The following is a 269199-nucleotide window of genomic DNA, read 5'->3' as shown; positions in this document are numbered from 1 at the left end:
TGCCCTACTGCCATCAATCAATGAATACATCGAAAATAATCTAAAACTTGTGGTTTCATGAATTAGTTTTATTTATAGATGATGTCTACTACACTACTACTGCTACTCGCCGTTATTTTCTTCCTGACTTTGTTTGGTCCTAAGGGATTGAAGTTCACAGAATAAATGTGTCTGTTTTGACCAAACAGAAGGAGAACTACAGCCAGAGGACGTTCTCCTGCAGCCTGTCGTTTGACCTTTGTATGCACTGTATGTATGTAAGTAGGTCAGAGAGAGCTCTTCGCCGTGCTGCACATTTATTACACACTGGATGCAGCAGAGACAGGAGGAATGAAGGCAGGGGCCCAGGAGATTATACTACTACATCTTCAAGATAAACCCTGTCATCAGCAAGCATCGGGATGATGATGTGATTCTGGACGGAGCCTTGCTTAGGTAAATATTGGCATAGCAGCAGGAGATAGAGGGAATGAACTACAGACATAGTAATAACATTTAATAAAGAGGAAGAGTTTTGGCTCTTACACATGTAAGAGAGAGAGAGAGTAATAGTTTTGCATTTACTAGAGCTACAGTAGGTGAATAGGGTAAACAGGTGGTGTTGTGTCTCAAAAGGGACAGACTGGAATTGCTGTGGAAAAAATTACAAGCAAGCTGTGGTGGGAAATAAAAGCTGGATTTCAAAAGTCCAAGTTCAGCCAGGTTGAGCTGTTAAATAAGTTTCCCCTTTCCCCCCACAGTCCACATGATTGTCATTTGTTTCCACAATTCTTATTATTAATCAATATGAAAAAAGTTTACCAAAACTTGTACATCCAAACACAATAAATACTAAGTGCTGGACAGAAATATGGCATGCACCAGAATCTTCAAATGTTAGTCTGATATTTCCCCTCTGTTTTTTGGTTTTTGGTTTTTTTCCCATCCTACTATATTCCAGGCCAAAAAACCTCAGTTACGTAAGGTGTATTGCCTCCAACCAAAATATTTTAACAGCAAGGGGTATTACTTCCTGTCTGGGATCATTTAGTTAGTCAAGAGCTGAGTTTTATGTGTTACCACGAAACCTCATGTTTGCTGGACAGAGTGGCACAACACATCTCCCTACACCTCCACCATCTCAGCTCCCATTTCCGGACTGGCTTAACACTTGGTAATACATAGCACTATACATTATACGTACGATTATACCATTGTCCGGGTGAATAGTCGATTCTTATTGACTGCAGGGTTACAATTAACTCCGGAGTAGTTCCAGTGACACTGTCTGTGCGCTGCTCTAAATTAATGCACCGTAGCCTGTATCTGGCATCTGCTGCATCTGATGAAAACATTTCTTAATATCTTATTTACAGGTGTAGTCCTTTGTGTCATCCTCCATATAGACAGCATATATATCTCACACAGTGGTCAGATGATGGATGGATGAATACTGATAACCACCAATGCACTGCCAAGTGATGTTGGACTGACCTCTCCCTCGGGGCATATTGATTGTTATTGTGTTAGTCTATCTTTAGGTGCACCTCAATTCTCTTTTATCATCTTTCCCATCCTTTGTCCTTGTGAGACCGGGTCAATCAGGTTTCATCCCTAAGTACATCTCGCTAAACGCTGCACAGAAGAAAGGAAGCTTCCCAGAGGAGGCTTCTGAGAAGATACAAAAGATGCATGTCAAGTGGAAGTCAATTATCAGACAAACCGTTCATTGGAAATCGTTTGGTGATTGAATACTGCCGATGGTACAATTAGATCTATTGTCAAGGCAATCCATCCGATAGCTATCGATACATTTTAGTGGACGTCCATGTTTTTCATGAGTCTGTCCACACTGATGGAGCATAGCATTAATTTTATAAGGAGGTGAAAAAATTAAACAATAATATGCTTCTTTGGCCAAAATGCAATTATTATTTTATTCAGAAGTCAGGCCCCCACAGTGTCTGCTTGGAAGAATTATGGCCCTTGAACAAATCTAGTTGATGACCCAGTATGCAGTATCATAACCTCCGTGTTGCCCCACCGTCTACTTAAGGAAAAACAATGTGAGAAATGAGATGCACCTCTTCTTTGTGTAACCACAGGCTGCATAATCAGAGAGATGCTGCATGTCAGGCAGTTGGCGCATGGGCAGAGATACAGAGTTAAGACAGCAGGATATCTGATAAGATGCATTTTCAACATGTGGAAAGCTAATATACAAGTCCTCATGCTAGCTCTGAAGGCCAAGCTTGCAGCCCAGCCCACAATTATTCCCTGTATCTAACCACAATGTGCAAGCTAATATTGCCTGGCTAATTTTCTTTAAAATACAGACTTTCCCCATCATCACCCATTTTTCAACCATGTCATCCAGTCCATGTACTGTAAAGCACGTGGGCACTGTAATAGGATAACTGCAACCAGCAGTGTCGAGCTTCATGACTGTGACACACAGCCCTTCTGACAAGTAAGGTTGATTGATGTAGCCCTGTGAAGTATCCATGAAACCTCTGCTTCTTTATTCAAGGCCTGACCGGTCTGCTTGCTAACCAGGGATGCCCAGACAAAGCTCTGATTTATGGTAATGCTTTATTTGACGGCCACCTTTTCCTTTTGTTCGGGGGATTTATTGTAATTCACACTGGAGACTTTGGAAATGGTTCTTGTGTTTGGTTTGGCAGACAGATGTTTATAGTTTTTTGAGTTTACCTTGCAGCCAAACCCCAAGGCTAACTTACATCTTCCATCCAATATAACCACTAACTGGCTTAAAAGTGAAATAACTAGCATCTTTTTTTTTTTTTTTATTATACACAGAATTTTTTGAAGTAAATGCTTTTGCCATAGCCAAGCAAAGGAGACTGGTTTGATATTTGCAATGTTAAACCCAAATGAGACTGGAAATGGAGTAGAGATCACAATTGTTAAGATGAGGACAAATGACCCCCCACCCAACTATTTCACAAGCTTTGGATTAATTAATTTACCGTTGGATTGGAATTGTAGTTTTTTTGTCATTTGTAGGAACAAAAACAAAGACACAGATGGATGTTTGTTACTCGGAGGATGGCTGTTTCCTGACCCGGTATCTTACCTTGAGCTTCTGAGATTCTGCCAGAGCCTTCTGCTTCTTTCCCATGGCAAAGGTTGAAAGCAGATCTAGGTCAACAAGGAGGTTGAAAGCTTCTGAAGAATCTAAGGAGGCACAAAGGTCGATCTGCGTGTCTTTGAGGCTGTTTCTAAAGGTGCCGCCCAAGGAGCTCCTGGCATCAGAATCCTCCGCAATATCAAGCTACAGGATTTACCCGGATCAAAACAAGGAGGAGAGAGTGCCACACAGAGCCTCAAGAGGAAGGCAGTTCACAGAGAAAAAAGAAGACCCTAAAAGTATGATGCCACATCCTGCAGAAAGATGCTGATAAACTTGCTGAGCAGGCTGAGGGAAAAATCAGGATCTCTAATGGCTCAGCTGATACCTCGGGAGGAGGCAAGGTAATTGAGACACATGACATGATGGGTGTTTGTGAGGGCGCTCCAACATGACTTCACCCCTCTGAAGCTCACCAAAGTTCTATATGTTCCATCGTTAAATGTTTTGTCTGTTGGTTTATTGGTGAAATACAGTTTATTAATGTTTTTTATAGATAGATCTACCTATTAAAAACCCAGGAACTTATTTGTGGGGTTAGGGCTATGCCCACTAGCATTTTGTCCCTTAACCTTTTTAAATGTGAACCCTTTTCCATCGTGAAACAAGTTACAGCTAAAGGCTGTAACCAGATCAAATACAGGGGAGTAGATTTTTCTCCCTTTGAACCAGGAGGGAGAAAAAGCCAATCAGTCATCATTTTATTACCAACATTTCCCCCTACGGTTTTATAGCATGGCAAGATTTGGGCTCTTCACATGTGGCCTCTATAGTCATAATCATATTAACCATGCTAAAAAATTCCATTAGGCAGTAAAATCACATCAGAACAGCGAGGGTAGTAGCTCTCTCTCTCTCTCTGAACAGACATGCTGTTATTGATTTTATAATTGAATGTGTTGAGAGATGCTGCACACGGTACGTCTATGTTCTGATGCGACTGAAGCTCTACTACTTTATGTCCAGGATTACATGACTAAAGCCATGAAAGTTTTCATGCACGGAGGGGGGTAGTGTAGTGTCATAATTTCATGCCTCAGACACGACAAACTTTTCCACAGACGTTTAGTCCAGAGGAATGTGTCACATGGCAGTGATACAGGGACAAAAACTGTTACATTACAGCAGACGGTGCATTAATATGTAATGGCTCTGTAGGTTATTTGCAACGTCCTCAAATAGATGAAGCATGTTTTTGCTCAATTAAACTTCAGATATCCACACATGTAGATAGCCAGTGAATTAAAGTAATATCAGCTTTGATGACACTCCTGCACAACAATAATGTACTTTACTGACTATTAGTTTGGATGGTAAACAACACTGATAGGGCCTTTCAGTCTGTTGGTGTGCAGATGTATTAATGTGGGTGTGGTTTTGCATTTTTTTCAGTCTGACCTGATAAAGATCCAGGTGGGATCAAAACGCTGCTTTTATTGAACTTCTGTGGCATGCAGTTAGGTGCAAGTGTTCTTCACCCGCTCTTCATTCACACTATTTCCTGACGGCCTTGCACTTATGTGATGAGCAGCCTATTCTTCTTCAGCGTTACTAGGAGCAGTCAATAAAAGAGCTTTTTCAAAAACTGTGAATCGCCGTGACCACGAGAGGACCTTGAGCATACAGTCATACTATTCAGACAGACCTCAACATGAGTGTATTTCCGCCTGCGAAAATGTACGCTTGACCTGGTTTCAACTAGTGTTGTACTGGGAAATTCAAAAGATAAAAAAGAAAAAATCTATTAAAGAGAATATTGACAAAACAATTAAGGAACCACAACAGATTAAAGATGAGGAAATGTATCAAGGAAACTAGTACTTGGAACACAGCTTTCTCTGTTTGGCCGCATATCTGAAATATTTCAGAGCGAAGATCTATTCAGAGGGAAGATGCAGATGCTTTCTGTGCATCTCACATAGGTTTATATTCTCTTCTCACCGTTTCTTCATCCCTTATTCGCTCTTCATGTTTGACTGCGATTGGTCTTTAATGTGTTCCCATTTAATAACTCTGCCTTTATTATTTTTAATTCACTTCCCATTCCCTCTTCTCCAGCTGTCTTTAACAAGAATATGGTGTTCAGCGGGCTCTGCCATTTCCACACTACACTGCAACTAAATTGAATCCATTTTGCATCTAATTTACATTCCTCATAACAACCTATCACTGTCGATTTTCTGTGAAGACTGCTGTGCTGCAGGTGTTGGTGCAGTGCTGGGTTTGCAGGTCTGGATACCCTTCAAGGGCCCATCCACCTCTGAGATTATAAACTTATGCTATATATTGTTCCATCAGCACGACTACTGGGCCTCTAGTTTCATGACAGTGAACTTGTACAATCAGATGAACATCCAAGCAGGTCATTTGAAGGGACTCTCCCTTTTGTGCCTTTTCAAACTGCCCTAGATGTGCTGAGAAATATACTGCATATTGATTACTACCAGGTGGATACTTATTCACAGAGTAAGTGAAAACTCTATTCAGAAGCAAGATTGAATATCTTACAACACATTTCCCAGGTACGTTGCTGGTGAAGTGATTGTATTCACCTCAGACATAAGCTACACAATTATAAAAGGATCATGACGTACTTTGATGACACTCACGATGATCTTGTCAATCCCAGCGGTCATCCAACTGAAAGCACTTCCATAATGACTGTGGCTAATGTACATCATCACAATGTCACGGCACTTCAGTGTACAATGCTCCGCATGTATTGTTTGACTGTTCAAGGAAAGAACTGCTAATGACTCTGATGGACATCTTTGACATTTTCAAGGCCAAAGTTCCAGCTCTTCCTGTTTATGAATACTGTCGGCATTAACGTCAAGGTTATAAGCACATACAGAATGCCACGTCAAGGCCTCGTTGTGCAATTATCAACTGTGTTCAACAAAGTTGCAAGGGAAAAGTATGGAATTGATTCATGTCATTTCAAGTACGGAGACAAGACGTGCGTGTATGGACAAAACATACTTCTTCGGAAAGTATTTTCTGCTTGATGAAACCATGCGTTTATGACTGCATTTGTTATCGTTTCCATAATGACAGTGAATAAACATGTCCTAACAAGCGGGGAAAAAAAATAAAATACAATCCAAATTTAGTTTTTATTTTAAAAGAGACAAAAAAAAACTAGTAGGAACAACAACATGATATTATTTATTTAACATGTTATGGTAAAATAATATGTGTATAGGCCACACAGCTATGTTTAGTGTGTGTCCTATTTTCAGATGTTTGACAGTTGTATGATGTTCCACCAATGACCACTATGGATAAATGCAAGTGTTTTGAGGGCTAGCTTGACTTTATATAAATCTAAAGCCTGTCTGGCAATTAATTCCAAATGGGAAAACAAAGAAAGATATCAACTGTATATAAATTAGTTCTCCAACGTGGGGAGGGTTAGGGTACCCTACAACACTGTTTCACAAACTGTTTCACGTTACAAACAATCCAAAACAAAAGCAGTCTGTATCAAACTGTTTCTTTCTTCATCTTAAAATTTCTCAAATTCTCGTAAACATAGCAACTGGCTGAGACAAACCAGCCACTCCTCCCTCTAACAGCAGGGGAGAGCTGCAGGAAGTGAATCAGCAGGGCAGAGGATGGAGGATAGAGGACAGGAGAAATGACTGATACCGACCGACGCCTGTATCCTTCATCCACTCTGTGTTGTGTTGTCAGGAAACATATTTATTTTACTGACATTAGATATGTTTCCAGTGAGATATTATTGAGCGTTGCTTTTGTGAACATTACAGCTGCTACTCTCGAAATAACATGTAGTGATTTATAACATTTAAACAAACTACAATCCTGTTCTGAATCTGTTCTTTTTTAAAATAGTATATTTTTCAATTGAGAAAATATTCATCACGTTACATATTCATTACAACAATACAACAGTTTTTGTGTGTGTGTGTGTGTGTGTGTGTGTGTGTGTGTGTGTGTGTGTGTGTGTGTGTGTGTGTGTGTGTGTGTGTGTGTGTGTGTGTGTGTGTGTGTGAAACCCAGTGAAAAAACATAATAAAAATTCACTGCTACACTGTTGAAAAAAAAACATTTAAAACTTAGAAAATGGAGCACCCAAAAAAAAAAATCTCAATTGCCCATCAGGGCTTCCGTAGCACACACATACACATGAGATGTTTTTCAGCAGTAGGCGCTCCAAAACTTTCTTCAAGGTCTGGAATTCTGAAAATGAAGGTCTTGAAAATGATGGAATTCTGAAATGGAAAATGTGTCGGAGCCCTGCGACAAACGACAACTCATTCTGAAGTTGTGGTTCTCTTGTATGGAGACATGCCGGAGAGCCTATCTGTATTCCTTCCAAACTGCTCTCCGCGAGCCTTCAGGCTGAAAGTCAGATGGGAAGTTTATTCTCGTGTTGAGAAGCAGAGGGAACTGTAACTGAGTGAAACAATTAGTGGGCATTTGCTGCGCGGATGCTGTTTGGCTTCTCAATGGCCATGTTTGCCTTGTAGGTTCTGAGAGTGAACAATATTTTCAGAGTGAATAGCACAATAATCCACACATCAATGGACTCGTCTGTAAAAATACTCAAACAAAACAGAAGCGGGTTCACTGCAAATTCCCTCTATGCCACTAGTAGCCTGTTTTTCTCTCTTTGTTATTATTATATCATGATTCTGTATGATTACATTGTTAACTTTTGCTAACATTTGCTAGCCAGCGATAGCACCTAAAAATCTTAGCTATTGCACCACTTGAGGAGGCAGATGATTCGAACAATAGCTGTGTTGTGACGTGTATGTAATGGCAGGGGGGAGCTGGAACGCCACATTAAGTGGATGAATGTTATCACTGACACCTGAAAATTTGTCTGTCTGTAACCCAAAAAATACATAAGAGTGAAGAGCATTTTCTGGAGTTAGCAACAAGCTAATTAATGGTGTTTCTAGTGTATACTGCACTGCCACGGAGAGCAGTCATTGTGAACCGTCTTTTTGTGCAGGAATCAACACCCACACAGCAGCAGAGGAGTGTCTCAGATGAAGTCACGGGACACACTGACATGTGATGAAACCCAATCCCCCCCTTTCTGTCTTTTCCCTCTCGTCACTTGCTTGATTTGCTCTCCTCAGCTATCAAACACTTATTTGGACGTTTCAGGGTCTAATCTGGAGCACTTCAGTCCAGATGAGGGTTGGACTTCACTTAACTAGACTTCAATTTCCCCTTTCAGTCATGCTTTGTATGCTACTCAGGTCTCATGGAGGTATATCAGAGGCAGCTGACACACATTGGTCCTCGAAGTAAAGCATTGTTGTCAGGAGTGCTCATATATAGCAGGGGCTCTGACATCCCTCCGGGAGAGGGCTCATATAGAGGTACTGCCAGCACATGATCAGTGGATATAAGACAGTAAATAATCATGGCAGCGAGATATGGGAACTGTAGCATGTAAACAACATTTTAACATTTCCTGCTGGAGATGAACACCACATAGCTTTCCTCAAATATTGCATCTGCCATTTTCATTTACCACAGAGTCACACATTGCAGCATGTGACCTGATGGATTTCTTAATCTTCAGCAATAGGAGAACAGTCACATGATGGTATGGCCTGCAATATATCTTGCTAATTCACATGAGGGAAGCTTCTCTTCACTCTCCCTGTAGACCTCGACATTTAGTGGGTGTAGTTTCAAATCCTCCTGATTGCCTCCATCAGCGACCCTCAGCTTGCTCACCCTGTGTCTCTGTCTTATCACCGTGGGTGTGTTTAGGAAATAATGATTCTGATTGAGAGGGCTGAGCTAGTTAGTATCTCCTAGCCTCTCATTAGGAGAGTAAAATAGCTTCTTAGTCAAGTAGGAGAATTTCATTCACTGGCAGCTGACTGTATTTCTGTGCCCTGTGTGGTGATTGCATTCTCATTTTGCTAACTGTTCCCCATTGGCTGCAGGGGTCCGCTGTGTTTTTCCATCCCTTTTATCCATCTGATCCCTTGATTGCTGGTGTAAGCCTGTGAATCCTAATGGTTGCATGTTAATTATTGTTAGACATCGTATGTGCCTTGTGTGTATTTTCCATCGCATTTAACTTATAAAAGTGGCCGCAGGTTAGACTTTTGTTGCTCTGTAAGGCTTTTCAGATGCTGACTAGACTTGTGAAACAGTAAAAAGAAAGTGTAGTGAACACTGCATCACACATTGAAGCTCAACCCTGATGAGGTCGCCATAGAAAGACAGACGAGCTAGTAGAATATATATATATATATATATATATATATATATATATGTATATATATATATATATATGTATATGTATATATATAAATATATATATATAAATATATATATATGTATATATATATACTGACTGAAGGCCTAGACATACGTATACTGTAGTGGGAGAGAAAAAACATAATCTTTTTTGTCATTTTGTTAACCATTACTATTTTAAGGAACTGAGAAACATATCCATAGAAAGCAAGAATGACATTGCATCATCCTGGACCCTCAGGCAGGTCTGACTGACGGGCTGGGTCCGTCTCACTGATTAACCGGCAACATGTCAGTCATGACTGTGGAGAAACATACTGATGGATTGTGGTCGACACTGTGCGGATGGAGGAGTGGCCCTCAGGCAAAGAGCTGCACATGTGTCACCCCTCTGGGACTTTAGACTCCAGGTGCTAGCAAGCAGGCCAGCTCCATCCTCCTCCCAGTTTACACTTCTCTACAAGGGCACAGTGCATCATGAGAAAACCCAGGCTCGGCATGCATTTTAATACTGGCTGGGACGACAGTGAAACCGTGGGGCTGCAGCTATAATGGAGGGAAAAGAGGGAAGAGGACACTGGAGGATGGGGAAGGTTTCAAGTTTGCTTGTGGGAAGGAAAAAAATAATGGATCAAAACTGTTCAGTCCAATTATAACCAAATACAAGTTGCTATTGAATGCAATTTCAATACAGTTAGTTTTTCTAAATGTTATAGTCCAACAAGTCCATGGAATGATTCTTTGAATTTGTGACAGGTTTCATGACCATCATCCCAATCTCTGGACCAAAGTGATGGTGGACTAACAGCCAGCACATGGCCTGCATACATAAAAACTAAAGCTGTGTCCATTCTGGTTTTAAACAAACGTATTGAAAAACACATAAATCAAAGCAAGACAGTGCAGTGCTACTTGTGTCAGACTTGCGCAGGCAGGAAAAGAGGAATAAACGTGATAGGGCCCTGATCCAGATGATAGAGTTAGAATTCAGGCAGTTAAATGATTTAATCACACAAAAGTCCCAGAATTCAAAAGACTTCGAGGATGGTGTGGCCGGCAAGGTTCCCAGGGAACATTGGGGGACGTGACAGTTTCTATATTGTAGCTATAGTGTTTGAAGAAACCAATGTATGGCACAGCCTTTAAAATGCATCACGGGCGAAATCTGCCCCATCAAAAGTGTGCCTCTCAGTCTGTACTGCTCCTACTGTAAGTAGCTTTGCTGTTGGACAGCTGTGGTGCCTCATTAGCTGAGAAGAAGCATGGCTTTGTGTCAGCAGTAGGCAGCATGAGTAGGGAGGTAACAGGTAACATGACTTCATTCCTGAAAATCATCTTAATGTCTTGTTCTCAAATTTAACTCCTCTGGTTTCACTTTACACCACAGTTATTATACATTACTTTGTGTACCAGTCACCATCTGCCACCAAACAACGGATTATTTTGTGGGACAGCATGTGCAATTTACACAGTCAAAAGTAGGCAGGAGTGCCAAGCACATCTTGTGTACATTTGTTAGTTCGACTGTCAGAGATGTGCTCTGCATAATAACTGAGGAGGATCATTGAGGAAACATGTTTATAGTGGTCTTCTTAAACGTGACTTTGTCAGCGAGGCAAAACTGCGCCTTTAAAACATGTTGGGTTGTTTATTCACTGAATCACAGTGAATGCAATAAGATTTCAAAATAAAAATTGAATATGCCCTCTTTACCATGACACGCACCTCTATCACCTCTGTAGCTGAGCTACAGTACATAGAGCACCCAAAGATATTTTTTATTCGTCTTATCACTCTATTATTTTATTTACAAAAAAGTTTCATTCAAACGTGGGTAAAAAAATATCCCAAAACCCAAAACCTGCAAGAGTGAGGTAGATTTCGATGTCTTACATACACAACCATATCAAACCTGAGGACTCAACCCAAGTGGAGCAAGTTCAACAACCTCATACTGCACTACTGAAGCTTGCCAGAAGCTTGTAAAAATGCTATAACCGAGAAGATGGCTAGAGTTATGTGTAAGGATATCTGGGTCCAAAGTCCCCATGTTCGCTACCTCTCGATCAGTCAACAAGATTGATGCTACCTGGGCTTCAAGCAACTGAAGCTAGTGTCGCCAGGGCTGAGTTGAAGCAGAACTATATGATCCTCATCAGGAGACGAGGGGATGCTGCAGTGTTAACATGAAGAGTATGAGAGCTGGTAGTTGCACACATACAATACTATCTTATAAACAGGACTCAAATGCTGGTTCAGATATACAATAGCCTTTGACCAAGTGCTGGTGAATTAGAAACCGTCATGTCTTCTTATTAAAGAGACCAATCACGACATGTCCCTGTAGTATCTCTTCTCTGTGCTATGGTACAGACTGAGTCTTCACTAGCCAGGCTCCCAGCCCCGTCACAGATGTATTATGAGGATTACCTTGTTTGTGTTTATTCAGCCGTACAACACAAACACAGCATGTAGGTTGTAAAGATATTCCCTATGGTGTCTCGTGATAAAAGCAGCTTTCATGTGCAGTGTCAGATAAATACCCTCTTGAACGGGTAATCACTATCAAAAACAAGTTGCCACTTCACAGGTGTACTGTGTTTGTTGTTGGTTTGCACAGTTCGTAATAATTACTGGGATCACAGTCAGTTTGAAATAATGAAGCCGTGATGCATGCCAATGCTGCGTATTAAGGAAATGTAATGTGACTTTTGCGGGTATTGTGGCAAAACCGGCACCGTCATGAAAACATCTCCTCGCTTCCTGTGTTTTTCTCTTCTAACCTGTGTTGTTTGGTGCCAGTGCAGTTTTTCTACTGAGGTGAGGCAGAATGATTGATGAGCAGCACATGCTCTTATATGAGAGTGTGCATCTGTGTGCGTATACTTACAATCTTGTACATGTTCTGTAATGTATGTGTGTTTTCATTGGTGGTGTGTAGCAGTCCCTTTGTGTAAAACGTGCCATCTGTCTTTGTTTTGGGCTGGTTTTCAAAATCCCTCTGGACTGATTGCAGTGGATTCAGATCACCTGTGCTCAGGTTCGGAGACTGACTCCTAATTAATGAGTGGAAGCAGCTTGGGGCGTTCCCCTCCCAGCCAATCAGGGTGTGACGACGCCCTTTTGTGAAGGCTTAAGAGAGGTGGGGAACGGTACCCAGGTGGCTTTCACTCTCATTCTGAATCTCTCCTTGACACACTGCAAACCTCATCCCATTAGATTGCCAGCCAGAAACTCTGGTCAGTTCATGCCCTTATCGAGATTTCTTGGCTGCCTCATTTCGTTCTAGTTGAGGGAAACTGTTTATTCTTGAGCCAAGTTGGGTGACCACAAAGTCACCAGGCAATTAGGCTACCTGCATCAGGGCTTTCCTTATTTGTGCAAGTGTGGCTTCCGTTGCAAATAGCCGGACGCCTGCAGGTTTCTTTTGTTTTCCATATTAGCTTAACTGAACCCCTTGAAACCCAAGCCCCTACACACCTTCAGTTTTAACATTTTATTTCACTGGGTTGAGAGCTTGTAGGAGCACATTTCAGTTTGACTATCCCCTGAAGAGGCATTTCTTGATTATCCCTGAAAAAGCATTTGTTTATTGGTGTATTGTCCTAGTCCTAACTAGCTAACATTGGGCATCCCCTCTACATTGACATGTTTTTTATTTATATTTTTATGTAGGCTGGGAACTTCGGACTGAACATCAGTAAACAGCTTCTCTAAGTCACTTGTGAGGATATCTACAATTAACTCGATTCACGATTATCCCAATAATGGAGATTTACCACGCTCAACTTATCATGACATGTTTTTTTAATCACCATTTGCAATAGAATCTAGTACTGTCAATGTCAGAGTGGTGTCTTCTTCCTCTTGTTTTATTGTGTCCTCATCTGCTCTTGTTGTTTGATGGCAGTTGTCAAACAGCTCAGAACGGTTATAGTCAGATGTGTTCTTCCAATGACTGCATGCACCATATTGTGATATCTGTACTGTGACAGCTCTGGATGAATACGTGTATTTTTTCAACACTAGCAAGCGTGTATGTGCATTGGCCACCCTGTCTACTAAAATTATGTTTACATGCTAATTAACCACTCACCCATAACCCTTGCAACAGCAAGTACAAGGTACATGGTGATTTACTTGTCATTATACAACACAGGTTTGCATAACGATATTAAGGTCCTTAAACTCCTTCATTCTACACAAACACTGAACATATATACAGTTATTTATATACATCTACACAAGGAAAAGGAACTGTAATGGCTCCCAAATTCTCGCAACCTATCTGCCAAGTAGCAATATGTTACATACTATGTCATTTTTTTCCTATAATAGCTGCTCTTGCAATCTGATATACACTCCTAGCAAGTAAAGCCTGATTAAACTTTTATAGGGTTATGTTTAGGCAACTAAAAGCACTGGTTTAACTTTAGAGACAGAAAGTGAGTTAAAGTATGAGACACAACATGTCTACTCATTAACATTTAACAAAAAAAACAGTCTAACCATAGCCAAAGTGCTCGTGTTGCCCGAGGCCTGCTGCATGCTTCTTGTATTGGCCTCCGCAAACCTATGGGACTGTGGGGCCCACTCGCTTCCTTTTTGGACCCCTTGCAAAACACACTGGAAATCAGATTACCAACATATTTAAAAAAGACCAGAGAAAGAAAAAGTTGCAACATTCAGCCACTGTGAAAGATTGGGAGCCTGGGACCTGTAGTGCGTAATCTACAAAGAAACACAAAATAACCCTTCTTAGACGGGCTACGACCATGTTTGTCTGCAATCTGCATGAAAAGGCCTGACTCTGTTTCATATCTGTACCCGAGTTTCTCCTGATTGAACCGAAGTAAATCTTGTTCAAGGGCACTTTGAGTGCATATTTTTCATTCACTTCCCCCACCCAGGTTTTCCCAGTCAGTCCAGTTCAACTTATCAGCCCTCCAGCCATGAATTCATTAGCCCAGTAACTCTTCCTCCAGGCTAATATATATGTGAAATATACTTAAAGGAGAATGCAGTTCTATAAACAGTGTGTGTTTTTATTTTACAACACTTCTGGATGGATATGTTTGCGCTCCCTTAGCCTGCTGTCACATAAAGAACTGTGGCATGTGGCACATCCTTAGTATGAACACCAGTTTTGTCACCCATCTTAGTATCGAGCCACAAGACTACCAAACAGGTGCAGGCGGACAAATTCTGCACCTGAGACTCCTGTGAGATATTCCACCATTCACACCTCCACCAGCCAGCACCGGTACAAAAGCACAGCCCGGTGTGTCTCAGATTGTGTACAATAACACTCAGCATTTGCAAAAATGTATTCAGACAGCCCCAGGCATTATGAATTCAAGGACAGAGGTTGCTCATTTAGCCGTAGCACCATATGCACTTGAGAGATGTACACCTTGAAATGGAGAGTGAACCCAGTAGATGGAGACGCCGAAGCCGAACTACAGCAACTCTCAAGCACCCTGCGCCCTCAATTTAATCTAAACCCTGAGCAACGCACTCATTCCACCTGAGAGCAAGCTGCAGTGTTACCTGTTTGCATTTACATTTTTACTTAGATATTTATGGGGTCCCGGCAAAGAAAAGTAGGTCATTCGGGATGCAATCATTTCCGAACGCTGCACACGGTAATGAGGTCATGATTTCTCCTCGCAACGATGTCTCATGCTCAATGGCCACAGTACTGTGCCAAATCAAAGCAGGATATTGTATTTGGCTGTTTTTCAAATCAATTTTAGCAGAGGAGGAGTTAAAGATAGCATCAAAAATCACAAATAAAGAAGTGGAGTTAGAATGTGCTGTCCCCCCCCCCCTGTTTTTCGTTTTTATTGAAGGTCAAATTAATCACCTGATTGCAGTCACACTGGCACAAGAGGAGTTCATTTAAACCACTCTGATTGCACTTATATGTATGTCCTCAGCCTACATTGTCCAGTCAACTTTCTTTTTCTCCCGCACCCATCACGTGACTTTACCAGAATACGATATGGAATAAATTTTACTTTGAAAAAAATTACACTTACTTGTTTGTATTAGAAGAAGGTGGATAGAAACAGTAGTATAGTCTTACACGCTGGCCACACTGGCTGCGTGAGCTGTGCATGGCGTAACGTTTTTCATTCCAGCGTCTATGTTGAAAGGGTAAGAGCAGCCACACTGGTGCAGCTTCATCTGGAGATGCCTATTTTTACTGCAACATGCGTGCGGTTCTCGGCATGAATAGAACGGAAGAACGACCTGTAGGCCTTCACATCGACATGGTGCCGGCGTGTCACAGTCATGAAGAGAATACACACAACAGGTGAGGGGAAGTTTTTTCCTGTTGCACTCTTTTTCTTTCTTTTCTCCCTCCCGCTTTCTCGCTCTTTCAACAGGGGTAAAGGAAAATCACTTCATCATATTTACTGATAATTAGGCAAACTCCATGTAAACAGATTGGGTAGGCAGGAGCCAAGTGCAGCAGCAACACAGCCGCCATACATTACACAAGCAGCCAGTGAGGCCAGCATGTTGCTTTGTGAGCAGATCTATGTGCATTCCACCTGCCCACTCGAGCACACTAAGTCATCATGCAGGATTTAGGGGATTACTTATATTATGTACATAATATGAATGTGTGTGTGTGTGTGATGCCATCCACGTCTTGTAACCATGACAGCAGGGAAAACGTGCCGGTGCTCTGCTGACCCTCTGAACCACTGGGTCATGTTGTATGTGTGAGTGCATTTTATCAACTGAACCTGACACAGTGACTGGATTCATCCTGACACTTGCAAAGTGAAAGACTTGCTGGCTGCACACACACACACACACACAGTAGATCGAAGAACGGCACCAAAGTCCTTTCTTGATCAAAAGCTGTATGTTGCTCTTCCCGTGACCGGCTTCAGCGAGAGTTTAATTTACCAATGGGCTCCACTGATACCAGTGCTCTGGTGGTTCTGTGTAACAAACCGTCTGAAGCGTCACATTACCAGAACCAGCCAGTGAAATCAAATCAGCTATTATCACTTTAACAGGAGCTTCTCTTTAATTCTTTTAATTGGTGTTCAAGAATAAATCTTGGCAACATAACAAACAAGCCAGTCTGGGATCAGAAACTCTCAACATACTTTTACCTCCACCTTACCCTTCATACTTCTCCCAATGTTCTCTCTATAATAAGATACACTTTCAAAGGATCCCATAATCAATCAATGACATTAGCTAAAGAATTCCATCATGCCAGCAAGTCAAACTACATTACTGATTAAATATGTGATAGATGAGTCTAGCCTTGAGCCTGCCATGAAGAGATTGCATGGTACACTGTCAGAGTCCCACTCATTACACGCCTCTCTTTGGTGATGAGAGATGAACACAGTGTGTGGTGGCAGCGTTTTGGCTCGCCGGCTGACCCTTTCGCCTCATCTCGTGCCGTCTTCTCCACTTTTGCCATCTGTCTTGGTTTCGTTCTAGCACTCTTACTCGTGACTCAGTAATGGCTGTCTGTCAGAGATCACGCTTCATGTCCCTCCCCAGCAGCTGGTGTCAGTCAGGGAGTCAAGCGACCACGCTGGGTAGTAATGTGTGGGACTCACTGGGTTTATGATTGATCCTTTTATTCTGAAAAGACATGTCGATTTTAGTTTCTTTGCCAACTTTTATTTTGCATAACGGTTAGCAAATTTCTCTATTAAGATTTTATGGTGACCAGAAATGAGTCACCTATAAAAATACAGTGCTTTGCTTTTCACATCTAAAAGTGTTGCTCAGCTCAACCAAGAACAGATTTTTGCAGCCTTTGTCTTTTTATTTCTAGTTATCCTACATCTTGCATCAACGAATCGTTGCACAAATATGGGGATCATGGTTTGTGAAAAAGCCTTTGATTCATGACTCTCTGTCCATAAATCATACTCGACTATCTTTTTCACATCTTTTTTGAGACAATGCCTCCACCATCTGAGAGTCAGTTAGATGTGGAGCATCAAAACATTGACTCCCTGGTTCCAGCGGGCCACAGGAGCAGATCATATTCTAGACAATGGTTGTGGTTCTACCAGGCGAGTTTCAGAAGCAGCATATGCACTTAGTCTATTTTGGGTGGTAGTGGACAGAGGCCGCGTCAACACAGCCAGCCACAGGATGTCAGACACAGGAAGGACATAGAGCTTAGGTCAGTTTTCAAAATAAAACAAAGGTGGAAATAACATTAAACAGACCAATTAAAACAGACCAAAAAAAATAAAAAATACTTTTAAATATGTAGCCTTCTCACCCATGGTAGAAGCACAGAAATCAAGAGGGGGAAAAAAGGCTGCACAGCCCAATTCTGAAAGTCTTCGGGTGAGGCACGAAACCTTGTGGTTAACATAAAATGTTTCTCAGTGTATAGATTTTGGTGATTTGGGAATTAAACTTAGACTCTGTATTAAATACTATACTATACCTTTCTCTAAATGGTGAATTGAAGACAAACAACTGTTGCTTTCATGGCATGCCATCTAGTCTCATATTACTATTGAGTTAAAGAAATTCAAGTTGACATTGGTTAGCTCAGGAGTGTTTAATAAATAATTCTAGAAACCAATCAGCCTCAACATCCCATCTGTAGGCTTACCCAGATTGCAACATCAACTTATCTTATTTGTATGATCAGGACGACAGGAGCCCTTACCCTGGTTTTCTAGCACCAAACAATCAATTGAGAGTGTTACATGTGATTCTGCAAACACTTGACACACACTTGACACCTATTTTTACACGTGTGTCCAAAAATGGCACTTAGAAGTGTCTTTCTTGAATGAGGTGGTAGCTACAAAAGCATTAAACACATCCTTGCTGTCATTTCAATGTGTGCACAGTTGAGCTGCTCCACCAGTGCCCATAGGCTCTGTAGGATTACTTATACTGCCGCCACAACTAATCTTGTTTGTATGATAAGAAATTCAGGGTGCTTTTTTCCCCCACTACCAATGCATCAGTTAAGAGATTTTTCCAAGAGTGTTTCTGTTGATTCTGCAATACTCAACTTGCATCTCCCAAAACAGCACTGTGGAGTGGGTGAATGCACTTGGTTGATAAGAGCATCTTAACATCATTATGTGGAAAAGGTGATTTCATATCTAAAGTAATTGTAACTGGCTGTAAGCTATGTTATGTATCAATAGAAATACATTTAGATACAAAAGTGAAAGAAATAACACAATAAAATAATGGAATAATGTTACACTCAGTTTAACTGCAGCTTATGGCAGGTGTTCAAGCACAAATTAGAAATGTGAAGGCAGTGAGATGGAGGAGGGGTGCAGCTGTGCACACACAGTAAAGTCAGCACCTGAGTGCTTGGCACCCTGCTTCCACACTGTGATTCTAATTTTGATTTAATCAACCAATCAGTTGGTTTCAGTCTCAAGCCAGTACTTATAATCCATATTTGTCCTGTTGATGAGAACACTTTTTTAAACTTTCTTTCAGCCACGCTGTGAGCCCTTCTTCTCCCTTCTCTCTGCCAAGTTTCTCCTTCTCGTCCTCTTTTCACTCAGACTTCTCTGACCTGGCCGTCGGTGCCTTATTCCAGATGTTTGAATGTGCATCTTTGTCCTTTATGAAACGGGGACAAGCATTGAGGACGTTTTTCTGTAATAGGGCCCGTGGTCTCCATTGTGGAGAGGAGACTGTGTGAGCCAACACCTGGAACTTGAGCGGCTCCAGGATCCATGTTCTTTATATATGTTTTACAAGTTATCATTACTCTTCCTGAAGAGCCTTCCATTTTTTCCCCCAGTTTTTTTTTTACCAGAGGATGCCATATGCTGCACAGATTGTAAAGCCCCTTGAGGAAAATGTGTGATTTTTTATATCGTACTAGAGCATGTACATAAAATTGATTTGTCTTGATAGTAAAAGACAACAAGGAGCTATTAAATGGTATTTCAACTTGCCTACCTGATACAAGCTATATTAGTGGCTGACAGAAAGCCTGAAATGATAACTCAGTGTAATCGGTCTATGTCTTGTCTTGTTGCACTGTTTTTGTTCTTACACTGTCTTTTTGTGTGACACACTCAGTGAATCGCTAAAGCAAATTCCTATTATGTATTTGCATAAATGGTAATAAAGGTTTTCTGATTCTGATTCTGATCGGGGTGATAATAACTGTAAGCCACAGACATCTGCAGAGTGAGTGATGAAATCAAAGAGATTTTCTTAGAGCTCTATATTTTGCTGTGAACTCATTTGTAATCAAATGTATAACAAAGATATTAGGGGGTACCAAAGCAATGGCCGCCTTGCAGCAGATAAAAGGGAATATAATAAAATAATCTCTCAAGACTAATTATTTTAGAGCCCAATTTAGCACATATTTAAATCCATTACCTATTCCAGCCAAAATCTATCACTGACATTTGGATTTATTTTTAGTTTCTATCTGAATCACCCAGAGGTACCAACAACACAGGGCCTTTTCATTCAGGCTCATTTCATCAGGGTTCACAATTCTCTGCCTTTGCTTTTTTTTCCCCCTCCTGAGATAAAATATTAACGCTGAAGCCTTGACAAAATGATGACATCTTATCAATTAATGATGGGTTTAAAAGTGCAGGGGAAATAGAAAGCCCTAATGTCCTTTTTCATCTTGTGGAAAAAAGACTGATGTTGTGGAATATTTATACACCAGCAATTAGACCCAGGCTTTTAAAGAGTACCAACTCTGACAAATCACTCGTCATGTGAAAATGACATTCATTGTTGTTTTGTACAGCTGAGCTGCCTCTCTCTCTCTCTGACTTATGAGAATTACATAACTTCCAGACAGGGAGTCCCATGTCTTTCAAACCGGTTCTCTTCTGTTTAACCCCACTCTCCCTGAACCAGCTCAAATACATTTAAAATATGATATCACCCAAACAAGAACTTTGTAAACTGAAAAGCTGGTGAAGAAAAAGTTTGCTTACATGTTCACTCAACAACTTTATAAGATGATATTATGTAAATTCTGTCACCACCTGGTTGTAATGCCCTCAGGTCAGAGAAGCGGCTTGTTACTCAGATGGGAACAGCTGGTCTACATTAAAGGTCAGTCCACCTCAAGTGAGCCTGAGTTGAAGTTAACACTGTGGATAATCCCATTCACTTTAAAGGGGCACTATGTAATTTTGGAGAAGAAAGTTGAACTCTGAATTTTAATATTTACACTATTAATGAGGAATAAAACAAACTCAGAAATATTTATTTTGTGTCGCGCACACAACCTCCACACTGACTTGTTTCTGAAAGGAGTTGTAACTCATCCAACACACTTTAGTTTAAAAACCAACGTATTGCAAGGCTGCTGGTCTTGAATTACAGAGGAAAGAAACCCTGATGGGTGTGTCAACTAGCTGTCAGAGAGAAGGGAGTGCATTCACAATCAATATGTATGTAAAAAAAAATATATATATACCTTGAGGAGATATGTGGATGCTCCTCAGTCACCTCAGGAAATGCAGGCGTCGTCAGGCCTTCTTCACATTGAAGTGACTATCTGATATCCAGGAGATATCAGTCTTGTAGCATGTGGGGACGACGGACCAGGTTAGTGAGAGTTTAGTGATGCTGTGACCTCTGCATTATGTAAGTTATTCAGTTAGATTATGTTAACAGTGCTTTTTTTAAATTCTTATTACAGCTATCAATAAGACCTATTTTTCATTCACTGTAGCTGTTTTAGAAAGGCTGACATGGAGCTGTGCCAGCTAATTTGATGGCTGTTATGTTTGTTCTGCTGTGAACATTATCAGCTGATACAGTATGAGTTAATACAGACAAGATTTTTAATTGGGTGCAATATTCCTTTAAGCTTCTTATCCTTTTTCCATTATACCTCAAACAGTGTATATGTTTTTTTAGACTCCAAAGATTAGAATGAATGCGTCACCAGCTGATTTTACCACTCGGTCTAGTGACTGGTCGTCCATTGCATAGTCATAGTTCTGATATTCATATTTTTGAAATACACCAACAGACACAATGACATGGAGTTGACCCCATATCTCCCCCATCTAGCTGACACTGCTCTATGTAAAGTATGCATGTAATTATAGGGGGCAGTGATCATAGATGTAATATACACGTGGTGGACAAAATAAATGCAACACCTGTTCTGTGTTATGTAATACCTGGGGAATAAATGCTACCTTTTGTAAAGCTCGTGATTTTAAAGTTTTTGTCAAAGAGGCTCTGAATAAATATCTGAAGCTGCTTCTGATGTTTGTTGGAATGTTCTATACTGTAGGGGGAAGTTCATACCTGCAGAAGGATGAAGTTGTATACACAACAAAGAGGGCATCTACTGTGTAATTTATCTCAATGCGTGGAAATGTACAGTCAAAATTATTTTACTAAGTTTAACTGGGGAAAGATTTCAGTTGTTTGTTCTCAGCTCTCTGACTGCCTATTGCTGCTTAACATTAACATTTAAACCATTAAGAATACAGTCCCAGCATTTCAACCTGCAAAATCTTTTTTTTTTTTCTTTTTTATGGCCACTTGGGGGCAGCAAACAAGCTCTAAACACAACATTTCATAGATTCAGCTTTTCAGTTCATATAGGCTAGCATAGTGAACTTGGAAAGTTTTTTTTACACATCCAGCAACATTATTATTCATTTGGAGTCATATTCCTGGCCAATGAGCCAGCTCTGTTTTTTGTATCAAATCAAATCAAATCAAATTTTATTTGTATAGCCCAAATTCACAAATCACAGTTTGCCTCAGAGGGCTTTACAATCTGTACAGAGACGACACCCGCTGTCCTTCGACCCTCGATTCGAGTGAGGAAAAACTTGCCCCCCCAAAAAAGGCCCTTTTAACAGGGAAAAAAAAATGCGGCAGAAACCTCAGGAAGAGCCACAGAGGAGGGATCCCTCTCCCATGATGGACAGACGTGCAATAGATGTCGCATGTACAGAGCAGATCAACTAGATCACAATGTATACAATTATAATGGATGGTTGACAGGAAAGTACATAAAGAGGTATTACAGCAATAATAATGAAATGCACATGGAAATGTGATTACTAGTGATAACAGTAGCAGTGGTTAACGGTAAGGATAGTATGTAGTAATGCATTACAATAATAGTAGTGGAACGTATGTAACAGAGATGTGACTAATATTAGCAACAGTAGTGGTGGGTGTCAGGCAGGGCAATGGCAGTAGGCGCATCCACGATCAGGCAGGGTCATGGCAGTAGGCGCATCCACGATCCACGACCCGGGCGCGGCCAGGATCCATGGGAGCCTGTAGGACTAGAAAGCACAAGGATCTGTATCTGTATGGATCTGTATCTGTATCTATCAACTACTGAGAGAAATATCTGGCTCCTTAGCTGCTAAATGCTCCACTATGTTCACTAGCTAGTCGCTACCTTTGCTGTGCTAAGCAGAGACCCTACAGAGGGCTTTTCACTGAAAACAGAGACTCATAGACAAGAATGCCAATGAAGCACAAAGAGGATCATGGGAAATTAAATAGTTGCTACTGTATATCAGTCATGCCCTTGACATGTACAAAATTGCGTTCACCAGGGCAAACTGTGTTAGCAGCTGGGGATGAAATTGATTTCAACTGAAAGGTGAAATGAGATGAATTTTCTGTGGCTGGATTTGACAGCCGAGTGACGACAGTAACGCCGAGAATGAAGCTTCACAACTTAAAAAAGATGATCCTTGCACCTATTTTCCACTCATGGCATTTACAGGCTTTGCTGGCTTTAAACTCTAGATATATACTGTAGTCTTGTACTTCAGCCTCCTCCCACTTTAATCAGACACACAGTATGCAATTAAAACCCAAAATAGAACATATAATTCTGCCATCACTCCAAAAACATTTGTACACAGTTCTTACAGTAAAAGCTTTTTAAGTCAAAACTGTGTTTGCAACAGAAAGGCTCGAGTTGAACCTGTAGCGTTGGATGCATATATCAGTCTTTTTAATTTCCCCCCACTAGTTACCTCAGTTCAGCTGCTTTGTGAATGATGCGCCCCCCTTGACACATCAGCAGCACTCTGTCATCGGCGAGATACAGTTTCATTTTGCCGGCAGTGAAGGATTTGTTGTGCGGAGCCTATTGGGGAGACACACATCTGCCATGAGGGCATGAACATAGCATCACAACTCTATAAGGCAACCAAACAGCCATTGGGTACCAGTTTGATGACCACGTAAAATATGCTTTCAACGATTCTGGTCCAATCATCTGAGAACTCTTGTAGCATCTAAGTGCCACAGTGGAAGGATAAAGAAAGGGCAAAGTGCTTTCACAGCACTAGGAGAGGTGATACAATTTTTCGTCCGTCAAGAGGGTGAGTCTGAAGCAACGAGGAGCAAAGGGATCCTAAATCACCTGTGAACTGCTTGCTTGCAAGAAAGGCAAGGCATGGGGCTCAGGGCACAGAGGTTCAATTGCTCAGTTAGATCTTTGGGCTCCCGCTGAGAACATAATGAAACCCACAAAGTCCTTAAATGCAGCTATCAATCCATTGTTACAGGAGAGCCCCGTAATTAGTGAGTCAGAAAAGAACAAACTGACTCTGATAATTTCCTCCTCCTTAGGCTCACTGATTGATTGTATTGATTGACATCAAGGACATCATGTTCCAACCACATTTTGTCTCCTTGATTTCTCTATCATGTCCAGTTGAGTCTTGAGGTCGATCTCTAGTGGTGAATGATCAATCACGAAGTAGGTAGTAGCTTGTGCGCAGTGGGAGTCCCCTTGATAGATGATGAGGTATTGGATTTTGTGTCTTGACAGGCCCAAGGGTGCACCCAAGGCAGACAGCTCTGAATGATGGGATGGTCATATGTGTGCAAGAAATGAGAGTTAAAGTCGGGTGTCAAACTTTTTGACCCATGTGGATTTATTCTCAACAGAAAAAAATGGATGGTGGAGTTGTTGAACTTATAGGCTTATGTGTGGAGCTAATGTGATTTGAAGAGTATTTTTTAGCCACAACAGAGGATTTCCATTAATGTGTACAGAAATTCATGATCTCCAGAGGATGAATCCTAACAACTGATTCCTCTCGCACCACAGGGAAGTCAAAGTTTTCAATTATTCTCTGAAATATCTCAACCTCTACTCGATGGAATGGCATAACATTTTGTACAGACATTCATGCTCCACAGATTCATGAATCCTCATGATTTTGGTAATCCCCCAACTTTTCCTTTAGCACCACAATGAGACTTACACCTGTGGTTTTGACTGGAAATGTCCTGACAGCCATTGAATGGATTGCCATGAAATTTGGGACCAACATTCATGTTCCCCTAATGATGAACCCTGATTCCAAAAACATTGGGATTCTGTATTAAACATAAATAAAAACTGAATTTGATATATATATATTTTTTTGGGCATTTTAAATGAATCAGATGCAAGGAACTTATAGTTTTTCTGCATTAAATGAAATATCCCTAGGCTGTTTGATTTTAGTACAGTGTTTAGTCAAACCTGAAGGCAGGGTGCTGGGTGTGCAACCTTTATTGGAATAACTGGGACCACTGTATCCACTACAGAAGATTGCTGTTTTTCTAAGCCAGTGTCTCAGCGTATTAAGTAGAGAAGACAGATGAGTTGAGAGGTGCTGGCCATAGCTCTCGCCTTCATTCTTCTCACTGTATTCACATTTGATGGACAACTCCTGTCAATGTTTTGACTAGATGAAAGTATGAGCACTTATGGTGATTTATGAGAAGGTTAAAAAGTTCCCTATCTGTGAATTATTAAGTAAGGGAGGATGTTGGGGTATCATCATGAAAAAAAAAAACACAAGAGATACCGATGGAGTTGGTATTTTTTACTTGCCTCTGTTCATAATTACATGTGGTTAGCTTGCTTGTCATATAGTGGTCACTAGCTTTATGTTCTGTACTGTGTGTCTTCACTGTCCCTCCTTCAGAACATTTCAAGTTCTGGCACACAATATGACAACGACATTGAAGCTGCACTAATCTTTTTTTTTAAAATCTCAATAGTAGATCAAACTACATATATGTGAAAGGAGTTGCTGATTATTAAGAGCCCATAGAGGATTATTTCCCAATGCGGAATTTCCCTTCAGTTCTATGGAGCATTTTTAGCATCTTTCAGCTAATTGTTTTGGTTCCACAGACCACAACTTTACTGTTTTGACACAGTGTCATCGCTTTCATTATCTCCATTTACAGCCACAAATGGCAGCTATTTTCAATAAGAAAGCCTCGATAAACCCACAGTGAGCTGCACACCACAAATTACACACTGGAAAAAATTATCGACTGGTTCTTGAACATAATGGAGCATGTTTTTTATAGCACCAGCATATAATATGTACTTATTTAATTTAAACTTATTTAATTAAAGGGGCTTGTGAAACTTCTTTATTGCGCTGGAGGCCGCTTGTTTACGTTTGACTCCAATTTTAAACTAACATCGGCTACTGTTGCTCTCTGTTAGCCGAGCGGAGAGAGGCATGTGAGACGAGGCACTCCAGAACATGCATAAAGTCACATCCTTTTGGACTGTCGCAGCATCAAACAACTTCAACATATCGTCCACAGGCTTGTATAGGCAACAAGTGAGATGGGAAGGTCTGATTTTTTCATGTCCTACACAGCAACCCAACTCTTTTGGAATCAGGGTTGTAACTGTGACCCCTTGACTTTTCATGTTACACCATCATCAGATAAAAAGTAATGACCTTCCCCTCACCCTCAGCTATGCTTTGTGTTTAGTGGAAATGAGCAAATTTGTTAAAACAATAAACTAAGATTACTACTTGCTACTTGGTCAACATAACAGCATGCTAAACTTCAGAAGGCCATTGTGTGCATTTAAGCATGCTGTTAGCATTAAGCTCAGCATATTGTTACTTAAGTAAGAAAGTTAATTAAAGGGGCTCTGTGAAACTTATGTGCTGTGATGGTATCGGGTTGTTTGTCAGTTATTACATCAGCCTTTATCTCTGGGACCATAACCCCTGTTATATGTGTTGTCCTCTTCTCCGTCTTTGCTTGCACCAACACTTTCATCTCGGCTGTCATCCACAGCTTGTGGTTTGACAATCTTTGTAAATATTTACCATTTCTTCTGCAAGATGGATATGGAGTCACTGGTGTCACTGTTGCTTCAAAGGATGGATTGAAATCTTTCAGTGGGTAAAGGGGAGAGGAAAGGCCACTTGAGAGCAGCAGAGATGCGGATAAACAAAGGCCTTTGAGCAAGGCACTGAATCTCAATTACTTCCATGGAGCAGGTCACACTGCGCTCCCAAAGAGCAGCCCTTTCATCCGTGCACCAGGAAAAAAAATAATTATGAGTTAGTGAGTCAAACAATCTATTTAATAATCTGTCTATTCTTCAGTGAATGTAGCGAGTATGAAACAAGTGGTCAAAACCAATTGAAAGTGCTGATGGTCTAAATTCAAAAGTGCAATAGTCCTGCTATTAAAAGGAAGCATTAGATGTGCCTACACAGGCAGGTTCATACAGTTCATACAGTCTGATTTCATGATTTGAGAGGCTGCTTTCAGTCATTTTAATCATGTCACTGTAACAAATTTCCACAAAACTAAGAGCTGTAGATGTAAACTCTCCAAAGGAAACAAGTCCAGAGTTGTAAATAATGGCTCTTAAAGGGAATGGGAGACGACACTCGGATTGGATTAGTTTGATTTCTGTTCTGCCCAAAACACACCCATGACTACTGTGTGTCCGTAGTATGTTAAATAGTGCTCCAAATTTCCCCTGTAACATATATATTCTGCAGGATCACATGGCAATCCTTGCTGTTTGTATTTGCACTGGCTGCGGACCTGGAGGGTGGACAGAAGAGGGAGAAGATGGAGAGACCTGCCAACACATCTGTGTGGGATCTCTCTGCTTTGGGATTCAAAGCAAAAATCTTGTTGTTTAGTTTTCTGCTGCAGAAGCTGGACGAGTTACATGTCAGAAGGACAATGCTCACAAAGTTCAAACTTTATTTCATCCTCTATCCATTATCAATGCTTTCCAACCCATTAATGCAGTCAAAGATGACATGCATCCATCCCTCCATCCATTTTCCTCCGCTTATCCAGGGCTGGGTTGTGGTGTCAGCCAGCTAAGTATGATATTCCATTAGTCCATCTCTTCAGCACATTTCGAGCTCCTCCTGGGGGGATCCCATGGCATTCCCAGGCCAGATGAGATAATTAAACTCCTTCGCTTGGGGCAGCAACCGAGCCCCAATCCCCTGGGAACAGTGCATGTTTAATCAAAGGACCTTATCCTCAGCCTTGGAGGTGCTATCTCTCATCGCCACTTCACACTTTGCTGCCAACCACCCCAGTGCATGCTGAAGGTCACTGACTAATGAAGCCAACAGAACCACACCATGGTGACCCAATTCTGAGATTCCTAAACTGGACGCTCTGCCCACACAGGCTGCACCTTGAGATCCTGTCGATGAATGCCACAAACAGGATCGGAGACGAGGGGTGACCTTGGACAGAGTCCAACACCCACTGAAGACCTGTTTGACTTTGAGCCAAGGACATGGACACAGCTCTAACTTTGGTTGTATACAGACATCCTGTCTATCCCATCAGTGTGATACCCTGATAACTGGAGCAGCCCACTCCCTAGGTACTGTCCCAACTTCCACATGACACTGAAGAGAAATGTCTGTCCAGAGCCTTCAGCATCTAAAAGCAAATCTCATCCACACGTGGCACCTCTTGACTACTTGACTACCTCATCGACTATTGCCAAGGATCTGGACCATTCTTCCCTTGAGTCTTCAGACCCTGCCTTCTTCACAGAGGACATATGAGTCAGGTTAAGGTGCTCCTCAAAGTGTTCTCTTCACTGCTCAACAATATCCCCACTCCGGTCAGCGGTTCCAGGCCCTGCTTTCCCATCCTGACCAGTTAAAACGTTTGCAAGAACTTCCTTGAGGCCAACTGAAAGTCCTTCCCCATAGACTCCCCAAACTTCTCCCACGGATGGGTTTTTGCAGCAGCGACTGCCGAAGCTACAGCCCCTCTGCCCTCCTCATTCTTAAAAACACATCAGCAACATCTTGGATAAATTCTTGCAGTTTGCCAATTTTTATGCTGACTGAGAATAACTGAGGATACATGATTACCAAATGTATTTGTGTGACAAGAAGTGTAAATGTATATCAAAAATATTGATGACGCCACATGATCTCCCCAATGACCTGAATAGAATAGACAAAGTGCCAGTGTAAAGCCCTGCATTACCCGCTGACCATTTCGTTCTCCTCTCCTCAAAATAACTTTGGAAAGTTACTCTCCTTAAGGAATCCTTGAGGGAACAACAAACTTCTAAAAAAAACACTTCAACTGTTGTAATTAGGGGGCTTTCTGAGGACAAACAAAATTAAGTGTATAATGAGGCCACCTTTTAAATTCCCAAGGGCATGAATCATACAAAATAATTGTCAGTATAGTAGATGACTTCAGCATTTTCAGTTACTCCACTTGGCAATTCAGCAAAAAGGTCAACTGCACAAAACTGCATCTTCTATGTTATTAGAGAAATGTATGGCTTGCAGAGGCAAGGCAAAAATAGTAGTAAGCATAAACCAAACACGTGTAATGACGATGTACAGTTTTTGTTGGTTTGGTCAATGAAAAATAAAAACATTTTAGTCCAGTTTTCATTAGTAAAATTCTACTCTCATTTTAGGCATCTGGAGGCTACCACTGTCACCATCTTTGTTGTGTATAGTTACCATGGTTACAGGTGTCAATCTTGTCCGTTGTGGGGTAGACATACTGCTGTCCGGTTTTAGATTGAGAGGATCGGCCATCGTGAAGAGGAAGGTTTCGATGGTTGACTGTCATCATTAATCTTAGAGTTTACCCATTCATTCCAATAACGATACAAAAAACAGGTGACGGGTCACTTTTTTTTTTTAGGCTAACCTGGGAGTTAGCATCGCACTGGTTCCATCAACAAAAAGCCTATGGGATGTTTGCTCTGTGGCAAACAAGTTTATGAGGTTTTGTTACAGGTTTTGTGAATAAACACCACTTCTATGAATTTTGAAGCGTAAATGCAATAGGCAGAAGTAAAACGCTAGCGTTAAGCTATAAATGAACTACACTGAGGTCACATGACTTCAATGTCAACAACACTAAGCGTCCTACTACGCTACAGAATACACACTTTACTGTATATTGTTCAATCTACAAGTTGTAAAGATAAAGTCAGAATAGTTTGCAACTGTAAAACTTGTGTGAACCGCCGACATTTATCCGGGCATTTAACTGAAAAAATTCATTCAAAAAATCCAATAACTTCAAGACAAGGGAACAGGAAGAGCAAAAAAGTATTACCAGGTTTTTGGACTTATTCTTGCGGCACTCTATTGATGGTGCTTGATAACGTTACATTAGCTTACCATTTAATAAATGCCTGTGCTCTGGACTGTTTGCTTGTGTAGTTTCTGCCCAATTTTGTTGCCAGTAATGTCAGGTAACATCACTGACATCACTAAATGTGACTGAATGCAAGATACTTAAGTTATTAACAGTAATGCAACCAACATGTTCTCACCCCCATCATGTCGCACAACGATGCTCGGTCAGGACCCTGTGTTAATCCAACGTGTCAAGCAGCTAAAAAGAGATATTTTAGAGGATACTGTTTTGCTAAACAGGAGCTTATCTGCAGTATGTAGATCCACTGAAACAGGAATTGTTGAATAGGACTTATGAAAAAATAATTAGGCAATATGTGAATTTGTCATCTTTTTACTAATTTACCAAAAAAGTGAAACATTTTGTCATAGTTTTCATTTTCAAAGGTTACTCTTTTTTTTTTAGTGTTAGTCTTGTTTTTGCCGTGAAAACATCACTCATCCTTTAATTTGATCTCAAAATTGTCAAAACACAAAGCCACTAATGATGTTTGTGGCTGAGCTCAATAAGTTGCAGCTTATCTTTTCTTTGTATCTGATCGTTTTGGGCTTCCTCTGCCAGGTCTGTGTAATTGAATTCTAATGACAACTGTGCAGAAAGGCCTCAGATATCTGGTGAATCCACAAGCACTTGCACATTTCACAGTGGGACAACCCTGGTTCTCCAGAGATTCAGTGGCATCATCTGTGAGGACAGATATTTGGATATCACCTCAAACTGCACCGTGCTTAATGGAGCACTGAAGAGGTGGAGTGAGTCCTCTCCGCATCCTCTAATCACATCATCAATCAAAGTAGTTCCCATTTTATTATTATTATTTTCCCACGAAGAACCAACACAACAGTGCAGTGCGTAATTGCTTTTCAAAAAATATACTTTAATACAGACATTTTTATAACCAGCGTGCATCTATGACCTGTAAACTCATGTAAACCAAACTCAAGACAAAAGTACTCATGACACAAAAAACATTCAACGGAACAAGTATTGACATGCCTTCATAAGTACAACACAACAAATAAGTGGAGCAGCTTGATATTCAGGGTCGGAAGGTGAGAAATAGGAGCTCTAATCCATCTATACATGTTGGAAGTGTTCTCTCCTCTTATCAGCATGCAGTGCACTCTGTAATCCTTGCACCAAAATGTAACTCTGGCAGCTTTGTTTGATTTATATCCTGTCTGATCTTCAAGGTGAAGTCACTACTTCCAAAAGCCCCTACACACATACTGTATCTGCGCCTCGTAGATTGGTCTGTGTGTGTACGTGTGTGTGAGTAGTGGGGAGGCTTGGGAGAGGTTAAATAAATTGGTATTGACTGGTGAAGACAGTGTGTGCACACTAAAACAGAAAGTTTAGATATTGTTGACACACCAGTACAACCCTGATTTTAAAAAAAATGCTGGGACGCTGCAGACTGTGATAATTTGCAAATCATGTTTGTCATATACTTATGGATATAGACAATATTCACTGATTTTTATAAATATCTGCTTATTCTAAATTTAATGCCAGCAACACGTTTCAAAGTCAGGACACAGCTAAAAGGGTTCATTGGTGACAGGTGACAGTATCATGATGGGGTATGAAAGGTTCATCCTCAAAATGCTCAGTAGTTCCAATGCAACGATAGGCCGAGGTTCATCACTTTGTGAAACACATGATTGTATAAAGCATATTACTACATGAGCTCAGGAACAGATAAAAGAAAATGCTGTAGTTGGAGATTTTCCAGTGAGACATGGCCATGTGATTCAAGCCACAACATAGACGTCACAGTATCTTGGATCAGATAATACTGTATTTGTTGATCTAAACCAGATTTTCAATGCACACTGAAACCTGCATCATGATGTGATGGCAGGGTGCTTGGAGCATCCACATTTGTTGTTGGGCTGCTCATTTTTTAATTAAGTCCTGTGTCACTGAGAGATCTGCAACCTCCAGACTGCTTACCTGAGCTCATGTCCAAACATTAAAGGAAAATGTTGATATTTTTAAACCTGGGACCTTTATCTACATGTTGTGCTGTGTAAATGATTCTTACCTACAAAACGTTTTGGAATCAGACCATTAGATCACTTCAGCTGGCAGCCAGATACACAGATGTAATGGCTGCAACGTGATCCTTTGGGGCAACTTTGATGTCAATGTTAATGTTACATCCACTAAAAGGGCTTGTTTTAGTCAGTGACAGGCTGAGATCGTTATTCTAAGTGTCTGACAACATAATGGAAGTAATTCTCACAGAGAGAGACCTCTTTTGTGAAATAAATAGATCATCTCTGTAACCAGAAACAAGAGGTCTCGCTCGAGAGGTGAGTTGTTACAGTTGTTGCCTTATCTGGATCATAAAAATCAGGTTAATAGTCAGCCATGACTTTGGAGTTAACCTCCAACTGCCAGCAAGAATGTATTTCCAAACTCCTGTCTTGAACTCTGACTCACTGTTCATCCTTCATCTTCAGGCAACAACTCAAATCTGGCAAGTTTTCCGAACAGGACTTCACCCTGAACGGGACTTGTGTTTTTAGTTACATCTAACAAAAAGGTCTATCTCCAGAGGAATTGTTTCTGGTATGTTGTCAGACACCCAAAGGATTACATTGCGACCTTTGCATGCGTGTCATGGCTACCACTTGAGGCGCTCTACTAGAGTAGAAAAAACCTTTGGTAAGTTTGAGTCTTTTACACACCGAAGCATATATATATGCAGGGCCCAGGTTTTAAAAATACCAGAATTCCCCTGATCTATATATACCCCTGGATCTGATCTATCCATGTGAAGATCATGTTGGATATTTGTGTATACACGTCATTCAAGCCATAGTTCATTGTCACTTTCTAATTTGGCCTGTGCTTGTCTGTTGAAAACACTGTGGTGGTTGTTCACTGTACCTGTGTTCACAGCAAGTGCGTGCAAATTATGCCTTGACAATTTTTGTTTATATAGTGTTCATACTCATTAGCCAATCGAGTTGTTATCTCCTTTTTTTGTCCCTTGAGGCTGCTGTATATACCATTTGCAAGACAATTTTGAAGATTTGATTTAATGTAATACTTGTTAAGCCAAAATAGAAATAATAAATAAAATCAGATAATATGATTAACGAGGACAAATATTGCTAGACAACATGGCTTTACTTGAATGTAGCAATTAAGCACAATCATAATAGAGTTTGTCTTTTACTTTTACAAACAGTAACAGCAAACAGACTTAAACAGAGATATGGCTTGAACACTTTAACGTCAGTAAACAAAGCAGTTAATGTTAATGACATTGGTCTAAACACCAAAACAAGAGACCACCTCCGAAAACATTTCCATTCAGGCAGCTAACTATGCGATGAATCTGCATTATGTCATGCCACAAATAGGATGTTTCGGGTTGTGGCAGATGAATGTAATCGTAAAAAACTTGAAGCTGCATTCATCAGTTTTAGGGAATAAAGAATTGTCTAAACAAGCTGCCAGAAGCACAACAACTACCATAGGAGGCTATAGTGTTAAGGCTAATGTTCTAGCAAACATTTGCCTTCTTGCACTCATACAGAGACACAAAGAATATTAGCAATAGTAAATTTTACCCCCCGTTTATGTCTGTTTTGTTCCACCAAGTGCTGGAAAAACAACATACCCTCATACCTTAAACAACTAACTGGGTCGATTGCAAAAAAATTGGTTAGGTTCAACATGGTTTGGCTTAAAATAACCCACTTCCGCAACAGTGAGACGTAACCTCACTACAAAGTAAGAAAAAAACTGACTGTTGACTTTCAATACCACACTGGACACGAGCAGCGTTCTCCTAGTTGACTTCCTCCTTTGATGCCGTAATAACTACTACAGCCACTAGAGGTTGCCGCCTAACAATATACGTAAATATGGATCATATTATGTTGCTTTTACAGTCAACCTAAAATGTTGTTTGTCTGAGAATGGCCTGAGTAAAATATTATCTGGGTCTTTGTAAGTGTTCGACTTTCTTTACTAGCTAGTTGTATCTTGTTGAAAACGGCTACCATCTACTGAAATGGGGTTAAAGGGAGCTGCAAGACTCATCAGCTAAAAAGGATGTAGCTGCTGAGTGATGATTTTAGCGCTTAGAGCAACTCTTTGACAACACAGAGGCATCAGCTGCTAACACATACAATATTGACTGATGAAGGTTTAAGTTCCATGACGTTTATCTAAAAAGTGCAGTTTTCATAGTAGACAACAAAGCAACAAGGTGCATGAAAAATTAATTCTTAATTGTGGGAAACACTTGTGAGATACAAGCTGACTTGCCAGTCTTCTTCACCACTGGCTCATGTTGTTGTGCTAATTATATCAAGGCATTACAGTTAATTTGGCACAGATGCACTGATGCTTAAAGATGCTAAATGTTACTCCTACCAGACTGGCTGAACATGATTGGAACACACACTCAGTACATTGTAAACAGACACCATACTGTTACTTTTTTAACATAGGGAATCACTGTGCAGCAAAGAGAATACAACAGTGTTTTGACAAATATCCAGTAATAGTGAACAAACATGCACCACAAAGTCAAGTTGAAGACATTTTAACACACACTGCTACATCTACTGTAGCTGAAACGCTGTAGTGTTCAACTGTGTGACAGCATTTAGCTTTAATATTGCTGTTGACCTGTGTATAATGGAAATGCTCATTGCTTTTGTACATGGCTGCTTAGCTAAGCCACTCTTGTGCTAGGATTTTTATTGGTGCATTGTACAGTCCTCACAGTGCCTACTGAGGGCGTATCATAATACAGGCAGCAAACTGCAATCTGTATGCATGTATGCAGATATGTGCATGTATGGTGTATGCATGTGCTGCTTGTAGTTGTGTGCATTGTTGTTTTTGTCGATCCCCTGCTGGCACTTCATGAATATGTTGTCCTCTGCAACAGGAGACTGGCATCTCCAAGTCCCATTGACCAGCCTCACTATAGATGAAAGCTTTGACCCAAACTAGTCCGTGCGGGACAAACTAAAGTAAAAGTATCCAAATTCAGACGACTGCTCCGTCCTCTTGACGAGCGGAGATGAATGAAGATTCACTGCCAAAGCAAAGTACTGAAACAGCATAGAAAAACAATGCTTTCTCTACAGGGCTTCAAAGGGGAAGGCGAGGACGAGATGAAAGGCTGGATGTATTGTGGTATTTGAAAAACACTGGCTAGCCCTCGACTAACTGATGTCAAGGTTTGCGCTTTTAGCAGTCTCTTTTTTCACTGGGATATGAAGGCAGACACTATCAAGTTGAATCAAGTGCCCTCTAATGTGATTCACTTGCAGGTGTGCAATGATGGTCAAGAGAACATCGAAGATAATCTCCAATAACACGACAGATTGTCCAGCAAGCAAATATTTACAAATATCTTGCAGTTGAAACTCTGAGCATTTCTGTCCGTACACATCCTTCATGTCCCCTCTGCTGTTCGTTTTTAATGAAATATTGAACAAAGTACTGCAACATGCCGGAGCCCAAAACTTTCTCTAGTTTTTGATGTTTTGAGTCTCTTAATGACTTTCTCAAGTGAAATATGAAAAAAGTGCTTGAGTTCTCAACTTTTAAAACTCTTCAATAGTCGACCTTCTGTTCTTCTCACTGCATCCTCCATCTCCGCAAGGACTGAACGAAAGATTTAAAGTTCTGCCGTTGTCCAGACAGGCTCTGAAACACACTAGATTACAGAAGGTTATTATGGACTCTTGGGGTCAGAGAACACCAATTTGGGATGAGGTTTACTGTTACATTGGACACACTTTGTTCTCTGGGATTGGCAGCTGGGCAAACGAGCCACAGTCGGTCGGAGAGTCGTCGGACCTGGGCGACCCAGTGCCACCAACAGGGATGCGGGCTGCAATGGCTGACATTTCTCCTGTTTGACTCTCTGCAGTGATTCCTGGATGTCGCTCTGATGTCTGGTTCAAGTTGCTGTCTGGGATGGACCCCACGCCGGTGAAGAGCTGGATTAGGCACTTCCGGAACTGGACAGAAAACAACAACAACATCGTTCGTTATGACAGTGACCACATTTATAGGATCGATTCCACTCTCACTTTAGCTTAGCGTAACACTATGTAACACTACAGAAAGATAGCTGACTGTTGAGTCTCTTTCTATCCATCATCCATCCAGTCGATCAAAGCTAACATTGGGCGAGTGGCAGGGTCCACCAGTCTCATGCCCAGCTTGACAAATACCATTCAAAATCAATTACCAAACTGGGTCTTTGGGTTAATGGTTCAGGTCCGATGCCAAAGCGTAGATATTTGACGATCTGGGAATGAGACTCTCAACAATCAACTGTCTTTCTCCAGAATCACTTTCAAAGTTATATAGTGCAAGCAGTGGGGAACGGCTGGCCTGGCTCTGTCTAATGTTCAAAAATATGTCCCCCCCATATCATGTCTGCTTAATCTAATCAAACACAAATATAAAGAGCAGTTTGATTTTAAAAGGGAGTTAGACAGTGTTAAACAATGTCTACAAAGCCTGAAAGCCTCGGGTTTACTGCCTAATGCAAGTAACCTAGACCTATGCCTTTGGGATTTAGTTGTTATTTCTTTTCCCTGTTGTCAAAAGTATGTTTTTAGTGCTCAATAATCAGAGAGCATCAGTAACTGTATTACACAGAGCAGTGTGTGCATTGCCCTCTCAGACACCACATGAGCAAAATGGCTGTGACAATGACGCCCTGCCAATAATTGTTCTTGGAAGGACATAGCCATTTCAAACCGGTCCTCACTAATAGCCTCACAATCATTTGTTTCCACATTACTTTGAATCTAAAAACACTAATTGACCTTTTTGTCAGTGTTGAAGCTCCCACTCTGTGAAGCCTCGGGGAGAAATCATGATTCCTGACCCTTAATGACCTGTCTAATTTGACATGCAAGCCTCCTAACTGCTCCCCTCAAACCAGTAATGCTTTCAAAGAGTGGCAATAACACCTCTGTTACCCTCTATTGTCATGAAAAAAGCACAAGGCTGCAATTTTGCAGTCTATGGCTCTGTTCACTCTGGGACCTTAAATATGCTGTTAAACCCCTTACATCTAGTACTTGTATATAATTTCCTTGTAACTTTGTCCCGCAAAGCGAATAAGGTCATAAAATGTCATCTTAATGGCAAAATGAATAGCCTGAAACACATTTACGCTGAACGTCTACAGCAGATCAGCCTGCTTCCACCTGCTTCTTTAAAGCAGCTGAGTTATAGAGAGTCACAAAGTGCTATGTCACCAATTTTGATCATACCTAACAGGCCTGCATCGTTACATTGCTGTACAGTAGGATAAATACTGTAGATATGGATATAAACAAAATAACTAACTGTCATGCAGTCTCATTGTCAACTGTCATTGTCAATCTTTCACTCAACCTGTAGCTGCTATAACAAGTGAATTTCCCCGGTGCGGGATCTTTAAAGTCTTATCTCATCTTATCTCTGATGATCCTATGATTTGGTCATACAGCTTTCCCTGTTGTCCGGCAGTGGGTTGTATCTTCAAAGTCATTTTGATTTTCTCACAGACTTTCTGCTCAAAAAGGATTAAATGTTTCCCTGAGGCAAAACTATTCACTGATTATGCCAGCCGTAGTTACTGCAACATCAGAAAGGAACGACTAGCCAGAACTGCAGTCTGTGGAAATTGGTTTACTTTCAGGCAGACCGTAGATATCTGTGGGATCATGGTAACACAATGGAGGCCATGACCTGCTGCTAAATAATAGCTTCAAAAGTTTACTTTGATTTTCCCCCGAACGACTGTAAATGGGGCACTTTGTGATTAAATAATGGCGCAACATATGGAGTGCTCTGGTCTGGATAGACGCTGGGCAGGCAGCACACAGTGGGTTCATCAGAGCCTTTCAGTTGGGGGAAAAAAAGGCTGATTGCTGAGTTTTGAGACGAGCCTGGCAAGAGTGTATTAAACAGTAAAGTTACGGCCCATAAAACCCAAACAAAGAGTTAGGATGCCAAAACTCAGCAAAGAGTTTGTGATTATTCTATCTTTGTTTTTCACTGCGAGCAACACCGTTCAAGGTCCGAGGGGGTTTCTTTGTAACTCATTCATGCTACACAAACACAGAACATTTATATAGTTATTTATATACAGTACATATGTGTAGCAGTCCCATTGTATAAGACTTTTAAGTCTTAGTAAACTCAGTGTGGGAGTGTCCTTGCAGAGTCGTGAAGGACACGTGAGCTCTGAGTTTCAGAGTCGTTAGGGCCACTTGTGGTTCGTTGACCCAACCGGCCTTCATGTGGGTTGTTAGGGCAGGTGAGCCCAGGTGTGGATGGTTGTTAAGCTGTCTAGGGAGGGAACTCAGTAGTGCATTGTAGGTGGGTGACGAGTAACAGGAGGCAGCAGTCAGTGGTTAATCTAGTGATGTGCTGCCCCCTGTTTGTTTTGAGTGTGAATTTGACAGGTGGCCACTTCTTACATATCACACCTTTTTATTTTTTTAAAGATTCTTTTGGACAACAAATCAATACTGTAAATTTATAGATCAATGTATTTAATTATATAATTCTAATATAATAACTATCGTCCAATAATGAACATATAGCCGACAACCTGCGTCTACACACTCCGATACGGTAGGTGGCACTACAGTATGCACCTTTTAAAGTTGGTTTGTGATCTGCCAATAAACAAGAGCGAGAACAACAAGCGCAGCACGAACTTGAGGCGCTCGTGGCATCAAACTGCTGGACCTGGGTAGAGCCACGTAGTGTAGACTACACAGCACATGTCATCCTCGGTGTGGCCATTTTTACAGTTTCAGAGGAAGACACACATGATTGTAACTTGCAATTATGTTCCACAGGGGTTCAGAGAAGAAGGAAAAAGTCTACAATACAATACAATAATTCTTATTGGAGTTAAGGACTAATTGATCATCCATCTTTGCTCACTACATTTAGCCCACACCCTCGGGTGTGCTAATACTACAGGTTGTCATTCTCTGTGATCAATATTGGCCATGACAAGCAGGTAATTAAAATATTACAACATTTTCTGGCTACATTTCATTCCACTGACTGTCCATTAGGCCATATGGATAATTTCCATTTCACATATTTACATTTTCATATCTTTGTTTTCTATGTATTTTTGCAGCTCTTCAGGTTCATTGAGTTCAGGTTGAGAATAAGTGACATCAGCACATACCATTTATAGGGTGCATTCACTTGGCTGAATTAAGCTGACATCTACTATGGCAGGATCACTTAGCTTTTTGAACGAGCTTCCTTGAGTGCTTATATTGTACTTTTTCAGCATGTTTTAAAACACGAAGGACACAGGCATTGAGGTCATAATGATTTGAGCTCATATGTGTTCTTCTGCTATTTTCATCCTGCCGAAGTCAGTGGTGCTTTTGTCAAATACATATATAAAAAACAGGTTTGGAGTATGAAGAGACTGCACATATGTATTTGTTGAGAACCGCTTTCAACGAAGCCCTTGAGTTCTCTAACAGCTTCACTTACGGCACAGCTGTCTTCACACAGTAAGCTCAGTGATGGTCTGGACCTAAAGAATAACATTCTCTCTCGTAATGCTGCTTTTACTGCAGGATAAAGTTTTCCTCTCACATCAAGCTCCTAGCGAACAAAACACCAATTCATTACTTTAAATCAAAGTATACCTTGTGGGCACAGTCTGCAGTTATTGCTAGATCTATGCTTTTCCTTTACTATTGATCAAGAAGTTTGACGTTGAGAGGTCATAGCCTGTGTCAGCCTGATGGAAAATGGATTTTAAATATTGATAGATTTACAAATGGACATTTCCTGAATGTTTTATCACCTTCGACCTTTTGACTTAAGAGATCCCCGGTGGCTGTCACCCTATAAAATTCTTACTCCAAGTAGCAGTAGTCATTTATTGTTAAAAAAATCCTGAGACTCTGGATCACCTCACCTTGTTATGTAACTCAGAGAGACAGAGTGAGAGGGAGAGCGATCACAAGCAAGTAAGCTCTAGAGGTCAGCTGATTTCTATAAGCGCAAGTAATTTGGCTGAAGCTGCAGGAGCTCAAACCAGAATCTGCCTGGAAGCTGACCTTATTTACATCCAGTCGATGTCTTAGTGGAAGTACTGGCTGACATTTCAACAGAGCGCAGCTCAGAATTGGGGCAATCAGATGGGCATGCAGACTCTCTGCTGCTCTCTGGCCATTGAAGCTTGCTCTGGGTGTCATGCCAAGCACCTACTGTATATGTGTCATTGGACTTCTAGTCCCCCATCTGAAAATAGATCACTATAAAGTGTACTGTATGTAAGTCTGGCATTAAGTCATGTTTGTCATAACTGGCTTTGACAGTTTAAATGCTCACTCTACAGGCCGCAATGTAAAGAGTCGTATTTTTTAAAAAGAATAAAACCTGTCATGTACAGTTAAAATGCACCGCAGTCAGTGGAGCAATGTGAAAATGTGGAAGAATACATGTTAACATGAAAAGGTTGTTAAAGAGCTTCAGGACTTCACTTTTACATGAAGTGTTAATAGAGGGTCACAGGATAACTTTGTATAGCAGCGACTCCAAACTGGAGCAGGAGCCAAAGAAAACTGATGAGACTTCAGTAAATTGGACACAGCACACTCATGTTTACCTTAATTCTTGGAGCGGTCAAAGCTCTGCTCAAGGGCACTGTGAGGTCTATTTCTGCATATAACTGTTTTAAACAGTCGCACCTTTAATGGCTCCAATCTCGTGCCTTTAGAAGGTTTTTTTGTCAGCATGCATAAACACTTGATTTGTCATTATATTATGATGGAACACAATCAAAATGGATTATGTTTTTAAATAAATACCTGCATGTTTTCTCATACTGTACTTTAACTGCAGCTATATTTCAAATCCACATGATTCAATCTTGTTGTGTTTTGTGTACTCAGACTCATTAGGATGTAGTCTCTGTCTCCACTCTATAACTGATTATTTATGTGTGTGTATTACGCACACAATATCACAATAATACCCTAAAAATAGAGAGTATGAGTAATGGCAACAAATTTGAACTAAATGGCCCTGATCTATTTGGACATGTCCTGCATTGAAACACTCCAGTAGCAGATTTGTCTTACAGTCAGTGTTGTTGCTGCCTGACCTTTTTTAGCGCAGCTGCCTTAAATGAATAAGGCAATTAAGAGTCCCATTGGGCAGGGATGTTTATCTATTAATAGGTCATTAAATTCAGGTATTAAGAACTTTAGTAAAACTGTATAAATCATTCAGTAGTCATGCTGGGAGGAAAATGTCAAAAAAACATGCAAACTGTCACTCCGAAAAAAACAAGGTTGTTTTTCTTTTACCTGAAAAACCACTTAAGTTTTGCTTCAACTATCAAAACAAGATCAAAAATGAATTTAAATTCCACATGTTAAACAACTGCATGCAATCACTCCTTTCTTACGGCTCCTGACATATAGTCTATGTCAACAATGATTACCCCAAGAGAGTGCAAAAAAGAGTAAATGGCATGAAAAAATGTCAGCAGCAGCTCTTTCACAACTGCATACCTCACAAGCGTATCATAGGTGGCTAATGTATTTTTTAACAGAGCCACGTATGGACAATTGTACTCTCTGGATTTCACGTTTCTTTTATTCATACGCCATGCATTATTGAGAGACAGGCTAACACCCAACAACAACAGAAAAAAACATCTCAGCATTGTGATGCAGCTTTCATCTGCTGCATACACCTACTGTATGTGTCTCAACTCTGGCAAAGGAAGGAATTTAGCCCCCTACACTCTACACTACTCTAGCTAGTTTGGTACTGGTTTGCAAAAAATACTTAAATGTACCAAGGCTGAATCAAGTAGTATTCCTTTCTAAAATGAAAACTATTAAAACTTTTACCTGTTTGTTCATAAAGACGTAGATGATTGGGTTGTAGACAGCAGCTGTCTTGGAAAAGAAGGCGGGGATGGCAGCCAGCCTGGGGTCGAGATGGATGGTGGGATGAGCTGTGACTAGTATGGAGAAGGCTGCGTACGGTGTCCAGCCAACCATGAATGCAACAATCATCACCACCACCATACGGGTCACCTGCCGCTCTGGCTTCCTGGCAGTGGCCAGACGACCATGGGATACCTGGAGGAAAACGCAGAACCATGGGCTAGCTGTACAGTGCTTTGTAGTTTAACAGATCGTTTATCTATAGTATTGGACTATGGTGGGTAATGTCTGATGCACACAATTTCCTAAAGTCTGAGGTGCATTCGTTAAGTAAATTAAACTCATACTGACCTTCCTGAGCTTCCGCAGTAGCTTTCCATAGCAGAAAAATATAAGTCCGAGTGGTAGAATGAAACAGGTGGTGAAGAAAGTGATGATGTAGCTGTGATCTATCATGTTGGATGAATACCTGTTCAGAGGTAGAGAAGAAAGATGTTTAACATTCATATTTTATGAGCTTGAAACTGGGTCAAAAACATACATATAAACCTGACCAAAACGACTGGGCTGCAGTTTTTGACAGTTGCACTTTTGCTCGTAGTGAAATAGACATGTCTTGTAGCGAACTATCAATAATGGTTGATGGATTGATCAACAGATTGATGTATACAGCCAAAAACATGCCAGGCCATTGGTTTGATAACACTTGTGTGTCACTAAGTGGTTAACAATCCCATAATTTCCTAGCTATGAGCTGTCTGTGAAATGCCATTTTGACATTCAGAGGCCGGCTTTTATCTGGCTGCAGAGAAAGACGACAGAGCTTCAGTTAAAAGGGAAATTTCACAGCTGAGACAAATCTCTGTGACACAATTTGGGCCTGGAGGCCACTAATTAAGTCTAATTATGTTATTGACATGAGAATACCTGCCACAGTCAAATGAAACAAGTTTTAAGGAACTATTTTAATGTGTATGCATGCGTAGAACCAGGGACGTGTGGCTGAGCACACAATTGTGATGGGGTGATTCACACCTCATTCCTCATGAATTCATTGTCATGAGACACATGCTAAATTGTAATTCATGATCCATGAAGATTTGTTGGTTCATTTAAATAGCTTTTTTCAACAAAACAAATCTGGCGAGAGGGCCTTGCCATACTGTGGTTAACAGACACAGCAGAGTTATGAGGGATTTGTTTGGTATACGTGCACAAAATAACCGAAAAGGCAGAAATTCTGGTCCCAGAGAAAGCAGATCAGCCGAGGCCTTGAAACTGCAATATCTCATGTCATTTGTTTTGTTTCTATAGTTCCTGCCATGTGCAGAAAAGCCCTAACATCTTGTAAGTAAGCCCCTCCAGTCTGACGGTTTTTTGGCCGTAGATGTACAGAGTTGCATTTGTTCAATCAATTCGATTTGTCACCAAACGCATCAGACTAAACCAACTGGTTTTCTGAAATGAACTGAAATGTATTTATTGTGGAAACAAAGATCTGAATCAACCACTCTACTGATGCACTTGCCCAAATAAAGTATTCAGTTTCCACAGCAATTCCATGTTTTGGTCAGAAGGCCAAAGAAATTTGAGATTCAGTGACTTAATGAGCTACTTTTATATACGAGCCAGGCAGCTTTTAAATCATCTCCAGCAGTGCTACTGCCAGGCAAACTGTCATTTTTGATGAGGTGAACCACATGAACTGGTCCAGCAGATTCTGTCAAGCAATCCCAAATAAATCTAATTATTTACAAGAATCAGTCTCCCCTTCACCAGCTGGTGTGCCCCTGTTCACCTACAGCCTGTTTGACTGTCAGAGTGAATCAATCATTTAAACTGGAGAGCTCAGTTTGGCTTCACATTTGAAAGTTAAAGCAACACTGAGTTTCTGGGAGGTCTTTGTTGATACTACCACTGGGGAACACCAAAGTACGAGCAAAGTGACTTTTAAAATGTTGAAAGGTATTTTTAGATTTGTAATTTAGATGAAAATTCTTGCAATTAACCACTTTAATAATGTTTAGCAGTTTACCAGTATTATATATTCCTGGAAACGTATGTAAAATTATCCTAATTAATAATTATCCTCTTTAGAAAGGTTGCAGTCTGAATTCTTTCCCCAAACGGTCAAAAGCTGTGCAAGTGCTCCTGTCATTGATCTACAGGAGTTTGAACACACTGAATTATTTATTTATTTTCCTCACCTGAATTTTTTTAATGCAAATATAAGCCTGTAGATGATCTGTCACTGCCTCTATTAGCTAGAAAACACAGTGTTTCCACATTATATAGCCTTACATGGTCAAAGTTCAAATTTAATAACAATATCACTGAAAATTGACACTTAACACGTTTTTCTGGGGAAATATCCAGGTGCTCGGTAAAAAAAAAGTAGTTTTGTAAGCTGAAAATACCCTGAGAGTAACTGGAGCATTAAACTCATTACACTTCTAGTAGAGAAAATTACATAAAATGACATAAACTCACGTAATTTTCAAGCTTATGGCCGTAAAACCCATTTTAATTTTGGTCCTATAATGTATGCTATTGTCCATGCTTTCACTACTTAACAGAAGAACCAAGCAACAGGTCAACTCTTCAAAAAATGATAATGATAGCTCAATGAGGACAGGGTAGGAGGGTTACTAATATTGTATAGTGTATTTATTCATATTTTCCATCAAGTCCAGGGATTTGAGTTATAAACTTCCATGTGTGTGTCTTGTCAATAAATGTCTGACAAAAATACCTGAGCACTAGAAGGGATTTGAAAGAAAGTCGGCAGCATACTGGAGGTAGATTGTATTCCAACCTCTTACCAAGGACGCAGCCACCAATCCTTCAAAACCTTGCATGTGTGCTTTTTAACATTCAGAAGCTGTCCAGCCCTGAATATCTGCATGTATCCGGAGATAAAAAAGATGCACATAAATGAGGCTTTTAAAATGCATTAGGCTGTGCATGTGGCAACATTCTGGACCACGAGCACCTGTGCTGTTCGCGCTCCTGCTGGCAACCAAATGTTTTCTGACAGAACTCATGCTGCGTGCAGCCAGAGGTGGAACGGGTCATCTATGTGCGGGATATCTCCATAAGGTGATGTCTTAATTGTATTGTCTGAACCATTCATTCCCCCTATGCTTCATCTGAGCAATGGTTCACTTACAGGGCTTGAGGCAAACACTCAGCCCCCTATCTGAACAGTTTTGATCAAGGCGGCTAAATAGCATTACCCAGATGGCACCCTGAGGGCCAAGGTCAGAGACGACCTGTTCTTGCCTTTTTCCACAAGACACATTCAGCATGAGCTAATGCAGCTGAAGCCACAGGATGTCTACAATCTTCTTCTGTTTGTGCATGAGGTGTCTTGTCAGAAGAATAATTAATAGAGGGAGTTTTCTGTGCTAACCACACTGGATGCCTGTGTACTGCGTGATGGCTGCATGTTTATGTTTGTGTTCATATAGGCTGTGTTGCTGCTTCAGCGCAGCTCCTGCCTGTCCGATCTGTTTACATGAAGTTTGACATGATGATGACAAGATTTTCCTTTAGCCCCTTTGAAAGAGCGAGAAAGTGATGAAGCAACGCAGCAGCCTTGCTTGACACGCGCACAAGAAGTGCGACTCATGCATCCAGTGTGTAGGGTTGCCACCCGTCCCATAAAATATGGAATCATCCTGTATTTTACAGTTAAATATTGCATCCCGTTTTGAGTCAATACGGGAGGCGGTTTGTCCTGTATTTCCAAGTTGCCTGGAACGCAGCATCATCCCACCCGCATTCAGCCTCTTACAGCTAGTACCCGCCTACTCATAGCGATCGTTGGTTTGGTTGGTTAGTTTTTTAGGCATGGTAGGGTGAGTGAGTAGAAGTGATGGGTCTTTTCACAAGAAGACAGTGGGCAACATCGGGCTGCCCAGGATATTCCGCCCCGTGCACCACTCAAACGAAAACGGATGCAGAAATACAGACTGGAGTGGGAAGATTCAAATGCTTGGCTTTCCTGCAGTTTCAGGACCAATAAAAACCAAACAGCAGTCTCACAGTTCTTCTCCCAAGCATCTCCTGAAACTGATACAGTAAGCTTCTTAATCACTTCTATGATGGGTCATCACGTTCTATTCAGATTATATTTAATTTCTGTCTGTCTTTACTAGCAAATAAATGTATCACATCGCATACAAGGGACTGATTTCCCATTTAAATCTCAGTCCCTGAGGTGGGCTGCCCTCATCTGGACTGGCCTCAATAGTAGGTTATGTGATGCCTAAACACTTATTGATGAATCAATATAAATGTATTGCCCTTGATGTGAAGAAAATGCACAATTATAATGTGTTAACTAATGCTTTATCAATCTGGAAGATTGCATCCTTCAGTACTAATGAATTAACAGTATAAAATATTAAAAATGAACAGTGTTCTACCTACAATAGTGCTTTAGTTAATTTATTTTCCTAAGATGTATGTAGATAGGCTATTTCTGTGTGGTTTCACAGTTTGGATTGTTTGACAGAGACAGAAAGAATAAATGAAAAAATACTATAAAATTCATACTGTTTATTGTAATATGGCAAGTTTTTCCTTATTCACTGTACAGATTGTAAAGCGCACTGAGGCAATGTGATTGTGATTTTGGGCTATATAAATAAAACTGATTTTGATTTATTTTATAAAAAATCTGTTTACTGTTAATGCAGGCGTACATTATGATTTACCACATCTGGTGCCCACCCTACCCTAAGGCCAGTAGTGGTTGTGCTCCTGCGGAGTGGCGCCTCTACATGGCTCTCGGCCGCTCCAACTTTGGACAATCGAACCACATTTCTCTGCTTTTCTTGCCAACTTACTCCCAGGCTCAAGCCATCAGAAAAATGGTTTAAGTAAGGACAGATGAAACTACAGCAGCTCTACAGGAATATTTTCTGAGCACCGGCGTGTCAAGAAAAGGTCAGGTCAAGTGACAAGGAAGCATACAGTGCTGCCATAGAGAGACTAAATGCTGGCATCAGGTGATAGAGCAGAGGCATCAGGAGAGACACGTGGCAGGCAATCCAGACCATTAAAGGCATCCGATCCAACAATCTGGCATTGGGTGTGCATAATCCAGGACCCGAAGGCTCTGAAGCACTGATTAAAACCATCAAGAATATGGTTGGTACCCATCTACCAAGCATCAGCAATATCGGTTAGATGAGCTACTTGCACCGAGCTACCTACCCCAGCCAGAGCCTGTTCACCCTGCAGCTGTCTGGCAAGAGATAGAGTAGTAGCCATTGCCATACCACCAGACAACAGAGCAGCTTCTTTCCTCAGGCTGTGAGACTCCTCAACTCTATGCCATCTTCTGTAGACATCCATGAATAAGTAACTCTACTCATCTACCTAAACTCAGCGTGTTATACATGTTTTAGTTTGTGCACTGTTCTATACATAGCACTGCATCTGTGAAATGTACATTAAACCATTCTGTTACCTTTGCACTACCCACATTTCTAAGTACAATCTGATATCGCCATACTGGTGCTTGTTCCCGGACTATAATTGAAAGTCATTCTTTCAAACACGTGTTTATGTTGTGAAAGGGTGCATTTTAACTCAAACCATGGCTTCTTGGTTAAGCTAAGTAGAAATGATGATTGAACAACATTAACCGTGATGTGCCAGGGACAACACTAACATGAGTCACAAAGCTGTGACATCACAACAGCGTAATTGGTCAGTCGTAATAATGGTCATGGAAAAACATTAATTATGATGTTCTCCGAACAAAAGCAAAACGGCGATATCAGATCGACCCATTTCCATCACAATCTCAAGTTTTTGTATGCTAACTTGCACTTTTTAATGTTTTCCTGTTGTGCTGCTTTTATATACTTTTATATACTAGTTATTTAGTTTTTGATGTATATTGAGTTTTGTGTGTGTGTGTGTGTGTGTGTGTTATGCGGAGAGGGGTACAACTGCATTTCATTGTGCAGTGCTGTTTTGCATAATGACAATAAAACCGTAACTTGAACTTAACAGTCTCTTGTGCTGTCCCCAGGTGGCCAGAAGAAATCCAGTACCACAGGTTTAAAAGTTTAAATTTGTTTTAGGTCAGGAAGAGATTTCAGAATCTATTTTTGCTTTTTAAGAATTATAGGGTGAACATGTGCATGATGTGAGAAACTAACAAGTGTGTTTCGGCAAACTAGGCTGTAGCTGTGGCTCAGAAACTTCAACTTCTGAATACTAATCAAAAATAAACTACTTTTTTCTACATCAGTGTGTGTTATATCAGATGAAATAATTTACCTACAGTCTTCAGTATGAAGTGAACTGTTTCATTCAAATGACAAAAAAAAAACGTTTTTTCTCACTCACTCCTCATGGTATTGATACTCAGCCACGGAGATGTTTTTTGTGTCCACCGCATTAAAATGAAGGTGAAAAGAACTTTGTGTTGATCCAAGTTATTGAAATGTAATTTGATTGATCGATTATCAACAGTTTTAGGAAGACATTTCAACAAAAAATGTCGACAGTGAGAATTAAGTGAGGAAATAGATTTTTGTGACTTAGATGAATGGTTCCTTTAACATCAATTCTTCTCTGTTGTCAGTTTAAAAAGACATAGCTCTTTGTGGGTTACGGAGAAAATCAAATGCTCATTTCTCACCAGTCAGGCTCACAGGTGGTCCCGATCTTGCTTACAGTGTATCTGTTCCAGCCTAACACTGGAGGGAAGGTCCAGATGAAGGAGAAGGTCCAGACGAACAGCAGACCCAGGATAGCATGCTTCGCTTGCAGTCGGATGTTCCCCAGAGGCCGGCAGATCACGAAAAACCGTTCGAAGGACAGAACAGCAAGGGACCACAGGGCAACGATCCCTGAGGCAAACAGAAGGAGGTCAGTGTGTGGGAGCTCAGCGGGACAGCAGCAGTCAGAAACACACCACTTAGGCCTGGGCCACAGCTCTGTGTTTTTCATTTGTTATCTGACACAGTAATAAACCTGAAGACATTGTTTTCTGGAATGTTACAATATTTGAGGTGATAATGCTGAGTGTGAAATCTTATTAGTTTCTTTGTATCTACAGTTGTGGTACTTTTCCACCCCCCTATAGTTTATCATTTTCTTAATTTTTGACAGTGTACCCCAATTCTGTACTGTGCAGAGGTAAAAGTGGTAAAGACTGTTGCTAGAAATAGTTTAATGATCCAGGGTAGGTGCATTAGGCTGCCTCCTAATGGGCTAAAAAAAGCCAACTTTAATTATGGTAATAAGTCACTCTCACAGACCATTTAATTACCTATCTCTCCACAGCCAGGTACTCCTACTGTCTGCCTACTAAGCACACTGGAGATGACAAAAGAGAGAGGTGGAAACAAGGGTTTGCAATTGTCTCAAGAGCCTCTGCAAAGGTTCACCAATAAAATGAACACCAATACTTCAAAGCTGTTTTTGTAGCTTTTAAAAGTCAACTAAAACTGACCATCAAAGGGTATCAAGTAAAATAACAATCCTGTTTTTGCCCAATACGTTCTTTAAGTATTTATCTGCGGAGCGCAGGTGGACACAGATAGGAAAACTAAAAAATAAACAGAAACAGGAGATATTCTCACCCTGAGCAGAATATTAAGTGGAGCGTCCATCCGGCTCGTCGGGAAGAGCTACCTCAGCTTAATCACTGTCTAATTTACTCACACACACACGCGTCTCCACACGCACATGTACAGGTAATACCATTCCAGCAAAGCTGTCAATTACTGAAACTGCTGTCAAGACTGAAATTGAAGTGGCTTCCCCCAACAAAAGCCCCTTGAAGATGTGAGCGAACCTCATTTCAGTGGGCTATTGATTATACATCAGCATGGCTTCCTCGATCATAATTTAGTACGCCAATTTTTTTTTTCTTTTTGCATCTTGTCGGCTTCTCATTCTACAAACATATTAAATATTCAATAATAATTGTAGTCTTTTGGATGGCACTTCAACACATACACATGCAATATGTACATTTTTTCATTATTTATCATCTTTATCAGTATGTGAAGTATTTCCCAGGCTACATGAATTCATCTGATAATTGCTTTATAATAACTTTATAATAATGACCGAAGATGTCTCATTAAAGTGCCACAAGTTAAACTATTCCATGTGAAAGTTAATTAATATTCATCACATTCTCATAAACAGTCATTATAAATGAATATATTCTGACCAAAACGCATTTATGCGTTATTTTTAATTAAGAAATCCTGTGACTTCCTGTGACAAGCCACTCTAAGTCGGTCAAGTTGCCAAAATGGGATCCCACAAACCTTGTTACCTAATTCAATAAGGAGCCTTTGCCTGAGTTAATCAGGTATTCTTTTTTCAGGATTATCCCATGCAGGATCCCACTTTGGGAACCTCTGTATTCAGTCTGGGACAGAACCTCAGTAGAGCCCGTGAAGCCAATCCGCTGACTTAGTTAAATGTTATTGGTGGTCACGGTGTTGGTAACCTACTTATGGCGAGTCATGCACTGCAGTATGTGAGGAGGCTCCTGAGCGTGGCTTTGAATTCTGCCTTTAAAGACTCACAATGGGCTTTTGTTACTAATCCCACAGTATGTTTGTACTGTATGCACACAGGGCAGCAGAGCAGCAAGTATGATGCAGGTACAGTGGGCGCATAAAAATACAATAAGGTGCCGATGACTCAGAAACTGTGGTGACTTTTTTGACAGTTGCCTGTTTTTGATCGTGACAATTTTGAATCAAATTTTACTTCATCGCAATCCTTTGCACATGCATGCCCCATAATGAAGATTACACTTGCAGACCTTCATTATGAGGGTTGAGCTTTAAGTAGTGCAGTGTACTAGCTGGAATATATGTTATATTTTGTATTATTACCTCATTCATTTGAATTTCTTCTCCAAAACTACATAGTGACCCTTTAAATTTTCTTTACACACATATTTAAAAAGTCAAATCTCTCCTGTGTGATGTTTTTGCTTTACTCTGTACTTTGTGGATTTCACTTAAAGTCTTACTTTAGTATCCTCATATCACTACAGCAAGAAGTCTGTTACTCTGGCAGTAAAATGATTGCTTATTTTACACAAACACACATTTTAAGATATGAACTTTTAAATAATCTGAGCAAAGTTTCTAACGCCCTGATCCACTGGTCGCTTGTCAACTTTCTCATTTTGGCAACAGCTGTAGTGAAATTGATTTCACTCTTATTTTACCTCTCTCCCAGATGTCCTGATTTATGACCAGATGTTGAAGTCAGCGCTGATGGATGAGGATGTGCCATGTGGAGCCTGTTTCACAGTCATCACATATCTTTGCGCGATATGTAGAAACAGCTCCAACACTGACACCTACAGTTATGGAAGTTGTCTTATGAAGCCCTAGAGTTACAGTAGCACCAAAGAAAAAAAGGAGAGGAAAGGAAAGACGGGTAAACCTACCGAAAAAAGTAACAGCGAACCCCTCCAAGACGCAAGCCCACTTCCCAAGGAAGAAATAACCCCTGGCGTTAGTCAGGAAACTTATTACTCCACCGGTGAGGGAGACCAGAAAGTCAGCGATGGCCAGATTAACTATGATGTAGTTCAGGGGCTGCCTGAGTTGTTTGAACTTGAAAGTGACAAACATGACGAGGAAATTTTCGCTCAGAGACAGCGAGGTGACCACAAACATGAGCACAGCCAGGACCGTGAAGTGCCAGTGCGCGATGTTTCGGATGGGTGCAGTAAAGGGATCATCAGTGGGGGAGAGTTCAGCTGCCACAGTGTAGGACACAGCGTTCACCGGCAGGCTTAAAGTATCCATTGTCCATGAGTGAAGGCTACTTGCTTGGTGAGCTTAGAGAAAATCCTGCTCTTTCTTTCTTTTTTTTCTTTCTCACACTCACAACTCCATGTGGAGTAACTCCTGAACAGCCGCGCTCACTGATCTGCGTTAAACGCGCTGCCTGCGCTCTGGAGCATCCTCCTGCGCGCACTGAGACTCTTCTTTGACAAAGTTCTTGTGTTGAAGTCCTCGCAGGCTGACGCGCATGGTTGGACAGAAATCCTCCGGAAATGTTGAGTAGAGCTTTTTTTGTAAGCGTGGGTCTACATGTGAGAGCGGTGTAGTAGCGGAGCGCACGTTGCCGGCAGAGGGAGGCGGTGTCTCGAAAAGCGCTGGCAGCAAGTGCATGAATGACCGATCAGTGGCATCTTGGAAGCTCTTATATAGGCGGCTCCGGCATCGCTGCTTGCTGCTGCTGCTGCTGCTGCCCTCCAGGAGAGGCGACAGGGCGCCGCGCGTCCTCCTCGTGTGCGCTCCTTTGCGCGCCGCGGACACCGATGCGCCCGTGGCTGCGATCGATCCCACCACTAACCAAAAATCACAAGCAGTCATGATTGATACGCAAAGTGAGTGTGTTTTTAGGATCGCACAGTGGGGGGGTTGCTTTTTCCAGCACGCAATTCAGTAGGATTCTCGTGACTAATTAGGCATCCCAGCTGGCTGTTTATGGCCATTGTTGTATTCATCAAAATTAAGTTCACTTTTCACACATTACCTGTGGAATTATTATGTAATGGACATGAGTGATTTCAGGCACCTGTGTGGTCAGTTAACCTGGATCAGAGCCCTGTGCTTTGTGCACGTCTGTTCACTCCAGTTAGGACATACAAGCTTGCAAATGCCTTGTCTGCCTGCTGTACGATAATTCCAATCAATAGCTCTCCTAGCTGCAGCTAAATGTGGCATCAAGAGGTCAAGTCACACAATAGGCTAGGCTTTGATTATGTTAGAACCCCCCACCCCACCTTACAACCACACAGACACACACCACCACAACCACCTGCTCAGGAATCATTTAATGAGCTTGAACAGGGGAAACAGATTTCCTACATTTTCAGCCCTGTCTTCCAAAAATCTTAAACATTTGTTGTCAGACTGAAAGCGATCTTCTGAGTGATCAGATGTTCACCATTGTGCCATAAGCTCAATAAGCACACGTGAACAATGACAAGGATCAATGAAAAGTCCTGTGCTGAAAGGGTGATCTATACACTTGTTTTTAACGCTATAGGATGGCTGACTGAGCATACTGCTTCAGTCTGCACCTCACACCTCGCAGCTGCAAGGTGCCAACCCACAACAGTGGTATAAAGGTTTGTGCAATGAGCACACATTTCTAAAACATCAGTGTCATTTACACATGTCCCCACCACTGTTTGAAATGTTGTCCTCATTACTTTCTGATAGCGTAACTCATTAAAAAATGTTCTGACAAATAGTTTGCACCAAGAAATGTTCACTCGTAAATGAGAATAAATGCTTTGCTCTCCATCAGTACCTGCAGTTGAAAATGGCTGTTGCCAGGATATTATAATGTTTCCTGCAAAACACAGATACATCCAAGGCTGACATTTATACCAAGCGTGGCATTTTTAAGGAGACCTGGGAATATTTCCAGCTGTTTATTTGGTGACTAAAACCGATATTCTAAGCCAAACCATGATTTTTCTTTCCGGAACCAAACCAAGTGGGTTTTGTGCCTAAACCTAACCAGAGTATAAGAACAGCATTGTAATAAGAGAGAAAAAAGACCTAAAAAAAAGCGTTGAAAATGTTCCATTTTAATTTATCTGTGGTTTTGCAGAAACATAAATAACTAACATTTATTCTAGCACCTGGGTTGGAACATTTTTACCCAGGTGTTAATTTGTAAAGTGGTCTATACCAAGGCTAAGCAACAGCCTTCAACATGTGCAGTAAAACACTTATTGTTCATTAGATAATAGCTGTGATCAGCACAATGTACAGTGATGTCTGCACACCTAGAATCACTTATCCACACTCTATTATCTACTGTGACCACATACGATTTGCTCATTGCGTTGCGTTAAATTAAATGTTAAATCTTCTGAACTTTTATGTCCCCACCACTTTGCAACACAAAGTGACAAGATGTGGAAAATACACAACTCTGTGACTGACACCAGATCTATTAGATAATCAACAGTCACATTTAGACAAATACACTTTATGATTAGAGGTTTATGTGTTCAGAGAAAGGTTGTGGCAAACACTTTGAATACACTTAAAGTATGGCAATCTTCACCCCTTTTACAATTTCACTGCTGTCTGTTTCTAGTCATTAATCCACATAAGCATTTAAAAGCGGAAGAAATTGCGTCTTTGTGTACAAATCATAAACATGACGCAGTTAAGTTGTCATTTCACCTCACTGAAAGCACACTGTCTCACTTTCAAGAGCATCTCCAGTGTATTTTACAGGAACGGGGAGAATTTCTTATGTAGACAGCTGCCAGAGTGTTCCCAGCCTGCCTATCTAACTTTTAAGCTACAGCTGTCCAGAACTGCTTCTTTCAAGACGTAAAGGAAAAAATATCTACAGCTACTAGAAGGTATTAACAGTCTCATCAATAACTGCACTGGAGGTTATGGCCCTGAAACTTTATAAGTAGAAAACAACCCCTGGCTTCACATAATAGTGGTGCAGCAATCATATCGTAAGCCTGGTGCATGGTCCAGTGACACTGAAGAGCTGTACCTGACATAGATTCTTTCTGAAAGACACTTAAAGAGGATTGATTTTAAGGGGCTCAGTGGAGCTTCTGTGTTGTGCTGGAAGTCGTTAGTTTATGTTAGTGGACTCCATTTCTTAACTAACGTTAGCTACTGTTGCTTTCTCTTAGCGGAGCGGAGAGAGGCGCTGAGACCAGGCACTTGAGAACATGCATAAAGTCACATCCTTTTGACATTTTGACCAGAATATCAGATCCAAGTCCTTCACAAAGACAGTGAAGTACTCCAGCAGCATTAAACAGCTCAAACAAATCGTCCACAGCCTGGTATCGGCAACCGAGAGAGGCTTGTTTTTCATATCATGTTACAATCCACTCACATATGGCCAATAAAAAAAAGGAATGAATACATGTAGTAGCTACAAATCGTTACATAGAGTCTCTTTAATTGATTCACAAGCCGAAGTGAATCCGAAATTCTGCCTCTGTATGCATAAGGGCGAGGTTAACAAGCCAAAGAATCGGTGAGCCGCTGCTGAAAGATAGAATCGGTCTTCTCAGCACTGTACTGACATTCACCGTGTTTTGACCAGCTGTATTTCAATTATCACACTTTACACTTTAAGGCACAGCACGAAGATTTAAAAGTAGGATTTGAAAAAAGGATACGGAGTTAAAGATTTGTTCCAGATTTATTCCAAATTTCACAAGCAGTCATTTATATTTTAGTTTCCACTTTCATGTTAACTCAAAGCCAGAACTTGAAGGTCAAGTCAGCGTTGCCACAGAACTTTTCCTTAGAGGTGAATCACCTTCCCGCTGTCTCCGTCACTGCCCAGTCTTTGATCTAGTTCCCTCTTGTGGAAGCCAGCTTGTCACACCTCAGTGACCATCACGTAAATGAGGATTTATTGCCTGTGCTGTCTGTCCAGACCTCTGTATGACTGCTTTTGTTTGGCAGGTGTTTTAAAGTGTCATTGCCAGGTCCAACCTTGTGCTTTGCTCAAGAGGAGTCAAAAGAGCAAATGCAATTAGTTTCGCTCCAAACGTAAATTTTTGCTAAAACCCTTTCCATGATTTTCTTTTAACACGGCATCGTTCACTCTGCAGCAGCCTTGGTTTGTATTACGCTTGACAAAATGGTTTTGCACGAACACCTTCAAGCAGACATGGTGCAATCATTTAAATCCCAAATAGACCTGAATGCTATTCAAGAAATCACCACAGGTTACAACATGATATCACTGTGGCCTGTGCGGTTTTGCAGCTCTGATGTTTTCAACCTGGTTCTATTGACAGACAACACAATCCCATCTCATCCCACCTCTCTATTACATGTTTACCAGGCCTCCACCAGGGCAGTGACCTGTGGAATTGGCTGGTCTAGCTGTTTCACCGAAGGCTTCAGATTGAATGAGGGTACAAGCCCATGGGGAAAGTCTTGAGAGGTGCTGGCAACTGAAGGACAGCCTTAAAATCACTCGATTACTGTGTGGAAGTGGTAAAAATAGAAAAAAAAACCTTTACACATTAGCTGGTGGTGACTGATTCAATGGAAAATTGTATCTAAAAATAAAAGAAACCTCATTAGCCGATAAAAAGTGGAATTTGATGAAAGATAGCTTGGTTACATGACTTAATTCGTGCCACTTATAGATGCAGCATGCTAAATATATTTCCCTCAATGCACACCTACTGATATGAATCCAGCCCAACTGGAAATTTATCTCTTAATTTTCCATATTTAAAAACAGCTTCTGTATGTGCTCTTAGGTGTTCATCTGTAATATAAGAGCTTTGAGGTTGTGTCTTTTATTTTAGCATCTCGAAATCCCCCCCAAAAAAACAGAGCAGATGTGTGTTAATACATTTATATGTGAGTTTGTGCGCTCTGTGTGTTAGCATGTCTGGGGTTTGCTATTTATGTGACAACGCATTACAGAGTCTAGTCGTTAGTTTGCGTTGTCTATCTGTGACAATCATTCATGTAGTTTTAGCCAGCTAAAGATGGAGGATGTCAAGAAAATCTTGTCATCAGACGATTTTAACGAACAAAAACCATCGACACTATGTAGGCATTTTGATTTAGTTATCATAGCAGATAATGACAAAGCAGCTGGTTATGACAAATTTAAACTTGTGAGATGAACGTGACAGGTTATCACAAACCCAGTGCTTCAGCTCACATTAACTGCGTCCAGTGCGAGTTGGGTTTGGGTTTGTTGAGTTCAGACAGAAAAATGTGAGCTGCACGCAATTCATATTAGATTGTCTTGTGGGTTTACAGGTGACATAAAGAGCCCCTTTTCATGATAGCGTGATCCACTGTGCAGAACGTCCTCCCTGAGTGGATTCCAGGTATTGTATATTGTTGTATGTTATATGTTATATTGTATATTATTCTATATTGGAGTAACGTTAGCTGGGACACTTAATGGAATGGAGCCATCGTTAACATTATGAGTCACACCTCGGCTTTTCCTGGTTTGACAAGATCCAAAATGTCTGCCATGAAAAGGGTCTATTTCAAGCTGCCTTGTCTCAAAACGATAAATAATCTCCATATAACATATAATAATATTTATTATCTTAGCCCCGAAGACATTCAAGTTTAGCTCCTTTCATGCTCTCCTGCTCTCTTGTCCTCAGTGCAGTGTACAGAAACACCCTCCAGCTCTGGAGCTTTTGTGTGTGTAAGTACAGTTGCGATAACATTATGTGATTCAGGTGAGTTTGGACATGTGTGCTACACTCCTGTCCTCTACTCGATGATGTAGTGTCATGCCGTATACAAAACAGTCTGAAGAACTGGCGCTGAACTGTATATCTAAAGCTTTCTCAATCTACTGTCGGCACAGTGTCACACAGTCTCATCCAGGGATCTGAAGTGAAATATTCGACAATACACACGCATTCATATAAATCATACACCTTGCCTCTAAGAATTGTGTATTCATGGAGCGTAGACGGTGGATTTAAAGTTCACTCACAAACCCGTCTGGTTATCAGAAGTTGGATAAAAATAAAAAAGGGTTTTTGTGTTCTGAGATTTCAAAGCACAGGGTTATATGCAGTAACTACCAAACAAGCAAACCCTTCAGCCTCCGCTCTGAGCAAAATTCCAATACAGTCCACATCAGACATGTGAGATCTCATATCCACATTGAACCTGAATATACTGGTGTACTGTATGTGCCACTGGAGCAAAGAGCGTGTCTCTAATGTCGATCTACACCTCGGGTTTTATCATCAAATACAGCCATGAGCAACAATGTCAGGCTTCATGCCAGTAATTACAACCACTGGGAGAATAAATGTTTCACAATGATCTCCCTGTATCTAAACAAGAACCGAATCTGAACACAGTGTGGTTGTATAACTTCATCACACTGACCACAATGTGTCACATTTGGCAATATGACACCTAATTTGACTAATTGAGTTCAAGGCTAATGAGTGAACTGATTATCATGCTAACATTCTGGGGTGTTTTCCCTTATATTGAAGGCTTCTAACTGGAAAGCCTGGTGTCAAAAAGTATCTCTCCTTTCATACAATGTTGCCAGGTGACATGTATAGTATTAGCAGATCACGCCTTTGTGATCATGGTGAGTCGAATTGTCTTCTAAGGTGAGGGTCCATGTGTTCACAAAAGGACACTATCATGAATGCAAAGGAGATCCATTTATAGGGACTGAATGGGAATGAAGGTTACCTGAGCAACATATCAGTGAGGCGCTGCCATGTGAGTACACAGTCTCCGCTGTTTGCTGTGTCCTTGTGTTGCGTCGCCAAAAAGTTGAAACGATCATCAGATTAGACGACATCTGGATGGCTCCTTCCGCCATTTAGCAGTGAAATACTGTTGGAGTGGATGGCTGAGTCAAACAAGCACATGATTTTCAGCCAGGAGACGGCTGTTCATGTCCAGTTTGATATAAAAGGCCGACAGTGAGTCCTTTTAACTGACAAAGTACGTCACATACATAATGTAACAGATACTTCTTATGTATGTAACTTAAGTTTCTGTGATATTTTAATGGCAATCCACATGTTTTCCTAAACCTAACCAAGAAGTTGCCTTGCCTAAAACCAGTGAAGGTGAAGGTCCGGTAAGCCGGTCGCTGTTACGCTGCAACTGTCGTGTTGTTTTTGGAACAGCGACACCTATGGTATATGTCGTTTTGGGAGTCGCAGGGATAATTTAGGTCTTTTCGGTACAAAATAGCAGTGGTGGAAGGCAGCTAGAGTTTTTCTATTGTCTGCTACTTTATACACAATTCAGAGGCAAGTATAATCATTTTTACTTTATTTGATAAATGTATTTACTATTTAGCATATTTAGATTAATAATACAGAATGTAGTCAACCAGTAAATCATAATGTATCATTATGGGTTAAGATGAATAAGATCACATTTAAGGTAATTAAGATTATTTCCACCTTTATTGGCTGCAACATTAAGGGGTCTCTGTGGAATTTTCTGTGTTCTGTGTTAGCTACTGCTGCTCTCTGTTAGGGGAGTGGAGACAGGAACTGAAACGAGGCGCTAGCGAACGTGCATAAAGTCACATCCTTTGGACTGTCACCGAAAATCAGAGTCGAGTCCTTCACAAAGGAAATCCACAGTCCAGCAGCTTTAAGGAACTTAAACAGATTGTCCACAGGCTTGTATAGGCAACTGAGAGAGCAGAATAAGGTCTAATGTTTCAGGTCACATTACAAGCCGCTCGCATAAATAAACAAAAAGTGATTAATAGATGGAAATTTCCACAAATTGTTACATGGAGCTCCTTTAAAGTGATTTACACAAACTGCAAAACAATGCCATGGAAGGGTCTGTCAGCCAAAGGAGAAGCAAACACCAGAAGTGATGCCAGTGAGTCCGACAGGTGACAAATAACAACTTCCTCTTTGTGACAAAAAGCATCAGGGCTCAAACAAAATGTGTTTCAAGTTCAGAGAAGCAGCAAAAGCACCTGAGGATACCAATCACCTCATCAATCATCTCATTTGATTACAGACTTATTTTGAGACGTTACCATTTACACACTGAACACACTGGAGTCTGAAGATTCTACATGTTCCATCTTTCAGGAGTTCTGGTTTAATGATTATGAGTCCACCTTCTTCCCTCCAGAAGCAGATTAATCCTATGTGACAGATACGATGTTCCTATCTTTGGCATACAGCTGTCAAATGGAGGTCACGCTACTCATTCTTTGTGAAATCAAAATCAGGCGGATCGATAGTCCCCGCAAGCCTCCGTGGACCCGGCGAGATGACCTCTGTCACTCTCTGCGTTTTTTCCACGATTGCGGCTCTAAACCGAATTTTGAGTAATGACTCAGTGAAAGGTCTTACATTGATTACTGTTGAGGCTCTGCTGGATGGTCGGCTCTGTAAACTAAAAGCACCAGACCATCTGCAGGGCTCGCCGGGGAATTGCATTACCCCAAAGACAGGAGAAAACACGCTGATTACACACAAATCCCCAAAGAAATCCCTCCTGGGTTACCTGTTTTCTTTAGACACAAATGTCATTTAGTATACAAAGTGACACCATTTTGAGTGTTCTGTGTTCTGTGTGTGAATGTAATCGTTCAATATATTTTTATTGTTTATGTATTTGTGTTCTTTTTTGTCCTGATGTTGATGTAAAGCACTTAGTAATAATCCACGCTATAGACCTCATATCGTAATGTCTGGATGTGACCTTGCTAAATATGTGTTTACCTTGAGAGATGTTTAATGTAACCATGAAAATCAATTACAGATCCGCAATCAAATGCAGAGCCAGTCCGAGAAAAGTCCTGTACAATTACAGGTCAACAACAGGTATTGATTTTTAGATTAAGTCTTACTGAGTGAGGACTAATCTGATAATCAGCAGCTGTGAGTTAATTGTATCCTGCGCTCATCTTAAAGGAGACCTATTGTCTTTTTTTGTTTTTTTCCTTTCCTTCATTGTGTTATAAAGGTTTCTTGTGCATGTGAAAGGTCTTGAAAGTTCCTCTCTCCCACAGAAAACACTGCTCCCGATGTGCCTAAAACGCCTCGTCAGTAGTCTCACCTTTAATTCTGTGACTTTGTGACATCACACTACGTCGTCATGTCAAACATTTGCATGACTTTTGCCTAGCGGCTAGATGAGCACATAAGAATTAATTTATCACAGCTGCTCTGTTGTTGTTAGCAGTGCTGGCTCAGGCATGTGCAAGGTGACCAATCAGAGGAGACTGGATATTCGGGAGGGGGAATACAGTGCTGCAGCACTGGACAGTATGAGAAAACTTATGTGTTTTTTGAGCATTAAAGCCTGTAAACCTTATAGTCGTAACCCGAAATAAAATTATGAACTTTAAAATTTGCATAATATGTTTCCTTTGAGCATGTGCTGAAAAACATGTTGAGAAGGAAATGCTCTGCAGCAAGGTAGAGGATGGAGACAGATTGCTGGGTGAGTATTTACATTTCATACACTGGGATACACAGGAAATATCCAGGAATCAAAAAATATCTTGTTTGGATTCTTCAGTCCAAATCATAACATATTTTCTATTAAATCTCTCACAAGTCCAAGAACTTCAATAGCAGTTTCAAAAGAAGAAATCTGGAAAGCTTGAAAAACGGCCAGACGGTGTCGAAGCCGCACTGTTGTTGAGGATTTATGTATCTTCTCTCTGCCCTTCTATTTTCGATAGTGAACATTTTTATCAAAAGAGAAGCATATCTGGCAGGCTGGAGCAATACATAAAAATACAGTTGCAGCAAGATGAACGATGCACGATAAAAAGGCACAAAAGGTGGGCAAATGCTCAAAGACTGAATAAGAACATGAGTAATGTTTGTTTTATCTTCACCTAATAGATCATGTAACCTGAAAGACTCAGCACAAAATTACCTGAATTTATTCTCTCTGTCATCACCTAACAGTGTGTGTGTGTGTGTGTGTGTGTGTGTGTGTGTGTGTGTGTGTTCCCATATGTGCAGCAGCTAAGACTGAATAAACTGCTATTATGTTCTCTGAAAATGTACACAAAAAAAGGCAATTATTACTATCTTACCGAGAGTTATATGAAAACATCAGTACCACTGACATGTCTGTACAGTTAAAATGATGCTACATCCAACAGTCGATTAGCTTAGCTTAGCATAAAGACTGGAAAGAGAGGGAAACAGCTAGCCGGGCTCTATCCAAAGGTAACAAACTCCACCTACCAGCTCCCCTTAAAGTTCACAAATTATCCTGAATACATTTTATCTTGTTTACTGTATATATGCCAATATGCCGTCTTCAGTTGTGTGCGCACTGTGGCAATCCTGGTATTATCACAATGCCATTTGCCATGCACCTCTGATGGAGACAGTTTCATGCTGTCAATCAAGTCATGACAAAAGGAACACTGTTTCCTTAGCTGGTCGCTAGTGGTGCTTTATAGGCTAACATTTGCAACCCATGCTCCTACCCTGACAGTCTGCACTGATATTAGACGAGTGGTACCAATTGCAGCGACTGTGGTGGTGGTTCATGCATGAATCAGCTAAAACAATGTAATGTTAGCTAGTTACCGAGACATCCGCAAACAGATAGTGATTATTTTTATGCTTGTTTTAAAGAAAAGGACCATAGTACACTGAAACAAGAGAGTGTTGTTAGAAGTGTGCCTCTGAAAAACCTCTGTTTTAAGGCCCTGTAGCCCTAACACTTCACCCTACTCTTCAATCCCATCACGTATCTGGACACCTGACCTGACCTGGGGTAGGGCTAATTTGTAGGGGCACAGGGTGTATTATGATTGGGATTTTGACTCATGACCTAAGTATTTCTAAAAGGCTCTGCATTTCATTTCATTTCATGTGTGATACAGAATGAAGAGTGAGATAAAAGGGATTACGCAGGATAACAGCTTAATTTCAAGTCCAAACGAGCTCATCAGATACACAGTGTCAGTCTGGGAGACAGCATGCACATAGATTGGCTTACACTGATCTCAGAACCCTGAAAACAAACCTGTTTCTCAGATATTTTAACAACGTGACTCAATATTTTGTCCTGAGACCGAAAGTTTTCGGCAGACTTTAGAGGAAACTCGACTCAGATCCTGCACATCAACCAGGAGGAGTCGTTAAAATGAAGTTTGCTTTGTACTCCTCACTCTGATTCCCCTGAATGACCTATGGCAGAGTGTCAATATCATTTCTGCACCTTCAGCCTCAGCTAATTTCTTCTTTTAGAGATCAAACAGCCATGGCTCTGACCGCGTTTACGTCTGGTCTGGGAAGGGGGGTAGGTGACGGAATAAGATTTTGGCGACTTGTTTTGATGACACTCATTTTGGAACCTTTCTTCATATGCCAGACGACCGCATGGCATTACACGTTTCTCTCTCCCAGTTTATTTGCCTACTCTCTTATCTGCCACATGAGAGGCCCAGACAACCCCCCATCAGGAGACGAATGATAATTGTCAGTGCCTTTCCAGGAAGACGCAGGTAAGGGAAATGGACTGGCATTTATCCCCCCATTAGTGTATTGGTCAAGCTTGAGAAGAGATCGAATGGAATTGAGGCCATGGGCAGCTGGAAACGATCTGATTCTGCCACTCTTGCACAACGGAGTGTAATGTAAACGTTTCTGAATAAGAAATGAAAAGCTGTGAAAGTTCAAATTCTTTCCTTCATCTAATTCTCATTCCAAACAATTAGCTCTCATGTTCACCAACATATGCTAATTGGTCTGTAATGTGGCATAAAAAACAAAGTGGGACATAACTGAGCGCTCTCATTAAGTCCCACATATGGTGGTAATCAGACCTCAGCCTTTACCTCTCCCGTAGTTATCCTAATCATGTTCCCCTGCCACACTCAGAGCCTATATAAATGCTAATTGTTCTTTTGTAATTGTACACAATGCCACACATTCCCCGCACATGCTAATGATATGCAACGGTCCCATGAAGCTGGAACAACCTTTGCAATCGCACAGATAAATGAGTTTGGTGTTAAACTGTTCATTTGTTGTAACCTTTTAGCACAGTGCTGAATCAGAGAGCGCGGCATTATGCTGTTCATTTGGTGGAATGTGACACTCACGCAAGCGGGCCTCCACTGGTGTTGCAGTGGTTTGACCTTTCCAAACTACTCTCCGGGGGCATGTCTGTAAATGTCGGATCACTTCCTATTATGAGGAAAAAGTTACTCATGTCTCACTCCTTGTTATCCTTATATCTTTTATATAGAGCAGGTGTATGCTACATGCTACGGTGCGGCAGAATTAGACAGACAAAACAAATCAAATAAATAATACTGTGGTCAATCTTTGGTGGATATTCGGTTGTGGCCAAGAAAAAAAGGATACAGATTATTTATATTCCTTGAGAGTCATTGAGATTTCCATGAAGTATAAATAACTGACAGAATACAACAAGCTTTTTTTAAGATGAGACGATGCGACAGTGCGGACGCCATTTAATTTGTAGGCCCATGTAGCCCCAACACTTCAGCCTGCCCTTCTATCCCAGCAAGTATCGGGACGCCCGACACTTTGGCATGAACGTTTACAACAGGGGTGTAGGGCTAATTTGTAGGAGCAAAGAGTGTATTAGGATTGGGACTTTGACTCATGACCTAAGTTTGTTTTTTTAAATCTTGGTTATGGCTCTGCATTTCATTTCATGTGTGATACAGAATGGAGAGTGAGATAAAAGGGATTACGCAGGATAACGGCTTAATTTCAAGTCCAAGTGAGCTCATTAGAGACAGAGTGTCAGTCTGGGAGACAGCATGCGCACAGATTGGCTTACACTGACCTCAAAAACCCTGAAAAGAAACCTGTTTCTCCTTTAAACAAATCTTTATGTTCACTGTATATTCCTTGTTCACTGTATATCCTCCTGTGGTCAAAAAAGTTTGACCACAGGAGGATTTATTTGATTTGTTTTGTCTGTGTAACTCGGCCACACCAGAGCATGTAGTATACACCTGCTCTTTATAAAAGAGAGATAACAAGGAGTGAGACATAAGTAACTTTTGAACACTTTACTGTGCCTATCACTACATACGTAATAATATGAGACTAAAATGTAGTTTAAAAGATAAAAACGTCACCAAAATCTCTCTTTAGTTTTGCCGATACTGCTGCGTATGCCATCAGGACAACACTGACGCACACAGGCAGGGATCATTAGTGTGTGTGAGTGTGTGTGTGTGTGTGAGTGAGAGAGAGAGAGAGAGAGAGAGAGAGAGAGAGAGAGAGAGTTGGTAAGAGCAAGTTAACGTGAATGTATCAAAGGGCAAATATGTAGGCTACTGAATGGGAAACACTGATGTTTCATTGCAACTTAAAGCAGCAGTTTTAGCTTCAGTCTTAACTAGCAAGTGAACTACACTCAACAAAAACATAAACACAACACTTGAGTTTTAGCTCTAATTTTTGCACTCGTCACAAATAAAGATTTAAGACTTTTTTAGACTTTTGCCCTTGATAATCCATCCCCGTTACAGGTGTATTAAGACGCTGTTTAAACAGCATGATTGGTGCTAAGGTGTCAAGTTTTACCTTGGAAAATCACATGTATGACAGTGGACAAATCATACAGTAGTGGAATTACCATTCATTTAATTTGTGTACATCTCCTGTGGACATCCCTGCAGGCAGCATGCCAACTGCACAACCCCTGAAAACTTTCCACATCTGTGGCATCGTGTTGTGTGACTGCACACTTTAGAGAGGCCTCTTATTACAACCAGCACCTGTGCACTGATCGTGTTGTTTAATCAGCGTCTTGACAAGCCACAGCTGTGAGGTGGATGGATTATTTTGGCAAAGGAGAAGTTTTCACAAACATGGATTTCAACAAATTTCTTAGAGTTTTGTTTATATTTTTGTTGAGCGTTGCTAAAAGTCTTGGCATTCTTTCGACTAGATCATTGAGTACCAAAACCTGCCTACTTATTGATACAACCATGTGTTTTACGCTGCCTTTTCATAGCATTGATACTGGGGTTGTTTTTTGCTTTGGACAGTAGCTAACATTACATTTCTGACAGCAGCGCCAGCGGTAATACCACACGGATGTCAACTTGATGTACAGTAATGAGAGTCATGAGCTTCTCATCTAACTCCTGGCTTGATAGTAATTAAGCATATTTCCCAAAATGTCTAACAAGTCCTTTAAGTAGAATCCTGTTCATTTAATGTTGTGCATCTACCAAAGTATTAATTAATAGTATTAATTGTATTTCATTTTGTTCCCATTATTATACATAGCCTATATTTTTTCTAATATTTTGTTTAGTCTCATGTGAATGATATCTGTGCAGACGAGTGTCAGGGTGAGTCTAGTGAAGCTGTGGTACACGAGTTAGATGAAATCTTTTCATTTGTTTCATCATTGAGCAAATGTTTCAGTGCAGTTTTCAACCAAGAGCAGCACTTTTTATTTGCTTTTAGGACGGCACATAAACTACACTCTATTCCAACATTTTATTGACTTCATGACTCTTCTGGTAGAAACTTCAGACTCTTCACCAGAACTTCAAATAAATATCTATGGGTTTTGAGTTTGGCTGCACAGCATGAGTGTGTAATGACAATAGCTCAACACTGATTAGAGTGATGTTAGCTCCCCATGTGGCTGTTTGGAGTATCTCAGTGTTGCTAAATCAGTGTGGCCTAGGGTGCAGAGTGTGATGGAGCAGCTGGCCATCTGTTGGGACCTTCAGCGCCGCTGGAGATTCAGGCTGGATGGCCCTGATGCATGTCTCAGGCCACAGACACTTCTGAGAAAGCCGACCAGATTTATCCGCCCCTCCCTCTTGCTGTGTGCATGTTTGTGTGTCTGTGTATGTGCTTCTTCATGCTTATGCGCAAAAAAAGTACATTGATGTCTGCTTCCTGTGCGAGCATATGGTGTGCGTTGTGCTTAGACCGGCACTTCTAGGCTTTGAAGCTGACTGATTGATGATTTTTCCTCATGAAACATGCAATTTTTCTGATTCCACTTCATATTCTGGCCTTAATGAGCCATTTCATGTATATATTGTACTTACAAATGATATTGCTTTCATTATATTTTAATTATTATAATTTATAACATATATAGCATTAATTGTAACATTCTTTTGCCGAAAATAAAGAAAGCACTTGTCAAAAAAATTATTGGGAGTAGATGCAAAGAGCTATTTTAGTATTAAAAATGCTTTTCACACATACAATTGGTGTTAATGTTTAAGTATCAGAATTCCTTTTATATTAGATTAAATCTGACACGAGACGTCGCCAGATTAGCTTCTCTCAACTCATATTTTGTGTTTTTAACTTCCCAATAAAGGGAAAAAGAAGAAGAAACATCATGACCAAAAAAAAAAACCTCTTCAGTAACACCCTCCAGATTACTGGAATTTTTTTTCACTTCTTAATACTCCTCAAAAGACACCTGAGATGCAGTTGGAGCAGTTTAATTCCAAGGTCACCGTTGCTCTAATGAGGCGTGCTGAAGATTTGAGATCAAACACAAATCACGTCGGGAGGGCAGCAGGGAAGGGCGAGGCAGGCGAAGATGGAGCTCCGGAAACGAGTCCAGTCTCAGCTGTTTGCCCGGAGACTCGAGAAGGCCAGAGAGATGTTGATCTGTCTGCGCTGAGAAAAACCATGTGTCACCTCAAAAACACAACCCTCCTCCCTCTTCATCCCACTGCGACCACATGGGGACCAGGCAGACATGATTTGATTTTTTTTTTTCACTTCCTTCCTCTGGATTACACAACATGACCCACTTTGTTCGGGTCATCCAGATAAGGTCATACAGGCGACAGGCTATGTGCTGGACCGAGTTTCTAAACACAAACATTAAAGAACCGATAACATGAATTAGCTTATATAAAAAATGTTGAATATCTTTTTAAGTGAGGAACATTGTATATGTACAAAGACATTGTTATCTGTCATAAGTGTCATATCAACATATCTACAATATGTGTTATACCGCATTCACATTACATGTATACATACAGTATGAGCTGACTTTTATGTCAGGAGGTGGAGAAGATGGTGGTGCATGACAGCTGGGCGACATGGCTGCCAAGCCAAAGAGCAAAATTCGAGACAGCATTTCACTGTCTGTAAGCATGACACCACTGGATATTTTTAACAAGACATTGGGACATCTTCCAGCCGTGTTTGCGGCAACCAAACCAGGTATTTTTGAGGACACGTCAAGACAATTTCCAATTTCTTGTGACAGGACCAGGTGAGCCACAACAGCATCTTTTCCTATCCATAACCAGAGGCTTTTGTGCCTTAACCTTACCAGAGCATAACAACATATTTGTCACAGCATAAAACTGAAAATTTTACCTAAAGAGCCATAACTGTCTTTTAATTGTGAAGTGCATGTGTACCTTCATTGGAACAGCAAAGGTCCCCAGATGGAAGCCATGCAGGGACATTGCAGTTATGTAGCATTCACTGTAATCATTTGTCTACTGGGTCACTCCTGTCTTTTCATGAAAAAATAAATAAATCAGACTTTGGAGGGATTTTTATTTACTTGACTTTATTCAGTAAGGCCTCTGAAACAAAACTGCATCGAAGACACATGATCACCTTTGGAAACTCTACATGCTGCACACCGAGAGAGATTTTTTAAGCCCATAACTTCCTAGAAAGAACTTGTAAAGGACCTACTGATTTTCTTGGCCCAACATACCAGTATAAATGGCAATCACATTAAGTACACAACACAAAATGTGCTGTATTAAAAAGGTGAGAAGACCAATAAAGGGTTAACGTCAGTTTCTCTTTCCCATGTTGTAGAGACCTGTTTCCTACGTGCACATCACCACATACAGACTGCAGATAATAAGATCATTTCCCACTGAACAAGGCCGTGTTCAGAAAAAGATCCACTAATCCAGCAGGACACATCAGATAGTCTGTATTCATTCTACCGCAAAACCACTGGAGGAAACTAAAGATACATCAGCAGTCAGCAGCCTAACAGATTGGTAGGACGGGCGAGTGTCCAAGTTAGAAGTTGAAAAGAACAGCTTGAAGGCTAATCAGCCAGTCAAGTGTATATCCTCTAGAAAAATATGTCAGGAGCTGCTCTCATCTCAGCGATGTGCTCAGCTGAACTATGGCTTAATTCCTCTTTAGACACACAGACCCTTCTTGGAATCTTTAGACCATCGAAGCAGAATAAACCTATTAACCTGTTGGACAACATGTGAAAAATACCACATCATTTCGTCCAGCATCTATCAAACTCAGGAAAATCCCCGTAAAATCATAGAAGAAGGAGCAGGCAGTGGTGCAAGAATTATACAAAAAGCAAAGTAGGATATGTAAAATGATTCACCTGTCAGTCACTGTTAAAGATACAGATTGGTGGGTACAGTATATGGCTCCACTGCTTGTTGATCATTTAATCCATGTTATTTGTAGGCCTACATATAGATTTTACCATAAAAACAATAAAATAAAGGAATGCTTGGTCATTTATCACTGAATTGCAGTCTCACTTTCCATTTTACACTGACTGAAATGAAAGTAAAGCATCCTGTTGACCCTGTCTTGCAGATAAATGAACCGGAAAGATGTAAACTTCCCATAGTTCCTTCTGTTTGTCATCTGTGCACTCAGCAGAGGTTACAACCTGCTCAGGAGAGAACAACAGGAAGTCTACCAATTGACTGGCAGGCAGCACTTGGGTCTGTGACACAATCATTAACACAGTGCTGGGCTGGACTTAAGCGTATTGATGTGCATGCGTGTCCACATGTGCATGAGAATGTCCAAATGCATAAAAATGCATGAGTATTTAAATGCATCAGCACTGATGACTTTTGTCAATTATAGAAGCAAATGTGATATGAACATCTTTTTACAATATGTACAATATTTCTCTCTATATCATTAAAATGACATTGATTATTAATAATTTGTTTGCCCAGTTATGTTGTGATGGGAATTGTAATTACTTTATGGATTATGTCCGTGTTCTTTTCACAACACATCCTCATACCAACACTGCCAACTGTCTGTGTGTTCCCAAAACAACATGGCCGTTACAGTATTCCCGCAACAAACATCGCAGTTTGGTTACATTTTGACAAGAGAAATACTTGGTTAGGTTTGTAACAAAGCAGTATGGTTTGTCCTTGAATCACTACATTATTTCTGTAACTTCCGTTAAAAACGACCTAGGTCATTAACATTGTAACTTAACATAAACATGACGAAATTTAGTTTAGTAAATGAGTATCAACATTTTACAACTTACAAACAACATTCCCCCATTACGTTGATGAAATGTAAGCTCAATGGCATTGTTTCCTCCAAATTATATTTGTTCTTGCTAATTACTAGTATATAAAATGTAATTTTGAGGCGACTTATTTGTTCAAACTGTCCCTGAAGAGATCCCTTCGTCAGCAACTCCACAATAAGTGATGCGGGACAGAATCTGCTCACCTCCTTTTGTGTAGAATGCATTTTAAAGTTCAGCTAAAGTTATAATGAGACTTCAGCAAACTGAGTTCGGGAATCAAATGAGGGTCTTCTTACAGTCAGTCTTTTTGCGCCAAACTCCCCCTTTGTGTTCCCACAGGCATTGTTTCCTTCTGATTTACAGCAGAGTAATGTTAACACAAAGAGGGAATTTCATTCTTAAAGATCCCCAATTGGTTTTTTACTGAATCTGAATATGAAAGCTTCATAAAACCATTTGTGTTTTTTTGCACAAGATGAAGACAATTGATTTTGACCCATGTCAGTTGTAAAGAAATTGCCACAGGAAAGGATGAGGGAAAATGTACAGTATTTATTTTAAGAAATTGCATCATTACTTCCTGGTTTAGTTTGTCAAATAAAGGATTCAGACCTTAGCCGAGTCAGTGAGATTTTCGAGGAGCTCAAGCACCGTGGAGGCAAACTCCTCAGACTGCTGCGTGTCTGATGAATATAGGCAGTGTTCCTTAAGCAGACTCAGGCACACCAGCCTCATGTGAATTCATGAGGGCAGAGGAGTAGGAGTGACTCTCTCCTCATGGTGACAGCTCTCCTGGAGTGAATCACTAAATGGGCCGTGAGCTCCCTGGGGAGGGCACTCACGGTTGGTAGTTGCTGAAACACATCCCCGACTCCCAACAGAGGGTCACCTGGACGAGGAAATTCAATCTAAATCCTGACATTGTTTTATAGTAAAGCGGGGATAACAGGCAATATAACTCTGCATCTCCGTATAGACCCAGATAGCTACACTTGTAAAGACAAACCACAAGGGGGCTGTTGGAGAGGGAAAACGTCTGGGATTAATAGAGTTTCTGCATGGGAAACTTTATGACTCTCTGAGGTTTCTGCTGTGGACTGTCACCTGCTCTTCTACACTGAACCCATATGCAAATGTAACCTGGTAAACAGAAGGCTCAATTTATAGCACTGATTAAATGATGAACTCTATAAATGATCTAACAGGAAAACAACAGGCAACAACTGACTTATAACATTTTATGTTTGATTTGCTATGGAGCTATATCGTGCCGTTGACTTATTATTATTATGAGGTCGTAACATTACCAGGGAATGTTGATGATGTAAGCTTTAGCTTAACAAAATTGCTATTACCGCGCGACCAAATCTGTTAGCTGGAGGCTTACGTGCAAAGTGTAGGAATGGTAACAAAAGATGTGTGTCATTAGCGTCGTTTTACTTGTGGTGCTCATACCACTTTTGTCCACAGGGGCCACCAGAGTCAGAAAATGAGAGTTCCTTGTAGCAGCTTTAAACAAACACAACTTGTTAAAGACATTTTGGGAGGAAACTACAAACAGTGGAAATGGCAATGAATCGGTAAATAAAGTCAGCTCAGTACCACTCCTCACAGAAGCGGCAACACAATGAGTTACTTACAGTACGTGTCTTATTTAGTGTCCATTTTTATCAATCCATTAAGCAAAAATGCCAGACATACTTGGTGTTAAGCTTTACAGCTCCCATAGTGTCACACATTTTGAGATAATTGCAGTTATTTGGTACAAGTCAGAATGATTAAGCCTGACTTGATGTTTCAAGGGATCAACAGTTTAAAATCACATAGTAAATAGGCTGTGATAGAGTCTGTGTTTGAACTCAAAGAGAGTCTGTGGTCTCAAATGTGTTGCACACACGCTGTGGTTGAAGAGTGCTTGAGAATGTCAATGTGTACATTTTGTGAAAACATGGTGTATTATTTTGACTTAGTGTTCTCCACTCTGATATCATGGCCAGTATATAATACATCTTGTTGCTGTTCCTGCACTGTAGGTCCTCTAGTCCTTCCACTATGTACCAGTACAGTGTTACTGTACCAGTGTGGCCACCAGTAAATCTGCTATACTCTCATGTACTTGGAGAATATTGCAACTTGATGCTTCTAACTGACTCTGAGACATAATTTACAGTCTGGACCATACACTTGCTGATCTCTGAAATGAAAACAGTCCAAGAAAGTTGAAGTCTGATGGTGATGATGGTGATTCACAATGTCACACTCACACAGCCACCGAGCAATACTGCCTGTTTATTGCTCTGATTCATAAAATCTGAACTGTGGATGAGCAAAGTCATGATGCCATAATATTGAGTCATGTTTTGTACTCAGCGCTGTACTTGTTCCTCGCTGTATATGATTGCCCTGTGCCTCTGCCGCTTGACTCACAGGCTTATAGTAAATTCCACTTTATTACACAGATCATCTGAACCAAAATGAGATTTTTCCACATTGCTTTTTCCGGACGTTCTTGGAAGCGCTGTGTTTATCTTAAGGGCATGTTGTGAAATTGCTTTTGATAGTTTAAATGTTTCTTTGTTTGGGTTTGTCTCAGATATGACTGTTACGACCCTCTACAGGAGGTAGTCCAAATGCGGTCTAACACAAGACAATCAAGCAAATTGCAGTTTAAAGGAAGATACATTTATTAATTGAACAGCAATCAAACAAAGGGAAAAACCCCTAAACAATCAAACAAACTGATGGGCCGGCCAGACCAACCCACCACGGCCGTCAGAGCTGGGGGCTAACTACCGAACCCATCAGATAAGCATAAAACAAAACTTAATATCCCAGCCAGCCACCCGGCTAACTGACTGCCTCTCTGGTCAGGTGGAAAGGAGTGAGAGCGAGAGAGAGCCTAGTGCCCTACTTCCTCTTATTGGTTATTCCTAATCAGCCAGACCGCTATCATCTGGAAAGACAGGAGGCCAAGCATCAGCCACAGTGGCACATCCTGGCCAGCAGAGGGGGAGCATGTAACAATTGAAAAAGTGAACAAATAGTGTATAAATGGCAAGTTGTGGCTTTATGGGGGTTTCACTGTTTACTCTATGCTAAGCTAAGTAGCTTCATATTTAGAATATATAAAGCTTGTGTTGATCCTCTCCTTTCTCCTTGGACAAGAGATCTATGAAAGCGATGCTCATGAGTAGGAGAAATCACAACAATATATTGATTGTACTCAGACAAAAGGAACAGCTGGCTTTACCAACCCAAAGCTTTAGCATGTTTTGGCTCTCTGTTAGCACACAACTGAGGCTGAGATTGATCCTTTCCCTACAGGACCTCCACATCTGTGAGGGACAATGTCATTTGCTACCTAAAGCCTCAGGGTTCATTAAGAAATTGACCTATAGGGTATGAAGATGACAGCACAGCAGGGGGCAAAGCAAATATTATGGATCAGTAGTCATTGGTGTCACACACCCTCCTGTGGTCATTACAGTGACTACTTAACAACGCCACATAAGAAGCATGGAAACAGCTCACAGTGATGCCTGCGGAGAAACTGGGACAAATGTTAGGAAAGAGATCTTGCTGGGGTTTTTTCATGATTGTTTTCAGTGCTGTGAGTACCACAAACAAAACACTATGTCAGAGACAGACGTAGAGGTTTCCTGTTTACACACCCTGCAGATAGACAGCAACATTAGCATTTGTTGGGAGTTGTGTTTCTGGTCACCTGTTGAATGTAAGATTGTCTCTCCTTTTAGCTCTCCACCTGCTCCTGAGGGGAAATGTCTGGCTCTTTTTTGATGGAAGCAGCTCAAGAGTAAGACACACCTGCTTCTTTCTCATCTGTGGTGACAGCTGCACACGCTCAGTGACCTTGGTGGCTCCACCCAGGCTCAGTAACACACGGAGCACCCAGTGGGAGTTGTGAGGTGCCTTCACGTAAATCCTCAATAGGACAAACAGCTTTTTCCGTCCGGGGCAATTAACACGTGAAATTCCTGACCTGCTGAGCTCAAAGTGGGTCCTGACTGGGAGCATTTTGAACTCAAACTGAAAAAGTTTCTGAAGAGGGATCGGTTACGTATGGATCTGGTGTTTTGTGTTTTATGGTGTTTTATTGTTCGTGAGCTCGTGTCTGTGCTGTACAAACAAAATACTATGTATTTGTTGAGTTTTATGTATATTAAGGCCCATCTATGGACGGGCATTGCAAATTAGCTTTGGCTACAGATGCTATAGTGTTTGGCAGGTTATGCTACATACTTGTATCTATACAAATAAATATTAAAAGTAAAATAATTGTGCAGTACCAATCAGGTAGCTGGAAAGGATCTAGTGCTGATATGGCCACAGACAATGTTACAGTGGTTACTTTTTGTTTTGTTTTACTTCAGTCTCTTTTTCAGACCAACACTATTGAGACACTATTATTGAGAGCATGACCTCTGGATATCCTAGAGTATACAAAACTACAGCAAAGATCTGATCAAAGTGCAGAAAAGAAGACAGAGGAGGTACAAGATCTGTAAGTGCCACGTCATTACTGAATACATAAAAGTCAAGCAATACTTCAACATCAGTTTCACAGTAATGGCAGTTCACTGCTCCATTGTCCTTGAATTTACATGCTGGCATAAATCATTAGAGTGATTCAGATGTCTGCTTTTGAGGTTCATCACAGGGAAAATGATAATCATTGCTTTGAAAGGTGACGATGTGTTCTGGTTCTGTGTGGGGAAACTCATCACCCTTCTTTTCTGTCACCTTTAAACTTGTATCTTCCTTACTATATTAGCCTGTGTGTATTCTGAAAGCATGATGTGAGCAGCAGCAGCAGCAGGATCTTATTAAAATATTGCAGCTGAAGGGATTATTTCAGTCTGGATGGTTTTCATACAGCCACACAATGACAATGCAAACCATTCACGGCAGAACTCAATGAAAAATAATAGTCTCACTGCTGCACCCGAGGCTGAAAGGAAGACAGGTCACTGCGTGGCTACGATCTAACCCTGATTTACCCCTAAAATCGGGGCTGAATGAATGAGCTGAGGCTATTAATTGCTCTGAATGATCGGCTAGTCAGTGTCTGCGAACAACACCTTCATTTGCTCTTTGTGGTTGGATGTTTACCTGTCTGGTGTGGTCGCGGTTGCGGTCTAATTACAGTCCCCATTCACACACAATCAGCCCAATCTCCTGCCTTTCTGTTCCTCTGCAGTCGGGTTACACAATGAGGTGTCCACCAATGGTAATGAGAGCAGGTCAGATTGCCGTCATCTATCGGCTTTTATCCTGGGCCACACGGGCTTCATTCAGGCCTGTTCTTATAATCAACCATGACACGAGTGTGTGAACGTTGATCACATTACAAAGGAAAACAATTACCATTAATGGTGTTATAACATGATATTGATTTGTATGTTTTATGCCCAGCAGCTTTACACATCAGTACGACCTTTAACCACGCGTGGATTGGACGTGGATGGAGATGGAGGAGTCGGACCATGTTTTTTTTTTCATCCCTCTCAGCTAATATGTCTTCATTTGAAGGCTGACATGGGTAGACTATCCAGGCAGTAGTTTTATACAGTACTGTGAGGTGCTGCAACACGCTGTGATGAATGTAATCAATTACACTGGTGATGGTAGGCAACCTGAAGCCGTAACCCTCCTCTTGTTACCCCTCCTGCTTGGAGAAAGCAGCATCTCCCTCTCCCTTGGACTATCCCCACCAGTTCATCTCTATTAGGGAGCAAATGAGCTGTCGAGCTGCCAGCAGAGATGCTCAGACGAACGAAGAATGGGAGTCAGTCCTCTGGAGAGGCGCCAAAGACCCCAGTATGGGCGTCTACGTTGCACTCTGCACACCGAGGCTGCTGATCGATCAATAACTTAGACACTAATTGCTTCTTTAAAAGAAAAACTAAGCCTTTACAAGCCACTTCAAAACATCGACTAAAAATGTAGTTCCACAAACTTGCACTAATGGGATAACTTTGGCAATAGCAGCGGGCATTGCGCATGAAATATCCCTGTTGTCTGGGTAATTGTACGTTCTGACCCAGAAACAAAAGCTCAAACAACAGACAATGCTGCCCAGCCCCGCCACTCATTTGTCTTAATCTGGATAAACTCTGTATCCTTCATCTGCCTTTCATTCTCTCACTTCTCATTTGCTCTGCCATCAACACCTGCAGCAGCCTAAAGCGGCCAGCTGCCAAGGAGAGCAGACATTAACACACTGTCCCTGAAAAACGTCCACAAGAACAAAAAATGCCAAAATGTTTTCAGGGAAAGCCGAGAAAAACCCAAACAGCAGTGACCGCTGAGGCCTTCAGGCTGCGTCAGAGGCAGCAGAACCCTAGCAGTGCTGACCTTTGGGTGTCGGAGCGATCAATCAGCATGACCCTGTGGGTGCTCCAGCTCTCCTAAACAGCCCAGTCTGTACCCTTGATATTTGCCTAACAGGAGGCATTACATTAATCTCGTTGCTGACACTGGTTACGAGAGCACCAGACACCACGTGGAGCTTCCTGTGTGCTCCAGCTCCACCTCTCAACTTCTCACCTCAAATCACTCCTCTGCTCATCTTCATACCAAAAAATACCTTTTGGCTTACAACCCCACATCATTTTTATTCTTCTTCAAGTTCCTTAATTGTGAAGTATTTAATATAGACCAGCCAACTTTTGATCAACAAAATCATCATGGCGAACAAATGTTTTACCTCCCTGCTGGGTTTGTTGAAACGCTGTGACTCACCAAAAGGACACAGACATCATTTGTTGGAAATCATTGACAAATGAACTTTCAGAATACTTCAAACCTTCTTTTTTTTTCAAGGCATTAACATTTTAGGAAAAGGTTAATGTTTCATGATTGACAGATATTTCATCTCCAGTGCTCAACAACCAAAAATAGCTAAATCAAAATGCCCAGAATCCAGACACCACGAGGGAACCTGTGTTGTAATCATTTGACCGTTCTGACTGAGTCATTGCTGCCTCACAGCAGCATGTATAAACATTTGAATAAGGGCTGGTGTGCAGCAAAGTCGCTGATGTTCAATTACTGGCTGTCATCCAGACAGGAAGGCGCAGACAACTTTAATGTCAAACTGTACTCCACCATGCTCCAACCTATGATCCGTTCCTGGTCTTGTCTGCCATACTGTTGCTTCATTACAGAAACTCTCAACATATTTGCACGACCATTTCTATCACGTTCTCCAACAAACACACCATTTGGTATGATGCCATACAAAGTGTTACATTACATTACATTCATTTAGTTGGTGCTTTTATCCAAAGCGACCTACAGTGTGGATACAAACCAGCAATAAATGGGTAATCGTCCACCAATTTGACCCATTAAAGTATGTGTACAGGTCTTGGGGAGTACTACTGCATGCGTGGAGAGAAAAAAACAGTTTTTCCATATATGTACTATAAATGACTGCAGTGAACCCATAACCACCAGGAGGGTGTTTTTCTTTATTTTACATTAATATATATTTTTGTTGATCGTTAATATTCAGTGAGAGTTAAAAGTTATTGATTGTTTTTATATTGTGTTGGAATAATCTTGAATTTACACTGAAAAGGTTTGGCTTATTCTCTTTTAAAGCAACATTATGTAATTTTTTTTTAACCTTAAAATAACAGCTTCAAAATCATGTTGATGATACAGTGTCCTGTAATACACAATACAGGTTTTCAACACATAACATTGTTTTGGCGTAATGAGTTTTGTCTGTAGTTAACACCTACGTCACGGCTGACAAATTGTTACAGACCTGGGATTTGTATTCATGGCAATAATGTTGCACTCAGAAACCGTGGGGGGGCGCCAAATCACACAAAATGCAAATATCTACATAATGTTGCTTTAATAATATTTGTGCACCTTAATTTTCTTCAAATGTTTTCCTTGTAAATTGTTATTTATTGTTTTCATATCATGTCTATTAAACGCTTTATTGATAATAAGGTGTAACCAAGTCAATCATTTCCTTTCGGGGCAAATGAAATGACTGGAGGCTTTGAGATCATAGACAGAATAGAAGTGGTGGTTTGGGTTTTGGGGGGCCCCAGTGTGAGATGTTGCTGAGTGCCGTGCCAAATGTTTAGAAACAGCCCTGACTTCAAGTGGTACATTTAGAACGATAAGAGAATAAGAGACCGTTTATTTTACTATTATTTATGGGCCAAGTTGCAGTGTGAACAGGTGAGATTTCAGTCTGATGGGAGATGTGTACAGGTTTTGTGGGGTTTTTGCTGTCCTGGTGTTAATAGGGAGTTTGTTCCACCCTTGTGGAGCCAAGACAGCGGTACCTGGACCGTAGTGTGATAGTAACAAGCTGATTGGAAGTAGTGGATGAGCCATCTGCAGCATGCTGTAATATAAATCTGTCATTTAGTTTGACACAAAAGTGATTCTCTGTGTCTCATTTTCACAACAGACATTAACAATCTATTGTATTTGTTAAGCTTGTCATGTGTAGAATTTGAATGACATTAAAGCGTCTCAGTATATTGATACTGTCTCACAGTGTCATTCTTCACACTGCCCCCAGGTGGCACTAAAGTATAAAGTAAAATTCAAATGCTAAACTTAGTGGCTTTAAAGGTGCCCAGTAAAGTTTTTGACCATAAGTAGCTTCTCTGTTGGTGGTCAGGAAATAGATTCAACCTCATGAATGCATACAGTGTGTTTTAATGAAAAAAATGATTTTTTTTTGTTCCCAAGAAAACTCCACATAGCACCTATAAGCTGACCCACTCAATATCTTATCATTAAAAACAATGAGTCAGTGTTTACTGGCCACTTAATTACACACACTGCAAGGCTGGACCAACTTCAGGCTTCAGAACTGCCTTAATTCCTTATGACATGGATTCAACATGGTGCTGGAAACAGTCCTCAGAGATTAGGGTCCATGTTGACATGTTAACATCACGTTTGTCGGCAGCGCATTCATGATGCAAGCCTCCTGTTCCACCACAACCCTCGTGCTCTGCATGATTGCGAACTGGTGACTGTGGAGGAGTACAGTGAACTCTTTATCATGTTCAAGACACCATTTTGATCTTATTTGAGCTATGTGACATGGTGTGATTCTGCATGAAGAAGTCATTGGTGTATGGGTACGCTGTGGTCATTAAGAGATGGACATGGCCAGCAATACTCAGGTAGGCTGGGGCACTAAGACGCTCAATTGGTACTAAGGGGCCCAAAGTGTGCCAAGAAAATATCCCCCACACCATTACACCAGCAGCAGCAGTGACATAACATGATACAAGGCTGAATGGACCCATGCTGAATCTCTCAGCAAAGATCAAGACTCATCAGTTTCATGTTCTTAGCTGTGGTCTTCTGCTACCGTAGCCACTCTGCTTCAAGGTTCAAAGCCTTGTGCTTTCAAAGATGCTTTCCTGCATAGTTACAGTTTCCTTTCTATCATGACAAACCATTCTCCTCTGATCTTTGCCATCAATACAGCATTTTCACCTCAAGAACTGCCACTCACTGGATATGTTTTTAAAGGACCAGTCTCTGTAAACCACTCAGAGTTACTCTGGTTAGGTTTAGACCTAATATCCACTTGGTTATGGTCAGGAAAACATCATGTTTTGGCTTAAAATACTTATTTTTATTATATTTACTGTAACTCCACCACCATTCCCTCCACCTAACAACATGAAAGTCAGGTCATAAATATGTAATGATAGTCATATGACATGTTTTATAGGAATGCCAACAATGCATGAAAGCCTGTGGCACCTACAAATGTGAAGGCATCTGCATAGCCCCTGTTTGCATAACAACAGTTATGAAAAGTTTTTCCTTTGCGTTTTAAAGAGGTTCCTCAATCATATGACAACGTTGTGAAAACGATCCTCGTGCATACGGATTTGCAAAAATCGATTGAAAAGGCTGTATCATGCATGCCCGGCCAGCTGGAGGTGTAACTTTGCAATTAAACCACAAGAATACCACACATGCTTTCTTTTACAGAGCAGTGAGCCATCACATCAGAGTAAAGGTGCAACAAATCTACACTTTCTGGAGCTTTATATGCTCAGTAGAGGCATCCACACAAAAAAAGCTCCATAGTCTGCCATTTTTCTTGTCATCCTCCTATTTGCGTATTTTTTCAGGCTGAAAACATAATACACTTGCGTGAAGCGAGGCAGTGTCGTCACAGTTTTCACAGGAATTGCGTATTGCCAGTTTCCACAATGACGGTAAGGGTGGCGTTTTCAAAAGATTACACTTAGTTTCAAAGGTTTGCGTTTTCAGGCCCCCAAAACTACCACTTACGCAAAAAACATTGTCATGTAAACAGCCCCTTAGAGACTAACTGGTAAAAATTGTGGAGTGTTTAGCAGCTAAATAGTATCCTAGCAGCTGCTAAGACACCAGCCATCACAACTTAATGGCCCAAATAAGAAAAAAAAAATATTAATGCAACTTTAAAGTCTTCATGAAGCAGAAAATATTTTCTAGTTTTCCGTCTGTGCTCTGCCTTGAGCAACTCTAGACCGATAGATTTAGATTTTGCCAAAAGTCCCCATTAAACAGCTAATTCATCAACATTTTTAATGTGTTTCCAGGAAGTTCAAACTATGAAATACCAGCTTTTTGCCACCATTGGGCCTGATACTGGCCTATAGGTGAGAAATGGAGCAAGACATACGTGAAAAAAACACTTTCTTACACAATCTTAAACATTTTGACTTTGTGGGGACTTTTGACTAATGTCAAAATTTACACCTAGTGGATGGGATGAAATTACTCTCGTACCGTGTTCTCTAAGTCAACATTAGTTGAATCACTTTAATCTGGCCTCAGGTCTCCCCACAATCCATCTTACCATCCTTGTAATGTGCCATCACAAATGTGGTTAAGAGCCTCCTTTTTACCTCTAAGTGCTCCCTGATTCAGATGCTGTTCAATCTCACTGCCACTCTCAATACGGCTGATCACAGTGGACTCCTGAACTGTTTTGTGTTGTGGCTCAGCGCTGTTATGCACTGTGTGGCTCACAATAAACAATCTGAGCTTAACTCTAGATTTAATGCCTGTCCCATTACAATGATTCATCACAGTGTTGTGTTTTGGCAACATCCTCCAGAGTGACCACATTAATTTTAACTACAGAAGTATTTCAGCAGTGGTCTGCGACCACACACAACAACAACAACAACAACAGAAACAACAAATAAAACTGTCCGTCTTTTCCAACGATCATCATGAGCAACATTTAGTTCTGGAGCCGTTCAATCTGTTTTCCTCGCCTACCAGAGACAGCACTGTGCTGTAAGTAAGTGCTGGTGGGACCGTGGAGAACGACTGTGTCCTGGTAGTTTTTCCTCCATACTCACTCTGTTTGCCATCAGATCATATTCAGTCCTCCCTGTGTGAGTGTGCACACGGTTGAGAGTGTGTGAGGGTGACACTTTACACAATTGTGTGTGCATGAGAGAAAGAGAGAGAGAGCAGTAAGTGGATGTAGGATCTTTGTGTCAGTGGCTCCCCCTGCAGGTAATTACATATTCTGGCACTGGTCCAGTCTGTACAGGCCCACAGAGTCCCAAGAGGTCTCATCATGCAACATGAGTGATAAGACCTTTCTAGGTGGGCTACAGGTGTAAACGGGTTTTTGGGTTCTTACTATGAATTTCTAGTGTTTTCCATCCCAGATTAACCAAACAATGAACACATTCTTGAATTCATGTGAATAAAAGGTGAAGCAAATATTATCTTTGACTCTGATGTAGACACAGTGGTATGTAAACATTAGTCTGTTTTCACTACTAAAAGCTGAAAATCAGTCAGGTTGTCTTTTCCTGCCCTCTGAGATTTGCTGTTCTTCATCTGAAAAGCACCTGATTCAGTTTCACATCACCAGAAAATGTGCAAAGAGCCGCTTTTCAGAAATCAAATATTATGTTGGTGCTAATATGACCCAAACCCCTACAACGGAGTAGAAACTTTAATTTACCCAATAACAGCCATTCAAAAAATCAGCAATAATAGCCAAAATCAGGACTTTTAGCTTTCCAGACAGAAAGAAAAGAAATGTAACAGTAGCAAACTGACTACGAAACTTCACCCAACTTTCTATCAGCATGGGGGTGAGTAGATAATGGCTAAATTTTCATTTTTGAGTGGACTGTTCCTTTGATATGAATATGAATATGAATCAAACCTCTACAGTTCTGCTTTGGATAAGCACTCCACCAGGGAGAGAATTATGGGTCAAGTTAACCTCAATACTTGAAGCCAGAATAACTTCAACTTTCATACTGACTAGTCAGAATTAAGTGCACATTTGAAAACTGTCATTTTCATGTCATGTAGGACATAAAGATCCTTTAGATTATTATCGGCAGAATGTTTCAAAGAAGTGCTATTCTGAGTAAGCAGCTGTCATTTAACTCAAGTTCTCATTTCACACAAATTCCTTGACAATTTGCTCGTTCCATCTCACTGAATGCAGCAACTCCAATGAAAGTCATGAAGCTGCATTTATAAATGTACAGTGTATAAAACGGTTAGTCAGTTGCAGCCATTTAATGCTCACATGTTTTGCTGTATCCATGAATCCCCACCTGATTAGATCTCTGCACAGATGACTTGAGGCAGCTGGGATGCACCAGGCTGCAGGGTGTGTGTGTATGTGTGTGTGCGTGTGTTATCTCAGCACCTCAAGGTGGCTGGCTCTCCCTTCATCTCACAGGGGAACTGAATCAAACACAGATCTATAAGGTCAGCCACAATATCTCCATTAGTTCTGGGAAACGCAACCTGCCAATGGTATTCGGCGAAATTGAGACACCATGAATCTGATGCCCTTTACCATGAGACGTTACATAACGACAGCTGACAGGCATGTAAAATCCAGTTGCACATGCAGTGTATTCAGAACTATGATGCAAGAGGAAATAATAAAAAACGTATTTGTCACATTTTCTATTGTGCCCACGCTGACCTGAGGATTCCTTCCTTTTTGTTTGTGTTGCAAACACAAAGCAATAAACTGACCACGCAGCTTCTGTTAAGCCATCATTCACAGAGGTATGAGTCAAATTTAAAGGGATGATATTCCAAAATCCTCAAGTATCCCTGAAGGTATGGGTCTCTGCCCCGGCTGAACAAATAGGCTGCCCGAGAGTTTGGCCAAAAACAATGTTTTTCTAAGCTACGGTCAATCAAAGCCCAGATACATCACGCAGTGCGTTCATCCCCCACCCCCAACCCCCCAAGTCTCCCCAAGTAATTGCTCCCTGGTCTGCGCTGTAATGCAGCTTTCACCCTCTGATTTTCTAAATGGCCACATATCACAGAAAACGAACACAGAGTAAGAAAGTTTTGTGTTGACAGAAGGAATATAAAGTGTCACTCATACTCATGCTCAAGTTCTCCATGACAGCTGTGAACATTACACATTTACACTAATGGGCAACTCATCTCACTTGACTTATTGAACTCCGTGAGAAAACTAGAGCACCCCGAGGAAAGTGATGAAGAGTCCTGGCTAGAAACAATGAACCTTCCTCCTGGTTCAGGGTCTTGGATGAAAAAGCCTGTTTACAATAAACGCTGAGCTGTCAGTGCAGCTGGCAGGCCGACAAGTAAGATGTATAAATAATACATCACGTTGATGTTAAACTAACTGAACATTGTACAGAGTGCTAGAGTTTAAAGATGACATCCACACTTTTATTAATGCAGACATAAAAACTCTCTAATGTGTCTGACGTGGTTTTGTATGAAGAAGAAAAAAGTACAGTTCAATATCACGTTAAAATCCTTATAGTGGAAACCACTCTTTCTCCCTCATCACTCCTCACTCCTTCTTCAAGTCAGTGTGTGCGTTTTGAGTCACATACTTTTTCTTTTTACTTTTAGTACGTATTATCAAGTCAAGTTGCTATTAATCAGAACAGTGACTCAAATCGTCCAAGTCACAATGACTCAACCACACGTCTTCCTTGGACTGGACTTCAGTAGATTTCCTTAATGTCAATTTATCATAAATTAACAGTATCCAGATAAAGTGTTTTCATACGACTGCAAACAACTGTTTGTTTTCAGCATCTAAGGTCACGTTGCGTATCATTTGGCTTCATTATGCCTGATGTCTTTATAATTAACAGCCTCAGTTCACCACTGATGTGCGTCCCGCTCACACTGACGTGGGCTGAGACACCTCAGGGTGCCATTGTTAGGACACACAGCCAGAAGCCTCTGGCCATGTGTTATAGACAGATCAGAGATTCCCCAAGGCCCTGATGTGAACAGGGACTTCTCAAGATCTAGGTAATCAGAAGCTATATAAGGGAGTTGCAGTTCACCTGTTCAGTTGGTTGTGTGTTTTCAGGGGGTCAACACCTTCAGTTGGCTCTCTGTGTTTTCTGTTTGGAGTGAAAATCTGGGTTGAGTGTTTGAGATTTCTTCCTTTTGGACAGCTTCTATTCATTTTCTTTCCCCCCTGTTCAGTGACTCCCACTTCACCTTTGGTTTTTGGGTCCAATGTTTTTTTGTCTGTCTATCATTTTGATAGAATTAGTGGGTGGCTGTGAGTTTTATTCTCACAGCAACATTTTAGACACCAAGGGACCAGTTTGTTTGTGCAGTGCTTTGTTAGTTTCCCAACCTGTGACCCCTGTCATTCAGATTTTGTTTTCTGGGGAAACGTAACACCATTTCCTGCCCGTCTTCTTGATGCAGGTTGCCATCTAGTGGTTGTACTGGGTACATACCCTTCATCTGATGTGTTTAATGCCTCTCAGTGAGAGAGGATTCACAGCACATTTGATTTGAATTACTACAGAGGAAATTTCTATTTTTGCCTCTTCTTATTGGCTGGTGGCCGTTAATGTCTCGTATTTGCTTTTTTTATTTTCCTCTTTTATTTCTTTAGCGATACCCTTTGTGACATCTGTTCTTGAAAAGTGCTAAATAAATAAACATAGTATTAATGAATACAATTTGCAAATGGTATTCCTATGAATTTAAACAATATGGTTACTGGATAATGAGAAACTCACTGTGATGTCACAAAGGACAAGGAACAAATAATTCAGTGGTTAGGAGCCGATTAATAATGTGGAGTCACATTAAAGATGAACAGATAAGTGTCATTAAAAACAGTGGAACAGAGTCACAGTTCATGATGATTAGTTCCACCTGTGCTTTTCTGCTATGCCAAGTCAAAACAGGGGGAAGGATGAAGAAACAGGAGTGCTTTGATGCCAACAGCGCCACCACCACTCAGGTTGTCAGATAGAGGAAAGACTGGTGATATTGGCCAAGCAAATGTATCAAATCCTCGACATACTGTGTCTCGACATGTGTGTCTGTGTGTGATTACTCGCCACGTTGGACAAAGTTAATTTCATTTTTAAACATCATTCATTTGCACAACAGCACCAAATTATAAACATCCATGAAAAGATATGATTCAATAAAATTAAAGTTTGTTTTGTTGCTAGTTTTGCCAGCAGTGTTACCTGTTGATAAAATGACAGTAGGCCTAAATGTGTGTATCACAGGCTGTGTGGTAGTTGTGACGGAGAAATACTGGTACCCATTGAGCTCCAGGGAGCTCATGAGAATATGCTCACTCAGTCCACCGTACTCCACTAAAACCAGGCTTAACCAGGTCATATTTGGAGGATTAAACATTTTACACTTGAGACTTGTCACTGAGATTATGAGTCTTTAGACATCCAGCAGGCCTGTGTGAGACATGATAGAGACAATCAGAAAGATTTTAACCGTACATGTATTTGCTGAATATTCATATACAACATTTTAAAGGTCTTGTTTGTAGGAAAAATACATCAAATACTGACGCACAGGGATGCTGGCCGACCCGTCCTACAATGTCAGAGCGTCAGTATTTGACGAGTTGGGAAAGAGACTCAAAAATAAACTTTTCTCACAAATAGAACCTTTAAATACTTTCTATAATCTATTTTGTGTTTTTCAGCTAATATAATATTTCGTGGATATTTCAGCTACAACTAAAGGAGTTAGTATGAACCAAAGTGTAGTTTAAAATAGTGATTGTTACATTTATTTAGAAACAGCTGGATGAAGGCTCTCTCAGTGGTGTCACAGTGCCTCCAGTGGTGAACACAGACATTCAACTGTTTATTTTGACCACTGACAATTAATACATGCAGTGCGCTAAAACGTGAAAATAAGGCATCTTGCTGGATTTAAAAGCAACAGGTCAGTTGGGGAAAATGTTTGACATGTGGATACATACGAAGACAACACTATTTAAAAATGTGACGTTGACACGTTTTAACTGTTTTGATTTAATATTTTGTGATTTAGGAGGCAGGTAAAAAATAAAGTATCTCTGTTCTGGTGATTATTACATAGTGCTTCAAGTAAATGACAAAAAAGTGAAAAAGACAACACATGTATGGAAATTAGAACTATAGGCTACTAATATAACAGAAGTAAAGATGGATGATTAAAAAATGTGAGTGACACGCCACTGATCTTGTAAAATGTGTCATTTTTGCACCTTATGCACAGACCAGTCTTTCTGTCTGCCTTTTTTTTCTTTTTTTCTTTTTTTTTAGGCTCGGCTGACAAGTTTAAAGCTGTGTGCACTCCTGATTTTTATTTGGGAAAACTGTGCATTCCAGATGAGAAACTAACTGAGCTGCCAAAGTTACAGTAGCCTATATAAAAAGCAGTCACCAGAGGGATTAACTCTGAATTAAATTCTGTGTCATTTGGACATTTTATATGAATTGCACATTGGATTTGGAAGAATCCGTCCATTCACAGGTGTTTTCAGTATCAGTGGCGTCATTTCCATCATTATTATTCAGCTTCTACATAACGATTAACTGAGCACATTCTGCTTTTGCTTGAGTTTCGGTTTGTGCCACTAGGGGGCGCTCCTGGCCAAATTATACAGGCTTTCACTCTGATGTGCCGAACTCTCTAATTTACAATGTAATCACATGTTGGACAGGGGGTCCCAGCATGCTTTCTTCCATTGCTGACTTTCCACTTGGTGTGTTAGGTGAAAGACTGTAGATGAATGAGAACAATGAATAAATGTTCTTGTAAAATTGTATAATTGCTGTGAAAAAAATATATGAAATGTTTATATTTATAAAGGCAAAGTGCGTTTTTAATGTTTTTATATATTGTGTGTATATTCTTGATGTGTATGATTGTTGTGTTCATGATTAAAGGCCCAGAGAGGAGCTGGCTGGAGTTGAAGCAGCTGAACACCTCGGTGACTCTGAGCAGATCTACTGACTGACTCACTGACTGCAACAAGCGTCTTTTTGTCCCAACATCTGCTTATCTACCCCGCCACTGTTGTGTCAATTCCCATTTGTGTCGGAGGTTACACTCAGATAAGATTATCTTTATGCTGTTTATTAACCTATTTCCCTTCAATGGCGGGACAAAGGCCTGCGGTGCGCGCCATCAGCGGGCCAACAAGCCATTATTGAAAGTCACAATAGAGTTGAGCACATAAATCAGCCTCATATTTATCTGGACTGCGGGGAAATGGCTGACTGCTGTGAGCAACAGGTTCACATGGACTACAAATATTTGAGTAATATGAAAACAAAATCAACGTTTCCTATTAAGATTATTTGGAAATGATAACTTTTATTCGTCTAGTATTATTATTATTATTATCATCATTATTATTATTATTTTTATTATTATGTAAAATAATTATGTTGTTGTGCTAAACTTTTACTCTATCTTGGTGTTTCGTCGCAGGAATAAATGTTATGTTATTGCTTTTAATAATTTAGAAGATTTAAGGTTATTACACTCCATTGGTTCTGTGAGCTCCACGTCTATTTCTCTAATAAATTTGAGTTTAAGAGATTAAACTTTAAATTACTGGTGAATTTAGGAGATAAAAAATCTCATAATTCATTATGTTAAATTGCGATTATAGTCTCACGGGCTGTTTGGCAGCTCGTGTCTTTGGCTGTAGCCTAAATGAACTGGAGAAAGTGCCAATCTTTCTGTCATTGGTGTCACAGCGGGTCAGCCAGCAGCTGCTTTATTTAACTTACTGGTATTTTCACACAAAAATCACAAGAGATCGAGCAACAGAAATCAAAAATTCACGGTGGCTAATTTTTCCCCAGCAGCTTCTCCTATAGTGATCATTTTGAAAAGACTTTCAAACAAGGTAATAAAATCGATGTATATGATCAGGGGGGGAAATATACGGATATAAATTAGAAATAGAGGGGCCATTTACAGAATTAGAAAACGCGTGTGTACTGCATCCCTTCAGCTTGAAGAAATACAGTCAAAATTGTGAATCACCTCGCGTTGAAAAACCTTTTAAAACCCACAATCTTTCCCCGGTGAGCGAATGGGCAGCAAGGTGCATTTGCCGGAGCCTTTCAAACGCTAACGTGGACCATATTTCACTCTTACAACCTCCTCACATCTCCATAAAATATTACAGCACTCAGAGTGATGACTGGAGCCTGCCGCTTTTTCTCACACACTTTCCTCCGTAATAACACAGTTTGTCTGGAAAACACACACTGATTATCTCACTCATATAAAAAGCGAGCTGCTGTCCTTTAAAGAGTTTATACTCTGTAATGATTGGATCCGAGAGGCCGCTGACTGCTGATTATCCGCTGCTCTCCTGATGGAAAAACACCAAATGCCATGAAATATTGTTCGAGATGGGTTTTTTTTGGGGTTTGTTTTTTATTTCATGAAGGCAGATTGCAACAAGCGCTGGAATAACTCAGTTTATCCCAGTTCATTCTCCAGAGTACCGGGATCAATCACAAAATACTGGGTTTAAAGGGAATACAATTAAAAAATAATAAATAATAATAATTCAAAAAACACGGTGAGTGCTTGAAAAGTCCTAACCGCATTGCATATCAAACACATCAACGAAAATGGCTTTTAAAACAGTAAAAATTGAAGTTGAATCGGTTTATTTGTCTGTAGACTTTAACATGTAATCTTTACTCTACCTCAAATTCACTAAAAACATTAGAAATCCTTCCTCACCTCGCCGGCTTCCGTATCTACTTTGATATACTCACGGTGTCTGTTGTTATAGTTTATAATGTAAATGTATAGTCTTTGGCATATGTGGAAACAATGATTTTCATGGTGTGAGACGCATCATTAACAGCACCGCTAAAGATCTTAATAGAGTGAGGCTGGTGATGCATTCACTGTCTCCTCCGACACCCTGCCGCCCACAATCTCCAAGTCTTCAATCAAATTGTTTGAGTTGAGTTTTGAAAAATTATTATATTTTCTGTTTGTTTGCTTTGGTGGAGCTAGTTGCTTCTGCACAGAAAAGTTTGGAAATCGTGCATCAACCGTGGCCTTTTAAAAACACTTTTTAAAATATAAATATATTTTATTTTTTAAATGGTGGACAACTGTTGTGTAGCCTGAGCCTAAAATAATAATATCCTCTACATCGCCCTGATGTGTATCGGCTCCGAAAAGTCACTTGTCCACAAACTGGATCATAATCTATCATAAGTAAATCCCAGTCAGTCCTTATAAGCGCCGAACAGCGTCGTTCATGCGCGATTTAACTGGAAGCTGCTATTTCCGACAGCACGTCAAGGCAGCACCAGTCCAGCAAAGACGCACGTGTGAAGCGGCGGAGTTTCCGTCTCCTCCAATCAGGACGCCCGCTCACTCAGCCCCGTCCAATGGGAATAGCGCGCGTGCAGGTGGCCGCGCTATTATCAGCGGGTCTCGCTTCCCTCTGAGCCTAGAGCGAGTCAATTTATGGAAAGACGAGTCGAGCCCTTAATGGTTCCCATCAAAACCACTAAAAACATCATCACACGCTCCGACTTCCGCGAGGATTCCTGTGGCGGACGCATGCAGCCTTCTCCCAGCTGACACCCTGCGACCAAAACAAACACGCCGAGAGACATTTGGAGGAGTTTGCCCGAAGCTTTTCACTTCCCCCAGAGAGAAGAGAAGTTCGCTTTTCGCACAAGTTTTTCAGCGTTTTCAAGTCTGCTCTCTTCCTCGTCCAGGATACTTTTGGAGAAGGCGGCAGAAGTGGCCTGGCTCCTGACTGTCACCAGCCCGCTCTGCGCCTTTTATTCACTCTTAGTTGATTTCTTGCTTCACCATTTTTTATCAGGGCGAGTTTGGCGTTTCATGCTCACAAATGTTAGCGGTCGGGCAGATGGAGGCTAACCGGCAGAGTGCTTTCGTCCTGGGCAGCACCCCGCTGGCGGCGTTGCACAACATGACCGAGATGAAGACTTCCCTGTTCCCGTACGCGCTGCAGCAGAACCCGGCGGGCTTCAAGGCGCCGTCGCTCTCCAGCCTCAACTCCCAGCTCTCCATGGGCACCCCGCACGGAATAAGCGACATCCTGGGGAGACCCATCACCACGGCCGGACAGCTGCTCTCCGGGTTCCCCAGGATAAACGGCCTGGCTACCACCGCAGCCGCCGCCGCAGCAGCGGGGATGTACTTCAGCCCGGCGGTGTCGCGGTACCCGAAGCCCCTGGCCGAGCTGCCGGGGAGGGCGCCCATCTTCTGGCCCGGGGTGATGCAGGGTAATCCCTGGAGAGACCCGCGGGTTCCCTGTCCTTGTAAGTCCTGCCTGTCTGTTTGTAGCCTACACTTTTAGAGTTAGTTTATGAATTATTCAAAATTGAAGAAAATCCTGGGCAGCTCTGTAGGGTTGCATAATGTTTTTGTTGAGTTATGTTGCTTGTCTTGTGATTTTAGATATTATTTAGGCCTATTAGAGGCCTATCAGCGCAAACACATACAATAAAAAACTAACTAGTAATTCATTTAACTAATCTAAATGAATGTTAAAGCTGAACCAAAGTCATAAAATAAGATTAAGCACTATAGTGACCATAAAGATAGTCTGAGCATCACAGACACTCCCAAGTTCCTAAAAGAACATTAAATTTAATGTGATACTTGGCGGGACTTTCACTCCTGTAAAATACAATAATAACATTAGAAAATAAAATATGAAACAGTAGCCTGCAATCATAAAACACTTGGTCAGTAAACGCATCATGTGGCTCACACACTGGGTGAGGCGTTTTAGGAAAATGCGAGGCTGCGTTCATGTGTGCGACATGTAAAATAGCGTGTGACCTTTTTATAATATAAACAGCTGGTTCAACTTTGACCATGTTTATAACTATACTTGTTTTTTTTCTTTTTCCAGCTCAGGCTAACCTAATGATGGACAAGGACGGCAAGAAGAAACACTCCAGACCGACTTTTTCAGGACAGCAGATTTTTGCACTGGAGAAAACTTTCGAGCAGACGAAATACCTGGCCGGCCCAGAGAGAGCCCGCCTGGCTTACTCTTTAGGAATGACCGAGAGCCAAGTCAAGGTAAAAACACCTGTTTTGTGATTTTTAGCAAATGTGGAAAATGTTTTGGTTTTTTTTTTGCAACCTGTGAAATCCAGATTTTGGAAGCATGTCATTAGGCTATTTCTCAATTATATTATAATTATTATTATATTATATAATTTATTATTATTATTATTATTATTATTATGTTACACTTTTTTCTGCCTTTGATCCCTTGTTCATTCCTGGACCTGTTGAACATCTGTGCGCATCTCCCTCCCCCTCAACAGGTCTGGTTTCAGAACAGAAGAACCAAATGGCGGAAGAGACACGCCGCAGAGATGGCCACGGCCAAGAAGAAGCACGACTCGGAGACAGAGAAGATGAAGGAGAGCTCGGACAACGAGGACGACGACGACTACAACAAACCACTGGACCCAAACTCAGACGACGAGAAAATCACGAGACTGTTGAAAAAGCACAAGGCCACCAACCTGGCGCTGATCAGCCCCTGCAGTAACAGCTCGGACACCTTGTGATGCCCACAGCTTTGGGGAGGGGGGTCGACCAGAGACTTGTCGCACTCTTTCTGACCCCCTTTTTCACCTGACACGACGAACATGCGCCTGCCTGAGGGGGATCGCATTTTTTGCTCGGACAGAGCAAGAAAAAATGTGGAACAACCGAATGTGTGTGTTTGTGAGTGTGTATGTGTGTGTTTGTGTGCGCGCGCCATAGACGCACAGGAAGACGCGCTCACCAAAACGTGGCCAAAAGACGCATTTGGCTGCATTCAAACCCACTTAAGACTCTGTGCACACGGAGATATAACTCCTGACAGAACTGGACTTGAAGAAGACTCACGATGACAAGTTCGTGTCAGCTGAAAGGACAAAAATATTGGGACAGGAAGTTGTTTTGGCGACGCAAATCACTTTTCACGCATACAACTGGAGTTTTAACAACAGGTGTAAATGTAAACTATAATATACACACAGTCCGGATCAGTGTTGGCTCATCAGTGTGACTCGTTACTTCTATTCCACATGTAACGCTGCTTTACTTTACTCATGCTGCATAACTCATGAGGGGTTATTTTGCGTTGCACCTTTACGCAAAATTAACAGCCTGTGTCACCTTTAAAAGTCAAGAAGGCGATTCATTTCACGCTGCTGAATGGTCTTATTAATTGGTGATATAATTTTCAGCCCCCATAATATTTTAATCTGCAGAAAAATCACATTATTGTCAGTCGTTTTTCATTCCGAAGTAAAGGAAGTGTACACCCATTTTTTTTTTTTTTTTTGAGAAAATTCAGCTTTAACCTCCATTTGTTGGTTTAACAAAAAGCAAATAAGCTTTTTTTAATAGAGCTGGTTTATTAGCAGCCAACACTGATCCGGATCCCAGACGCATGTTTTAAAATGGCAGGTGTAAACGGGGCCTGTGATGCTTCTAAAGCTCAGTTTAACCAGGGTATCCACTGTCCTAAAAGGCGAGAGAATAAAATGTTGTGAGGGGGCCGCAGGTTGGAGATGAACGAATGATTCGTGCTGTAGCCTAAAGATGAAGATGTACGTCAGATTGTATATATTTTTTACTGAATAAGTTATGTTTGTTTCAGACGTGGCAGCCTTCCTCCCTCCGCAGCCCGGACGCGCTTATTATCCCTCTCAGACAAACCTGCTGCTTCGTTTTTATTCCCGCAGAGTTAATTTCGCCCTTTTTTTTTTTTCCTCTCCACGTTTTACAATTCTCACTCCACCATCGGCACACAAATGTATAGAGGCAAAATGCTGTAAATAATCACTGTAAAGACAACAGCTTGTTTTAACGACATCACAGCACACACACTCCTGCTTTTGGTTTCATTTGAGAAAGTTTTTATGTTTTTACCTCATCGTCACACAGCGGAACAGAAAACTGGACCATCGTTTTTGTTGGGATTAAAGAGAGTATTATTGCTTCCGGGAAGGTTATAGGAAGAAAAAAAAAACACTTTGTATTATGAATAAATTATTTAACAAGCATTTTTGTTTTATTATGAGTTTTGTTTGAATGTATGGGCTTAATATAAATTAAAGATAAATTCATGACTATCAATAATCGAATTTCATTATTGGCAACGGTGATGCTGTTAGAGGGTAATTTATAATTTATTTGGAAAATATTTGTACTTTATATTTTCTGAAGTCTGTAGCAGAAAACAAGGTACTCTTGATAATTAATAACAACAACAACAATAATGTCACAGTTTTGCTTTAGTGAGCATAATCATTTGTCACTTTTTTACCCCAAAAGGAAAGTGAAATGTATTTGTCTTTTTTGTCTACATCTACATTTACAACTTTTAGGCTATGTTTATTTATCAAGGCATCCCAACAAGCCTCATAATTGAGTAAACATTCCTGACAGCATTAATATAATGGCAAATTGTCAAATGTTAGATATTATTATTGTTATTATTATTGGCAGCAGTTTCAAGATTTTTTTTTTTTTTTTTTTTTACAAATCAACCCTGATAAATTGAACAGTTCTTTTTGAATTTTGGTCGTTTTATTTTGAAGGATTTCTCAGGCTTAATTAACCCTTTTGGAACTTTCTTAACTTCCTGTTGGAACATTATTAATCAATTTAATTTATCAGCTCCAGTTTTATCATGTTTGGTGTAAACTGTTGCTGGATTTCTGTTCAAATCATCCACAGTTAATATGCAGACCTTGGTCAGAAGTGCTCCCCCTCTGTCTGTGACGCGTTACTACACCTCTCCATTAGAGTCGAGGGGAGCTCTCTGCACCGTCTCTTCTGGATTCAGCCAATCAGAAATGAGCAGCCATTAAATCAAATCCCAGTCAGGAAACTTTGATAGAGCATGTGTGAGGTGAACACTGCTGTCACATAACGTGGTGGAGAAACGAAACAGGCTTAAAATGTAATATAAAATGTCACTAACTGATAGAGCTTTTATTACCATAAGCCACACAAAAATAAAGTTTTAAAAGGAAAAATAATACCCTTTATATAATATAAAGTATCCTTTATATAATATAAGGCTACACTATACATGTGTAATCCTCTGAATAGTTTAATTTTCGGGAAGGTTTAGTATCAAATAAGCCACATAAGGTGCTTTAAAATGTCTTTTTGCGACACTGCGCACTTAAATTTCGCTCGTTTTAACCCCCTTACATTGGATTTACATTATTTATTCTACAGTGCCTCTCTTCAAAGTGTCGCAGCTAACTTTTCCTTCAGCCTGATAAAGCTGTTAAAGGCAGACAGACTGTAGCGTTAGTGTTGGACTTTTTTTAAATGCATGTAAGTATATTTTTCCCTTTTAAAACCTTGTTTTGGTGTGACTTAAATATAGCTTTTAGTGCGTTAGTGTGGAAACCCTTTGAAACTTCACGTTAAGTGTCAGCTAAGCTACACAAGGTGCTCAGATGCTGTGTTTTCCTTTTTGCTAGGCTATACTGCGCACTTAAATTACGCCCTTTGTAATCATCCTTAAACGGATTTACACGATTAATTTCTACAGTAGTAGCCTGTCGCTTCTTCATTTAAACCTCAGCCTGGATAAAATGTCTGTCAAATCGATTAAAAATCGCACATTTCATAGCAGCAACTCGTATTTTCTTAACTGAGCAGAATACATTCAAAGCATCCCTCTGAGAATTCGCAGGCAATGTAGCGAAACCAGAATAAATAGAAAATATAACTATACCACTTAAAGTCAATATTACGAATAATCCTCTCGGAATATTATTTTTCGTTCGGGCTGGTTGTGGAGGCCCATTTTCAGCCAATTAAAGCTGGTGTCAGAGAGCGTCTCCCTGAAGAGAGACGAGCAGAGGAGGTGTTGGTGAGCCCTCTCACTCCATGTGATAATACACTAATGATACACTGATGATGTCGTGGGAGGCTAATTGACGAAGACCTTTTTCCACGAAGAGCTCTTATTGTGTAGTAAAGGAGGTAAAAATGAGAGGCAATGAGGACAAAACAGCCAGTAAGCTCTAATGGTTTTTATTGCTTGAGAACTGCATCACCTACAGTAGAGGCCAGGCCGTCCGGAAGGGGCTAGAATAAAATCTCTATCTGCTTTTTATAAGATGGAGTGAAGAAAAAAACTGCGGCTTATACTCCTACAGTATATACTCACAATGACCAGCAGGAACAGAAACAAGCAGGCTTTTTTAGAAAGGAAAAAAGAAAACTGTTTGCCTACGAACCAAATCACACAAGACAACAGAAAGTCTGCAGCAGGCACAAAATTAGTTTCACTTGCGGTGATTCAGATTTAAAAAAAAAAAAAAAAAGAAAGAAAATAAAAAAAGAAAATCACAGAGGATCAATCTGACGCTTCACACAGTCTGAATCTGTAGTGTCGTAAATTAAGTCGATAAAAGGAAACGCTGGCGTCTCTTTAATGCTCAAATTATTTGCAATGAAGGCTGCTGAAGGCTACATACTAAACAAATAAAAAGCAAGGCTTCCTGCTCTTTCCCGCCTTTAGAGTTTATCTCTCTGTCTTGTTTTTTTTTTTTTTCTTACATGTCATAATCAATACATTTACCGTCTGACTTAAGTATTTTATAACTCTTACACACTTCATTTCTGTGTAGGATACTTGGCACCATAATGCAGTAACAAAACAAAAAAAAAATGACAAAAAAAAAAATAAACAAAAAAAACAGTTTACATTTTAAGGATACCCAAGCCTATCTAAAATATCACATTCAGAACCATAATATTATAGAAATAAGTTAGAGTAAGAATAATAATGAAATAATGTGAGAGTGCTATATATGAAACATTATCTTATATACTTGCATGGTCTATGGCACTGCTTAAAACATTCTTGGATAGGCAATAAATCACTGAACAGTTTCTCTCCTCTTGTACGGACTATTCAAAGGTCAGCGTGGCTGCAGGAACACCCACACAGCCCCTCTGTCTGCGCACACTTCAGCATAAACATTTTGGTAAGAATTATAAATTATCTCTTTAAAAAGTACAGTATATAAAATGAGACTCAACTGATGTGTCAGGCATGGCAGTGTGTTGTGCACACAACAACAACAACAACAACAACTCAAAAACAAAACAAAAATATATATATATGTATAGAATTTGTTGCAATAAATCGAAAAGTTCGATCTATTCCAACAAAGGGACCACAAAGTTTGGTCAGAAAAGAGAACGGCACTAAAACCATCAACAACTCTATGTTATACTGTCCAATGTACAAATAACCCTAACAATATAGATATACAACTTTTTTTGCATTGCACTTTTCTTTTTTTAAAACACCTTACATACTGTGTGGAAAGTAGCTTCTATACATAGAGGCATACTAAAAATGGCAAGTATGGTGTCTAAAAGATGTAGTAGGACTGATTTCAATTAGAGTTTTGGCAACGAGGCTGTGGCATGGAAAAGAGTCGTCCGTCCGTCTGTCCGTCCTTTTTTTTTTTTTTTCTTCTTCTCTTGGGAATGGGGTTGCATGGCAACAGTGAGGTCAGCGATGTGTGTCTTGTCTGGAGCCGGGCCCTCGGGTGCTCGTCCACATCTCAACAAGTGTTTTATGGAGAGAAAACGGCTGTGTGTTTTCGTATGGATGAGGTGTCAGGACAACTGCAACTGGTCAGCACTGCTGAAAAACTTTTTCTGGGTTCTTCAGTGTATGCTTGTGCAAAGTGTGTGTGTGTGTGTGTTTGTTTGTGTATCTGTGTGCATGTGTGAGTGTATGTGAGTGTGTTGGTGTCCTGTTTGTTTCTCTGGTGTTCTCACAGAGGCGCTTCACGGAATATCATCTCCCCCCTTTGGCAACACTTCCCTGCAGAGAGAAAAAAGGAAAAGTTTTATTCCTGAATATCAAGTGGTCGTGTTTCAACCAAAGAAAAACAGCTGATGTCGACTTTTTTTTATAGTTTAAGTTAAAAAAAAACAAGATGCAGCATTAGTTTGCAAGTCTTAAAATGACTGAAGCATTTTAAGCAATCGGCAATCATGTCACATTTTTCCACTGAGGACGTTTTATTTTGGAATAAAACTCTTCAAACGGGCATATTTGCCTTCAAATGCAAGGTCATGAAAAAGTCAAGCAAATCAAAGCAAACAATAGCAACAATGGAAAGAATTATAATAAAGAAAAATTAATATTTACCACGACATCACTGCACCACACAACACTTGTGCTTATTTGCATTAGGTTTACCTGCCCCCGCTGTTATTCGGAAGGACAGGAAGACAGGCTGGCAGGGGGACAGAGACAGAGCACAGTTAGAGAAAACAAGTTGCAGACTTTATTAGCGCTCTCTGGGACGAGCAGCACCTCTCTCTCCTTCTCTGAGCACCTATGACACACAGGTTAAACTCACATACCAGCGCTGTGCATTTTTGGGCCCGTGTGCTAACTACATTGGACATTTTTTAAACATAGCCAACTGTGATTTTAGCAGTGGTGTGTGGCTGGGAGGTGACGGCTGCTGCAGTATCTCTCAGTGTGCTCAGGTCACCTCACACACACACACTACTGTCTATAACACACTAAGTATTGATGAAAGACCTGACTTCAGGCGCCTCTCTTTCAGCGCAAGACCTTCTGTCTGACACCACGGAGACTGGGGCAACAGTGTGTAACACTTTCTGTACAGTCAGCTTTAAAAAATCTTTTCCGGCCTGCTCTGACCTCTCGGCAACTTCTTTAACTTCTTGCCAAAATAAAAAACAGCTTTAAGTAAACGTTTTAGGGCGATAGGGTCATTTGGGTAGGTTAAACTTAGTTTTAGATTGAGAATATTTGTACTCAAGTGTTATTTTTTTAGTTCTTTATCAGAAATAATTTATTCTTCAAAATGTTCTTCCTGCCCATCTGGTACAGCATCGGAGATAGCACTTACACTGTTGATAAGTGCTTCAACTAACGATTATTTTCATTATCGATTAATGCAGATTTTTTTCGTGATTAATCGATTAATCGTTTAGTCAATAAAATGTCCAAAATTTTGAAAAATGCACATCACAATTTTCCAGAGCCCAAAGGTGACGTCTTCGAATTTCTTCTTTTGTCCAAAACCCAAAGATTCTTCATTTACTATCATGAATGACAAAAAAAAGCAACCAATTTCACATTTAAGAAGCTGGAACCACCAAATGTTTGAAATTTTTGCTTGAAAAATGACTGAAATGATTAATCGATTATAAAAACAGTTGGCGATGAATTTTCTCTCAATCATTGCAGTCCTACTATTGGTAATTAAACTTACACTCAAGGGAATAAAGGAACTTCAATAACAGAGATGTTTGTTGATAACAGAGCACAATGCTGGTGAAAGCCAGTGTTATATAACTTAAGCATATCTTAATATCATTATTATCATATACTTTAACACATTAAATATGAAGATGTTAATGTATGTAATATAAATAGTTGTTTTCTCACTAGACACACATGTGCTGAGAGCAGATCCTCTTCCACTCCAGGCTAAGACTCACAGAATCAGTTTGATCACAGCATCACAACATAGTTACACACAGTGAAGACGTGGGCAGAGCCCCCATTGTTACCTTGTGGTCCCCCATGCAGACATTGGGCCCGATGTTATCATAGACTACAGACTTCTCTTCATTTTCAGGCTGCAGACACACAAAATCACATGGTTTTTGGATGAAAATGTGACGGACATTATGTTTTGTTCATTACATGAAGTGACCGCTCCACACTGTGCAACTCCTGTTACAAAGTAAATACACACAGGATGCACAGTCAGCAGCACCGTCTTTGTGTTTACACAGCACCATCATTACAAGCTTGTGTCATGTTTTATAACACAGTCATGGATGAGCAGTCAATGTGCAAGCTTCGTTAAACACAATTAGCGGGATTACAGTGGTGATTTCAAAATAAGAGTTTTCTTTTTTCCTTTCTTTCTTTCACACAATTTGGACACTGAAATTAAATGTAAATTCAACAAGGACAATAACATTTTCTTTAGGTGCCGACAAAATCCTATTGATGCCACCAGTGCAGTCACCCTGGACAGTTTATTTCCATTTGCATATGTCTTCTATACCTTCTGAATCAGAAATTCAGTTTGCAACTTATTATAAATGGTTGAGGGAAATACTGGGGATTAATCTAAAATGAGCACCAGCAGTAAGTGCGAAGTAATTATGTGGTCAGGCACTTAGTTTAGAGAATTGTAAGAGACAGCCATTAGTTAAAATTAATGCAATTTACAGGCACAAAAAAAAGAAGTGAGCATTGAACAGAAAGTTATTATGTTATAAAGTAATTTAAGTAAACTTTTATGATGCTGGATTTATCAATTATGAATAACTCAGGAAACATAACAGAGATTACAGGTTTGTTTTGTTCATTTCCTTTAGCACAGACTGCCACAGAGCAGCAGCACAGCTTCTGATTTATGGTGAACACAAGTATGCACTGAAGTGAATACACCTTTAGGAACAGCTTCAACTTTAAAACCTGTGCAAAGCGGCGCGGTGGAGAGAAATGAAAAGCTGGAGTAATTTACAAAGTGGACATTTGCCTGTGGACTCTCTCCGTGTAATCTAAGTGCCTATCTGAGGGAATCATGTTTCAATATCACTTTCTGCACACAAAGAAGCTGTTACCCACTCACACATGAATCTGCAGACTCTAGTATAAATCACACTTGTCTGGTTGAACTAAAGACTTTTTAAACAGCCGCCCCCAACCCCCACATAGCACGCACACACACACACACAGAGGGTGGTGGGTGCTACCAGTTGTGACTCGGTGAGCTGCACTGGCGCTTCAGAAGAAAGAGACAGAGAGCTTGAGAATGAACCATAAAGCGAAATCCAAATTAACTTCAGACCAATCCTGCAGTGGAGCGGGGTCAGCACACGGTGTGCCTCCACCTCACTCTACCTTCTTCTAGCGGGCCACGCACTGGCACCTCTCTATTTGTCTGGCAGCTGGCCCCGAGCCGCTGCCTCCCAAAGCCTGCGATACATTCATCAAACACACACTTGATAATTTACAAAGGCAGCATAAAATTGTGGATTTTCGGGCTGCATAATCTTTAGACAGATAAACAAATTACCCGGGGCCCTCCGGCAGAGAGGGTGCGCTCGCTCGGCTAAACATTCATTACCGGCGCTCCCGGAGCTGGTGCCGCGCCGCACAGCCAGCGGGCAACCTTTGGCGTGTTAGGGCTCGGCAAGCAGAAAATAACATGATGGCGAGTTAACCGACCGTGCCATGATAGATGACGCCGCACGGCGGGCTGTTTACGGGCCTATGTCTCAACAATCTGTAATGCTCGGAGCCAGAGAGTGTGTGCTCAGTGAATCATCAGCCAATCTGCGAACACACTAACTGTCCCACTCTGTCCCTGCATTACAAGCAATTAGCTGGTGCTTGAGGGGAAGAAAAGCAAACAACAACACAGCTGTGTGTGTGTGTGTGTGTGTGAGAGAGAGAGAGAGAGAATCACCTTTTACATAATTCTGACACATTAAGAGGGGGAAACTAACTGAGTATTATCATTTTAAAATGCATTACAGTCTATTTTTCACAACTTACTGCAATACAGCAGTCAGAGTTATTGTTCTAGTGTGGCTTCAGTCGGTCAAGAAGAAAGATCAGGAAGGAATTTCTCATTTGTGGCAGACAAAAGAAAGCCAAACTTCCTGAGCAGCCCCCTGCTGTGGACTGTACCTGTACAATACACTGCTGCATCTCTTTCACACACATTTACAGATGAAAGCCTGCATGTTCCAGCACCGAAGAGACTGCTGAACATGTGTTTGGGAATCTAAAAGGCTAGAAAACTGGCTTGTGGCTTACTGGATTGTTTCTGGTGGTCATGGTAGCTTTTGTCCAAATCAGAACTTGTTTTTCAGACAAGGGATGACAGAAAATCTGGGGAAACTTGGCAGAGCTGCATGGTGTAGATGGTGTCTAAGTAATCCAGCAAACAGAATAAGAAGAGAGGATAGAGGCGGCAGATTGGCTGCAGTTTACAATGCTGGGATGGATTTGAGGCTGAGCAAGGGCCTGCAGGAGGCTTTATGAAGAAGATGGGGCTCACTGGGGTGAAGGGCTGGGATATATATACTGCCTGCGTGGACCTATGGCTTAGCGCTCCAAATTAATATTCAGAGACACCTCATCCTTCCATCTGTGAAGTGACAGAGGGCCGGGAGGGTAATGTGGATCAAGGACGATAGAGTTGTAGAAATAAAGCGTGAGGCGTTTATAAAGATGCCTGTATTTTAGAGGGAGGCGTGGTGACATGAAGGAAAACATGAATGAATCTGATTTTCAAAGCTCCCGGTTTATGCTCAATTTCAAGTTCATACTTTCATTTAGAGTTTCTTCTAGAAAATGTTTACATGCTTTAATGTTAAAAGAACATAATTTTTCTCATACTGTGCGTCGTTGCAGAACCTCTATTCACTCTCTGTCTAAAACGCTCTGTTTTTAGTGCCTGACTCTTTAAGGGACCCCTCCTGAAAAGTCTACTGATTGGTCAGCTCTCACAAGCCTGAGATGCATATTTCTGCTTAAGCCCTGCCAGCATTCTTGCAGCCACAGCCGTGCTGAGGCTGAGGGCAGTGACTATATAGTTGTGACATCACAACCTTACGCGAGTCCTGGCAGATTGTTTAAAGCCACATTTACTGAAATAAGTGGTGTGCATTACTCCGTGGATTGAACATTTAGATCACTTTTACTGTATTTATAAAGCACCTAGATCTGTTTTATGATCAAGAAGTCATGGACATCTTATCTTGGATCATAATTGGCATGTTTAAGCTCACCTTTAAGACCAGATCTCTGGCAGAGGCAGACAAGAGGATTCGATCACACCAGGCGGGGCATCTGGTGTTCATGTACTGCTTCCCCTGACTGCTGTCTTCACTGTACGGATAACTGAAGAGACACACAAGCAAAACACAACCAGTAAACATAAAAATATAGGCACACATGACAAGCTTTTATAGTAATTTAAGCATGTTAGCAAGTTATAAGGAACTTTATTTTCTGGTAAAAGAACAGGACAACAGAGGAAAGGCAATAAAGAGAGCAATAAATATGATTTGTATGAATCAACAAGCCTCCACAGGAGTAATAAATATGAGACGTCACGTCATCTGCCTTATCTCAGAGACTGAGATCAAAATGTTTTTTCCGGAGACAACAGGAGGCCCATAATTATGACCAATCATCTGAGTAATCTCTTGAATCTACACACATGGATGGCTCAATCAAAGCAGTCTTTATTCGCCAACTGTACAGGTTGCGAGTGTGTGTTTGCGAGTGAGAGAGAGGGAGGGTAAAAAAAAGAGAATGAGAGTGATTTAGTCAGAGCGGGCCAGAGGGAGATTCAGTTGCCCATATGTATAGCTACATCCCTACAGGGTCATCAAAAACAGATTAGGTGCCGCAGCAAATGGCCAAGAGAGATTGTATCTTGGAACAGCAGCAGGGAACAATCGCATGATTTAAGCTGCGGCAGAGCTGGAGTCGGGCGTAGAGCCATCGAGCTGATACAGATTTACATTGTTGAGAATTCAATTTGGCCCTTCCGCTCATCAAACTGCTTCAGATTTACACGCCACCAATCCAATTTGTTTGTAGGCGCTCATCAGGATGTAAGGCCGAGCTTACATACTGTAATACCAATCCAATTTGCTCCTTCAGTGCCACACGTGCTAACCGTAGCATAACACAGAGTGCCTCTTCTCCGAGGACGGTGTCCTAATGGTAAAATAAACACACACATCTGGCCTTCCATTCATCACACTTGCAGAGCTTTGATAGTTTAATTGGACTTTGTGCAAACGCAGAATACATTTAATACGCATTTGGTTTTGGTTGCTTTGTAATGTATATGCGTGCATTCAAATCACAATGCAGTTTCTACTGCCTCAGCTGAAACAACCACTGTTACTAACACTGCTGCAGCTACTGGTGCTGTTCCTACAAGTAGAATACTACGACTGTTACTAAAACCCGTTTTACACCAAAATGAGTGCACATATGTACGTTTTTCAAACTTAAACGTGTGCCAAAGCCTTGTGCCGGAAAAGGGGTGAAAATTAGCGCGTCCATCCAAGTGTCATGTTTCCATCACTGCTGACCAGAGCTGGAGCTGATGCACCTGTGACTTCTGCAGTCATTTGACCTGGGAGTCAATACAGTTTACTGTTTGCCATTGAAGACAAACGCCAGATGTTAATGGGTGTAAGTAGGTTTCTGTCCAAAGGGCTCACGGCTATCTCATATAATTTCAATTCTACTTTTGGGTGCCCTTTTAACATCAGGCCATGGACACTGAATGAAAATGAGCCTTTTGGCTAACTGACAGATTTTACAGTTGCTTTTTTTCTGTTGATCAATGAGCACCTTCCCATTCAAATGTTGATTATCAGATGGACTGAACTGATTTTTTTGGGCATTGTTCATTAAAATGTGATTTTTTTTGGTCTGTCCATTAGTACAGTTTTCTAATATGCAGTAAGAGATTCTGGAGAAATATAGTTGTTTGATGAGTCATTCCCAGGTCGTCAAATACTGATGCTTTGGGTATTTGAGGACCTGAGAATGAGACTCACTGAATATCTTACATATTGCACCTAAAAACATAAAGCTATGGATGGTTGAATGAGCCCTACAGTGCTTTCTTCATAGACCATGTACTGTATGTATGAAGATCACAACATCACCACTGAAATGGTACACTGATATTCTGCTGTACGATGAAATCAATGAGATTATTTCTCACTCACACTCTCTCACTCTCACACACACACAGAGCCCCCCCACCAGGTGTACAAACAGACCTGCTGAAAGCTACTTAGAGAAGTTCCCTGCCTCCAATTAGCATTAATAGCACTTAAACCGTGGGGGAAATGCATGGGGTTTTGGTATGCTAATCAAACGGCTAAAGAAGTGATCCTGGGATAAAAGAGAGCATGAAGAATAGGATGAGTGAAACAGAGATAGACAGGGAGGCAGAAGAGAGGGGATAAAGACGGATCAGACAGAAAGAGGCAAAGTGAGGGTGGAAAAGAGCAAAGTCTTCAAAGGGCTTGTGGAGCTGCTCGACTTCAGGGTGGCCTGAATACTGCTGCTTCCTGAGGGACGGACCCCGGCCCTAAACAGCCTCTGAACAATCCTCCTATCAGGGACTCTCCTATAGCTTTATTGACTAACAAGCCCGGGGTCATTTTGGTGTTAAAGAGATTGAGAGAAAATCAAGTTTCCCCCTCACCTCCTTCAAACAATGAACTCCCGCCTGATAGCAAACTTCCCCCGAAGCACTTCAACAACAAAATTTTGCAATCGTTCAGTCATTTCTGATGACAGCCAGCCATTGTAAAAGCTGATTAAAAATACTCAACAATGGCCATTAAAGGGTAATTCTGCCTCCCTGTGTGTGCAGGTATACGTTGTTCCCCTTTCTGTTTTACCGCACCCTCCACTGGCTCCAATAGAGATAACAAGTCTTAATGCAACAGCAAACAGTCGAATGGCGCGCTGGGGCCAAAGTGATTAATGTGTCCGATTAGCAAGCTCACAAACTTATCGCAGAAGGTAAACGTCCAAGAGGGCGTGTGGGCTGGAGGCCGTCAGCTCATATCAGACCCTTATTGCCCGCAGCAAGACTAATTACACTAATTAATGGGCCAAGCTGATAACTCCAACAATTGTGTACCTGTGTAGAAGGGGGAGCTGCACTTCAAGGTATCCACACATGCACACATATATACATACAAGCAGCAGACATGCACTGCTGTAGCTACTCAGTTCCCAATAATGTGACATTTCTGCACAAAATGTCTAAAACAACTAGACCTCTGTTCTAAATTTTGTTGAGTTGTGCACTATCAGGGTAACATCAGATGATACGTCAGAGAGTGAGGAGGGAAGTCGGCAAACGTGATGCAACATGTTGTGAATAAAACCAACACATTACCTAGTTCATTCGTGAACATTTCTGTCTGAATGAAGAAGACAACTCTCATGATCCCATGGCGCTTTACTACATTATACTACTTCTTGGTTTTCATTGTTTTGATGACAGATGCCAAGCAGCAGAAATTACATACTGGGCATTTAACATCCCCTGCAGGCAGTTCGAATTACATGTACTTTAGCTCTTACCTGCACTTAATTAATGCACCAGAGACAACAGTTATCATGAGTCGTTCAAAGAACAGGCCCACATCTTTTCTTTGGATTTTGATCACATTGTAATTGCCACTATTATTTTTACTTACTTATTATTTAAAAAAAATGTTTTGCTGTTTCTCTGCTAAGTTTAAGTGACATTAGCATGTCATTGAACATAAGAGTCAATGGCACTGATACTGCTGACTGCGTGATGACTGAAATATTTGTCTTGCCAGGTGTCTTTGTCTTGGTCAATGGTGTTTGCAGTTTTTACAGCAGTCACCTCTTGTGTAAAGTTGACATAAGAATACTGTCTTCCCTTCCTTGTGCCTCCATTCTTTTGTGTTGCTGACCACATCTCAGATGATACATGTGTGTACAGTCACACATGGTGACCCTCTAGCACCCACTGAGATCTCATTCATTCATGCTCGGTTTGGGGTTTAATGTTTGACCTGGCTGCTGACGCATCGCTCGTGTGTTCCACCGGTGTTTGTCTTGCAACAGTAAAAAGTGGCGAGGTGAGCACAGGCCCTACCTATAGTGTGTCACTCAGCCTCACCCAGCAGAGGGAGAGGCTTTTGTGACATACATTATAGTACTATAAAAACTACTGAATAAGACTTTAGCTAAAAGATCCAAATAGCAAAAAGCTGTATATAAAATGCAAGATAAGATTTTGTTGGAAGGCCAGGCTACATGTCTGCATTTCCAGGACCGGAATCTTGCCTGAATACTCCAGACCAGACTTCCTTGTCCTACGTTCTCTTATCGCCCCATCAACAGTTATTACCTTGTTCTACACAATGACGAATAAGTGACAGGCCAAACAGTGGGCTATTTGGGTGCTCGGTTTTTAATGAGGGCAATATAAACTTGGGAATATAGGTAGGGCAGGAAGCCAAAGATAAGAGCAACAGTGTAAGTGGCATGAGGTCATGGGTGGTAAAGAGCATCATGGGATTTTGGAGCCGCCATTGCCGGGCTGGAATTGGCTAAAAAGTCAGAAAGTGTGGGTTTTGAACGACTTGCTGCCTCTATAGCTATGTTTGTTTGCCGTTGTCAGGGGAGGCTTGGCAAAACACAACACACACACACACACACACACAGACAGACAGACAGACAGACAGACACGCAAGACACACACACAGATTCAAAAAGATCAGCCAAATGCTATCAATAAAGCTGAATGTTTGCTTCAGTTTGTAGAGCTGGGAGGCTCGCAGGCACAACATTGGCATAGTGCAGTACAAACAGAGTGAAATGCCATCAGTAGCTCATGGCTCACAGCCTGCTGGGGTTCAGCTATGACATGTTCTGCCTTTAGCTGCTCTAAATGAAGACAAGAAGACACAGATGGCATCCATTTAATCCTCTCCGTGTAAGATTGTTTTGAACAAAGCCTCCCTCTCACTGGCATCATCTCAGACAAGAGGCAATGACACAAGACAGTGGACAATCTTCAGCTATTATCGCCACAATGGCCCCTCATCATTTTCACAGGCTCTCTCGTCGTTAGAATGATGGATGCGCTGATGGTTGTAAAACAATGTTCCTGTTCAGTAGATTAGCCTGTAGCGCTGAATCCTGTGGCCACGCACTTACTCGGCTGCAGTACTTTAACCAAACATTGTCGTTTAACCACATCTGTGGTGCGGCTTAAATGGAGTCACGCGCCCCCACTCCAGTGTAGCGTGGCTGTTCACGGAGCAGAGAACAACATGCTTTGTTCACGTAGGACGCAAACAGCGGAGCTATAGGACTAATGTATTCACAGACAAATGCACAAATACACATGCAGAGAGGGTGACATCATTCATAGAGGCCTTCAGAGGCCAGGGGTGGAGTGTGAAGAGTGTTATTCACAGAACAAAGGCACGTACTGTATACAGAAGAGCCATCTGTGTGAGCACTTCCTATGAGTTCAAGAATTCTCCACTGCTCTGACAGTTCTCTCATATGTGCTTATTAACAGTTATTGATGAACTGGCAGGTAGCCACTTGTGTCACTTGACCAAAATCTTCTCTCTTATCTGAAGGACAAAGTCATTCGGTCTGGCATCAGCTTTCAAACCGCCTGCTTCCTCTTTCACGACAGTGTGAATGTTGTAGCTTTCTCCAGCAGACGAGTCACTTTCTGGCTTGTCCTCACAGACCTGCAGCTTTGGAAAATGTATGCTAACGTGCCATGGTTGGTCGCAGAGGCTTCCCAAACTGTTTATCAGTTTCTGCCTCCTCACTGGCCTCACCTCCTGACCCCCGGGCCACGCTCGTCTTCTTTCCATGTCTAGACTTGACAAACAAAGACGCATGGGACTGGAGCCATGCTGCTCCCTGTAGCACCTTCACAGCATTCTCACTACATGTATTGGGTTAAGTGGAAAAAATACATGCCAGAGAGATACGTATGTTGGACGTATGTGGACTGCCATGAAATGTTGTACAGACATTCATGCCTTCAGAAGATGAATCCTAATGATTTTGGTGATCCACTGACTTTTACTCTGATGCCAGATTGGGTCAACATTTGCTAAAATGTGTGGAATTTGTTAGCATGCTAACTTGGGAAACTAACATGGTGAACATGGTAAATATACCCGCTAAACATGAGCAAAGTAGCATTGACAGTACCAGAATCTACATCTAGACAAGTGAACATGCATTAATATCAATCTGTTGGGTTTTTAGTAACACTAGCTGTACCTGGATGTTATGACTGTATCTGTACCATGGCTCCTCTCTCCCACTTTACAAACACACCCATGAGACAACAGCCATCTTTTCTCCCACAAACTTTGCACGACTTCCACACCATCTCCTTGCCCTGAAATCACTCATGATTTGTCCACTGATGGAGTTGTACCGCTGGTCTGATGTCACTCAAAATCTCCCTCAAAGCCTATTCCCAGTAACCATGTTATAGGCAGAATACATTCTTCCACTGCTCCCTCATTGTCCACTGCATTTCCTCCTCAAGCTGGGGTCCCGATTCAATTTTTGCATCGATCTCGTGCAAAAAAAGGACAAAGAAATCAGATCAGAGGAGTACTAAAAGCTTTCCCCTAAATCAATCAAAATACATGAATAAGTTACTGGTGCCTTAGTATGTTTTAGGAGATATTACCGTAGTTATGCCATTCCTAATATGAAATCAAAAGTACCATAATGTATACTCAAACTTACCATTATTTTCAGTCAAATGGCCATGCTGCAGGCTGTGCAAAGATAATGACCTAATGGCTTGTTCTGGTCTCTTGGAGAAACTGTGTCTAAATGAATGATTGGTTTCTGATGAGCGGACTCATCTATTCTCTCCCATAAACTGGTTGGAAAATCTAGTAACCATACACGGGCTCCTGTGTTTGAGCGTATGAGCTGTCCCCCAGCCGCCAACTGGCTCCAGGTCCAACTGTGACGAGGCCCGGACAAATTCCTCACCCCAGTGGCCAAACACTTAGACTTGTCATGGCCAACTTTGACAGACGGCTTTCTGAGAGTAAAGAGATATGCATTTTTAAGGCCCGCAGCTCCTGCAGCGATGCAGGGGGAACAAATCATGTGTGGGGACAGAGTCTGCCAAAACTGGATGTCCTATCCAAAAAATGAAAGGGAGCTGCTAGCTTCAGCTGTAGTTACCTGGTAAAAATAGAGATCAGGAGATACAATTTCCTGCAATGTGGCTGTTTCTACCTACAGTTTGTACATCGGTCACTTTGTGTTATCCAATCTGTACTTCATCCTTGACAGCGCGTCTCATTCTGTGACAACTTCTTACCCGCCAGAGGACAACGGACAGAATTAACTTGCAGATTAAATGTTTGTGACTAGTATTGATTTATAGATCCGAACAAAAGTGAGCCGTGTGCGTGCATGAGTGTGTGTGTCACCGAGGGTGTGTTCTGATGGCCTGCATTAAAAAGAGTAATAACCTCACAGATGGCGAGGGGCTGGTCCGGAGCAGGCTATGTGATGGAGAACAATCGCTGAGGCTTGATTGCTCAAGGAGCACAAGGCAGACCCGACAAGGGGGAGGGGTACCAGTATATGTGTGTGCGGGGTGTGTGTATGTGTGAAGTGGGAGGAGGGGGTTGTTTAAGTTTAACTAGGCCACTGCTACCCATTACAAGGCTGACAATGATGTGGTTTGTCGCGCGCACGGAGTAGATCAAATCAAATTTCATATGCTGCTCCCGGGTTTCATCTATTTGATTCATCATCACCTCAAGTATGAGGAAATCATTTGTATTCTTCCACAGCAGCACATTCATCCCTCCCTGTGGAGAGATGATTCAGTATTATATGGATAGGTGCAAAAGTCAGCCAGTGTAAAAGGACAATAAATCCACCTGTCACTTATGCAAAGTGATGTAAATGGGGTCCCTGATTAAGACACAGAGTCATTTAAAAAACAGGGACTGGCAGAACCTTGACACATGCACTCACACACATACTCTAAAGCAATTCACACATACACACACGCTTTGATAGCTCTATGTATCTCAAGCCCTCGATCTCCCTCTCTCACACACACACACACACACACTAAAATCCCCCGCCGCCCTGCGCCTGCCACTAGAGCAGTTTATCAAGTAATTATTGTTTGATTACAGCGTTTCATTATCTGCACTGATTGAGTCACAACCGACGGCAAAGGTCAAGCGCCATTAACGCGCTGCTCCCGAAACATATTTCCACGCCGGCCGCGTGTTTGCCCTCCCTCTCCTCTGAAAGGGCTAATTGCAAATGCATTTGTTTGAGGAAGAGGAGAGGAGACCACCCGCTCCAGTCTCCCACAAGTCCCACTGAGACAGAATATCAATGCAGCCCAAAGCGTTGGTGCAGCAACACACACACACGCACACGTATGAAAAAACATACACATGGGAGCAGTTTGGGACCATATCCAATCATAGTTAGCGACTGATACCCATCAAACACAGATCCAACAGCTTTCATAAAACCATTCTGGACAATAACGTGGTGATTGAATCCTGATTTTACATAATAATAATGAGTCCTTATGGCCAAGATAGTACCAACATGTGATGGTGCCCTGTGGGTGAAACATTCCCTGTATTATGTTGCTCTAATCTGTAGTTTTCTTGCTGTCAAGTGAAAACCAGGCATCTCTGAATTTGATGATTTCAAATTTACTAAAGGATTAAGTCTTCCTATATAATTTGAGAAAAAGGTCTGAGGCTAAATAAACCATTTAGAATCCAGATGACTTCCTTTCAAAAAATGCTTATACTTGGCCACGTAGGGATTTTAATAACAGTTCGACTAATTGTGCAGCCCTAATGAAGATCAGGCAACCCAAAGATATTCAATTTACTGTCACAGAGAAGTAAAGAAACGCATCACATCGTTTTTTTATTTCACATTTAACAAACTTGAACCAGAATTTTGACCTTTTTTTCTTTAAAAAAAATCTTTAAGTGAATCGGTGATATCAAAATTGTTTGCAATTTATTGAATCATTGACAACTACTCAATTGATTGATTGTAGCAGCTCTAAGTAGTGTTGTGTTGTACTGTGTCAAACAGTGTGTGATGTAAAAACAGCATCATACCTTGGTGGGAAAGAGATCTCCAGTTCGTGCAGCCGATCCTTGAACACCGACAGCTCTTTGTCATACTCTAAAAGCTGTTGAGAGAAAAAAAGTATGGCAATGAGGAGAGAGAGAAGTTAGACTTTTTTTTTACATTTTTGTTCCAGTAAAAGTCAACTGAAAGGAATGCTCTTTTTCAGCTCTGCTCTGTTTTACATTCACACAGAGTATACACGTTCCTCTATAAAAGTTGGTTGGCACAAACAGTCAGGCTCTGAGCAGTAATGGGTCCTGCTGAGAAGTTTTTGTGATTACTAGATGGTTTAAATGATGACTTTTCCGGCCTTATTTTTTAAATCTGTCTTCTGAATATATATAAAAGTCTACTTTTGCCAACAAACAGACACATGCCAAAACAAGTCAAGGACAGTTCAAAGCCTCTTGTGATTCAGACAGTTTTAGTCAATGTCCATCCGAGCCACGAAGTCACTGCTCTTCAATCAGAATGCACCACTCATACGCCAAATGAGAGTTTAGGCGAGTGTAGCAGGATATGTCTTTAGGTTTATCTACTCATTTCTACGTCCCCCACGCTGGGAAGAATTGACAGCAGTTGACCAGTTGTGTGTGTGTTACTAGCCCCGTCCTACTGGGGGTCTATCTTTCCACACTGACAGTGCATCCACACACTCTTCATCAATCATGTCTCCTCACCCAGCTGTACTCACTCACTAGAGTGTACACACACACGTCCCCCAATTTTCCCCCTTTCACAAAACCCATAAATCATTAGTGAAAAGTGCAATTAGCGGCTTCTTGTACACATTAATTATCTGGGAGATGAACAGGTAGCTCGGGCACCTGCATGACTGCCTCCCTGAGAGACTGACAGGGACGTTTCCCAGCAACCTCCCCAGAGGACCTCGTGCTAGCACCACCCTTTCCTTTCAGACAGGAAGATGTGAAGATGAAGCCGAGACATGTTTGTTTAGTGGTAAATTGGGCTATTGTACATGTTTCAAACAGCAGACTACAATTATGGCCTGGTGAAGACCTCATGCTAGATGCCGTGAGTCTGACAGCGGCTGTATAGGCAGCTTGACGTTAATGACATTACATTGGTGTATTACATGCAGCGATATGTTGATAGCTACATGATGAAATATCAGCGGAGATGACGCCGTGCTCAATATTTGGAAGGACGTCCTCACAAAGTGGAGACACGGGAGGAGGGAGGTGGGTGGTTGTCATGTGAATATTATTATATCAGCAGAAGGTAACTACAGTCTTCCATCTTCACTGACACATTTATGTTGTCCATGTCTGACTGTGTATGCATTGTTTGTCTTCACAGCACTGGTGGGTACACATGTATAAATAAGCCAAAGTCCAGTATGTGTCTTCACGAAGACACTGGGTGTGTTTTTGTGTATGTGTGATTATGTGTCAGTGGTGTAGAACAGTGGCCATTACTTCCAGGCACAGGGGCCTCCCAGACGGAGTCTCTGTGGTTCAGGAGGGCAGATGTGCTGCATTCATCAAACTCACAGTGCCGGGGTCACAGGAGAGACTCACATACTGTGGATGAGGAATGGCTGAGCAGGGGATGCAACCCCACGCTCCACTGTGCACCCCGTCTCACCATCCACCCACTGATACCACGCTCTTGTGTGTGTTAGTGTGTGTGTTATAGCCTGATTGATACATGACTTTTTTTAAGCCGATAGCAATATTGATAATTGAGAGTTTAAAGATATAATATGTATAATTTTTTCTTTAAAATGTCTAAAAACAACTAGACCTTTGTTATAATTTGTCAAGTTGTATACGTATATACTGTAAATAAAGTAAAAAATCTTAATTTTAACAAAGATAACGGTGCGCTTCATTTAGCCGCCTGTCGCTTCCGGAAGAGAGTCAGAGACTGAAGAAGGAAGTCGGTGAACGAGACTAAACATAATGAGAATACAACATTCGAACATTTTAGACTGAGTCATGTCGGACCGATTTTCATCGGCAGTGGTGGCCATTACCAATGAAGACAACAACTCCCATGATCCTTTGCTGCTTCACAACGAACCAAACTACATCTTTTGTTTTCATTGTTTTGATTAAGAGACACCTAGTGACATAAATTACATACGGTGCATTTAAGAGACTCTTGGTAATTCACTGTGTCACTGAAAACTGTTAAAGTTCTAATAATTAACTGCTACTAGTTGGAAAATAAACTTGTAAATCTTTATAATATAATAAACTATAATATTGTGACACTGTCTTTTAGTTACCTCAAACATTTCTTCAGCGTTTTTGTACTGAAAATTATTTCACTGGACATCATATACACAGATACGGATATATTTGCTGTAAGTGAATATCAGCTGATTTACCGGCCCAGCTGATTCACGGGTCGAACAAGTATGAGACAGCATGAAAAAAAAGGTTGGAAGTCAAGTGTGTGCAATACATGCTCATACTGGTGTAATGGTGAGTGCTAAAATCAATAAGTGACAATTTTCTATACATGTGCATCATGTTCACAGGTGTGATAGTTTGTTTGAGGTAAAACACCCGAGATAATAAGTGTGTGACACAGTTTAAACAGCCGGGGATGAGCAACATATGGCTGTGTGTATCTACGGTGTGCCTTAAGTGAATGTTGAGTAATTCATTCAGGTGAATAAAAAACCCTGCGGCTACAAATTTCACACTACATTTAATCTCAGGTCAATTAAGCATAATGCTCCGCGGCTCTGCTAGGTCAGTGGTTAAAAAAAACTGCTTATATTGGTTCAAGGCCTCATGACATTATAAAGCCAGGAGTAGTTTGTCAACCAGAAGTGACCTTGGGAGTTGTGGAGGAGATGATGCAGCTCCGGCAATATCACAGAGGGGGAAAGATGAGGAAGTGTCTGGGTAAAAACTACCCTGTCATGGGCTCAAATTTCTGACTTTGCTTGGACGATCAGCACGCTCTTAAATCAGAATGGCGGTGATAGTTAAGAGGCAGGAAGTTGAGCGGGGTAAAAAAAAAAAAAAAAAAGGGAATACGAGGTCTTTGGCCCGGCGACTGTCCCTCTCACTGTCCCTCACACCTGTAATTGTGCTTTGATTTACACGTTGTCAAGTATCCCCTGTGACAACACCTGCTGCCATTAAAAGCCATCAATAAATGTTGGGGTGAAAGGTCATTTAATTTGATTTTTACACCTCACACTTGGTTTTCATTGCAGGGGCCATATTTTTCCTTCTTTTTATGGGATCTTCATTATTTTGTGCAGAAAAGCGATAAACTGTCACTGACGGAGGGGGTGGGGGTAGTGGTCGATTGGTGGTGGGAGGGGCCGACCTAAAGAAAACACAACACGACAGTACGCTGCAGCTCTAAACTCTCAAGACAATATGTAACATTTCTTCGTTAAAATGAGAGAGCTTTGTTATATATTTGGTTGAGTTGTGTACGTATCAAAAATGTTTCGAACAACGTTGCAACCCAAAGTAATGCTCACTTTTATCCAATTGGTCGCCTGTCGCTTTAACTTCCAGGGAAGAGAGTGAGGAAAGGAGTCAGCGAAGACTAAACGTAACGTGAATAACACTTTTAAACAAGACCTCGTCCCTGACCATTCCTGCCTGAGTAGATAGATTTTCATTAGCAATGGTGGCTGTTTAACAATGAAGCCAACAACTCCCATGATCCCTTACTACTTAGGTGTTTTGTATTGATTGATAGACCCCTCGCAGCAAAATTACATACTGTGCTTTTTTAATCAAATGTTATAGAGAGAAAGGATTTTGACTTTTTCCCGAATCAGAAACTTTGTTAGCAGAACAGGAAAATGCGTAAAACTCTGGTTGAACGTGGCCATATTACAGTTAACATATATATTATCTATTCTGATAGGGCTTAACAAGAAGTCAGTGCTTTCCTGAACCAATCAAAAGAGAGACAACCAGGAACCCACCACAGCATCACTTTATATATTTCCTATAAGGTCAGATTTCATTTAGCATGTCTTCTGTATTGCCACTTAAGAGCTTTAGGCCGGAGAGGCATTTGTTCTTTATTTTTTATGTCCTTTCATGTTTAAAACGTCTCGGGGCTTTTGAGTAATGCCGAGGACTACGCTGCCAGCATGACAAGGAGAGGCACGCCAGACAGAAAGGTTCATCACTTACTACAGCTAGTACACAAACACACCCTCCTCTCCCGGTCCCCCATCTGCCGACACCACACTGATAAAGTTACAATAAAGAGATACTGAAACAAAATCAATGGGGACGGAGGAGGGGGGACGGCCCCGCTGGTGTGTGCTCCAGGAGAGGAGGAAAACTGTGCTGATGTACAGATGCACAGCACAAACATGAACAACACGCATGCGTTCACACACACACACAAACCCACACACACACACGCTCCCACCATCTCTCCACCGGAGCAAGGCCCCGCGGTGCCCCTTGACGCCACGAGCGCCCGGAAAATTTAATCTTCCCAAATACTCATCAGGGCTCTCCATCGTCCCGCTGTGACAGCGCCGGGGATAATTAATTATACAATTTCGATGGGAATATCGACTAAACAAACCTATTAATCATAGCAAAAGTCAATAGGCATGGACACATTCAATCATGTCCCGGCCAATGATTACTCCTCTCAAAATACAATAATTATTTTCAAGAGCTGCCTCGAATTAAATTTCTGTCAAGCTGGTACAAGTCTTGCAGTTGATGAAGGATGCAATGGATTTTTTTTTTCTTTCCCCTTCCCCAGTGGAAGAGTGTGAGGAGGGACATTTATCCTTTTGGAAAGGTAGTTTGTTTTATAAGGATCATAACATGGTGTGTTTAACTAGACCATGACCATCAGATTATCTCTGATGCCCCCATTATGTCATCCATCTTGTCTGACTTGGTGAGGAGGAGGAGAGGGAGGAGGAAATCAGATCAGGGGGAGCCTCAGCCTCCTGCAGCGACTGTTGCACAGTCCCCGCACATTTCTGCTTATCAGATTCAATGATTCTCTCACGTCCAATAGTACAGTGTGTAAGGTCAATACCAGCCAAGTTCCATCTTATTTAAATAGCTGAATGATGTCCTTTCCTGCTGTAACTACCTTAATCACTAGGGGCCTGTTTATATGCTTTTATTCAGGGAAAATCACACAATCACTTTAATTCAGTTAGGACAGAGGCTGGGCCGATGGATGATGGCATCGCACATTGCTGGCATGGCTGACAGTCACCGATAGCTTAACTCATATAAGTATGAGTGTGTCCCCTCAAAGTTGCCGTAAGGAAGAAGTTGAGAGAGAAAATGAAAAGAAGCCGTCCTATGTACTAACGTCAAATCTCGGTTTATTATTATCTTATTAAATCCGCTCAGTTAGGCGCCGTTACTTGTGCTACTGTTTTGTTAGCCTAGCTTCTTCAGTATAGCTTCAGTATAACTTAGTTTCAAGCTTCAGAGGCAGAACTTAACTAAGTTACAGCCATGGTGCAGAGACAAGACACTTTTCTCAACTGGGAAAAAAAGGTTGTTTTTTTTAAATGAAATTTTTAGGTTAGGTCATGCTGACTTTTGAGGAAGAAGGCTTATACAATTTATACAAATCATTTTCAGATTTTTAGAAACTGCAGGGGCTGAATTAAGTCCTCAAGCAGAAAACAGAGCAACGCTGAAAAAGAGCACTTTTGTTGAACAAACCAACCCTACATAAATACAGATGAATTAATTGCTTAAGATTGCCAGATATGTGGAGCTTGTCACATAAAAGCACAGGAGTTACTGATATACACATGTATGCCAAAGGTTTAGACAATCATATGAACTAAAGGGTCTTGTTGCAGCCTTTTCTGTGACTGAAATCTTACTATCAATTTGATTTAGGCCATTACAGATTTCATTGTACATAGAAATGTATGTCATATAACAAACACACAGTGCTCTATAATTTACATTAATTTACATCAAAATTACCCATCTTAGACCATGTTGAATGAAATTATGAATGCTAAATTAAAGTTCATAGATGATAATATTGATTTTTCAGAATTTATATTGTGTTTTTAAAAGATGTGGTCCATAAAAGAAAATAAACCTGTGTGGCTTCACAGTCCATTCTGTTGTTCTGTTGATGTGTTGGTGTGTGCGTGTGCGTGTCCTTCATTGGTTTTTAACAAGCTCCAACTTCTAACAACTTAATGTAATATACAGCCACATAAAAGTGGAAGTGTGGAGCGGATGCTTTTTTTCCTGCAGACACTTAACACTCAACTCAACCGCACTCGGTCTCATTTAAAAGTTATTCCAAAGACATTTGGCCTCACGGGAACAAAGAGTGTGTGTGTGTGTGTGTGTGTGTGTGTGTGTGTGTGTGTGTGTTAGGCTGGAGTGATATGAGTGCATCAACTAAAGCATCTGCATGGCTCCAGTCAGGTTTGACTTGTTTGTACAAGAGCTAATATACAATTACACTATTCTTTCTATATCCATCAAACCAAAGTTTGTAATTAATCTTTTGACTCTCTTGTTCTCTGTCCCTTTCACAGATGAACAGATGGTCATTGTTACTGTACAGTGGAAAAGAGAGTCTATCACGTTGATAAAAATAATTATATTATTAGAAGTGGAGAAATGAGAGAGTACATGAGAATATAAAGGGTTAGAAAGTAATGAGGTGACTTACTGAGGTCCCATTGTTTTCCCGGAAAACGTCCTGGTTGACATAACTAAAAAGCTTCTTTTCAAGTTGAAGAACAACCTAAATCAGCGACAAGAGAGAAATGTTGCTCTGATTAATAATGTGAACTGCACTTTGTAATTAGAGCACTAATGAACAGCAGTGTGCTGCAGTGGCAGACAGCACTGTTAATTCTCCACGTCTCACTGAGGCATCACTTAACACTGCATATTAACACAACCTGTAATACCTCAGGTAATGTCCCTTTTCAACACACAGCAGAGAGGCTTCATCATATTCTTATTAAGGTCTGGTCACACCAGCATTTAAAACAGAGGAATTTTGCAGCCAAATCAATTCAGTTCAATACAATTAACAAAATGAGAGGATCTGCACATGGGGAGAGCAGGAGGGTTCAAAATGGAGGAAGATATTGCAGCTTATTAGCCGTGATCACTCTTGTACATCTCCTCTGTTGGAAAATGAACTGACCCAGAGAAAAGAAATAATGTTTATACACTTATGTGACAGGAATAAATGGTGCAAACATCTTTCTGGAATATACTGAGCAAACTCATTGTTCATTTAGTGAATGAGCAAAAAGGCTTGCAACATTTATGTTTTATTTCCTCCCTATAATAACATTTATTGAATAAAAGTTTGAGGAAATGACAGTATGTAGTAGTAGTAGTAAAGACAATATGACATCAGCCATTGGTTTGTGGACTGCCGTTCAGTTCTTTTAGACAGTTCATGCCATGCGTGAGGTTCCTTTGTCACCAAGCCTTTTCTTATGCCACTTTCTGGTGTGACTAGGCCTTAAACCAAATCAATTTTTACTGAATTTGTCAAAATGGTGTCAGGGATTAACAGTATGATTTATATTCAGTTATACGAATCTATGTTCATTTTAATAAGGTTATGACGAATCAGTATTGCGGCAGGCAGAATTAATGTAGTACAGCTTACCTTTCGGTCATTGTCACTTTCTCGGAATATTAGCTTGTCGACCTCATTGGTGTCTGCGGCTCGGACTGTCTGCATGGTGGCAGTGGGGCAGAGGGTCTGCAGGTGAGAGAGGAAGAGAGTGAGTGATCTCAAAGACACAGTGAAGGAGGAAAAGAACGTAAAGGTCAAATCCTGTTATGAATACATGCTGCAGCAGGTGTGTGCTCAAAAGAAAGAAGATGGTCACTTAAATGGGATCCATTTATTTATTTTAATGTCCATACGTAACATAAGTATAACAACCCACCACACACGCACACTTCTTACAGTAGTTTATAACACAGCCATTGTACCTACATGCACTACACTGTGTGGCATTTGAATGATTTTTAAAGAACCGTCCCACAAACTACCACCTCACTGTTCCTTCTCTTTATCTGCCTCTATGTACTGACCCCACTGACTGTGTGCATGGTTAAATTCCCCTTTGTGGACTCTTTTAACAATTAGTTAAACATTCGACCATCTGTGTTTGAAGACAGTTGAATGAGGTAATCCCTCAGCCAGTGGTTCCCATACCACACGGCAGAGACTGGCTGACCTGATTGAAATTCAAAGCACAGATTAGATAATCGGGTCAAGCCAATATAGCGAGCAGAAAAAGGCCCTTTAGACTCAAATGTCACAAATCAGTCCTGCTTCGGCCGCGAAGAAACGGCACACCAGATTAGAACAAACACCGTGCCCTGAGAGAAAGTGGAACAACTCTCTGCAGTCCTCCCCCCCCACACTGCCTCAACCCCATTCCTTCATGCTCAGCCCCCCTTCCCCAAAAGCAACTTTCTAAAGCCCTAACAAATCGCTCCATCTTTCACTCATTTAGGCCATCCAAATGCAGGGTCAATATGGTCCCCTGGCAGCCAAATGCTAATGCGCTTAAGTGCGCTTAAGCAGCTTTGTGCAATGAATAGGCCAAAGAAGGAGCTAGTGAGAAGGGCAAGAGATACTCTCCCTGTCAAAAAGTCATTGTAGCCACAACTAGCAAAGACAACCACCATTTTTTGTCATCTTTGATTAGCGCCAATGGTACTTTCTGTTAAATACAATTCTCTATAACCTTTGGATACGAAATGACAACAACTACAACCTTTCTTGACAGTCTAATGAAGACCGTGAGTTTGAAATATATATAAAAAAAATATATTTTTCTCAAATGGATTTGAATGTTTTGTGGATTCTACAAGGTTCTTGTATTTCTTCCAAGTGAGCCCCCTTCTGTCATGCGCTTTGCAAATGCAAAAGTCAGTCAAGCAGAAATCCCCGGCCACTCCACAGCTACCTCTGAGGCCAGAAGCTCACACTGCTTACTGGCACCAAAAGCATCAATATGTAACAGGATAGGACAGAAATCGCCCCTCCATTCATGTTCAAATGATTGTGATAATCCAGTAAGTAGGGCTCGGATCAAGACGCTCATCACTAGACACGAATGTCTCCTCTACATTTGGCAGTGCATGCACGTGGATATGAACATGGAGAACACCCTACAAATAGGTGTCTGCTTGGAGAAGAGAGGGATGACATCATTCTCAGTGAGATAATTGAACCACAGGTTTTGTATTCATGTTAGCCAAGAGTGTCCCTGCAAGGAAGGTTCAATTAGAGAAGAGAGACAATTAGCTAATGCTTCCTTTTCTTGTGGGAAAATGTCTTTTCCCAGAACTATTAAAATCTGGACTCCTGGGCAACTTTAACTTTTTAGCTTCAGGGAAACTAATGATCCCACCTGCAGATTTTAAACTTGGCCAAGAGCAAGAGCAAAAATAAAGCTAAAGACACTAAATTTATTTTAAAGGTCCATTGTGTTGGATTTAGGGGGATTTAAGGGCAGACATATAATATTCACAATTATGTTTTTATTTGTGTATAATCACCTGAAACTAAGAATCATTGTGTTTTCGTTTACTTAGTATAAGTCTTATATACTAAGCAGGTCTGGGGTGGGACTTTTGCTGTTTTTCACAGGTTTGCTCCTTTAGCGGCCACCATATTAAGTACGTACGGTGAGACAAGGGTGTTTATTTGGTTGCAATATGTCGCACAGGGTTATTCATTGGCCACATATTGTATAAATGTTATATAAATCCTGAGGGCCAAAACTGAAACTTAATGATGGACCACGGGACAAAAGAAAGTACTGTATTGTTTTGTTAAGCTGTAAAATGGTATACAGAAGCCCTGAGAGGAAAGTGTGAAAAAAAAAAGAATCCAGTGATTCATTTAATTCAAGTATGATCTAAATTGTTGTCTCTCCTGTGTTTATTTTTTTCTTTTTGTTGCCAGGATTATGTCTCTAAGATCGTTTCTTTTTGTGCTGGCTTTTAGGGATTTCATAGTACTATGATCCGAGCTCCATTAATGGGCTGACGTACTGCACAAAGTGTCACTCTGTCCACGGTGCTCAAATTATGAAAGTTAATTAATTATTAATATTTTTAACTACATATTTAAAAATACTACTGGCTGGCCCAATCAAACCTTTTAGTGGGCAAGCCCTGGTTTTAATGAAGAGCACAGACTTTTTTCTATTTATATTTCAATCAAACTCAAGCTCATCAGATCACCACTGGTGTGGCCAGAGCCTTATGTATCCTGGGCGGTACTGCTGCATGGATGCTGACATGTGGCTGATTGATCTCCCTTAGAAGTTCACTGACTGACCAATCAGTGTGTCGGTGCAGTCGGAGCAGGCTGATTGCACCCGATTGATCACAGCTCTCCTACTGTCATCCTTCGTGAAAAACACTGCCGTCATCCAACACACACAGAGACTTAGTCGTTCCAGCGGCTCTGTCATAAGATCTGCCGAGCAAACACCAAGATGGGGTAAATGAGAACCCCATGCTGTCACTTAAGCCCATATCAGTGCGGTGATGTCTCCTTCCTTCTGCCAGCAGAGCCCAGGTGCTTGTGAAGAATCTCTGAACAGATCTCTCCCTTCAAAGCTCGGTCCTCCTAAGCACGTTAAACATAAACACGCTCTCACTGACGAACCTAAATGATATTACCATAATTCGTTTGGTTGCAATTGGCTCATTATTGAATACATGACAATTAGTGTGAGCGGGGGAGAGAGGAAACCAGGCAATGGGAAAATAGTGACAGACAGCTGTGAGAAGCAGCAGCTGTAGTCCAGTAGGGATGTCTTCACTCCTCTGGGCTCTTTAACCGATCCTGCAAAGTGACTTGGCATCACATCTCTGCATTATGGGTCAGAGGTCAACGCTGAGTGTTTGTAGAGGGCCAGAGGCCTGGGGGCTGGGATGAGGGGTTGCCGAGGAAGGCGCTGCCTTTGTGCATCAATGGAGGATAATCTCATGACTGTCGAAGGAGGAAGCGGCTGTTTAAAGGAGCTCTCTATTCCAGCTGCTCTCCTTAGAAGAGAGGTTAAAGCAATCTGTCCCACTTCAAAGACCAAAGACACACACACATTCAGGCCTTCTGTCTCTGGTCCTGCCAACAGATGGAGGCGATCCACTGTGCCCAACTTAAACACTGAGAAACCCACACACAGCACCGTGGCATTCCTGACAATGCATATCACACACAAGCGAAGAATAATGGGAAATGCACACAGAAAAGAACATTACATTTAAATGGCAGCAATGATTGAAAAAGGAAAAAATATTTATCGATAAAAACTAAACCCTAAAACCTTCTCTGCTGTTTCTTAGTGAAAACTTTAATCTTTATCTACATTTCCTTGCTCAAACACAAAGATGATTAAAAGATGAAAAGGATGTAAAACATAAAAGATACGGCTGGCCTTATTCTACATTTTCCTTAACGTCAACAAATTCCATGAAAAAACACCTCACACAAATCTGTCAACACTTTTCTGACTCTCCGACCTTCTCTGCGGCACTCGGCCGCGAGCCCACTGGTTTCTACTGTAGATGCAAATCTTTAGGATCAGGTCACACATATACTGTATAGCTTAATTAGAAAAGAGGCTAAGTTCATAAAATAATTGGGCACTGCAGTTCTTGGCAAACGTTACTGAAACAAGAGTAAATGGTGCAGTTCTGTGGGACTATTTACAGCAAATGATTAATACACAGCAATGATTATTTACAGCAGATGGATAGTGCATGTCGGATTGACTCAAACTAAAGTGTGTTCATGGTACATGTTCAGGAACATGTCACCAGTGCAACAATGGAGCTCTCCAAAACAGAGGAATAAGATCTATCAGGCTTTAGATACACAAGAAATAGTTACTAGGATGCTTATAATAATTATTTGTATACTTGTGACTGTTTATTTCAGTTTACTACACAGTATATTTTATTATAGCGGAAGGTTTAGGACACTTAGTTAATGGCGTCTATTCTGGGCTTTTCTCATCTTCCATCCAAGTTTGGTGGAAATCTGTTCAGTAGTTTTTGTGCAGTCCTGCTGAGAAACCAACAACCAACAAAACCAACAAACAGACACTGGCCAGAACATAACCTCCTTGGCGCAGGTATCAAACAAATATACCGACGTTATGTCCTGTGTTGTTGGTAGCTGTTACTCTGCAGAAAAAGGAGAGTACTTGTCTATTTGTAGTACTAACAACAATATCACTTGGAAACGCTGCCTGATTTCATTTGATATCTAATGATCTGTTCTTTGTTGAGTCTGATCAAAATCACAATCTGCCAAACAAGATGCAGAGAACAGTGTACCAGCCAATGCCCATTCATCTTCAGTCCTCTGGGGTTTATATTTCTCCCTCCTTCACCCCAATCACATACAATGATTCACACTATTCACTAAACTGTCATTCCACCAATATAATAATCCACTGAGTGCATTTATAGCTGAGTGATTAAACCTCAATTAGGTAGAGAGAGTATGAGAGTGTGTGCAGAGGGAGGCAAAGGATGAGTGGACAATGAGCTAACTATTCATTCTTCATTACCAGAGGCAGAGGACAGGGGCTCCCCTTTGTGTCAGCAGGGGCAGTGGCATTGTCAGAATGCGCCATTATTTTCTCGCTGCCACGCAAAGCTGGCTTGCCAGCTGAGTTAAGGTGTGCCAGCAGGGCTGGCAGGTTCAGTGTGAATTGCTTAGCACTGATCACTTTTCTTCCGTTCGCCACCGTTCATCACGCCCATCCCGCATGCATGATGGCGACATCTGCCCGCACTGGGTAAAAGGGGGCATCCGATGTGGGCAACAACAAATTCGGCCTCCTGCTTCGCTGCCAGCTATTACACAGGAAAGCCAGTAAATCAGCTGTGACCCTCCCCACCCGATCTGACTGGACACAAGCCAGAGTTGTCCACTCCTCTCTCCCTGTGGCTGGCTAATTTAATGCCTCCAAACACTGTGGATTCATCATTGACACACACGGCAGGATGTGGATTCAACATGGACGGGAGGTGAGAGTGGACACATTATCAGCCACAAAGTTAGCCTGTGTGTGACCCACTGGTCAGCAACTGACCCTAGTAAACCTGGCCTGTGTCACCCCTAACAGCAACTAACACACACACACAAACCGTCACCCCTTCCCATGAACTCGTCGAGCTGTGTGAGAGTTGACACTAAGGGTTGACGGCAGTGTGTGCTTCGTAGGGGGTCTCCTCATCTGCCACGCCCTTGCCAAAAAACGAGCTTGGAGAGGTAAGAGGGCGTGCAAGGTAGTGATAATGTGCCCTATTTATCTTGTGCATTATAACATCTGGGAAACTTCTCTAAAAACAATGGCGCGCATTGAGGGCTGCCATTCTGGCTTTACCTTCACAAACTGGCCAAAAGCATTTGTCCCCTCGGAATGGATAATGGACAGGCCACAAATCATTCAGGACAACAGGACAGAGGGGTGTGTGTGTGTGTGTGAGAGAGAAACTGAATGTATGTGTATGTTTTGTGTGAGTGTGTGTGTGTGTGTGTTCCCCCCTGGTATTTAACTTCTCTGCTGGCCCATTCTGCATGGCCCCGCAGGACAAATTGCCCTGCATGGTTGTCTTTGAGAGGCAGTGCAGCGCGCAGAGAAAGGGACAGGGCTGAAACACAGGGAACAGGCCTATAAAAATTCATCACTTTGACCTCGGTGACCTCCCACTACTGGGGGGTTGCACACAGACACACACACGCGCACGCACACACGCACACACACACACACGCACACACACACACACATGCTCACCCACCCAAACTCACAGTCAGAGCTGGGAGCAAATATTTTTGAAATGATCTCCAAACATTCTCAGTGAAGATTCACACTTACAGAAACAGTAACTTAAACAAGCCAAGCCACAGAAATGCACTAAGCCTCCTGATCTCTCCGTCTCTTTCTCTCACACATGCACACTCGCAGACACAATGGCCATGGAAAAGCCTTCTACACAGGAAAAGGCCACCAGATGCTTCATTGTGACTGTGTCTCTGTGTAAAGTAGTGGCAGTAAAAGGAGGGTGGTTTTCTCCTGAGGCGTATTAGTCCCACTAAGAGGAGGACATTGTCTCAGGCCGGGCTCTTGACACATTACTGCCACCTGTACAAAGAAAACCTAATGAGAGATTTAATCGGAGAAACCTCCCCTGCCACTTTTAGTCAGCACTTTGAAACCAACCGCGGCAGATGTCCGCAAGACTGTTTAACGTACCGGCTTCTCCTAACCTCTCAATAAGGCCGCGCATGCTTAAATTGCTCAATAGCCATCTTAATGTGGCATTCATTTGAATGTTGTTAGCTGCATCCAAAAGGAGGCTTTGTGGTGTGAAGGAGCAGCCAGCAGCGCTACAGCCATTCATGGTGTTTTTTCCGGACTTAAAAAGAGCATTTATCCTGTTAATGAGAAAACAAATTCACATCCAACCGTGAAGAAATCATTGTAGCACATTTAAACATGGCCAACAGATGAGCTATTGATACAGAGTATAAACACTCGCTAAGCACCTGAAAACACTGCACTCTCATTTAATTTACCCATCCCACCGCAGCTCGAGCCGGGAATCAATTACAGGAAACAGGCAGTGAGGTAATTTGTCGTTGCTGAGTCGATTACAGAATATCGAAGACCCAATCAGTGATTGGTGATTAGTGATGGTCCAATAGGAATGCAGAGTCTGTGGAGTTCATTACTCTGGTATTCGATAAAGCCTGGTTAGCATTTAGACTGACCAGACTGAAAGCAACGGAGATTCTTTCACATGTTTGTCTAAGTTTCAACCAATGACACTGACACTTCATTTAACCAGGTTAGTTCCACTGAGGGAAATGATGTCTTTTACAAGGAAGACCTGGCCAAGAATGGCAGCAGCACAGAGATATAATGAGAAATTAATTAACAAGAAAACACATCTGAGAGATGATCAATTAAAGCATTTGCACAAAGACAACCTGGACTGAAGATCAGTCTACAGATTGTCCCATTCTGTTGACACAGAAAACCTAAAGCTTTTATTCCCCAACCCGGACTTTGGGAAGAATAAACTGCAAACTTTCAATGGAACAAAGATTGTGACTTCCATATTTTAAGTTTAAAAGAGCAGATAAGTAAATAGTTTGTTGGCCAAGAATGGCTTTGTATAGGAGTATTATAAGAGGCTCTTTTCTTCTCTGTAGCAACAGCTGAGCTACCATTGCACTTGATGGCTTTTTCAGGCAGGCAGGTGACCAGCCATCTCCCTCCCAGTGCACACTGCGAGGAAGGCCCTGGTGAGGCACAAAACCCTCCTCGCACACAAAGAACATTGATTCATTTGGAGCACCACCCTTTAATTTGTTTGCACCATTTCATCTAAATGATGTGCTTGTCCGCCGGGGTGAGAGAGAGAGGTGTAATTCAGCCAAGGGAAAGGGGAAGAGGAAGGTACAGAGGGGGGAGGAGGGTCTTGAAACCCCACCGCAGGGCGCTAGGCAACCATCTAGTGGGTGGGCTTTGTGATACATTTTACCAATTTTTCATGCCCATCCCTCTTGATGTGACCCCACTCAGGGCCTTTTATGCCCCTGACAGCTCTGCGCAGGAAAACATGCTGCCGCTCTGATAGCATGAAATCGGGAACAAAGACCCCCAGGGAGAGGAGAAGGGGGCCACCGAGGCACGCTGTGCTCCGGTCCCGCCTGGCTCTGGACACAAACAGATGTTAGGCCAGCCCCGGCTCTCTCTACCCCCTGAAAGAGGAGGCCCTGTCGGAGAAATGGGCCTGAAATGCATTGTTTCGGGCCTCCTCTAAGACAAAAACTGGAGCCACTCCTTCTGAAAGGGCCCGGCAATATGGCCGTCACAGATAAATCACACAAGGGGAGTGAGAGAAAGGCCCATGAATTCTCAATGTGGCCCTTAATGGGCCCTCTTAAATATGATGGGATATTTGTGTGCGGATGTGAATGGAGCCCAGCGACTTTTAATGTCAGAGGGGAGAGTTGTTTAAAAGCCCATGGTGCCAACACTGGGTTTACAGCTGTGTTACAATGAGCCATTCTGTATGAACATGACTGTGCTGCTGACAGTAACGATTCACACTGGGAAACCTGTGAGCCAAGTAGTTTAAATAATCCGAGCACTTGGACTGGCTTCCTTAAAGCAACATTATGTAACTTTTTGACCTTAAAATAACAGCGTCAATATTTTGATGGTACAGTGTCTTGTAATAGGGTGAATGGTGTCTCTGTCTCAGCCACTCTGCCCCCAATCACTTGTTTCTGCACTATGGACCTTCAGATAACTAAATACATTTACTAAAGTACTGTACATCTGGAAAATTTTCAGATACTTTTATTTGAGTTTTTCCATTTTATGCTACCTTCCACCCTCCACTCCACTACGTTTCAGAGTTAAATATAACACTTTTACCTCAACACAGTGATTTGACAGCTTTAGTTACAGATTAATCAACAAATAAATTATGTTGTATCATTATAGGTTAAGACAAGACTGAATTTATCTCGATCTCCAGAATTTACAAGCTCTGCAGTATGTAAAAGCTGCAACGGTAAAAATACAATTTGTAAAATATGGCCAGATTTTGAAGGTAGCTCCACAAATACAGGGGGCAGAATGTCACAAGAGAAACTGACAGCTGCTGCTCACTTTAACAATCCTCTTAGCTGTAGCTATCTTTGGTTGCAGCTGGCTGCCATTAGCTAATTAGCTCTGTTAGCTTTGGGGTTAATAGGCCTCTTTACATTCTGTTAATAATGTTGGTTCAGTTTTTGTTGTTTCTGGCTGTATCTTACACACTGACCCTTTAAAATGATGAACACATTAATGCATTCATAATTATGATCTAATAATATAATACACATTGAATGAAATTAAAAAGAAATGGACCATTCTGTGCAATGACTGCTGTTACTTTTGGCACTTAATATTTTTGTACTTTTACTCAGTAAAATATTAATTGCAGGACTCTTACTTGTACCAGAGTATTTCTACACTTGCAATGCTTCTTTTACTTTGGTAAAAGATCTGAATACGACTTCCACCACTGACTGTGACCGACTTGTTGAGCAGGCAGTGAAGCCGTGTGCAGCCAAAGAGACCGTCTCTATGCATATGCATTACAAACAATTATAATGATTGAATGCTGGAAATAGCAATGGAGACTGTGTGTGTGTGTGTGTGTGTGTGTGTGTCTGAGCGCAACCCCCAAACACAACATGTGTTATCTTGACAACCACTCCATCCCTCAGAGAGAGAGAGAGAGAGAGAGAGAGAGAGAGAGAGAGAGAGAGAGAGAGAGAGAGAAAAAACAATTATTGTGCTCTGTTCCACAAAGACTGAGAACTGCATTAGCCAAAAATAGACTGACATCATACAAGTTGGACACTATGTACCAGGCACAAAGAGGTCCCTATCCGTCACAGTTTATGGTACATTTCATCTGGACTAAATAATAGCATCACTGTTAGCTGCTGCTGTTCCTCCTTGTGATTTCAAAAGGTGGGGGGACAACAGAAGACAAAACAAACCATCAATAAAGCGAGAGATAAAGAAAGACTGGAAGCCAAAGTTGATTATTCATGATTTATAGAGCGCTTGCATTGTTTAGAAAAAGTGCTGGATTAAATAAAAAAGCCATAGATTGAGTATTGAGTCCATTTGAATTGGCAGACTGATCAGATTATTGACTAATTAGATTGAGATTATTTATACTGCTTGCATAATCTTGACAACTGCATCATGGTAACTGAAATGCAAGACATTGGGAGACTTATCTGGACCATTTTAAATGAACTGTAAATACAGTTCACATACACACTGTCTGATATCCTTACACAGACAAAGGGCTGTGGGATATTTTATGAGGCGTGACCTCAGAACATGTCTTTACGAGTTTAGTCTATGTTTGCAGCATACTGTGAGCTTCTGGCTAATATGCTGCACATAATCTGGAGGGGTTTTTGTGAGATTGGGGCTCCAAGAAACAAACTTTACACATTCTGTCTTTTCATTTGTACTCTTTGCAGATCTTTAAAGCTGAAACTTAATCTGCGACAATTTTGACAATCAATTTCTGGAGCAAAACTGTTTTTCCTAGTTTTCTATGGCTATTAATTGATAAACTGTGTGGATTTAACAATTAATCATGAAGATAATCAGCAAATTAATGAATAATGAAAATAATCACTAGTTGCAGCCCTACTGTTGGGAAAAACAAGCAATTTACAGTCATCACTCTGGGTATTTTCCCTAGTTTCTGGCATTTAATAAACCAAATGATCACTAGGAGAAAATAATTAGCAGATTAATTGATTATGAAAATAATAATTAGTTTAATTTGATGACGTATGCTTTGGAACATTTTTGATAAAAAAAAGAACTTTGAGAGGATGTTAATTTAATAATTTAATCTTTTTTATTTTTGCTAAATAAAGAAGAGAGGAAGTGTTTTAGGGGTAAAGCACAATAGAGAAATGACAGGACAGATTGAAAGAGGAGACTGATAACTAAAAGAATGAGTGAGTAAGCACGTTTGTGAGACTGAGGGGGACAGACAGCTGCAATTAACGGATAGGTTGTCCACTATTTAATTAAATGGCAACTATTTTTAATAGCCGATCAATGGCTTTGAACAATGTTTCATGAATAAAGAAGTAAAAATTCTCTAATTCAGCTTCTTAAATATGAAGACATTTGAGGACATCATCTTGGCCTTTGGGAAAGTCTTATCAACATTTTTCACCGGCGATTGACATTTATAGACAACTAATTAATTAATTGAAAAATAATTGACAGATTAACCGACAATGAAAATAATAATTTAAAGCAGCCATAGTAGGAACAACGGGAAAAAATAGTGGTTTTTGTGTTGTACTATTTAAAATATACGTTTTGCAAATTACAGACTTGGCTTTCAGTAGTATCTCACTACCCAAAATCAAAAGACAAAAAAAAAAAGCCTTATACAAATGCATCAAAACATCATATGCATGGTAGATATCTCCCTTTATGCATCTATTGTGCAATGCATCTGTTATAGCATGGCTGAGAGGTTTTTTCTTGGATGTATCAGACACACTGCAAGTAGTATCTGTCAAACAGCTGGTTAACTGACTATTTCCTCCACTGTCAAACCTTCATAAAAATCTATTAAATTATTGTGGGAGGAGGAGTGCACCAGATACACAGTATAAACATTAGCTCCAGCTGAAGAGGACAGCAGTCGTGACTGATTTAGGGGTAACTCAGGTTACATCCCTGACCGGGACCAACCCCAGGGGCCTACAAGGCAACGTGCCCTCCCAAGGCCCTGTTAGTGCCAGGCTCTGCGCTCATCCTTGGCTTGGTTTGTCACGCCATCCCACCGTTGGCATGGTGTTCCCAGCTGCCAGTCACAGTGCCCTCCCCCCTCCAAGTACACAATGGCAATAGCATGGCTGGCGCCGGGCTCAAACGGCCTGTTGTTAATGAGCAGGACCAACAGAAGCCACTGCTTGTTCTTCATTTGCCAGCGTTTTAATTATATGGACAGCGCTCCCATCAAAGCTGCATCGCTCAAGTTACGCCCTCATAGCTGAACTCTTTTTTTCCTCTGTGTCTTCAGCGTTGTATTCATTAGCATCGAAAGCAAACAGAGTAGAGAGAGAGAGAGAGAGGTGCTGTTGTCTAGAGGGAATAGTCTCCCTCTATATCCAGATGGGTTATCTGTGATATAATGGGCCCTCATTGTGATAGATTGGACTCTTCTCACCAGATGATATGCCTTTATTGTATTGTAGGAAACATTTCTATTGCAAGCCTCACCTGTGTGGCCATAAACAGGCGTGGGTCAAATATAAAACTCTGCCTTAACTTGCATGGAGTGTACTAAATAGGTGGGGTTTACTGCATCAGGACAATTAAGACAGTGTCAGGTGGGATGTCTTTCACAGAAAAGTGTATTGATTTAGTAACTTCCTACAGCCCATATAAAGGATTTGTCAATACAATTTGTCGTAGTAATAAAACAGTCAAATACAACTCTCCAATGCCTCCTCTCAGTAAACAGAGTCTTGCTAATACTCCAGATTTGACAATGAATGAAGTAAAGAAGAAGAAGAGAAGACTGTTACAACACACTGCTGAAGAATTATGACATAAAACTGTCACATTTATTATAATAAGCTTCCCTTTTTAGTCAGAATCTGATTAAGTACACAAGGGTTGGTGGTGCTGGTTGGTGTGTGTGTGTGTGTGTGTGTGTGTGTGTGTACATCTGTGTCTCTGGGTTTAAATGCATGAGTGTATCTGGGAAACTGAAGGCAGCCAAGGAGGGTCGTAGTCCCTGGTGTCAGGGGTTCCACAGAACAGAGGCCCAATCAGTGCTGGCCCGCTGGTTAATGGATGGATGGCCCCCAAAATTAATTAGCCTGACTAATGTAGTGTACACTTAATTACACCGGCCGCCTTTTGATTTATTGCTGGCCAGATACACACATGCTAGTCAAAGTCGGCCTAAAAAGGGAAAATTGTTTAGCCTTTACTGGTGCATATTATTTACCAAGACGAGGTTCAGCAGCCAAGACAATGGCCATCAACTATGTAATGAACTCTTGTTGGTTTCAACTAGAGGGCCTGTAGACTGTAGATGATGTGCAGACAACATATTTAGAGTTTCATTCCACTACTTAAATTATGACACCTTGGGGGCTGTGCCCTACCGTATCTCAGATCTCGAAATCCTAACTAAAACTGTACATCGATTCTTGAATCCGCACTCGTCCTGCCTGTATCTGTGTTAAGAATGAACATGAAACTATCTTGTTACTGGCTAGCTAGAATGGACAAGAAAAAAAATGGCATTCAATTCTAGTTTCGATGAGTCGAATGTATTCGCATAACTGTGTCGGTGCAGCAGAGGATATATACCTTAATTAAAACATGGAAATGTAATAAAGCTAACAGGCTAACGTCAGTGTTAGCTTCTCCAACAGGCTTACATCGATGTTGGCTCCAGCAACATGATAACATTGATGTTAAATTCAGAACAGGTTACACTGATGTCAGTGTTCATGTTGTTCCTTCTTCCTTGTAATTGCAATGCTGCCATTTTTGGCACTTTGAATTTAGGATAGGCTCTAAGCAATCTAACTATCTAACTAACTTAGTATTCGTAATGTAGGACATTTTTCAGTTATGATGGTTCTGTAATAGCTAAATTCCTAAATGTCATCCTAATCTGAGATATTTCAGACATTGGAAGTTTCTGTAATGGGGCCCCTGCAGTATTAATATTACAGTATTCATACAAATTTCAGTATATTATGGTGCTCCAGGGTAGTTTGTCACATAAGTCTGCCTGTGATTCTTTAACACTTTTTCAGACGTGATCAAGGCAATGATATTTCTTTCAAAACTTAAATGTAGCATCTATAAATAGAAACATTAATGTACAAACATAGCAAAGCAGTCATCCCTGACCGTTATGTATGAAGTCTTGCACAGACATGCAGCAATAGACACAAATAAAGAAAAGATGGCAGTCATGACAGAATTCATCTTTAATGTCTTTCTATCTATGTTGTCACGGTTGTGTGCATTGAGTAACTCCACAGTGTGCAGAATGAATGATCCATCATGCTGGCCTGTCATTACTGAGCATTTTACAGCATTCATTAGGAGTGGGGCTAGTCTAGGGCCCCACCTTTAATTTCATGCTGCTCAAGCGGAGAAAGGACACAGGACAAAGGGAGGAAGATTGATGCCTGGTTCCGGCCCTCTGCACTTCCTGCAGACACAGACAGGGGGCGCTGATGCAAACCTCTCTCCAGTCAGTGAGAGGCCAGCTAGCCTAATGAAATCTGTCCATAGCAGCAGATCAGGCCCAATTAAAAACAGCCCCACACCATGTCACAGGGACAGTAGATCAAGTCAGCAATTAACCTTCCTGCTGGCCTCTATCAATCCTTAAATTGGAGCAGGCCGGCCAGCAGCACACAATCTCTGCAGATATTAAATTTACATTCTATTAAGTTTAATTAGGAGGGATTTTAAATATACTAGGAGTCCAGGCACGGAGCCCTGAGCCTGTCATCGACACCGCTGATTCACGGCCACCGGCCACCTCGAGGGATAGACACACACTCTCACCGCTCTACACCTTATAACACCTTCTGACTGAACATGGAATCAAAAATCCTGTGTTTGCTGCAGGTGTGAGTGGGTCTACAAGGGCTATGTGATCTGGCATCATGACTAGGCTCCCAACCTGGGAGCTGGCACTGCTCAGCCTTGGTCTAAATGGTTGAACATGGCTTTCTACTGTATATAAAGATTTTTTTTAGGTTACTGTAGGCTTATTATTGTAATCTAACCTTATAATCATGATACATATCGTCAGTGACTTGTGTTGTATGTAGGACTATTTTCAAATAACTTGTCTGATCCTTCAGGATTTCTGACCATCGCTGTCTAACTCGTGCTTGCAGCCACTGCGATTCTTATCACTTACATATACCTGAACCAGTTTTGTCTACTGTAAGTCTGTCTGCCTGTCTGTCAAGTCCTAAAGAGAGACATATACAGAGCAGAATGGAAATAGGCAAGTAAGAGAGACTAACCAAGATTAAACAGAAAAGTCTTTATGTTGATTGAGGCATATAGCTTACTGGAAGGAAATGGATCTGAATGTGTGACTGAGATCAATAATAACCACCTTTCAATATTATGCTTACAATTTCAGAAATACTCCTCACTGCAGCGTCCATCTTCATTATAACATTTGCCACAAACATTTGTGATAAGACCTGCAGAATCCCAACCGACTTCCAGCCTTCCAGAGAACTGGCCCAGAACTGGTAAATGGGGCCACAGTTCATTCTATTCTGGTGGGCTGGATCTTGCCCAGACTTGGGCCGGTTCTGGTTTATTCAGTTTGCTCTTGGCTGACATCTGGCCACGCTATGGCCTGCTAGTGGCTCAGACTGCCCAAGTGCCATCATTCCACGCGGTATGCTGGCTGGATCAGGGAGCCTGGTACAATTTTGCTATCTGGGATACTTTTTGACTGTAGACTTGCGCTAGATGTTGCACTAACATTGTATAAAGCAAAGGTGAAGGAACTGTAGTTTCACTGCTAAATCCTGTTGAGTCTATTCAAACTGAACCAAGCCAGCAGGTAGAATTTGGGATGCCAACTGTCTAACAGAGGTCTTTGGGCCCACCTAAGAAACAAGTCTCTGACTATAGGTGTTGGGGTCCCTTTTCTTGCAATAGGTTGCGCTGGATCTTTAGTCAGTTAATCACCACTTCTTGAATGTGGCTTGAACATGAGAGCTTGATAAGAGATTAAAAGAAATCCAAGCAGCACATTAACAACTGGACTGTGAAGTATCTGATTCGCCAGACCAAATCTTCAAAACCATTCCTTGGTGGTTTCCTGTTTTATCAGCACCGATGCAAAGCATGATCAAGCCAAAGCATGATCAGACCCATGGGAGAGGAGGGAGATGGTTGGTGAGGATTGGACCACCTCCAGGCTGCTCAGCCCTAGCATTAGTCTCCACGTGGCTGTGTCCTTTGTCTGCCAGTCAAAGGGCTGCTGAATGGGGGTCAATTGAAACCAATTCCCTCTGTCGGACACAATTAATGGGGTTGCCCGGACCGGGCAGAAGGGGGGCTGCAGCGGGCCTTTGGTTACTGATCCTGCCGCGCAAGCATGCCAGGAATTTGCCACCTGGAATTTGCCCTGTGACAATAACAAACCCACCCCCTTCCAAACCCACCTCCTTTTCTGTACACACATGGATACATCCTAAAATACCCCCCCCCCCATCACTTCCACCCACCCACAAGGCAGGATGGGTGACAGGGGAGTGGCTAGTGGTTGTCCACAGTCTAGTCACCCACAATGGAGCAGAGACAGAGAAGAAGAGAGAAGTGGTGTAGCGTGCAGCTGGGGAGAAATTTACTGGAGTATTTTCTGATCCAATGACTCCCAAAGTGAGGCCTAGTGACCCCCCTGGGTGCTCTCTGGTGTTCAACAAATCAAAAGGCAAGCAGTTTAATTTTGGGATAATTTTGTCCACTCAACAGAACAAAAATATATATTCATCTGCAGCTTTTTTGGGCCATTTCCTATCGATTTAAAGTGGAGAGAGAAGAGTGAGAAAGCAAAAAATGAGACTCAGACGGTGAGAATAAGAGCCGGCCTCTCTGTGTCCGAATCAATCTTCAGATAAGTATGGACGATCGATCCACCACCAGCCCATCTACAGTTAAGCACTTCACTGGATGTGCACTAATTGTCCTGTTGACATTAATTGTCATTAAAGGGCTAAAAACGGCCGCCCGGCTGTGAGTTACACCCTGTGCTAAGGTTGCAAGCCATTTGTTTATTGGTGATATCACAGCTCTCCCTGCCACTAACGCACAGGTCACTGTTAAATCAGACAGGTTGACCACTGCACAGGACGGCTTTATATGAGGCAGTCCTGCCCCTCTAACGACGCATTTCTCACAGATGACATCACCAGCCTTTTCTGTTGTCCCCATTAAATGCTCGGTATGTTTGAGGACCTCTCATTAAGCTGGAGGGAAAATGTCTAGGTGTGTGTGGTGTGTGTTTGAGTGGTTTATGCCACAGCCCACAGCTCTAACTTCCTGAGGGGAAGTCTAAAAGGCCCCCCTACATTGCTGCCACACCCCTCTAAATGGGGTGAATCAATCTGATTCATTTAGCCTAACAAATTGGTTTGAGTGTGTGTATTTGTGTGTGTGTGTATTCGCTCTGGATGTGAATGTGTATGTGAATGGGGGCCAAGGTGCATAAGAAAAGAGCAGTGTGGAGGAGAGAGGGGGCAGAGATGGACACACCAGGGATGTGGGCCTAACACATCCCTGGAAAAGGGGTCGTGACCCCTACTGCACTCAAACAGCATTTCAGAGTGGTAGAGACATGGGGAGGGTGAGTGCTTACCTACCACAGAGCAGCACGGACATGACAGGAAACATGAGGAGAGAGTTATCTAGATTAGCTATAGAGGATAAACACTGAAATCATCTCATCTGACTTTGTTTGAGTGGATGCTTGCAGATTAATGCATCCATGTCTCCTGCTGGTACAAGAATTAAAACAACGTACCTTTCTTAAAAAGACAACTAACTTTTTTGGTAACGTTCTGTAATAACCATCATTAATACATGGTAAATTTATAGTTAATTAAACTTTAGTTAAAAATGTTTCTTAACAAACCTATAATTCACTTTAACTTATACTTGAAGACTATTACTCAAGTGCTATTTATATGACCGACTTTCCTTTTTTACCAGAGTAATATTATCTTTAATCTTTTTAGTACACTGGTTGCAACTTTACAAACAATTTCTTAATAAATGGTTTATAAAGCGTTCCAATGTTCAAAAGTCAAATGACTTGTTACTTAAGTTTAATTTACTATAAATTCACCATTTATTAATGATGATGGTTATCAAAGTGCTGCCACATTTTTTAACAAATTGTAATGTCTACAACACTGTATGTTTTATCACAGCAATGCTGATCAGATAAAAAACAGCTGATCATTGACAAAAAATCTCTGTGGTGACCTTAATGTGTGTCAGGTGGCATTCAATTGCATAAAAGTTGACTTCTGAATAGCCTCAGTGTTTGCTCATCTGCTGTTCTACTTGGATTTATTATCTCCAAAGCAACACATGCTCACATGATCAGGCAGTTAATGTGACCTAATTACAGAGCCAAAATTAAATGTACTGCATAAACTTTGAGGCAATCAATCAATGCCCCTGATAGATTGCTGATTCCACTTAGAGGGGGGTGGTGATTCACTGCCCCCCTAGTGGCTGGATGATTAAACTACAAAAGGTGTCTCTTGTGTGCCACACAGAGTGAAGTCCTTCCTAAGTCATTTGAGCAAAACCCGTCCATTCAGAAAGTCTTCCCTCCTCTTCCCTTCTCCCCTGAATGGGCTTCTGGTCGGAACGGACAATGCCCACACCTTGAACAGGCCCACTGATTCGAGGGCCATTGTGCCGGATAGGAGGGAGAGGATCGGCCAACAAGTGGCTCTCCCACTCTGTTATCACAGGACACCACTGTCTGCGGTGGGCCTTTATGACTTGTTATGCCACTAAGCCCCCCATCTCCTCATGGAGGAGGCTGAATGAGTGCACTACCTTGGCTCTCACTGGCCTCATTTGCACCAAGAAAAGGAGGGGAGGAGGAGGAGGAAGAAAGAAGGGAGGGAGGGAGAAGGAGAGGAAGGGGGAGAGAAAGAGCAGTGAATGGCACCATAACATAACAATGCACTTGGAGGCTTGGTTGGCAAACACAGCTGGGCCAGCAACAGTGAAGCGTTTAATGAGTCATAACTCTGAAGAGACAGTGGGCTACTAAAACCACTTTTACTAGATTGCAGTCTCTCTCTAATATACACAAACACACTCACACACACACACTTTATATTACTCTGATAATGTTTAACCACATATGTTTATAGTTTATCAGCAACAAATTTCACACAGATAATCAATACAATTAGCCGTCCTTTACTAATTCGTCAGGTGTAAGACAAAAACACTCACCTCAATAACCTGCTTCGAGTCCAACCTGAAGTTGAAGTCGCCAAAGACATAATACGGCAACCTCTCAAACCGCTGGTCCGTGATCCTGAAAAACATGACGACAACTTGTCAGTGGGATGTTTTAAACACAATCAAAGCCTCTCTGGCAGCTTAAAATGTGATTTTCATACATTTTAAATAAAGAAAGGAAATGATTGGTTGTTATGTGTCATACAACGTGGATAAAAGTTGTGTCAGGTACTCTTTGAAAACAGGAAAAAGAGGTAATCCTGGCACTCAAAATATATAAGAAAATGTAGGAAATATTAAAAAGCCTTTATTAGTGGCTTTAGTAGTATAAATCGTTATACAAGGCAAAATATTAAAAAGGTAACATGTTCGACCACAAGGTCTTCTACAGGGTTCCAAACATGATTATAATTTACCTTTTTTAAATTGTTTAGCCAGTATAATAAAGGATTTTTAATATTTCCTTCCTCATTTGACACATTTTCATGTGTCAAGTGCCTGGATTGCCTCTAGTTTTTGAAATTCATTTACACGCAAAAGATCCTGAAAACCACAATCTTGACGAACATGACCATCGGTTGTCAGAAACTATTCAAGCTGTCACTTGATGAGTCCCCTGACCTCAGGGTGTTTAGTTCATGAAGGCCACAGCACCACCTGGTGGTCTCAACACTTTGATGAGAACATTTGCACCTTAACGGAGCAGGGGCAGTAACTGTTTTGTGTGGTCTGACACAATCTTTTGGTGGAGTTTTACAGCATTAATGATTTATCACAGAGTACACAGGGTACAGATGTAAGGATGGGTCAGATAGGTTAAATTATAGAAACACTTCACATTTTCTAGAGAAACAGAAGATAAGGATTGAAGGACTTGTATGGGGAGAATGTATAGGTGTTTATACAGCTTGCAGTCTTAATTCTGAACAAAAGGTGCGGAATGACTGAGATTCAAACCTGAAAAAACGTAAAAATTTAGACAGCGAGACAGAAAGACAGAGTGCAAGAATGAGGATGAAAGAGAGGAGTATGTACACAATACCATAATATCAAAAAGCCAAATAAATAATGATGTTACATTGAGGTTTCTGTTTCAATGAAAATACGGATTTGTAAAAAAAAAAAAAAAAACACTGTCAAGGGTGGTTGGTAATTATGGTAACTAATGTCTTCTCTCAGCAGAATTAATTAAAACATTTTTCTCTATCTAAGTTGTCCTGAGTGTTCGCATAGCTTATGTATATAATTTTCGAATGTCTTTTTCATATACTGTATTTTTTAATGTATTTAAAAACTTGCTCAATCTGGTAACACTGCTCAGAGGCGACATCATACCTGCACACAGTTATGTTCATCCTTTGGGACTTGTCTGCTCTGCGTGTTTCTGAATGCACGCAAGAGATTACTTTTGATCTCAAAGTAAATAAATATACTTTGAGATCAAACTATTTATCCTCAGCTGACACCAGTATTAACTTAATACAACTTGGCAATTTCCTTGATAATTTGCTTTGATGGCAAAGAAAATTCACTTTACTGAATTGGTCAAAGAGAAAGTTCAGTCCGCTTAACCCAGAAGAGATCCTGAAGATATTTCCCATGTAAGTCCTGTACCTTGCGGTGAGTGACATGGTTAGCTAACTCTGTAGATTTAGCTTATAGATTTAGATCATGGGTTCAGACAGACTTAACTTAAGTGACTATTGACTATACTGGAGTATTTTATTGTCTTGTCTCACAAATGTTTTTAATGCAATGCATCCATCGCTTTTGAAAAGCTGTGATTATAATGTCAAAGGATTAATTGAGAATAGATCCTCTCTGTCATGGACTACTTCCAAACCTCCAGAACCTCAACACAGAGCCAGCATCCCAGTGCTTTAAAAAAAAAAAAATGCACCTAAGCGACATATAATTAACTCCTATGCCTCATCACCTACTTAAAAGTGGCTCTCTACAGAGCAGAGATAGGAAATTAAGGTGGACGTAGCGCACCCTCTTGTGTAATTAATGATTCAGGATGCTTGGCTCGCTATCTCCACTAACTGTGTGGATAAATCTCACCGTGGACTTCCCAGGCCCAGATAACAATATATTTATGGGGCCGTAAAGAGAGAAGGAGCCTCTTCTTAGTGGTGGGTCTCTGCTCTGGGCGGCTGTCGTAAAGCATGGCCGCTTTCTTCTCTATGAAGCAGAGACAGGGGGTGGCAGCGAGGCGAAGGTGACTGGAGTAAGGAGGCGGGGGAACACAGCTATTATATTAAATAGAGAGTATGTAACTTTGACATCCCATTATATTAAACAGAAACTAGATCATCTTTCCACCCCATAGGATTTTCATGAGGGGTCAACAGAAAGATGGGAACAGCATCTCCAATTTCATCTCTAAAATAACTGATGTATTAATTTCAAAGACTGTCACATCTGTATGATGGATATCTGCTTCATTCTTTTGCGCAGTTACACAGGAATAAATGAAAACTGCGTGTAAATAAGATCTTCCACTTTTATCCGTTATATGGATAGTGTAGAGTTGCAATTTGAGCTGCACATAACACTTATTTTCTCAAGTAATAAATCAATTGTCTGGCTCATTGCTGTTTCCCAGATCGCAATTTGACATCTTCAGATATTTTTTTTATCCATCCTGTGGTCCAAAAATATTCAGTTTACTGTCATAAAAAAGCAACAAATCATCACATTTGAGAATCTGGAACCAGTAAATCATGCCATGTAACTTTTTGAGCCTTGATTGACACTTGACAGGTCTTACAGGTGTGTCTACTGACACTAGTGGATGTTTCATATGCCATGCCAACCCTAACAAACAGTGACGTTACATGCACATTGACATATGACTTATCTAAAGGTATTGATATCATAAACCATCATCCCAGCTTAAGATAAAATTCAGATCAGTAAACAGAAGTTTCACTTCATAATAATAATTAGGATCCATCTTCACCGCTCACTGCATGTCACCGTGGATAAGATTCTGAGGTTGGTTGAATTGGTTGAAACAATTATCAGGTACCAACAATATTATGTAGTTTTTTGAGTATGAGCATCATCCGAGTATAACGTGTCAATATCCGTAGTTGCAGTGAAGGAAAATCCTCATTGGGTAACTAACTGAAGTTTATTTATTCAAGTTTATAAAATGTTCTGTAAAAAGTTCTCTTATTCTTGTGATCAAAAGCATTGAACTGAAGAGCTTTCTAACAAACATTAAAGGTCCGATTTGTAAGAAAGTTGATTTTTGAGTCTCATTCCCGATTTGTCAAAAAATGACGTATGGACGAATTGAGAAATAAACACTTGATCAAACTATGCAAGCAATCACATGCCAAAAGCTATATATAGACTACACTTGTATGCATGCGCAGTAGCTCATATACACACTCAAACTGGGACTCATGTCATTAATGACATGACATCCTGGTGCTAAGAGACTCAGCGCTATTCAAACAGGGTTGGTGGCCAGTTTATCCTACTGGCTTGAATGGAGGGCAGTAAAACGGCTGTACACAGGCGTCAATGCAGTTGTTACAGGCGTGGGAACTCATGTATTCCTTGTGCTAATAGAGAATTTACCACACATGCTGTTGTGAGTGAAGAATATAAGCAAAAGAAAATCAAACTCTGTTTTACTTTGTTTCAGTCAGTAATATGAACATGTGCAGATCAGATAATGGCTAAAAATAGATTAAAGAGAGAAGAAAATGGGTTGAAAGATGGATGTGGAAGAAGCCTCCAAGGAGAATAAAGACTGGGTAAAAGTGAGTTGGGGAGATAAAAAGTGAGATTGCACTGTGTTTCTGGAGCCTGGAGCTCATCCTCCTCTATGTGCTGTAGCTTTATCCCACTAACAGCCATGTCTAATACCCGCAGCCTGGCTGTTTTGTCTGCCGCTCCAAGGTATCAGCCACAGGTCAGAAGGTAACACTCTGTTTACACGATCATTTCCTAAAGCACTCATGGTGACCCGCTGGTGTGAAAGTTGACTTTTTTCTTGGCCTTTGTCGGGGAAACGAAGAATTGCAACATTAGCTACAGCTACTGGGCGTGAAAAGGGCCTGAGGGTGGGGGGTCCCGAGCTTGGGGGGCCCCCCTCGCTGACCCTCACCCTCAGCGGGGGCCCCCATTAGCCTCGTCATCACAGTTCATTCAGGCAAACTGTAACAGTGTCAGTGACATTCTCCCACAAAGACGCACTCCTTTACACAGTCTATAAACATGCTTCTGCTGGCCAATTCATCGCACAGTGACACCCCTGAAAGAGGCTCTTCACAAGAGCCGTTCTCACTGAGGTTTGGGGCTGGGGCCTTCGTCAGGCCTTCCTAGGGCCACACAAAGACAGGGGTCAGACACTAATTTATAACATGGCCCCTGACTCTGCTCCCAGGCTCCTTAAACCACCAGCACAAAGCGACCACAGCACATTCTCTCCTTCTGATTCTACTTTTCTCTCACACACAAACATGTTTCCATAGAAGTGAAAAAAAACCCCACCTGTGCCAAAGACGCCCAAGAGGCTCTTGCACCGAAGATGAGACAGCATCTGAATCTCACAGATAAGACTCAAGTGTACCGAAATAACACACACAACACCTGTCTGCTTATAAATCCCTCTCCTTCACAGCAGCCTCAATCCCTCTCTGACTCCTTGCCAGATTACACGCTGTGATTGACAGCTAAACTGAGCCATAATAGACAGTCTATATGGGATTATGAGGGTGCAACGGGGGGCCATGTCATGATTATATTGACAAGATGACTTACCATAAGTTGGCCGTTCAGATTCAACTTTGCACACAATAGCTGGGCTGAGGGCAGTCATCCATTGTAAGTAAATGTTGAGAATTTGGGAGAATGTTAACATTGTGAAGAATGTGCTGGGTGACGTCTTTCTGAATAAGGCAGGGGTGGCCCCTGACAGGACCTTTGACACAGCAGGACAGCCTTTCCCTCGTCCCCCTGTTAGCACCCTGGCTCCTCAGTGACGCCCACCCCACCAAGAACACCATGCAGGAAAGACAGGGTGCTGAGGGGGTGCGAGGATGTTGCCGCGGTCATGCAGAGGTTAAAAGATAAGTCAACCCAAGCCAACAGCAAAGTCATCACAATCTCAAATAAGGGGAAACACCAATGAGTAAAGGTGGAGCCAACACAAGAAAACTTTCTGTGACTGAGAAGTGTTTATGGCTGCTTTTATTCCATTGAACTGTGTCAAAAATGGACGAGGAGTCTATAATTTCTAGATCATATCATATAAGACCACCTGTTCTCAGGACTGGATTACCTGCCAAGCAGCTGCCCTCCTGGGGACATCCAGGGGCCCAAACACCCCAGGTTCTTTGTGTGTCACATGTTTTTTTATAGTAATTAGATTACTTGCAAATTTTTTACAGTACTTTCATCACTAAGGTACAACATAAACTGGTTTTACGAGATCACGGAGAATCTATGTTTGATGTTCATCCAATCACCTGTTTTGTGTTTTTTGTAAGAGCTTATCCTTTTCCAAACACTGTTCATGTGCAACTTCTCAGATGGTTCTGTGTGACAACACCAGGTTAGCCATTTATAGCATTTGATGGCAACATGAACACAATAGGGGCCCAACAGAAAATTTTAATTTGGGATCCCATGGAAGTTGAATTTGGCAAAGCCAGTACTAGCTGACTAAACACAAGAAGTAATTAGAACGACATGACGACATTAGATCATCAACAAAATACTGACATCTGACCACTGGCAAACACGACAATTTCATGTCAATTCTGGTTGACTACATGGTCAAACAGGTCAAAAATAATACAAGACACTGATAGCAAAGCTGTTACCAACACATCTTAAAAAAAAGCCTGTTCGAAACAGTCCACAGGTAAACAGGTGGTAACAGGTGATAGTATCATGATTGGGTATGGAAGGGGCATCTTCAAGGATAGGGCGTGATTTACCACTTTGTGAAATGCATGATTGTAGAAAGGACATTATTGCATGGGTTCAGGAACAGTCCATATAATTGTTGTCGGTAACACAGCTCCTTTGTAAATTATTGTATTCCAATTTTATATACGTTATACACAGCATCCCAACTTTTATGTAATCTGGGTTGTATGAAAGGGGAGACATTGGGGGAGGGGAACATTCAAAGTTCTTTTCAGGTGCTGGAGAAAGATTTCTCCATCTCTATATATCCCCCCGACCCTCTCTCAGGGATTGCTGGAGCACGGTGCGTGTGTGTGTGTGTGTGTGTGTGTGAGAGAGAGAAATAAACAGGTCCACTGTGGGCAGAGAGACACTGGGGAAGATTAACCTCTGCTCCTGCAGGCCTCCCAGGGTGAGAAGGCAGTTCAGAGTCACACAGTGACACCACACACACACACACACACACACACACACACACACACACACACACACACACACACACACACACACACACACACACACACACACACACACACACACACACACACACACACACACACACACACACACACACACACACACAAATCAGTCATCTTCTTATACAATGTGATTCATACTGTATATAGCTGCTGTATGTGCAAGCACATTGTGGGGGAACAAAATGTGGATGACATGGAAGTTTGGAAAGCTGCCTCAACAGATATGAGCACTGAGGATAACACACACACACACACACACACACACACACACACACTAGTCTCTTTAATAAATTCATTCTGGCTTTATGGAGGATCTCCCTGTGATTATCCAGTCCTCCCTCTTGCAGCTCAACATGTCTATTGGCTGGAAACGAGCCGGCCTTTCTCTGCTCTTTCAGCCTGTTGTTCTGGGAAAAGCCTAAAGGGAAACATTTAGATTGGAGGGCTCTTTGAGACGCTCTGACAGTTGACTGATGACCGTCCATAAAATGACAAAGCATCGCTGTGTGGTGGCCAGTGCGGCCCACTGCCTCCCCATGGGAAACTAATTGCTTTGAATTGTTAACGGCAACATTATTTTTCTGCCAATCATTGCTTTTCAATGCCCCGAAAATGAGCATGAAACAAGTCTTTTCAGCGAACAAAACAGTTAAATGTCCCCAATGTTGATCAAATTAACTTCAGCACTGTGACAATGGACTATATTTGTGTGAAAATAATGGCACGCCACAAAGGACGCCTTTATGCCAGGATTTCACAGTTGTAATGTAAAACTGTTCTCCCCTGAACCGGACCAGCCACTCTGAATGGGGCTTGGAAAAAAGAAACAAACTCCAATACACAAAAGGGATTTTTTTTTAAGGAAGAGAAAAAAAACTGTTGATTTTATCTCATGCTATCATTTCATGGGCTCATTGAGCAGACATGTTTTCCATCCTCTGGAGAGGCCAGGGGTTTTACCATCGCTTCCATTTTATCAGATGTTTTGTGAATAAATAAGTAGAACTTTTTAAGACATACAAATTATTGGCGTCTTGTCCCTTTAATGGCAGTTAGTGGCAGATACTTTGATACTCGTCCTTAAATGTCCAATTAAATTATTCTTAAAAACGTTTTTTTTTACATTAAGTGGACAAAAAATTAAAACATAATTTAAAACAATGATTCTGCACATCAAGGTGTAGTTGAGTCAACAAGGTAAATACTGCTTGGTGCAGCCCTGAGCACATGTGTGCATTTTCAAAGCACAGGAAAACAAGCAGGGGATGCATTTCAAGCAGAGCTCTGCTTTGCTCTCATGGAAGTGGCCCACACATCAACGCAGGCTACAGAGCAGTGCTGTTTTGATGTGACTCAATAGTGAGGTCTGGCTGGCTAAACGCTGTTCCTTCTCAGCATTGTTCCCCCGAGGCCTTGAAGCACTTTGGAGATAAACACCGTTTAGCAGTTAAAAGGGCCACAGAGGAAAAGGCTTATCAGATGTCTTCTCAATGGGCCATAAGCTGCATTATGAGGCCTGGGCCCCAGATAAGGTGGAGGCTGAAGTTTGATGCCCCGGCAGCAGAACTCTGTCCCCAGCACTGCTGTGTGATCCGACTCCTGTGCCGGCTGCCTCATGGATCTCAGCTGGTGGTGTTGTTCAGCAGACCCCCTCCTCTCCTCTCCCATTCCGCAATGAGAGATTAGAGCTCAGAGAGGGAGAGTGGAGAGAGGAGAGGGAAGGAGGGGGAGTTTGGCTTTAGATATTCCCCCTGTCCCTTTTCCTGCTCTGCTTTCTGGGGGTAGGAGTCAGAGTTAGGACAATGGCCAAAAAGATGGTTCCCAACCAGCCGCTGAATGGGAACACTGTTGGTGGTAGCGCTTCATTCAAAGCCCGGCCCGGGCACATTGTCCTCCCAGATCGGCAGAGGAGAATGGAGTTTGCTGGTGGCTGCCAAAAGGTTAGCAGCCTCTGTGAAAGGACCAACCCATTATTCACTGCCCTTTACAGAGCCCAAGCACCCTTTGTGCACCTCCTCCCTTCCCTCTGCACCGCCAGCTTTTTCTCACTCCGGTGCTCCGGATCTGCGCCCGACGGCTTCCCCCAAAGTGAGCGACTGAGGCGCGATGCCACCACTATTCCACCCCTAGACCCCTAGCAAGGAATACCAGGGTAGCCGGAACATATGACGACCTCCCCACCACCAACTTGCCTCACACCACTTACCCCTCATCCCCACCCCTGTCAAAAAGAGAACCTTTAAATGATATGGCCCAGAAGTAACAACAGGGTTACCATTCACACCACAAGGGGATTTAGAAAGAGGGAGCGTGGAAACTGCCACTCAGCCAACACAACTTCTATTCAATCCCCTCAGAGACTCTGCTGTTTAGGTATATTTACAAGGGAACTGATGAAAATAAACTAAACAAGCCTGATGCAAGCAGAGGAAATTCAAGTCTTAAATGCAAGTACAACAAGAGGTTCTTTTGAAACGTCATTATGCCAGTAAATCCAGGTAAGTTACAGCGTAATAAAAATTCAAAAAGCTGCCATATTGTTAAAACACTCCACCTTCCCTGTCCATTAAAGGCGGAACATTCTTTCATCAAATCAAGAATGAAGTACAGGTAAAATATGACCTCGTAGAGAATACTGCCTCGTAATTCATGCACATCAGAGAGCCTGGTGATAATGTATGCCACCCATATATGCATGTAGTTATTCAAAGTGGAGCCATGTCATGCATTCTGATGCCATCTGAATGGGAGGTCACCTGCTGCGAGGCAGCTAGTAGGGCTTTTATTCTGTGTTAGCATGACCAGGTAGGGAGCAGGGGTTGCACCGTGCACTCTCTCATTCTGCTCCGCTGCAAATGGATATCCCATAAATCACATTAGCGTGGCCTATGAATGGATAGCCTGGCCTGTTTGCATAGTGGCTGGCTTCACTCCGTCCAGACTGAAGAGATCTTTACCATTAAGATTCCCAGAGCCTTGCCAGCATAATTCCAAATACGAAATTTATTGTAAGGGTTGATCCCCTTGGTAGCACGAATGTGCAAATGACATGGCGATATGCGTATTAGATTATGAAACATCTACTAGTGTGCAAAGTGTACAAAGGTGACAAACAGACCCGGGGCCTGAGCTCATAGAGAGTCCAAAATGGAAAGGATGTATCCTCTGGGAGGGTGAATGTGCTCCATTGGAAGTTTCTTGTAAATCCAAACCATTTCAAGACAATTCTTGTGGACCATAAGAAGTGTTTTTTCAAGGTAAACTTTGACCTGATGATGGCACTAGGGGGCCGGGACTTTTGATATCATGCCAATATGGCCAGCATTTTGTATTGGTCAAAAGTGTCGGACAGGCAGACCTTTGTCCAACACTCCCAAATACCCAATCAGTGAATACTTGCATCCGTTTTCCTACTAGTGGTAGGACAAAAACGAATATGACTGTAGGATTACGCTCCAAAAAAACAAAACAGAAAGTGCTGAAAAGTAAGGAGGAGTTAGAAAGAGGGACAGAAAAAGAACAGATAAAAGAGAGCTGGAAGTTCACAGACCGTGTAGTGAGTAAGACCCCCTACTTTTACAGACAGATGTAATCCCACTGGTCTAGCACTGAATCCCGACAAAATCTCCTCCGCTGTACCTCTCCTGCTCGCTCTCACTCTAAGCCTCCATTACAATATCAATACAGGTTTTGCCATGCCAGACAGGACTGGATTGTGGGTAGCATATACTACATTTGTACATATCCAATTTCCAGTCCAAAGAAAAGAAATCTATGGTTGCAGGAGAAAGGGATGTTTGTTTGACCTCATCAAGAAACACAGTTTGGATGAAAAACTAAGAGAAACAGAGGTTGTTCCAAGCATGTACAATACCTGTCTAAAACGTAGCCCAGCGCCTTCTGCCTGGTCCCAGTGTAGACAGAGGGGCTTTTCTCCCAGGCCACCAAGTTGGAAGCATCGTGGAAAAGGTGGATGTTGACCAGATCAAAGGCACTGGGATGAAAGAACAGACTCAATGTGGTTACCTTGTTTAACCAGGACATTTGCTTGTAAATAAATTACAGGTGTTTTTATTGAACTCATTACCCGCATTAAGACTTTATCTTTTAACACAGTGATCACAGGCAACTTAAGCACTGATCAAAGCTAACTGTATGTATTTTTAATGAGGTTTTGGAATCAAACACTTGCAGCAGGGTTTCCTCTTTATTCTCTTCAGCCGTAATATGCCGTAAATATGAGCACAATTTAAGTTTCACTGGATTGTCAAATTCCAATGCTTTGGGTTTCTGATGCTCAGCAGTGGTCTCTGTCAATTGCTTTTAAACTCATTAAACTCTGATAATATTTGACCGGAATTTCTCAATTTTGTCCCGGACACTGACCAGGACACGCTGACCGGCAACGGAAACCCTGTCTCGCACACAAGAATTGTGTCGGACTATTACTTTACAGTTGACCTATAATTGAATGTGATGACAATGAATCCCCAGGGAGAGATATATTTGTGAATCTAGGCATTAGATGAGCTTTTAAATGATGGCAGTAAAAATTAGACTGACTTGGTACACATTATCTGATTTTTTCCTTGTAAGGGCGATCAAATAAATGCCACATACACGTGCAGAATTCACTACATACAAGCTGCTTTCTTTCAATCTGTGCTGTCAGGGGAAAGCAAGACAGCTCAATGTACAGTGATGAACACTTCCCTGCTGATCCTATCAGTCCTGGTTGTTTTGTTAGCATGGTGTCAGGCAGGGCGACCCAGAGGAATTGGTCTTATCTCAAGGGGCTTTCATTCTGCAGTGACATCCTGAACAAATGAATACATGCATGGCTTTGGCTATCTCCATCTATTCTATCTCTGATCTGATCTCCCTATTCTTCACCAGCCTCCCTCTCTCTGCTGCTCTTGTCAAACGCCATGCCCCTATTAAATGCTTACTGTTTCAGCTCTTTAGTTCTCATGTCATCCTTATATTAGATTACAATCCCCGTCTTCCACCCTCCCCTCGATCCCCTGCTCTGCACACTGGAAGCCAGCGTTTGTATGCATCCCGTACAGGTTCAATTGCATGTAATGTTTTTTGTCATCTGTCATATGCAGCTGCTTGACTAACGTGATTATGTCTAATCAAATCCCTGCTCGCTTCCGTGGCACACTGTCCGGAGAGGGTTCAGCTATGTAACTCACTCTCTCCGTCTGTGCTGTCTATGATAACCACACAGCCCACTGAGGCTTATGGGTGAAGCCAGACATGACTGACATGGTTAGATCTTCATCTCTAATCACAATTCAGTTGTAATGATTCAGGGCAGAGCACAGATGAGGTGGGATGTGTCACTGTAGGGACCTACCAGTCAGCCAGGGCCCATCGAGTTCTGATGAATCCCTTCCTGGACCACTTGCACTGCAGGACAGAAAGACTCAATTCAGCATGACAATGGTAGAATTTGACATTAGGAAGGATTCACCTTTTCTTTAGGAGGGAAATGAAAACTATAATGTCACATATGTTACAATAAAGTACCAGTGTCCAGTATCTGGAAGCACAGTTTCCTTCAAAGATTCCTGAAAAGTTAGGAGTTTTAAATAGTTTTATGAAATTTAACTTGTGAATAAATTCTGCTCACTTTTGCGAACAAAACAAGGTACTTTTACTTATCATTTGTGCCTTCATCCATTCGGCTGCTAAATGCAGAGAACTGAGCCAGAAATGTGTGCAATGAAATAGTGTTCTGTTTTATTTATTATAATATGTCTAAGTATGTATGATTTATGTTGTATGAATGTTTTTTATGACGGTGACATCTACTGTAGAAACTGAATTGCCCTTTGGGGATAAATAAAGTATTCTTCTTCTTCTTCTTCTTCTTCTTCTTCTTATGTACTGTGCACTTTAATGACACTTGGACTTTTCTTAAACACACAGTGTGTAATTTCCGCCTCTCGAGGTCTGTAGTTTGATGGGGTAGTGAAGAAGCATTAGTTCATGGGAGTTGTTGTCTTCATTGTTTAACAACCACAATCGCTCATGAAAATCTGTCTAGTCTCATTCTCTGACTCTCTCCCAGAAATTAGCAACAGGCGGTCAAATTAATTGCATCGTTACCTTGAGTAGATGTAAGGATTTGTCTGGGTTTGAACATAGTTGGAATCATTTGGGATAATGTAAGTGAGTACTTTTAGTTTTGATATGCAGGTGCTTTTTGTTTAAAAAGTAAAAATGTTATTACATTTTTACCAAAGTAGCCACTGTAGGTTAACCAACTGACTTCATAATTACTTGGCAGCCATTTTTCAATCAAAAATGCCAAACAACCCTTTCTGTTTTCATTCATTTAATGTTTTTTTGACGGTTTGTTTGATAAAACAAGCAATTTGATTCCACTGTACTTATAGTGGGAATTACTATTTTCTGATGGATTATAGACCAACAGAATACCTGTTAAATCAAAATAAATCACCATATTAACTAATGACGACACCTAATAGAGTACACTTATTAAAGATTACATGTACAGATTCTTAATAGCCAGGGAGCCTTTTTATTCAAATCCAGCGGTCAGAAATGCATCTAGAGCTCATTCTTGTTCTTTAGACAGTTTTCAAGTTTATTTGGCAGTCCTTGTCAGATACTTTGCAACATATCTGATAAATAATGAAGAGACGAGTTATATGAACAGCTTCAATACAGAACCTAAAATTAGTAAAAGTTAGACAAAATATAGATAAGCATCCAACTCAGTGTGCGAACACTGTAGACATGTAGCATACAGCTGCTTGATCAGCTCCCACCAGCCTTGAGTTAATTATCCAATCACAAGTCCAAAGATCTTTCTCAAACAGCACATGATTCACCATGAAGCTGGTTATTAAATGAGAGACAAATTGATGATGCGAGTGTTCTCATTCTGAATAGATAAATACGTCTCTTTTCCCTCAGCCTCTCCTTTTCTGTCTGTCTCTCTCTGATACTCCTAATGGGGAGTTAACTGCAGTGATGAATAAACTAATTATGGGCCAGGTCACATAATTACAAATTGACTAATTTTATTTAAAAAAAAAGAAAAAAAAGAAAAAAAAAAACTCAGATGCAAATTAAAAGGCTAAGAGGTATTTGATTGCGTCTCACATCCTTCAATCTGCATTAGTACAAGATTAACTGTATCAAATTGAATTACATTAGCATACTTGAATTAATCCATACTGCCTCTGCAGGATGTATGGGCCCAATTATAACTCGCTGTCCCAATATTGTGACTTTGGAAGGAGCAAATGGAATTAGATGTGAGCGTCACGCTGCGGCGTAACAGATTGACCTCTCACTTTAAGAAATATATTTGAAACTAACTGAATCAGAACATATTGTAAAGATAAACAAAAGCAACGAGGATGGCGTGAGTTTAGTAATTACATTCATGTGTTTATGTACACAAAATGTACATTCAATCACACATTAAGTATGCTGCACAGAAAATCCATTAGTGTAGTTTACTGTGTGCGTTTGTTGATTTAAAGTTAAGGAAAGAAAGTCTTAGAGTGGGGAGGATGAGGAGGGACAAGATGAAGAGAGAATATACGGGTGTGTGTGTGTGTGTGTGTGTGTGTGTGTGTCCATACGAGCTCTGACTGCAGCCAGAGACGTTTAATCTCGATTTAATTTAAAGAGCCATTAACTACAATCGCAGCATTAAAATCCATCACTTCCTTGACACCCGGCCCCAGATTGCCCCATTTCCTCCACGTATGACTGATTGACCCCCTGCTTCATCGCTTGCTTATAAACACACTCACATCACACACACACGCGCGCACACACATGCACACACTCAGCGTAAACACGTAGACGACTGTCTCAGTCAAGTGTAACAACCATCTACATACCAGAAAGTTAAAAAATACACTCTCTTAATTGTTTCACCCAATTTCAGTGCTTTGATTTTGTAATAGGTGTCCAGTTAGGATAATTATCTCGCGCAATCAATCAAAGTGCAGAAGAAGTGTCCTTCTCTATTGGTTGACATGATGACATCATGATTTGGTTGCTGCAGCTGATATTGGAGCAGAGATGATGACACAGATGCTGTCCAGCCCCATTTAATCTCCTGCTGAAACATCATCCTCATCACCCCCCCTACTCCCTCCCCCTGCCACACGTGCACACACACACACACACACACACACACACCACACACAAATACATCTTAAAACAGATGCATTTAGCCACTACACTCTTTGATTTGCTATGCCACAGTTATTTAGAATACAAGACATATTTGGATGAAATGGATGTATGACATGTAATCATATCATATATCAGGTTACTATAAAGAGTCAGAGGGAGGGGATGATGGCAGGAGTCAAAGGGCATCGGAAAAAGGTCACAAGGCTTGAGGTGACATTGGCTGACCTTCCACAGGTCAGCGATGGCGTCTCCGCCTATGACAGTGATGAACGGCGGCTACACAGTGGGTCACATCCAGGGGTGTCAGGCAATACATATACATGCTGACCACAACACACACACACACGGGATGAGACAGAGACAGACAGGAAATAAGGAAAAAATGGACAGGATGGGGCGATGGAGGGAAGTAGAACCATCGGATTCACTTGAAACTGAAAAACACTACATAAAACTCCCCAATTGTGACCAATGGAAAATAACGCTCCTTTAAAATGTCAGACGTGACAGTCTGGACACATACACAACCCGACGACAGTCCTTGTCCAAAACACCCTCCCACCACCGCTTCCCGGTCTGTCCCGTTTGATTCTTTGACCTTTCTTATATTTCAGCTCAAAGTCCGACCCCCATAAATAATATTATGGCGGGGTTGATGTTTGGAGGGGGAGTGATAGAAGAGTGCAGGACAGGGAGGGGGGGCTACACAAAAGCCCCGTGACAGAAATGCACTGTGAGTAATAAGTAATACACACAAACGCTGATTGATTTGAGCCCTGCTAGACAGTCACATTTATCTTTATTCCATCATCCAGGGGGCCCATCAAATAAGAGAGGGCCTCACATACAGGGTTTATTTGACTGGACAGCACACGGACGTACGTGTGTGCGCCTGTGTGTGTGTGTGTGTGTGTGTGTGGGTGGGTGTTTGGATAAAGATGGACTGCAAAAATAGAGAGCAGTGTGTGTGTGATTGTCACCACCTAAATATTGTAGTAAACACAACGCAGGAAAGCTTTTAGAATTTACACACTAAATTCAAGAAAAGGTCTACTAAAGCATTTTCAGCCCGACCCATAGAGGGCGCCACAAATACTAAAAGTTTATGTCTCATAATCAGCTCCACGGTTTCGTACGAAATCCGGTTTGCACTATCCAGGGTTACGTAACTTTTTACGTATACGACCTAAAAACTCTATTCAGCTTACTGTTTTTTTGCTGCCAATGATGGCAGACTATGGACACTTCAGCAATTTCAGTTTCAGCTGGGCTTTTTGAAATATCCTCCTCCTTCTCTGCAATTCTTACACCGATCATTCCCATATAGAGCCAAGTTTGTAGTGCTTTGAACCTTTCATTTTACCCCAGTTTACTTTCTTGCTATCACAGTTTAAACTTAGCTTAATGTGCATGAATGTTGCTAAAAAATATATTATACAAACCACATTGCATTTCTTTTTTCAAATGTGCTTTAGATATTGTAAAAATATCATTATCATGAAGTCTTTTGGCCGTGATATTCGTTAAAATCTGATATTGTGACAGCCTTAATTCTGAACTCTCTAAATAAATAAATAAATAAAAAATCACCTGTACGTCCTGGTCAGCTCAAAATTTTCACAGAAAAAGGTTTGATTTAAACAGCCAGAGTACAGCTTAAATTGGATTTTTGCAGTAGTATTCAGTTGTGAAATCAAGATATGTTTTTCTTATCTTTCTGTACACAAAAAATGTGTGCAGAACGCTTTCATTTAGCTTTCATTCCAACATTATCCCCTCATTTATGAGCTCCTTGCAGTCTCATGGATCACGTCTGTCACGGAGAACAGCATCTGTGTCACAGGTGTCTTGTCTGGTGATAAACGCAGGGAGCATTTTACAAGCAATGCCAGTTTAAATGACTTCATCTCCTTAACGTACACATCACATCTATGAATCACGTGCGGTGTTCTAAATCAAAGGAGGAAAACATGAGGGAAGTTAACTTTCATCGGGGGCAGAGCTCGAAAGTAATCGCAGCCCTGTATCAGAGCTTACTACAGAGGGCACTAAAAGGGGATGAAAAGTCAATGCTTTTATGGACACGTTCGTGGTGCCAAACAACAAATACAAACTCATATGGATGTTGATCTACAGCCTGTCCACTATTTCCTTCCCTACCTTTTTTTTCCACGGCTGTGTAAAACAATCAATAGCAAGGGCACATTAAGGTCTGGGTCGTATACTTTATTTATATAAGGCAATGACAAATCCTTATGATGCAATGGTTTTTTGGAGGCGTGTATTACTGCGCCAAACAAATAAATATATTAATGCCCACTGGGGAGGCGGAGAGATTGACGGAACAACGGGAAACGACAAGCCGTCCAAATCCATCATGGCGACCTTTCAAAAGAAATGCGCCCACTATTTTGTCCACTTCCTTCTTATTCAGCATTTCAATTAATGTCCCAGCTTCTCTCCCCTTCACTTACAGCTATAACTCAAGGTGGGATTACGGTAAGAACCGATGTTATGCATATGGAGGGGTTGTCACTTAAATCAGAATCAAACTGAGAAGAGAGGGCCATGAGCGGGAAGTGTGAATGTTTACCCCAATATTTTATCTAATGGCGGTGAATTTAGCCACTTTTAAGAGTTGAAATAGAAAGCCATGACGAGTAATGATTTAGGTTAAATGAAAATGGATCTTTTCAGAGTGTTCAGTAATTTTATCAGAGAAAAAAAAGGCTTGCTTGATTTATTTTTTAAATGTTTTTCTTTATTTTCTGGTTGCTGTCTTCATGCATTGATTGGACAGCACACGTTGCACAATAGCTTTAAACTTTAATAATCAAGTCTATGTCTACTTTTCAAGTAAAATGTTAAACATTTAATCAGCTTTTAAAATTAGATTTTTCTTTTTTTATATATATTAATGTCAACTGAACATCTTTGGTTTGTTGACAAAATGAGACATTTGAACACATGTTGGGTTCTGGGAAACTGTGGTGGACATAGTTCACAATTCTATGGACCAAATGATTAATTGACTAATTGACAGATTAGGGCTGTAACTAACAACATTTTCATCATAGATTAATCTGCCAATTACTTTCATTTTCAAGTCTATAAAAACTTCAGTCTAAAACCAAAACACTGTCATAAATGGAAAAAGAAAAGCAGCAACTCCTCACATGTAAGAAGCTGGAACCAGCAGATGCTGACATTTTTGCTAAAATCATTAATTGATTATCAAAATAGTGTGATTAATTTTCCTTCCATCGATTATCAGATAGTCATTGTAGTCTATCGCAGATACATCTCTAATTCCCACTCTGCACATACCTCCTAAGGATTTGTAAATATGGACTCACACTTAAATGTGTCTGAACCACTGAGCACCACTCAAGTGCAGTGACATGTACTGAGTGACATTTGGTTTTTCTCTTTTATATATACAAACCAACACACATACACCAAGCCCTCCCACCATGATGTCATCAGTCCCTCACTCAATGACACTTTATTAATGGGGGACCGTAAAGGTAAGACACAAGCGGGGAAACACACACATCCGTCTCACAGCGGCCACCTGAGCTGTCTGCTGTCATTCTAGCCTTCCTCAGAGGGTTCTGTCTGACAAACTGGATCAATTCAAATACACATGACTGTTTTTTTTAGTAGTTATAACCATGACAACAAGATACCATCCCCCTGTGTCTTTTCTGTTAACTTAAATCTTTCAGTTCGGGTACCTCTCCACACTTGTTACAAAATTTCTCCACACATCTAAGGCCACCCAAAACTGAGAGCTGAGACTCAACTGGTTTGGGACTCCGTGTGGCGTTCTGTCCGGTCCAAGATCCCCGTGTAATAGGATTCCTCAAAGCTGCAGATGGATGGCAAATCTAGGCGGTTTCATCTACTAAAAGAGGGCATAAATCACCAGCGGAGGAAGCGGGGACGAGGCAGGGGTTATCACCAGTCTGCCTCCCTCATGAGAGCTTTGCATTAAAGCATTAGTGAAATTAATTCATCTTTCATAAGAGGTTTGAGCAGTATCTGTGATCTATGATAACAACCAATTTCTCACTACGGAGGGGCCGCAGGAGGGGGAGGAGGAGGAGAAAAAAAATACTCGGCGACCCTGATAGACTACACAAATCTGCTCTTTTTAAATGGGCTAACATTATCTGGAGTGCTGCTCTCTGGAGCATCATCCCAGATTCATATCCCAGCCGGGAAAGAGGCATAAATCACGGGGCAAAACTTTTCTCATCTGCCCCCCCACCGCCTCCTTTCTCTCTACATCACTCCCCTCATCCCTCTCGCACGGTGCCATGCCAGGTTTGTTTTGTGGTTTTCTTTACTTGTCCTGTTAAACGCAGAACAATGCTTCTGCTGTAATCATTTTAAATGGCTTGGCGCCTCAATCAGTGTAATTGGTTTTAGATCATCTCTGGAATGGGAAAGTGGGAAAAACCTGAGACGTGAAGATGTTTGGGTGTGTGTGTGTGTGTGTGTGAATGCATATGTTTGTGTGTGTACGTCTGGGGTGGCTCAGGGTGGGGAGTCCTGCAGTGTGTGAAAGAGACGGAAATTGGGGGGAAGTGTGTGAAGGGGCCGTATCCATCTGTTTTGCATATATTTGCAGAGGCGGCCGTCGGAGCATGGTTGACAGATGAGTGGGGAGTGCGGGGATGACACACGGGCGGTCGTGCTCTTTATTACTATATCAGCACAGCTATGCTCAGCGCTCAGCTCCCTTCTGATGGCACACCGCGCCGAAACCAGAAAACTGAACACAGCGCAGTGAGCATGGGACTGCTCCACGGGACACGGCAGACACAATGAGGACTCTCTGTTTCATGATTTGAATTTTTTGTCTGATTTATCTTCAAATCGAATCAGACGTGTCATCTTGAATTCCTTGAAACCAGGAAAAAAATAAATTGGACTTTAAGACAAATTTTAAAAAAAGACCAAATCATTCAAAAGTAGGGAAAAGGAAATCTCCTTTTTAATAAAAACTATTATGACAAGACTATAAACTTAAGGTATTTTATAAGATTTCTTTTGCAACCTTATCTCTGGAAAAAAAATCATTCATTAAATGATGTGTATCGATCACTTTTTCAGATTAACAGCTTTATTAAACCTGCAAACCTGTGTGTTAATTCGTCACGACACGTTTCCACCTCCAACTGTGATATCTGTCAGTCCACGTCCCAACAGGAAGCCGTCATTAGATGACAACATCCCCATCTGTCAGTCAAAGTGTGCTTATCACATTACCCACCTCGGGAAAGTAGTCCTGTGGAAACTTTTCCTTCTCCAGTGAGGGTGTGCTTTCTAGTGTGTCTGAGTAGGTTTCCTTCCCCACCACCTTCTTGAATTTCTTGGCTGAGGAAGAGATGGGGGTAGGACGGAGAAGAGGGGGAGGAGGTAGAGAAAAAGAGTGAGGAAAAGGTTAGGTTCATTATTGGAGACCCCATGTGTGAGTCTGAATCTCCTAATTTAATCAGAGCTCACTGAAAGCCTGAAAGAGCAACTTTGGCTTCATCAGGCAACTGCACCACCTGCTGGTCAGAGTGAAAAACATCTGTATTCAGCTGGAGAGGTGAGTGCAAGAGGTCACAACATGGGTGAAATTATAATATAGGCCTGTCTCTGAGCTCACAGGAAGAATGCTGTAGTTTGCTTCATGTCAGGTTCCCTTAGTATTCACAATAACTGCTTCTCATTTTCACTGTGTAGACAATACCTATTGTATGACGGGTACATACTCATCTGAATCGAGAGTCAGTCTAAGGATAGAGGGTGGTGTATGTTCTAATTTAGTCTTCTGTGGCATGTTGGACTACACAAATGAACTTCAGCACTTAAGCAGGACCAATATGACCACAAGGTCCGTAATTAAGCTCAGGAACATGCATTACTGCCAAGAGTGACTTGATTAAACACGTGTGTGAGGGAGAGTCAGTCATCGATTGTGGCTCATCTTTTTGTGGGGAAAAAAGGTCTAAATTCTCTCATTCCACCTTTTTAAATCTATTTTTTCTGGTTTCTTTACTCCTCTATGACAGTAAACTGAATATCTTTGTGAAGAGGATAAAACAAGGTAATTTAAACATCATCTTGGATTTTGGGAATCATCGGTTAACATTTTTTACCATTTTCTGATGTATTAAAGACCAAGTATTAATCAAATAATGAATGATAAATGAGAAAATGATAGATGACAGATTATTTGACAATGAAAATAATCGTTATTTGCAGCCCTACATGACAAATATCTACAAAAGGATAGCAATATTAAATATACCTGATTCATTTTATACTTCAGTTTAGTCTAGATTAAAGATCATCTTAGAAAAAGTTAATTTATCTTTTACAATTTTCAAACATTACAAGCCTTGTGAGGATAAAATATTAAAATCTGTTTTAAGTCACAGTTTGTTTTTATTTTAGTCTCAGTTTTGTTCTGTACTGTCAACCCTGTTTGAGTATTATACTGAACTGTACGCTTATTTTTAAACTACTATCACTTCAATCTGGATATTCAATCTGATAAAAGAGCAAAACAAGTATTTCTTAATGAACATCCAATGGGCCTCTATCATGGAATAATGTCTAAGTGGGACATTTGAGTAAAGCAGAGCCATTGTTAACATTGTTAGTAATATCTGTGCTTTTTCTACCATGACAAGTCAAAATGTCTGCTGTGGAACAACAGAATCAACTGATCTACACAGAAAGTACAGTAGTTTATGTAATTCTGACTTCTGACTCAATATATGGTTACGTGTGTGTACATAAGGAGTGGTCTTCTCCCCTCTCGACCCCTCCCCCGCCTTCGCCCTGTCCTTCACTGGGGTAACTGGTGCTTATGCTGACTTGGGTCTAATAGGAAGCGAGGCGCCTCCACATCTATATCCCTTCTTTAATTAGCGCGGCCGCCGGACCCCGGGGGCCTCTGACACCGCAGGCTGATGAGACCGCCGTAACTGTCCAATAACCCGCCACACACCATTACTGTAGGCCTGAAATCTTATGAATTAAATCCTAATATTAATAAGCATTACCATTCTGTTCCCCTCCCGTTACATTATCCTCAAAGCCAATCTTAGCTCGCTAGTTTTGATGGAAGCGGGAATAGCCTGCAAATGGTTGTGTGTGATATGCAGGGGTGGGATGAGGGGGCAACATGTGAGGATTTCATTTCTAGACATTGGTGATGATGTATGTGTGGAGGTGTGTTGGAGGGGGGCACTCACCTTTGAAATCAAACTGGTGGATGTTTTTCAAAGACTCGTGGATAAAGTAGAAACTTCCGAGAGCCTGCAAAAGGAGAAGCATTGGTGAGATTAGAAATGTTTGCCATGAAGGATTCCATACTTATTCAAGATATTAATTTCTTTACTGGATCCAGTCAGGATTGATCAAATCCCTTCACAGATAAAGATTCTGCCATGAATCTATTATTTAGACCAGGTTATGGTGGTGCTGCTCAGCCTTACTTACAATTTTGCCCAGTGGCCAATCATGGTATTGCAGCAAAACATTCCCCTCAAGCCCAAAACCATTTTTGCCATAAAGCACCATTATAAAAGAGACATCTATAAAACTGTTGGCACTTTAATCTGTTAAAAAAAAAAAGGGTAAATGTTGTGCATTTTTTGAATTTGTGTCTGGGTGACAGGAGCAACAATATGGTGATGATAAAATGGTTGACATCTTCATATTGCAAGTTCGACATCTGAGATGCACTGTCCATTAACTTTAACTAAGTCTGAGCACCAAGCATCAATAACGTCAATGCAGAATCCTTCTCCACACGCTTGAAAAATGCATTGAACATTTTACAGCCACTTCTTTCACAATGTAAGCTTTTGGGACAGTATGCATCATGTGCTTTTGTAATTATACAGTCTGGCCACTATATCAAATTGGCTTGAAAGCCCGGTACTGTTCCTGGGGGCAAGAGTTATAGCTGGAAGCTAGAAACTTTTTTGGGTGTATATGCCTGGCAGCAATTCTCACGGAGTGACACGGCACCATCTTTGGGTCCAGTTACTAGTTCTGTTAAAAATCTTTACAGAATATGGAATGACTGGAATCTTTGGATTCTAGACATGAAAGTAGGAATATAAGTCCCACCAACATTTCCCACCATCTTTGCAAAATTTCCAGCCAATTAAGAGCTATAATTTATCACATTTTTCTCCAGTTTCCAAGAACCCTGCTCGTAACCTTTCAACAATGTTGAGCGTGCGAAGGATTGACCTAATGTGAGAATGCTTGACTAATAAACTGGGCTTAAAGTATAGAGCCTCACTCTTTAACACACTCCAGAGCACACTTTCCATAGCTCCGCTCAATGGGAAGCCACAAACACTACACACCATCAACTACACAACAACAGGTGCAGCGTGCTCTCAGTACAGTACACTCAGCGCAGTCTCTGTACGCTCCATTCTCGGGCTCAGAGTCCTCTAATGTGGCGAGTCAACAATTTGAGCTTTCAAAGGACACATTCAGATGGACTTTTGAATGAGCAAAGATCGACTTCAATAGGCTTAAAATCTTAATTTTCCCTGTGAACAATCAGGAAACTTTCCCAGTCGGGGAACAAGCCAATCAAAGTCTGTGGGAAGAAGCAAGAGTGGTGCAGAGGGGGATTTGACGCGGTTCACAGTCCACTACACTGCTTTCTGTTGCCCTCTTTACATTTAGGGCAAATGGAGGCAAAGCTCAAGCTCAATCCCCTGTGTCTTTGAGATAGCAGACCTTTGGCTGGGGATAATTCTGAGTCTGCCCTCAAAGAGAGAGGCAGAGGGTGGTGGGTAACTTTTACGATGAAGACCAGAGCGACCACATTAAAACAAAAGACAAAGAGCATTAGAAAACAGCGAGGTAGGAGATTAAAGATAAGGGCAGGTATGCTTCTCGTGCCCAGGTACAGTAAAAGGAAGAAGAGGGATGGAGTGAGGTTGGAGGGGCGGTGATCAAAAGAAGGAGGAGACATCAGTAGAAGAAAAGGCTGTGAGGATGAAGAAGGATTTAGTCTGGAGGGTTTTCCTGCGTTTTCCTATTGAGGCCGGGCGCAGACGCCTCTCCCTGACACACTGGGACAGAGTTTGGGCCCGGCCTCTGCATTATTTATGAGCGCCGGCACATCTTGAGATTAAACATTTGCTGATTTGTCAAAAGCACAAACATGAGGTCCTGCCCATCTCCTTGACATATAAGTTCAGCCGACGGAAAACACTGTCGCACATTTAATTGATGAGAACAGCGGCTGGTGACCCGAACCCCCGCCGCGCTCCCCTCCCTTCCTCCCTCATTCCTTCTCCTGCTCTGACGGAGGACAGAGAAAAAGGGAAAAGGAAGGTGGAGGGGTGGAGGGGGGGGGGGGTTGCGTGTATGAGAGGGGACAGCGTTGGGCGAAGGCAGGACTCAAGGTCACAGCTTCCCATTGCGAGAGGACGGCTTCCAGGAAGGCCCCGTACACTTATTTGTGCTCGCTTGTCTTTATGTTCTCTTTCACCTTAAAGTGCCAACAACACACTTGGAGACAAAGATGGATAGCAAAACAGGCCGAGGGAGGGAAAGCTGCGCTATTTGTCAAAACGGTGCCACTATGCTAACTGCAGCTGTTTGTGTGAATATTTCAGCGGGTAGTCAAGTAAAAATGACAAGTTTGAAATATGACACATGAGAAATTATGGAGAAAAGAGGATATATTTCACTCTATTAGAAATTAAACTGCAGGGCTGCAATTTCTCTGGAAAATCAATGTACTACTGCAGAAACAATTAGTCAATCAATCAATTGATCCACAGAAAATTTATAAACAAGAATTTTAGCAAGTGACTCATGGTTTAAAAAAATTGATAAATGGTTTATTGAGAATAAGATTCACTGGATCCAGCTGCTTGAATATGAGGCTTTTCTGCTATCCTCTGTTAGTATAATATTATAAATGTAGTATCTTTTGGTTTTAATATATTGATTATTCAACCGAAAAGAAAATTAACTGCAAACTATTGTTATAACCAATTAATCATTTCAGTCATTTTTCAAGCAGGAATGTCAAATATCTGCTGTTTTCAGCTTCCTAAATGTAAGGGTTTGCATATTTATGTCATTTATGAAAGTAAATATAGAGTCTTTGGGTTTTGGACTGTCACCTATTTTTGACAGTTCATAGACGGAACTAGTGGTACTCAGCAGCACTCATACCTCCGCCAAGGCCTAACAGTTCCTTTTAATTAAATCAAATCTAATCACTCTATATTCTGAACCATCCATAAATGCTAAACTATAATTTCAGCCTACCACATCTCAGATCTGTATTAAACTGTACTCACTCATATACCAAGCACCTAAATACACCTGATTTTTTCATCAAGATCAATGTATTATTACCTGACTAATTAACTAAAATGTCAAAAAACGCAATGTTAAAGAGAGTGAGAAAGACTTCCTGGATCAGTCCCTTTATCTGGATCTGCACCAGAATTTAATGGAGTCTATTCTGGGCCGAGACCCATCCTCTATCCAACTGTCATGAAAATCTGTTATCTAGTTTTTGTGTAATCTTGCTGAAATCATAACCTCCTTAGCGGAGGTAATAGTTGTTACTTGCAGAATTTTTGGGGGGAATTTTTCAACATGAAATATATGAAAAATAATTGTCCTAAAGAGCGCTATCAATTGCTTAAAGAAAACCTGTGCTTGACCCCAAAGCCTGATTAATGATTGCAGGGAGTCTTCAACAGCAAATGAAAATAAAAAGCTGACTAAAGAAATGAATGATTAAAGCCTTCACTTTAACTCTAAACAGCCACCGTCTCCCTCTCAGTGGAAGCTGATCTCTCTACAGGCCCCGAGAGTACGGAAAAATGAAATGAATATGACATCAAACAAATGATGAATCAATTTTCAAATAAATGATAAACAACTATGCTTAAGTGGCTATCCGTGTAATCGCAAAAATCTACTTAACCCTCCACCCTAATAAATATTTATTTGACATCGGGGTTCAGAACCTCGCAGCTGCTCTGCTCTCTCTCCTCTCCTCTGCCTCCCTCCTGCACTCTTCATGAAGAAGCTATTATATTAGCGGGGCGCAATTAATCCATTTGTCTCCGTACATGACAGCCTCAAAATATTCATTAGGGCCGGACTGCGCTGACAGGCCATGCTTATCTTTTACCAGTAGCTTTACAATGGCCTGTGTCAAACGTATGTTTGTCACGTCCCTCTTTATTGATTAGCTGCCAGATTCACTTGAAATAATTAAAAGTATATTTTACATATTTATAAACCCCACTGCCATGGCGGCTACTTAATTTTCCATTAGTAAAATGCAGTCTATTAAGTGCAGCATGAGGGCCGCGGGGGGAGGTAAGGGGAAATGAGTAATCACCATAATTGTAGACAGAAAGACAATAACCACGCCATAAAAGCTGGGCTTTATGACTCGTTCTGGCAATGCTATCTCTTATCACGAGTTGTATTGGCTACGCTGCCCACAGATAAGGGCACACTGACACGACGGAGGCTCAACTCACTGTCCGTGTGCGTGTGTGTGTGTGTGTGTGTTCGTGTGTAGTTGACATTTCCAAAACCCCAGCAGATACGGGCTGAACAAGTCCCAATAGACTGGCCGGTGGAAAATAGAGACTTGAGAGCTGCAGTACATAGCCTGCATACTTTGCTCCGCTGAATGCTTTATCGATACCGAGGACTGCAAAAATTAGTTCTGGCCGATGAAGAGAAGCAGAGATTCTGTGACCTCTGAATAGATTTTCTGCGTTTAATGTGAAAAATGAGCCATAAAGCAAACATAAAAGTAATAATTTTTCTTCAAGGTCTCACCTCCAATCTGTGCTAAGGGAGAGTGGCCAGTCCCAGGAGAGGTGACACATACACACTCCAGTGTCATCACAGTGTCACTGTACAACTTCCGAGGGTAATGTTCTGCTGTCCCCCAGACACTAGCAAAGTGCACGCTTATGGGTTTGTGGAGCATAGCTGTGTGTTCAATGAGGGTTTTAATGGGAAAATAGATGATGCGCTCGTGAAGCACTTTAACTAGGAAAGCTCACTCAAAAGATGTGAACTGTGGCAGAATATGACTGTTTTCATTAAGACATTATTATTCTTCTTTTTTTAAACTGTTCAGGCTGAATGCATACAGTTGAATTTTATACATATAATTTGGTATATAAGATGTTGTAGTTCCAAGTGTATGATTGGATCCTTTTTAATGATACTCTTTAAATTAATGTTCATTGTGGTAACAGAAGTCAGTACCTCCCATGCACATCTGATTGATTGGTAAATTCTCTTTGAATGGGGAAGGATACAATCCCTGTGGTCTTATGGCCAAGGCTTTATTTTTCATACCAAAGCCTTAACCAATCAGCATTAGATACAGTATAAGATAACACACAATATTATATCAGTACACAATACTACGCCCTGTATTGAGGGGTTTCTGTGTGTGTTTCTGGACTGTTGCTATCCCAGTTTAAATTCTGAAAATGCTGGTTACATTACTCAATTGAACAAGAAGACTGTGTGTTTCAGAACTAATCTGAGTAGTCAATCAACATAATTAAGTACCCTATTTTTTTAATTCCCCAAATCTTCCAGTTTGTTTGTAAGTATTTGGTGATTTTCTTAGTTTCCATACTTAATCATACTTAATTCAAGTTGAAGTCTTTATGTAAAATGTGACTGAGATTTTCAACAACAAACCACTTGGGTGACAATCTTTATCATTTTAAATATGTTGACGTTTCAAGATCTTAGAAATTAATTTAGTGAATAGAGTCTCATTATAGACCAAGATCAAATGGTCAAAACTATCATCAACTGTCATTTGTATAACTACTGTAACAGAAATACACTTTAACAACATTTCCTTCAAAGCGATACAGTAGCGGTATCTCAGTGTTCAGACTACAGGCTTGTTACGGCCACCTCAGAGAAATATCTCCTCTGGGTTTTCTGTGGCATTTTGCCCTCCAGACAGCAGAGACAAAATGGGCTGTTTTCCAGTTTATATCTCATTGCTCAGAAATCCCCAGAGTCCCCTCATCTGTCAAATCACGAGTGATGCCACCCGTCCGCATAAGGCCGCACGTAGAAACATGACTACAAAAAACAACACGCATGTACACACACACGCGCGCACACACACAGTCTTATCGGAAAGGTCAATCAGATGTGCTGTCATGAAGAAATGTGTTGCGATATATCAGAAACACATGCTGTGTCAAAACAGCTTCAAGGAGGGGGCAGAGACATAAGCTCTGACTAATAGGTACATGATATCCTCATTAGTCACTAAGCACCAGCATTCATACATTCTAAACATACTCCAAATCAAAGTGTAAAGGCTGAATCCTCTGGCAGACAATAGAGCAGCATGCTCTGTGCTCTGACAGCCACTGAATGTAAGAATCCACATATCATGATCAGCCCTCTGTGTCCCAGCAAGGGAGCCATTGATATGCAGGATTGGGGGCTAAAAGAGCACCTTCACAGGAGCCTCTCTGCACAAATCTCCAATACTGCACAAACAGCCTGTTTGTCATCCCCGGCAAGGAAAACACCCCGGCACAAAAGTGAGCAGCATCAATAGAGATGGCGTGCTTTTTCCACCCAGAGATACAGATGGAGAAGCCTTAGTATTTTCTACCCCTCCTGAGCCCACCGCCCACCCCGGGCTGCCATATGTGTTTGCCAAGGCCCTCTCCCAGTGCCATTGATTGAGTATTCAGAGTATTGAGCCACAGTGTCTATTATTCATCGGCTGCCTGGAAGGCCTGACTGGATACACAGACAAAACTCTCATTAAAACTTCCTCTGTCACTTCCTGTGATTTGAAAGCGGCCTGAGTGTTGGAGCCATCCGTCACGTCCTGAAGGAGCCCTTGTCTCCGGGGTGTGTGTTTGTGTGTGTGTGTTGGGGGGTATAGGTAAAGAACGGAGGGAAGGAATTGGACTGTTCAAAGATATACTAAAGGAAACATGTTAACATAAATTTACTCATTTATTTCACAATAATTAAGATTTAGGTTTAGCTTATTCTGCTTAATGCTCTTCTGCTGGCCCCATGAGGGACCTCATGAGCAAACCTTGGAAGAAAATTGGTTTACATGGCAAAGCAGGACTGGTATTGATCCCCTACAATTAAAACAAGAAGAGCAGATCCAGACCACCTGAACCTCATTTTGACTAGAATTGTGGCTACAGTGGATAATACTGACCTGCAGCATCAAGATATGGTCAGATAAAGCTCTCATACTGAAGTGCTGTAATAATTCTGTAACATATGCTTACAAAACCAACAACACTAAGGTTCTTTAGGCTTGCTAGCAGCTCTGCAAGGTTGTAATGGTTATTGCAAAGAAAACCAAATACATAATTAAATCAGATAGATAAACCAAAGTACTGGGCAAATTAAAGTTTTGACCTGATGATGAATGGAGTGATCAACATTTCACACTGAACTAGAGCCCGATAGATAGCATCGGCTAGTATTGGTTACTCACAGATATATTGTGTCTGTGTATATGTTGTTCAATATGCAGCGAAATGAAAAACGTTTTTTAGAGAATATAATTCAGAAAAAAGCTTGGGGTAATTTCTAATTATTAAATTACCAGTGCGTTATTACTGTTACTGTCAAACTGTAAAATGTTCTGCCTCCGTTATACATCTTTGTCAAGTGTTTGATAACCATATTTGAGATGAGAAAGTGTGTGAATATCGAATATTCTGACTTGTTAGGTGATTCTTGGGGACATAAGGGTTCCTCCACTGGAGAACACGAATGTATGTACAGAATTTCATGGTAATTCACCCAATAGCTGTCAATCTAGACTAGAGCGATGGACTGACCGACCATCCAACACTGCCATCCCTAGATCCACAATCAGAAACCACTGCATTTACTGAATTTCCCAAACCCAAATTCAATCCATCCATTTATTGATTGACTATTTAAAGTAAACCCCACTGCCGTACGGATCAGTTATGATACCTGTATTTCAGCTCTGTAGACTCCTTTTGGCAGAGTGTTTCCGGGCCTCCACTTCATTATTCTAAAATCTCCCAGAATGCAGAGCGACATGCGCTCATGATTGATCTCAAAACCACTGATTTTATTTTCCTTTGAGGAAAATATTATGGATGGGTCTAAACAAGGCATAATTGGCCAAACCCACGGCAGCGCCTGACCTGCCAACAATCCAGACCCACTCCCAAGGTTGGCTGCCTCGCTGGGAAATATTGTGCATTAATTTCATTTAGTCTCCCCTCCAACATTCAATGGTAGAAGTTAATTAAATTGCTTGTCCATTGTGTTCATCCACTTACAAAGTTAATGATATTGTGCCGGGGAATTAAAGAGCGTTTTATAAAGCGCACGGGATGGGAGCTGGCAGGCACTACATTGCCCAGTTGAACCCTGTCAGTCGGCGGGCTTCTGGACCCCCTAATTAGCGGTGAAATGGATGCTTCCATCTGCCAATTTCCTGCCACGCTCATCAGTCGTGCAGTCGCTCCTCTAACCTGCCCGGCAGAGGGGTCTAAAGCAATAAAACCATCACAGCAATGACATTCAACAAAAAAGAAAAGTGAATACGCGTATACATGATATGACTCAGACTTTGAAAGAGCTTTTTATAATGCCTGGAGGTTTTCTTGCTCTAGACCACATCATTGGCTTCTTCAGCATAATGCAGATGGAAGAGTTTGATAACTTTGTTAAAAATGTTTGATACACACGGTAACAGCACCTTGTCTCTTTTTTCAGAATGGGTGGTTTGAATAAATTTCTTCTGATAGATCAATAAAAAAGAAATGTGGCGGGGCACATTTTAGTGTAATACATGCCGTACGGTACGACTCCAATCCTAATTAAAGAATAACTATCTAAATTCAATTCAATGCATCATTTCTGCACAGTCGCCTATTTCCATAAAGGTAGCAGTGGCCTGTTCACGGCAAAGAATGATTAATGCTCATATATATTCTAGCTGCGTATTTACTAATACCATGTTGCTACTTCAGCAGCTTTTAACGAGGACATAAAAACAGAAGATCAAAGTAAATGGGATTACACCTGTGGGGCCTGTGCTGCCATTGACCTCTTGAGGAGGCTGTCCTTTGCATGGCAGAGCAGTCTGTAAATTTATAGTGAAAAGGAATTAAATGAAGCCATGGTGAGGCTGTTTTGCTTGCAGCTTGACAAAGGTACAACTCACATATGAGATCAGCTAAAGCCAGTACTGATGGATGTTAGCCAGATAAAAATGTTGTTCCTTCTGGTGTGAATCAAGTATCAGGCAATGAGAAGTTAAGGTAACTGTCATATTCTAATTATTCGAGTAAATGATTGGACTCTGAACCTGATTTTGGCTCAAGTGTGAACACAAGTCAATGTCACCCTTTGGCGATTTTGGCATTACGGCCACTGCCATCTTGATTTTTTGGACATAATGGACATATTTGGATCTGACTGAGAACACGAGGACATGCCACAGTAGTGAATTGTAAATCACAAGGTAGACATGCCCAAAGGCATACTCAGATTTATCGTCTATTTTACCATTGACCATATTTTATACAGTCAAAGTTTGAGCCTAAAACTAGTCTTAAAGGGGAACTACACACATTTTACACATAAAGTTTAGTTTACTTGTCATGAGGAGTACTGCTTGGCCTGTGGTAACAGTTGTATAATATCTACAGTGAGTCTGAAGGGAGCATTCTGAAGTTTAAGAAAAATGACCCTGATAATGTCATTCCTCGACTCTGAACAGGCAGTTGTTGTAATCACGAGTCAATTGAGTCAATTGATATTTTTTTCCAATTCCTTAACCAATCAAATTTAAAATTGGTTTACAGAACGCCAAAAATAGTTACACACTACGCCTGCTGCATCGCTTATCCGACAAAAGATGAAATCAGCTACACTTTCATTTTGTTAAATGAGTTCACACTGCACATTCAAGGGCTGTGACTGGTAAGTGGTAATTTAAAAGTTTAGATACTACAATTTCAAGCCAACTAAAAATAAAAAAAATGGCTATTGGCTGTGGAAACATAACACCACTGAAGTGGGACAGAGGTCAGGCTAGCTTTTTCTAAGCTTTTCTTGGTTTATATAAAGCTCTGGCAACAGGGATTCTCCTGACTTGTAGAGGTAATGAAGAACTAATAGAAACACTATTATGCTTATTATAGTTAAGAAAAATTCTGACAAGCTGCAGTATGTTGTTGTCATCGCAGGTTACCATGGAGACACAAGCACTATATTTTCAATGGCTCAAGAGGTCATCAGGACCTTGTATGCATATTATGTATCTTCTGTGTTTAACACAGAGTGCTTTAACCTAATTAAACAGTGATGTTAGGACTGCTTTGTTATGTCGCATGCTCTGGTGAATTGAAGCTGACTAGAGCAGTTAAAAAAAAGGCAAGTAGAACACTTTTAAGGCCCATAATTTAGACACAGCTATGTTACATTGTTCTGTAACTTTGTAATAAAGGTCACGTCAAAACACTGCACTGCGCAATTTAATTATGACACAACTGCAACTAATACTAAAACAGGATGTGCCATTTATCCAATGACACTTGTAGTTCTACAGGAAATTTTATGACTTTCCCCCGCTAACAAGGTCAACTTGTCAGCGTTAAGTGTATCAGACTTCTGCAATTGGGCATGAAAAGACCTTTCTTCTTTCTTCACAGGAAAATAATGTTTTCAAAGCAATCTTCAAATAAACCGCTGGTGTTGGAGGCCGGCATGGTAAAAGGCCACTTTCTTTAAATAATTATGCTGTCTGGGCCTGACAAAATCATCGTTTTAAAAGGGGATATGAAGATGATGAATATTTGCGTTATTAGATTGTTCCCAAAGATGAAAAATCAAAGTCTGAACAATTGAGGTATCCATTAGTAATTAAAGTGACATTACCTCCTCTCTATTTTCTCAGGCTGCTGCTTGGTTGCCAGAGCCATTATTCAATTGTTTCGGATGCTGGGGGATAAAATGCCTTTAATATACTTATGCTCATTAATGTAAATCATATTTGGCTATGGATGTCCAATAATCAAAAAGAATATTTCAACTTGTAATTCCCCATCTGTAAAAGTATTCCCATTAGGGGAAGAGGCCCATGCAAATGACAGGTCTTTGAGCTCATTGATTTTTTTTTTTTTTCATCTCTGCATTTTGGAAAGGCTGCTAATGTTGTCATGGACTGTTCATCAATCTATATTATTATCTGATTTAATATTACGCCTATTCATGTGGCCTCATTTGTGAAAGAATTGATTGAATTAGGATCATACAGGCTGTAGGGAGAATGGAAGCAATATAATTTTAACTGATCGCTGCGGTTAAATAAAGACTGTAAAGAAGTTTGAAAAGTTTTTCATAACGGCCGAAAGCACAACATGTCTACTTGCTTTTAATGAACACTTTTTAAACGTTTTACTGCGTTTGTTAGAGGTGAAGCACATGTGCACACACAAGTCAACATCTGGGGTGAAGTGACCAGTGACATAAGCAACTTTCGATGTCAAATAATCAGTATTGAGCAAACTCAACCCTCCCAAAGGACGTTGGGATAGCTGTCAGAGCTGTGATGTCAGCTGGAAAAGTAATCAGTCAGCTTCTGTCCAGAGGCAGCTCTGATTCTGTCCCCATCCCACGCTGCCTGTGGCTTGCTCATGTGGCCTTGTAATGACAAAGTGGTATCCTTGGCTGCCCAATGAGATACAGCTCTATTGCTGAGTCCCATAATGAAATATATTAGTTTGCTGCATCTTAGTGGCATTACTTTGTCACTTGTGAGACGAATTTATCAGGAAGGTCCTCATTTCTCTGTATCAAGAGCCCTTCCTCCTCCGTTAGTACAAACACAACTCTTCCCAAATGAAGGCAACATCGTCTAGATCATGAGCCATCTCGTGAAACATCTATAAAATACGACAGCTTCCACGGCTCAGGGACAATCGATGGCGGTCTACAGTATCTCCTCAGGCCCAGAGGCTCAAGAGAGAGCGCGTCTGAAGATCAAGCTGAGAAGTCACCCCATCAGAGCAGAGGGTTCAGTTTTGAGGTCGCGTTCAGAAAAATCATTTTTTCCCCCCTAGATGTATAAAAAAAATAAGCAGCTTTCTGTCTGTGTTCTGTCTGGGTATGAGCAGAGGCGTTCTCTGAGCACAACAGTGACCACAGGACCGTGAAGCTTTAGAGGAGTCTGCAAAAACACACGCAGCGGCTCGTCTTAGGCTAAGACGCCCGTCCGGTGGCTCTTTGTGGCCCTCTTTGTCTTTATGTAAAAACCAATGCTCGCCAATGATGTGTTATGTAAAATTCCCAGAGGCTTGATTTAAATGGTTGGATATCCTCCATGCTAGCTTAGTTATACTCCAGTGCATCGCCCCTAAGAGCACATGGACGCTGCATGAAAAGCAAATGTAAATGCAGCCTCAGCTTCTTAGATAACACGAAATTATGTCATGGGTTTTTTTCCTCTTATTGTATTATTATAATAATAAATAAAAAAGAGTGAACAACGGAGGACTTTTCCTGCGCAGATGTTTCTTTTTTATCCGTACAATCGCAGCATCCGGCCTTTCCCGTGGCCCCTCTTGAAAGACAGCTTTAAGATGTGAGTGAGCAGAGGTCCGGTGCCAGGGGCAAGAGTGGCAGCAAACCAACGTCTGCTCTCCTGTAAATATCACACCCACAGAAATGTGGGAAGAAAAGAGGATTTGGAGGGGCCCATGCAGGTCTGCAACAAGGCTCCTGGGTCGCCCCTTTGAGTGCTCAACAGATGACCAGGTGGTACTGTATTGTATATCATTAGGTCACGAGTCAGCAGAGAAGAATACGCAATGTACAGTGCATCTGTTACATCTGAGAACTAATTTGACTCAATGCTAGCCATGACTTTGGCTTTGCAGGTGCCATCATGACTGTTTAGCAGAGCAGTTACTGTTCACAAACAAGGACAAAAACTTTTTCTGAACAGATGTCTTTAAATGTACAATGAATCAGTATGTGCAACTCCTTTCCACCAAAACTCAAATAGGATCATTTCAAACCCAACTTAAAGGCCTTTAAAGAGGGATCAGGCATACAGTTGTAGATGATCCCTTGCTTTTAAGTGTTGATAAAATGTATTTATGGTATTTTTATTGTAATACTGTTTCTCCATTGTGTTGCGCTAGCATTAATTTGTAACGCTTTAAATGTTGTAGTGGCCAACATTTGCCCAAGCTATGTACTTGCCATTGCCATAAAAAAAAAATAATAATAAAAATGTGAATAGTCTGAAGGGGTAGATTTTTCTTAGTTACTGTGACACACTAACAGCTCTAGTCCTCATTTACATTCCAAAAAACGTATAGCATGAGAAGTAGCGTCAGTTAGCTTACCCCAGGTCTCGCCAACTAATTAGCCAGCGACCAGTCTACAATCCATCTCTTGTCAAATTAGTGGTGACCTTAAACCACGACTGATGCTAGCTCCTACCCAATTTGTTAGCGAGTAGGCAGTTCAACTAAGATGTCTGGAGAAAAAAAAAGTAAGCTGACTTGAGATACTGTACAAAGTTACCAGCAGAACTGGTCTGTTTGTAAATACAGTAGACTATACAAATGAGCAGAGAAGAGCTAGCTGTCTGTGTGTAACGTTAGCTAACTGCTAGCTGGGAGCCGGCGTTCATACAATTTAATTTCCTAATAGGAAAAATAGTTTGTGTAAAACAATGTGTCAAAAACTTTTTCCCTCATGTCCTCCTTAGGAAGCTAAATAAAATGGTGTTTAATTTCTGATTAAATCTTGCTAACCTGAGTTGTTAGCCTTGGTAGCATCAGAGCACCCCTCTTTTTGTAAATTATTCCTAAATAAATAAAATCCACTGACCTTTCACAGCAGACATTTTGACTTGTCATAGCAGGAAATACACAGGTGGAACCAATAACAAATTAAGGCTCCGTTCCAATAGTCAATGCAACACAGTGCAGTTATTAATTGATTAGTTACACCTGTGTTTGACAAGAGTACATCTTTGCTGTACAAAAAAAGGCCATTTCAACTATGTTTTTACCGCACCTCAACTAGTTGGGGAACCCGATGCTTGATGAACCCCGGGTGTAGACAGTCAACCAGCTGTTCTACCAGAAATATTGGATCCTCTCTCCCACAATTATCCATAGACGAGAAGATTCAACTCTCGGTAGCTAAGCATTCTGAGAAATGCCTCATTTCCAGCTGGCCAAAGAGTGCTTTGAAATGTGTTTTTTTTTTTTCTTTTCAGAAATGTAATTAGCCAGTTAAAATTAAGAGCACAGATTTAACTGAAAGAGCATAACATCCAATCTAATTAGAGGGCTCTTTAATGAGCTGGTAATTAGCTACAGCATGGTGCACACAGGGTGCCTTTGTAGCTTGAACTTGTGCAGGGACCCTCCTGACTGGGGCACCCTTTGTGTTAGATTGGTTCCCACTTGGGAAGCATTACTCACTGAAATATGGTTATGCTTTGCTTATAAGACACCATTTGGATATTTTCTGGGGTGAAGTTTCAAATGAATTGAAACTGTATGTTTTCCTCCACCGTTGGGCTGCTTTCGAGACTACAAATATAAATACATACAACAACAAGGGCAACACACCCAACCAACATTGGTGTGAGTGATTGTAGTCAATATATGAGCCTGTATATTTGCTTGATCAATCATAGGAGATGCATTTTGGTGTGTGCATGAAACAGCGCAGAGACAATACATCATAAGCTATTGCGTGCTCCGCCCTCAAACAAACGCACAGTAAGTTTCATCAGGCAGACTCTGGAGATGCCGTAGCCGCACGCTGCCTTTCCGTTTGCCCAGCAACGCCCCTCATCTGCTGAGGCCCGTCTACCTCTGACCTCCAGAACCTCACAGCGACTGCATTAATTTTCCTAACAAAAATCAATCGGCCGAGGAATGGGACAAGGAGGAAGGCCCTCGTTATTGCACCGGGCGGGACACACCCTCTGACTGGGAGTGTACGCCTGTTTTTATAGGTAATAGTTTAACAGGGGGTGGCTGCTAGCGGACAAAGGGATTGCTCATTTCCCCTGACCCCACAGATGAGTCATTCCAAATAAACGTACACATGCCTCATTTCATATCATTAGATAATGAGGCCTTAAGACAATTTTGGGGTTATTTGATGTGAAGTTGTTCTGTGTAACTCACAAGGGGGGAAAAGCATATGAAACTAATTTGTTTGGAAAGATGGCAATGGTGTGTTGGTGTTTGAGAAGGAAAACAATGCATTCAGTCAAGGGCAAGAGAGGGCATATGACTGCAAATTCCCAGCCATGTGGCTGTTTCATTTTTGTTTGTCTATTTATACACTGCCTAGCCGAACAGACTCGCAAACATTCCCCAAAATCAGATTAGGAAATTATGAGCCCTATAATTAACCGGCTGTTTGGGCAGAGAGCATCAGCTTCCTATTTCCTAATGAAGAGCGAGTTAAAAATGATTTAATAATGCAACAAATGTGCTTTATGAGCTGTTAATATGTAGCACATAACATAAACATGACAACAATATTGGCTACACTTTAAAAGATCTGAATAAAGTGTCCATGGGGGGCAGGGTATGGAGTTATGGCAGTGAAAGAGGAAAGGCAGAGCTTGTGATGCCATTACTCTGACAGCAAGCGGGGGATCATCAGCCCAGGGAGGGAGGTGGAGTGACTGAGTGTGTGTGTTTAAAAAGGCCTATGTGTTTAAAATGTGCTGCACAATACCTGCTAATTCTATTAAGTGCCTCTGTGGTGTGGCTGTGTGGTTATGGGTTGATGTAAATGGACGGCTGGTTGACTAAACAATGCAATAGCATTAGAATAAGGTGATTGGATGACAGAGTGGAGTGGAAGGCCCAAGCCCAGCCGACCCAGGTCTTGCCAAGTCCATTACGTGTATTGGAGGCATCTTGATATCCGTCATGGGGAGTTGCCAGCCGGGAGAGAGAAGAGGTTGTTGTTTTGTTTAGCCTTCATTGTCAAGATGGCTTCCACCTCTCGGCATCCAGGCGCAGGTAATGCAATCAAATGAGGACCTCACAAACAATCCCCTCCCCTCTTTCAATCTGCTCCGAGACCTTTGGGCTGTTTTAGGGAATACTGGTAGTCAACTGGCTCAAGGACAGGCTTAGACTCGGGTTTGGTTTTGACTTTGCCACCAAGCCATCACAGTGTGATTTCATGATGTGTACCCATTTCAATAAATCATTTCTAAAGCTCTTGACAGCCCAGAGTGGAGATAAACAAGACAGTTGTGGGTTGTCTAATATGCAGTATATTTATACTATGGCCACTGAAAATTACTTACTAGATTGCAGGCGTCAATACATTTTTTTGTTACCAGATAGTATATGCGCACAATGATCACATAGTATCATGCATTTTTTTACACTAGGGGTCTCTCGATCAAAACAAAACAAAACATGCAAGTAGCATGAAATTATGGGAAATGCTGTCTTCAATGTTTAACAACTGACTGACTAAAAAGGAACTGCAATGACTGGCCCTGAGTTAAAGATAGTTTTACTTAGGGTTGTTTATTGAACTCTCACATGCCTTGATGTTCAAAAACACATAATTTTTTAATACTATCTTTTATTTACCTTCTGTCTGAATGCTCTGTTTTAGTGTCTGTCACTTCAGAGCCCCCTTCCCAAAAATCCTGGTCTGCTGTGATTGGTCATCTCTGACATGCCTGAGAAGGCACTGCTGCGTGTTTCTGCATCAGCTCTGCTGCCATTTTTGAAACCACGGCTGTCAAAGGTTCTTCTCCCAGGTTTTTGCCTGTTGAAGATTACTTTTGTTTCGAATTGGCACTGTACAAATAAAGATTGATTGACTGATTGATCTGAATAGCCAAAGTTAATTTTAGATAAAAACATCTGTGCTTATAGAAAGTCTACATCAAAGATCATTGATATGCTGCAAAAAATATCAACAGTCTTTATTTTCCTTAGTCAAACCTGCATATCGTATTTTCTGAGCATCAAACCACCAACCTCACAATTAATGGCTGACCTGCTCTACCATCCAGATAGAGATTTTAAACTTCAATGTGATAGTGACATTTGATTCGAGATACATCAACAAATAGAGCAACAGTCCATCTTCAATGACTCACTGTTGCTCTATTCATACAAAAAGAAAAGTTTTAACTATTATCTGACAAAATTAAGCATCATAAAATTAAGTGATTACAGTCGGTAAAAAGTCAAACAGTGATTTTCAGTAGAAATGTGTCGTGTCAGGCAGCACCTGTCTTGGAATACTCTTCCTTCCTGTGTCTGCACACAGCCCTGGCTTTGTTCTCATCAGCCCCTCACTCTTAGAGACAGTCATTAAAAGCACTTGTGTGGAGTGTGATTGTTTGAGTGTGTTCATTGGAGACAGGTGTCAAAAGGTTGTTTCCACTGCTATAATTACTCCACAACACAGCGCTTACCACGGCAGCCACAGGCTTTCCTCAAAACCGTGGAGAAATTGCTTGGATTTAATGTAACGATTTCCCCCCTGATATTAACCAGTTGTGCGTGACATCGGCCTCGAGTGAGGAGATCAATTCCCGGGAAAGTGTCGTCTTCTTCAGACAGGCCCGTGAGCCAGGATGAGAGGGAGAATCACGGACCGACACTTCCACCACTGGAGGGGGGGTGTTTGGATTAGAGGCTGGTGGCTCGCAGGAAGTGTCTCACCCTTGCTCTCCATGCCACTCCCTACTTCTGTACATGATACCAGGTATGGGGCAAGGTGCTCCCGGAGGAGGGAGGGGATATATATATACACTTAGGCGGGAGAAAGGTCAGGCGGGCTGAATGTGGCAGGCAAACAGGCAGTGGGGGTCTGGGGGCCTGGGGATGAATCACAGGAGAATTGGTGCATGGCAGTGAATGAATAACCCGCCATGGCTCCCCAAACCCCATTATTTCCCTCCTTCTCCAGCGGGGCCTGAAATTCATGTCTGCGCATGCTGCCAGTTCATTAGGGGGAGGATGTCATTCCTCTTCTGGCTGCGGCAGGACAGGCCAGGCAGGCCCCAGGAGGACCTGGCCCTGTTTAATTCCACATCAACCGCTCCACTGAGGGCCTTAATCTCTGCTTGTGTGATCAATACTATATCAGTGTAAATTAAAATGACAATTTTAAAGTAATTAAGCCTGTTAATGCTCGATTCAAATGTCATTATTTGCACGAGGAGAAGCAGATGGCTGGATTTGTATACTGTGTGCGTGCAAGGGAGGGTTTTTTTTCTCCTTTTCTTTGAAGAGGGGGGTAAATTACGAGCCATGTCCACAGTGACAGGTAAAACGCTTTAACTGGCACAGCCGCGGCCACCAAAAGGAGGGCTTAACAAAAGCAGATTAACTCTCCACCCATGCCAGCCCAGAGACCTCTCCAATTTCAGAGGAGGATAACCCAATTGCTGAAATCTGATTTGTACAAGCAAACCCAATTACGGCCATATTAGATGAGAAGTGGCAGGGAGAGAACGCTTGCCGAGGGAGGCAGGAAAAATAGAAGGGGGGGAAGAGGTGGGAGAGGGCGGAGGGGAAAAAAAGAAACGTTACACAATAAAAATGCACTTAACTATAGAATGAAGCCCAGCAGTAATTGTGTGATTCGATTATTTTTGTCTCCCTCCTCACTCGCTTTTGAAAGGCTATTTAGAGTCATTGTTAGAGTGAAATAAATGGGGCCCAACGTTAACCTTGTCCCCATGTCTGTGTGTGCTGTCTCATGTGAAGTGAGGTGATGTGTAAGTGAAAAGGAAATGAAATGATCACATTGTTGGTTGTTATTATGACAGGCTCACAACCCATAGCCGACGACCCCGCACTCCTCTTAGACCAGATTCACCAATTACACCCAATCACACCGGTTAGGGGCTGCACGAGGGCCAGACAACTGCACTTCCTACTGCAACTGTTGCCTCGCAGAGACAGGCCCTAACATCTGTTTCTTCATTTTCCTCAATGCGCTTGAACACAGACACCTATTCCTTCATGTTTGGCTCATATTGATTTGATTTTATTTTTTTGTCTTACTGATACTATGTGATTTTAATATATTTTTGTTGTTATGTATGCTTATAGGGTTCCTAATAATGAATAAAGAATATCAATACAAAACAGCATTATGATAAAGTACTGTAGTGATGCAGAGATGGCAGGACATAGAGTGGCAGCTACATCAGGGCCATCAGGCCAAAAAATTCTCTTTTTGTTGAGACAGATTACCACGTCAACTTGGCCGGTGAGTTAAAAAGTTTGTTTGCTACATACCCCAACAAATATCACATCGTCATGATGTTTATTTTATTTATATTACATTTTTTTGGTTGGGTAGGGGTGAAAATTGTGACGCAAAAATGATCATTCCTACTAACTGTAAATCATATTGCAATCATAATATCTGTCAAAATAAATCCCTATGTTTTTTTGTTTTGTTTTTTTTTACCATATTGTGGTATTGTGGTAAAAAAAACATATCATACAATGAAACAAACTGAACATTGGTGACGGCCAGTCCATCTCATGAAGCCTTGAGTCAGTCTAATTAAGCAGCTAACGTAATTTTCCTCTGCAGAAAATGCCTATATCTCACAATTAGCGGCTAACAAGTCACGTGGTGACAAACACGAGGAAGTGCAGTGATTAAGAGGAAGTCATTAGCACAGCGGTGTAGATCAGTCATGGTTGTGTCCGTCACTGCTCGGCTAGTTCAGCAAAAAAGCAGACAGCTGTCACAAGACAGAATAATTGTGTGTTGCCACTGATGTTTAACCACCTCAGTGACAGTTGAGGGAAATCGCCTGAAGGTGTAGTCATTATTCTGCAGCTCTGCAGCAAATGTCCCACAGTGGTGTGACTGCTTGTCCAGAGGAATGATAAGAATGTCTGAATGTTAGGAATTGTTAATATGCACCATCTTCCTCCGACATGATCAGCTTTTAGGATGTGGGTGTTGGCTTTAGAAACCTTTAATCCGAAAGCAAACAGTGAAAGTTTCAAGTTAATTTTCCCTAAATGAAGTGGGCACCATGTGTTACATTGCAAGCTGTAAAAACTCTGAAATCTGACTTTATTACAAAGTCTGCAGCAGCACAGCACGGACCCTGAGCACTGTCCTCAGTGGTGCAGCCCCATGAATTATTAAATACATGCCAATAGTGAACAGATAGAAAGCATCCCCACTGAAAAACAAGGGCAACCTGTGGGTATTTAATTAGCAGGGTGGGTGCTCCTCTGCATGCCTGATCATGCAGGGTAAAGGACACCCGGGGGCCAGAGAAAAGCTTGGCATCGTATTGGTTTGCATCCAAGCTGTCCGATCCATCATGCTGTCTGTTGACTGGTGTTTGCAGAGACAGCCCTTATTAATTATCAGCTCATTTGGAGAGGAGGGGGTGTCAAGGGTGGAGTGTGGGCGGTAGGTGGTAGGTCCTCTTTGATCAATGGGAGCAATCGTTCCAAGAGAACTCTACTGAGGGTGATTAAGGTCAATTTGGCCTGGCACACTGAGTGTCTCTTCCAGGAGAGAACGAGTGGAGATGTGGGAGGTGAATGTTTTAGCTGTAGCTAGCTGGTTCACATTGACTGTGTCCTGGAAAGCATTGGTGATAGCATCAGTGGTTAGGTTTTAGCATGGAGGATTAAGCACCGTTAGCTAAATAGGAGAGAAAGAACACCAAAAAAACCCTTCCATACAGTGTAACAGCCACTTCTACCCAGAACAGATTACTGCTTCTAATGTTATACAAACTAAATATTTAGATTTCTTTTAAATAATTGCTAATAAATAAGAAGCCTGTAAATTGAGCAGGCATGAAGAGAACAATGCCTCTTAGAATAATGCTGGTCGCCTCCATCATTACAATGCTGGGCTGAGTGGTCAACAGATTAAACTGTGGTTGGACTAGGCAGCGTTACAGAGTCATGCTCACCAAATCTATTTAGCCAATTTCCCTTCGGGGATTAATAAAGTTATAAATCTATCCATTTAATTTATTTATTCATGAAAGGTTTTTTTTAAAAAGTATCTGGATGTTCTATTTTTTGTAAATTCACATGGTATGATTGTATGACATATGATCATGTTCCTGTTGTTGTACCTTTACACTCATCATAATAAATGGAACTTTTAAAGAGACGCTAAAAAGAGCCATTTAAAGCAACATTATGTAGAAATTGGCATTTTGTGTGATTTGGCGCCCCCCACACAGTTTCTGAGTGCAGCATCACTGTTGTAAATACAAATCCAAGGTCTTTCAGATGTAATGTAGGTGCTAACTACAAACAAAACTCATTACGTCTCAACAATGTTATGTGATTAAAACTTGTATCTCGAAGTAAACGTGTATGTTACACTGTGATCCTACCCTCCCACTGAAGTTACATAGTGCAGAAACAAGTGATAGGGGAGCGGAGTGGCTGAGACAGAGACACCATTCACCCTGTTACAAGGAACTGTAGCATCAAAATGATCTTGAAGCTGTTATTTTAAGGTAAAAAAAAAAAAGTTACATGATGTTGGTTTAAACGATAGGGTAAAAATTTTTTCTGGTCTATCTTAATACAAAACTCACTGCCCATTAGTACGTTGAAAGACTTATTGTTCAATTGGTGTAATCAGTTCTTTCCAAACATGATATCTGAGTGATGGGAGACAAAATCCACATTTGTGCAAAATATCATTGTAGTTCAGCCAAAGCTGATATGAGATTTCTAAATCTAAATCTATCTAAATTAGACAAATAAAGATGTTATCTTCCAAGTTAGTCTTTTGTTAGTACAAAATCCCCTATTTATCTTGTCTACTAAATTGTAATGGAGGGACTGAAATAAAAAAGGGGAATTTCATCCCAAAAAAAAAAGAAAAAACATTCTGACTGCTGAAGCCTTCAACAATCCAGCACTACACCTAAAATAAAAAAAATATTGACATTGTATTAGGAAAAACATATGATGTTGTGTTAAAAAATAAAAATATGATAATACTGTGTGTATTTATTATTTATCCTGCATAGATTTTCGGCTTTGTGCATCTTTCGAGTTCTTCCGGTTGCCTTTCCACTAGTAATTTAGGGTAATTGTTATTTGTGTATGCTTTATTTTACAGTTCTGGTTCCAGACTCTAAGTAAACTTTTGTCTGCAGGGTTTTTACTTGTGATTCTTTAAATACTTACACCACAGGCAATTCAAATCAATATAACACAATAATATAGCGTAAAAGTGAATCTCTGCAAACATACATACACATGTGTGTACATGATGCACATTGTGCTGTTTTTTTGGGAGAGTAAAGTGGCTGGGGTGGGGAGGTTGGGGGTCTTTTTTCTCCTTGGAGAGCGGGACTGTGAGAGCTGTGAGGGCTCTCAATAGACAGAGGATTATGGAAATCAAAGCTGAGAGATTAGCTAATGGGAATATAATGGCCACTGACTGCCTGGGTCAGCTGGGCCATGCAAATGAAGCAGCTATAGAGGAAGAATCGATACGTATGGAAGTGCTGGCCCTATATCAGCGATGCTGCACAGACATACATGTGTATGCACACACAAGCACACATACACTCACACACCGAGTGAGGGCCTGAAGCCAGCAGACAGGAGTGAGCTTTCAGCGAGAGGACCCGGCTCAAGTGGGGAACCGGAGATATCGCCAGCTCCGGCCCGGCTCCCTCTCACTGATGTCAACAGGCAGCATGTGATTCTCCCCGACGCCTGGCTCTCGTCCCCACTGACACAGCACCGAGATGCAGATGCGGGTCCAGCCCCGCTCTCCACGCTCCATCAAATATCTATTCATCCCGCCTTGGCCCCAAAACAGAACAAACGTCCTTGTAGACAATCAATAGTGCTGCGAGCAGGACGGCCAAGTATTACGACAGCATTTAGATACACTAAGTAGTTTATTTTCCTACAGACTCGGAACAATCTGACATCCGCCATTTAGGATGTGTGGATATTAACCTTCTCCGGATGTATGAGGTAAAGTGGGTGTCGTAAAACGCAATTGACTGGGACACATGACGGCTTTCATCATCAAACTAAATGGAACATCCACTCTCTTATATATCAGAATACCAATTTTGAGCGTGTCAGAAAAAATTTCAATTTCAGGTGGGAGCGGCGGGACTCCGGCTCCCCGCGCCTGGCCTCTCCCCTCTCATTTTCATTCCTGCCTGCTCGGCGCGGCCATTCATCAGGACCCGGGCAGAGGACACCTCCCGCCTGCTCACAAATGCATGGAGCAGGCAATAAAATTAACCTTGTGGCAATTGTTTTCCCACCCGTTTGATGGCCCCATGTCAGCTCATCTGTTACAGCGGCGAAGGAATAAAAAAGTCAAGCTCGGATGTGCAAAAAATTATGACTCGGGGTGGAGATGGTGGGGGGGGGGAGGCGTACCTGAATGGAGCCGAGCTAATGCCAGATTATGGAGTCAAAACCCGATCAATCAGTGTTAGGGAGTAGCGGAAAAGATGGCCGCTTGTTGTGTCTGGAAACAATAAAGAGCATCAAGAGCCTGGGAGGTGGTTATGATGAAGACGACCGAGCAACAAGATGGTGTGAGATTTTTTACAGTTCAGCCACCATGCCTGACCCGGGCGGGGAGGGACAAGACGGAGGAGGGAGGGAGGTGGAGGGGGGGATAAAAATCCTTCAGAGGGTGTTTATTTGCTCTCAACACCTCCTAAGCGATCAATATTTTTAATTTGGGTCCGAGTTATTATTTTTCACATCACCGCGCCGGGGAGCAGAGTAAAGTGGCTCATATTTTAGCACTAAAAAGATCGATATGACAGGCTCACCTTCACTCTGCCCCCTCGGTGGCTGGGGGCCGCACATCATAATGGACGGTGGCGAGGTACACCCGGCCCGCCTCATGCTGGAATCACATCATTATCTGTGGCTGGAGACCCCCCCACCCCCCACCACCACACACACACATACACACACACACACACACACACACACACACACACACACACACACAGGACAACAACACCTCCACCTCCAACACAACTGATTTACTCCCCTTCGGCTAGATCCCGACCAAACACACAAACACTTTATCAGAGCGTTGTTTATGAGGAGAAGCTCGGTGCGCGTGTGTGTGAGAGCAGCCGCAATGATGATCCAGGAGGCCAAAAGGCTCAGCTCCCTCAGATTTGACTCCTTGTAATAAATGCATCAAATCCTCCACCTCTTTACACAATCTATTAATTATATCTACATTTTCAGTCAAAATATTTTCACAGAGGGAATGCCCACTCTCTTTGCATCATAACTCACGTCTGATGGCAGATTCATTGATTGTCGCTCAACCCCGTGTCCTGAGTGTGTGCCTGTGCGTGCCTGCATCAGTGTTTATTCAGCTTTGTCACTATATATATGTGTGTGTATGCACTTATGTCTGCCCCGAGAGTATGAGTGATGGCCGTGGAGAGTTATGGCCCGGCCATATTACCGTGCTGACATCTACTCCATTCAAGTGGCCTCAGTCGGTGGCGTACTTCTCACCATATTGAAATAAGAGCTCGCTCGGATTTAGTTAGCAATATTTTAACCTGCTTATATGCCTGCTGCGGTCTTTTTAAACACAGAGCTGGAACAGGAGGAGGAGGAGGAGGAGGAGGTGGAGGAGGAGGAGGGTGCTGCTCCTGCTAGTTAACCTCTGTGTGTAAAACCAACAGACTGTACACAGAGACCCCTCCTCTATGACCCCACTTTCTCTGGGAAGTATAATCTCTATATGCAACCTGGTTTTGTTTCGTCATAAAAAGGTGGAACAGGAGGGTGATATAGGACGCAGTTAGAAAAAAAAAAAGGGGGGGGGCGATAAATGCGAGTGACATGCATTTCTGGGTAATACCGTAAACACACTCACGCTGAGGCCCTGTCAGCACGGAGGGACACTAAGTGTTCATAAATTCCTGGCCGAGCAGAGCGCTACTGATGATTGCATTACAGCGCGCTGCCTGGAGGAGAGTTAAGGACTCACCTCTGGAGCAGAGAGAGGCTGAGCTGCTGGCAGCTACTGACAGGGCTGCTCTACTGACCACACATCAGATGGCAGCATGAGCAGGAAAGGCAAAAATCAAGCTTCTTGTTGATGTTGTTGAAAGCTTACAATTTACAATACGAGTTATAGGCTGTACCTTGCTCATAGACACATCAACATGTTGCTGTTGTGGGGGTCAAACCAGCAACTTCTCTTTTAAAGCTTCTGAATACTCGACCACCTCCATAAAGATTCAGATTTGCCATCAGCATTTGCTTTCTACACTGTTCTGTCCATCTTTATGGTTTTTGACAAGTAAACTTGCCTGTTCGCTCATGCCTGCCACGACCGGAGCCCAAGAGCTTACACTAAACCTGGTCTGATTGCATCCATCAGCTTATATGATGATTACATTAGAAGACATTTCTATTTAGTTAGCATGCAGCTACATTCACTGTACCTTTTACATGCAATTTGCTGTGATTTCTGCATCACGTCACATTTGGCCCGTCACACATGGGATAAAAGACGCTGTGATTTATCGAACACCCAAAAATATATATTAACCTGTAAAAAAATCATACAGGAATTTTGTGAAATAAACTCATCTTTTAGCATTAACTTGACGTATACAAGTTTTATTTATTTCAAGGGAGTAAAGTTTTTTATTTTCAGACCACTTCAGAACTTCTAAACATGAGTTCTTCTAACTTGACATGTCTTAAGACTTGAAATCGATGAAAACAATCATCTCATCTTAAGAAACATCATCAGCATATTAGAAACCTTTAAAAGTTAGTTAAAAGAAAACATATGATGGAATTTTGCTGTGTGTCCTTGACACATTTTAAGGTAAATCATGGTTGTTTGTTTTCACAGTAATTACAAAAATGCTGTTGAAGGCTTGAACTGAGTCTCTTCTTCCTTACACTAACGTATCATCTTTGTACCAATGCTGAAATAAAGTAGCCGCAGCTTTTCTTAGTGTGAGACCTGACTCTTCGAACTGAGAAAATGTCAAACTAAACCTAATTTGCTCGTCAGCGTGATTCAACAGTCAACAGTTTGATTTAACTTAATATTCTTTAGGTTATTGAACATGTTTCAGTTCAGTTTACTTAACTTTTGGTTTTTCTGAGAAAGGAAACTTCAAGGAAAACTTTGAACTAATTACTCAGTCTAAATTAAGTTAACTCACATACAGCAGCTGGTGAACTTTTTAGGTTGTAAAGGCCCACAATATTTAAAGTGACCATCTCATAACACAAATATAGAATAGTAATAGCAGAAGAATGAAAAGAAAGTCTACAAGCATAAAGCTCATCCTGACAAAGAGCTTTTCGCTCATCTCCTTCACTTTCTCCAATGGACTTGCTAATCTAAATGTTTCATATTTAAACGGCCAATTCAGTCTTTATGATTCATCCATTTCTACTAAATCATCTTGTTTTTATCTTACTTAATGTTGTGTAGTTCTGTTTTTGGTGTTGGCTCTTTTTTGCCTTTATCCACTTTCCCTCTTTTTTTCTTATTCCGGTACGTCTTTATATTTACAGCATTTTAAATGCAATTTGTATGAATCTGGATTCTATACAAATTCGGATTTTGACCTCAGACTTGTGCGTCATCCTGTCCCTTTTCCAGTTATCTGATCTTATCAGAGGAGCTTATTTATTGTAAATGTGTTTGGTAAAATCCTAATTTACTTCCGATAAGACAAAGCCTGGGCAGTTTTATGGCTGCTTTGATGAAGTGCAAGTTATTTCACATTGTATTAAGACAGAAGACTTATGTCTGACTACAGTGAAATCAAAAACTACAAACAGCTTGCTTTGAACTTCTTTGAACGTCTTTTAGATCCAAGACACAAATTGGTCAGGACAAAGCGCTAACATACAATACCACTGTCTCCTAGGGTGAAAGCATTTGCACGTACAAACACACACATGCATACACACACAACCAGGAGGTAAACTGAGACAGCAGTGTCCTGTCAAGCCGTGGAGCCTGATTTATCCTCTGTTGCCGCTCTCATTCCTGTCCTGCAGACCACAGACATGAGGGATGCCTTTAATTTCCCATTAAAATGCCCTGGAACAACTGAGGGCTGAGGAGGCACTGTGAGCTGCTCTGTGTCACTGTCTGTATGTGGAGAGCTTGATTAGACCGTGTGACAGTGGTAGGTGTGTGTGTTTGTGCGTGCACAGGTCTGCAGGCGATTCTGTTAAGCCGTACAGACAGCAGATTACAAGTGTGTGTGTGTGTGTGTGTGTGTGTGTGTGTGTCAGGAAGCGGTAACATTAGCGCACATCATTGCAGATGACATGGGCTGCAGCTCCAGGGCCAGGCCCACGATAAATATTAATGGCCAAGAACAAGTGGATTGGGAGTTGAGTTATCAGGGCGGGCCTTCCTAATTGACATTTTACCTGCTGTATACCTTAACAGGGCTGTAAAACACCAGGCCCGGGCTCAGCCGTAGGGGGGACGTGTCAGTCAAGCTCTGGCCCATCACTGCTGCCTTCCTCTGGGAGGAGAGGAGGGGCTCCGGCTCATTGTTCAGATTCAGCATCAAGGTGTTACATGTAGCATTTTAACATCAAGGAATTATTACAGTTTTATTTAGGGAAGTTCAGATACAGTAAACAAATAAAGCTGCGGCTTCCTACCGACTCTACACTGCAGTTTAGATTATGTATCAGCAGGTGGAATTTGCAGAGAAATCTCTCTTTTTTTTTTTTTACAAAGAAATTATTGTTTTTGCACAATGACATAACAGTTCACTTTAACTCTACTTATCGGACTAAATGAGTTTTTAACTTGCTCTAGAAATTTTAAACTGTCATAATGTTAAAGGGGTTTTGGTTTAGCCATTTATACATAATTTGAAATAATGCACTGGAAAAAAAAAAAGTATAAATTAAGTCTTAAAAAATAATAAATACAAGGTGATTTTGCTTGTAATAAGTAAGAAATCTGCAAATGGAAGAAGTGACTATTTGCTTATTAAGATTTCTTAAAATAAGATATGATTAAGTTCCTACATCTCACCGAAATGTTACTTGTTAGATGATGGTGTCTTATATTAACGTTAATTAGATATTTTGACTAGAAATAAGAAAAATACACAAACATTTTGTTCACTTGTTTAATAGTTTATGTTTTATCTTAAAATCTTGGCAGAGTTAGAGATTCCACCATGATAGTTTTCATTATACACATACTGTATATACCTGAATAGCATCTTGATTAATATGGCACCTGTTGTCATTGTTATTGTCATGAGTAGTTTTATTGTTGTGAATTAATATATCTTTGTAGTTTACTTGTTTTGTTCCCTTGTGCTTTTTTTTAAAATATTTTTATATCGAGATGTAATTTTTTATTTGTGTGGACCCCAGGAAAAATAGCTTCTACCTTTGTAGTGGCAAATAGGGATCTAAATAAATAAATCAGTGGTTTTCTGAAATTGAAACATGACATCTTAAAATGTCTTGTTTTGTCCACAACGCAAAGATATTCAGTTTACTGGGGAGTAAAGACACCAGAAAACATTCATGTAAAGAAGCTGGAATGAGAGAATTCTGACTTTAAAAAAAATCCTAAGAATTATAAATCAATTATTAATCTAATAGTTGACAACAAATTGATTAATGGTTGCTGCTCTATTTATCATCATAGAAGGTATGGTAAACTGCAAAAATGAACATCTGAGAAGCTAGAACGAGTCATTGTCGGGCCCTTGTGCTTACAAAATGAGTTGTTGTTAAGTTTTTTTTGTTAATCTTCTAAATGATTGATATATTTTTTCAGCACTAATCACAGCTGTATGTTGGGGTTTCATTTATCAATCACATTCCTCTCCTCCACTGACACAGGCACGCAGTTCAAACACACTCTCACACTGGGCAGGCATGTAAACAATCTCCCTGGCCTTTACCATACACTCGCCACATTACTACACTCCCACTCGTCCAAAACATTCACTCGTCTACTTCCAAAGAAACTGCGCACACATAACTGCATACAAAAACACAGCAAAAAAAAAAACAGTCATACAAGGGAGGAGCTCTGGACCCAGAAAAGTGTTTTCACTTACATTATCTGAAAATTGACAGGCGGGGGCAGACAACAAACAATTATCCCCGGAGCACGGGGGGAAAAAAATCGAAGATTGTGAAAACAAATATGGGTGATGTCATCAAAGCTAAATGGCAAGCCCTGTGTGAGAAAGACTGGAGAGTCTATTCATATTTACTGTTGCCAGGATTTCAATATCAACATCATAGAAACCACATCAGATGTTTCCCTTTCCACTGACTGACTCACAAAGAGATGCACAAACTGCCAGCTCTATTTGAGGAAAATGAAAATACAACAAAAAGGTTAATCTATAGACAAACACTATTAAATAAACAGCTCCTAATGCTGGGATATTAGCGGCGCTTATATGAAATGGCAGATAATTATATTTTCTAAAGGCCAATGTTTGTAATATTTTTTTGAAAAGAGCAAATGTGACTCAGTGGGTGCTGTGATTTATGAGCGTTTGTGGAGGTGCAGCGTAGCGTGGTGATAACGGCGAAAACATGGAGGAGAACTGAGGCGCACACAACTCAGTGATCACAGACAAACTGGGAACAAAGTCCATTTTTGGACCGATTTGGATATATTATTATATAGTGTTTTTTCCACTTAATCTCCTTGGAAAGCAAGGATGACCATGTGACATACCTGTAGTCTGTCAATTAAGCATCAGATATAAAACTAAACCATGTTTCCTTATAAAAAACAGGATGCTGACAGAACAGGGCTACAGTCCTCTGCTACTGCTGTGAGGTTTGAGTATCTGGCTCCACCAAGAGGCCAATCACTAAACATCTGTTCAGCTGTGGAGCAAATACATGAATGAAGAGGGCCATTCACCAAAATTAAAGCATCTATCCATATTGGTCAAATGAAACTCATACGTGTAATCATTTATGTATCATATATTGATGTGTCAGTAAGACTTATGAGAAACTTATGAGGCTGATGGTGTATGGAAATGTATCTTTCTGAGGGCCGTGTAAAACATTATATCCCACTATTGATCTAGATACTTAAAAACAACTTTTAAAAAAGCAGGATATATTCAAAAATATGCATTGGCTTTAAGTTGTATTATTGTTGTATTTAGGTAAACGTGTTTGTAACTGGTGTAAAATAAACTGTATCAAAACTTACTTTTGTTGACTATAAGAAACTATAAAGCTTAGGGATCCATGGTTTGCTAATAAATCCTTATGACAAATAAAGAAAGGCAGTCCTTAAAAAATTCAGCAGTTACACAATAAACTGAGCGCAAACAACAGAATTATTTCCAATCATCTACTGCCATCTGGTGGCCAACTGCTGTTACTGCATATTGAGGAAAAAGTTGCAACCAGCAGATCAGTGTATAAAGTTTCCATCACCAGTTCACTAATATTTTTACTCCAAGAAATTCCTCTCTAAAGACAATATAATGTTTACATTTTAGCTATTTACATATATATATGTATATATATATATATATAGAAGTTTGCAGCCCATGTGTCATGTTTGTGGCTGTTAGTTGGTCTTAGTTGAATAAGCAGGATGCGTTGATGAATTTAACTCTTATTGTAAGACATTCAAATCTCCATGTTCAATGTGTTTTACAGACTTTGGCCGCCTTTTCACTCCTAACATGGATGCACATAGTGGGATTGGGAATCACAGATTGACGCACGATTCATTGCCCACAGTAACAATACTATCACGATACAGTGATATTGTGATAATCAGAACACTCAATCATACAAGGATACATCACGATATCTACGAATGATGAATACAAAATAACTCTAAAAAGGCATTGTGGTGTCACTTTGACAGAATTCATGCATATAAAGTACACAGAGTCTCAGCTCAGTACCTCTTTATCACACACACAACGACTGCAACTTATTAATTTCCATGTTAACCATTATTTCACTGCAAAACAGCCATAAACTTACAAAAGTCTGAACTGTGAGAAAGCAGAACACTTCTGGAGTTAAAATGTTTAAAAGAGGGTACAACTATGACTCACTAAATTCTTTTCAATCTGTGTAAATTAAGTTTACAGAAGTTATGAAGCAGTGACTCTAGTACTTCAAACATTTAGGGGAATCTACAGTACCAGCATGTTTTAATAAAAATAGATAATTCAGCACCAGCGTATCTATAATCGTATCGCAACAGGAAGCAATTAAATATATTGCTGTATCGATGTTTTGTCCCACCCCTAGCACTTGGTGGTTGATGGTTATCATTTTATCCGTCATCAACATTAAATTAATTGTGCAATTTCAACAACAAGCCTAAATTCCACCATAATGTCCTAATTTAACAGCTCTGAGCACAGAATGACATGTTCACTGGCTGACATGTTTTCTAGTTAGCATCACAACCCAGCGAGAAGGGGCTCCATCAAGAGAGAAAGCACAATTTAGCACAAAAATGCAAGAATTCATGAAACCGGTATTGTTGCTACTATTACTATAACTTGTATAACTGCTGCCACTGTCAGTAGTATTGCATTTACAGCTACTACTGCTAATGACACTACCACTGTAGAATTAACATCACTAGTGTGAAATGTGCAGTCAAAACTAGATTGATGCAACTAGTCTGACATCAGTATTTTAATAGAAACATGACTTTTTGTGCAAACAATGTCTGTAATTATCACGTCATTCTAAGTTTATTTCATGTGTATACAGTTTCGGCTAACCACGCATGAAAAACGAAAAGTCCCTAATTCAGCTGCTATGCAAACCACTTCAAATTCCAAGAGTTTGAGTGTACTTTCTGACAGAATGTGAACCCATCAGTGTATAAAACAGCACTTGCCGTGAAATGCTCCTGGGATTTGTAGTTCTCATCGAGGTAGACGCGGGCTCTGCTGTACTCCTTCATGGCATCACTGGACAACAGCTCTCTGATGGACAAAACACACAGAGATATGTATCAGGAAATCTCAATAGCATCAAGTCCAAAAGCATCAAGGTCTTCAAGTTGAACAACATTTAAACTTAGTATTTATTGAATTAAGTTAATATTTATTCTAATCCGAGATTTACACTACAAGGCCTTCTTTTAAAAAAAAAACATATTTAGTTGTGCTGACGTACAGCTTTGATGCGACCAGTGGGGGGAGTAGTACCTTCAGTTTAAAACAGTACTCCTGCATGCTCCGTATTTCCTCATCATAGAAACTGCTCAAGTATTACAATTTAATCAAAAGAATTAGGAAAGTGGCCACTCTCATTAGCACTATACTTACTTGACAAAACAATCCACGTGTGACATGGACGCCTCATAGTTCTTCCCACCCACCTCTTGACAGTGCACTGCCAAGAAGTGAGGCTTATGTGTCTGTACTGTCTGTAAGGAAAGAGAAAAGACACAGGTCAGAAAGGAGGGAAAGTGACAAACAGTTCTGCTACACTTCACGTTTCAGTGCAAGTTCATCTACTGTATAACAGCTGTAGCAACACTACAATGATCCCATTTGTTCATAATAAACAAACCTTAAATTGAATTATTTAGTTGAGCACAAAACCTATATGAGCACGGCGCCTGGTCCTCTACAATTCTTCCTAAATCAACTCTGTGACATGCTACTGTATTTACACAAGACAAAGTGCTGTGCTAATGTAGGCAGAGGGCACTTAGTGAGCTTGTTCCACAAGCAGAACGTCGGCCCTTCTCGTGCCTGCAGCACAGTATGTATGTACAGCGGGGTGTGTGACAGATGCTCACTCGTCAACACTCGTGCTGACACGTCACTCACTGTACCAATAACAACTCCAGTGCTGCACGAATATGTCAAGAATGCTTATTACAATGTGGGGAACACTACAGCGAAGACAGGCTGTTACAGAAACATTCGATGTTTGTGCTGAAATTACTATAAACTTGCATGTATGTTGTGTAGTAAGTACAAACTATGAATGGGGGAAAAATTGATTCTTTGATGCATCGCAATTCTCTCTTGAAAGATTCTGTCTCGATGTAGAAAAGTCAATAAATGGACATCTAAAACACAGTTCTCAACTATATTATTACCTTTAACAATTAGAGCTGGGACTCAACGCTTATCTCCCAAATCAGTACTACCATGATACTCGGATGTCGATTCGATTTGTCTTGATTCTTAAAAGGTCCAGTGTGTAAGATTTAACATATTCCAGCTTTGTCGTAGACTGAAACCAACTGAATACCCCTCGTCTCACCCTGTCCCTAAACTCCCCTAACTCCTTAACACTGGACCTTTAAGTATTGGGATTCAATGAATTGATTGCAATTTTTGTTTGCTTATTTAACACTAGACCATGGGAAAAACTTGAATCACACAGTTCAATAGTTAAAATAGTTTTTGTAGTAAACTTCTACATTAAGCTGTTCCTAGAAGTGGATGTATTTTTAAACCCATTGGGAATTTTGAGGTTGACTTTTGACCTTTTGAGTTTGCTGTAGCTGCTCAGTGTGGTGGGAGCATTGAAGCTGCAGAGGAGCAATAAAGTTAACAATGCGGTGTCAGCAGTAGCATATGAAATACTGCACATGACGTAGTAGTGAAGTATGAGCATGAACACACGTTTTAAGCTGAGCATGTGAAGCTGAAGTGAAATCATTTGTTAAGATAGCATCGCGGTCTCAATTCTGAATTCAGTTAGCACAATAATGGTAATTGTGTGATATGTAAGAACGGTAGCTCAGTTAGTCATAGCAGTAGCTAGCAGTCCAGACTGGGAGCTCAAAGTGGTATTACGAAACAGGACGGGCCAGGGCTAGCTGGTAAGCATGCTAACTTCAGTAGATATCTCTGCAACACAACACATAGACATCATTAAACATGTTACTCCTCCTAATTGGTTGATAATTTCAGTTTATTTTTGAATGTTTTAAACCAAAATTCTTACATATTGCACCTTAAATAAGATCATGTATATAAATCATCAAACATTTTCATGTATCATGACGCATCGATAATCATTTCATCGCATCGTAGCCCTCTAAATCAGAACAGAATCGTAGAGATTACCACTGTGAGTACATGTTGGTGGTTCAAATTAGACAAAAAAGACTCACTTCCTGCCAGTTCTCCCATCCAGAGTCACATGACCTCGTGTTGCTTTCCTTTAACATTCCCTCTTACACATAGTGAGGTGTTTGTGAGCAGCCTGTCAGAAGTGTTCAGATTGGCTGACCTCTAATGGAGAATCAATACCACAGAGTGATTTAGAGCACTCACAAGCACTCACAGGGTCAGGCCTGTGGATGGCAGGCAGAGCACATGCATCAACGTCACTGGGTGTTATAGGGGGGATGGAGGAGCCCCGAACGGAGTGCCGCTACTTTACCAGCACCCCACCTCAGCATTACATTATGCTCACTACTGGCCCAATCAAATAAAAGTAATGTATGGCAATAACACTATGGATTTTCCATCAACCTATGGCTTGTCACTTAGCCCAATGACCCAAAGCGGAGTCCTACAGCGGCTCAAACTTGGAAAGATTAGTGGACCTATCAATTCACGATGGAAAAGGTCACACTCTCAAGGAGCTTGCAACTAATGTCAGGCGTGTGGGACGTGTATGTGTGTGCGCACGCGCTAACATGCACATGCTCATGTTATTCGACTGCATTCTATTTGTCTTTCCAGGCTGTAAATTCAGCTCTGAGTTGGCAAACAGACAGTATGTAGGTGGTAATTTCATTACCAGGATCACTAGTGCCGCCAGCCAAAACCAAACAGTATCAACGTGTGACCTTACTTTACTTTGGCAAAGAGCAAACCTGTGACCACTATCCAATTACATCAACCGCTGTTAACAAGAAATTCTGTTGACATTTGAGTTGAAATGTTGACATGCCAAATACTGTATCTATAAAAGAGGATTTTATGATGGGCAACAACAGTAGTGGCCTGTCTAAACAGCCCTCAGACAGTGACAGCTGCTGTGTCAGTGATGAGAAAAGCCTGTGTGGCCGTGACTGACATGACTAACAGAGCGCTGCCATATGGGACCATTTCTCAACCTCACAAGGATGTCAGACTCTGATCTGTTTGATATGGAGGTGTGTCCTCTTTCTCTCTCTCTCATCTCTCCATCTTTCCATCTTTCCGTGACCTGATTCTCGACAACATTTGGATTCCAAGGAGGTTCCCGTTTGTCTCAGTTACATATTTGTCAAACTGTGTGTGTAAGTATCCTGGAGGCAGAGGAGTGGAGGCTGTTTGAGTATCTACTGCTCTTTTAATGTCGTTTTCTTCCAAATTTACAATACTTTACTCAGTGATAATAGCAAACATTAGGAATGCGCTTGGTTGTCTATTATCATGTTCAACAGGACTGTCGCAAAGCTTTGAAGCTTCATTCATAACATTGACATTCAAATTCTGAATCAACATTAGAAAGCTGTTCGGCTTTTTTTTTTGCTTGCCTATTCATTCTGTTTAAACCGGGCATGTCTACACAGTTGCTGATGAAGATTAGCCGGCTACACTAATAGTTTAAATACCATATTATTAGAACGATTACTATTTAGAATTAGATTCCAGTTTTACATATTTTAAAATACTTTGCTTCTGTCCTTGTTCATCGGCTTTAAGCCTTTCAAAAACAAAATTTTTACTGCAATCAAAAAAAAAATTGTTCTACCACTTGCTTCACACTAAGGAACTAACACACACACAAACAAAAAATGCGGTCTCTGGTTCTTCTGTATCGATTTTGATTATTTTTTTGTCCGTAATGAGTTAATCAGTGTTATAGGAGTGCGATGCAAGACCAGTGGAATGAGTTTCAAAACCTTGAGCCTACATTGACCACAATGCAACTTAGCCACTGAGTGACATCACTGAAGGCAAATTTATCAGAATACCTGCAGCTCCTGCTGGAGTCAAAAAAGGCTTTGCTACTTTTTCCACATATGCAGTAGTACTCCGCAAGACCTATAAACACACTTTCATGTTTAAAATCGGTGGAGTAACACTTTTAAAAGTTGAGACTACCCATGGTATTTGACATTGACATTCGGCACAACACTATTGTTCATTATAGAGACAAGTTTTAAAAGACACATAATCCCATAATCCTTGATCATAATGTTAACTGCACTTCTGAAGAAAATGTACGTTGCTGTTAATTTAGTGCAGTTGAAAATTTTAAACAGTACTAACTGAAGTAAACTGTGTATAAACAGTGAGGGTTGTTGAGCTGAATTGTCAGTTCAACACATGCTGCTTAAGAAATAAAAAAATTTATAATTTCCTTTTGACGTAATCAGAGTCATGTACTGTATAAGTAAATGCTACCACGTATAAAGAACGTATACTAACAGAACTTTCTCACTTCGTAATGAACCCCAGCTCAAGATTAGGATTTATCCAGCTGCACTTACTTAAGTTTAAACAAGAAACTAGCTTGGTTTCTGGCCACAACTGAAGATTTTTTACGCTGATAATTCATATTTTTAAGTCTTGACAACTTGTAGTCTATATCAATGATGAAGAACATAAGTTGGTCTTTTTACAGTTTGTTTTATCTTCATAAACTGGGTCAAAAGCTGCACTGTGCACCAGATATGGTCTAAAAGACAGAGGGGGCCTTTGACGAAGACTAATCAGGAGAGCCTGAGTCCTATTTCATGGTTCCTATTTAGAGGTGGAAAATAATCAAAGGAATTTGGAGTTTGTGAGCTGACGTCAGCAAGGATTCTTTGCTTTTCACTGTCCAACATTAGTGCACTCACTCAAAAGATTCTGTAAATACATCTGGAGTTTATCAAGTGAATATGTATTAAGAGATATAACAATAAATCAAAAGGGTTTTAATTCAATTACATCTCTATTTCAAGCAGGCCTGGGGTTTCAACAGAGAGTCAATGACCCATAATATAATTACAGATCAGGTCCTTAAAAATACATATCAAATCAGTGAACTATCTGATGACCTTCAACTGTCTGCAATTTCCAGATCACAAGACTGGATGTGGGGACGTGACACCACCACTGGCCTGTGACGGTCCAGAGAAGTTTCCAATGCAAATTGGCTGTGGGGTTGTTCAATTTTGTGTGGTGCGATGCAAAACACTGTATATACTACAGCAGCAGCACAGCCGGATTCCCACTGAACCCAGTCTTGCACACAGCAGGCAAATGACCCTGCTTTGCTTATGTGTAAATGAGAGGGATATCCTGAGACAGGGTGAGAGCCCTGATACAGGATTTGATTCACTCTCATGAGGGGGGAAATGAGAGGCAAAGATTCGAAAAAGCATGTATCACAAGCCTTCCAAAGAATAGAAATGTGCTTTTTAATGTAATCTCGTCTCACACGGTCCAATACAATTCAACCAAGGATGAAACCAAAGTCTGAAATATTTTCTGTAGCAAGTCTACATAACTGTCCCCTTTCAGTCTAACTAAGCCTGATGGATGTCTGCACTCTTTCCTGTAATTTTCCGTCTCCATATTCATACCAGTTACATGAAGATAAAGCTCAATGAGTAATAGCACAAACTTTGATTCATTCTGTTATATCAACCTTTGCATGTATGAGTAAGCACTAACCACCAGATGTTGATATCTGTTTCTTTACGCACCTAAAACCCTACACTCGGATTCCTGTAAATCATTAAGGCTACATTTTTACTTGCAGAAATGCACGTCTCTTAGAAAAGACACCTACAATTGCGGACATCTTAGTGTATAGTTACTGGAACACAGTTTGTTCTCAGCTGGTAAAGTCCGGTGGTTAAGTCGTGTGCATGACCTATCCAACCACCCCCAACACCCTCTGAGTTGGACTTATCTCACTCTATATATTATTGCATGAGAGGGGCGCTTCAAGAAGTGAGCCTAATAAGGTACCTACAGTGTCAAACTTAGCATCTAGGCATAAGGCCGCTGACCAGAACGCTTTATTTGACGCGCTGGGGACAAGAACAGGCTGCAAAATGAGTCAAAGAGTAAGAAAGTTACATGGAGTCAGGAGAGGAGAAAGAGTGTGGACTGTAGCAGGTTTGTCAGTAGCTGGTGCAAACTTGTCAATGAACTGCCACCAAGGTGTGTCATACTATTAAACAATATCATTTCCTTGAGGAACTCCCTCGAGCTGCAGACTTGATCTGCTGTGTCATTCGCTGTGCCGAGTAGCTGAAGGAAACGAGATAAAACAGATACAATACACAGAGACACATATATAAAGATATGTAGAAAGAGTGCAGGTACCAACAGGCATTCTTATACAATGCTCTTTGCCAGAGTCCCACCTCTATAAAAGCCAGTTGAACAGCTTTTATTGTTTCATTTCCAGGACGTCAGGGGTAATTAGTTTTGAAGCATAAAAAATTGACTGATGCTAGAACGCATGCAGTTGATTTCGAGAAGCACGTGGGATTTTTGGGGGCGCTGGCAACACCCGTTTCAAGTCTTCTTAAATGTTTCCTGAATACAAGATGTGGCTATATGATTAAAGTGATTCGATCTATAGGGTGTCAGAGTGAAGTTTTCCTGTGTGAAACGGCTTTTGGATTCTTGCCAAGTCAAGGCAGAGGTCACAACAATATGCTGTTTATTTTTCCAGCAAGAAACGTATCATAGTTTGAAGATTTCCTGACCGAACAGCAGGCGACAGAGCAGAAGACACAGTGAGTGTATTGTGTGTGCAGAGGGGTCACGATGAGCTAGCGTAGCGTGGCTGATTGTAGCGAACTGTAGCCATCGCTGCTGGTTGTTCCCAGCCGCGCCGAGTTCAGAGTCTGATGCTTCTTTCCATGACGTCAGCCGGCAGCGGCACGGAGCTGGCATGAGGCTACAGGCCTGCCTGGTTCACACAGGGGCACACCTCTCTCTCTCGCTCTCTCTCTCTCTCTCTATGCATGCTTTGCTTCCCTCTCTCTTTCACTACACACACATTAGCAGATACAGTAAGAAACCTTCCTCTAAAGTGCGCAAGCTGCACAATGCAAACAGAATTCCTCAACAGCCATGACCAGGACATGTTTCTCCACATTCTCACACACACACACACACACACACACACACACACACACACACTCACACACACACACTCACACACAAGCTCGGTGCTCATTATATCCACTAACTTCAGTGGTAAACAGAACCCACAGGCTGGAATCACCTGGCAATCAACATGTTGTGACACGCCACTGACAGTAATAAGTGAGAGGAGGAGTAAAGCAAAGCTGACAAAGAATCAGAGACTTGCGGAGGCCATGCAGCACCGAGTAATGTTAATTTATCTGTATTTTCTAACTTCTGTGACGACCTGTACAGTCTCACATGAGGTTAAATTCCTAGTGTAATAGGGCCCTTTTAATAGATTTAGATTAGTCGATGTGAAAGCAATTATAAAAACTACTAAAACTGGAAATTGAAACCAGTTTCAAACATTAGTATCAGAGACAGTTCAGGCATATTTTAATAGCTTGGTATTGGTGAGATTAAGCCTGAAGCAATTAAGATTTTTTTATTCTAACCAATCCTGTTCAGCATATGGGTTGTTCCACTGTAATCTATAAATACCAGCAGTTTAGCAAAGATATCAACATTGACAGCTACTGCAGCTGTAGTTTTCTTGCATCTCATTCTGTGACATTTGTACTACAGTACAGCTTGCTGCTATTGGTTGAAAACTGCATTTGTATTTAATTATAGAGGGACTACCCAGTACAATCCAGTTGAAACATTCTGGCCACAACAGTTTCAGACAGAATTTCTCCACATTCCTCCATCTACTCTACAAGACACTATAGGGTTATGTTCAGACTGCCAGCCCAAATCCATTTGCGGCATATCCAGATTTTATCCAGATTGATTTTAGGAAGTCTGGATGGGAAAAAAACCCCACATGTAATGTGATTTATGAAAAAAGTCATTTTGAAGCTGGTTGAAATGTGATTCAAATCAGATTTCAAAGTGTCTTTTGTGCCACAACAGATGACAACAACATCAAGTCCATGTAGGGTCAAGTTAAAATAAATTGTCTGCGCCAAGACTTGAGAGCCCGATTGTTTAAAGACCAAGATGATGGATCTCCGTTTCTCACGCTTCAGTGATGGGAAGCTGCGTCAACAGGGGATGAAGTGATTGATGCTTATGTTGTTACCACAACAACCCATGCAGATAGGTTCCTGTTGTCTGGATACAAAAAAAATAAATCTGATAACTTACAAGTGGTAGTGCGGACACTGAAACTTTCAGATCTGATTGGAGAAACAAATCTGTTTTTTCCTGTAGTCTGAAAAAAGCCTCAGACAAGATACAGAACACAGGAAAACTGAATCCTGTCAAGCAAGTTATAGTTCCTTAATGTGCAGCTATTGAGCTGTCACATATATCATATATCTTCCTCTCATTTCTCTACTGGTACTTCCATTGGTGTAATATCTGTTAAAGCCTCCCCTGATAATAGTCCATAACATCACTTTGAATTTCAATGGCCACACCAGCAGTTAGCCAGTTGGGGTGCTGATGTAGTAAGGCATTATTCTATACTCTCTGTGAAGGATCCCCTATGTTCCTCCATGGCTCCATATGTTAGTTACTCCATGTCATGATTTCAATCACAGAGTAATGCATGGATTACTGAGGGTACATGACTACCAGCAACTGTAAATCTTAACAATCTGGTCATTCATCACATCTGGACTATAACAGAAAGACAACTAACACTAGCTAGACTGCTTACTTACTCTTATGTGGGACAAACTTAACACTGAGTGTACAGAATCTGACAATGGCTGATCTCAACTAGTGGGTGCTAACGTTGGCTAGGCTAACGAGCTTCCACATTCTAATGACAGCTAGTTAGCCTTCGTTGCTAGCTTCATTTTCTAAGTGGAATACAAACTAAACAGCTCAGTGGGTGCTCCCAAATGTTGAACGTCGTAAAGTATTGACTTTAAACTAGACCTAATCTACGTACACTTTGAAATCTGTTCTAGGTAGCAAAATCTTACTGGATTTAGGACTTTGAGATATATTTTGTGTATATATTAAGTGTATACAAAATATGAGCTAGATTTACTTTCTGTTGAGTGAGAGTAAGCAGAAGTCATGAGGCCAGCCGCAAGATGTTTCCGCCCTTATTAACATAACAACTGTTGATTATGGGTGACATTAAGAAGTCTTAACTGCACATATTGGTCTGGAAATTACCAGGATATCTAATCATGAATTCAATATTCACCTCTTAGTTATTAGTCCTGCATCACATTTAATCTGTGTGATGTGTAATTACATTATATGAGGCAATCTGTGACTCCCACGTAAAACAATCCATTACAGACCAAGCAGACGGCTGCAGACGCGCTAAAATAAAATAGGGATCTCAAATGCTCTGTGTTCAGAGTTGTTCTGAGGTCAGTGACATGGACTGAACTAATAACTATTATAGCACATTTTAAAACATCCTGATTTTGTTGTGAAAGTCTCGTCATCTAAATATGATCTCTTTAAGATAGAGGTATACGTTTTCATAGCCTTGCAAAATATTTGAAAATGTGACAAACCATATTCTTGTAAATGCTTGAGGCTAAACAGAATGATGACAGTTGGGCTGTGTGTGTGTGTGTGTGTGTGTGTGTGTGTGTGTGTGTGTGTGTGTGTGTGTGTGTGTGTGTGTGTGTGTGTGTGTGTGTGTGTGTGTGTGTTCAGGGTGAGTCTGGAATATATTATGTCACAACCAATGGACCAGAGCTTCCTGGGAATAGTAAATAAGATTGTGTGTTTTTCTCTACAGTGTTTGAGGTGTCGTTTTATTGACTTGGTTTACATACTGGTCTCAACTAACCACTCTTTCCAGCTTCTTTCCAACCACTGTCGCACTGTTCACAGCAGTGGCAAATAGGGAGAAAAAGAGAGTGCTGTTTAATGGGGAGAAGCAAATTTATTTATTTTTTCGTTTGATATGTTGCCAAATGAAGGCAATAAGAGCCGACAGGAGGACAAAAAAGCTTAGACAGGCGGCGACACCTGAGGACTCAGACCGAGTTTGCCAGCATTAGTACACATTTTAGCATTTTTAAATACCTTTTTCACTTCTTTGTTTCATTGAAAAGCTTAAAAACGTTTATTTTGAACACTTGAAACAAACAGTGTTTGCCCGCAAAAACACATTTCCTCAAAAAACTATTACATTATGAATAAAGTGTAGAGAAACAACATCTTTAAAAAGAAATCCTCACTGTCACTGTGTCCTTACCTCACTACTGCTGTGTAATATACAGTAAATAGGCCCAAAGAAGAGTCATTTGACTTTTTTTTACCATACCTGACTTTCACTGAACACTATTCCTTCAGTAGTCCCAACTACACTGTACAGTTATTCATTCATTCACTAATAAGCTCACACACACGCTTGTGGTGGCATGACTGTAGAAAAAATGTTTGGATTATGTGCAGTTATTCCAGGATACTTGTTCACAACTGGAAAACCACCGTGAGCCAAACCACTTCCTGATCCTGAGAGTGAAAATGTGTCTCCTTAACCTCACATCACCCTCTTTACACCGAGCCATGTATTTCTTTCCAGCCATCTCTCAGCTGTAGCTGTACAGCTTAGTTTAGTCGACTGTGTGTGTGTGTGTGTGTGTGTGTGTGTGTGTGTGTGTGTGTGTGTGTGTGTGTGTGTGTGTGTGTGTGTGTGTGTGTGTGCCTGTGTGTGGCTTTGTGTGGCTGCTTGTGTGTGTGTGTACCTGGACGCTACCCAGGTAGGATCCTCCTCCTGTTTGGCCTGTCTTGCTGTATAGCAGAAACACTGGCACTACAGTACATCATCCGGCTACAGACATTCATGGCTCTAATGCTACTATCACTGACACACAAATCAATAGCGGGCTATTTAGCCTGACAGCAGTGTTGAGTAACGCTATAAGAATTGCTGAATTCCGGCCATCCTTCCTGATGAATTTGGAGATAGAGATAATCTCGTTCTCTGTCTCCTCTTCTCTTTTTCTGTCAGTGTGTTTCTCCTTGGGTGTGTTTCATTATCTCCGTTTCTTCAGAATTTCTTTCCGACTTTCCTTCTTGTGTCATTCTGTCTGTTATTCATCAAGTGCTGCCACTTTTGACTTTGACAGCTTTGTAACAACTTATGTGTGGAGGGTTTGATACTGGTGAAGTGACATTGGTGGAATAGTATTTGAATTAGTTTTACTTTCTGTGTGAGAAAATATAAACGCTAATAAAACTGCGGCTGTTGTGTGTAAGTTTCCCTTTTTCAAAAAGGATAAATTTATGGAAAAGATTGCGTCAGTAAATTTATTGCCAATTGCCAAGGTTACAGGCTAGTCCTATAGCCTAAAACTCATGTGCTTTTTCAGCAAGTACATATAGCATTAGCCGGGCTCCAGGGTGCAACTCTTCTTGTAGCACATTCACCCAAATATCTGTCAAGTGCAACAGTTCATTTTTTATTTTATTTTTTTAAGTAGCTGGAATTAACCGTAAACTGTGATTTAAAGGAAAAAAAACGTAACTAACTTTCACTCAGTTGAGCTATATGGTTTACCTTGCTGAGGTTATCACTGATTCCTGTTATGAGTTACTTTCTGTTCATGTGAATTTAACACCTGCTGAGTCATCGGCATCTCCCCTAGCGCAGTGTCGTGTTAGGTTAGCTTTAGCGGCTGTTTTTTTCCCGCTGTTTTTAAAGCTCACAGCAACAAGTAGTCCTGCGAGGTCAGCACTGTGTATTTTGCTCAGTGATTCAAATCATGACAAAAAGTATTTAACGTACAAATTCAGAGAGTGATGAACACAGTTCTCAAATCACAGATGGTACAAAGATAACAGCTAACAACATCTGTACAGTGGTATAACAAACTATTTTTATTTTCTAATTAACACCTCCTCCCAGCTGTAAAGCTCCTGTGTTTGCTGTGTAAATACTGGTATTCCAGCTAGCTGCACGGCTAACTGAGCTAACAAGCAAACAGTAGCCGCAGTCATGGACGTTTAAACAGAATACAGTTAGCAGCAGTTAAAAGTTACTCTGGTGATATGCTGCCCCTAGCTGTTAGGAGTATGAACTCAACAGGTGGCCAATTCTTCCATATTGCACCTTTAACTGTTTAAAATGTTTTGCAGGATGTATTTAATTCCTGAATTCACCTTTTTGGTTATCGTAGCAAAACTATCTGTCTCGCTCCCTCTCTTTTCTCTCTGTCACTTTCAGCAGTTACAAGTTCTAGCTGCCTCACTTCCCTTACCACAGTGGAAAGAGTTGTGGTTAGACAGGGGTTCCTATGTAGATGAAAAGGTAAGATTTGAAACATGACAGAGCTTGAGCTTTTACTTTCTGAAAAAACAATGTGTTAAGAGGGGTGAAAATGAGGTGAATAGATCACAGCAGCTTATCCCAACATTAGTCTGCAGGACTCTTTTTCTAAGATTCATTGAATATGAAAAGGTTGAAGGCAGAATTAGATTTATATTGTCGCTTTGCAAAAAAGACACTGCAGCTATAGGAAGCACATGCCTTCACTTGACCTAATCGACAGTGCTTCAACTGAAAAAGATAATCACGTGGCCTAGCCTCAAGGTTTGTGGTCACAGTCCCATGACAACACTTGAAGCTATAGAACACACATAACAGGACTACTGTGACAGTAGCACATCCACTGTACTACTACTGCAGCTGGGAAAGGATGAGGAGATTACAACCCTGCTAAAACTATGTTGCAATTAAATACATATGCAAGGTTTGTGTCTGACTTAGACCCCAACAGTAAGATATAACTCGCCTTGACATCACTATGTATTTGATTTTGGATACTGTGTTGCTTACCTGGTAAAACTCCCTCAGCCATGTTTTCTGTAGATTTTCAGGCTGGAAAGAGAGAAAAAGACCAGATGTTAGTGATGTTATGAAGTATTTTCTGACGTAATCACAGATCCGGTGTGGTTCAAAGTGTGCGTATCAACTTGTTTCAACTGCAAGATGCGTTGCGCTGGATTACACCATTTCAGATTTCTCTTGATCAACAACAAACACATTAGTAAGAGATGACAGACAACTTCTACTGACAGGAAGTCGCCTTTCTTCCAATTGCAGTATCATTCTCTCAGGGTCTCTCAGATTCATGGTCTCCGGGGCATCGACAAGACTTCCCTCATCTTTCTTCCTCTCACCTTCCTTTGCTCTGCCTGTATCTGTCATTCCTCCCTCTCTCTCCTCCACTTTAAAAGGCTATTCCCAGACCTGGACTCCATTTAGTTTGTGCAGTGGAAACAGAGACAGGGCCCCGGGCGGTCTACCATTTAAGGAGAGATCTCCCTATGTCGATAACTAGGTCTGATGAACAGCTCTGCGTGTTTGTGTGTATGTGTGTGTGTTGGAGAGTTTGTCTTAACAAGACTGGTCTATAATAAGAATACACATGGGATCCGCAGGCTCTGTTGGTATCTGCAACAAAGCCCTAATATATTACACAAGTAGGTGCAGTATCCTTGGATAGCATCAGGGCACAAAGCACAACAAATATGTTATTGCCATGACAACTCTATTTTCCTCTGTCCAAATGGTTCAAATGCATGCAATACTATTGGTCACTGAATGTAAATAAAGTAGCCCAAGACATCTGTGTGCTCAGCTATATATTATGAAGAGTATTTAGGTTCACAATCACCTCTTTAAATACAAATAATCTGAAGCACAAGTGTAAATACTCTTAACTACGTGACTAACACAACTTGTCTACCAGTGTGCACATGTCTTTGCTTTTCATGGAGATCTCTCAAAATTAAAGTAAAATTTGTGGGTGAATTGTCCCCGGATATGTCATAGGCTGTTCGCAGAATTGTTATGGTGAAGAGCTAGTGTAGCAAAGTAACTGCACACCTTAATTTACTAACTACAAAGAAATATTGCAGTTGCAATATGAGTCACAGTTTTTCCGTGCGGATTATATGATTTGTAGGCTCTATCATGACAAATGGCAGCAACAAGATGTGAGGACTCTAAATGAGAATCTTTACATATCACGCACTAGTATGACATTTTATCTGCCGACTGTCAACACCACCTGAGCCAGACTGAAACAGAGCCAGTTTTACTTGGTCCAGTCAGGGGTCACGCCCAAGTCGGAAAGAACGGGACTAAATGTACTTCCCAAAATGAAGGATTATTTTATCGTCAATGTAGGAATTGAATGCAGAACTTTCCACAGAAACTAACACAATGCATGTATTAATGCAGTCAAGAGCTCCTGCCTGATATATACTGACATTTCTAGGGGCACCTAAATGTCTCAAGACGGAGCAAGTGTGTGTGTGTGCACCATCATCCCAGCCTCAGCCAGATGAGACAGAGCATAGGTCTATATAAGGACATAAGCACTGGACCTTGTCATTAGTCACATGGATGGAGGAAGAGAAAAAGAGAGTGAGACGGAGACGGGCAGACAGAGGAACAGAAAGGTTCAGACCAGAGAGTTGCCACCTGACCATCCTAGTATTACTGCAAATACACATATGGTACAGTCATAAATTTACACTAAAAGGTGCAGGTTGCTGCTGTTTACGGTTAGGTGTGTGCCTCACAGGGATGCTTGTGTTGGTGGCTTCATGGCAAATGTTGCACAAAAACTACATTTAAAATACGTTTGTTTGTGTGTCAAGTTTTAATACTGTAGTGTGGGATCCCAGTGATAGTACCATCCCGTGATACGACAACCCTTGACGAATAATCCAGATATTTTTAGCTCTTTCTATGTCCTTTTGTCCCAGAACCATTGTTGGCTGAGCTCTCTGCAAATTCAAAGGTTTTAGGTGAATTGCACTCTGTCACACAAACACTCTGCAGCACAAAGTGTACTTTTGCATGAAACAACGCAGTAGACACGAACTTGACTGAGAGGTGTCCGTGGTAATGAGGCAATAAAACCATACTGTTGACAGTTTTACTAACAAGTCTTTAAGTATCTCATCTGGGGAATATGTGTCCTAGATCAACTCGACATGGAGCAGAGGATGGAAAAAAAAACAAAACAGCTTGGTCGTGGTGAAATTTATCCAGAGCTTTCTAGAGTGCTCAGATTTAGGCTGCCCCATCTCTGATGTGACGGTTCAGGGGAACAGATGTTGGCCTTGCCAGGGTGGCTCTGAGGAGCTCCGGCGAGCCCACGGAGGCCTAGGCCCTGGAGAGAAAGTGGGCTAATAGCAGAAGGGAAGGGAGGACAAACCAAGTCTATATATGTAGCCACGGCACTCTGCCACCCGCCCTCAGCTTATCAGAAGTTAATTTGCAGTTAATTAGAAAGTGGGGCTATACTGGCAGAGAGGTAAAAATAAACCCGTACCCTCCCCAGCCTCTCCTCCACGTACACCTCCTCTTCCTCCACTGGCTCTTTCACTCGCTTAGTTCTCTCCACCTCCTCTGTTTTTGCAGTCGATGGCCTACTTTTGAGACAGCGTGGGGAACTAAGAGACTCTGCTTTGGTTTTTAACAGAAAACTATTCTAAATCCCTGCCGTTAAAAAAGATAAATCTGAAGGGTTGTTGCACTGTTGATCCTTTATCACTTGCATTGCATTTGCAACAGTGAAAATAGACAAAAAAGACAAACAGACAGAAATGTGACTTCTAATATGACAATATGCATAAAATCTTTTCAGTTACATCTGGCAATAAAGCATTAAAACGTTCAGCATATAAACTCCTCTTTTCACAAGAACATCACAATGCTTTCTTTGAGCAATGAATGTAGGTTTGACTGTCTTGTGACAAGATATTTGCCCATTGCAAATGCTCAATCTTTGAATTTAACAAATAAAATGCAAAGCACGGTAGCTTGGCAAATTTGGTTTCACACTGAGTAGAAGTACAATCTGAAACTCTACGATGTGAACGACCTTGGATGGACATTTCAAAGTATTAAAGTTTTTTGCTCATTCATTGCTCATTCAACAGTCCAAAACTCAAAACTCATCATTTTCTATCATAAATGACAAAGAAAAGCAGCAAATCCTCACAATTAGAACGCTGGAACCAGAAAACTAAACATTAATAATAATAATAATAATGTGGGAACAGGCCAAAGGTAAACACCTATTGCATTGTTTTGTTAAGAAGAAGTTCTGCCATCCTCACATTATGAAATAGATTTGCTAGAAACATCTGGCCCGCCAAATCTAACCTCATTGTAGCTGTCGAGGTCACAGACCCTCCTGTGAGCAATTTCTTATCGGAAATACTTTCAACAACATTAATAGTTTCCGAACATACGTTTCTGTGCAAGAAAAAATGAAAGTATCTGTATGACTGAACACCAATGTGTATGTGAGAAAGGATGCATTTTTTGTGATTTGAGTGAACTGACTCTAACCTAAACCACAAAGTGAGACTGCAGCAGAGACCGACGTGCTGTCTTGCTTCAATCAGGACTCTAAATTGTCCTCATTTGCAAAAAATAAATTCCAGTGTAACATGTGGTTGCAACTCTTTAATAAGAAGCAGTAAGCGATGAATCAGAACTTGTCTGCATACGTTTTGAGTTAATACAAGTTATGTATGTGTCTCTGCTGGACTAAAACAGTAACATGAAGCTCTACGAGTTGAACAACATTCAGGCAACCACAGAGCCTCAGAGGTCGTAACCTGAAGTCCACACACTTTTCTTCCTCTTTTGGCTCCTCGGTGAGGCATTCTTTGGCTAACAGTGTAGTAGCATTCCACAGCTCTAGTCTCAGTATTACAGCAGAATGTTTAAACTGAGGCTGGTAAGGAAATGACGTCAAGGCCTGTCCTGTTAAAGACCCCCGTGGCGATCTGCTGGGAACACATGGCCACCACATGAGTTCCCTCCATCTCCTCCTCATAGTCCTGAGTAATCCTCCTCACGCTGTTTTATCTTGGCCTCGATCTCTACTACAATATTATTATTTTCATTAGGTTTTACTGATCTCTAAATTTGTCCATCCTCCCATTTCCACTGGCTGTTATTTTGCTTCACCAACAATTGTGCTATTCTTCCATTCCCAGCAAGCGTGCCCAGTTCTCACCAAATCAGACCAGACTGGCATGGGGTAGGAGAAATATAGTTAAAAAAAAAACTTTGCTCTGCAGCACGCAACCTCCATAATTGAAAAGAAGAGAGTGGAGACGAGGAGTCTTAAAAAAGCAACGGTTGCTTGGTTACACCTGGCACTAATACCAGACATACACAGGTCTACCACAGAAAAAAAAAACAGTGTATGAGGTACAACTTAAACGCCAAATACAGTACAGCTGTAATGTGCTTCTCCATCTGTGACGTACAAACAAGTGGACCAGAAACCAGACAAGACTGAGTATAGAACAACCTTCTGCATGTGTTGAAGCATCCTTGAAGGAAAAATGAAGAGTGGATTACGCGAGTGGTTCAAGGTGGATGCTATTATGTGGAGCACCTGCACAGTGGTCTGAGTGACGTGGGCTGATGAAGTTGATTTCTGAATGGAAGCTGCTGAAGGCTGAAATTCTGTGCCATCATTCAATATTACACCAAAAATAAAAACAAGGAGGGAAACATTCAAATATAGACAATGAAAAGTCACTTCAGATTAAAGGGGCTGTCTACTTATTAAACACATGAAGTTTTGTACTACTAGTACAAACAAAAAACATCACTGATTGATTTGTGGAGTACCGTTTTGAATCTTTGAGTTTGACATGACGGCCGTTGCCATCTTGTTTTGTTTAAAAGTGACTAAATTTGGATGAGAGGGTGGAACTTGAGCGGATATCCTGATTTGATCTGACTGAAAACCAGAGGACGCGTCACAGAAAGCAGACCCTGCTTTAATGTCTATCTTAGGATCATAAATGTATTAAAATGAACATCATGTTGTATCAAACAAGACTTGTAACTAGCAGCTGAGGTAATAAATCAAGTGAGAAGTAGGGTCATTTTCTCATAAGCTTACATGAATTCGCCCCTTTCTGGTAGTTAGAAAGAATGCAGGTTTAAAGCACTTCCACACTGGCTTCACTTTTCAGACCGGAAAGCACCATTTATATTTGATAATGCAATGAGTAGTGCTAAACTTTTGCTGCACCTTGAAAATAGATGTAAAAAGTTTTGTGTGGCCCTGGAGGAGCTTTGTCAAGTTTGAGGAAATAATCCTAATGATGTCATCAGGGGTTTAGTCAGTTTGAGCCTGGAGACAACACATTCATAACAAAACGGCTGCCTTACAAGCTGGGAGCATAGAGTTGGAAATACGTGGGCATTGACAAGGCAGGGAGAGAATAATAATGAATGTGTAAGATCCAGTGTTTTTGGATCCTTCACATACTTGATACTAGAGACTAAACATCAGTGGTTTGATTCTGTTTTTAAAACTGTTTCTTGTCAGTTGCACAACTTTGCAATATATACCGGAATGACCCTTTACAGTCCAGACAACACATGTTGCACATGATCAGTTCTTAAATCATAACATCTGTCCAGTCCAACGTAGCTAAGCCAGCTGTGGTTGCTGTGCTACAGCCAGGTACAGTAGCAGGAAGTGACATTCTTCTTTTTCAGTCAAGTCAGTTATGCAAGTAGACCTGTAAAAGTACTTTTCTTAGCTCCAAAAAATTCCGATTTCACAACACTTAAATGTCAAGCTTTGAAAGTCAGCATAGTCATACTCGACTCACCCCCTTAACATCCTCTTCATTTTATCTGCGGTTTGTTAGCATAAAAGACAAATATTTCTGATACACAACAATGAGATTCATCAAAGCCCAATATTTAATGCTTACACCTGCATTCATTCATTCATTTCTTGCCCATATGGGGGCAGCACAACAAGCTATGATCAATTTATAAAGTTGGTATGAAGAACATGTCGCCCATTTACACAACCGACAGACATGCTAGCATTACATTAGCAGGAGTTGGCATCATTAGCAGGATAAAGAGTTGTGTGTCCAGCTGAAGTCCACTATTTACTCCTTTTCGCTAAGTTTTGGTCTCTGCCAACTTCTATTGGAAAATATGTGGCTATTTAGCTGCTAATTGCTCAATTATGTTCTCCAAATAGTCGGTTTGATGCTGGGCAGGTTGCCTAGAGTGGGTTATTTGTCACAGCTTTTTCACTTAAAAAGTTACAAACACACAAGGCTGTGGTTTGAAAATGACTTTGACGTGAGTGGTGAGATTGAAACAAAACAAGTAAGCTGTTGGCTGTATCCAAAACAAAGGGCTAAAAGATGCTAAAACATTCTGTGGAGCTGTTGGGAGCCAAAGAGTAGGGTGATCATTATCTTTGCATTTATTACTACACAGAAGACTTTACTTCAAAACAAACAACCTTAGCCAAATGGACAGAGCATGTAAGGTTCTGTAGTCTGTCACACTCATCTGAGAGAACAGAACATTCACACTCCAAAGCATGCATTCATGAGTCATGTCCAATTTGAGTAGACTAACTATAATCTTTAGGCATGACACGAATGGATCTTTTATTTCAAATCATAACCACCTCATTTGCCATGCAAAGTAAGACAATAAATCAGTGGCAGCTTTTACTACCAGGAAGGCCTGGAATGCTTCTCCAAACAACCACAGCTCACAAAAAAAAAAAAAACATCTTTACAAAGAGAACATTTCACCGCTTTGATATTGTTCCAAGTTCAACTGAATTATAGCCATTACGTCTTAATAACAGGATGTCATTTCCTTGAATCCAACGCAAAAACAAGCTCATTAATAACAACAAAAAACTGTAAGATCTCAGACAACAGTTGAAATAAAACTGTTAAAATGTACAATAGAGGCAGTGGGCATGAAACAGAGGCCTTTCACGTCAATGCCTCGTTTTTTTTGTTCCGACCCTTGTGGCACGGCTCCTTGTCCACGTGTGTGTTGACAGACTGTTAAAAAGGAGGTTATTGGCTATCAGGGGAGCGGGCAGCTGACTAAAAATACCCTGCCTAGATGGAGGCCATTGAGGGGATCTGAGGAAGGAGAGCAGCTGGAGAATCAGCAGGGGAATCGGTTGATTGGCTTGCCATGTGTCCTTCAACAGGTTGTCACCGATGTCACTTTCGCTAAGGACTCTCCTTCACAGTTGCTCAGTGGAGGCCGGATGAGGCGGAGGTGTGTCCCCTCAGTGTTTTATGTAACTCCACATCAAAGAGGCTCATTATGGAATTAATTAGAGCAAATCTACTCTGAGGAAACACTAAATTAGACCTAAGCTGACTCCTGAGAGATGCCTTCATCCTTCTAGAGGATAAGGTATGGAGGCGTCAGTGTGCTTCAAACAAAGTGCCCGTCAGATCTTCTAATAGCGCTTAAAATCCCCTCTGGCTCAGATCTTTTCAATGTTAGACTCATGGGGGGTTGTATCCCACAGTTTTTTAAACTTTGAGAAACAAGACAGACAAGACAAGCTCATCCACTTTTGTAGAGGTGAAAAACATACAAGATTTAAACTCCTCTTCTAATTTTTTTTTTCTTTCCGATGGATGATGCCATCATCCATTGCTGACAGTTTATGGTCTTCGACTACTGAGCCGTGTCCCATCATTATATCATGATTTAAAAGACCTCGACCAAGTGTAACTCCTCAGATTTGCCTTTAAGGCAGGAGCTGTTGTTTGTAACATGTGGGAGAGAAAATGAAAAGCAGTTTGCTAATTTTGTTTCAAGCTTCTTTGGCCGAACACAGCTAAGTTACGGACGTGTGGTGCTGAGACAAAGCACCTTTTCAGCCCAGAAGGGGGAGGTATGTCAGATGCTTGACAGGCGGGGACGTGAAAGTCGATCCGACTCCCTTTGCCGGTGACAGGAGACAGTTTTCTCGACTGGGTGAGATAGTTGGAGGTTGCCGTCAGAGGGACAGCGATTACAGTGGTGTGCTAATGAACAACTTGTTCATTAGCACAAGCCTTATGGCAACTCTGAAAGGACACACTACCGCAAATTCAGACACACATTGAACCCCCCCGACCCCACATCTCGATGTTTCACTGTGGCCATCATGATATGCCAAATGTGTAGACATCATCCAACCCTACTTCACACAACCATTTCTATCACATGCAAACATCGCCATGACAAAATGTGATTTACAACCATTACTGTTATGCAAATATTATGAGATGGGTCATTGAGATAAATATTTCTCCAGTCAGCTGCAATCAAACCTCCATTCCTGTGCAACAACACAGAGGTGATCGATCATGCCAATTTGAACAATATATTACAGCATTAACAGCTTTTTTTCCATTCAGCAGCACATGAAATCTGTCAGTGACCTCTACCCTCTACCTGAGTGCTGTGGAAAGTTTTATCTCTTGGTATTTTTTATTTAGTTAGTAACCACGGCTAAATAAGGACGATATGATGTTTGTTTCGGTTTCTTTGCACTTTCATGTTTGACTGCTCATTCTTGTGTGTCTTTTGCAAGCTTTCTAGCGCTTATGAGCTCTTCAGGGAGTTTTCCTGCTTTTGACCTAAAGCATGCTGGGACAGATGGTTCCAGCACAACTCAACTGAACAAGAAAGAAGCACGTGTTTTTATGTCTTAGCAGTGTGTTAAAAGTGTTTCTATTATGTTTGTAAAATATTCTGAAGAACAGTAACAAAGTTATTAAAAAAACGATTTGAATCAGATTTTCAACCCATGGCTTCACAGATATTAACATTATAACAAATATGTTGGTTTGTCTAAAGTAAAAAAGTGTCCTCAGTCTTATTTTTTGAGGTAGGCCTGCACATTAAAACTACAGTGATATCAAAAAATGTTTACGAAGAATGTGACTCAAGTGCTTTATATGATCAATAAAGAAAGAGAAACTGGCAGACAGAACAAGCATGTAGTGAACCTAAAGGGCATGGTAGCTGCAGGGTAAATGTAGTAGTGGAATAGTAAAAATAAAAAACACTATTCATACAAATGTATGCACACACACGCCCCTTTTAGTGTGAATCAACACTGCAATCAGCTGGGATTTGTGTAGATGAGGTGTCATCAGAAAACAGGAAATGACAGCACTCAGAGAAACCGCAGCTGTGTTAGCTTGAAAGCCTTTTCCTTGCTGCATGAGACTGCAGCACACTCTTATAATACATTCAGCAGCTCACACACCTCCTCGCTAGATGGATACAGTATATGTACAGGATGACGCTGTACAGTTAAGGTAACACTGCAGTGCATCAGCAGCGCAGGACAGACTAAAGCCTTGGTCCGTCAAGGATGATTTCATCATGCATTTCTGGAGAAACTTACAGTGTGCAGCATCCAACACGGATCAATATTAAGAACATTAATGATTAAGTTGTAAATTGTTTTTCACTGTAAAATCTACTAGTGAAAGATGTCTGCATTGTGCAACACACACAAGGCCTAAAGAGAGCCCAGCAACTGACAGAGCATTGCTACTATCTGAACAGTGCGAGCTCTCCCACTCACACCTCTGCCATGTGTTACTCAACACAGACAAGCAAACTCCTTTCAACAATATGATGCACACAGCTACTGTACTGTAGTCAATACCTCTTTCGTGAGAAGTCATAAAGCGGAACCTTCAGCATGTGGCAATGTCCTCACTCAATGTAGTTAGGGACTTAAAAAGTTTCCGTTAAGTATTGAATGAAATCAAATTATGTATCAAAATTGCAGACAATTAATTACAAACTGTACCATGTTCCTTTTAAAGTCAAATGTAAACAATTTACCTTAATGCAGCGTTATAAGGCAATAACCTTAAACTGCAATAAAGTGCATGCATCTTGCATGTTATTTTACCTCATGCTTCATTCATTTCATCAAAGTATATGTGCCGTACTATGAAATGAGGTTACTGTAAAGATGGAATCGTAAAATGAAACTGTATAACTTACACACAACCGCGTAGTTACATCAAAATTCCCCTTCATCCTCTTAGCTTAGAATCAAAATGTGTCAAACCACTGGCCTTCATAGTTAAAGGTGTTGGCTTCAGGGCATCATTATTACTCAAAACATGTAGCTTGGTCAAGCACAGTTTACATACAGCATGTTACTCTCACAACTGCTGGGATGCAAACTACAATAAAACCTGCCATCACCTAGGTTCTGTGAGAAATAATAAATGTAGCCTGAAGTACTGAAAAAAAGGCACAATACAGATTTTGAAAATAATAAAACATTTGATTTGCAATTGTGTTTTGTCCCAGCAAAATACAGAACATGCATAGCATGTGTGTGTTTAAAGGTCAGGCACGTGCAGCACTCCACAAAAACCAGGACATGTCTCCACAAGACGCCTAAAAATAATCAACTGGAGGTTCGTCAAGCCCTTGGGGATTGTCAAGAAGCCACAATCCCAAAGTGTTACATCACTTAAGATCTATCTTTTAAACTATCAAATGCTCACCTACAGTACAGTGGTTGTTACTATTTGTATTTTAATGGGGAATAAAGGCTGTGGTCTCATTGGATTTATAATAACAACAATTAATTTCAATAAAATAAATTGCCAGTTTTCACACAGAAAAAATATGCTCAGTAGGTTTCAAACAAACAAAGGTTTGTTTTTTGCCAATGAGGGTGTCTGTCTCAATCTTCACACATGTGAACCTTGTGAAGATGACAACGAGGCACAACAATTCATAGAATTAACCATTCAAAATATCATCGGTGTCAGGCTCTAAAGGGGAACTTCACTGAGTTCACACATGAATCATCTGTCTTCAGGTGTTGGTTAGTGCTACAGCATATTTGAAAAACACTGTATGAAACCTTTTGTGGCTCCAACGGGAGCTGCACAAAGACTGATAAATTGCCTCATGTGTTGTCACTTGAGTCAGCATCAGTTGGGGCTGAGGACTTCAAGTTTGAAGAAGAATAAAATATGGGGGTGTCCACCCCAATAAGGAGAGAAAAGAGACCCAGAATGGGAGCCAGGATTCCAGTTAGGGTTTAAGGTTGCTCCTGGCTAATGTCCGGCACAGGTAAATGAAATGGACATTTGGGTCTCAGGCTGGCCAAGCAACAGAAAATCACTCAAACATCTTTACAGGGACCTATCTCCACTACAACAGCCTGGATCAAAGTGTTGCACGCGACAGGCAGACTGTTTTCTGAGCTGACAGAGCACAGGAAGAGGAGAGGTGGACTGTTTTTAATCACTGATGCTTGATGCTCACACGCAGTCAAAGTAATGGACAGTGTTAACCTGATCTCAAACTTTTAATATGAGGATGCAGACCATCTTATCATCACTATGCAAAATTCCCAGGCAAATTAAAAAAATGCTCTACATGTTTATAGATATATGTATATAAATGACTATATATAAAGTTTGTTCTGTTTTTGTGTAGCATGGAGTTTTAACATTTTCATTTCGTTATGCAACCCTGTATTGCATAATGACAAATCACCTTGGACCTTGAATTACACTCCTATTAAACACATTGTAGGCCCTCAGGATACTAACTAGTCTGGATAACTGGATAATAACAGCTATGTGTAGGAATCAGTTTTGCTTGTCACCACATCAAAGACATTACATTTTAGTCAAGTTGAGCTCTTTCCACAATGATCTTAATAACACAAGGGAAACTATGAATCACCACATCTGTCCTGCCTACAACAGATGTGGGACAGAATAATAGAGAAATACTGTAAACCACCACTGAGGGAGGAAGGGAGTGCCTGGTGTTGCAGATGCCTCCAAGACTCACCACACTGTAATTATGAGTCACTTATCAAGCAAAGATAAAGACTATCCATACATTGATCCACACCAAGTGCTCTTCTGATTCAACTGCTTTTGATTAAAGAGCTGAACTCTGCTTACTGTATAAGGGCAACCGTGTTTTAGAACAATATCTCCCTATCTCAATATATTTTGCCGCAGTCATGTCTTGACTGACTTAAGCTGGGGTGGTGTCCTGTACGGCTTTTTAAGGGCTTCATAAAAATAAAAACGCTGTTAGTCATAGAGATAAGAAGCTTTTCACATCTGCAACTTTTTCAATCATTGCAAAGACGGCTCGCCCACGACTAGTAAGTCCTGGTCTAGATGAGGTTTCAAGCTTATCCTGAGAAAACAAGGAACGGTATGCCAAAATCAATTCTGTTGTGTACTTTTATTGCTGTAGTTAAATTGCTAGACAACTTGGTGCCTATTCTGAGTTTAGGGCAAAGGTTACAGTTGCAGCTTTAAGTGGATAACATCATTTTTTAGCTACCACAGAACTTTCACAACAAGAGACAGTGGAAATAAAAGCAGACTGAATGACATCACTGGAATTTTTGACATGGAAATGTAATTATTTACCAATATTTTTTAGACTTTTCAGACCCTTACATTCTTAGTGCAAAAAATATATGATTTATTTTTTTAACCTAATTAGGTCAAATTAACCAATATATTTCCAGAATAGCAAATATTGAATAGACGTGTCTTTGGACAAATATGGCTGTAATTGTAGGTCAAATACCCACGTCAGCTGGGCCACTGAGAGTGAATCTTTTTTCTAAAAAGATGAAGTGCAGACGAGTAGGTTCACACTTCCAGTGAAGTAGCTCATTAACAGTGACAGGCTGAGGTTAAACTGAAAAACATTCACGTCAGATGAGCCCAACCTCTCTGGAAGAGATAAAACATTTTACAAACACCAGACGGTTTCCTGAAGAATCAAATATGTTCCACATGGCATTAGTAATTGAAAGATCTAATTAAATGTTGTACAGGCCTGGTTACTGTAACTGTTAGTAGAATGTCTTAAGCCAAAGGGCATGGAAGCATTATGCCTGATTGGAAAATGAGAAAATGTGCTTGAGCCGGGGTTTTCTACACAAACATTAACAGATTAGCACGACAGCCAGTAAGAAAATGATGAGGCCTTCTTATTGTTTGGAAAAGAAAACGCATTCTATCTGAGATTTAAAGGCGATGTCAGATGCAGTGCTGAAGGTTAATCCTTGTGTTTACTTTGCTCCCGTCGGGGTAATTCAACAGAACAAGCAGGGAGGGACAGAAGTTAGGTTGCACAGTAAGTCACATGATCAAGGAACCCAACAAAGAATCTATCAGCATAATATTTATGATGCACTGAATCATGCCAATGTCCATTATCCAGAATTAACTTTGTCGTCATCAACTGTTCTTTTCCCAAGAACTTTTGGGACTTTCCTAAAAGTGACGCGACACAACGGCTGTTTGGCTCTGTTATGATTCGGTAACACTGACATGACTTCATTACTGTGACTCCAATGAAGGACATTGGTCTTATTATGTATATTTCCATGTGACAAGGAGCAGGGCACAAAAATCACACATGACCAGAAACTGAGGGCTTTTCTGTGAAGATATTTTAGAAGGTGCAGTAAAATTAAAAGGAAAAGTCTAAGGAAAAGTCAACATGACACGTAATGACAGAATATGACTTGGTGAACAATTCTGATAACTAGTTAAATGTAATTCGTCAGTCTCAAACTCCACTTTCTAGGTGAATGTGAGGATTTTCTGTTTTTCTGTTTTATATTCTTGTAAACGGAATATGTATGGTCTTTGGACTGTTCGCCGAAAAAAAAAAAAGTTATTTCTAGACCTTGGAAATCTGATCAAAAGAAAAAAACTTAACTCGAGGTCTATTCAACAGCCTTTCATGGGGCTTTGATCTGTATCTCAGTCTTTCTTGGCAGATGGAGTTTGCTCAAATTGGGACAGGGAACTATGAGAGGGTTGAAAGCTTTAATAAAGTTAGTTAGTGGACCTGGAGTTAAAGTAAAAGCTCACCCAAAAAAAAGGAAATTCAGTAATTGTCTACTCACCCTCATGCCGGTGAAAAGTCAAGTTTCATAGATTGCATAACATTTCTGGGGGGCTTCACAGCAAAACAGCGCTGCAGTATTCTCAGTGAAGCAAGTCCCGAAGATTATTCTCACAAAGCTAACTGTAATATGTCAGAAATGATGCAAACAACTCCTGCAGCATTTCACATTTTTGTCACTAAAATTCACATTAAGACGGAGAGTTTTTAACATTATGTTCTTGGATTTTTTGGTCCCTCATCTCAGCTGAGTTAAATTCCCAAGTGTCTGCAACTGCAAGGTCACCCTTCTCTGTTTCCACAGGCGCAATATGGTTTGGGAGTTATAATAAAATTCACTTTAAAAACAATGTTTATCACCATATTAACCATAGTATGCAAGGACAAGACATTCTGCATAACATTTGACAATTACTGCATGTTACAAAAAACCCTACAATACTGTATTACTGCACAGCTAGTCATTACTAATTCTGTCAACTGAAACTCTGAAAAGTGCAGGTACTGTCTGAACCACTGGTGAGGTGCTCAGTGCTCAGATGGCCTGAGGACACCCTGAGGGACAAGATCAAACTTGTTCTGCTCACACGTTCAATCTGCAAAAAGGACATACTTAGAAACATGTATGCATAATTTAGCAACAAGAGAAAGAGCGAGAGAGAATTAGGCTGCCACAGATTCAACATAAAAAGCCTGCTCTACTTTCTCAAGCTTTGAAAAGTCAGTCAGATGCCTCATATCTCGAGAGGCATCTGCACAGAAATGTTTGATGAGGATGGAGCCGATTTCTGAGTTCTGGTTTTATGTCTGTGTGTGTTTGTGTGAGGTTTGGAAGTTTGAGACTCATTCTGATATTGATACTAAAGTTTGTCTCTTACTGTCAAGGACTTTAATCATCCAACAAAACCGACAAAAGAGGCACCTTTGGTGTTCATTTTGAGATCTACCAAAAAGACAAACATCACAGGAAAAAGCAAAACACCAGCTAATAAAAACCTTTAATCTGGTTGTATGAAAAAACTGACTGTTAGGTTGTTGACACGCCGAGCTATTCGCTGTTGCTTTTGGCTGAATCTGTGAATGATGTCTTCCCTTGAAAGCAATATAACCAATATTCCTCTTTAAATGTTGTCTAATGTGAGCCTAGAGGTGTGAAAACAGCATGTAAGAGACATCTATAAATCAATAATAACCCTGACTGGTGTACAGCGGTTATTCAGTCAGAAAGAGTTCAAACTATTCACTATAATTAAGCTAATGAAAGATTATTTGTCATAACAAAGTGTCTTTGGAGTCAACCAAAAATAACGACAGTTTAAGATGTTGGAAACAGAAACTGAAAGGAACTCCCTGTCGAGTATAAAAAGTCTAATTTTCCCCAAATTAAAAGTAAATATTTGTCCTCTTATCTGTCCTGTTTTTTATCCATCTAGATAGTTTTGATGCATGTTACGGAGTTTTGGAGATGTCTGCCTTCTCTTTCATATAATGGAAGTAGATGGTTTAGTCAGCTTAGTCAGCATAGTTAGCTAGTTCCTGCATGAGACTGCTCCCAACAAGGTCTGTGGATCATCTTGGATAACAAGGTCATGATTTCTGGAAAGAGACATTGCTGTTGAGTTTTTCCAAATGTTGGCGCTTTGAGCACCACAAGCCAAGTGCAATCTAGTTCAATTATGTTCGAGAGAAGACGGACATCTCTGTAGCTGATATCTCCAAAACTCAGCAACTTAGCACCACAGATAGGAGAGAAAATGATGATTTTTGGCCTGAACTGTCCCTTTAACGCCAGCATTATGGACAGTGTGCTCAGTCAATGAGTCCATGGAAAGTGAGAACAATCATTGGCTTAGTGCAGAAAAGAGACATAATCATCCCATAATCTGTTTCTGTGAGAGAATAACATGTGATTATACATCCATAATACTAATCCCTGTTGGCAGTGTCAGTGCGCATGGCAAGTGATTTGTCAAAGCCGTGTCCCTGAGCCGATCAGCCTTGATCATGGTGGTAAAAGAAGTGAATGTGAACTACAATCTTGCAAGGAGGCAACAGGAAATGGTTAAGAGTAGGAGGAGGGAGACACAACACACTGTCTGTAGTACAAGTTGTGCTTCCTTCAGGTGGCGGCACATACCCTTCTACTTCCTGTACAAGAATCGCACTATTCTAGTGATCCTGTACTATTGCTCTGCTTCTGTCTCTCCTGGGGACATCAGATCATCTCGGCATCATCAGTCTCCCAGATGTTTTTCCTTCTCCCTGTCCATGTTGTCCTCCACCCCCTTGGTTCCCCACCCCCCCCTTTTTTTTGTCTTTCCCTCTTGTCGTTGTCTGTTCTTATCTCGCGACACTCTCCTGCACACAGCATCCTGTTTGCACTGGGGCAGGACAAACATTGTCTCTGTGTGACGCCGAAGACATTTCACAGGCTATCACGTTTTCAGCATGGGCCTGATATCTCTATAATTGGGTTCTTCCTGCTGTGGGAGTGCTTCAGAGAGAGTGAGAATGGAAAGTAGGAAAAAAAAAAAGAGGGGAGGAAAAAGAAGGAGGGGGCCAATGAAGGGTCAGTTTCCATTTCCACCAGGACCCCATTAAAATGTCTCCGAGAAGCCCCGCAACAACTCTTTCTGTCATGTTCGTGTACTATGTAGAGCAGAAAGATCAACATGGGGATCTGTGTCACACAAAAATAGGTTAAATCCATCATAGTTCATCAGGCAAGCCCAAAAGTGGACAAACCAGACTCTCCTCCGCTCCTCCAACAGAAAGCAGGTCCAAAATATGTCCAAATCAAGAATATATCTCCCAAGAAGTCCTCTCATTTAATGGCTCCCCTCAGAATCGACCTTCACAGAGCGCCAGAAAAGCAGACTTCCAAAATAAACAGTGGAGAGGGCGCTGGATTTTCCACAACAAAGTGCCCAGGCCCGGACCTCAACCAAACCCAGAGTGGATGAGTCAGGCCTCAGAAACACCACAACAGGCCTCAGTGGTCAAAACCTGGGCTGGACGGAGACGTGGGACACACGACAAGCTCGTTAAAGATGGCTGAAATGTACAAGTGAAGGCCCCAGCTGTGTTAGAACATGTATGTGTGGGTTTGGGTGGTGGTATTTAGACTGCTGATGAATAAGGAGAGTATTTCCCAATGACCTGCAGCTGAACTCTCTGAATGTTCTTATTCCTTCAGTTTCATCTCTCCTCTCTTCCTAAATAAAATATTCTCTGTGGCTCCTTCCGGGATATTTTAAGATACTTCCATTTCATGACCCCAACATGATGAGATACATGCGTACTGTAAGAGTCACTTGACGACATCTGCTCTTTATCTCAACCTCGCCCTGGTTGGCAGAGCATTAGGATTCCCTTCATTATTTCCCTTTTTTGGCTATTTGACTTCACGATTTTAGATTACACAAAACATTCAGGAAACACTAGAATCATTTCTCAATCCGGTTTCGCAACTTTCAAATGAACCAACATCACGGAGCAGCAGTTGGGAAAGTGATGAGGCTGGCCTACATTTCAGAGGACATTTCAAGTGTGTCATACATTTGGCAGCATGAGGAGTTAATAACTTATTTTAGAGTTAGAGAACTAGCCTGGTGGCCATGTAGGTCATTTGAAAGACAGATGGAGAGGGGAGAGAGTGTGAGAAATGAGGCATCTTTGCGTGGCCATGGCACTGGAAGAAGGAAGAACTGTCTTGCAGATATATATATTGCAAAGTCACTCAGATCAGCTATTTGCACATATTTGTCTCTGCATAGTGAAGTCACAAGTGCATTGAAGTTGTTTGATAACAATCTTGTATCTGTGTGAAAATAAAGACTTAGAGCCCATGTCCAATAATCATTGTTTTCAGGCTTGGGGGCGCTTGTGCAGTGAGAGAAAAAAAACACTGCACATTGGTTTTGACTGACATTAGCTAATGCTATGGTAACAGAGGGCTGATTACACCGCCAACAACAAGCTTACAACACATAGGGTGATAAAAGCACAACACTCACCAGTAACATTCAGTGTACAGATGGTGTACTCCAACAAAGGCTGTTCTGTTTCTGTTACGATAGTGTCTGTCTGATAAAGCTCAGGATAGACAAACACAGGCAGCGCAAAGCTTCTCCAATTATATGATTGGTTGCCTGAAAAAGACGACTCCAGCACCTTCCTGAAAAGTGGAAAGATTTTCAACCAGGAGCGCTCAGAGCGGCCGCACAAAATAGGCAGAGGGCTCTGGAAAAAGGCTTGATTCACAATAAGCGGGAATTTTGCATCACTGAAAAATCGAAAGAAATCATGATGATGTTTCATTCATTAGTGAATCCCTTGGATCTAAATATTTATGTTGCATATGTTGTACTGTGTGTCTGTCTGATTGTTGAAGCCAGCAGCAGCAAAACAATCAATTGAATTTACTCTCATCCAAAGTGTCATCCGAGTATTCACACTTCAAGCCAGATGCTGAGAAATGAGTGTATTCCAGGAATAGTTTGACCCTCATACACATACTGTTAGATCATATAGAGTGAGTGGGAGCCGTGACGTGGGCAGAAAATAATGTTCACCTGAACAAAGGCAAACAATTTGCTGCACAGCCGACTGAATGCTGCCCTGGCCTCAGATCTATTCCCATCCTCAAAATGATTAACTGTTTTCAGCCATTTATTTGTGTCCTTGCTGTGTGTCGAGCGGCATCTCCCTTTAGAGTGCAGTGGGTCTCGCAAAACACCTCATCAGTTTTACAGATGCAACCACCCTGGTTCCCATTTACTCCAGTCTGTTCCCATTCATCATCTGATATATCTAATCGTGTCTCCTGAGCAGCCCTGTCACTCTCTGGTGACCTTCCAGCAGAACAAGGGCATACAATAAGACACGACGAAATGGGGAAACTACACACAGACAGCCTGCCACACACACACACAGGATAAGGCGTGTAGACTGGTCATCATGCGAGACGTAAACAGGAATTGAGAGACAAAGTTGTTTGTAATCTCTCTGTTCCAGATGTAAAATTCATACAAACTCACACCCTTTGCCTGGACACACACTGTCGCCTCTCACAAAAGCTAAACCATTTGGGTCAATTCAACCACCCTGACATAAAGACACTCCACTGAGTCACTCAGACAGATACATACACTGTGTGCCCAAATTCACTTTCCTGACATGAGTTTAAGGCATACACAAACACACACTGGGCCTGGCAAAGCACACGTGCATGCACACGCACACATGCATTTTCTGAAAAGAGGGGGTTAAGCCACAGGGACACTATTTTTAGTCTCCAAAGGTCATTTGACTCGGCAGTCAGTGTCATCGCTCACAAAAGTTAATGAAAGATAATTACTCAACTTTGACAACTCTTCACTTGGGAATTCATGTCAACGTCGCGAGCCAGAGAGCCCAAAATTAAGGAAGTTATTGTGGGTTATTGGCCATGTTGCGCTATCAGAGTTCTCAAGTATACAGTTTAAGACAGTGATAAAACAGGAATTGATGGTTTAAAGTACGTCTTCTGGGGTTAACTGTGTGAGCTTATCATTCTGTTAGTAACCGAGCTAAAAAGCTTGCTAATTGACATTTAGCAGAATGGCTAGCTTGGAGAGCTTTTGTAACTGTGATGACTAGTGTGTTAGCTTCACTCTGGTATACTCATTATAGTAATCAAAATGAATGTAAGAACACCAACAAGATAAGGTTATATGAATTACTTCATTTAATTTGAACTCCTACAACTCACATTGGGATGGGAGAACATCGTTTATATAGTAGGAAAAAGAGAGGGCCAGCGGTACCTTCACAGTGGAAAGATTCCCAGTGTTAATCTGACAAATCAGATGTTGACACGCTGTCAGTGTCACTGTATGTACTGAGACCTGTACTGAGAAGAGGGAAGTAGAAGTATGATGAAGTATCAAATAAGATGGACTGGAAAGGCCAGACCCAGACCAGCATGACCAGCCACCTATTTCCTTAAGTGTCCCTTCACACACCACTTTACCTCTGTCAGCAGCCAATCAGATAAGCCACCACTCACACTGACTTACAGTCACTGTCTTTGAACCCATGTGTGCAAACATGAATATGTGAGCAGGAAGGAAAGAACAAGTGCCTCAGTGAGACCCAGTCTGCTCAACTTACTGCTGAGCATGCAAACATACAGTAGCTTTCACACCACTTCATCATCATTTTATCCCACCAGTCAAATATGCACGCACTTTTTCTGCATATGACACAGAAAAGAACATGCATAGGCACTGAGCACGTCCACTGGAGGAGATAGTGGTTTAGTATTGTGGTCAAAGGGGGTTGGAAGTAGTTTTAAAGGAACAGTTCACCCAAAAATACAAAATCAGTCATTATCTTCTTACTATAAATCAGTGTTACAGCATTTTTCTAAACATTAGATGGGTACTTCCCTTCCCTGACTTTTCAACGACATGAGGGTAAGAAGATAATGACAGAATTTTCATTTTTTGTGTGAATTGTTCCTTAAAAAAAAGAACTGGGCGATCTAAATTGAAAAATATTGCACACACGTTTGGCCGTTTGCACACTTGTCAGATGAGTAAATGTTGAAGTGAATCTAGAATAAAGCTGAACATCAGCACTAACGCATTTAAATGAAAATGGACTGACAGGATTGTGCCATGATGGAAATGCAAGCCCTTTGCTTTTATTTTCAGATAATGAAAGCGCAAGATGGGACGAGCCAACAGACAGAGCTCTGACTCGATATGCTGTTGCTTCACAGAACAGAAGGGCAGACAGGCCTCGACTCCCTCTGCTACCATCTCTGCTCATTTTAGTATGAGCACTAAGGTCACAAGTTGCGTTTTGGAAGCCATTTATCCTTGAGTCGCATGTTTAATCTGGCTACATTACACAGACAGGTGCATTACTGGGGAAAAAACTAAAGATAGATAGCAGGACCGAAATATTGCAGTTACAGTCCATTGATTACTAAAGGTAGATATCCAGATAAAGAGGAGTGAGACAGAAGGAGACACAACCAGACCAGGGTGTAGGGGTCAACAATCCAATGACTGTTAAACAGCTTAATGTTCCTCATATCCCCATATCTCTACATATAAAGATAATAAAGATGTGCCACATGAAGAAGCAGCCGGGCAATAGTTTTTAACTCAGTTTACAAGACAGGAGCGCAAACCAGATGCCAAACCTTATAAACCTTGGTACTATTTTGTGTCTGACAGTTTTATATCTATTGGACAGCTTTTAATAGCCTAAGTACATCATTTTCTCTCTGCCATACTACCTCAGAGGTACATAAAGGAACATACATTCAAGAGTTTAACTTACACACTTTAACAAGGTTTCCATCTGTCATACGGACAAAGCAAATACCTATAAAAGCTCAATGATGAGCATTAGCAGGTGGATGAATATACTCCCTTTTCACCGGGCTTTGGTCTCCCCTCGCTCACTAGCCTCTAGCTGGCCAAATTGGGTAATAAAACCCTGTGAAGCCGGCAAGGTAGAGATGTTGCCATCTGTTCAGCTGGTATGTGGACCAGCATCTCAGGGCTGGCCTGTCCCATGGAGCCGAACGGACACTTGTTTGAAGAGGTGCTGACAGGCTGCAGGCAAATGGCCAGGGCAACCCTTCAAACAAGTGTGTGTGTGTACATGGCAAGTGTGAACTCTTCTCTCTTTATCTACTGCCTGTCAAAGGACTACTGAAATCACTGCTGCCATGTCCACCCTTTCTGTTCAAACGCAGGTTTTTTTTCATCAATGAAGGCCACTGAACCACAAAAACACATTGCAGTTTGGAAGAGCTTTATTTAGACAAGTCAAATCCCAACTTGAACCTTAAAACACCCAATTCCTGCTTGATTTATAATCTGCCTTGCTAACTTTCTCACTGTTTGTCACTGGAAGAGGAAATTTGGGTGAGGCTGAATACTTAACTATCACACAGTTTCCCAGGCTGCTGCACCATGGGACCTTTTTCCGGCAACACCATGAAGAAATAATAGGATGTCTTAGACAAAGATATACTTGTGGTTGAGGTCTATATATAGCTGCCAGAGGAGAGGCAGAGGTGGTGGAGAGGCGAGGGAGGGTCTGCATTGTTCGAGCTGTCAGCAGTGGAAACTTCACTGTCGGTAGTGGTAGACCGAGTGATAACCCCCTGCAAAGGCCAGGGATGATAAGGCAGCGAGGGGGACCACACACACACACAGGAACACATAGTTGACACAGTGCTCTCAACAAATGCACACGTATGCTGGAAAACTGGCAAAAGCCCAGTGACAAGTTCAAAAACAAAGGGGAAATCAGCAGGGAGTGGTCGAACTCCCACTCAGCTGTTCACCACTGTGCACATCAGCAAAGTCGACCATAGAGCTGCATTCAACAATGGTTGAATTCCATTTAGCCGCTTCACTGTCAGTGTTCTATTATTGGGCATGCTGATTCGCTGGCATGGCTTGCTAGCACACCTTAATGGAATGAACCATCGTTAATGTGATTAGTAACATCTGCACAGTAAAGTTTTCAAATGAAGTTTATCAAAAGCCAAAAGTGAAAGTGAAACGCCTCATAGTTCAGGCTCGATGAAGCAGAGCACATCTGCTCCTTTGAGTCACATCGATTACACATCTCAACAAAAATCACAGAAAGTAAGTTCTTTCACATAAATGAGATACACAGAGCAAAGAGCGAAGTCACAGGCATTCTCACCAAAAACATTCAAGGTTTGTTACACAATGCCAATGTTTACTGCAAGATTGCAGGTTTTAAAAACTCACAAAGACATGCCCAGTTTAAAGGACAAGTTCACCCAAACAAGGAAAATTCAGTCATTATCTAGTCACCCTGATGCCGATGGAAAGTCGCGATGGAAGTTTAACAGTCCACAAAACATTTCTGGAGCTTAACAGCGAATAGCATCACTGTTTTGCTGTAAAAAAAAATAAAAGTCTCCAGAAGCCCCAAGATCCAAAAATTGATTTAAAAAGATGTTATTTACAACCTTTTTAAAGGTGAAAATCTTCACCGTAGGTCCTAAGCTTCTGTCTGGAGTGGGTGCACGAGCTTGACTGCATGCAGTCGAGGGTTTCAATAAAGTCTTTTTGGACGAGCTGTACAGAGCCATTCTATGTTTTCTGTTTTTCATTATTTTTTTATGTTTTAAAACAAGTCCCTGTCTACTTCAGCTCTTCGGGAGAATGCTGCAGCGCTGTTTTGCTGTGATGCTCCAGAAATGTTTAGTAGACTTTGAAAATTTACCTGACTTTCCATTGTTAGTGGGGTGAGTGGATAATAACTTCCTGTGACGGGAACTTCTGAAATTGCCAGTTATAATAGTAAATTCTTATCTCAAGGTCCACGTATCTTCCAGAGCTTTCTGCTGCATCACATGACCTTCATCAGCAGATGGAGTTTGTTCAGTTGTAACGGAGAGTGAAGTGTTTATACAAAGAAAATGCTGTACACTTGTCTGATGTTTGCCTTGCATGGAGCATGTAGCACTGGTGCAAAGACAGAAGAAGACTATTACATTTCAATGCTAAGGTGTTGCACAGTTACGTGTCAGCTATTGGCTAAGATAGATTTGATTGTTTCAGGATGTAGTACTGATCTCATGTTCTGGTCCTCCACTGTTCTGGGCCTTCATTTTCTCCAGAAGTGAAGCTGAGAGTGGGAGGACTAATGATGCAGTAATTAAAGCAGGCGCCAAGCTCCAACACCACAGCAGCTTGCTGAGGAGTAACACTCAATATCCCCCCCACCCCACTCCAACCCCGCCCCTCTGTGCAGCTGGTCCTCTATTTGCATCTAGGGGAAGAAAACAACATGAGCATTCTGGATGCAGCACGACAAAGGATCAGCAACAGCCACAAAACAAATATCACCATGTACTGTATATACAGTACACGTGTACAGTCACTAATTCACACTATGCTTTCTCTGGTATAATAAATACAGAGCTGAAACTCTTTGGAGTGCCATGTGACATATAACAGGAGCTATCAAGCTATTTCAGTAGTGATGGAGTGCCAGCAGAGAGTGTGTGTGTGCGTGTGTGTGTTATGTATTGCTCTATCAGCGTTCATCTTGGCTTGCCTTAAATGGGAACCGGAGGATGTCAAACAGTCAGATACTGATGTTCATTGGGAGGGAGTTTTCCATTATGGCTTAGCAAGTTGTTGAGCGAAACCAGGCGTAGATCTGAGCGATAGAAGATATACTTCTGAGCAATGCAACACTCAGATTAGTGCATTTACACGCTGTTTAATTCACCAAAACTATATGTTCATGACCAAATCATAGCCAAGATTTATAGAAGCAGGGCGTACAGTAATACCATCCAGGTGCTCATGACTCCAGACCAGGAAACCTGAAAAAAGCAAGAGGCCAGAGGAAAAGTATAGTCATAGGCATAGTCACTCAGTACCAGGCTCTGCTTAATGACTTGGCCAGACCAGGCAATACTTTTTCAGGCTGGGGCCGGGGTGGAAAAAAACACAATGGCCTTAACTGGGAAATATTCGCCCACTGACTGTACGTGGACCAGAGACAATAAGCACTCTCCATCAAAGGCTTAGGGTTAAATAAACACCCGTCCTGCTGGGAATGTGTGGCTGAGTGTGTATGGGAAAAAGATAAAGGGGACTGGTGAGCGAAGAGGTCTCTGCGGGAGATAACAGGAGTGAGAAGAGAGAAGAAGTGCAACCCAGCCGCAGAACGTTATTTCATTCGATGAATATGCCTCCACAGTAACACAGTCGATGCAAAGAATCTGGACTTTCACCAAGTGTCCAAAATTTGCATTTTTGTCTTAGCTGCAAAACAGGTTGATCACAGTATGTGTCAGAAGACTTTGCAGAGGAGGACCTGACATGTGACACTCATAATGTGGCCCCCAGATACGTACGCAGATGCTTCTTTGTAAGATGTGGCAAGGACAGACAAATATTTAAAGTGAGGACTTGAAATGCAAAGGCAAAGAGAGAATGTCAGATTAGCTTAAAAAGTAAGACACAAGCCCTTACAGCAGGAGGGCAGGGCTCTACGCACGGTAATGTCAGACCACCAGTTGGGTTTAAGGAGCAATTTGGCCTCTGGCATATCCAAATATCAGCGGTCACTAAAGACAACTGGTTATGGTTTTAAAAGTTTCTCGAACCAAGTTTTCCACCAAATAGATGGATTCAAATGGATGAGCCTTTTTTTCATACATGCTGTTGGAACATGGTCTTGGAGTTGCTTGTAGACAAGATTTCTTACCTGTGGAGAGAGCCAGACCAGCTGGTTCCTCCTGTTTCCAGTCTTTAAGCTAAGCTAACCGTCTTCTGGCTGGAGCTTCTTATTTAGCTTACACATACAAGAGTGGTATTGATCTTCTCATCCACCTCTCAGGAAGAAAGCAAATAAGCCTTATTTCTCAGAAAAGTTTAACCAGGAGCAAAGACCACGTATATTAACAAATCCTCCATATATTTAGCTAGGTTTGGCAATCAAGAACCGGAACCATTGAGAACTGGTTCCAAATCGTCCAGTTCATTGGGATTGGATGCCTTCGAGCATATCAATTCAATTTATTAATGCAAGCATGTTTTTCTGATAGATGCACATTGCAAAACTAAGACATCAAACTCATGCCGCTGGAAACTTGCGACACAAAAGAGTCATGGCGGAGAGGAAGAAACGGTCATGACCACAGTGATAGTTGTTACGTCTGAAGAAACTTGATTTCAAGAAAGGGTGGAAACACCAGCAACATGCTGACACACCTTTCTCCACAACATGGGCTAAAATTACAAGAATGAAATGTATTTGACACTCTGCTTCCCAACTGAGCAGCATGTCTGTTTCTGAGGGTAAATATCCTGCGTAAATTTGCAGAGGTTAAATTTTCGAGCTGGTTCTTTATATGTTTTTATATGATGTTATTTATACCTGAAGCTCACTTGAAAGTGTTCACAGCGAACTACTAGTAGCTCATGAATACACTGAATTGAACAAAACTCTTTCACACCATCTTTCTCATCGCTTTTTGTAAAGAAACAGTAATACGTTCCGTCAGCCCAACTGTAACTATAAATATAACAAATTCACAGTTTAGTAATCACTAGTGTACAACAGGCACTGTCTGACATGATTTAATTATAGTCAGAGAATTTATATCAACTGAAACTTAAAGGAAACGGACACAAAGTCGACTCTTAGTCGACTTTAAGTCTGGTCCTTGCCTTAATGATGTTAGCACGGCTAAGAGTCTGTTTGCTTTTACACAACACGTTTTTAAGCTGGAAAGAGAAAACACAGATCAGGAAAGATTCCTAAGGCTATTCCTGTACAACGCAATAATGTAATTTCTGACATAAATGAATTGAAAGTGAAGTACTGCTGAGTTTGTTATAATTTCCTTAAAAGTCAATCTAGACTGCAAAGCTATCCCTTCCAATTATCCAATCCATAAAGACATTTGACATCTTTGAGCAACGCACAACTTCAGCATCCCGTTTTTAAACCCTGTAGCTGCTGGCGATAAGAGCTCGGTGATCTAATGTGGAGCAGAGCAGGGAGGACAGATATCTCAACACCCTGCTTCTGCGACAGCACAGTCAGGCTGCGAGCCACGGCTCCTTTATTTCAGGAGTTGGGCTTCTATGGAGATAAAAGAGGTATGAACACTTCTGTAATCATTCAGTTCGTGTCTCCACGGTGGACTCCGTTGCTTTGAGGAAACGCAGCAGGACAGGGAGTAAAGCATGTGCATGTGTTCATGTTAGTGTGTGACTATAACAAACACAGTAAGAGGTGTAAAACCGACATCATCACAACAGAGTGTATGCGAGTGAAGTGGATGTGGATCACAGATAAAAACATAAGTGGACGGGAGGCCTGCTGTTGCTAAGCGAGCTCTTTAAAACACACACTTTGGGTTTACAAGATGAAAGTGAGCCAAATTCCTTTGATAAACAGCGCTGACGCAAGCTTAAGCACTGCACATAAACTGTGCGCACGATTCCAGGTATAAATACCAACGGTTTCAAGACAAACCATTAAAAATATCACAACATAAACCTCCTTCTGCAACTTATCCAACATCATCTGCTTCTGGATTATCCAAACCTAGTGTTCTTAAAGAAGATCATAGCTCTGGGTTTGTTCTTAGTAGAGAAAATCCCAGCCATAACAAAACCCACACGGTCAGCCTCAACCAGAGAGTTTGATGAAAACAAAGAGAGAAGTCAGCAAGAAGTTGTGAACTTTCCGACCATATCATCATGTGAACTAAGAAAAAAACGCCTATACAAAACCACTTACAGAGGAGTTACTAAGGAGTTCCACTCAAATCTACTCAGCAAAACTGCCTGAACATCAGAAATCAAGACACGGGCCCCGTTGACAACTGGCATTAACATGTGTCTCCAGTAATCTGATCACAAGTGGACAGCTCTACATACGTCAGTTCACACCTACCATTCGAATGCGTCACCACATGCGTCTCAAATGACCACTTGCGATCAAATCTCACTTCTCTGCCCTATATGCAAATAAACATGTTACTCATTTCTGTTTGCAAAGACCAAATGTGTTTGATGAATTTAGTGTTCATCAGACCACAAACGAGAAAAGAACTGGGCTGGAAAAACACAAACGCTGCCACAGCAGAGTGTTTCTGAAGGCTGTGCTTCAATGACTACTGAACAACACAACTACATAACTTACATTTTTGGATTTTTATGTCCATTAGCTCCTCTGCCTCAACTTTCTGTGATTACAAAGTGTCCTGATGGACAGATAGCTTTACTGTTGCTAAAGCTAACTGCTGCCAACTATAGCTGCTGTTAGCTAGTGAGCTCAAATATTCATGCAGCTAGCGGTGCAAATTAGTATATATATATATATATATATATATATATATATATATGTATATAACTGAGCTAACTGCTTAAGGGCAACTACAGTTAGCATCAGATTACATGTTTCTGTAAACAACCATTTGCAAGATTTTGTTTCACCAAATCACACAATACTTGTGGTTTTTGTCATAAGATTTTAAGATTTCTGCCTTTAAAACTTCAACCTGCCCGAGCAATACTCAATTCATCTTTATTGTATTGGGGTTGCAGCAGATATTTCAGACACAGCCATCTTAAAACTTCAGCACATAATAACAAAAGCTGAAACATAATGTGGTGTTGTACTACAAAACATACTACAAAATAACTAAACCTCAGGAGCAGATCAATAATAAGACCCAGCTTTTAGGATAATCCTCCCTTAATTCTCTCTTCTTTTAAATGTTACACAAGATGCAAGGAGCTGTAAGTCGATGACGAAAGAGAAAGCCTCACTGACGTTCTTTGTCTGATGCAAGCAAAATGAATGAGCATTTAATCTGAAAATACCACAAATACACTCAACACCCTGAGACACCGTGAATGAGTTAACAGCCAGGCATGTCTGAACATGGCGGTGCAGCTTGGGAAATCCACAGTGTGTGTTCTGGCTGGAGACAGAGACATGGAGATCTTCTTCAGGTAACTCCTCTCTTCAGCATGTGCAGATAGGAGATGGCTGTTGCTGAGGCCTAAAGGCCCCGAGGCTGCAGCGCACCAACATCTACCAATGCACCATCGCAACATGACATTAGCGCACTGTGGGTCTGAATGTTACCACTTAATCAGCCCTACGTGTGTACGAGCACAGAGCATTCTGTTCTCAACCCGGTTACTCAAGTAACCTGGTTTTGTGTTGATGCATTTTTATGTCAAACAGACAGTAAACTGGTTAGAACAACCCAGTTAAAGCTTAGAAACCTTTCAAACATGGCACAGTTATTTAGCACATTCTATGTTCACTGTGTGGTTGTCAATTTCTGTGAAAAACAGACCTGCAGCACATTTTGATAACATGGCTTCATGAATCAAATGACACTTAAAAACTACTGTGGTGTCCTTAAAGGATAGGTTCCCCAGAAAACTGAAATTCAGTTTTTATCTACTCGCCCCCCTGCCGATGGAAAGTCGGGGGAAGTTTTCATAGTCCACAAAACATTTCTGGATCTTCACAACACAACATTGTTGCAGCAACAACCAAAGTAGATGGGGACTTGTTTTAAAGCTGAAATAACTCCCCAAAAAATCTAAAAATTGCTTCATACAGCTTATTTGGCTAATCCAAGTTTCTTGAATACACACATGATTTTCCATCAGCATTGGGGTGAGTAGATAATTACAACATTTTCATTTTTGGTGAACTGTTCCTTTTACACATCTCCCGTCTTTTGACTTTAATGAGCCTTGTTTATTACTGTGACTAGTGCAACAATTCCCAGAGGTGACTTATCTCTTGTACTGAAGGGAAAGACACAAGGTGACCAAAATAAATAAGTCAGATAAAACTGACCAAAGAACAGTGACCTCTGTAGCGGACAGGACCACCACAACATGCTTAAAGTGACTGAACTTGATAGTCACTAAGTTCCTGTTGCATCAGATCAATTGTGATACTGTGTGCAAGTTTTCGTGGGGACTGAACCCCCACTGTTGTCTCTTGAGGGAATCTTCTGAATGAGTCCCTCCTCATCAGTACGATGGGTGGGGGGCGGTGTCCCTCTCTAGCTTTCCCATCCTGGATAATTATGGCTCTTGGAGTGAACCCAAGCTTCCCTTGCTTGGCGTCGACACTCCCACCCTTATCCCAGTTCCTTATCTGGGTCCAATGGGGCCTGGCTATTCATTGTCCCAGTCTGCTCGTACACACATTGTCAAATCCTCTTGAGTGGGGTCAATGAACTCTGGAAAAAGTTGGCTGTGTTGACCCACTGTAAAGTCCCTGTCTCATTTATATATGACTGTGAGTTGGTGTGTACATCTCCAAGTTCACATGTACGTCTGGGATTGCATCGTTTCCCCCGAGAGTCCCCCACTATCAACTCTCCTGACTGGTTCACTGAGCGACTGGTTATTTTGCTTGGTAAGATCAACAGCTCAGGCGAGTTAGGGGGGACGGATCGTTCTCTACATCAGCAGCATGATCATGTCCACACCTCTGCTTGTTTGGGCCGAAGCAGACTCTTCTGCTCTGCTCTTGTTCGGGGGGCACGGTGACCTGACTCAGCAACTGGGAGATACAGCTCAGAAAAACAGCCAGATAAGCTCGATGTTAGTAACAACTGAGCAACTGATCTTCTTTCCATTTTTTTCCTGTACTGTGCTGTTTACTTTGCCTTACATCAAACAGACAGTCAAACAACGCCTCCACTCTTATTAACTCTAACTGATTCGACTTTCTCTAACCAATCACCAGAGAGCAACGTATCTGCATGAGTCTAATGTCATTTTAAGGCAACACTGATGCGTCACCTCATTGGATTGCTTTTTCAACTGACAGATCAGTCAACTCGGTGGAGTGGGCATATTCAAAGGTCTAGACTGTTTACTCCCACATGTCATTATGTTATCAGAATTGTACACCATTTCATTCTATCAAGAGTTATTGTAGAGGCAAGACAAGCTCTCCAAGCTAGATAGCTTGCTTACTTTCAGTTGAAAATCTTGTTAGCATCGGCCCATCAGGAAACTCTGTACACCACAAGAGTTGAGGCAGAGCAGCCAAAGGACATCAGAGATAAAAACAATTTTCTCCATTAAATATGATCCAGTTTCACTAACATAGTTGGTGTGGGGTGACTTAGTGCTATAAAGCTTTACGCACTTTTCTCGGGAGATACTACCGCCCACTCAAGTTATACAGTGCAAATACAAGCAGGGTGCAGAGTGAGACTGACAGAGACACCATTTCCCCTATGACATGCCAGTTTACCATCAGAATGATTTTGAGGTTATTTTAAGACAAAATAGTTACATAATGCTGCTTCAAGCTAACTTGTTGACTTCTGCCTGGCTATCACAGTGATCATCTGAAACAAGTCATTGAGTCTGGCACACTTTCTATCATGAGAGTGACTGGCTATTTGAAAAAAAAAACCCAGAGCACTGAGTGACGCAGACAACAAGGGTTTACCTCGCTAGCAAAAAATTGGTGAAAGGCTACGGGGTCTGTGGCACGCAGAGGTGGCATTTAGCTGCAGGGCTTTTCTTTCAAAACTTACCACCTGCTCACCTGCTGTGGCAACATCTTTCCACTTCCAAAATGAGTTTTAAATGCAAACGATTATTCAGGCAATAGCACGCAACATGCAAAGTATACAATACACTTTACATTGTGTGGTGTTGTTTGACTGACAACGAGACTGGAACATTCACACCAGTCATGAAACCATTGTCGTAAATGTTATTACCACAGAGGTGTTGCTTTAAAATGAAAGCATTAGCTACAGCGTGTCAATCTAACACACCCTGTGTGGTACAGGTATAGCTAATCATCTTACAATAAATACCAATGAATTTTTCTAAAATCTACCATTTTCTTACAAGCTACAATGATCAGGATGTTATTTTAGCACTCTTGAATTCTTATGTTGAGGGGATAATAAAAAGAGTTTGTTGTGATAAACAAAGAAAAATACACATTAGAAGATAAAAACTCATCAACAGTTACATTATGAATCAAGACTTAAAGGTCCCATTTTGTAGAAAGTGAGATTTCCATAAAGCAAGTCTAGGTGCTATAAAAATAAGTGTGAAAGTATCAAAACGCTCAGTCAAAAGAGAAATTTACACATCTTATAATCAGAAAATTGTTGCTTTAAACGGACTTCCGTAAGGTTGCAATGTCACAACTGTACAGTCACAGTCCTCAACCACGCCCTGTAGCACAGCCGTGGTTTCAAAAACACCAACAGGGCTGATGCAGAAACGCAGTGGGCGGTGCCTGATTGGGCTTGTTAGAGCTGACCAATGAGAGCAGACAGAGCTTTTTGAACCTAAAAATGAGCACATCTGGGACCTTTAAATAAGAAATTAGTGTAATTTCTCAAAAAATGTTAATCATATATCATTTCTTATAATTAATCAGGAAACATAATTTCCACTGCAAGATGCTCCATACTGGTGAGGAATACATCATACTCAAAATCCTGACTTTTCGTCAATGGCTGGTGGCAATGTTCGGCTCCCTCCGACATCTTTTTCCTTTTGAAATTCTAATTCCGTGTTATGACAGGATGGAGGAGGGCAGAGCAGGGGGGAACACCAAAATAGCATCATCTGATCTTTCTTTCATAAACTTTTCCACTCCTGCAGCAACACACTGGAACAGACTTTGGCAGAGGAAGAAAGGCAAAATCAAGCTGTCAGATGAAGTATTTAGTCACAGTCTCTGCTGCTGAGCTTCTCCTCATAAAAGTTGAGCTCAGAAGTCTGGAGAAAACATGGAGAGCTGGACACAAAGCAAAGACTTGATATTAAGAATGAAGCCATTTTCACAATGTTAGCTTCCTCAATTTCCAACCCTTTATCAACACAGCGTCACGTCTGGTATCACACATTTGCACTACTACTGCCAACACTATAAATACACATCCTGAATGCTCAATTACATTATTCAGTTAGGGAATTCACTACCATCAGGCGTGTGACTAAGGGCTAAATATAGTCTCCAGACTCCATGCTGGCTGCAGAAACATCTTCACATGTTTACAAGGAAAATGAATATCTGAAGCACTAATGAGATGCAGAGAAGTCACTTAATAGACGCTTTATACACTGTAATAGTCACTGAAGACAAAGTACTGGGAGCAGTGTATGCATAGCTTCCAGGTCTGAGACAGGAAATTTTTCCTGCTCTGTTCTATCTTTGGTGGTGTAAATATGCCAGCTCAGTGGGGTCCCGGCTGTGATAGCCTGAGCTAATGAGCTGTCAGTGGACGGGAGAGGGAGAAACAGTGGAGGCGAGTGGGGGAGAAACAGGGAGACATGATGAAAAATAAGTTGGAGGACCATACCCACAAGGGGGGCTATTCATAGTAATCTATTGCATCAGCATATGGTCATCTTGGCTTGGCAAGCAGGAGGTGTGTGTAATCAAAAACAGAGTAGTTATAATCAAAAGACAACCACAGCCAGTGACTAGTGTTTACCACAATGAGAGCACTTGAGGAGAATGTGGGAGCCATCATTAAGATAATATGAACAGAGCAGAGTCGAGCCACATAGTCTTTGAAAGCAAACATCAGTGTACATCCTCAACAATAACAGCAAGCTGTTTGTCAAATTTTCATCATTTGGATTGACCCAACTGTGCTTTCCACTGGAAAGTCTCCAAAAGTCATTTTACAATCTCTCAGTTGCTGTCAGCAAGCCAGATTCACTTACCACCAGAGATCGCATAATGAACAAAGACACTCAAATCGCATCTATAGTTTGTTTTCTCCGGACCTAAACATGGTGGAAAAGTTTACTTTGGTACTTTTTTGTTGGATTTATTTAGGTTCAAACTGCACAAATGCAAGCACACACAGGCCTGTAAACATAAATGGCAAAGTCTTTTGTAAGAGGGAAGAGGTTCTGGGTAGTGGAAGATGTTAAATCAACTGGATTCCAGTCCTTGCAACTGAAGTGATGCATGTTGGAAATATCTGCACAGGCTTGTCTGAAATATATTGTCTCAGATGTTCATGTCCGGTAAAGAATGCATGAATTATACGTAGGTGCTAGCGTGCAATCTGCTGTGTTTGTCAGTTTTTCAAGCATGAATTTCAGCGTCCAAACTTTCCGTCTCAGAGTTGTTTCCTGTAACTGGTTTGTTGGTGCAGTGTAGATTACCTTCACACTTCAAGAACTATACCTCAGTGTTCTTTGAAAATGAACCCTGAGCCTTAGGAGTCACAGTGCTTTTATTTGGTGACACCCAAGTTGAGTCAGCATGGTGCCCACCTGTTTAAACAAACTACTACGAGAAGAAAAACCACTCCAGAGCTCTGCAAACATGTTCGATATGAACATGCCCACATACTGGCATGTGTTTCCAACCACAGTTCAACCACAGTGACAGCTTAAGTGCCCATGAAACCACTAGCAGAGTGCCATTTGATTACGCATTTTTGCGTGTTTCCTGTAAAAACAGGAATCTAGGAAAGGACTTCTTGTGGATATTGACTGATTCACGATTGACGTTTACAGTAGCCAATAGCACTAAATGGGCTTCCACCATGCAGCTAGCAGTCCTAGCTAGCTGAATCTGCCCAGACTGGGAGCTTTTGGTGAGCACAGCAAGACCAGGACCAAACACAGCCTCTGAGACAGACAGATGCTGTGTTTGAAGACAGGGAATACAGTACTGAGCTGGTTTTTCCTGCTAGGTTTGGCTCCTGGTTCTCCAGAGGCTGAGTCAGGTAATCGGACCGCTAACTGCACATTTAACTAAGCTAACTAAATAAACTAAAAGCAGCTACAGTGAGCAGCAGTAACTTTAGCAACAAGTAAAGCTATCTATGTATCAGCAAGCTCTGTAAATCACAGAGAGTTAAGGCTCACAGAAACACTCTCTTTGGCGAGTCGTAAAAATTTGAGAAAGCGTTTCATTGGACACAAAACTACAAGTGCAGGATGAGTCATCAACATGTTTTGTTTTCCAGAAAATGACTAACTCCCATTAAGAACCAAATACCATTAAGAACACATACAGAATTACTTTTAGCTCATTGCTGGGCCAGATAGATACTGGCGTATAGGTGACAATCAGCACAAGACATATGTGGGAAAAAAAAACGCATCTGTTTGATTTCATGGGAAGTTTAACTAATATAATGACTCTTCATTATCAATTACAGGTTAGTGCAACAGGCCAGCTATGGTGTGAATTGTTTGTAGGGCTCCCACAGAAAAAGAAAGCTACGTATTCATTCATTTATTCATCAATTTCTGCACTCACTCTCTTCTTTCCCTGTAATGACCATAAGCAGACATGGCCACTGAAAACAGTTGACTGACAGAATGCGAAATCTTTAACTGGCTTCATGTATGGTGAACTTTCACTAAAGGCTGACTTTGGATCAGGAATCCCACAGGACCCATGGGAATCCCACAGTGCCTTCCCACTGCGGCTTCAGGATGGGAACGAATAATAAAACCAAGCCTGGGGAGTAGATATCCTGAGGCTTGCGGGGACTAAATGTATGATGAAGGATAATAAATGTTAAAGCCTAAGCGTCATCCAGCAGCCATTTAATACGCCCTAATTGTTTTAACACAAGGTCAACATGTTGCATTCTTTGCCAAACATAGACTGGGAGGCCAGTTTTTTAGCTACATCAGTACAAGTGAACGGGTCTTATCACTTGAACATTAAAACTAAATGTACCATCTAGCAAAAGACCGGCAATACTCAACATGATTGAAACAGGATTGTGATGAAGTGATGAAACCAGGACAGGTTTGATTAGGACCAGAGAAAAGGGCAAGAACTTTTCAGTTCAATGTCTACAGTACCATATGAGGTGTTTTAACATTGCGTCTCTTTGTTGTCATATCTGAGTGGCTGCATGCTGCTCTATTTAATCAAGTCACCATTAACAACTGAGCCCTGCTGTTTTTAGCCTGACCGGTTAACTTATTGAAAAAGTAAAACAGCAAACAGACAGTGCAGCTCTCACCTGGAGGGGAACTTTACCTTAGACAGACAGAATGAGCATGTGAGACTCTACAAAAAGCAAATAATGGTTAACTGTTGGCCGTTTTAAACACGCCACAAACCGATGTTTGCCGTCATAATTAGATTCAGTGAGGATGGCTCCGAGGGCCGACAATGCAAATGGAAAATGACTTGAGCTTGAAGGATGACTGTTTGTCTTTCGCTTTAGATGTTCAAACAATAACTGATAACTGGAGTCAGAGAAGGCAGACCAGCAGACTGTTTTAACATCAAGGCACCAGTTTTAATCATCATGCACAGGTTACACAAGTGTATCTAAAAAACAGCACGATGGATTAGAGATTATTTCACACATGACGGAGAGTGAAGGTAAGATCCGGAGGAGTGCTGTTACAAGCGTTAAAAAAAGGAACTGTAAGACAGCATCTTGGAACAGCAGTGCTGTGTGACTTAAAAGTTGAAGCAGACACTAAGACTGGCAGAGTTGGAGGTCCGTTGGGCCACCTACAGTGTACAGCTTGTGGGCACAACCATTGTGCTGTGAAGCAGTTTATGAATCCCCCATCTAAGACATTTTATTTTGTGGTGAGATTCTTTTAGCTGCTCTAGCGCACATTTAGCAACTGAGTTCTATTCTGAGGAGGCTTCTACATCACCTGAAACACAGAAAGTATAACTTTTAACTGCAATCAAGCTATGCTTTTGTGTCAAAATAGTCTGTCAAATAAACGCAGTTGAGTGGAAATGTAAAAAAGCAGAAAATGAAAATACTTAAGTTAGGTACCTCAAAATTGTACTTGAGTACAGTACTTGAGTTTTTCTTTATTTCAATATAAATAAAGGCTTCGATCAATACTTGCAGAGTGGCAAGTCAAACGCGCACAACTGCATGTCGAGGCTGTTTAGAGTGTATTTACATTTGTGATGCCTGTAAATACAGGAGCCTGCAGCCATGTAATCTGAGCCGTACAGTTACAAAACGCATATTTTCCATCTCAAAATCAAACTGTATGCAGTGACATGGGAATATACCTCTAACACAGAGGGCCTGTTGTGTTTCATATTGTATCCTGTAGGATCGGAGTCAGGCTACGCAGCCATAACACAGAATCTTCTCATCTACAACAGACCTCATAGTGAAAAAAAACATTAAAAGGGAGTCCACAAAGACTTCATTCAACTCATATGCATCATAAGGAGTGCCAAAACACTGCTGACTATAGTTAGCTTCTTATATGACCACCACACCCACTCATAGAAGGAAATATTCTTTAATGTGCTTTTTTTTTTTTTTTGCTCAGTCTGTTAGAAGTCTTTTGGAGGAAAAAAAAAATCCACAAGACACCCAAAGCACGCTGCTTGTGAGAGGCAGGCTATTTATAGGCTTACTCCAGCGAGGGAGACAGCTCTTCCCTCATGTTTGGGATCAGCTCTTCGCGCGGGCGAAAGGAGGGAGAAAGAGGGGGGACTCTATTGACACAACACTGAAAGTGACACAAAGTGTCTGAACTCGAAGCATTTAATCGTAACAAGCTTCCATCGTAATCAACTGCCATTATGCGTCATGCTACAGCCTAACAAACACACAGCTAAGATATGAATATCATTCAGCAACCTGCACAGACACTCCTTAGGAGGCCTGACACACCTATTTTTACAGTGAGCATGCTTTTGCTTTCTTCAGCCGAGCAAGCAAGCAAGCGGCTTTATCTGGAGTGAATATTTGAATGCTGCTTTTTCTCATAATGATGCAAATAGGATGTTGGTGAGCGTACAGTCTCAATCGGCATCAGTGTTATTCATAATCCTGTCTACTCGAGGAAACACCCTGCCTCTTTAGGGTTTTCCCTGGATTTGTGGAAGGTTTAGGTGCATGTTTTTGGTGGGGGTTTGGGGTCCTCCCCCAAAAACTGGTCTAAAACTGGGGTGCCCAAAGTTTTATCCTTTGAGGGCCAAAACGGTAATTTAATGGTGGACCATGGGCCGAAAGCAACCGCCTGTTGTGTCAAGATGCAAAATAGTGCTTTAATACGGAAGCCCGAGAGGCGAGTCAGAAAAAAAACCTGGTGATCCTCTTTCTAAGTCGCATATGAACTGTTTTCTCTCTCTGTGTTTATGGAATATGTGAAAAAAGTATGTTTTGCCAGGATAGAAGTTCCTTTATTTTTTTATTTTGCAACTATGAACATGCAATTTCACATCATTCTGGACCATTATTATGATCATATCTGTGTGCAAAAAGCTGAAAAGCTAGCACAGATAACAAATAATCAACACCCAAAAAGCTTAATGATAAAACTTGCAAAACAAGTACACTGGGTACAAACTAAAACCATTACGACCTATCACTTAGTTTTGATACTCTCCACATTCATCTTGCCTCAATTCGCTGCACCTAAGCCCTTTAGCGTTAAGGGAAACCCTGCTCTCATACTGCATTGCAGTCCTGACATGAATGTAAGAAGGTGTAAAACATTGGCGATTGCGCTGTTTTACAGAAAAACTTTTAAAAAATAGGTGGTGAGCATGAAGCATCTCCAGTGATGCAGTGGTAAACTAATACACTCGTTTATAAAAGACATATAGTATAAATATTATTTTTATCTAACTTCTATGACACTTTCATTGTGCCATATGTTTTGTGCTTTCTAAAAAACAAACCCTCATTTAACTCACATGAGTTTTGCTTCACTTGCTGTGATTAGCATGAAAGGTGGATGTACCCTGCAAAGGTAAACTGCAGCTGTATTCCTGATTACCCAAGTTACAGGCTGGATCATGGAGGAGAGCCACCACAGTCATGGAGGCACTACAGCAAGTGAGAGGCTACAGATGATGATCAATGCTCACATACATCCATACAGAACAGGCAGAAGACATGAAAGAGAAAGTGGGTCACTGCACGTGTAGGACACATAACCATCAACACACAGAGCTAGCATGGGTCTGTGTGGTTATGAAGGGCCCATGTGTTTATATGTGAGAGTATAGGTGACAGAGACTTGAACACACACACGAGTCGTGACCAGCTGAGACGTTATTTAGCGTTTGACAGCATGAAGACGGAGTTGACAGTGTGAAAAATAACAAGTGGAAAAGACAACAGTGGTGTAAAGGAGAGAGCACTTGACGGACAACGTTCATCAATGGAGTAAACTCACATCCTCGAACAGAGATCCAACGTTGGCTGTCACCAGCAGTATTCCTGTGCCTTGCGCTGCTGTCAGCTTCCCTGCCATAATTCTCTCGCAGGTGGGTCGTGGACTTGCACAGCGGACTTTGTGGGTAAGAAGCGGCGAGAAAGAAAGAAACAGAAGCCGGCTGAATGTCTCACGGAGCTGGTTATAAGACTGGGTATCTGCCACTGAAGCCGGGGTTGAGGCGGCTCGGCTGGAGCATATTTTTCAGCAGTGGCCGTGCATCTACTAGGAGTTGCTTTGCAGTAGAAGGTCCGTTGGCGGCGGCGGCGGCGGTTAGCGTGCTGCTTCTCGTGCTACTTTTTAACGTTCAGAGCCATCGCAAAAGTTTCCGTTTTAATCCACGGCGAGTGGCCGAGGGCTCTGGGTCATTTCAGCTACGAGTGTTTCCCTGGCTTTTGTGCAGTGTAAAAGTCTCCCTCCGAAAGCAGGACTCTCTGCCAGGACCATTGCCTTCACTGTTTGGAGAGGATAGGCTGGAGTCCTTCACTGCTCTGACGTCACCGTGCCAATGGAAACACGGGGCTGTCTTAAAGGGCCAGCGCACCGTAAACACAGCGGCTCTGCCTCCAGCGGCACGGCGTCCATTATCGGACACAGCTGGAGGTGAGAGACTGTTTGTCCTTTGTCACTGGTCAAAAATCCCACTTAGACCCGCTAACATCAGGCTAATGTGTGCAATGGGAGTGTGTTAACTCGGCATTTACAACTGGGTCAATTGGACTCTGCAGGAGCTCCGGGTTTTTATCACCTCAGCTCAGCTCGGCTTTGATCTAAACATTAGACCCTCGTGAACCAAGCCCCCAGGAAGTGGGTCGGGGTTTGAAGCCAATTTTCGTAGTGGCCGAACCCTGTAACTACAGCGTGACGTGACGCACTTCGGCCCAAAAGGACTTTTTCCCATAAGCTAACATTGTGAAAGAAGGGGCTGTAAAACGGTGGATAACCAATAACATTTGGAAAGTCTAGGAGAGCCGCACAATTAAATTATTTTATCCTCATTCGAGATAGCCAGGCGCTGAACCAGAAGTTATCCGCGCAAAGTGATGACGCAGAGGTAGATGTTTCCTTCACCACCACTGGAGTTTGGGCGTGTACGTAAGTCTAGTCACAAACAATGAACCAGTTGGAACCAGGGAGTAAGTTTAAACGCCATGTCTCCTTTCCTTGCATATATGGTTTAGGATTTTTAGTCTGTGCTTGCATTTCCCCCTTCTTGGATAATTCAGTTTGGAGACAACAATAAGACGAGATCTGTCCTGGGTCAAATTTAAAAATCAAGATCTTTGATTTGAAGGTCCAGTGTAGGTTTTAGAGGAATATGTTAGCAGGAATGTAATATTTATCATCAGTGTATGACTTTAGCCAGTCTCAGGAGGCATAGCACAACTACTGCTACCAAATAAATAAATAAATCAATAAACAATTGACTCCCATAAATAAATCATAATGCAAGCAATGTAAGAGATGATGTATTGGCTTTTGACAGTGTGGTTATTTGTGAAACCAAACCATAAAGACTTTGGACAGCAGTCAGATTAATTGACATGACATATTGTTGCAACAGCAACTGTTGTATCCACCCAACACCAACAGAGGGGGTGGAATGAAACAAGTTTGAGGCCAGTTTTCCCAAGGCTGGGTGTTGCTCACAGATCTGTTTACGTCACAGAGCCAGAGCGGGACACTGGAGGTCCTCAGCGACTCAACTTGTTTCCCTCTGAAGGTGTGGGGGCGGTCCACAGCATCCCTTTTAAGGGAGCCGGGTCGACTCCAGCTTTATTGATTATGTCTTTCAAAGGTCTATTTATAAAATTTGATATCTGAACTGGTGACATCAACTGTGAGGTCACAGACCAAGCATAGTAGCCTGTTGTGATATCTTAACTGTGACAACATCAGTGAGATAAAACTACAGGCTGATACATTCCCTGTTTATTGACTCTCAGAGATGGTGTCATAAGTCCAGTCAGGTCTCTGCGACACAATAGCTTAAATGAAAAAGGATCTCAATCAATTAATGGACAAAACTGTTTTCCAGTGTGTAGGTTTTAGGGAGATCTATTGGGGGAAATGTAATATATTATTCATAATGATGTTTTTATAAGTGTATAATCACCTGAAACTAGGACTTGTTTTGTTTTTGTCTCCTCAGAATGAGCCTTTTATATCTACAGAGGGAGTGGGTCCTCTTCCATGGAGTCCGCCATTTTGTTTGCCATGTTTCTACAGACAAACCAAACACAGGCACTAGAGAGGGAAGGGGATGGTGAGGGGAGGGGTACTTCGTTTGTGGCAATCTGCAACCTTATCATTTAATTCTGCTAAACCCTACATACTGGATCTTTAATATGACCCAGAATTAGGCTCATTAAAGAAAACGAAACATTTCCCCTAGAATTCTGCTGAAACGACGGTTGTATGTAATCTAGACGTCAAATTAAATTTGACATACTTGCCGTATGGTGGATGACAACTTACCGAAGGTTACAAATGCTACTTTTAAAGTTGCACTGAGTGATTTTCAACCACTGGGGGCACGTTCAGCAAGTACAGACCAGTGGACATACCTTTGCGGTCTTCACAGTGTCTTGTCAAATGCTCACTGGCATTTTAACACAGTGGTCTCTTTAGCTTGCTAGATATCACACTTTCATCAACCATTTCACTCGGCAGGGATTGTAATGTAATTGAGCTTTTGGGCTAAGACTGCAGGAGTGACTGTACATTATAAACCAATTACTTTTTGTTGTGGAACCTGGACCCCAAAACTGTGAGGTTTAACGGCTGGAAATTGCAAAGCGCTGTATGTAGACAGAAGTGTTGGCAGGCTCAGCAGCAGCTTACTAAAAACTCATGCTAAAATAAAATAAAAATTATGTTACAATACTTCCAAAAAGGCTGAGTTTTCAGCTTGTCCACAATTATTTCCCTGAAGTGAATGACGTGGAGTGAACCAAACAAAACAAGGGTTTAACGCAGCATGGTGTGATTTTTGTAACCATGGATACGCCTTGATCATAGCATCACAGCTATGATTAGCCTTAACAAGAACCTCTGTGACCTAATGCATTACTAACAGCAGATAGTTCTCCCACTAATCTATGTAACTGGGCTAAATCGGCAGTTCACATGGACCTAACCTGCCACACAAGTCCTGACATGTTGTGCTCCAGAATTTAGACTATAATTGCCCTTTCCATTGCGTGTGTGATCATTACACAGACTTAACCAAACCTTCCCCAAATGTGGACATGCAACCTTTGATCTAAAGATTTCCTTGCAGGTTTTGGCAGGAAGATCTTAGAAATTGTTATATTAAAAAACTGGAAAGCAAATTGGGTACATGACTGGATTTTGCCTAGGGCGCTCAGAGACACAGCCAAGCCCATGTGTAATAGATTATTGTGTATGACAATAGATTACTGTAAGTCAGCTTTTTCCTGGCTGCACAAAACCTGTTTTTGCTAGACAAGAAATTGCTCATCCAGCATTAACTCACCTGTTTACAAACACAAGGCTTAAAGAACTGAGCTGCCCGGTGAGCAATTTTCCATTGAAAAGCATTAATGGTTACAGGTGAAAGACATTCAAACTGGTTCAAAAGTGAAAGTTATTTCACAGCTAAACTTTCACAGTTGGATGGTTAGAAGCTTTCTTCATGTTGCAACGTTTTTGCAACTCCTTTGGTTCAATTTTCATTTATGACAACGCTGTGCTTATGGTCTAGTTAGGTTCAGGGACAAAAACTACATGGTTAGGGTTAGAACAACATCACGTTTGAGCCTTCTTCGTTCTGTCGCCACATTAACAGCGGAAAAATGTCCTATCATGTCGCATCAAAAATATTCAGTGGTTTCACTTTACAGAAGGTAAAACACAGTCTTGAACAGTGGTGTCTGGCTTGGCAGCCATCTCACCCAGCGTCCCCTCCATCGCCCGACATGAAAGTCAGGATACGTATTGTTGAATTGTTGATATGGTTTGCAGAAACCCTAAAATGCAACTGGGCGACTGGGCTGCGAGAACTTATTGAGTTTTGAATGTCCACCTGATGGCTCGCAGTTGTGATGGGAAGAAAAATTATCACTAATATGTTGTTCTCGGTCACCTTTTAGCTCCTGAAACCTAACATCTGGCAAGAGCACATCGTGACTCTTCCACATCATTCACAGGTCATCGTCTATTAATTACAGACATGCTTTTCACGCGGCATGACGTGATCTCCCCTGATGATTTTAGGGAGCCTGGGACCAGAAATAGCCCACTCCAGTCAAAGGTAGCTTGAGGTCAAATGGCGTAGGGCAGGCATATGACATGCTGGATAGCAGCGCAATGAGCTTCAGTTCCTAATAAGACAGATGAGGTAATAGAGCCAGAGTGAGAGCTCATTTTATTGAGTAAGCAACTGTCGGCTTCATGTTGCTATAACGTTTTTGGAGTGAAATGTTTTGTCACAACATTCAGTGTGCGTCCAGCTGTGCAGAGATGACAGGAGGGAACAGTGGCAATTCTCAAATGACTAAAGGATGGCTCATGCAGCCATTATGTTAACAGCATCAGATGTGTGTGTATGTGTGTGTGTTTGGGAAAGGGGGGACACGGTCATGCCTCACTAAGAGTCTTTGAAGAGAGCTGAGAGATTAGCGCCAAAACGAGAGAGCTCACAGCTGTGTCTGGCATGGGAGTGTGTGTGTGTGTGTGTGTGTGTGTGTGTGTGTGTGTGTGTTTGTGATTGTGTGTGTGTGTGTGTGGGAGACAGAGTGTGTGTCTTTGTGACTCCAGTGTCGTGGTTGTGTTTGATGAGTGTGTGTTTATTTATGAGGTGTTTCGACATGTTCTGTATGTGTGTACTTGATATGCCGGAGAATATCTATAATCAGTCGTTCAGACACAGGGTAGTGATAACACTCAAAGGGAAGGAATCAGTGCCAGTGTTATTGTGTGTGCACATGTACCGAGCTTTAATTAAAATGGATCAGACCGCCCTTGAAAACAAACCAAACTAGATGATATCTCTTTTGCAGAATGTTAAATCACCACAATCACATTAGAGCTGTGTAAACTGTGTGGTCTGTGCTGGAACATTCTCAGTCTGGCTGACTAATGTTGATCATAAAGTTTTCATTTTATTGCGTGAATTATAACAGCAAGTCATGCTGAGTTTGGATGACTGAGAGTTAATAGTTTTGCGCAGGAGGAGGCAGAAAAAAGACAAAGCTTTAAAAAAAAAAAAAAAAACATTAGCTGTGTCCTTAATAGGCAGAGGAGGGAGTAGGGAAGGAGAGATGGAGGATGAGGAAGACAGAGGAGCAAGGAGAGGAAAATGCCTCGTTGCAAACAGAGCTAAGCAAGCCAAGCATGAAATAACAAAATAACCTAATGTTAAACAGAGAATTGTATGTTATCACAGAGCAACATTTTGGGAAATACCCAGAAGAGGTACAGTGAAATCCATCCGCATGTTTACATAGTGACTACCCACAGGCAGTAATGGAAATGGTGTGTGTGTGTGTGTATGTGTGCGAACACACGTTCGCCGCGCAAAAGTTGAAGGGTTGGAGGCTTTCTTTCTCAAATTTCAAAACTTTATTCAAAGTTTTTTTTAAAGGAGGAAGTCAGTTAAAGCTGTTATACAGTGCTTTTAAAGTGTGTTCATGAAAAGGACAAAATGTCTTGTCCTTGAACGCACCACAAATCACACTGCAACCCATACAGCCAAGAAGAAGACGGCTTGCGATAAGCGTACAATTTGATGGTGAGTATTCGCTTTCTAACTTTCTTAAACATTGGTGGCGTCTTTGACCCACTAGTCTAGTTAATGTAGCGGTAATGTTGATTATTTGACGATTTTATGTGTTTAGCTTTGACAGTTGCAGTCAGTGAGGTCCACTTAATGTCCTAACCTTGCAGGACTAACAGGGTAACCGCTGTCACGCCAGCCAGCTGGGAGCTTCTTTCTGTTTTCTCTGTAATGGGCTGTGTATTTTGTTCAAGGGATTGTACATCATTTAATTGAATAATCAGTTTATTTAAGGGGAGCAAAATGCTTTCTGTGCAAATTAGTTTGCTAATCCGTAGCGGGCCAGCTGCTGCTTAGCTTAGTTTAGCATAGAGACTGGAAGCAGGGGGCAACAATTAGCCTTGTTCTGTCCAAAGGTAAATAAATTTGCCTGCACTTCTATAGTTCACAAACTGACATCATTAATGTCCTTACAAAGTGGTAGGTTGTGGTTTTGCAGGTTGTTGTGTGAGTGCTAAGCTAAGCTAATCATCTCCTGGCTCGAGCTTCATAGTTATTGCACAGAAATGAGAGCAGTATCCACCTCCTCTTTAAACCCAGGGCAAGAAAGTGAATTTTCCCAAAATGTAGAACTATTTATTCAAAACTATATTCCTGATAAAACATCAGTTCACAGGCGGTCTGTATCTATGCCGTCATCTTGGACTGTGAGATTGTTTCTGCTTGCAAGACCTGCATGCCTCAGAGACTTTTCTTCCTGCTAATCAAACAGCTTATAGAGAGACCAAGTGGAAATGGACCTAAAAATAACAGGACAAATATGTGTGGAGGTCTGTGTGCACACAGATAACAACTCAGGTAATGTGTTCCATGAGGGTCAGTAAATACTACACCGTTAGCTCTGGGCAGGATATCCCACAGGGGGAACGTAAGGAGGGGGTAATGAAATTTGTGTGTACGTCTGTGTGTGTGTGTCTGCTGCTGATAAAGACGTTCTGCACAATAACCAGAAGCCCCTCCTTCTGCACTCTCAGTAATGGAAAAATTATGTTGGAATTCCAGACTGCAAGCAAGTATGTGCACTTTGACCCCGATCTCTCTATTTCTTAAATTCGTTCATCTAAAAATAGGCAAACCTGGAAATAATCAGGCTTTCTCATGTCTCCAAAGGAGCAGGGATTCAGCCATGTAATGATGTATTGAGACGCGCTCGACATCAAGTTTTATCTCCAGCCCCGCTCAGGAATCAGTCATGTAGACCTGATGTATGAATCCCAGGAGAGCCGGCTGTGTTAGCATGGGAATTTAGCATGAGAAAACTGTTTCATTAGTGGGAGGGAGGTCTGTGTGCACTTTTATGCTACAGAGCGAAAAGGGCGGGTGTGTGTGTGTGTGTGTGTGTGTGTGTGTGTGTGTGTGTGTGTGTGTAGATGAAGGTTTATCTCTGAGTCATTCCAGGGACATTCACTACATATTTCCATATGATTTGAATAAAATGTTTGCCTCAGATTGCTTGAACAAAAACTCCTGTATGTTTCTTTTAGTGAACCATAATTTGCATTACCTCAGGATTACCCAGTTGAAAGTTTTTTATGATTTTATTTACTGACAGAAGTTAAGCCATCATTGCTATGGCTAAGTGTGTGGACAGTGAAACCTCCTGTGCACATGGCTGGCCTTTCCATTGAAGTAGCAAACATGTGTCCACCAAGATAAGGGGCGATTTGTTAGATATGGCAAGAATTTTAGTTTAAAACTTTGAAACATAAATCATTGTGAAGAAATAACAGTGTTGACGTTAAGTCAAAGATGCCTATGTGTTGTGTTGCAGAGATCTTTACTTAAGTTAGCACGCTAACCAGCTAGCCACAGCCCATCCTGTCCCGTGATACCAATTTGTACAGCAAGAGACGATGGTCTGATACCTCCCTTAGTTTCAGCTCAGTCTAATAAGTATTCAAATAGGAACAGAGATCTTCTTACACCGTCTGAATACAAGTTTCTCTCCAAGACGACTTTCATTTCCTAGTTTCCTAGTTAATCATAGATTCACGCTTCATTCAAACTCGACTTACCAAAACAGTCTCGGTTTGTCTTTCCACAATCGTCTCTGGTTTGGGCGAAATAAAGTAAGGTGTGAAAAAATGTCAGCTGTATGCTCCGTTTCCACCTGCTGCTGATGCCTGTCTCTTTCTTGCTCCTCCGTCACTTCATCAGAGATTCTTGATTTGAAAATGTGCAGACTAATTCGTAAGAATTTTTCAACTTATTAAAATTTCAATCTAATTTTTTTCTTGAATTCTTTGTCAGACACATACATATATCATATCTTGAGGTTTTTTTTAATGATATAAGCAATTCTGTCAATCAGTAACATCATTTCCACAGCAGAAACAACTGTGGAAGCATGGTGAGTTTCACTGCTGTATCTTCACTGTGTGTATTAAGATGTGAACATACAGTTTCCCTCTATTTGTGGCTACTCAGTGGCAGTGGAAACTAGCTTTAAACCCAAAATTGACATAGAATCACCTTTTAAGTTGATATGGTGAACACTTGTTTGTTCTCACATCCAGCAGTTACAGAGCAACATTTATTCAGGGTCGTGCCTCTGTCCATGTGGTAAATTAAAATTTCACTCTCTTTTAACACAGTTTTTGTTCTCTACAAACTCCTGAGAGAAATATCTGGCTCTCTAGCTGCCAAATGTTCCAATATGTTTACCAGCTAGTTGCTAACTTTGTCTGCCTGGGTTTAAAACCAGCTGCCTGCTGTGAGTGAACAAAAACAGTACAGTTTTGGGAAGCTCAACATGAGCTGAAGCTCCCTATAAAGCTCTGTAGAGCTGAAAGGAGCCGCCGATTCTGCTTGTAATTCGTTGTGCGTTCATTACGCCGAGCGACCCCTTTACATTGTCGCATTGCTTTCACATAGTCAATAATCAGCTTGTTGACAAAAGCATATTAACTCAAGGTCAGCAGTACTTACAGACTTTTTCAGGCCGTACCAGGTTGAGTCTATATCTGTTTGCTCAGTTGAAAATCGCCCAGTTGTCATGTGACCGTGTATAGAACATCAATCTGCCTAAAGTAACTTTGTAAATGATGTTTACATAGTTTTATTCTATTTTAAGTTACTTTTGTTTCATCCGTCCATGAAGCTTATCCAAGTATGTAATCTAGTTGAATCATACAACCACATATTACCAAATGCACTATGGATTATTATGTGAATGGGGATGCTGGTTTCAGCACTGCATACTGTTGATCCAAAAATTACTGTAGTAAGTAAGTTTTTCATGAATAACTCGTTTTAAAAGACAGGGAATAAAGTATGTATCTTGTTGTTGATTCCCCAATCGTTAAAGGAAAAAGTAAATGTACCGAAAAACTGTATGGGGGAAATATATTGTCCTTCACACAAAAACCCCTGGCATGAAACGTGGACATGGAGGGCCATGAAAAACTGGGGGCTTCGGTTAACCCATGCAGTTGTATTATTTCAGTTAGGTCAGTTCACAAAGTTAGCCTTTTCTGCCTGGACTGTACCCTTAAATCTCTGGCATATTTCTCCACCTCTCTCTCTTGGCCAAGTGTCTCCCGCTGCGAGGAAGCCTATTTTGGAGCTCCCACTGGGTGCTTTATAATATCGCCCCATACTAATTTATCCTCCCTTACCAATTAATTTGGAGCATGTTAATCTACTGGGACAAAGGTCAGTTATTTTCTGAAAGAGGCTGCTGATGGCCTAAATCAGTTTTAGTTCAAGGGGGAATGACGGGTAAGACTGTCCCTGCTTCAACTCATCACTCAGACTATTTTAAGACCAATCAGGTAACTTTGATATTCTATGGAAGCCCATTAATTCAAACCGAAGAGAATATTTAAAGCCAAGTTCTGTACAACAAGATTTTGAGCTTTGGAAACAGGTTAATCATGCTTTTTTCTTGAAAACAGCTGCCTGCTGGTGAAAATGATGAGAATGAAGTAACCATAAAGTCACAAAAATATTGATTATCCCAGCTTTAGAGTTTCACTAATCAATGCTTTTGCATTGACATGAATATATTGTTGCATTAACATGGAAAATAATTAAGTGCAATGTGAAACGGTTCACTAATAGTGACAAACTGACCCCACAATTCCCGTCAACTCTATGCTTTATAGCCTTTCAGTTCATTGTTTTGATTTTTTCCTGCAGCTTTATCATGGCTCTCACCAACCTCACTGCTAGCGACAGCAGGCAGCTGACAAAGTTAGCCACCAGCTTGTGAACAAAGTGAATCATTTAGCAGCTGAAGAGAAAGATGTTTCCTTAAGGAGTGAGTGGAGACCAAAATAAAGCTAAAGCGCAGCTGTTGTGGCCACATCTTTACAGAGACCTGTCTCCACCACAAAGTCTCGGATCGAGCTATTGCACTTGACAGAGTGCAGGACTACAGCAGGACGAGCAGAGGTGGACTCTGTGTTTACCTCAATGATGCTTGGTGCTCAAATGCAGTCAAAGTGGATGGACGATGCAGACTTTATTATCATTGCTATCTTTTTGCTGCTGTTTACATTCACCCTGATGCAATTTCAAAAAAGGCACTGTGTGTGTTTATGTTTAACGTGTTTATGTGGCCTATTTTACAAAACTGTATATATGTTCTATGTTTGTGTAGCATGAAGGAGTTTTACGGACTTTCATATTGTTATGCAACTCAGCTTCTCGAACCTCGAAATGAACACTAATGTTGCTCCGTGTTTGCCGGATGTGTGAATAGCCAGTTGTTTGCTAACAGATTGTCAATATTATGTTAACAGCTATTCCACAAGTAGCCAAACACATCCAACACAAAAAGCAATGAATTCATCTTTTATCATTTGTAAAATATGTCCAGAAATCAGAGGTAGCCCGAAAGTTTAGAAGGCAGCATATCACCAGAGTAACGGACAACTGCTTTTCTTTGCTAGCTGCCCTGGCCTATAACTAGCTAGCATTAGCTATTTAGCTCAGTTAGCCAGGCTGTTACAGTAAGTGGCCTTAATGGCTGACTAGTGCTTGCCTTGACCACAAACTCAGATTACACTCACATACACTTACATATGTCACAGCTGAAACTATGGGGGCTACACTATCAGACTATCACTTCGTAAAGTACATTTTTGTATTACGAGTCAGTCGGGTCGGGGCTAGCTGGTTAGCATACTGACTTCAGTAGACGTCTCTGTAACATACCTGTCATAGACGTCTTTGGCATAACTTTGACACTGTAGGCCGTTCACTTTCTGTTAAACATATGTTGACTTATTTTTGGAATGTTTGAAGCATGTACATGAAGTATGTCCTCTGTGTGGATACAGTATTTACTAGTTTCTCTGATGCTTTACTCAATCTTGTCTTGCATGATCCTTTTGGGTTCATTTATTAAGTTGTTGAACGCATAACTAAAGCTTATTTTACACCACTTGAACCTCTCCTCTTCTTTCCCCTTGATGCAACACACTGATATGTCATGTTAGACCAAAATCTGTCCATCCAAGGAAAATTATTTAACATAACAGGATGAATCTGTCCTTATTACTGACATCTAGAGGTGCCTTCTGAAGCAAACACAAAGCTCCATCTCATGTCTTACTTTAACTTAATAGCAAACCTTTGTGAGTGACGATATTTTGGTTACAAAGCAGCTTTTTCTGTCAAAGGGAGGCTTCTTTTTTTTTTTTTAAGTATCTAAACAGAGTGCGTCACAGGCCTGAAGCCATTAACGCAACTAAAAACAACAGCCATTTTAGCAACAGCAGCCAATCCACAACACTCAGGGCCGAGATCACCTCTCCCACTCATTCCTCCATTCATTCAAACCATAACTGGCAATAAGTCAAGCCAACGACCCCGTGATTCAGACTTCTTGTAATGAGAGGACTGTACTAAATATAAACCGGGGGGATTAGGCCCTTTTTTTGCCGCTTGTCAAACACAAAGCTCCTGAAGGTGCTGAAAACAGGCCTGTGTGTATCTAGGAAACGGCCGCTGCCAAAATGGGAAACAAACCGCGCTCTGTGCTGCTCTCCAGAGCCTTATGTAAATGTCCCGGCTGAGTGGGGCCTAATTGACATCAACTGGTGGCCCCGGCCAGACTGAAAATGATGAAATTGTTCCACCTTGTGACCAACATGTGTTTGCTTTCAAGATCATAACTGAGGCTCCTTGTCTGACCTGTTTGTATAGGTTTTGGCAGTCAAGCCACGTTGGAAAGTAAACTATTTACGAGAAATGAACATTTTTGTTGAGTAGAAACACACAAACTGGTTAAACAACACAACTAAATGAGACTGCTTCTCCTTATTGTGCAGGGAAGGAGTTGAGGAATCTATTGCATAAATACAATTCCCAGATACATGATGATAGAGGAAAGAAAAACATATACACAACTATAATAATGAAAAAAATGTAACACTTGCATTCTTGCTTTCTTCCAGGAGATGGCAGCAGAGATCAGTGCTGTTAAAACATGTTGCGACATTGATTGAATTAAAAAATCTGCCTCTTGCATACTGAAAGAGGATGTGGGAAAGTAAATGCATCAGTCTGTCCCTTATTATCTGCAGACAACGTGCTGCAGTGATTCCTGTAACAGAGGCATTTGACACCTGTAAGACCTGTTTCAGAACACGTCATATACTACTGCAGAGGATGTTTGCTCCTTACACTGTTGTCATTATATTTACAGAAAACCCATGGTAAGTTTTGTTTTCATGGATCTTGTTTTGTTTGCACGTTGGTTTATGAACTTACATGTGACTTGATGTGTTGATATTTATTTATTCTCGATGACACCATACTTGTCAAACACAGAGACCTGTAACTCACAAAACAAATAGAGCAGACATGGGCATGTAAAAGTAGCTAGGGCAAATTAAATGAAAACAAACCAATAGACAAAAAGGTTTGGGCGGTGGTGTCTGCTTCCACTCTCCCATACTTTTTATAATCTGTTTCCCAAAAGGTGAAACAGAAGAAAATTCCCAATCAAAAGAGGGGAACATATTGAGTAGAAAGTGTTTTCAGATATTTTTTTTAGCTCAACATGTTGTTAATATCATCTGTGTATAACTTATTAGGATGTTAAAATTGCTCACTGCATTTCCAACTGACCACCCAGCATCAGCCACTTTTCTATCATCATTAAAGGTCCTTTCCAACAAATCTACCATTTACCAGTCTTACAAATTACTGAGGCACTACTAGGCAAATAATAAGATAAGCATACGATATGCTACAAGTTTTTATATGTTAAACATAAGTTTTAGAAAGGGCAGTCCAGCACTGTCACAGTTGTATTATTGCATTATTGAACCAACAGGAGGGACTAGATCAGAAACGGAAACAACAGAAAGAACGTAAATGTTAAAAACAGATATAAACAGATAATAAAACCACTGCAGTTTACAAGATACCGGTCAAATCAGTAACATACTGTTTTTTATGCCTTTGTGCCGGTGATAGCTGTGACCATAGGCATTGTGTTTCAGGTTGTTCATCCATCCCAATCTCTTGGACGGGATATCTCAGGAATTCTGCTGACTTCAGGTTGAGCTGATTATGATCTGGTGGTCAGAAGTCAAAGGTCACTAAGACCTCACAAAACCTGTTGATCGCCACAAGAGTTCATACACTTTTTAATACAAATTTGAACACAAAACAAAATTCTTACAAGATAAATGATGAAGTGGTGACATTTTATGTCTAAAAGGTCAAAGGTCAACTTCACAGTGACATCATAATGTTCTTCAAAAAGACTTTTCTCTTTCTATTATTCAACGCCATAACTCAGCAAGAATAGGGAAGACTGTCACCATATTTAACATCTGGTCGGATGCTGAATCGTCGTCACTATTCTTGGGTGCCAACCTTAAAACTGTGCTGACTGTAGAGATCTTCTGTGCTGCTGGGTTGAACATGTGTGTGAAGCATCCACGTTTTACAATTTGTAGCTTATTTGCGGCAGCATCCATATTTGAATGATCATCTACTGTCATGGCTACACTTATGGGTTCTTTCAGTGTCAGCTTTATTGGGGAAGCATGTGATTGTTTTTGTTTTTGTATCTCTCAGTGAACTCACACACAGAAAGGCACGCAGCAGAAGTCCGCCACAAGCTTATTTGTTTTGCTGATATTGATCTTCAAGTGACTGTCATCACCATGTGATGAAGCTCTCTATCAGTCCTCTGTGCTCTGTAAAAATAGTCTCTAAATGAAGACGGCATGTTCTCACTGGAATCATACACGTCAATACAGTGACTTCCATTACACTTAATACTTTTTATTACATTTGTTCAAAGTTCACGACAAATATGAGTCTGGGCATACATGGATGTTAACTGCAATGTGACTGGTGGTTGAAGGCATACAACCTCCAAGTGGTAATCCAAGTTTCAAGGTTTTGAAACAAGGTTTTGAAACAGTATAAGAGGTGTTATCCCCATGATGAGCTGTCAACAAGGGAAAAAACAACTAAGCACTTTAAAAATCCTGAAAAATCGTGTTAAGTCTTGTACACACTGAGCCCTCCAAACACTTTTGTCTTTCACTTATTAAGTTGGCTGATCATATTAATGACCATTTAAGTGCTGTGCATGTGTTGCAGGCCCAATCCCAATGTACGCACGAACAAAGACTCTTTGAGGCGTGTTCCTGGTAAGTCTGCAGAAGTTTCGCAGACTTTGCCCAAGGGTTACCTTACCCACAGTTCATAGCGTTTTAGCGTTAAACACAGGGCTAGCATGGGTTACCAGGGGAAGCCCAAATACTATAAAAACAAATAAAGATAATCCAGATAATGGTGCTCTTAAAGATCCAGTGTGTAGGATTTCAGTGGCTTTAGGGGCAGAAATTGAATTTTCAAAATAATGTTTTCATTAGTGTATAATTACTTGAAACTAAGAAACTTTTTTTTTTCGTTTTTTTAAACCTTAGAATGAGCCTTTATGTCCACAGAGGGAGATGTCCACCATGTTGCACCACCATGTTTCTACAGTAGCCCAGAATGGACAAACCGAACACCAGCTCTAGAGAGGGCTTTTATTCTGTCTGTGAGGGTTCAGGGCTTCAGGCCTTAGAGGGGCATTGAGATTGGGCCTTCAAATCAAGTTATTACCACTTTTACACTCTGTCAGTTACCCCTGAAATACCACTGGGTGGCAGTGTTGGACTGATTTTGCCTTTATTCGGTGGACAATGAAGGACTTCTGGTTGCAATTGTGCAGACACTCTTCTAATCAAATGCTACAGTGCCAATTTGTTTGGATCATTAGTCATTCTAGCATTACCTGACTTTAAATCAACATAGATGCACCACTAAGTGACTGGTTACTGAAAATCATTCAATGGTCAGTTTAATAGTAATAATTCCCAACACCCCCTCAGAGTCTTCAGTGAATTTCCATTCAAGTGAACTTAAACAGCTTCTGAAGGACTACACTTTGGAGTTGCGGGTGGTGTCCAGGAGTTACTGTGGCGATGTGTGGCTAATGCCCACACAGACCATAAGCCCATTATCCAGTCCAGATGAGGGGGCACGATAACACCCTGAGTGACAGGTCTGTGGCAGCTGTGTGGTGAGGGAGGTCCCCCCCAACCCCACCCCTCGTTCCTGAGTGTCCGTTCACAGAGGGAGGCGTTTGTTACTGTGTGACAGCTGTCACGGCCCCCTCGCGCCCTCACCCCTTCCTCCAGCACCAGATTTCCACATCATTACCTCTCACCATAACCTGCTGTCCCCTGAAACCTGTCAATAAGAGGGGGAATCTCTGCATATAAAGAAGGACATTGGTGCTGTGATTAAAGTCAGTCAATGTATGAGTCATCAGTCATTCTCAGAAATAAATTGAACCCTTCAAATTAAAGCACAACGAAAATGGAACCGGCGTGACCCATAATGGGAGCCCAAAAAAAGTAAAACCTGCAAAAGTTCAAACCTTTTCCAACAGAAAATCTGAGTAACCAGATGTCACTCTGCACACAAGTCTGACTGACAGATGACATTTGGGAAGTGGAGTGCAAAAAAACGCGGTTGGATAAGCACTTAGCAGCAAATATGTGGCAAGAACAAAACATGGAGGTGTGCAGTAAAACGTTAAAATAAGTTCAGCTAGTTTTCAACACTTTCCTGCTGTGTTTTTAAAAAATGAAAACATACAATGAATTTTAGAGCCTCTGGAAAACACATAACCAGATGAAAACTAAAAATGCCCTTAAGCTCATACTCGATGTATTTCCCTGCAGGATGGGTCATTTCAACATCACTGCTTACTGTACTGCCGTTGCGTCCTGTTTTTCATCAAACTCACTCTTCCTCCTGTAGTTTAAATTCTGTATGGAGCGACATCCTTGTGTTATAAAGTGGATCTCTTGAGTGTTTTGTACGAGAAGGAGCCGCTTGTCCTACTTTTTTCTTTTTATCAGCTCAGTGTGAAATCTGACTTTTGTGTGAAAATGGAGCAAAAAAAAAAATGTTTTTGCTGATCTGATAGAAGGAAACATGCTAGCATCAACATACTTTACATACATTATGATAATAAATGCCACCAAATGTGCTGTTAATGTATGTAAAGTAATGTAGCTACAGGTAGGTGCTATTATTCTCTTTTCAGCCCTGTTTTTAGCCAATAGTTGTTTACAATTTGGTACACTGGCACCGTACGCTGAGCTACAGTAGTTTCTGTTTGCTGTGTACCCGTACATGTACAGACAGTCACTGGTTAACTTCTCTACTGAAGAAAATGTAAAAACCTGATTATCAGGCAAGGGCTGGGGCGTCTTTTTTATAATTCCTAATCAGATTTATGGACTTTATTTGGCACTGCATATCAGAGTTAATGATATCCTCTGAAGGTGTAAATCACACTGGATTATATCAATACATTTTATGTGCGTGTGTTAAGATTTCAGTTATGACTACAAGAAGAAGTCTGCAGTATCATGTAGCATTTTTAAACCTCACACAGAGGTTTTTGGCTCTCTTTGTGCCAATCTAGATGTCGAGATGTTGACATGTCACTGGATATCATAGTGGCAACTTAGCCCAGGGCTAAAAGTGTTCTCAGACCCTCCCTAGCCCCAGGCTTAGAAAGCTTTCAAACTAGCACAATCCTGCCACAAACTCAGACTTTAGCCGATGGCTCAGCCAGTCCCACTCCGGAGTAGGATTGGTCCCGGGAGATTGTGGGGTTGAAAATCATCTATACATGGGGCTAAAGGGTGCCAGTGTGAAATGGGGCTAAAGTAAACAGCAGAGTAGTCAGGCGTCATCGAATAGTTGTCAAGATATTTCAGTCGGGGTCAAAGTGGTAGTGCAGCCAGTGTGGCTAACAACGAGAAATAAATAAATACAAGTTACATCAAATTATGTCATTTTTTCCCTTGTTTTTTTCTCTAATTCTACATTTTTTTTCTTGAAAAATACTGGATAAATACTGTTCGGACATAAACAAAGTAGATGCTTAATTTTAAGGGGCCACAAAAGTCCAGGAAAGTTTGAAACCACTACAGCAGGTTACGTTGTCTTGCCATGTCCCTTTTAGACAGTTGTACGTTTAAATATTAAACTTACAAAAGGGCATGGCCATCCTTATCTGAAGATGGTAAATGGATGAAATACTGACATTTGCAGAGGAGAAGATCACTGAGTTGGCGCCGAGGAAGCACAGATATAGGCGTGGGGGTTAAGCAGATAATTTCAAAGAGAGCAGATGTGGTTTTTATGACAGGATGAGTCACAGACAAAGCTGATAGACACATCAGTTCTTCTGCATACATACCGCATAGCAAGGCTTTATTTCATAACAGCTATTCAGGGTTGGACGATATTGGCTTTACTAAAAACCACATATCTTCCTGTTTTGTCATGCATCCTGAATGTGATGACTATGTCACAGCTGGATTTTGTAACACTGGAACCATTTTACTTAATAGGGACTGGCTCCGATGTCCAGATTAATTTAATGAAAACATTCCACAAGTGTCCGTGCTGCAATTGGTTTTCAATAACATACAAAGTTGCTCTGAAAATGGATTAATCTTTCATTTAAAAGAAGCCAGCAGTGAGACGGTTTTATAAGAGAAGAAATGTCTCCACCCAAGGTCGTAAATGCTGTGTGGATTTCTTTTCTGTCAATGTACAATAAATTTCTGATTGCCAAGACAAGGACTACGCCTGGCTGTGCTTTACCACTCTATCATGCAGAACAAACTAATACAGCACAGAACAGACTGTGATTCACATTATGAGTTCCTGAGTCAGCACCGCACAGAAGGTCATTTAATCAGATTTCAGACCTGAAAAACGTCTCTTCTCATCTATTTCAAGTGTAAGTTCAGCTATGTGTGCGGTATGAGAACCTTAGCTCCTTTAATCCACGGCTTCGTTCGAGGATCATTTAAGAAAGAGCGAGCACAACCCCACAATGAACTTTACTTCTTTATCCTCACACCTGAGCAGGTTCAACATTGACTTTATTAAAGAGGATCTGAAGGTATTTCAAAGTTGTGGGAGAGCGGCGGAAACAATCCTGACAGAGGAATCCAGCCAGTCTGTCAGATGAGTCACAGGTTGTGCTGCTAATTCAGGGAGGAGGTTAATCCAATGACGGTAATGACAGCCCTTCCTGTGTGTACCACCGTCCTGTTGATTCATGGCCTGCTTTCCACAAAGTCCCTGGCGCTGTCACCCTATACCACACACACCCACACACACACACACACACACACACACTCAGAGTGTGGTAGAGGTGTAAAAATGTACAGGGTTTCTGAATCACCGGTTACGATACCCCCCAAAAATGTGCCTACTGTGCTAACTAATTGCATCTACACTTGCATACGTAGTGTAGGAAACAAAAGTCAACTATGTAGCTTAGCTAACAGCCACATAAAAGCCTCATATCAAGCTCCTTAGCCTGCTAGCATTTGTCAAGGTTAAGCTGGTTGGTTAACATTTATTTCAATAAAACTTTAGATGAGCTCATGTTTATTTGAATACATTTTATCAATAGTGATTTTAAGGAAATATTTTACAACAGTAGCTCAGACCCAATATAATAAGATGGTTTAATTTGACAGCTTTATTAAAGTTAATATAAAACCAGATCTGCTCAAGTGAAAAAAGCAGTCGAACATAGTACTGGTTTCTGTCATCCATTCACCTTTTCCAGGAAAGCCGGCGTGGACAGCCACGGATGAGCTAACGTGCTCGTCAGTCAGTCCACTATTGTTCTACAAGAGGTGGATCACTTTCAGTTCAAAGAGCTGTTAGTCACAGTTTATGTGGTTTGTTCAGTTTTTTCCTAAACTAAGCAGTCACTTCAGTTGCATGCTGAATCTGGTGCCAGATCAAGATGATATGTATGTTCTGCTCAATACAGTAGGAGCCTTTACAAACACTGTATGTAAGGTCAACAACTCCAAAAGGCAACAGTATGATCGAATAGTCTGATTCTGATTTCTGCAGCTTCTGTGATCCTGCATTTGGCTTTTCAGTGAGGAAGTAAATCTATAATATCATGGCTAAGCAGGAAGAGCACCAGACTTTAAAGCTAATTTTACATAGTGGCCAAATTATGTTATTACATGGTCATGTGACGCACAAGGGCCCAAATAGACCTTTTCCCAGAAGATAACATTGTGAAAGAAGTGGCTGCAAAATGTTGGATGATTTTTTGTGTCACAACCTGGGAAAAATGACTCATTTCCCCTTTTAAAATTTGATCCATCTGGTGTGATAACATTTGGTAAACAGGAAGAGCAGCGCGAATAAAAAAAAAAGCAGCTTTCATAGGAATTAACAGGGCCCTGCCTACGACACTGTATCCAGTTTTCATCATGGTGATGAACTGAATTCTGATGCATTATGCTTTTTTTCCTGCTGTAATTATCTACTCTGACCTCAGGAAATCACCTCATTACATTACATTTTTATCTGAGCCCTTATGTCCCCACCACTTTTAAACACAAACCCTTGGAGACAACGGTGATTTAGTGCAGTCACTAACCATCAAAGATTCATTGTTAAAGATTTGTTCATACTGCCATGGCAAACCTGAAACCTAATGGCAACACTATGATGGAGGTTATGGATTTGTCACTGGGTTCACTGCCTCTTAGATCCCGCTTGCCAAAAAGTAGCCACCAGTTAGGGCATGATAAATGAGGCATGGCATAAAATAAGAACAAATCATGGTGCTGAAAGTAAGAATTATTCAAACTAGCTCACATGGAGTGTCACGCAGCTGAGGCTTGAGTTTTCGACACTTGTTCCTCTTGTCTTCATTTTTTCACCTTGCTCCCCCGTCCTTTAATCCCTGCATGACTCACCGAGCCGGCACGGAAGGTAGTCTGGCTCCGATTCTGTCCAAAAGGTTAGAGCATTGTGATTCAGACCCTGAAACACCATTACAAGCTTGTGATGTCTGATGCATATGGTGCGTGTGGGTGTGTGGGGGGACTGAATGTGTATTCACTTACACATTCTTCGTGGACTTGCATTGTGCGAGCAGCAGCCTGAGCACCAGGGGGCATTACGTTGAGATATTCTATTTCATCTCAGCTGTGGAGGGAAACATGGACCATAATTATTTCAGATCAGATATCACATTAAACACAGATTGTGCTAGATTTAATTAGGGGGTAATTAATTGCTGCTTTGATTAAGGGGGGGGGATCACAGATACAGACATTGTGGCTGATTCATTCAACTGAATGTGGGACAGTTGAAAAGCCTCACTGGATGGCTTTAGCAGAGATTCAGCTCTCTGTCAGAGAGAGCCATTGATTTCTTCCCTGCTGATACCTCGCACACTGTGGCGTGTGTGTGCGTTCGTGTGTGTCTCTCTGTGTGCACGTGTGTGTGAGTCACTCATCTCTGAGCTGGAGCTGGGAGCTGTCGATGAGATGAGTGGAAAACCTGTCAGAGAGTGAGGTGGCAGTTAGACACCACTATGGCCCGAGGGAATTGAGGGTGAGAAATGTGTTGCCTCTCTGCTGGATTTCAACGTCCTTCTTCAACTGGAATAAAGGGGACACTGAGTTAAAGGACGACCTGTTTATACACGGTTAAGCTAGCTTTTTGTTCCACTAGAATCCATTGCTGTATTTTACCGTAGAGTTTTTATTCCTGTCGTCTAAGAGCCAGAAACATGAGCTTTTCTGCCCATATTTTACAGTGGACATTCAAATTTAAGCACTATATCCTTTTAAGATAAAAACAATGAATTATTTTGTTAGCATTCAACTACTACAGATTCTTCAGCGCTGTAGCTGTTTAAAGCTCATTTAAAAACATTATTGTTTTATCAAAGATATCCAGTGTTGCTTGAAATATTATATGGCAAGTGTCATGCCACTTGTTATTCCAGTTTTGTAATGTAAAGGACCATATTTTAATATTTTGGTAGCATTTACTAACATTTTCTGGTAGATCCAGTTTTGGAATAAGAATGGATGTGCACTTATATCATTCTGGACAATAAAGTACATTGTAAAGGGACAATGTGTAAGATATGGCTGGATTTTAGATAAAAACTAATGTGAACAAACAGCAGTGTTGTTGTTATGTCAAAGATGACCATGTACTTTGTTGCAGAGATGTCTGCCCTGGCCCATCCTGACTCCTTATACCACTTTTTGCTGCAAGGAGTGATAGTTCACTACTTAGTGTAATAAATAAACAAAATAATCTCCCAAAATGTTAAGAAAGGAGATATTTTTACACCAATTTTCCTTACTAAAGAGAAAAATACAACTGCACACAAAGACAAGACAGGCTTAAATGCCTTGGTAACTCATTGTAAAATACACTTAATGGGAGGCTATGGTTGATTGATCCCAGTTGCCCTTTGTGACTTCCCCCCCGTCATCCAAGTTTGCAGGCATACTCCAGTCAACTTATAGCCTCTAGTTTTGGAGATACCTTTGAATTCTGGTAATTTCTTACAAATTATACCTTTAAACTGCAAGAGTGTTTTCACACTCTGTCCCTTTCAGCAGTCCAAACGATCTCCTTGTGAAGCAAACCACGCTTCAAATCACTGAGGTTTACCTGAGCATTGTGAACACAAAGTGCTCCAGGCTCACTTTGACCTTTTCCATTGTATTTTATTCACAACAGATGCTCAAATAAAACAAACACGGAACCATGGCCGCTGACACTGGTGAGGCATGTGGATGATGAGTAGTTTGTTCTGAGAAAGAAACCGCTGCGTTTCTCCAGATATAAAGCAAAGGTTTACCTCCGGTCTGAGCTCCAGAGGAACTAAAGTTCAACAGAAAGGGGACTGACGCCCTGTTTGAGCTGAAGTGAGCCAGAAAGAGAACTGAGCCCTCTTTCAAATGAACCAGTTTTGTACCTACACTCTTAATACAAAGCCAGGTTGTAACATGTATAGAATATGGCTCGACAGAGTCTGGAATAAGCAGGGGTTTCCGTGAAAAAGACGATATCTGTACAGCCCCACATGTTGCTCCAAAACCTTAAAGTACCTCTCAGCATTAATGGTGCCTTCACAGACGTGCACATCTTTATTTTCCTTTTAAACAGCCTCTCCAACTTCTTTGGAACAGGGGTTGTTAATAGCAAGTGGCTTGGAAGAGAATTTCAAGAATGATTCACAGTTATTTTTCTTTGCTGTAATATCATATCTGACCTTCATCCAAAGTGACTGCGAACATTTCCGAGAACGCACCAGAGGGAACTGAAACCTCAAAACGAACTTGATCTGACACCCCGAGGCACGAAGCAGCTATTATGGACAAAGATTACACTTGTTATCTCGCAAGTACACTTTGCCTTTTTTTGTTGCCTAAATTCATGTTGACGTTTCACCCGAGCGAGAACGACCTTGATGAGGCGGTGATAGCGGACCCCCTTTAAAAATGCCTGTGCATTTCACATGGAGAGGCAGAGATAATGACTGTGCAGCTATGGGTATGAATGCACACATTGGCATTTCCTCCCTCCGGGAACACTGCCCGCAATCAAGGCCTGAAACACTGACTCATCAAGGCACGTACTGTAGGGAGAGAGGATGGGTCGGAAAGACGGAGAGGAGAGAACCAGAGAGCCAGAACTTGTAAAACGTTCTGTGCATTCATCATTTCTTCACTCTGAGATGTTACCTTCATGAAAGCATGTCGAAGGGGGTTCAAAGGGTTTAACGTGGTCCCTGGGGCAGATGTCGGCGTGCTTTTCCAGCTGTGGGACTGAATGTGAAGTGCGAGCTGTGGAATGACATGAGCAGCTTCAACAGTTCACCCACTGTGGAGAGGGCGTTGGCGTGCAGAAGACTTAGTAAGCTGTGGTTATTATTCTCCTCTGGAGCACCAGCTGATGCTGATCTGCCATACAAGGCCAAAGAATGTCAAAAATGAGGGAGAGCAGGGAGTGTATGAAGCAAGCTCTCTCGCCTTCCCATCCACTTTACGTGCATGGCCGTGAGCTCGCATGGAGGCAAACGCAGGCACCCACATGTGCACACTCACACAGAAATATTGAAGAATCAACAGTTCCCAGGCCTCAGGAGGTGGAAGCTATGCAAACTCAGCTGCTCTGACTTACAGTAAGCGAGTAAGCTCCTTGGCTTAACCACAACCTGAGCACAGATCTGTTTTCTTTTCTTCCACAGAGCTGAGCTAAGACCGTTTGCACAGACCCCCAAGCACTGGAGGCAAACTCTGCTCCGCTTGTACCATGTCATATTGTGTGATTTTTATCTACAAGAACTATTTGTGTCTGTACCCAGGCTGCAGTCAAACCACAGGCCTTCAGGGAAAGCTATTCATATCTGCCTCAAATGTAACAGCTTCATTTGAGACACAAAGCTCATTCAACAGAATGGGTGGATCATTTGCGGTTGCATTTATACCCTCCTGCTTACTTTGACATGCCCATTCGCGACAATGACAAATTGGACATCGCCTTGGCAGTGCTGACCTTTGAGGGAACAGTGAGACTTGAGGAAGCTGTTATGTTAGCTATAACCCTGCTCTGCTGGAGTATAAAGTGCTTCACGAATCGATGCGTCATGGTTTGTAACAGGGAGACGGTGAGAAAAGAGTGGATGGGACAACTATGTTCCCTTGAATTAAAGGGTAGCTGCACATTTTTTCCCCAGTACATTTTAATACAACGAGTGCTTACTGTATATGTATATTGAAACATGCAGAGGTCCCTTCCAAATGTGACACCAGTGTAAGAGACAAAATTTGTGCCGTTGAGTGTGAAAATGAATCAGAAAGGCAAACTCATTTACAGCCAATGAGAAAAGGAGTTGATTGCCTATCTTTAATGGGTTTAAAAGTAAATGTATGTACGTGCTACTTTTGGTGTAAAATGGTGTTTGTGTGTTTCTGCTTTTTATTAGCTGAGGTGGAGCCACTGGATTTCAGACTGCTGAAGACTCATGCTGGCATGAGGCTAGATGCCTGAACTCGCACAGCGTTTTCAGATCCTTTACTCAAGTCGAAGTAGAAATACTACAGTGTAAAATATACTCCACTATACATATGTCCTAAGTAAAAGCACCTCATATGCAGAATGTACCCTGGGTTCATCTAGTACTTTGTGTTTGAAATTCTGACTGCCAGTTTGGAGAAGAGGAACAATTACAGCGATCGACACACCTAAAAAATTGTGAAACTATTCTTTAACTGTGTGAGCTGACTGCCAAGTTAGAAAAAATCCAGTGGTTGTGATGTCACAAAACTTCCATCAGCACACAATAAACTATTTTATCTGTGTCACGGTCGGTGTGACTGACAAAACATCTGATCAGGTTTTGCACAATAGTTTTCCTCTCTGTTTCAGGCACACTTGCTACAGATGGATTATGCAACCAGCTCTGGGAACCGGAATTGAACAGTAGTCCCTTGAGAAGAACCTCCGATTTACATTTCACTGCAGCTCTTACATATACACCACACCCATATCAGTATTGGGCATGAAACTCTGGGAAGTTTTTTTCTGTTCAAAATCAGCATGAATAACTCTTGTCTTAAGAAATCCTAATTGTGTTGGATGTACACAACTTTATTTTGTGTGTGTTGATTCTGCGCCATAGGTCCTGGAGCAAACTTGAGGGAAGGAGGCGTATTCATACATCAGCATGAGACAAAACAAGTCTCAGGTTTCAAATCAACAAGTTGTTCTGGCAGAAAATTAGTGGTTTCCTGTTGGCTTCAGCACAACTATCCAGACTTAAATCTGATAACTGAACACATCATCTTTAATCAAACAGGTCAATCAGGTTGTTCACATAACACCAGTCACTACTTGTACTTGCACAATGTAATGTTACAAAGTGCACGTTATTGAAGGCGAAGTACTTCCACTCTCAACTCTACGGTAATGTTACCTTCACCTCCAGCCTCAGTGATCACAGTGCTTTTTCCATCCTAATTTCTAAAAATGAGGTCAGAGCCTAAGTCGCTTTAATTTTTGGCAGCTCTTCCGAGCAGGGAGTGTACAAAAAAGAGCCAAGCGACCTAACGTTAGCCAAGCTGGTGGACTAGCTAATGTCGCTAACGGTTATCTGATCTAGACACCGAAGCGATTATCAAAATTATCCAAAGAACTATATATAAAAATAAACTGTGAATGCTATTAATAATATGTTGGCTACATAGTAATCTGTTAAAAGTGGAGTCTAAGGATGAAAAAGCCCAGAGAGATGATCATAACGATGGAGGCAACATCACTGTCAGTTATTCACTTCACTTTTCACAGTTAACCTAGCGTTATTATATTAGCTTGTCACTCAGCTAAGCTTACATTAGGTCACTATGGCTCTTGTTTACACTTGGTGTTTGGAAGAGCTGCCAAAAATTAAAGGGACTGACGTAAACTGTAACAGACAGCAGTAAAGTCCCCACCTCACTGCTCATGATCGTGATGGTGATTTTCTTCATTTTAGCAGCTGACTGTCTAACCTTGCTAGTGAGGTGATTATCAAAACGATAAAAAAAATGCTGAAAATGCTATGAACAAAAACATCTTCAAGGATGAAAAAGCACTGTTACCATGGTTGGAGGACGGGCAACGCGGCTGTAAAGTTGACACAGGAAGTAAACAGAGGTGTGAGTGTGTAAAACGTATATACGTCACACTACCTTGGTCAAGTAGAGAAGTGTCAAGTGTGTGATTGTATTTGATGCTGGCTATGGACAAAAAGACTACACAGACACTCTGATCTAGAGTGTTAACATAATGTGGTGATCCTGACTGAGGCCATTTTCATTTTGGCACCTGTAGCCGCTGAGCCTCGCCCCATTATCAGAAGGCGCTAATCCACTGGATCCTGTTAACCTCACACACACACACACACTCGAACATTGGACCCCTTTACCCATAACCCCCCTTCCGAGTTAATTAGATTGCAGTCTGTTCAGCGGAGAGGGAGAGTTTTGGGAGCCATCCGGGGCTCCAGTAAGCGCCTGTTGTGGTGCTGCAATGTTAATAGTCCTGGATTAGTGAGACAATGGAGGTGGTGCTGGGATCAAGCTGTGAGGAGGCAGGGTCCACAGATGGAATCAGCATAGCTGCAGGGCCGGGCTGCTCACACACACACACGCACACACACGGGACAAGGGAGTCAACGCAAATGCGCAAAGATGTGTGTATGTACACTTACACAACACAAAAGCACATTACATGCGCGCACTGCTGTTTTTCACATTTACTCCACCGCAAAAGATCACATGATCACATTGCAGAACACATTCCAGCCACGAATGTGAACATAAATAACACAGATTTACACATTTGT

The 269199-nt window shown here is 41.2% G+C and overlaps 3 protein-coding genes and 1 long non-coding RNA gene across 6 annotated transcripts; 1 reads left to right on the top strand and 3 right to left on the bottom strand.

The window, feature by feature from the left end:
- Positions 1-32574: 32574 nt before the first annotated feature.
- On the bottom strand, positions 32575-51978 carry valopa (vertebrate ancient long opsin a). Of its 2 annotated transcripts, XM_084375252.1 has the most exons (6): positions 51251-51978; positions 48461-48671; positions 42148-42265; positions 41758-41991; positions 35635-35859; positions 32575-35552 (listed from the first exon to the last, which is right to left on the bottom strand). In XM_084375252.1, exons 1-6 carry the CDS (start codon positions 51612-51614, stop codon positions 35514-35516), a joined length of 1191 nt encoding a protein of 396 aa, XP_084231378.1. In that variant the 5' UTR covers positions 51615-51978; the 3' UTR covers positions 32575-35513. The 2 variants fall into 2 exon arrangements, with proteins under 2 accessions (XP_084231378.1, XP_084231379.1); XM_084375253.1 differs by having other exon boundaries at positions 32575-35859.
- A 37430-nt stretch (positions 51979-89408) lies between these two features.
- On the top strand, positions 89409-92998 carry nkx6.2 (NK6 homeobox 2). Its single transcript, XM_084375169.1, has 3 exons — positions 89409-90235; positions 90835-91007; positions 91259-92998. The coding sequence occupies exons 1-3, from the start codon at positions 89803-89805 to the stop codon at positions 91505-91507; spliced, it is 855 nt and encodes a 284-aa protein (XP_084231295.1). The 5' UTR covers positions 89409-89802; the 3' UTR covers positions 91508-92998.
- Positions 92999-94978: 1980 nt separating this feature from the next.
- Positions 94979-243212, bottom strand: inpp5a (inositol polyphosphate-5-phosphatase A). Of its 2 annotated transcripts, none has more exons than XM_084376049.1 (16): positions 242621-243212; positions 203952-203993; positions 191408-191508; positions 190975-191062; positions 159225-159288; positions 157247-157350; positions 149135-149187; positions 147647-147766; positions 137351-137435; positions 118348-118443; positions 117385-117459; positions 110721-110794; positions 101790-101901; positions 98541-98609; positions 97138-97225; positions 94979-96807 (listed from the first exon to the last, which is right to left on the bottom strand). In XM_084376049.1, exons 1-15 carry the CDS (start codon positions 242696-242698, stop codon positions 97145-97147), a joined length of 1242 nt encoding a protein of 413 aa, XP_084232175.1. In that variant the 5' UTR covers positions 242699-243212; the 3' UTR covers positions 94979-96807; positions 97138-97144. The 2 variants fall into 2 exon arrangements, with proteins under 2 accessions (XP_084232175.1, XP_084232174.1); XM_084376048.1 differs by having other exon boundaries at positions 97189-97225.
- Positions 243213-260851: 17639 nt separating this feature from the next.
- LOC311270474 lies at positions 260852-262978 on the bottom strand. Its single transcript, XR_014624264.1, has 3 exons — positions 262907-262978; positions 262656-262789; positions 260852-261115 (listed from the first exon to the last, which is right to left on the bottom strand). It is a non-coding gene; the product is annotated as an uncharacterized lncRNA (long non-coding RNA).
- Positions 262979-269199: the final 6221 nt, after the last annotated feature.

The sequence above is a fragment of the Pagrus pagrus genome (genome assembly GCF_965226575.1).
Source record: "Pagrus pagrus genome assembly, chromosome: 15".
Lineage (NCBI taxonomy): Eukaryota > Metazoa > Chordata > Actinopteri > Spariformes > Sparidae > Pagrus > Pagrus pagrus.
The sequence above is the reverse complement of the archived record's forward strand: the minus strand, read 5'-3'. Positions and strand labels throughout refer to the sequence as shown.

What these genes read in the sequence shown, in the direction of transcription:
- inpp5a (XM_084376048.1), bottom strand. Translation starts at nt 242,698, where the DNA reads ATGGCAGGGAAGCTGACAGCAGCGCAAGGCACAGGAATACTGCTGGTG. An exon ending in TTGGATCTCTGTTCGAGGAT is followed by an intron (nt 203,994 to 242,620) that starts GTGAGTTTACTC and finishes CTCTCTTTCCAG; the next exon opens with CCTGAAAATCTACAGAAAAC. An exon ending in CTGGGCTACGTTTTAGACAG is followed by an intron (nt 137,436 to 147,646) that starts GTATTGTACATG and finishes CATGTTTTTCAG; the next exon opens with GATCACGGACCAGCGGTTTG.
- nkx6.2 (XM_084375169.1), top strand. Translation starts at nt 89,803, where the DNA reads ATGTTAGCGGTCGGGCAGATGGAGGCTAACCGGCAGAGTGCTTTCGTC. An exon ending in CCCGCGGGTTCCCTGTCCTT is followed by an intron (nt 90,236 to 90,834) that starts GTAAGTCCTGCC and finishes TTCTTTTTCCAG; the next exon opens with CTCAGGCTAACCTAATGATG. An exon ending in TGACCGAGAGCCAAGTCAAG is followed by an intron (nt 91,008 to 91,258) that starts GTAAAAACACCT and finishes CCCCCTCAACAG; the next exon opens with GTCTGGTTTCAGAACAGAAG.
- valopa (XM_084375252.1), bottom strand. Translation starts at nt 51,614, where the DNA reads ATGGATACTTTAAGCCTGCCGGTGAACGCTGTGTCCTACACTGTGGCA. An exon ending in GTTCGCTGTTACTTTTTTCG is followed by an intron (nt 48,672 to 51,250) that starts GTAGGTTTACCC and finishes TGTTTGCCTCAG; the next exon opens with GGATCGTTGCCCTGTGGTCC. An exon ending in ACGTCTTTATGAACAAACAG is followed by an intron (nt 35,860 to 41,757) that starts GTAAAAGTTTTA and finishes TTTTCTGTCCAG; the next exon opens with TTCCGGAAGTGCCTAATCCA.